General features: G+C 38.4%; 3 protein-coding genes across 3 annotated transcripts; 2 read left to right on the plus strand and 1 right to left on the minus strand.

Moving 5' to 3' along the window:
• The first annotated feature begins 5615 nt into the window (after positions 1-5615).
• SNAPC3 (small nuclear RNA activating complex polypeptide 3) lies at positions 5616-25126 on the plus strand. Its single transcript, XM_064736485.1, has 9 exons — positions 5616-5849; positions 11907-11984; positions 13170-13254; positions 15165-15269; positions 15783-15932; positions 19384-19466; positions 20694-20858; positions 21873-21980; positions 23530-25126. Exons 1-9 carry the CDS (start codon positions 5626-5628, stop codon positions 23675-23677), a joined length of 1146 nt encoding a protein of 381 aa, XP_064592555.1. The 5' UTR covers positions 5616-5625; the 3' UTR covers positions 23678-25126.
• A 4787-nt stretch (positions 25127-29913) lies between these two features.
• PSIP1 (PC4 and SRSF1 interacting protein 1) lies at positions 29914-62658 on the minus strand. The gene is made up of 17 exons (XM_064735720.1): positions 62527-62658; positions 61865-62051; positions 60818-60894; positions 57126-57264; positions 52406-52522; positions 49214-49321; positions 48325-48387; positions 47324-47423; positions 45587-45662; positions 44497-44722; positions 43775-43893; positions 41444-41499; positions 40191-40261; positions 36398-36499; positions 35635-35854; positions 32698-32809; positions 29914-30676 (listed from the first exon to the last, which is right to left on the minus strand). Exons 2-17 carry the CDS (start codon positions 61934-61936, stop codon positions 30613-30615), a joined length of 1722 nt encoding a protein of 573 aa, XP_064591790.1. The 5' UTR covers positions 61937-62051; positions 62527-62658; the 3' UTR covers positions 29914-30612.
• Positions 62659-65494: 2836 nt separating this feature from the next.
• On the plus strand, positions 65495-222744 carry CCDC171 (coiled-coil domain containing 171). Its single transcript, XM_064736561.1, has 25 exons — positions 65495-65660; positions 68625-68797; positions 74574-74706; positions 76210-76384; positions 78913-79094; positions 83934-84080; positions 94534-94626; positions 95979-96139; positions 102879-103017; positions 111788-111890; positions 117674-117777; positions 120554-120643; positions 122458-122658; positions 124555-124722; positions 126600-126788; positions 140016-140520; positions 141265-141381; positions 146346-146572; positions 147248-147427; positions 149120-149305; positions 164902-165047; positions 167680-167734; positions 179874-180005; positions 200219-200369; positions 222610-222744. Exons 2-25 carry the CDS (start codon positions 68751-68753, stop codon positions 222621-222623), a joined length of 3645 nt encoding a protein of 1214 aa, XP_064592631.1. The 5' UTR covers positions 65495-65660; positions 68625-68750; the 3' UTR covers positions 222624-222744.
• The last annotated feature ends 65614 nt before the right edge of the window (positions 222745-288358 follow it).

The raw sequence follows: 288358 nt of genomic DNA on the forward strand, positions 1-288358 counted from the left end.
ATTTCTAGGCTACCAAATTTCAAGGCAAGTTAGTTGAAATAAGCTCATTTATTTAGGTTTCACAACTAAATTATAACAGTTCAAAACAGGGTATTTTTTTGGATAGATAAAGTCTTCCATATTTCCAAGACAATGACATTTACATTGATATCAAATGCATTTTGATTTTCTTTGAAAGATAAACTTCTTTTTCCCAGCAAAGTATTGAGTACTTCTGTAATCAGCCCTCCAAACATATAAAACAGAAATTACACACTCCAGCTATGAATTATAGATTTGTGTGAGCAGGTTCCCTCCATAGTTTTCAAAGGAAAGTTCAGGACTGGAGGGGGCAGTTACACATTGTGTAAATGAAAGATTTACAAAAGAAAGATTGTTCCAAAGGGAGAAGGTGAATCAGATAAGACAACTTAGCTATAGTCCTTGATGACACATGAAATCTTTGCATGCTTTGACTAGGAAATACTTCAGCTCAAAGAGAAAAAATACGTGGGAGAAGTTTATAGTTCCTTAGGTCTTGTACAAGCACACTGGTAGCTGACACTGAAAAAAAGGCTAAGTAATTTTGTTGTAGTGCAACTTATCCCTGCAAATCTGCCTCTTTTATGTACTATTTCACCTTCTTAGGCCAACTGGCATGTAAAACTGTACTAGTAAATATTTTCTCAGTCTTTCATTAGATACGTTACTCAGCTAGACTCACAAAAGATTCCTACGCCATAAACCTGTTGTTTGGCCTCAGAAAGTGAAGTCATGTTGACTGTCATTGAGATTCAGATAAAATTTTCTGGAAAGAATACCTAAACTTTTGATGATGGAAAATTTTGGCAGAAATTTCCTGGAAGAAAATGTATATGTGGTATATGGTATATGGTATATGGTATATGGTATATGGTATATGGTATACGGTATATGTATATGTATATGTATATGTATATGTATATGTATATGTATATGTATATACCTTCAAAAGAGACCCCACCAAGGGAGATCAAGTATGTAATATATCCTGCATCTTACAATTTTTAAATTTAATTATCCCTATTGGCGCACTTCATTGCTTATTCTAATAGTCTACTCCAATTCAGCTGCCAGATTGATGTGGTTCAGCAACATCTGAAAACTAAGTCCCTGTTTGATCTGGTTTGGATTATATGCATCCTTATTATCATCTTTCTCTTAAGCTTTTCTTCTTCAACCTTCATCTGTTTTAATGGCAGGCAAGAACAAGCATTAGAGATAGATGAAAACCCTTGAGAGAAATCATTCTGACTACTCAACATTCATGAGATGAAAGCATCCTGTACTCATTTGATTCTCAATTAAGTTATGCAACAGAAATATTCAGAAAATTAGAAATTCAGAAAATTCATTCCAAAAAATGACAGAAAAAAATTTCAGAAATTACCAATCACATATGTTTCCTTTTTTTTGTTTTCATTTGGTTTGAGTTTTTTTGGTTGTTTCTGTTTACCTTGTGTGAGAGCAAAACAACGTACTATATACTCTGGCAAAACAATGTGCTACCCTTGGGAAGTACTCTCACTTTTGAGACGAGATGCAAAAATCATCTGAACCAAATGTGAACTGAGCCAAAAGTGAGTTAAACATCTGTCTTTGGACAGAATTATATTTTAGTTACAGAGCTTTCAAATTGCCTCCAGGTTTTCATGTTTAAACAAAGATCCATGTAGAGCCATTATGATGTGTTACCATACATTAATATTTTATTGTATTTGTTATAAAAGTAAGGTAAGATATGTTTTGTCCCAACTATTGCTACCTTTTAGGAATGCAATTCTTGTTCAGGTGTAATAGTAAAAGATGTTATTGGCTGACTTTGAGAGTCTTTGACGCAAAGATTGCTACACCCCTAGACCACTCTTCATTGTCATGGGAATTTTGGAAGCAGTGACAGGACAGATGTTTCTAGACCTTCCCTTTTGTTTCCACTTCTGGTGGGAACAACTGTCCTGGTGCACCCCTGTGTGAGATTATCCTATAAACATCACAGCTTAGCATAGGCCAAGTTAGAAAATCCTTGCTCAGAAGGGTTTGGGCAGTGCTTTCAACTATGTTTGATCAGTTCTTTGGGTGCTGCTGTCCAGAACAAAGGCCAGAAGTAGAGTGCATGACAAAGAAAAAAAACCTGACAACTGCTGAAAGTTCATCTCCCAAAATTACAGCCCTCTGCATAGTTCTGTAATTGCTGTGCTGACACAGTCAGTGCTTAAAAAACAGTGACAGTGTTCCTTGCCTGCCAAGGTACAATGGTAACACAGAGCTCAACCTTGGTGTAACGAACAAGGATGAAGCAAATTCTAAAACACTGAATAAAAATAACGTTCAACACCAGTTTGCCAAAGGTATTTTTAGACTACCTACAAATACTAAGTTTGTTAGTCATAATACTCCTGTTGGAGCTTAAGTGATGATCATTGTGATCATTACTTGGATTGAAGTGCAAGCCCAGTAAATTCAGTGACACGACACAGGGCTGGGACTAGCATAAAATTTAATTTATGATTATGCCACCAAACTAGCCTTTAATAAGCATTCTCATGTCATTATATTAAGGTTATATCTGTTAGAGGAAATATAGTTCAATACTAACATGGAATGTAATTAGCTTCACAAAATTTATGCTCTACTACAGTTGTGTGAATCAAGAAAGGAAAGAAGGGTGTTTCTTGTGTTAGGAGACTAGCCTGGAACTCAGGGGTTTAGGGTTCTTTACTTTAGATTCACAAGACCATTTAGGATCAGCTTTTCAAAGTTGTTATATATCCACAGCATTTACTGACTATAGCTATAATTGTGAACATGGAAATTAGTGTTTCAAGCTCACAGGACACCACAGTACTACAAAATACAGAATACACATAGGTTACAATTTTCTCGATTCCTCTGGCAAGTACAGTACTTTTATTAGTTTGTTTTCCAGTTATCTTTCATACTATCTTCACTTCTTCAACTCAGTGTACTTTCAATGCTCTTTGGATTTCAGCATGTAAGACAGAATTCAGCCTAATACCTGCAGTTTATATTCCTTGAGTTGTTCATACATCCTTCATGGCTTTATTACTGAATTATTAAAGTATTTCCAGCAGAGAAAAGTAAATACTTCTTGGAAACCTTGAAATGCCCATGGGCCTTATGCCTAGTATATAAAGGGCAGATTAATTCCAAGCTATAAAAATAAATAGCTCTCTTTGTTCTTAAGAGGATTTGGATTGAGTGGAGTGGCTTTATAAGTATATGATTGCTTAGTACTGAAGTTTGGAAACAAAACAGAAAACATATTATCCATTCATGTTTTAAAATTACCAGCTTTGGTATTTTCAAGGAACTTAGCCATTCCCTGAGCTTCTTATTAAGTCTTCCTGCTTGAGGTCTGTGTATTTTACAATTCTGGATTTTTTTAAATGAATACAGAAGAACTTCAAAATCAAACCCACCACGAGGAAAAGGAAGAGAGGCAGTGAGGGAAATTCATATATCTAACTATATTGTATCTGTCAAAATCCATGGGACTATGACAAAAACCATAAATACTTACAGCACAGCAGCCTCTAGCTCCTTCCAAACCTTGCTATCCTCTGTGACACTGTTGTGTTTGGCAGTGACCATCCTTGTGGTGGGGAATTCTGTGATGTCATTTTCACATGGTCTTACAAAAAAACCCTGCCCCCTGATTTCCACAGTATTTGGTTTTCTGAGGAAGGTTTTTGAAAGAAGTATCTTATTTCCTTTCTATGGAACACTAAAAATCCCTGATAGATTTCTGGAAGAGTAGGGTTTAATCCTGCAACTCTTTGGCTGAAATTCCTCCCACCTGTTTATGTCAACACTGCGTTTAGATCAGTACAGCCCTGTCACTCCCACCCTAGATGTGGCTACATCAGATAAGTGACAGGGTGTTTTCAGATTTCAGGTAATGTTGCAAGTGCACAAAGGGAAATAAAATAAATAGAGCATAGGCAATATCAACAAACACATAACAAGGCAGGCATGGCCTTGGAAATTGGAATGATATTCCTCATGGCACAACTCATAGGTTTCAGGGAGGATGCAACAGGAAGTGAGGGCAATAGCTCTTAATCAAGAGCTTCTTGCAAAGCTGAGGAGTGTCATGAAGCACAAAGGTGATGGATGAAGAAAGCAGAGGGTGTAACTGAAGAAGGAAACAGAGACTGTCTATACTTACAGGAAAAATGGAGCTTAGCAAAACTTTCCTAATGAGGAATAATAACTACAATTAAGAGGCAGAAGTTAATGAGAGCTAATAAAAGAATTCAGCATTGAAATGCAGTGCAAATCTGAATGTAACTGGGGGAGGTATAAGGGCATTAGGCCACGTTGTTATTGCTAAACAAAGCAAAATATGCTCTGGCTGAGCTTTCTTACATTCTTAACTCTTCCTATACTACTTTGTTTTGTGAAACTAGCAGGCAAATCTCATAACCTTCTCTCAGCATTCCGCCCATTCCATACAGCATGCAAAAACCCAGTCTCCTTTCATGGACTTTTTCAGGTTTATCTTCACCCCTTGCTTCAACACTATCTGATAATACACCTCTTTTCCCAGCATAATTTTTTTAGTTAGAGAAGTAAGAGGAATAGCTGAGATAGCTGGACTTGTTCATAGTTGTTCTCTATGGAGGAGAGAAGGCTTCAGGGAGATTTCACTATGGCCTTCCAGTACCTCAAGGGGGCTTACGAAAAGGAAAAAGATATTTTATAAAGGCAGGTAGTGACAAGAAAAGAGGCAATAGCTTTAAATTGAAAAAAGGCAAGTTTAGATTAGATGTTAAGATGAATACTGTGAGGGCTAAGCACTGGAGCAGGATGATCAAAAAGGCTGTGGATGTCCCATCCCCAGTAATGTCCAAGACCAGGCTGGACAGGGTAATTGAGCGACGTGTTCCACTGGAAGGTATCCCTGTTCACAGCAGTGAGTGTTGTAACTAGATGATCTTTAAGGTCGCTTTGAACTCAAGCCATACTTTGATTCTCTGATTCCATTGATATTTTGTCTTGAAGCAAGTGCAAAGGCTGTGGTTCCATGTGCACCAGGTACATCAGGTTAGGGCAAGCCAGATTTACCTCTGTTGTCTTCCTTAACACGTTGTGCTCATGTCAGCCTTGTCACACTACTTCAGTGGGGAACTACCAGATGATTGGCATATATATATCTATATATCTATCTCCTTTTTTAAATGTTGGAATGAGCAGTGTTAGGTAATAGGTTATGTATCTCATTAGCCTTTTCCATCGTACCAAGGCATTCAGTTTTTACTTTGGGAGAATAAGCATATTAAAGGAGAGTGTAGCCAGGTGGGGATCGGTCTTTTTACCCAGATAACAAGTGGCAGAATGAGGGGACAGTCTTAAGCTGTGCCAGTATTATGTTTTGTTTTGTTTGGGCTTTTTTGTTTGGTTGGTTTTGGTGGGTTTTTTTTGTTGTTGTTTAGGGAGCTGTTTTCTCCCTAGCGAGCGCTGCCCGGCGTTTTCCGCCCGGCAGGAGAGGCACGGCAGCCGCTTTCCCGGTCAGGCGCAGCCTCCGCTCCCGCCCGCGGCCCGTGACGCGTGTGGCGGGCCGGGCGCAGGGCGGGCCCGGCGGCCATGGCGGCAATGGCGGCCGTGGTGCCCGATTACGAGTTGGCCGAGCTGTACACGCGCGCGTTCCGCGTGGGCGCCCTGGGCCTCGGCTGGCGGCGGCTGCTGGGGCCGCCCGACCTCTCGCTGGCGGCGGAGGCGGAAGAGGAGGAGGAGGAGGAGGACGCGGCCGTGGCGGCGGCTCTGGGCTGCGCGCCGGGCACGGCGGCCGAGGTGCGCGCCGTCTGCAGGTGAGGCAGGCCGGCTGTGTGCAGGCCGGGATTTGCGGCTCCGGTGCGAGGGGGATGCCGGTGGCCTCGCCTGGCGCTGGTGCAGGGAGGCGGCTGGTGCTGTCCCCGCACGCCGCGGCGGTTCCTGGGGAGAAGCGGAAGGTGCTCGGGCAAAGCCTCTTCAGAGCAGCCTCTTCCGGACCTGTGGCACGCGTTTGTTTCTGTTTCCCGAGTAAATACAAAGTCATAGGCTGTCAGGGGTCTGGAATGGACCTAGAAGCCATATAGCCCCATGCCATGTCCAGGGACACATTCCACGAGACCAAATAGCTTAGAGCTTCATTCAGCCTGGCCTTGAACACTGCCAGGCTTCCAGCATCCACAGCTTCTCTGGACAAACTCTTCTAGTCCCTCATCCCCCTCACAGTAAAGAATTTCTTCCTAATACCCAGTCCAAATTTGCCCCTTTCTCATTTGTACTGAATACTCCTTCTCTTGTAGTACAGTTCCTTATGAAGAGTTGGTCACCAAAATCTCTGGAGGCCAGAAATGCCGTGAAGGCAAACAGTTTTTGTGGAGGGTAGTGCTCCAGTTGTGGAAACCTTGTTACATCTGTGAATTTGCACTTACAGTTTGGCGCTTAAAGTTACATGGGTAAACATTTAGTAACACGGTACGGGTTAAGTACTTCAGGGCACCTGAATGTCTTAATGGTTTTAGGAGACAGCAGTTGTACAATGACACATATACCTTATATGAAGAAATAAGCCAGGCATATGTTTGTATTAACAAAGAATCATAAAATCACAGAATGGCTTGGAAGAACCTTGAAAGATTATTTTGTTCCCATCCCCCTGCCATGGGCAGGAACACCTTTCACTAGAACAGGTTGCTCAAAGCCTGATCCAGCCTGGCCTTGAATGCTGCCAGGAATGGGCATCCACAGCTTCTCTGGGCAACCTGTTCCGGTGCCTCAACAGCCTCACAGCAGAGAACTTCTTCCTAATGCTAATCTAAGCCTACTCTTTTAGTCTGAATCCCTTAAAAACATCATTTAGAGTAGGTAAATGTTCAGGTAGCTGGCTGCATACAGTACCTGTTTAGTGTCTCTTGGTCTTTAGCCTCCACTGACTTGTTTTTCTCAGGGCTGGTGGTGAAGTCAGAGATATGTAAATGCTTTGCGGGTGTTGAGGCAGCAGCAAATCTAACACGCGATGGCTGGAAGGCTTTCAGGTCACGTGGATAGTGAGAATTGTCCTTCACCTGTAGAAGAGGCCTGATTTCAGGCAGTAATTCCTGTAGAAAGCATCACAGTTGGTTATTTACCTGTAGTCTGTCAGTAAGGAAGACATGCCAGAGTTCTGATCCTATCCTATAACTTTGTGCTTCACCTCTTACAGTTCTGATGGCTAGCATAACTTTTTACCATTACTAGCCTTAGTAAAAATAATGGTTTTGGTTCAAAGAAAAAAAAAGTATTCTGAAGTGGCAGAAACTGTGACAATTACTCTGTAAGCTCTTCCAGTCTAGATTGTCACTGATTGCTCCTGTGCTGTGCCTTATTCTCTGTGGCAGGTCTGTTGCCTGAACCTGTCTTTGCTGTTTTCGTTTGAATTCCAAGGTGGTGGTTTCTTTATTTTTTCCCCCTCATTCCTTCTGCTTTTTTCCTTCTGTATTGCTTTCTTCAGTTTACACCTGCTGCATTTCACTTGCTGTCTGCATTTGCTAGTGTTACAGGGCAATGCTCTCTGCTTGAGGCTGAGTGTACTGTGAACAGTGGTCATTTGGGAAAGAGAAAAAAGACTGGTGATCCACGAAGGGGAGAGAACTGATCATCTGGCAGCCTTTTGTTGGCTTTGCAGGAGAATTAAGCTAAACCTGCACATCCTGGTGTGACCTTTCCCCCGTTCAGACTAGAAATCCCAATCTGTAATCTCCATGTGCTTTCGCTGTTAAATTAAATGTCCCTAGCCTCTTCAGTCCCTCCTCCACGTTTGCCAACCTCAAATCGCCACCTCTGATCACTTTCACTCACTGGCCTTGAGCTGCCCATACTCCTGTCTTGAGGAGTGATGAGAACACTGGGCTACACCAGGATCTGTTCTATGGTATCCTGGGATCACATTTATTACTGGTATAAATATAATTTTGTAAGTGCTGAAATGAACACGTAATGGATATAAACACAGATTTTTCTGACTCTACTTCTGAGGAAACTTCTGACAAATTAAGTAGGTTTTCTTGGGGTAGAAGAGAGATAGGAAGATGTGGATACTCCTACATCTATTTTTAAAATCAGATAGGATTAAAATAATCTTTCATGGATTCAGGATGAAGTTTTTCAGTATCCATCATTAAATTTTTTTCAGAATAGTTGCATAGTGTACGTTTAAGTACTCCTGACAATGTAGGGTCTTCTGGTGAGGAGACAGGGTATCATGTTTAAATGCTGTTTAACTCTTTGAGCACCCCAGTGCAATGTGGTTATTGTGGGATGGTTTTTTGGGTTTTTTTTGTTTGGTTGGTTTGGGGTTTTTTTGTTGGTTTGTTTTTTGGGCTTTTTGGAGTTTTTTTTTTTTAACTTTTTGTTTGTTTTGTTGGGTTGTTTTTGTTTATTTGTTGCTTCATTTTTGTTGCTGTTTTGCTTGTTTGGTTTTGGGTAATTATTATTTTTTTTTAATTCTGTTTTCTTCCTGTAATACATTTCTGCAAATAGAATGCAGGAAGAAATTTGTGTCTTCCCTTACTTGCATTTGACTCAGTAAGAGTGCCTTGCATATTGCTCAAGTGGTATGCTGAAAATCGTTGTGGAGATTGGTCGTGTTTTCATCTTAAACAGATGTAAAATTGTATCTTTTTCTGGAAGACTCCATCATAATTCTCTTAAATAACCAAGATGTCAAAAAAGTAAAATTCTAAGCTTTGTTCAATTGCCTCAGGAATCTGTAAGCAAAGAAGTTTACCTTGGTATTCGTGATTGGTGCTTGAGTGACTGAAGACCTTGAATGTTGGAGGTGCTGAGTTATGTTATTCTGTTTTGTCTTCTGTGTGATGTGTTTCTTGCATGTATAGGGCAGGCTAAGCCTCAAATCACTGTGGGTTTTAGGTAGGTCAAGAGAGGTGAGGCTTGCAGGTACCTCATTCAACTTCAGCCCTAATTCACCCTCTTGTTTTATTAGAGGGGTAGTTGTAAATATCTCTTGGGATGTGTTATAAAGCTGCATTAAGCTAGCATTAACGTCTTAACGTATTAGTATTTAGTGTCTTGTGGTATTAGTGTCTCAAAGGTGATGAAAGTACTACCTTTAAAATATGTGCAATGTAAAGAGTAGTATGAACAGTGTAACCCCTTATTAAAAAGTATCAGGCCAAATACTAAAATATCTTTGAATATCTAAAAGAGAAAACTCGTTGTGCTGCTAGAATATCTAGGAAAAGTAAAGTCACAGACTTTGAAAACTTCATTGGTAGACTGCTTCCAAGTCTACATTTCCAGAGACTTCTCTTTAGCCTTTTTATTTCTGATCACCTAAAAATATCTTTGTAAGGGACATAAGTTTACATAACACTTGGCATTTGACTTTTCTCAGGAGACACTTTCAGCTATTGTTCCTCATTACCGTCCTACACTTCTCCTTAGTTTCCATTAAACAGCATGGTCAGTGTTTTCCCCTCTCTATAACTGAGTGCACTGGGTCAATTTGTCATGCATGCAGGGAATAGTCCTGGTGGGGACACAGTAGTATCCCAAGCTTGCAGCAGTCAGGAGTGAGGTGTTCCTAGTGAAAACTCTGTATTGCACGCACTTCTGTGTCTTAGGTGTCTGACACTGACTTAGCCTTCATTTCTGAAGGGATCAGCATATAATTCCTGTTTGTAAAGCCTGGCTTCCTGAGGACAATGGACCAAGTATTGCTTATGTGGTTCCACTGGCAGCAGAGTTACGCTGGGGGAGCTCTGGCATGGCCTGTGTGTACAGCCATGCAGCAAAGCCTTTCCAGGCTTCAGTGCATGTGATACAATACATGTGTAATTAACTATTAGACAGATTTTCAATACTAAAAAGGGTGCTCTGCTTTTCTTTTAGAAATTGGGGGTTTCTGACTTTCAGGAGTGAGAAGTGGCAGTACCAGTGCTTGCAAGCTTCCATGGGAATTTGTCAGGGGTTCAGTGTCAGTATCCCTTTACACTAGCTGCCTTCCATTCCTCACAAGGAAAAAGAGGAAGCAGTTTTAGTGTCAGTTATTTGACATGGTATCTCTATATAGCAGTTTTTCCAAGGATATTAGTTTTTTCCCTGAAACAGTCAGTTAATGGTCATGGTGTAGATAGCACAGCCAGAGATCCCACCTAGGGCTGTGGGAAGAAAGAAAAGCACAAACATTTTTGGTAGGTTCTGACATATTGTTGGCGGGTTCTGGCACAGAAGGAAAATGGGAAACTGTCACCTTTGATGCAAGTGCAACTTCCCAATGGTAGGTAATAAACATTTTCAGATCCTGCATATAATTCCTGTGATGTTTAGAAAACTGAATACAAAGTCATTTCCTCAACATGGTATATTTATATGAATATTATACATATTCAAGTGACTTGGGCTCTTTGGTGTATAGGATCACTGATCCATGTGCCAGGAGTCTTTGGATAACTTGTTCATGTTGTCAGTTTTACAGAAAGGGTCAGTTGTGAGTTGATTTGTCTGTCAGGGGTTGTCCTTTCCTTGATTACGTGGTTGCTCATAACAGCACTATGCTGCCTGGAGAAGAGTCCCATCTAAAAGGTTGAACTGTGTTCTACAAACTGCTGTTCTCCATCTTTCTGTTAGTTAGATTAGTATTTCTCAGCTGTGTTTCAGTCTATATTTGATGCAGGATTACCTTGGTTGTCTCTGCCTCCATTTCCTCAAGTGTGAATCTAAGGATAAAATCCATTCTGTTTCCAGGAGGTTGTGGTTCATTACTGCAAAGTTCCTTTTAAAATACTGCTTCTGAGAGAATCCTATTTTCTCACTAACTTAAAAAAAATTCTGTTTGAGATGAAAACTGTGAAACAGAAAGTTTAAAATTTTGTTTGTTGCTGAATGGTAAGTAACTGAACAATAATAAATTTATATTTACTGTCAATACTGAATGACTTTATTGGCTCATCAGAACAAAGCCATCTGTCCACAATCAAAATTTTGTCTCTGACTTTTGCTTATTTGTCAGCTGGTAACAGCTGATTCCAGATTTCTATTTCTCAATTACTTTGAATTCCTATGCAGTTCCACTCCAAAGGGCTGTTCATTACTGTAGTGATATTATTGCTGACATGGGAATGTTATAAGATTATAATGAAAAAGAATATAAAGAAACCATAAATGTTATTGAGGGTAAATTGTATAGTCCAAGAAGTTTTCCTGGACTTCACCAGTGGTAGTTTTGTCCCATAAAGAGATGGGTTTGCACAAGAGTTTGCTGGTATCCAAACTGCAGGTGGACTTAGGCGCTGGAGTAATCCCTGCCTTCATATATTTTGCAAAAGTGAGAGACAAAGGCAATCAAGTCTGATTCAAAGCCGTTCTCTGTTTTAAATATTTTTTCCTCAGACTATTTTTAAGCTGGATAAAATTTTATCGTGATTAATGCAAAATGCTTCTGGGAAGGACTGGAGAGGAGAGGATGTACATATGATGATTCCTCTGAATCTGGTGTGCTGCAGTGCACAACCTGAAATGGGAACTCATATATGGGACCAGGTGGTGAAACCACCTCCGGGTTCCTGCACTTCTACACAGACTGTGAGAAATCACTGCTGTGTCCAAAGGGCATAGCTCTAGATTTAGAATAGATATCAGGTAGAAATTGTTTACTGTGTAGAGTGGTGAGGCACTGGAACAGGTTGCCCAGAGAATTTGTGGATGCTCCATTCCTGGAAGCGTTAAAGACCAGGTTGGACCTGCCCTTGAGCAGCCTGATCCAGTGAAAGGTGTCCCTGCCAATGGTGCTGGGGGTAGTGGAACAAGATGATCCTTTAGGGTCCCTTCCAGCCCAAACTGTACTACAATCCTGTGATTCTGTTATTTTTTTATTGTTCTAGCATTGATATGTTAATGTCTTCTGAGAAAGAAGAGGACCCAGATGTTATTCCTGAAGATAGCAGTCTGCTCACTCTTCGGTATGCTGTTACAGTGCTCTCACAGTACCCTTGTTTGGGGTGGGGTGGGAAATATGGCTGGCTGCTTGTTCCCTCTACAGGCACCCTACAGAAATACCATAGGGGCAGAAACACCAGCTTATGATGGTATCATTGGTATGAGTCTTCTGAATGTTGCTTAGGAACTTTTTTATTAAGATATACAGAATATGCCTTCTTTCTTGTTGGAAAAGGATTTCTGAACCTAGGTGCTTCTGAAGCAGTGCCTAAGTTTGGAGTGTGCAGGGGCCTTCTGATAATCATGTGTGTGAGGTTCCTGCAAAGAAACCTATCTCATACCTCTAGTAACTCTCAGTTACTCTGTAACAGCCAGACTGTAAGTACTGATGCTGTATCCCGATAACCTCTTTATCTGAGCCCACTCTGTTTTGTTGAGTTTTGGGTTGTGCATGGAATTTATTGATATATCTGGTGCATTTCAGAGGATAACCAATATATGTAAGGTTTCTATCAGCTGGCAAACTTGGCTGCTTCAGGCCTTTGCTGTACTTTACATAGCACTGCTGTAAAGAAATGTGTTTAGAACTGTGATCAGTGTTAAGCCTGATTGTTACTGAAAACCCTTGTGGAGGTCTGGAGGATAAGTGAACTTACCCTGGATGTTAAGGATTGGGTGTTCATGCAGTGGTTAACTGCATGTATTTTAGCAGGTATTCTACTTATGGTACTCTTTCTTCTACAACTGATAATGAAGGTTTGGTTTTTGGTTTTCTGAAGTGTCCATGCTGTGGGGCTGAGAACTAATATTTGTGGGTTGTTTCTTCCCTTGTGCTTTGCTTGATGAATTCAATTTTTTTGAAGTGGAAAGAATTGTTGAAACAGTTTCTTTAAATGTCACAAAGTGTTTTGTCCTAGTAAAACCTCTTCAAAGATTTTGCTGTTTTTTGTTGTGAGTGAAAAATTACTCACAAATCACCTGTCATTTGCACATGAGGGGGAAAAAACCCACAAGCTGGCCTGTGCACTCAGGTTTTATGAAAGTCAGGAGATGAGTGTTTTAAGTTAGTCTGTCCCACTAAGACAGACAGGAATCCTGCTCTTTGAAAGCTGCTCTGTAGTAGTTTATGTCATTTAAAAGTATGAAATTCTTGAAATTCTAGGTGGAAATTGTTGAATGAAATTTTGTCTTATGTTGTTGCCCCTCAGAATTCGGAAGAAGGCCTTAGAGAGGAGAGAAGAAACAATTATTGTGGATCGGGCTTGCAGACAAGAAACTCTTACTTATGAGATGGTAAGTTGCCTATTATCTTATAGGCTCTCAAGAGCCAAAATCCAACTTCTGGTTGCTTTTTCATTCACCTCTATGAAATGTACACTGTAAATGTTTGCAGATACAAGTTTGCCGGTAATGATTAAAGATAAAGTCATTTTATAGAAAGATAGGACAGGAATTCTGCTCTTTACTGTCTATTAGTACTGGATGTAGTTAAGGAGGAGCTCCATCTTGTTACCACTATATGACTGCCTTTTTAAGTGCTGTGAACTTAGAAGTAGACATAGAGCTAGACAGAATGGGTAATATTTTGCTGCTGGTGTCCAGTGTTGGAAACAGCTTCAGTGTGTGAATGATTGTGAGCTGGTTTCAGTAGGGCTGAGAGAAGAAAACTGTAGCAGCACAGTGGTGGTAAATTCCTAATTCTGAGCTTTGTAAACCAAGTTTTTCAGCCATTCTAAACTGGAACCAGGAGCCAAGAGTGTAGTCATCAGCCTCTGAAAAGCCTTATTGGAATTTTTTAACTGTGCTTAATAAGTGTAGGGTTTTTTAATGATTTCTTCTTAACCATTGAAGTCCTAAACAGCAAAACCTCATTTCATAAATGTTCATAGAACCATTAAGGTTAAAAGACCTTTAGGATCATTGAGCCCAACCATTACCTTTAACACTGCCAGGTCCACCACTAAACTGTGTCTCTAAGCACCACATATACACGTTCTTTGAACTCTTTCAGGGACAATGAAGTGCTGGAGTCCATGGCTTTAGCAAGCCATGAACTGCTGTAAAAATTAGGGACAGAAGTGTAGTGAGGAAAGAACCTCATGTGACTGTTAGACTTGTTTTTCCTCTTGAGGTTTCCTGGTCTGTTGAGAGTTACCATGTTTCAGCTGTTCGGAGATCCAGGCACATTATGTAAACAACATGATGCAAGTGCTCTGCTGGGCTCTTTGTCTGGGGAATATCTGAGAAAATATTAGCAACAGAAACCTTCATAGAGGGTTTCAGTGAATACTGCAGTATGCATTGAAAGAATGAGCACATGGTCATTTATTGCATTCTTTAAGCAAGCTGTGTCAGAGGAGTGATTCTGTGGTTGGGACCATGATGCCTTTGTACAGGAGGAGAGCAGGAGTTTGGAATGTGTCACATGAAGAAGGCAGGTGCAAAGTAGAGAGCACAGGTATCTCTGAGTCTTACAGGAGTACAAGTTCCTGTTACTAAATCTGAGGAATACTCCATGCTGGTGGGAGGTGTTTGTGCAGGAACAAACTCTTGATTTATTGGAAAAGGAGGAAACGGCCACAGAAAAGTACCTTCACAGCTGGGCTGTGTCTTAAACACAAAGCAGGATGAAAATGTAGGGATCATTTGTTTCTTTTCTGATACACAGTACTGTGGCAAGGGCAGTGCTACGTTTTGGGTTTCAGCTTTGGAGAAATTATGGCCTCCAGCTATGTCTAGCTTCCCTAATAAGAGGAAGAGCTGCACTGACTGTAATTTTCATATATTTCATTCTGTGTATATTTTCTAGATTAATGTTTCCCAAATTAAGGGTTGCAATCTCCCTTTACATATGAAAGCGTTCAGTGGTGAAAGTTGGTAGCAGCTGGGTTCCATGAGGGCAGAATGACAGCAGTCTCTAATACCTTTATGTGGGGCGTCTCAATAGCCAAGGAGCAGCCAGCTGTCTTGCAACAAAGGTGAGAAATGAAGAAACATGCTTGCAGTCAGTAATTGGAGCAGTTTCTCACCTTTCCACCTTGGAGGAAATAGGCTTTTTCCGATTCAGAAGGCTACATAGTCAAAAATGAATTAATGTTCCTCAGCATTTCTCAGACCATTGCCCAGTGTTTATTTTGTGTGTGTGTATATATTTATGATTGCCAGTATAATATATATATGTGTGTGTGCGTATCTTTTTCCAGGAGTCACATGCAACTGGAAAGAGGCCAGATGATCCAACAGATCTAATTGAGGAGGGAGAACTACTTTTAACTCTGAACATCTTTTATCCTCTTATATTTCAGAAGGTTCGTATGAAATTCTCTGGGTTGTATTCTGATTATTTCCTATTCAAATAATATCCTGCTCTCCCAAGCAATTAAAATCAGTGAATCTACTGATGACATGTGGTAAACTCTTCAACTCTGATAATTTCTTAAGGCTTTTTCAGAATCTGGCTTTCATTCGGTTAGTGGTTTACATAACAAAACTTTTACAATAATTACACAGTAGTTAATTTACTTTACAGAAAGCTCAAAACTTGAAAATAAATACATGAAAACAAAAGTACTTTTTCTTGATTTCGAATAAGTGAGCTCAGACTTTGTGTCTTTTCTGCACTTTATGATGGAGAATGTAACATTTGAGTTCCTGAATAAAACTATTAAATACCTGTCTTAGGAGAGGCTGTGGCAAGATGCTGTTCAGAGAAGTGATGTGCCAGATGCTGCCAGTAATGACCTTAAGCTGTCAAATGAAAAGCAGTGCTGATGCTGACAAGTTATAATTTATCTGGGGTTTGTATTCTGTGTTCTTTGTAGCATAAAGATCACAAACCGTTCCAAACAGTCCTTGTATTGGGCAGCCAGAAGCTCACTGAACTGAGAGACTCGATTTCCTGTGTCAGTGACCTCCAGATAGGTGGTGAGTTCAGCAGTCAGCCAGATCAAGCACCAGAGCACATCAGCAAGGTAAAACTTTCTATGTGGAACCCTCTACATATATAGGAGTCTTGAAAACATAGAAGGGGAGGCAGAGTTTTGCTTCATAGTTTTGTCTTCAGCACTAAATTCAGCTGCATTGGTTCTGCCTGTTGGTTGCACTGTAAGTAAAGACTTCATAGCGGCATTACCAAGGTGATCTGTTTTGTGAAATATCAAGAAAAATATCATCGTTGCTACTGCTAGGAAATGGAAACAGAAGCAGTGAGTTTTGCGTAGGTATATTCCTGTGAATGAATTTTATTTTGAGCTGTATTCTGAAACACCAGAGGTAATAGCTTAATCCCACTAATAATAAAAAGCCAGACCATCCCACTGTGCTTTGTTGTTTGCAACTGGATGCTAATCATATGTAGGGATGAAGATTATTCTTCTCTCTCAAAACTGCTACATATTCTCTGGGTATGAGCAAAACAATCATCTAGTTGACAATATTGAAATTGAGTCATTTTGATTATACATCATATGACATTAGATAGAATATCAACATAGAGTGGTTGACATTGAAAGGGACTTGTGGAGGGCGTCTGGTCTGCTCCCTCTGCTCAAGCAAGACCGCCCACAGCCGGCTGTTCATGACCATGTCCCGGCGTTTTTTACATATCTCCAAGGATGGAGGTTGCAAAACCTCCTTGGACGACCTCTGTCAGTATTCAGTCACCTGTGTCAGTAAAGAAGTGTTCCTTGAGGTTCAGGAGGAGTTGTGTGTGTTTCAGTCTGTGCTTATTGACTCTAATCCTGTCACTTGAACTGCTAAAATGAGCCTGGCTCCATCATCTTTGCACCCTCCCTAGAGGTATTGTGTATGTTAATGAGATTCCCCTACCTGAGCTTTCTCTTCAGGATTCTGACTTGCAACTTTCTCAGCCACTGCTTTTAGGAGAGATGCTGCAGTCCCATCATCTTCATGGCCCCTGTGGGACTCTTTCTCCAGTATGTCCATGTCTCTCTTACACTGAGCAGCCATGAACTGAAGACAGGCCTTTAGGTATGTCCTCAGTAGTGCTGAGGGGAACTGAAGGATTGCCTTCCTTGACCTGCTAGTAGTATTTTATCTAATGCAGCACAAGATCCCATCTGCTCCATTGGCTATCCTTTTTGCAAGGACACATTGTTGCCTCATGTTCAATTTGGGATCTACCAGGTTCCCTGAGTCCTATTTGCCTAGCTGCTCTCCAGCTGAGTGGCCCTCAGCATACAGTCAAACATCAGCTTGTTTATCCCCAGGGGCAAGACCTTGCACTTCTCCTTGCTCAGCCTCACCAAATTCTTGTTGGCCCATTTCTCTGGGCTGTTAAGATCCCTCTGGTTGGCAACAGGATTGTCTGGTGTATCAGCCACTCCTTCCTGTTTTGTGTCAGCAGCAGAGAGAGTAACAGTAACAGATAGAAGTGAATCAAAGAGTCTGAATGTAAAACACATTTCTACTACTGCGTCTTCATGCAGATGATCTGAGAAGTCCTGTCTTTGGAAAAGCAGCGTCTGCTTTTCCCGTGTTTTGGCATCCTAGAGTTAATAGCTCAAAGAGACCTCTGGGCATAAATAAGCATCCCCAGACTGGTCTGATAATGGAGTGCCTGGTTGTCCATGGTATTCCCATTTAGAATAAATAGGGATAATCTTTATTGAGTCATTGAAGGGTTGCTGAGGGAGAAAAAGAGGCTCAAGGGATACATTATCATTCTCCACAACTATCTGAAGGGAGGGTGAGGACGGTATAGCCAGGTAAGGGGTCAGTTCTCCTGGGTAACAAGAGACAGGATGAGAGGAAATGGCCTCAAATTGCACCAAAGAAGGTTTAGATTGGTTATTAGGAATGCAGGGGTGGTCAGACATTGGAACAGGCTACTCAGGGAAGTGGTGGAATCATCAGCCGTGAAAGCGTTCAAAAATGTGTGGATGTGGCACTTGGGATATAGTTTAGTGGTGAACATGGCAGTGCTGGGTTGATGGTTGGGCTCGATGATATCAGAGGTTTTTTACAATCTTGATGATTCTGCGGTTCTGTTCCAACCACTTCCTGGGACTCAGCATACATAGTGGTCGCTTTGGAAGACAAATGCTTTCACCATGAATGCCCCATTCCTCTTTTCCTCCAGCTCTTATTGCTGAGTGCAGCATCATATGATGTGGGATATCCTTTGGGTCAGTTTGGGTCAGCTGTCCCAGCTACATTCCCTCCCAGCCTCTCACCTAGCCCCAGCACACTGGTCTTGGGGAGACTTGGAGAGACAGCCTTGAAGCTGTGCAAGCACTGCTTAGCAGTAGCCAGGAAACTGGTGTATTATTGACTCCCCTTTGCCAAAAATGCAGAGCATGCACAGGGGCTGCTGTGGGGAAAGTTAACTCCACACCACTGTAACTCTCTGTGCATTTGATCAGAGCACAAAGTACTTCTTACTGAGGTGACAGAGAATTATTGAAGTCTTGTCTCCTGCACACATGCATGTACACATGCACACATGCACAGCTACACATGAGAGCACTTCCTGGTCACATCTATGTAAACAAGTCAAACAGGCAATCCTGGAAGTTCCAATCACATCACTTCTAGTGTCTCACAAGAAAATCTATCATCCTTCAAAATTCTTCCTTAATTACAAAGTTTGTCACATGTAGACAGTCCATTTGTAACGTTCTCTCCCATCAAAGATCATTAACAGTTTATGGCACTCATACCAGCAGAGCAAGAGTCACCAGATGCCAGATCAACTCCATTGCCGTCACTGTGTTCTCTAAACCATATTTCTGAGTGCCACATTCGCACAGCTTTGCAACATTCTCAGGGATGCTGATCTCACCACTTCCCTGAGCAGCTTATTCCAATGCCTCACCATCACCTGCTGATGGGAAGTAGGGAATAAATAACTTTTTTTTTTGCTTTGCTTCTGTATGCAGCCTTTGTTTTTTCTCATTTTCTGCCTTTCTTTGAACCCATGAGCTTGCTTGTCTTACTTTGTTTCCCCAGTCCTGGTAAGCAAGAGAATTGAGAGCAGGTGGATAGGTATCTGGTAGCCACCCAAAGTAAACACACTGCATCTTGCTAATTTTTTAAAATATTGTACTTTTTTTAAAGTCAGCGCCTTACAATTACTAAGTTTGTGCAGTGATGCCTGTGTTCTTGTTCTGTGTTTTTATAGAAGTCCATGACTTCTGTGATGGGGACTGAAATAAGAGCATTAAAGTAACCCGTACTGGCTTGAGAACAATATCAGCAGAGTAGCTGCATAGTTGGCAATCAAATGAGCCTAGTTTGTCACACCAGCATCTACAATCAGAACAGAACTTTTCTTAGACACCTGTAGAATGAGGTCTCTTAATATAATTTAGATATCTAACATGCTTGGATTTTTGACATGTTCTTGTTTAAGGTGTTTATTCTCTCATAACACTAATGGAGACTTCTCTCTCTGTCTCTCAGGATCTCTACAAATCTGCCTTCTTCTATTTTGAAGGCATCTTTTATAATGATAAAAGATACCCGGAGTGCAGAGATCTGAGCAGGTACGATATTTGTAGATGTTGACTGAGGAAGAAAGACCTTAAGGAACATTTGTTTTGTTTATGACTTGTGGTGTTACAGATACTGGAATGTCTAGAGTATTAAGCTGGAATGGACTTTCCCTACTGTTTTCCCATGATGAGTTGGTTTTTAGAGAAGTTTAACTTTACTTGCTCTACTTATTCTTTCCATTCACTTCCCTTTTGAAAAGAGTATGAATCCATTTTTTAACCTGCAAATGCTGTTTTGCTCTGTTGAGATGAGATTTCTTTGTAATGTGACAGGTGGCATTTTGTACTGGGTTTTTAAGTGCCTTCCCTACTTGTGATGGGAATCAAAAGACTTGCCTGTAGATGTATCAGAGCTAGAAGATGTGTCAGAAAGACAACAAGCTCAGCTGTGTGACAGTGGTTGTCCTGCTCAGTCTTGAAAATATGCTGAATGCCTTAATTGTAAAGTTAACATGAGGTCTCTGTGACTGATCAGAAAAGAAATTTGATTATTTTAAGGAAGCATGGTATTGCTGATACGGTAGTGAGATTTAGGAGATCAAAATGTTTAAAACGGTTGGTATGGAAGACTTGACTGTTGGACCCTATTGTTCTGCCAGACTTTGTATGTGACTTCAGGGAAATTCATATTTTACTTCTTGTCTTTCTGTCTGTGAACAGCAATGGTCTTCACAGAAGGGCTTGTCATAGCGTACACAGCTTGGTAGATGCCTTGTGTGTAGAAGTGTGCTGAAAAGCCAGAAGGAAATTTTCAGTAGCCCTTCCAGTGCTAAGTTTTGGAAATGTAACTGCACTTGTCAGCTTTGTGTTTTTCCTTGACAAAAATGAAATCAAAAAAGAAAGCTTTTTAATACTTTAAAATGAAGTCATTGACCAAGGGGGCAAAATAACCTGCTAGTAACTTGAATTATTGGACTACTTAAAAAGTATTGTGTTGCAAACAGTCTGACCCTGGATGGGTGCCATCAGGAGCATACACTGTCTAAAACTCCTCAGGAAGCTGCCTGGTGAGGACTGAAAGGCAGATGTTTCACAAGAACAGTGGACAGTTCTATAGTGTTGTAGTATTGCTGTGAAATCACCTTAAATTACTACCAGATGTTTTGATTTCCATCATTTAACCATGTCTCAGTGACGGATTTTGCACGTCCCCAAGGTATCTTTTCTCTGTATTCGCAGTTCATAGCTTTGCTATGCTGATGGCCTTTCTGTTTTCAGAACAATTATAGAGTGGTCAGAATCTCATGATAGAGGCTATGAAAATCTTCAGTCTGCCAAGATGGAGGACTATGCATTTAATGATTTATCCCTCAAAATTGGCTTTCCATACCTTTACTGTCACCAAGGGAACTGTGAACACATCATTATAATCACAGATATAAGGTAAGTAACTATTCTTTGGGAGTCCTTGGGCAAATGAAAGTAAGCCTTCTCTGGACAAACTTCAGACATTAGATGCTGAATGTTTGTTAGACTAACTTATTTGCTGTAAGATTATTCTGCTGGCTTCTGCAGAGCTTTAATTTTTCTTCCATATACATGGGAGTATCTCTGAAAGAAAGAAAGTAATCTTCCTTGTTTTTTTTCTTTTTCATTTGCATGCAAAGACTGCTTTGCAATTAGTGTGCTATGACTGCTGTGTAACAGGAATGGCAACCACAGTGTCAAGATCTTTCCATGTAGAGTCAATGTGTGGCAGATTTACATTCTGATTCTGGAGCACCAGGGGGCAGAATGTTGTCGGCTGTGGCTGGACTCAACATGACAATTAGTGTGAACTTGAAGCTGAGGGGCAGGAACTGAAAAGATAAAAGAGGAATGGAAATAGTGGGCTGAGATGGATAGGCCAGGAAGAGAAGTGATGTGATAGTGACCATGAGGTGGCAGCCACATCAACAGTAGAACCATTGTGAAGACTTTGCTCAGTGAATAACTAGAGAGAGCATTCCTGTGGTTGTCTGCAGTGAGTAATTTTCTGTTCCCAGGAGCCTGATGTATCAAAGTGTTTATAATACATGGTGCTTTCCAAAAGGAGCATAACCCAGAGGAAGGCATAGGTGTTGCACATGAATTATCTGAAGATTCCCCTGACAATAGTTTGTTAGTCTACATAGGAAATAAAAGCTTTAAAAAGACCACAGAAAGGAGATGGTCTCAAGACTTCTGTGTTACTCCACAAACTGAATTTACTTGTGACCAGAAAATCCACAGATGATGCAACTAGCAGTCTATCTCCAGATCTTCATCTATGTTAAGAAATGTTAAGCAGAAATCTAGTCAGAGCTGACATAGGAATTTAAATCATACCCTATCTTCAACGTCCATGCTTATGTTCAGATAAATTTCAGTATGGCAACATCTTTATTGCATGTGTTGTATTTATTTATTTCCCTCAAGGCTTATTCATCATGATGACTGTCTGGATAGGAATCTGTATCCCTTGCTGGTCAAGAAACATTGGCTATGTACCAGAAAATGTTTTGTGTGCAAGATGTATACAGCAAGGTATGCTACATTCTTGATGCTATTGTTGTCTCAATTCTTTCTAGGTGCTGCTGCTAACTTTAAAAAATAGTAAAAATCAAAGCTCTGTATGTGTTTCATAGTAAGAATAATCTTCACTCTTCAAGCAGTTGACCTCTGTCTAACCAGGAAAAGGCTTCCTGCAAGTAGTGTTCGTTTGGAATTGATTCAGCAGTTTCAAAAGAACTAAATGAGTAAGAGATTAATTATTTGGCTCATGCTCTTTTCCATATCTAGAGCTTGGCTATCTTATCAATTACTTTTGAAAATCCTGCTTTTGGAGGAAAAGGCTGTGTTTTCCTCCTTTGCAAGATACATGTTTCAGAATAATTTACCAAAAATCATACAGTGCTTTTGCTTAATCTAGCATCTATGCAGGTATAGATCTGTGCAATTCTAATATACTAAAATCTCGAGATTTTTTAAAGGCGTTTAACTTGCCCCAAGGAAGCTCCTAACCGCTACCTGAAGACTGTGTGCTCCGCAGCTGTTCTTGAAGGAATTCTTTGTGATTTTCTGCCTTTTCCTTAAAAGAGCAGAATATTTTTTCTTTAGGAAAACGTATGTTCTCAGCCTCTGTTTGACACTGCATCTGTGTCTTCATTGTCTTGCTTGTTTGGCCTTAGACTTCTCTAGAATCAGGCAAAGACCCAATTCCCCCTGAGATGGGAGTCCATCCTTGTGTTCCTAGCAGAGCCCTGAGGATGCCTTCACAATATAATCTGTGAGGCATTTGGCCATAAGGGGAGGTGGAGCCAAAGGGTCAATATGGGGGAAGGATGGGATGGGGAGGGCATTACCAGAGGTGATGTAAATGCATTAAATTAAAACCAGGATTAAGCACTAAGCTTAAGTGGGGACATGCTAAACCATAGACAGCAGAGCTGCTTTGGCTGGCTGTCCAGTGTGTTCTAATCTGTGCAGATAACATCTGTAATCACCAGAGGCCTTCAGCTGTCGTGGCCTCTTGAGTGCTATCATAAATTAATTACTCATTGCCATGGCAGGCCCTCCTTAAACATGTTAACTTGTGTTCATGTTAACTTCAGTGCTTGCTGGAGTGTGCTGCAATCCTCACCTTTTCATGTCTGCATCATTTAGGTCCTGCTTTTAGACTCCTAAATGGTTTTGATTACTCCGAGGAGCTTGGGTCAGTACACATCTGCTCCATTTCAGAGTTTCTTGCATTAAGGAAGAAAAAGATTTGTCTTTTATGATTTAGATGGCCAAAGGGTGGACAGAAGATTCCTGGTTTGTTTTGTTCTTTGAATGCACTGTACCAGCAATACAGGTTTAGAGAGTTTCTCAGGAAGTGCTGCTGGAGCTGCTGGGGTTGACATGGAATGGGTGTGGAGTTTGGAAATGAGTTGCATGCATGGGATAGGAGATATGTAATATAGGTAGAACCTTGTGTTTATAAAATTTTTACTGTTGTTTGTTGCTGCCATCCCCAATCCTGAGTAAAATGTTGAGATGTTTGCCTCAAGTGTGTTTCACTCATAAGAATACACTTGTGTTTTGTAACCTGCAGGTGGGTAACCAACAGAGACAGTCTGGCACCAGAGGATCCTTGTTTCTTCTGTGATGTTTGTTTTCGGATGCTCCATTATGATGCAGAAGGCAATAAACTGGGAGAGTTTCTTGCATATCCTTATGTTGATCCTGGGATTTTCAACTGAAAATGACATGTGCCAGGATTAATTCAGTGAATGACATTGTTGAATGTGTTGCTCTGGCTGTTAAAACCACTGAACAGCTTGGGGTTTGAGCATACTGCTGGGTTTCATGTTAGGTATGTAATCCTCTCCTGTGAGCAGGAAGGAGCCCTTTGCACTTGAAGACTATCTGGTGTTTTTTTCTGAGTAAGTAAGTATGATTTTTACAGATAAGTTGCATGCAAAAATGTAATACACTTTTACAACATTCCAGTAGTTTGGCTGCTATGGACTAAAAATATGGATGTTTGAGAATACCTGGCAAAAGAAACCATGGGTTTAAGAAGCTCTGCGTATCCAAGGCTTTGTAAACCTCTGTGGATGAGAACATGGTCTGTATATATCTTACCTTGAAAACTCTGGCAGTTGCCATATTTGAACAAGGATGGGTGGCACTGAATTTGTAGGGAGGAGAATGCTTTCTGAGAGAGAAGCTCAGAATGGTGGTTAAACTCTTGGGTCTTTCCTACAAATGAAAGCTTACATCTGAAGGCCTTTGCTGTCCCTGGTTTCTGACTCTGAGGACTGATTCTGTAGAGAAGAAACTGCATTTCACCATTACTGAATTGTAGCCTGCTTTTTAAATAATTTTGCCAGCTGTTTACAGTGTATGCAGTGTTCATTGTGCACCTTTTTATTTAGTATCATTCTTTTATTGTTATGTAATGTTTTTTTTAATTAAAATGTGGCAAATTTGTAGTTCCTACTAGTCTCTTGTTAAACTGAAACTTTGTCAAGACAGGATATTCCTGTTTTTAAAGTCTTCTTTAAATTAAGAGTATGTTAGTGGCAATCTTTGTTTTAGGAAAGTTAGAGCTAACTGCTTTTCTTTTGAAAAGTTCAGCTAATTCTGGTTGGGGGAAGACAGCCTGCTCTGACAATCCACATACAGAAAAGTGACAAACTGAATCCTGTTGAAGTCCTGTAGCTGCAGATTCTGCCAGTGCTGATGTGATTATCTTAGATGTCTTGAAACACAGATATCTGAAGCACTTGCGGGACTCCATTGATCACTCCCATATCTTACTGCTTTCTAGTGGTGTATTAAGTAATTTGAATGTAAATCCATGCTTTTTTTAGGAGAAAAAAAAAAAAAGTTTCTTTTTTTCCCTGTCTTGTAAACCCGCCAGCTGTTGGCCTGTGTATTTCAATGAACCAACCACTTGTAAAAGGTGGTGATAGTTCTCTTATCCTTCAGGAATCTGCAGAAAATGGAATGCCCTGCCCATGACAACTGTGACAAATCCAGCTGCTGGGGCTGGGCTGCTTTGGGGTGCTGCAGCAGCTGCTTTAAACATCCTCTACTATACAGCTCTGGTTGCAACTTCAGCATTTGCCTCACAAGTTGCTACTCCTCATCTTTCCCCTATCTCCTCCTCTTTCATAAATACATAGAATAAATACATAAATACACAGGCTTCCCAATCCTCTTTAGTATTGGATGGGGGATCATATAGAGAGCTAGCTTGAGTTCTAAAGCAGCAATCAGTAGTTTTTTTGTGGGGGCATTTTTTTTTCCTTCTTTAGCCGTAGAGAGAAGGGATTGGCAAAATATGAGTTTACTCTTTCATTAAATTAATTTGCCTCAAATATGCTGTCTCTAACACAACCCATTTGTCTTCTTAATTAAAAGTTAAGATCAAATATATTTCAAAATTGGTGTCCCTGCAGATTAAGAAATTTTAGTGGGTCATTCCCATACTTCCAGTAAGGCAGGGAGAAGCTAGCCACAGTCTGGGTGTGGGAGTTGAGAGCATTCAGTGCTTAACTACAGAACAGAGAAGAATCGTATTAGAAGCTTGCTGTTTGTATGATGTGGTCCTCTTTCATATTCAGTGATGCATCTTGAATGACAAATGGAACAGAAAGGTTACACTAAGTCATAGGTTCTAAAGATCCCAGAAGCTGTCACAGGACAGCTCAGTCTGGTCTAGATTTGGTAAGTCTTTCTGAATGAGTCCTCTGAGTGAAATCCAGCATTGCATACAATGCCCATTTATAGCTAAATTTCTATGACACCAGCTGGATATTTATTTTAGCAATTTATTAAATGCTGTGAGTATTTTCATGATGAAAATGTCCAAGCAGGTTTTTTTTTCATGACAAAAAATGAGAAAAAAAACTTTTTAATAATCTCTTGTCTGTGTGTTGCAAGTTGAATCTCAGAAACATTAACCTGAATCTGTGGTTGGCTTTTGGATTTGATTTTTCCTTTACAAGTTATTTCAAACTTCCCAAATCTCTTGCAGATTCTCTCCCTAATGCAAGTTTATGCCTTGCTGACAAGGTGATACAGAGCACTGTATCCTGTATTGAGGAAGAGAGGTCCCTCTGATTGTATGTTAATATGAAGTTCCAAAGCAATACATAATTCATATAAACAGTGCTATAGCATTTCCCAGTGCTATCCAGGCACTTGTAACATTTCCACAACAGTCCTCTATGTACTTGAATGATGAACAGCTCTGCAGGACTTGACCATCAGATAAGCAGCATTCTCATTTAGCTCACAAATAGAGGTTAGTCACTATATGCTGGATTTTGCAGATTTCCACATTCCAGCTAGTCATAAGATGTACTTTATTCAAACCTCAAGAAATTCAAACAATATTTTAAGCTGTAGTAAACTCCATTCTTGAAGGAGGGATGCTGTTGTTGAAGTTAACTCTGCTTTAAATTTTGTGCATAGCTGTGTTTTCTTTCTTTAGAAACAATCAGCCTTATTCCTTGTGAGACTAAGTGACTGCCCAGTTAGTCTCAGCTCTTATGTTTGTATCTTTCAATAGACAGTTTAGGGCCATTAAGGCCCATTCTGTAGTTATGTCAGAGTTTGTGTATTTAAGTTTTTTCTGGTTTGTAAATGGGCAGTAAATTAAGGCAGCAAAAGCCCAAGCAGCTGTATGGACAGAGTGATTGCATCACACAATCAGGACCTTCATCTCTGCATCCAGTCTGAATTAACTCTGAAGCAGTGGCAAGGTGCTTCCTTATATCTGAAACAGTTGTGACAGATGAGTTAGCTTATCAATACTTGTGTGAAAACTAGGTGGCTTTGGCAATTCAGCATCCTTGTCAAATATACAGTACCTTTTTTTTTTTTTGGTATAAGGTTTGATAAAAAGGGATGGTAAAAAATGAGAAATGCTTTATATGAGGATTTCCAGTAACATCTTTACAGAAATACTTTCAAGGGTACAAGTGGAAGTCGTTTGAGTTTCTTGAGGTTTGAATAAAGTACATTTTATGACTAAATCCAGCATATAGTGACTAACCTCTATTTGTAAGCTAAATGAGAATGCTGCTTATCTGATGGTCAAGCTGTACAGCCATGTCATCATTCCCCTTAACATCAGTCTGTTGTGAAGTGCTAGAGGTTGCCAGAAGTCACAGTCTGTGGAGGCCAATCATCGTGGCCATCTGCCAAAGACAGCTTCATACTGCAGCTGCCATGGTGATGGAACTTGCAGGTTTAACTTCAGGTATTATCTTCAAGATCTGAAACGCAGGAGTGAGAAACCTCAAAATGTCAGAAGCCAACCTGGCAAAGCAGGAGGCCAGGTTAGGCGAGTAGGGATATTCTTTTTTAGTCTAGGCAGACCAAGAAGGTGTGTGCCTGGTGAGGCAAGGACAGGGGACGTGCATGCGAGGAATATGGAGATGGTGGTCCCTGCTGTAGAAGAACATTAATGTGGTCAAAGCTCAACTGGGGTTGAAGCTTCCAAAACTGTGGGCACAATGGAAAGAAGGTTTTTAAATATATCAATAGCAAAAGGCAGTGCAGAAAAAACATTGGCCCTCACCTACAGATGAGGGTGGTCACCTCACCATCTCAGTCAGAGATGTTACTGCTTTCTTTGCCTCTCTTCAGCATGGATTATGGGGCATGGGGGTCCAGAGGACCAGGACTGTGAGAATGATCAGCTCCTAGTGGACCCTGAACTTATGCAGGATCTGTTGCATCCCTTTTAAGTGTTTGGGGCTTGATGGGATTCATCCAAGAGTACTCAAAAGAGCTGTCTGATGTCACTGCAAGGTCTCTCAATGATTTTTGAATTATTTTGGGAATTTGGAGGGGTCCCAGTCAACTGAAATCTGGCTAACATTGTTCCAGTTTTCAAGAATGGCAACAAAGATCGCCCTGAAAACTAGAGACCCGTCAGTCTTACTTCAGTGACTGGTAAAATTTTGGAGGAGATTATTCTGTGAGTTCCTGAAAACACCTGAAGGACAACGCAAGTTTCAGTCAGAACCAGCCCAGCTTCGTGACAAGAAAGTCCTGCTTATGAAACCCAATTTCCTTTTATGACAAGGTAACACACCTAGATAAACAAGGGGAGCCAGAACAAGTAATCTTTTAGGATTTCGGTAAAGCTTTCAATACTTTCGCAGTATCCTCCTGGAAGAACATGTCCTGGGCACATCACAATAAATGCCTCGTGAAATGGGTGAGCAACTGGCTCATGGGTTGGGCACAGGGGATTTCAGTGAATGGGGTGACAGCAGACTGGTGACCTGTTGGAGATTTTTTCAGAAATGGCTTAGAAGGCAGCAGTCAGGAGCAAATTCTCACAGCCTGTTTCTGTAAACAGTAGAAGTTCTCAGGTTGTTTTTAATTACAAGCAAAAGTGACAAACATGAAGGCCTTGAGAACCTTGCATACCAGAGTTCTCAGGCAGCTTTCTCATAACAAGTAGATATTCTATCTTTGGCTGTTTTGGGAAAGTAAAAGTAAGTTTTGAGAACACAAATCTTGGTATTGGAAACAAAAGGAGGGGTTGGTGTGTTATCTCTGACCTATTGTGAGCTCGGGTTTTGCAATATGCATGAACTTAATTAACACGGTTATAAAAAGTGACTGAGTCAATAAATGGAGTCGATGCTGATCAAGGAAGATGGGTCGTCTCCCTCCACTTCAATAGTGACCTGTCACTATGGGGGTTCCAAAGGGCTCCACCCTTGGCTCTGTGCTCTTCATCCTCTTTATTAACAACCTGGATGCAGGACTTGAATGAATACTGAGTAAATTTGCCAATGGTATTAAACTGGGAGAAGCTCTTGACTCCCTCAAGGGCAGGGAGGAGACCTTCATAAAGTGGGGAAGGCTGGGCAATCACCAAACATGAAGTTCAACAAGGGAAAGTGCCAGATTCTGAGATGCACCAAGGATGGGGCAACCCTGGATGTATGGACAGACTGGGAAATGAATGTGCTAGAAAGTAGGGCTGTGGAAAGGGACCTGGGGGTCCTGGTTTATGGCAAGTTGAATATGGGTCAGCACTGCAGCCAGAAGGGCCAACCCTGCCCTGGGGGGCATCAGGCAGCCAGGTAAGGGAGGAGGGGATTGTCCTGCTCTGCTCTGAGCTGGGACAGCCTCACCTCCAGTGCTGAGAACAGGTTTGGGTGCCACAATATAAGACATGAAACTGTTAGAGAGTGCCCAAAATAGGGTAGTGAGGATGGTGAAGAGCCTTGATGAAAGGCTGAGGTCACTTGGTCTGTTCAGCCTGGAGGAGACTGAAGCAAGATGTCCTCACAGTCTACAACTTATTCACGAGGAGAAGAGGAGGGAGGCCGGCACAGATCTCTGGTTTGTGATCAGTGACAGGACCCAAGGGAATGGCCTGAAGCTGTCTCGGAGGTTTAGGTTCGATATTCAGAAAAGTTTCTGAAAAGTTTCAGAAAAGTTTTCTGAAAGGTTTCAGAAAAGTTTCTTCCCCCAGAGGGTGATTGGGCACTGGAACAGCTCCCCAGGGCAGTGGTCACAGCAGCAGCCTGACAGAGTTCAAGAAGTGTTTGGGCAATGCTGTCAGGCACATGGTGGGACTCTTGGGGTGTGCTGTGCAGAGCCAGGAGTTGGGACTTTGATGAGCCTTGTGGGTCCCCTTCCACTCACCATGTTCTATGTGTATTCTCAGGATTTTCAAACTCCAATTTCTAACCCGGCTGTCCTCTGTCAAATACTACAAACAAGTTGTTACAGTATTGGGCAAAGTCTGTGTTTCAAGAAACACGCTTCTGAAAGGTTTGTACCCATTCTATTCCCTTTCATGCCTCCAGGAGTTAAACAGTTTACCAGTGTTTCTGTTAAAATTCTAGTTAGAGGTCCCCAAGTTAATGCCAAAGCAGTAAAATCAAAATGGTACTAAACCCAGACTCGTGTTTTTCCTATGAATAGTTCTTTCTATACAACGATGTCTTAATCAGTTTGAAATTCTTTAATTCCATAAATTGTTCAAGACAGTGTTTTCCAGCCATTCTGCATCAACAAGTTCTGTTGTGAGAACACCACACTTTTCAGTATACTTACTATAACAAAAGCAAACCATAGTCACATTGCAGTAAATTGGCACAAGGCATTTTGCAAGAACAGAACTAAAATTATTAAAAAAAAAAAACAATGAAGTATACTCATACATGAACATTGTAACAGCTATAAAAATGCCGCTTTCAACTCCTACAAAACACAGTGAAAAGACATCCCCAACAAGAGTTGAAAAACTGCACAGAGGTAAGTATCATAGGAAGAGAGGTTTTATACAAATGAAGCAACTGGAGAGTTAGAAGTATTTACACTTTTTCTTGCTATTAACTAGACAAACACAGTAGTAAGTTAAAAATATACTACAACTCTAAGTCCTGTAACATGTAAGCATTTTCTAAGTGGGACTTTCATTTTTTGAAATGTGTTACCTCTTAATACTGGATAAAACTATTGGCAAAAGTGTTTAAATACTTTCAAACCAAGATTAAAGGGACTTTTATTCCACAAACTTTAACTTCAAAATACTATGCTTATAAAATTATTTAGAATTTCATCAGTCTATAGATTTCAAATGCAAAACTTAACAATCCTCTTTAATTTGTAATTTAAAAAACCAAACAACAAAACTTCAGTGATATCATTTGTTTTCAAAGGCAGAATCATCTGATGGCTTTTCAAGCTCTCTCTCTTCACCACATGCCCTAGAAACAAAATAAAGCAATGTTATTGATCACATACAAAGGCAGCAAGCAAAGCTTATTCCAGGTGATTGCACAGTCTAGAGCAAGGATGCTGATGAACACTCAGCAGTACATGAAGTCTGGAGAACTGAGGCTGTTAATGGTGCCAGCTGTTATGTTACCCCAACAATGCCCTCAAATCTGAAGCTAAGCTGGCAGTGAGTGGCATCACTATGATGTATGTGATGGGCTGTGAAGGGCAGTCATTCAGAGCTCCATTTGTGTCTGTACTGTTTGTCGGTTTAGGTGGAAAAGTGCTCTAGCCTAACATGCCTTACCTCCTGCCACTGAAATCCACTGTATCCTCGAAGACTGAGGTAACCTTGTGGGGAAGTATGTATTTTTACAAAAAACACCCTGAAAAATGTTCTTAAGTACCAATCAGATCAGAAATTTTAAGTTAGAGAGCTTTTTTCAAAATTTCTGAATTACATCTTCAGAAAGGTACAGAGATGTCTTCCCTCTAGCAGAGGGAGAAATGTTCAGAACTTAATACAGTCCTGTGATTTAAGAGTTTTACCAGCTCTTTGCTTAGAGTGAGCCACACAGGTGTTCTGGACATTGTTTATTTTGTTTACTTGTTTCTCATTTATAAGAAACCATATATTGCACTAAAAATGTAGAAAAAATACTGAATGAAAGGAAATTTGTATGCTGGAGAGTATGGAGCTTGAATTCAAACATGTGGATGCATTTCTCAAGATGCACTGTGTTTGCAAGGAGTTAATTTAAAAATGTAGTTTGTTGCTGTTAGCTACCAGTAACCAAGTGGGTTTCTTTATCAAAGATCATTGGAGTGTGGGCTCAAGTCCAGAGCAAACACCACACACACGCTTAATATAAATGTTTATTTATTTTGTTTAAGCAGGGGTGTAGAATATAACCTGTGTGAGAACTTACACTTGTAACTCCACTGTGTTCCTGTAGCATGCTGCTTGTTCAGACCAAGTGAATATTTAGCATAACTGGTTGAAAACCCCCAAATCCACTTCAGTACTTCTGAGGCTGCCTCACAGTAAATACCACATATTTTTTTATCTTAAGTGGGGGTTTTTTGTGTTGTTTTGTTGTGTTTAAGTTTACCTTACTGTAAATAATAGTCAATATTTTAACTTGGCAGATAGCCAAAAGAATGCCAGGCAGCTGCAATCTCTCCTGATGTGCATGAAGACCGTGGTGAAAGGAGCTTGCTCCAATACATACTGCTGAACAAAAAGAATCTCTGAGTGCAAGGTGCAGAGTGCCTGGAGAAAGCAAAGTGTACTACAAAGTGTACCAACAAATAGTTACTAAACTTAATAGAGTTTAGTAACTATTTGTTACTAAACTCTATTAAGTGTTTCTCTTTCTGCAAGAGATTAATTGCTTGTTGTTTATGTTTACAAAACATATTTTTTGCTGCAACCAAGGTTTAAATACTTAATGCCAGACAAATTGAAGCATTCTTCTGGCTTTGTGTTTAAAATGGTAAGTGCATCCACCTCTATAAGCCAGTAAGACTTCTGGAATTTCACAGGTTTAGGTCCTAGCCTGCAGTTTGCCTGATTTGACTGATTTTTATAGCCAAACTGTAGAAAATTATTTACAGTGGCTGTCTATGAATTCACAAAAAATTAATAAATATCATTCGTTTCTGTAAGACTTGGTTCAGACTTCCTTTGCTTCCAAATTAATAGCCTAAAACACAGGAAAAAGCTTTTAGTTTGCCGAGGTCCACCACATGCTAATTCTCTCCAATAGCAAGACGTCCTGCAGTGCTTTTTAAGTCTCCACCACGGCAGCAAGTGAAATAACATTTAAAATATTCATTCAAAACTTAAACAGAAGATTTGCACACTGTTACTCTCTAAAGTTGAGAGTAAACTCTGTGAAGAAAACAGTACCTTAATATGGTTAAGTAACTTCAATCTACTGCTGTTTTATTTTACATGTTTTAAACTAGAACAGAACAGATCATCAGCTCAATAATGTTATTAACTCACTTTTTCTTACTGCCAACTTCATGCCTATCTTTCCTTTCTTCAGCACTTTCTCCATTGTGTTGTGACTGGTTGGTGTCCTGGGCTTCAGACCCTCCATTCAGAATCTTTGAACCTTTAAAATGGAAGAGGAGAAAAGTGGTACTTGCAGGAAATAAAACTGTATTATAATAGCCCTCGGTAATTTTTCTACCTTAATCAAATAAAACATTATAAATATTTCCCCTCTCACCTTGATATCCAAGCAGCTGAAACAATACAAAAGACACTAACTGATATGGCTTCAGTTTCTGAACATCCCATACAATGTGCCTCATCCCATGGGAATTGAACAGTTTGTATTTTTAATGCAATTTCAAGTTCTTCCTGTACTTGCTAGGCTACAGATCATAGGCCTAATGCTCGTTTGTATACTGAGCAGTGAGGGAATATACTTCAGTAGTAAATTCTTTTTACCACTCTAACCAGATCAGTTAATTTTGGGGATTCTTTTTACTTTAACTGATGAAGTCATTCCATTACATCTCATTTACTCTTGAATCCAACAAATTACGTATAATCAAAATACAAGTTATATAAAAGAAGTGTTTAATGATAGCATGGATTTTTCAAGCAGAAAAGCAGCACTAGGCTGGAAGTAGTATTTAGTGAAGTCAAAGCAGAAAAATTTAACATATTTTAGAATTTCTGTGTTGACTACATGTTTTGCTGTGGTATAATATAAGTCAGTGGGTTTTAAGTGAGTTTAGGAACGTCATTCTCTGAAGTGATGGTCCATTTTACTTGAAGTTGTAAATTTATAAAAGAACTCCTCTATGAAACTAAAGAGTTACAGTGAGAAAAAATACAAGATGTTATTAATCTGAATATTTACAGTTTATCTGTTTACACTTGCTCAGAATCAGTTCTAAACTCAAAGGCTACAGGAGGAATTCAAGAAAACAGTAAATGCTATATTACCATGTTACAAAGCAGATGATCTGATGCTGTGCATTAAGTACCACCAATTACAGCATCATTCTCTGTCTTGACTGTCATAGTGAAGATAGTCAAGGTTCAGCAGTTCAGTTTTTAAAAGGGCAAAAGAATGCATATAAGGATCAGATTTTCTTTTTACAGCAAATAAAGAAAAAACTACTTCCATAAAATATTCCTCTACTCTGATAGAACTTCTTCCCATTCTTCATGTGACTGGGCAACAACCTGGTATTTCACTGTGTGTGTTCTGCTGAAGTTGTGTTAACCTTATCTGGAGTGGCTTCGCTAGCCAGACTATGCCCAGGAAACCTCTCAATATAGTTTCTTTGTTAAAGTATTAGTTGTGCTATCACTGGTTTGGGGAAAGATCTGTATGGAACCTCTACTTCATCACATATTCTCTCACCAGAAAATGGTTTTAATCATCCTTTAATCATCCTTGCTTTTTTAGCAATTACAAGTATAGTGATATTCCTACTATAGTTGTGTTTAATCCTTGGCACCTCAGTTACAGTAATTTGTTTAGTCTTGATCCATGTGGTGTTAACTTCTAAATCATTTTCTGGAAAAAAAAAAAACAACCCAGTTCTGCTTCCAAAATTCAATTTCAAAGTAAATGCAGTTTCTGTGAGGTACGTGTGGAGATCAAGGATCTAAATAACTTGAATAGATGAGCAGAACTCCTATATTGCAACATAGCTTTCCAGTGCGTCTGTCTCATTTTGTTCTTCCATTTAAAAATGCATATATTTTAGTACTGACTTAAAGTTATTATTCAGCCTGCTTACTACAGAAAGCTTTTGATATTCTGCTGTACAAGTGCTCATGATTGATGTGGAACTGTACTATTAAGAGCATAAATACATTCTCCTGCCATAAGTTATTATTTCTTTATTGTCAGGCTGAAGAACTACTGAAGTTGTATCTGGGAAGTAACACAGAAGTGGTTAAAAGTTGCTGCTACACATGGTAGAGCATGCATGGTATAGAAAGAGGCTAGGGAAGGAAACCAAGCAGTTTCAAGTTCTCATTCAGTGGCAGAAGCTTAGGCACTAAAAAACTACTAGAGGAATAGAACACTGTGTTGGTCTTGGCTGGGGTAGAGTTAATTTTCTTCATGGTGGTGAATATGGGGCTGTGTTCTGGATTTGTGCTGAATGCAAAGTTGATAATACAGAGATGTTTTTTTACTTCTGAGCAGAGCTTACACACACCCAAGGCCTTTTTACGTTCCCACACTGGGGAAGAAACTGGGGGTGCATGGGAGGTGACACAGCCGAGACAGATGATCCAAACTGACATTCCAGACCATATGGCATCACACTCAGTATGTGAAGTAGTGGGGAAGGAAGGGGGAATATATTTGAGTCATGGCATATTTTTCCTATTATGTGTGAGGGCCCTGCTCTGCTGGCGATGGCTGAACACCTGCCTGCCCATGGGAAGCACTGAATTAATTCCTTGGTTTTCTTTCATGGAGACAGCTTTTGCTTTCCCCATTAAACTGCTTATCTCCCCATGTAAGTTTTCTTTCTTTTATGATTCTGATTCTCTCCCTGATCCTACTGGTGGAGGAGTGAGCGAGCGGCTGTGAGGGGTTTGGCTGCTGGCTTGGGTTAAAGTGGGTTAAACGGTAGTATGCCATTCTACCTCACATGTAATGTTTTGGGGTGGTTTTTTTTTAATTCTGTAATCAAGTTAGATAATTTACAGAAGTTAAATTTGCAAGACCTAATTTTTGCAAAAGTCATTTCCTTTAGCCAACTGAGATAAAATAGCCATGGTAAATGTTACATTGAATTTGAAAGTTATTTGTAGCAGTACTGTCCTTGACAACTTCAGATATGAAAAGGTTTTCATAGACTGGTGAAATTCCTGCATCAAGGATATTTTGAAGTTAGCTCAGAAATAATGGAGACTAAGTCTTTTATGTGACAAGAAAGGAAAGCCACAGTGACTTACCTGTTTGGTCTTTTTCCTTTTCAGTTTTTTTATTTGCTCCTTTCTTCCCCTGTTCTTTGGTTTTATTAGCTTCTTCATGCTGCTTTTGCTCAGCAAGTGATTTATTCAGTACTTGGGAAAGAACAGAATCTCCTTCCCCAACCAGAAACATGGTCTTGAACTTATTATATAGCATTGTAGATTTCTCCATGATAACTTGGCTAATTTTAAATTTCCGTATCTGAAATCAAAGTAATAAAACAGGCTCCACTTAGGTCCTTAAATATCTGTGTAATTTCATTACATGCTAGCTTAAATTAATTTAACCTACAATGAGATCATAGGCTTTTGCACTTGAAGTGTCACAGAACTGCCAGATTGAGAGGGATCTCAAAAGATCTTCTGGTCCTACCCTTCACAAGAAAGGGACCACATTATCAAAGACCCTTGATCCCATCACAATTTGAAAACCTGTAGAGATGGAACTCCACCACATCCCTGAGGAGGCTGTTACAGTAAAACACCTGTTCTTACTGAAAAAAAAAACCCCAACTTTTTTAGCATCAGAATAAAACCTTTCCCAGTGCAACTTGTACCCATTGCCCTACAATGGGTGAAGACAAAAGCCTCGACCATGTCTTTTGCAGCAGCCCTTTAAACTACATGTCTACATCATTCTTGATCTGTAGGGATCCAGACTGGACAGAGTGCTCCAATAGTAAACAAAGCTGGTATCAATTTAGGAAAACATATACTCTACATTAACTAACACTGAAAATCTCACCTTCTTGAGAGTTAAGATCATCTCTGTATGTTTCTGAGCTTGTTGCATTGTGACTTGAAGGGATGCAAGCTCATCAAGAGCCTCAATGCACCTGTTCACATCCTGTATATAAACAAAGAATTAGTCTGAAGACTTACATATTGGTAATCTTTAATTAGCCATACTAATCTAACTTCTGTATTCAATGACATCCTTCCATAATTAATTCTTCCTAAATTTGACTATGTACCTAATTTTAGAACAATTTATATAGTCAAACTTGCCAACAAAAATTTAACACTAGTTGTCTCTTAGCTCCTCCCATAAAAGGCAGATTATATTTAATTAAGTTGTAACATTTAGCAAGAATTTTAAGCTTTCAACATACATAAAAAGCAAGCTTTATGCTGCTTTCATGATTTGAGAACTTCTATGCTCAAAGCTGTTCACCATAGTCAGGCTTTACCATGCACAATTTTTCACAAGTGATTAACCACTGAGAAGACAGGAAAGCACTGTAGTTAACACAAAGAACTGTTCTTATATACTTCCTGCCACCAAATATGCTTTGCCCTCTTTTTAAGTTTTCACAGATGCACCACCATCCAGTGTGAGTGGCTCAGCCATGCCCTGCAGTGGTTCCTCCACTGGAGCAGGCTGGAACTGATTAAGTCTAGCAGAAGGCAGTCCCCCACCACCTCAGTACCAGAACCTTGCTTCCAACACCCAGAACAACTCTGTGTTTCCCTAGCTGGAACAGCTTCCTGCTCCTCATGCCATACTTCTTCACTCATGCTTATTTTCTTTTCTCTTTATTTTCTCCAGACTGAACACTCCCAGCTCTCTTGGCTTCCTCTTTTTTAACACATGCTCCAAGCCACTAATCCATCTTTGTGGCCCTTTACTGGGCACCCTACAGTAGGTCCATGTCTCTATTTTTCTAGGGAGCTTAAAATACAGTCCAGTATCTCATCAGTGCCAAGTAGAGCACAACCACCACACTCCTTCCATGTTCTGGCAACTCTCTCTAATGCAGCCCAGAAAACTATTAGCCACTTTTAACTGCAGAACTGTGATGGTGGCTCATGCTAAGCTTGGTGTCTACCAATACCCCCAGGTCATTTTCTGACAAACTGCTATTCAGCCACTCAGTCTCCAGCCCATGCTGGAGGCACAGGGTTGTCATTCCACAGGTGCACTACTGGAATTGAAGTTGATGAAGTTCCTGTTGACCCATTTCTCCAGCCTGTTCAAGTCTCTCTGGATGGTAACACTCCCATCAAACCTTTGATTTCAGTTTTGTATGATTTGCAAACTTGCTATAGGTGTGGTTTGTGTCATCATCCCAGTCTTTAATGACATGTTTTAATAGTACTGACTAGTGACTGGCCTGTAGCTGGACCCTGCCACCAATTAGTTTTTTTTGTGTCCTGCTGGTCAGCCAGTTTTCAGTCCACCTTTTCATCCACCTTTTTAGTTCAGACCTCTTAAGTTTATCTTTGAAGCAGTCCTGAGAGACAGTGTCAAAAGCCTTTTTAATCTTAACAGAAACAATATCCATTCTTTCATCCACCAGGCCGACCATCTCACAAAAGGACATCATTTTAGTCAAGCATAATTTCATCTTCATTATGCTGATAAGTCTCAGAGCTCTTACTGTACTTTATATCACTGGAAACAATTTCTAGGAGGATTTGTCCCATCACATTTCAAGGGACTGGAGTGAGAATTACTGGCCTGTAGTAACCTAGATCCTCCTTCTGCAAGATGAGTGAGACATTTGCTGTCTTCCTGTCCTCAGGAACCAGCCCCTCATCACCATGACTTTTCAAAAACAAAATTGAGTGGATGGAAAACAACATCACCAGCTCCTCTGGCACTCTTATGCTTATTCTGTATTGGATCTCTGTCTAAATGTTCTCTAATTTGATCTTTGTTCTCTGAGCATCAAGGTTTTCTTGTTTTAATCTTCCCATAATCTCAGGGACTTAGGATTCCTGAACAAAATTGTACAAGCAAACTGAAGTCAAGAAGACACTGGTGACCTCAGACTTTTCACTACTTGTTACCTCCTATTTAATTCACTAGGGTGCCTATCTCCATATCCCATTCAGCAGCAGGCCCACATTTTCCTAGACTTTAAGATGAATCAACCTTGAGAAGGAGGTAATCCCTAAAAGTGAGCCAGGTCTCCTTGTCCTGTCTTCCTTCTAGCATGGTCTTTTAAGAGATTCTTCAAAGCAGATCCTGTAGAGGTCAAAGTCTGCTCTCCTGAGTCCAGGGCTGTGATCCTTTTCATCCTGCTCCCTTCTCCCTGAACTTCTCTACCACAGTCACTGCAGCCAAGGTTGCCCCCACCTTCATATGCCTGACCAGATCTTTGCTTTCTGGAGGATCAGGTCTTGCCTTATCAACTCCTTCATCACCTGTGTTAGGCAATTATCAAACTCCAGAAGCTTCCGGCATTGTAGTGTTATGTGCATGTCCTTTCAGCAAATACTAGGATGTTTTAAGCTTTCAGTTAGGATCAAAGGTGTCTCCCCACTATCTTAAGATGACTAAATTCTCTACTTCTCCTTGATCTGGTGATCTGCAGAAGATATTCTCAGGATGTCACTCATTTTGGTTTGCCCATTAATCCTGACATATAAGCTCCCAGTTGGCTTATCAGCTGTCCCAGTGCAAAGCTCCACACATTTCAGCTGGTCTCTCACATAAAGTTATCCTTGATCTTGTATTCCCCGCTTCCCATCTTTCCTAAAGAGCCTGTAAACATATAAGGCAAAGCTCACCTCACTTCTACCCGAATCTCTGATACCAATAAAACCACAGCCCTGCAATTGCAGAGAGATGTCCAGTTTCCCACAACAGCTCCTCACACTATATGTATGAGTGTACAGACATCCCTAAGAGAAACACAGTTGTGCTGACATTCCAGAAAGGTTATGAGAGCTTTCCTCATTATGCTAGGCTGCCAGTAACTCCTCATTTAATGTGCTGATGCTTGTGATCATGCCACTTCAGTCCTGTTCTGCAAAGAAATTCTGATGATTACTAAGTCATTTTACATCATGCTGCTGACATCTGTTTACATCTGATTGCCATCCTGCTCCACCATTTCCTCCTCTGCTACCATTCCTAGTTTGATGCTCTTTAACTAGGCTGGCTAGCCCACTGGCAGCACTATTTTTGGGTAGCTCCTGCCACCTCCTAGCACACCTATCCACTCCTTTGTGACAGCTTTCCTCAATAAAGGGATCACTACCTGGGTCCCCATGCCTTACTATTACCCTCAAAGTCACACAGCCATGCTTGATACTTTCCAAGTGTCCTGTGACAGTATCATGGGTGCCCAACCTGAAAATCTGCAGCAGCAAATAGTCATAAGGCCAGAAAGCCTCAAATATCTGCCAGTAACATACCAAACCCAAGCCCCTGACAAGCAGCAGATTTCCCTTGACAGTGAGTGGAGTTGGACTGGAGCCCTAATCACTTGCATCCTGCTGCTGCATCCAGTGTCCTGGCATTTCCACATGGCTCAACAAGCTGACCTGGCACCAGATGTTCTATTTGATGTAATTCTGTCTGAATGCTTCTGGTAAATAATTTACTATGTAGCATTTTCAAACAAAACAGATTTCATTTGCTGACACTTATCTTTCACTGCCCACAGTAACCACATTTAAGCACTAGTTATCCTTCATATGGAAAAAATGCCTTTCATTTTCAGAGTATTAATTAAAAACAAGAACACATGCCAAGTATTTCTCACTGGAATTTGAAACATGAATCAGTTTAAAAAAAACATACTTACAAGATTATCAATTTTCAGGGAATTCTTTATTTCTGCATGTATCCTTTGAAGCCTAGAATCCACTGAAGTTTCTGAAGATTAAAAATAATACTCATGAACATTTGTTAATCACATGGGTTTGCTTTTACAGAAATAATTCATTCAATAAGAATGAACCTCATACAGAAGGCAGAAGAAAACAGGCAGACATCCTACATGCAGGTGCACACATAAATACAATCAGAAGAAAAGTACACAGCTTTTTTAAAATTGAATAAATTGTGTGGCAACCCATGCAATTTTTTCCTTAGGAGTTACAACTGAAAAGACTTTTCTATTCCAAAACACAGCTGTCACCCTCTAATTGTAGGCCAGCTTAAAGAGAGGTTTTAATAAATTTTAAGAATTATAAAGCTGGAAGACTCTCCATGACAGGACACCTGGATATTGATGGTTTGTTTTCAGTAAGCTGGTCACAATTCAAGTTACAGTCCAAATCCATTAAAATAAAATGTCCCCAGTACACATGCTTCAAAAGTGTGAAAGATGAATCGACATGGCATTCCTGAATTCAGATGCTGAATGCCTGCTTGGATTTAGTACATATTCTGAACAATAGTGCAAGCAAACAGATTTCTTTAAGTCAAACCCATCTTGGATGGGTTTGGATTGCTTTTATTTGCCCTCTTGCTGCAACACTGGGTTGAGTGGAGTCCATGCCACTGGATCTGTACTATACCTCTAAGTTACAGATTACAGACAGTGGTTTGGATGGGCCTCAAAGATAGGAGTACTGAAAAAGGAATTCCTTATCCCTATGAAGGACAGTCAGCAGGCAAGACCATAGTAATCTGAATCTAAGCCACCTACTTAGTGAGAGGTAGTATCTAAATAGTTTTGAGAGGTCCCTCAGAGTATTGTGTTATGAGAAGATACAAAGGAAAACATAATGGGAATGACTGAAATGATTTATATCAAAGAATAAAAGCTTTTTTCTCATGTTCACAAACAGAAGAGACTGGGGTTTAAAAGATCAAATGACAGTAAAGTCAGAAAAGCAAAGACCTGTTCTACTACACTGCACTGCAGAAAGAACACTGAAGAATAAAAACTGCATTGTTTCACAAACATGAAAGAAGAATCATGGATCAAACACCTCAGACTGAGACCACACATGCCACCCTCAGCAGTACATTATCTTATGGAAGAATGGAAGAAATTCCATTCAAAATATAAAATGATCAAAAATACTGGTTTAGATTCTTTCAACTAACCTCTCTTCTTCTCAATCTTCTTAACTTCTGCTTTCTTGCCTTCTTCTTTATTCTGCCTATCAAAAATGTTGAAATGTTTTTTACAATGTTGTAAAGTCTGCTTTTTTCCCCCCAGTTTTTGGATGAGATGCAATATCGAGGAATTATCTTTACTAAAACATTAGCATGCAAAAATCACAAATAACCAAATCCTGGTTTTGAAGGACGAACAACCTAACAAAAATTAATCGGCTGAGATACTGCTGGTAAGTCCTCCGTACTCATTTTTCTACAAGCAAATTAAAGGATTAAAAAAAAAAAAGTAATCTCCAAACTGTATTTTGGTTTTTGTTGCATAGTAACATAACATATTAACTGGTGAAATGGCATTATATAGAACTAATTTATGGAGAAAGAAAACATTTTAAAAATGAGTAGAATTATTTACCATTACCACAGGGAATTTATGGAGAGATCAATTAACCATAATCAGTTCCTATATGACTATTTTCTCAAATAATGAATTGTAATAGTATACATATCTTACAATTGGTCATAAATGTATCAGTAATAATTTAAAAGTTCTTGAAGGAAATAGTAATGCAGAAAAAAAAATTATTACAAGTACAGTGAAACCTCCTTAATCTTCCCCAAGTTGTATCACTGAAAATAAAGCTAGGACTCAAGAAAAACAACAAAAAAAGTTTCCATTTCAGTTATAGAATGAAGACAGGCAGAAATCTTTGAGGCAAGCTTTTGAGCTCTTTATGCAGAGAGGATCATGAACTTCTGTTTAACGATCCCTCAGTTTTGTCTGACTGAGGAATTTAAAAGCCTACTTTTAGAATTTTCATATTTCAGCATATCATAACTAAATGTCCTGTGACTACTTTTCATCTTTCTACTAATATGCATACATAAAACATGTAGGCCTGCATGTCTTCCATGTTTCTTTCATAAAGAACAGAAAACTTGTCTGCTTTAACTAGCAGCACAATTTCAACAGTACAGATAAACTTTGCATATGTACAGAATGATGTACAAAGCACCTTAACTAAATAAATACTAATGAAGTAGCTACCAGAAAATAGAAACTACAATGATGAGCAAAATAATCAAAACATGTATCACCCTATACTAGTTTTACCAATATTGAGTTTTGTGGTATTAGTCATCAGTTGTAATTAAATTCATTATTCATTCACTACTTCTCCTTTATCTCACTGAAACAAAACTATCTACCCTCCAATGCATAAAATATGACAGCTATTTAAAAGCAAAAATTTGACTGTTATTACTAAATCAATATATGACAGTTTGATTCCCAAAATCAAATCAGCATGTGTTAAATAGTGATATATTAAAAGACACTAAGGCAATTTATTATCTCTGAAACTAGAAATGCTTAAGTTTGCCACAAGTAGGTAGAGTATTTATGTTAGGTCTCCAGAGGACTGACAGGAAGAAGAGGAAAAAGGGCTGGAGCATGAGAAAAGAAATACCCAAACAAACTACACTTTTATTAGTGAATGTGAAAAAGATACGGGTTTTTTGTTACAGGTAAAGGGGACCTTTATTTTATTCCTTCCCTCCAAATTTTTACCTTGTTCTTTGCCTTTCTTCTGCCCTCCCACCAATGGTGGGGATGAGAACATCAAGCTCTTGGGGTGCAGCTTATCCACCCATTTGCAGAATAGTGAATGAGTTAGATTTCCTCCTATTGTCCTACTGTCCAAGTTCCTGATGGGATCTTCTCTCTATTCTTAAGTTTGATTTGTGTAATCTTCTAAATGCAGTTTGTTCTTGGTATCATTTAACTAGCTTTGCAATACTACAGTAATTACCTTTTCCTTGTTCTGCTTGACAGCATGTGCTCCAACTGTCAGACAGAGAAGGAAATGCTTTCCTGATAACCTATGCATTCCATACCTCATCAAAAATCTATAACCATGAATTAACAGGACCTAACAGGTCCTACCAATTTTTTCTAAAATTTTAAAGAAAAATATATGGCTGTCCTGAACAGTTTTTCACACGAACCCCTTTTGCATGGATATTCTCAAGTTAGTTCTAAAGAGAAAATACCTGTCCTCTGCTAGAGATTCTACATCACTGAAAGACTGACATCACTTAATTTCTATGTTCCATTCTTCCCACAAAGGCACATTTTAGTACAAAGAGCTTTTCACCTTCCCCTCAAAAAGAAGTAAAGATAGAAAACCAAAAAGGCCAGGGGGAGATAAAAGTAGAACACAGAGCAAAACAGGTTGGAACTTTTTCAGAAGTTTCACCTCCTGTTAGATTCAAAATATTCCTACAACTTGCAGGCATTACATGTTAAAATAGACTCACGATTCAGATTCTGTCTGTTCCTCTTGCTTACGCTTTCTTTCTGTTACTTCTTTCTCCTGTTGGCTTCTTACAGTGTTTCTTCTGTGAGCTGCTGGAAAGCTTCTTCCCCCTTTTTTCTTCTGTGTTTTAGGATTGGAAAGAAATGTAACATTATTATGGTTTCGGTAAGCAGATGAAACTAAGTATCTTTGAAATAACTCTGCTCCATGGAGCAGCCTGACAAACACTGGCTTTCCCTGAAGCTAAACACAATTTCATTAGTCCTTTCTCCTTTTTTTCTTTTCAAAACTAAGCACCAGAGGGCAATGCTAAGGGCAGTATTAAGCACCAGAAAAACAAAGACATTACAAATTGCTGGCTAGAAACAGTTTTGTACCTTTTAAAAATGTGATTTCAAGCCACATGTTCTCCAGATGCACCCAAGGAAAACAACTTCTGTCTTCCAGGGAACATAAAATCAAAAAAACCCCATAAGCGTCTTGACATTTAAGTCTTTTGTTAAAAATACATCTTAGAAAAGATGCTTTTCTTAGAAAATACTCAAAGAATTCCTGAAAGAATTATTTGAGAAAAATATACTTCTGAAAATTTTATTCTATATATCTGTACACCAGCCATGCCAGACTCCTACTGTCATTAAGATTTAACATTAACTTGGAGAAAGATCTCCAAGTGATACTACTTTCCTCTAAAATAAATTCATCAGGAAAGCAAAATTATACCTTGTCCCCTTCTTGTTCTTCTCCTTCATCTTCAGAATCAGAAGCTGATGCAGAACCCACTTTTGCAACATTTTTTCTTTTTGGTTCACCTTCTTTCTTTCCTTCTTTTTTATCAAATTCCTTCTTTGATTTCTCCTCTTCCTTCTGCCCTTCCTCATCTTTCTTTCCTTGCTTTTTGGGTTTTTCTTCTGTTCCTTTTTTCTTTGTCTTCTCCTCTTCACTAACACTAAAACAAAAATAGTATTTAGGCATCACGTCTATTATGTACAGTGACTTCAAAGAACAACATTCTAATTCAGAAAGCTGGGTCTTTTTAACCACAGAACAGTAAAATGATGAAGTTAATTCACTTAACGACTCTCCAAAAATACTCTTTCTCTGAAAATTAAAACCCACTACCTGTGGGAGGAAGAGCCCCCAGCAAATAAATATCAGTATGGAGGGCCTAATGAAGGTAACATGAACAGAAGTGCATAGATCCTCACCCAAGAAGCTAATTCTCCATGGACTCCCCCCACACACAGATGGGTCTGTAGGACCCAAAGTGCATACGCTGTAAACTAGATTTATAAAGTATACTTATTTAAGTTGTTCCTATTCCAAAACCAGGTATCTGCCAATTTATAGAAAACTAAACCTATGTTCAACTTTTTCTTGAGTTACTAGAAGCACTAAACTTGACATAAGAACTGTAGACAGCAAAACCAAAATTCTGATAACTAACAGTGTTGCAATTTCATCAGAAGAGATTTCTGAAACAAAAATGTACAAAAAGAAAAACACTATTTTATTTTTGTATGATGTTGCTTTTTTTTTAATGAACACCTTTCCTCTTCATTCAGTATACAATAAGGATATATAAGGAATTTTGTACAGATTGGGCAAGTTAGGAAGATTAAGATTCTTCTCTCTCATGTTTCAGAAATGTCCTACCTTGAATGTCTCTGTATTAGAAAAGTGTCTACACAAATAGTAATTTATACTGAACACTAACAGGGCAAAACCCTGTAAGGAGTAATAATTCACAAGTCTTAACATAAGGAGCAGCACAGTTGACAATGAAAAAGTTTTATAATAAGAAAAAACTTACAAGTCACTCTCTGAAAGAGATGATGGCTTCACCAGCTTGGGTCTCCCTCTTGGTTTTGGAACTTTTGCTTCAGAAGCTAGGAGTTATACAGAAGTAACAGGTTAGTCCATAGCCACCATCTGCTCCTTGTCTATGTCTCAAGATACTTACTCAACAGACATAAGCCATGCTTAAATCAAAATACACCCCCTTTGTTACTGTACAGAATTCAAATTAACTGAGTACCAAACTTAATCAAGATCTCTCTGTAAGTTAAAGTGCTGGCAGTTTTTTTAGCTGACTGGTGAATTAAAAAAACTTTGATGGTTTCTAGCCACAGGCTCTGGCTACTAATTCTTGTGCTTTTGACAATCTTTGTAGTTGCAAACGTGAAACACTTGTTTCACATGCTGCATAACTAAGATGGATATTAAATTAGATAATGAGAAGCCTGACATTAGAGAATGAAAGGCAGTCACTTATGTTTACATTTATAGTTTGTTGTCCACTAGATTTACCCGTATCTTGGGTTTCCATCACTTTTCAGGCTAACAAATCACTGTCAAGAAGTTCCACCACAACACTACAGTGCAGATCAAATCTCTACAGTTCCTCAGATTCACCATATTGTCAGGAGTAAGCCTTCCCTCCTGGCACTTAAGTACCTCAAATGCTTGTCCAGTACCACAGTGATTATATTGTCACCAGGAAACCTAATATTCAGTGTTTAAACTCTTGTTGGTCTTAGCACGGAGTGCTTTTAAGCATCCTATCAACAACAGAGAAAGTTGCATAGTATATTTTACAAAAAGGTTTTTCATATAGGAGGCAAAAGCATATCTTACAGATGCTTTCCTGTTCTTACTGACAGTATTTAAATCAAAACCAGCAAAAAGTTGTGAAGAAAAAAACACAAATATTAAAAATGCATATTTAGTGCAAGTAATGAAATGGCAGAGAGGAATGAATTTATACTTAATTTCCTCACAGCTTCCATGGCAAAAGTACCTAAAGTCTATTTAATTGTGGTTCCATTGTTTTTATATTGTCAGCAGATAGAGAGGACTATAAATTATGTTTCCCTGACTAAGTGCTCATACAATGTACTTAACTGCTGCAAGAACTGTCTTCCAAAGCGTAATTAGTGAACAAGAATATCTGCAAGCTTACCATTAAATTGACAATAGATCATTGCTAATTTGAAAGAAACAAATTATTCTAACAACATATTCCCAAAAATCAGTTATATTTTCTTTTTATGTGCCCACAAATCAACACATACTTAAACATCTTCTTGAACAAGTCTCTTCAGCTCTTATTTAATTTTTCTTGTCCTCTGAACTTCACCTACAGGCTCCTTGTCCCCCCAGTTCTCATCTTTGTGTTTTGTGGATCTTCTAACTCTACTGTAGTATTTTATAGACCTTTAATGAATACAAACCTTTATGCAGCTAACCTGCCAGAAAGCTCCTATCATATACCCACACTTAAATAGTATTCTGCAAAGAAGACTGACCTATTCTAAAAGGTAATACTTATAAACTAGTCTTTAATTTAGAAGACTAAATATTAAAACTATCAATTTAAATCCATTCCTGTCCTGAACTCATCAGTATGAGATGTTTTCTCACTACAATCTATTAGTAAAATCCGCCTAAAGCATTCAAAAATACTCTGTAGTATTTCAGAGGAAGTACTGCCTAGTTCTACTAAAATACTTCTGTGGTGAAAAAAATTCAATCATTCTTCCAAAGTTACCTGCTGGTCTTCCTCTTTTGGGGCTTACTTTTGGAGACACCGGCCCAGTAGTTGTTGCTGCCCCTGTAGCTGCTTCCTCAGCTTCAGCTTGTTTTTCAGACTAATTTAAAGAATGAATTTCACCGGTGAAAAAACACATGGCACCAATATCTCAATTCGTTTCTTAAACAAAAACCTTTAAACTTCTGGAAATGTGTTATTATGTGATTGCTTGTATACACAAAAAAGTATCTGAACTTAATGACCGGTTGTACTTAGGTATTACTGATTTTGCCCTCTCCAATCCCAAACTGAGAAAATAGTCAAGAGCTTAGTGTCCAGGATAAAGAACAATTAGAGTATAGATACAGCATGCTACTTTTCCGTGACAAACATACCAAGGTCACAGATACTTCATACTCATCCCCCACCCCTGCTGTCAGCTGTAACTTTGGAAGGAAAGGTTTCAGACACAAAACTAAGATTTGCCCTACTTAATTCTAGTTTTTAGTTGGGTCAGTGTCCAGATCTGGCTGTGTGTGTGACCACAAGAACATAAAGGCTAGCGTATGCTGAGCAAGCAGCTGGAAACTGCCTTTTTCAAAGTCACTCTGTATTCTCCCAGGTTGTAGAGACCACAAAAATCACAATTTGTGAAAAAAGTATTTGTATTTCAGGTGTTAGTTCAATGTGATGAAGATGTTAAAAGAAATTTTTCAGAGCTTCAACGCAGGCTATTTTATTAGCAGTTTAGCAATCGTTTATGTATTATCTTTCCTTATTTGTAATGAGTTGTTTAGGAAAGACAGGGACTCCATATTCCACATTAAGTTAAAAAATAATAAATATTTGTAAAACACTCTAGGAAAACTTTCATTCCTGCAAATCTTGCAGACATTTGAAAAGGGGAAGCAGAGTGTCAAACACTTAAATTTATGCATAATCTGTCATTAAAGGAAATAGCATCCAGTATTATCACACCAAAAAATTCCAGTAATGTGAAGTAATTCAACATATGTTACCTTTCTTTTTCTTCCTCTTCTAGCAGCTTTAGGAATAGAAGCATCATTTGTTTTCACCACATCCTGTGAAGATTAAAAATGTGCCTAAGAATCTTAATAAAACTAAGATATATTTCATCTAGTCTACTTTTTTACACAACTGAAGCCTCTGGCACACAATTTAGACAAGAATCTTGTAAGGTACATGAAGAGACTGCATGCTTTTAAATTATTAAAATGTAAAATTATTAGACATTAGGAAGAAATTCTTTACTGTGAGGGTGGTGAGGCACTGGAACAAGTTGCCTGCAGAAGCTGTGTCTGCCCCATCCCTGGCAGTGTTCAAGGCACAGCTGGATGGGGCTTTGAGCAACCTGGTCTAGGAAAAGATATTCCTGTCAATGAGAAGGTGGATGGAACTAGGTAATTTTTAAGGTCTGTTCCAGCCCAAACCATTCTATGAGTCTGTGATTATCTGATACCTACAACTTATTCCTGAGAGATAAAAAAAATAACTTAAATACTAAATAATATTCTGTTCTAAATCAAGACGCTATGAAGTGATGTTTTAGTCTGTCTGGACTCTTCAGCTAGTCTTTAAAAGAGGTTAATTTGCAATATAGTAAGTGTAAGTGGTAAGTGATAAAATACACAGTCTTCCAACTGTTTTAACTGAACTTAAAGACAAATCAGACTAGAAGATTCCTCTCCAATGAAAACTTCAATTTCTGGGATCTTCAGTGAGAGGTATAAATGTGTCTGAACACACAGTAAGTTTTACATAATTAAACATAACCTGGAACTGCCACAGTAGTAATAATTGTAGTGTCTTAATACACAATAACAGATCTACAGCAATAAACATAATATTAGGATGTTCTCTGTGACACAGAAAAAAGCTCTCACATACTTCTTTATTGGTTTTGTCAGAAGGTATATCATCTTCCTTTGAAGTATCCATCTCCTTTTCTTCTGCTTCAGCTTCTGTAGGCAAGTTATTATCCCCTTTAGTGGATAACTGCAAAGCAAGTCAACAGAGGATAAAAAATGCATTAGAAAGTATTTTATAGTGAAAAGAGAACATGTTAATTGCCATCAGGCTGCTTTTCCCTAAAGTAGTTTAAATCCATAGCTACACTCAATTCTTAGGTGCCCATTAAATGTCTAATCGTACTGGACTACTTCCTCTTATGAGGAAGAGTCAAGGGAGCTGGGTGCGTTCAGCCTCAAAAAGAGATGACTGAGGGGGGACCTCATCAATGTGTAGAAGTGTCTGGAGAGAGGGTGCCAAGAGGAGGGATCCAAGCTCTGCTTGGCAGTGCCAAGCAACAGCATAAAAGGCAATGGGCACAAATGGGTGCACAGAAGTTCCACCTCAACATGAGGAAGAACTTCTTTACTGTGCAATGACCAAGCAAAAGATTGCTCAGAGAGGTTGTAGAGACTTCCTCCCAGGAGATATTCAAGAACATTCTGGACACAATCCAGATTGTTCTTGAAAGTCCAATGTCCTCTGGGACGACTCTGCTTGAGCAGAAAGGTGAGCTAGACTAGGTTCCTTTCAGCCTGACCCATTCTGTGATTTTCTGTGGGAATAACCCTTCAGCCAGTCAAGGACATCTGTTGTAGCCGTGCTTCCTCACAGGTTCTTGTGCACCTGCTCACTGACAGAGCATGGGAAACTGAAAAGACCTTGGTTTACAGTAAACACTACTTGGCACAAGCTGAAACATCGGTGTGTTATCAACACTTTTCTCATACTAAATCCGAAACACAGCACTGCACTAGCTACTAAGAAGAAAACAAACCCTATCCTAGTTACAACCAGGCCAAATTGTAAACAAATCACAAGTATTTTATAATTTGTGAGATTGTAGTTTATGCGCTTTTTCTTGTTTTGTTGCAGTTTTTTTAAACCTTTAAAATTCTACTTTTGGTTTTGGGAAAGCAGTTAGAACTTCAAAAATCAAGCATTTATAATTATTTGCTTGAAAATAATTAACATTTCCTTGCAGCCTATATATCTGCATGTCTTTTAGATTACCAGTTCTTTCAATCTGAATAATATTGGCTTGTCCCACTTTCAAGAATCTTTTTTAAAATTACATTTTTAAGGAGATAGCTTTTAAAATTTCAACACTAAACAAAGCAACTACTACACAGTATTTCTAATTACACGAAGACATGTAACATCACTGAGTCTTTTTACAAAGTACAGTTTTAAGACAGAAAAACAATTGGCTCACTAAAACCAAAGGAAGCCATAGTACAAGGGCTGATTAATGGAATGTTATAGCTACATTACCACACATAGTGTATAAAAAAAAAAAATTGCTCTGCATTTTGCCTTAAGATGATTAATTAGGCAAAACTATACAAAAGGACCCAGTCAGGATCTTCCATTCCACCTTTATGTTTAAATGGCTCTATGACTTCCTGTTTCTCTTACACTGTGCCAACGCTGAAAAGCCTAGAAGTACTTTTGATAAGAAACATGAAGCTTAAGTCACTGGCATCCCCACTAGCACATGCTGCTTGAGGCATAAATTCAGAGTCAAGCAAACAGATTAATCAACCAGCCCAGTTTAAAAGTTTCCCCTCACAGTAGCAAATGCTAAGAACAAATGCTTTTACAGGCAGCATGAATAGGCAAGAGCAGCACTGGTTTGCTAACATTGTCAGGAAATTATGTGTTTCAAAGCACTGCTAAGGTATAGCAAATAGAACCCAAATCATCCTCACATTCCATACTTGCAAAAACTAAAATAAGGAACTCTAGGCAGTAAGAAGTCAGGAGAAATAATCCATCAATAATTCTGCAGGCTCCAACTCACCAAAACCATTCTCAACATAATCTATCACTACACTACCAGAAGACTATTTTTTTTCACTCCAATCAAAGAATTTTTTTACTCTTGAATAACAAAGTTATTACAGCTAGTGGACACTAATCCTATTTGCTAAGTATCTGACACACTGCAAATTCTGCAGCTGCAATTGTGAATCACTACTGAAGGACAGCCAGCAACACCTACAGAAAAACTACATGAAACCTTGGCAAATAATCCAAATGGAAACAAAGATCAAGAATAAAGGCAAGTCTATTCAAAGTAGTCTGACATTTAATTTAAGGGCGCTGCTCATCATGTTGAGTAGTAATTTCCAGAAATGAGTTACAAATAAATGGGATACCATAAATGTCAATCCCACCTGCATGACAATTTTTGTCATTTTAGAATTCTATTCTTAAAAACACGGAGAAGAGTTGACAACACACAGTATCTCTCCCATGCCACATGAGAACTATCCCCATATGAACAAAACATTCAAGAATAGAGAAAAATTCAAAGCAGTGTACTACCAAATCATTTAATGTACAGAAAGCTAGGAAGCTTTACCTCTTACAGTATAAATTATGCACTGCCCCAGCAAATTGAAACAAAGATGTTTCAGACTGAAATGAATTTCACTTTGGAAGGTTACTAAGGTATCTACACCTTAACATAGCAAAGAAGCTAAACTCTGTGTAAACTACTGCATACTTATTCCTGGCTTAAGAGTTGAATTGATACAGCTATGAGATTCTCTATATCCTAAGTAGTTCATTAAGGGTATGATCTAATTAAAGCTGATTCTTATAAACCTTTTCTGGCAAACACACTTAAGTACCCTTTCACCCATGACAGAATCTAATGTTCAATTCTAGTTTTCAATATAAATGATCACAACTGAAAGTGAGTCATACATGTCTATAATATGAAAAAGTCTTTAAAAACAGAAGGAGAAAAGGAAACCCAATTCTTGATCATAATTATAGTTTTCCAGCTTCTCCTGCCTAGGAAGTACTGTATGAGTTTAGTATGCATTATGATGTGGAAATACAGGCTGGTAAAGAAATTAACTTTGAAAAAACATATAGAGCACTGTAAAAGGAAAAGAGAAGGACAAAAGTATTACTGTAAATATATCTGAAGAGAAGCAAATACAGGCAAGTTACAACATTAAACAGCTGTTAGTTTAAAGTATTTAAGTAAAGACTTGGCAATACAGTTTTGACTTGAAAATATTTCAGGCAGAACAAAGCAGAAATTCAATCACTTACTTTTGGGACAGAACACTTTTTTCTTTTGGCTCCTGCTTTTTCTTCACTTCCCTCAGCAGGCTCCTGACTGCTTTCTTCAACAGTTTCACTGATAGGAGTGTTAATGGCTGGATGGGGCTTCAATTAAAAAAAAAAAAAAAACCAAAAAAACACATCAGAAATGAGATCTAAATCCCCTCCTCACTTGAGCTGTATTCTCCTACACACTACTTAAGAAAGCATCACATCAAGGAACCCCTTACTAGATGGACAAGAACATTAAATACATCATATTTCATTAATTTCCACTGTTTTCAATTTAATCTGCAATTTATTTAATAAACTTTTAAACTCTAATGCTGTAACAACTCATTTTCACATTACTATACTGCAATGTATTTTCTTATGCATAATATAACATATCTTAAGAGATAAAAAATAAAGAAAATTGTTTTGATCAAATAAAACTTTTGGTGCTACTATAAAGAAGTGCATTTTTAAAAATGCTATAAATCCTTAGTGGCTCAACTACTTGTTCCTGAAAATGTAAGCAGAAAAAGGATTACAGTAAGATAATTAATGAATTAACACTTAAAACCATAGTTACAGAGGAGATAATGTCTGAATTACACTTTTTTCTTCCATTACATTGTACATGCCTCTCCCCTTCTTACATATTAGCCACTTCAAATAAAGCTGGCAGAGCTCCCCTGACTTTTTTTATCCCTCCACTGGGGAAGTGCGTTTGGGTTTCAGCTGAATCTACAATCTCCTTTCTGCCCTCCAACTCCCTTACTAGCAGTTACAAGCAACATCTGCAAAATATCAACACTGCTCTTAGAACATTCCAGTTCTGGCAATGAAGCAGAAAATACCACCGCTTGGGTCCATCAGAGTGCATAGTGGAATTTACAAAGCGGAAGCAGATTTCAGCTTCTCGAGCCTAAGCTGCTGGCAGTGCGAACCACGACACCCAGGTGCCAGAGCACCCTGCAGCTGAAGATGTGGTGCAGCAATGGCCCTTGAGCATCCACTGCCATGGATGAGGTGTACCCCAGGAATGTTATGCACCTTGGTGCACATATGTCCTGGCTTAAGGCAAACTTCCTGCCACTTCGCTCTCAGAAGCAGTCTTAAAGGTGCAAAACTTATTTCTGGGCTAAACAGATGAATGGGGATACAAATCATACAAATCATAAAGTCACTCCAGGACGATGTGCCATTGTCATGGCTCCCCCACTGCAGTGAAACTGCTGAGCCACTGCCACAAAGCAGCGCCCACCCAAGATAGAAATGAGTGAGCAGCATGACCCAACAGAGCTCTGCCCACCAACAGAGGAAAGGATCTTCACAGGATGCACAGATTCCTGGTGGAGACTACCTTTCTCACTTCTTGCAATTCTTCGCTTTCCTCTACTTTTCTATTTTCTTCCATGCTCACTTCTTTGACAGTGAATAAAACTGAATTACCATCTTGATCACCATCATTTGACCTCTTTGGTCACTTAATCTCGCTCTCAGTTTATTTGAATTCCCCCACTTCCATGTTAGGGTGGTGGACAGCTTAGGGCACACAACCACACTGGAACATATGCCCAGCAAAAAGACAAAAAAAAGAATAAACAAACATTTCAAGTGAATGCCTTAGTATGGAGACACTAAGAGCCGACAAATCTGCTCCTCTAATATCATCTTGTATTCGGATTAAAAGTTCAACTTTGCCTAAGCCTTCACGTGATCACCCACTTCCCTCTGACCATACCTGCTACATGCCTGAACACAAAATTTCTTACTCATCCTAAATTTTTAAGCTCTGGCTCCTGAACTGTCCTCCCTGCTATTTCTAAGTGTGTAACTTTGCTCTAGAATCTTTAAAATCAAAGAGTTGTATGTAGATAAAACATACAACTCTTCCCAAGATACAGTCGCAACCAAGACCACAGCTAAAGAAATGCGTCCGTTCATCTATGCACTGAGTAGTGCAATATATTAGCATGCCATAATACATTATTCCACTTAAAGATATTGTTGGGAAAACAGTATTTACTCATCAGCATCTACGTTACTTTACTCTCAGTTTTTATAAGCAACTGCTTGCCTTCCCTTTCAAGATCCCTCACTGACTATGCACATCCTTCATGCTTGTGGGCAGGTGCCAGCGACATGGGCGGAACCAAGTCCATCACTGCCTGGAGTTGATCACAATTGGCTGGCAAAGGATGAACTGCCCCACTTCAACATCCCACCTCACCTGGGAACAGATGGTGCTTTCACCCAAATAGCAATGGGAGAAAGGGGAGAGGGATAGAAGGATGGTTGTGCACAGAACAAGATGCCTGCACAGGGCACATGGAGTTCTGAGGCAAAATAGATGCCAGTCAAGGAGGGACAATGAAAGAAGAGACACATAAGCCACTGCCTAAGCCAAAGAGAAGTTAAGGACTACATTTAGTGAAAGTAGTTCATGTTATTGCAGACTGAGCTGTGAACAGCAGGATCTGGAGACCAGAGATCTTGAACTTTGCATACAAAGGGCAGAGTAGCCAGCCAGGTGAGTGGAAAGTCAGAGACATCAGGAACTAAGGACTCAACTAAAAGACCCAACAGTTTCCAAGCTTAGCCTGTGAGGGTACAAATGTCCAGGGCTTCCTTTGTCCAGGATCCCTCCTAGGCAACACCCAACTCAAGCTGTTATTCTGGAGTTGCATAATGATTAAATTATTTTATGGACCCAGATGTCTGAGACTGCTAAACGAAACTCCGGGTGCAGCCAGAAAGGAAACGTTGTCTGCCTGTGTGAGTGTGGTGAGTGCAGGGAGCCAGCAGGGCACCCACTGGGATCACTGGAGCTGTCTGCTGCAGAGGGTGTCAGCCCCAGCTCAGGTGGTGTCATAGCAGCTCCTGGATGGTGAGACATGGAAGCTCTCTTAATGCCAAGCAGTGGTAGAGAGGAGACACAAGGTACACATCGGGGTAAGGCTGAAGGCCATAGAGGAGCCCACACTGCACCTGCTGAGTAAGAAACAAGGAACACCAAAAACAAAGTAACCACCTCATACCTGACTGCCTCCTATACCACCGTCTTACCAGGGAGCACACTGAAATGTCCAGAGAGGACACTGGGATCCAACAAAGCTATAGTAGATGTGCCCGGAGGGAAGCACGTTTCTCCTACTCCATTTTTTTGTCCTTCTTTCTTGTTACCAGAAGAAGTAACAAAAAGTGTTTGTCAACTGACTAAACTACACCAAATTGAATGCTTTGTTGCCTATTCCATACCCTTTTTTGGCAAAGATGGTAGAACCTCAGAAGCTGATTTCAGGCACTCTGCCACCCTCAAAACAAATTCCAGCTTCCCCATAAACTCCCCAGTAGACCCAGATTCAGCTGAGATAGAGGTAATTTTCTTCTTAGCTGGTACAGTGCTGTGTTTTGGATTTAGTATGAGAATTATGTTCAAAACGCACAGATGTTTTAGTTGTTGCTAAAAAGTGTTTACTCTTAAACAAGGAAAACACTACTTAGTGAAAATTAAAACACTGTTATCAACAGCATTCTCACACCAAATGCAAAACATAGCACTGCACCAGCAACTAAGAAAACTAACTCTATCCCAAGGGAAATCAGGACATTGCATACATAAACATCCAATCTTTCCATTATTTAAAATAACCAGAAGTCCTACTCCTCAAAAAAACCTTAGCTGTTAAATAAAGCCTTTTACAGATGTACTTTATCAGCACCAACAAGGACAACACACAAATAAACCAAAAGCTGGCTAAAGGGTTTGAATCACTTCAAGTAAAACTTGCTTTTAATAATGCCTAGCACAGAGTAGAAGGAGAAGACTATCAAAAGTAAACCTTTTTGCAGTTGAATGACAAATTCAGAAGCAAATTTGCATTATTTCCATTTGCTTTATCCATGTTCTCCTTCAAACTAGAAACACAGTAATGTGGGTATCGTATGAAGCTGGAATTAATTGGTGCTGCAATGACAACCTGGCATGTTGTGAAAAAACAGCAAATAGAAACAGAAGATAGCATTTCTTTTTATTATTATTGGAGCATTGCCTCGAAGACCCAATGGAGCCAAGGTCAGAATACATTCAGTGTACATAGCAAAAAAACTAAAAGCTTACAGAATGTCCAGAGCAAGTGAAGAAAAAATGAGCATGAGAATTTGTCTTCATAATAAATTTGGGTCCTTTTATGGGTAGCATTGTATAGCTCTGGTTTAAGCTTGGAACTTTTACAAATGGGCAAGAAACAAGGAACTACTGATGAACAAAAATTTAATTAAGTCACGTGACAGGGGCTAAAAGGCAAACATCACATTGCCTCCAACTGCTAGAATGAAAATACTGCACACTGGGAGAGTGTGTACTGCAATCTCACAAGGATACTTGTGGGCATAGGCAATTGGTTTTAGAACATACATGGCAGAGTGACTGAGACCCCAAAAAACCCACCACTTTTCAAGCAGTCACACAATTACAAAGGAATTTCAGGAATATAAATATAATTGTAAGTATGTATGTATCTCCAGTTAAACAACCCCCATCTCTTCTTATCCTATCAATAAAAGACACCAAACACAAACAGTATTTATTTTAAATTTTGTCTAACCTGCAGTTAAACAGCAGCAGTAAGTCATTACTCTGTGTCAGGAAAACACTTCGTACATTTCTCCTCCTCCCCCACCCAAAGCAACAAAGATTTGTAGAGTCTGCATAGCTTACCTGCTGATGAGAGAATTTCACTTTGGGATTATTATCAATTTCCCACAACCCTTCATTAAAACCCTTTCTTTTGTTTGGTTTGCCATATTTATCTTTATTTTCTGAATAAGGGAATATGTCCTTTGGCCCCAAAAATGCCCTTAAGGAAAGAAAAAACAAAATTTATATTTTAACTCATTATTTTTTCAAAGAAGTAAGCACCAAGTATTATTAAATATTAAAGTCATTAGTACTATAACAGCTATTCTACTAGAGTCCTTAAGTTTTCTAAACTTTGGCCTGCAACATGCCAAGGTCTCCATAACTACCACCACAAATAGAGACTTCCCTCCTTACTGAGGGAAGGGAATACTGAGAACCAGTATTATAGTTTATGCTGAAGAGCATCAAAGACTATTTCATTATGGTCTTTTGTAGTTAGGATTTCAGCAGGGACCAATCTACCTGCTGCTAACAGAAAAATGTACTCTTTGGTAGTACATTCTCAGTTTCAATCCATGCCTAGACATTGTTGTTACTGTAATTATATTACATCCAACTATTTGAAAGTTGCAGATACTTGCTTTCTGAAGTACCAGCTCATGGTAAATTAAAACAGATACTTCTAAGCTCCATGCCACTACTTCCTTCATTATCCTTAAAAAAAAAGCAGCTACCTCAGACTTACACCCCAATAAAAGGAGGAGAGAAAAGAGAAAAAACATAGACTCTCACTGAAAGCTTAAGCATTTTCTACTCCAGTTGTAAAGACTCATCTATATGCACAAAGTATTAAGTAAGCCATTCAGCTTAGACTGCAAATCACCCACCTCTTGGCAAGTTACAGTTAGAGAGGGTTCAGCCAGTGTGGGAAATGTGCACCTGCCAAGCTTATTTACCCAGACCAAAAGATGGGTAGGCAGATAGAGCAACGGGGAGAGACAAAAATAGGAAAAACATTGCCTCTCTTCTTCCCTATTCTCTAAAAGTAAGCATTTTTCCAGTCTCTAAGCTTCTGCCCATATTGTCAGGCATTGAAAAACACCTGAGAACAGCTACTGTGAAAAGGTAATGAAGCTAACTAGGCTGCTGCACTTTAGTCCTCATGTACCAATGAAGAAAAAGGGACAAGAAAAATTGAATGAAAAGAGATTACCCCAACACAGACAGTCCAGAAACTAGAGTTTAGTGTGACCTGTTTGTCTGTGACCAAACAAAATTTGTACTGATATGATCTATTGCCACAACATATTCAAATAAAGTGTTTATTTAAATAGTATTCATTTTATTACTCTTCCTAGATAGAAACACATTCAGTTGGGTCTTTTACAAAACTTAAGAGAAAACAAAAAAATGCAAAGTACAGGTTAAGACTTACTCACAGTAACTTCATAAACTCAATTAATAATATTTCTAGAAGTCAAATAAGAATTATTCCCAAACCAGTATTGCTTTCCTTTTCCCCTATAGTTCCCTTTTCCTGCTGTAACCAACCATGCAGCCTGAAATCCTGTCATCCTTTACACAGGAGTTTTTAGCATGATAAAGTGATTATGTGAGTTTTCAGAGTTGCCACTACTTACAGTATGATAGGCTATACATACACAGCCTACTAAAATGCTGAAGATAAGAGTATCTAACTTTGCACAATGTGTAAATCTTAACTGTGAGAAGCACAGCACTCAACAAGTTTACCAAATTTACTTTAATTCCCAAGAAAAAAGTACAAGAAATTGTTAACTCTACATAATTCCTGATGGATCACTGAAGTCATTACTTATAGCTAAAAACCTAAACAAAATGATAGGCCATGGAACACCAGTCTCCTTTGTCACCCAAACAGTTCCTTCCTATTGTAATTTATAAGTATCTGCTGTAAGGAGTAAGTGAGACTAAGAACTTGAAAAGTTTCACCTATCATAACTCTACAGATCTTAAGATAAGTAACATGCTTAACAAACACCAGGCGACAGCTGGGTCATGGAACACCATACACTGCAATGTGTGTGAAACAGAGGCAAAACATTTCTCTGGTATTCCACGGATTTCTGACACGTAGTAACTCAGAACCTAGAGCCTAACAAAAACAAGATTGTGGCAAAACTTTATTTAGTAACTATACCAGAGTGAGGAACAGCCATTTCAAATTACTCACACATTAAGCCCCCAATTACCAGATCTTTCAAACCCAAACACCTCTTAAAAGCCCGATGCTAAATCTGAAGTTGGACAAAAAACTTCTCAAAACTTGCTGAGGTGTTTTTAAGCCTTTAGATGAGGAGTTATTTCTGTCTTCCTTACATTCAACCTGCATTCCCAAACTTATTTGGAACTGCCCAAAACCCCACTGCAATCCAGAATGACACAGGAAGTGCCCAGGGGGTCTCTTTGCAGGGGTGAAGGGTGAGCAACAACACCAACAACAGAACCAAAGCAGTATTGTGTTGCAGTTGCCAAAGAAAAAGTTTTGTTGCGTGAAAAATTTAAGAAAAAAAAAGGAAACCTAACACATCTTAAATGATAATTAAAACAATGGACAAGACAAACCTTGCAACCTTGAATCGAATTCCAGGAACTCTTCTTAACCCACAAAATTACACACAAAGAAAAACTCCAATCAAACAAAAAAAAATTTATAATTGAAAGATTTGTTGAAAGATGAGATTAGCTAAAAAAAAAAAAATACATGATCCAAGCATATAGGTATCTTTTTCATCACAGAAATTGCTTTTTAAGAAAAGTAATACCAAGTAATGCCAGCAGCAGGGGATGCTTACTCTTTAACTCAACAGGACCATGTATCATCTTAGCAAGATACTTACTTGCTAAAGATGGATACAAAGTACCATATTAAGCAATTTCAATCAGTTTAATAAGATGAAAAAAAGTAAGATCCTTCCACGAAATGAGAGAAATGGACAACTTTTGCACTCAAATTAAATCTACCACTTTTTAAAGAAAAAACAGAAGAATTAAAAGCACACTAATACAGGTTTAAACTGCTTTGGTTTCTTTTGGCAACTCAAACAAAAAAATGGAGCACTGAATCTGATGATGCCTTAAATCTACAGTAACCCAACCAGTCATGCCAAAAAGCAACAGAGTAGTTTTCAAAAACAGATAACTACATAAACCCCAGGATATTTTCTATTAAATTCAGCAGTGGAAGACATACAGTCTCTCAAAGCAAATACTGTATCACCACAAAACACTGTATTTTGCATGTTGATAGGTATGAAGCTAACTGTATTTCCTGATCTCTGTCTCCAGATCTCATAAACATAAGATCATCCACAACCCAAAACCTCATCAGGAAAAAAAAACAAATCATAAAAACAACTCCAGTACATGATTATCTGTCCATCTCTCAAATTTTGTCTATTGCACTTTCTTTGAGAATATAGTACTAAGAATTTTGACAATATACAGGACTATAATTAAACTCATTACAGATAAAAAGGAAAACCAATCAGCTACATCACTGTGGGTACAATTTTTTTCCTCTGATGAGCAAAGCATACATGGTTATGGTCTACCATTCACTTGAAAAGTTTAAGTAAAATTTACAGAATCACGTGTTGACAAAACAGATAAATTTTGGAAGACGTGCTGATAAATACAATAGCTTGAAATACACTACATTCAGAGAAGATAAGTTTTTGTCACAGCATTTTAAAATGAAAAAATATAACCCTGAAATATAAAGTACTTACGTCTCATGGGTGCCAAAAAAGAAAATAGGCATTTTATTCATAGGTGGTTTTACTGCTCCATCAGGAACTTCATCCACCTAGGAAAAACACAGCCTATTATAGTTCAAATGAAGTAAGAGACAAGAACAGTTTAGGGGGAAATATGTAAAAAAATTAAGCATTAAAATGGGAATAAAAAAAAGCTACAGAAAAATAAATCAGGAAATTATATCTTTTTTTAACAGTATGTAAAAAAATAAAGCAGAATCAAAACCAGTATAAGCAACAATAGAAAATTACATTACTTTCAGTTTACGGAGATACTTTTCACATGACCACTTCTCTTAAAAGGAGAAATTACAACGTGTTACAGGTAAAAGACACAATTCAATTTCATTCACATACTGCCCATCCTTAAGAAAAAGCAACAGGAAGACTTCCTACCCTTATGCTGACCTGATAACTTGTGGAAGTCCAAATGTGAAGTACTACCAAAAGTGTAATAAACTTTAAAAGAACCCCAATTTACAACTCAGCATAAATACCTTTTTACCTCCATTCCCACATCCAACAGTGGTCCCAGAACTACAGCATGTCCCAGAACTTTGCATGACTTTTCTACTGGAGCACAGAGAACACAAAAAAGGACTGGACAAGTTACCACTTACACTCAGCCTATTTAACAGAAACAGGTGCAGTAGACATAGCCCATTCAGGAGTAATCTTGCCATAAATTCGCGGGGTTTTTTTGCCAAGAGCAGTTATTTGGAGACACCGTTATTGAACAGCTCCAGGGGCCTGCACATGCTCCAGTGTCAGGCTACCTACTATACAGCAGTCTTCATTCCGTAAAGCCGCGTTACACAAATTAGGACAACTAATGACTGCTTGAGAGGGCTACTTTTCACGGTACGAATCTGCAATGTGACTGCAAAGCGGCTTGCAGCCCCGGGAGCCCAGCCGTGTCCTCCCCCACAGGAGGCGAAGCTGAAGGCGCTGCTCAGCACAGGTGTGGGAGCGCACCCCGCAGAGAAGGAGGCGAGGCAGGGGGAGGAGGGCGAGCCTTACCCTGGCCGGCCAATGGGGGTAACCTTTCATCTTGGCGAAGATCAGGTCTCCGGGTTTGAAATCTCGGCTCATGTTTTCCCACCGACGTGACGCCCTGTTGCCGCCAGGCGAGCCGGGCTCAGAGAGGGAACGGCTCTGCGCCTCCAGCAACCACCGAGGCACCGCCAGCCACACGAGGTGCCACTCGCTGCCGGGATAAACACACCGGGGCGGGAGAGAGCAGAGAAGGGCAACACAAGAAGGCACGTCAGCAAGGGGGGGGCGGCCCCCGGCTGGAGCGCGCCGCGCCGTGCCCGCCCTTCACCCCTGCGAAGAGACCCCCCGAGCACTCGGCAGCGTGAGGGCCCGCCCGCGGGCAGGGCCAGGCCGCCCCGGCCGGGAGAGCCGCCCGCCGCCCAGTCCCGCTCTCCCCCCTGCCCGACCGGCCGCTCGCCCTCTCACGCACGCGGGCACGATGGCGCGAGAGCGCTGCAGGGGGCCGGGGGGGCGGAGGGAGGGGGCGCGCGGAAAAGAAACTCCGCCCGCCCTTCTCCATCCATCCCTTTTTCTCGCTCTCTCCCTCTTCCCCCTGACCCATCTTTCTCTTCCTCTCTCTCGCGCTCTCGCTCTCCCTCTCTCCCCAGCCCGCCCGCCTGCAGCTTCACCGCCCGTAACGCACTCACCGCTACCAACCGCGCTGGCGTCCAGCCCGCCGCTCGCCGCGGGAAACACAGCCGCGCCGCCTCCTCCCGCCAGCGGGCCGGTACCACCCGGCAAGCCGCACAGGGGCGGCGGGGTAGATCAGGAGGGCCGGCCAGGACTCGGCCAGCGCCCCGCCCTCAGACAGACGCCTTGGCTCCAGCCTCTACGCCTGGAGAAATGTGGGAAGCCACGAGAGGAAAGAGACCGTCGGACCCGAGGCAGGGCTGGAGAAAGGAATGAGAAAAGTCTCGTTCGCTCCCACTCCCCGCAGTGAGAAAAATGGTTCGTTCCTCCTCCGGTGGGGGCGGAGCGGCCGGAACGCCGCTGGAGGGAGCGGAGGCGGACGGGGAGGAAGAAAGGAGGAGGAGCAGGAGGAGCTGCCGCCGCAGCGGCGCGGCTCTGGGACCGCCCCCGGCCGGGCTGGCGGCGGGAGCCGAGCTGAGCATCGCGGCACACGGGGGAATGGGCCCTGCTCAGCCATTGACAGGCTGGCGTGGTTAGTGAGCCCCAATCTCCTTTCTAAAGCGGGCGAGTGCGGCTGTCCCCGCGGGGCCCTTTGTGTGTCTCACGCCCCACGAGCTCTGCTACAGAGCTGTTCCCTTGCCGGGCTTTTCATCCCTTCTTGCTGCCGGACGCAAAGCTGCCCGTGTCACCCGGGTACTCCTCAGCCACTTATTTGCTTGATATCCTGACTTCCCCCAGCATACAACTACTCACGGTTGTTTGATTTTTCTTAAATCTGTAACAGAATCTTTATTTGCTGCTTAGTCGCCATTATTTCCTGTGTTTGGTGGAGTTGTTTTTTTTTTTGTTTTTTTTTTTTTTTTTTTTTTTTTTTTTGTTGGTTTCATTGATTGGTTTTGTTTCCTAACTAGTATTGCTACTAATTTAGATTATGTTACTCCCCTTGTCCTCTCCATATCTATTCTCTCCTGGTTTGTTTACCAGTCCACATTAAGCTTCCTCCTCACCTAGTATTTCAAGCCACTGTGCCCTCCTCTCCTGTTTCTGTCAGCTGATCTCCTTAGTGAGCACATCAGCCAGCGCCATCCTCCCCACAAATACCTTTCTTTCAAAGTGAAGATCTCAGAACCAGATATGAACCCACTACCTTCTTTCTTACGGCCTGCTTGTCCTGCTGTCTAATTCCAGTTCTGCATCAAAAATTAGCTTGCCTGTCAATCCTCTCTGGGTTTAGTCCTAGTATGGCACAAAAAATTACTCCTTACACTATTTTGCAGGGGCAGACCTAGCCATTTTATGCTCAAGTTTCCATCTTTGGTGTGTGGTCTGATGCACAAGTGTTACAGGTAAGTTTTCTGCCAGCTCTCCTCTGTGCCACTTGAGCATAAACGTAAGTCCTTGTCAGAAGAATTATCTTACCCCTTTCAGTTTTGATACTGAAACTCAAGTCAGGCCCAAAACATCCACTGCAATTGCCACAGAGCAAGTTGTGATTTGTTCTAGGCTCTCTCCTCCTTAAATGCAAAATGTTGTTTTATAAACTTTAACTGTAAAATTTCACACCATCTATGTTATCCACTTTGTTCTTGCTTTTTTCTGATGGCTTAAACAAGTCAGATCTGTTCGATTTTCTTGAAGGTGGCAATGGTCATATCCCTGAAATCAACTTTCTCATAAAAAAACAGAAAGTCATCAATATGTTAAGACAGGTAAAAAACTTTCTTCCTATGCAAAAATGAATGACCACTTGGGACAAAAGTCCCCATCCATGGTGGTATTTAAAAGACATATAGATGCAGCAGTTAGGGACATGGTTTAGTGGTGGCCGTGGCAGTGCTGGGCTAATGGTAGGATGTTTTGCTCTTAGATGTCTTTTCCAACCAAAATAATTCTATATATGACTCTATATATGATATGTATTTTTCAGTGTGAGAGGAAGGAAAAGTGTTTGTTTAACTACATGCATGCAGCAACAGTATTTGTCTAAAGTAATTTTTGTGAATCAATGTAAAAAACAGTGTGCGGGACATTTGGGGCAGTTAAGCCAATATTACTACTGGTTCAGAATTTCCCAAGTTTTTATACTGCCAAAACCTATCTCATTATTCAAACATGATGCCAAATCTCTCCTTCCTTTCATATTATCACATAACTTATTAACTGAGGCCATTTTTCATATTAATTTTTGACTACTCATCAGACAACAGCAGAGAGGACATCCTTTTCACTCTGTATTTTTTGATCAAAAAAACCCTAACCATGCTGTTATTAAAAGAACTGCAACATAATGAAATCTATTGTTGTGAACCTGGGCAAAAAACTTAATTCATTTGGCACTAGGCATTTACAATAACTGCACAATGGAGAAGCACAAAAACCATCAGTAAAAGCCAATTATAGAAATCAAGTTAGAGACTAGAAATTAAGTTTTGAGTCTTTATTTCAGAGGGCGAAAATATTACAGAGCTTTTTAATTTTTATTAAAACTTCAATTTGTACCTTGAAGGCCATACCACTGACATTACTGCTATTGTCCTCTTTTCTAGGATATGGTGGGGTGGATTTTATTCACTCAGTCGCTTATGCGGCTGCTGTTTGACATCATACATGTTTACACCTGGGTCTTGAAATTCTCAGCGGAGCTGTTTCAAATAAACCTTTCCCTTTGTACAGTGAGGCGACCAGAAGGGCAATGCCAACCTCGTTACGATCTCCCTCATCCTCCCTGCTGTGACTTTCGTCCCAGGGTCTCTCGAAACCATTTCCCTGTTGGTTTCTCTTGATAATACGAGGGAACAGCGTGCTGCCCCGAGCCCGAGGCCATGCCCCCCTGAGCCCGGCTCTCACGCCAGGCGCTCATTCCCGTTTCCTATCGCACGTTCTGCTTTCGGAGCCCGCAGCGCCCGCCACAGCCCGCGCGCGCCGCCCGCCCGCCCGCTGATGACGTCGCGCCGTGGCCGGAAGTTGCCGTTGCGGAGGCGCGCCGCGCCGGCCGCCTCCCTGCTGGCGGGACCCGGGAGCGGCGCCGCGCTTCCCGGCGCTTCCCTGCCCTTCCCGGCGCTTCCCTGCCCTTCCCGGCTGCCCGGAGCGGCCCCGGGGTGCTGCTGCTGGAGCTCTGTTCTGACCTTGTTCCCTCAGCCCTTCCTGCCAGGTAAAGCGCCAAAGCCGCCGTTACGGCGTGCGCGCAGCCAGCGCCGCTCCGGGGCCAGCGGTGCGAAGGGATGCCTCTACTTTGGTTTTTAGCTCGCTTAAAATTTTTCATCTCGCGTTAGTGGAAAACTGGTGGTTCGTTCAGCCGAAACTGGTGAGCTCTTGGAGTTGCAGCACAGATGTGGTAGTTCCGCCTGGCTTGGTGTGTTTCAAGTTAGTACATCTTGGTTAGATTCAGTTTGCTGAGGGAACCTTAGAGATCCTCCAGTTCCATTTCATTGCCGTGGGCAGGGGACACCTCCCACTAACCCAAAGCTCCATCCAGCCTGGTCTTGGAACACTTCCAGGGATGAGCATCCACGGCTTCTCTGGGCAACCTGTTCCAGTGCCTCAACACCCTCAAAATAAAAAATTTCTTCCCCACATCCAGTCTAAATCAATGGCCTTCATAAAGCTAGTAAAGCATATTCAAAAGTTCGTGAGAATAATATGCCACAAATTTTGTAGGTAACATCCGTCTAATGTATTACGTCCTCAAGCAAAAACTTCCTTACTATTTTGTTTTATTGTGGGGCTTTGACGAGCCATTCCACACCCCTTCAATTGTTTTTTCCCCTGATTGATATAGCATGCTTTTGGAGTGTATCCATTTGTGTGGTAGTAAACAATGGATGTGTGTCTTACCAGAGGGATGTTGTATATTCAAGATCATTAGCGTTCCCAGAAAGCAGTCATTAGATATTCCCTGTTTCCCTCCCCCCACAAAGTAATTAAAATACTTAAAAGTAATTTCAGAAAGTTCTAAAACTTCGGGGTGGTATGAATGTGTCAGAGGAGATTTTGCTTATATTTTGAGACAGATTTTTTTTTTTCTGCTGCATCTATTTAATTGCACCTTTTTTTTTTCATTTTCTACTTTTCAAATTTTGGTATAAAGCCACATATATACTTTTGGCAATAAATATTAAGAAAAGGGTGGTATAAAAAACTAGGGTTTTTAGTGTTCAGAGCTATGTCTGAAGGTTTCAGCTCCAAATTTTCAGCTCCACTAACGCGAGCTGAAAATTTGGAACAATTGATAGAGGATACCTAATTTTTCTTGATACCAGGATACCTAATTTTCTTTTTTATCGAAGCAATACATCTTTGTACTTCATCTGCAAGTACTTTGTCTAGATTTTCTTCTCTCACCTAAAGTTAGTTTTCAGTAGGCAAGTCACAAATAATGGAACTTAACATGTGTCTAGAAATTATACTACAGGCTATACTTTGAAAATGAGGTTTTCAACTATTTTCTCATTTGAGATGAGAAAAATAAGCTATGCTGTTTTTTCTAGGAGTGCGAGTTGCTTGGCAATTGTTTTGTTTTGAATTTTATGAACACATGTACCGAGGTGAATTCCAGTGTGTAGATGTTAAAAATCACAAAGGATACACGTAGCTATTCTGTATGAATATACTGCTTTTCCATAAAAACAAAACAAACAAAGAAAAAACCCAAACCAAAAACTTAGAGTTGTTAGAAGTAAGTTCATTTTTGCTGCATCTTCTGTTAAAATTATAGATTGAAGCAGAATTTTTTTTTTCTTCTCCATATTTCTAGTGCAGCCACTGGAATTACTAAAATCAGTTTATATTAATATATTACACTGACTGCTGCCATTGGACACCACAATATAAAATATACATTAAAGTATTGGAGAGCATTAAAAGGAGGGCTGCATGGTTGGTGAAAACGTTGTGAGGGATGGCTGAGGTCACTTGGTCTGTTCAGCCTGCAGGATGCTGAGGGGATATCTCATTGCAGCTACAACTTCCTCACAAGGGGAAGGGAAGGGACAGGCACTGATCCTTAATCTCTGATTATCAGTGACAGGACAGAGGGAATGGCCTGAAACTGAGTCAGGGAGGTTTAGGCTGGATATTCAGACTAGGTCCTTCACCCTTAGGTGAATGTGGTTAGACCCTGGAACAGCTCCCCAGGGAAGTGGTCACAGCAGCAGCCTGACAGAGTTCAAGGAGCATTGGACAATGCTCTCAGGCCCATGGTGTGACTCTTGGGGTGTCCTGTGCAGGGCCAGGAGTTGGGACTTGATAGTTCTAATGGTGACTTCCAACTCAGCTTATTCTATGATTCTGTGGACATGTGACTGCCAACCAGGGATGGTAAAAATGGAGTCCAGGTGAGTTTCCTGTTTTGGACTTTATTATGGATGTCCATCTGCTATCATGTTCAAAAGCAAACCTTTATGGCTCATCAATATTGACTGTTGAATACAGCTTATATTTCATATTATCTTACTTTAATTAATGAAAAGAGGTCTTTAATGAGTTGACTGCACAACTTGATGTAAGCAATGGAATTTTTTTCATGCATTGCGTTATAAATATGTTGTCTATATTGATTTCTTTTTTATTGTGACACTAAATTAACGATTTTTTCCAAAAGATGAGTGGAGTTACAGTTCAATTTAGAATTCCTTCTGTTTAGTCCTAAATATTGCTAATTTATCTAATACAATAAAAATATGTTCAAATAGAAAATTCCAGGTTTGTAAAACGCTTGGAAGACTTGTGTTAAAGGCTGTTATCAGACAGCACAGTAGTACATTCAATCATGGTATACACTTTTATCTTCAATAGAATATTTTGAAGAGAAATGGAGTTTGTAATATGTTTACAAGATAGAGAATCAGTGTGTGGGAACAAAATACTTTTTACTGATATTCTGAAAACCTTGGCAGGAGATATTCTGCTATGTTACTATATATGTATATATTGATCTACAGTATTTAAGCTTCAAGGATTAGAAGTACAATTCTCATAGATGTCTAAAACTGTAAAATTATAGTTGGTAGTTGTTCACATGACATAGTAGTAACACTGTTTTCTAACTGCTTGTGAGTATTAACAAATGATTCTTTCATTATGTTGGCAAATAAATTAAAGCATGTCTCTGTTACAGATTGTAATGTTTTTATGATATGGAAGAATCATCTTGGAAACTTGTCAAGTAAACGTATATACAGTCAACAATTCATTCTCCAGAGTTTATGGTTTATGCAGCTTGAAAAGCTGTGTATTGGCCATCATGAGTTCATCCTCTCCAGTCAACTACTCTGTCACAGAAGATAGAAAGTGAGTTTCATTTCTGGTTTTTTTAGTCTAGCAATATAGTTTTGGTTTTTGTGGTTTATTTTCTAGATCTCTGAAATTGTGTAATTCAGACTGAAAAAAGAACCAGCCACGGTGGGATATATGCAAGCTATACCATGTCAATACAGTTATTAGATCTTGTAATTATGGAATGGCCAGGGTTGGAACAGACCTCTAAGATCCTTGAATTCCAACCCTCTGCTCTGGACAGGGACACCTTCCACGGGACGAGATTGCACAGAGCACCTTGGTCTTGAGCCAGCTGCCAGGAATGTGGTCTCCATAGCTTCTCTGGGCAATTGGTTCCAGTGCCTCACCACTCTCACAGTAAAGGATTTTTCTAATATCTAATCTAAACATTCTCTTCTTCTGTTTAAAACCATTCTTTATTGTTTTGTCACTACATGCTATTGTAAAGTGTCTCTCTCCATCTTTCTTGTAGACTCCCTTCAAGTGCTGGAGGGCCACAGTTGGGTCACCCTGAAGCTTCACTTCTCCAGGGTGAACAAACCCAATTCCCTCAGCCTTGCACCAGTTTACCTCAGGAAAGGTGCTCTGTCCCTCTCATCAACTTCTTGGGCATCCTCTGGACATGTTCAAGAGGTCCATGTTCTTCCTGAGCTGGGTCAGCCCTGCAGGTGGGCTCTCAGCAGAGCAGAGCAGAGCAGAGGGGCAGAATCCCCTCCCTGGCCCTGCTGCCCACGCTGCTCTGGATGCAGCCCAGGACACCTCTGGCTCTCTGGGCTGGGAGTGCCCATGGCTGGGTCATGTCCAGCCTCTCATCCCCCAGCACCCCCAAATCCTTCTCCCCAGGGCTCTGATCTGTTCATCCCCAGCCTGTGTTGGTGCTGGGCCTTGCCCTAACCCACGTGCAGCACCTTGCACTTGGTCATGGTAAGCCTCCTGAGATTCCCATGGGCCCACTTCTTGAGCTTGTCCAGGTCCCCCTGGATGGCATCCTGTCCTTCAAGTGTGTCAGCTGCCCCACTCAGCTTGGTGTCATCAGCAGACTTGGTCAGAGAGCAGTCAATCCCTTTGTCTGTGCTATTAATGAAGATACTAAATAACATGATCCCAGTATGGATCCTGAGGGACACCACTTGTCATTGTTGTTCTTTTGGGACTCTGAGCCATTAATCACTATCCTCTGGATGCTACTGCCAGCTGTTCTCATATCCACCAGCAATGAGTCCACCCATCAAATCCATTGCTCTCCAGTTTAGAGAGAAGGATGTTGTGGAGGACTGTGTCAAAAGACTTTACAGAAGCCGAGATAAATGCCATCTGTAGCCCTTCCTTTGTCCACTGATATTGTCATGTTACTGGGCGATAAATTGTCTACACCAGGTGAGCTAACACAGTGGTTGTTCTCCCACAACTATTGGTCTGTGGAACTGCACAATGCCCATTGTGTAAGAAGGAGAACTGGAAGTTCACCCAGTGCCCTGCCAGCTTGACTATGTCAGCTGTAACATTGGTGTCCCTGACCACTGTGGGCTACCAGAGAGACCCCCAGGACAGAGGAATACGTGCTTAAAGGAGAGCGAAAATACTTAAATGATAATGAGTAAATTTGTGTATTTTTATTCTGGGACATGTGTATTTTTATTCTGGCACAATCAATGAATATGTATGTAAAATACAGTGTATAATCAGAAATTTTACTATACTCAGCATGCAAGAGTGTAGGAGGAGCTACTACTTGTGCATCTGGCTGAATAAAGAATGCCTGTTTCTTAATATTACATTGCTGTCAAGGAGTTTATTATTTTCTTGAATTTTTGGCAGCAGTCACTCCATCATTGCAGGTGTGCATACTGGCCATCTGATGTGCAAGAATTCTCACAGGGGTATAGGAGACATGACAGAGGTAGTTTTTGTCTCCATTTGGGAACAATGTTGTGGCGTTCCAGAAGGGTTTTCTACAGTAGCTGTGGGTGTAGGGGTTGGTTATAAGTGTGGCACATGGCTCTTAGTTTTTTAAACCTGATATGTGTTTGATCTTTGGCACAATTAAAGTAAACTTTAATTCATTCTGTTGATCTTAACTGAGAGAGCTATTTGTCACAATTTAAAATCTGATTGTAAGAACCTGCTGGTTGTATAGAAATAGCACAATTCAGTGAATAGATACTTTGGTTAGGAAGTCAGGCTACAGACTGCTTCTTCAACTGAAGAAGTTTAGCATAATTACACTGCTACATGGTAAGTGAAAGAAAGTTTGTCTGATACAAAATTACACTTTCAGCCATATATGGAAGACAAGCTAGTGAAAACTGTTTCCCTGTGATGTTCTTTGTTGACTGTAATTAGCTGACTTGTGAAGTGAGTGTGAATTTTTGAGCATTCTGTGTTGTAGTACTCAAAAGATGTTTCACTTGCTGATATGCTTTCTTAAAGAGTCTTAAAGTACTACCAAAAATAGTGTCTTAGATAAAAGGTCTAGCTCGTAAAATATGTGTTTTCATTCAAAACCAATGATCAACAAACTATTAATATGTGAAAAACGAAGTGCAAAGCAGTCTCTGATTTCCTACTAGAATGAAAATCACACATGATTTCAAACTTTCCGGGGATTTTGCCTGATTTTGTGACTTAAGCTTCCAAGAACTTTATGCTTGTAGCGCTTCTACTGGTAAATGAATATGGAAGAAAGACTCTTCTACAGTTGGTAGTATAGGCTTTCATAAAGTACTTACTGCATGTGCTGATGATGCTGTGAGGATTAAGGAAAATACCACAGAAATAAGGTGGCTAATAAAGGAGAATTCTTATTTTATTTGAAAATATTTAAGTAATAAATTAGTGAAGTGGTAACATAATAATATTCTGCAGTTTTGTTGTCTTTTTTTTTTAAGTTGCTGACTTTGCTCTATACTGAGAACAAAAATTGGCTTTTCTGCTTTGTATTTTTAAGTTCTTGCTAATAATATTGTAAGTTTAGAAGCTGTGCGTAAGAAGTTATTTTCAATGCTTTTTTACCCTGGTACTTACAGTTATGTTGTTTGTCTTCATGCTCTTATGGACATTTTTCATTTCTATAATGTCCCTAATTTGCTATTGTGGTATCAATGTAACTTTTTTTGTAGTGGGTTTTTTTTTCCCACTACTGGTCCAGTTAAGCACATAGTTAAATTTTTCCCTGAGTAAGTTTTATTGTGCAGGTATGTCCAGTACACTCTTTTTTTTTTCCTGCATAATTAATAGAAGAATTGAAAGGAAGAGCTTTATTAAGAGCTGATTGTCATAATAACCAAAGTAATTTCCTTTATGATTTGAAGGTGTTTTTTTTTTAATTACTTTTAAAAAAGTACTTGTTCCCTTGCTTTCATTTCACGTGCTCTCCAAGAAGTTTTAATATCAGGCTTAAGTAAGTAAAATGAAGTAGAATGAACCTCCCTGCTGCCCACAAACTATCAAAATGGTTATCCTTTTTTTAATCCTTGTTCTTTGCATTAGTCACCCCTAGCTTTCAGTTCGGGTCCTGTTTTTCCCTCTACCTGGTACTTTGTTAATCTTGGTGCCACCAGGTTTTTGGCTGGTTTTTGTTGAGATAGCTACTTCTTGTATAATCCTTGAATAAAACAACCTACTTTTCATCTGTTTTTCCCAGCCATGGGAAAATAAAGGTCTACCAAACTTTTATATGATGTCCACAACAAACCTTTTATACAGTTTACAGGTGCTCTTGATGCCGAATTGATTTTTGCCTTTTTTTTCTTTTATATACTTTGTATATTCTTTACACATATATTTGTAACTCTGTAGCCTATCATAGTATTCGCAGCATTTTACATACTCTTTTAGACGGAGAGACAAAATAAATTTCCCAGTAGCTCCAACCTGGGGGTCCAGTGTTAGATTTTTGTGGACACCAAGGTTGAAACTAGGTCTCCGAGACACATTTTCATAAATCAAATTTAGTTCCTGTCTAAATTAGGGGAATTCAAAGAAGATTGAACTGTGAGGAAATTACCTTACCACTTACATCTCTAACTGGGGATTTTTGTTAGATATGCTAATTTGCTAAACATAAAAGTTGTATACGTATTATGTTACATGTGCATCTTCAGTGTTTTCCACCTGGAGAATTGTGCACCTAAGGATCCCTATAATGGTCCCCTTTTTATCACCTGTGTCTGGATCATGATTTTAGGATGAGTGAAGAAGTATCACTCACTGTTCAGATTCTTTTTACTTCCTTCCTGACTTACCACCATATTTTCTTAATTGCATTAGCTAAGAGTTGCTTAAAATAATGATATGGGATTTTACTGATTGTTTGCCCTTTGAGATGTGTTGGTTCCTCTGGGTATGTAAATACTGAAAATACTGAAAGCTAATAATGTGCCAGTGATTTTCTTGCAGTACATGTAGGTTTTAATGATCTTTCTCTCCTACATATATTAAAAATATAAAATGTGTTAAGTACATGACACCCTGTGGACCAAGTACTGATGACATACAATTATTCTGATCACACAGATGAAATCCATCTTGGTTTTAAATGAAGATTTGACAGAATTTATTAAATTATAAAGTATTTATAGGCTGCAGCTAAAAACCTGATATTTCATCATTTGTTGTTATTAATATCTTTAAAGGCTATATTTAATCTAGAACACTGTTCCACTTGTTGATGACATTTGTGTTTGTCAGCTTATGTGAGAAAACATATCATCAGGTAAAGGTTTTAGTTGTGAAAAATGTTAATGATGCCTGTGCATAAATCTAGGAGTAAAGCAATAATTTTTTTATTTAGAAAAACCCAGTATACTGGAATTTATGAAACTGTTCTTTCTGTAATTAATTAAGACTTCATGTAGACCAAGGTAAGCTATTTTAGTATTTTCAGCTCTGCATGAAATGATGCCAACTTTTTTTGTTTAGTTTAATCATGTTTCTTTTTACAGTTTAATTCATATGTAGTGGCCCTTTCACTTTTGTGTGGAACAGCTGATTAGTAGAGCCATTGTTACATAGCTTTAGTAATTTGAAAAATTATGTATATCAAATAATGTGAAGGCTGAATTTCAGCTCCTGAAATACTTTGAGTTGTCCACTTTGAAGTTATAATAATTGATTACAAGATTATTTAGCTAGTTAATTAAATATGTATTTTTATACTAATTTTTCACTCTCTACATAAAAGTTTGTTTTGGTTATTTTGATAGTGCTTGTGATGCTCAGAGGCAAATCCTGTTACCTGCCAAGTAGATTTTCCTTTGGCTGAAAAAGTAGTGGAAATAACAGAGTATTTTACAGGACAACACCTTTAGTTTATTTTTTTTTTTGTGAACAGTTGTTTATTTGTAGTTTAGATGTATATATTTTTGAAAACAAAATGTGGAAGAGTGAGATTTATTCCACATTTATGCATTTGTTGTATGACAGTGATGCTTTTGAGACAGTAATTCATGTTAAAAAATGAGCCTTACTGAAGAAATAGACAGAAACTTGCTAGTCATTTTAATATATATTATTGAAATGATGTTTTTAATCATCCTGGAAATTTATTGGATCAATAATAAAAATAATGAAAAGAATGCTTAAATCGACTTACGGAATTTAAAAGTGCATATCTAATGTAAGTTCCTGCTTTTACATCTCTCAAAATTTGCATAATAAGCAACAGTAGGCATAGCTTTACTTAAGTGAATGTATACAGCTTTGGTCCCACAATCTGACAGTTAAATAAGGGAACATTAAAACTTACAAGGAATGCTTATGTTTTCTTTAAAACAATACTATTTTGCAGCTTACATAATGAGGAATGTGAGCTACTGCAGAAGAGCAATAAACCAGAATTGGATGCTGTTTTAGGTCTGAAATGGAAACTTCTTCAAGCTAAAAAAGAAAATTTGGACTTGGCTATTCAACACAATCAAGAAGTAAGGATGTCTTTTTCACTTGCCTTATTTTACTCTTGGAATAAATGTCATCTTATTTCATTGAAGTAATATTCTCAGATGGTGGATCAAAAGCATAGTCTGTAACTGGAAAATATGAAGAAAGGTATCACTGTACAGACTTCTCATGTCTGTTCATAGATAACTGTTAGCACCTCTGCTGTTATTGTTAATAGTTAAAGGTGAGGTAGGTAACTCAAGCGCTTCTCAACAGCAAAGTGCAGAAGACTCTTGTGCACCTTGAGCTCAAAGTAAGAGATTGTTTGTTTGTTTGTTTGTTTTAATCCAGATAGTTCCATGGATCTATTTTTTGCAATGACACCACAGTTGATTAGCCAGTGGGAAAATAGCAATTTAACTGAAGCACAAGAATAAGTCATTGTGGGACAAGCAGGCTTCTCTTATTTTGGGTACATACCCACATAATAAATGTACGTGGAACAACAAACTTGTTTTATTGGCTGTACTTAGCCAAAACCAGATGAATGAGCATCCACATCAACTTCTCCTGGGAGATTGCTTAGAGCAGAATTGCTACCTACAGTAGTAATAATACTTCTTCAGCAGCATAGTTTAAACTAGATTATCAACTGCTAGACTGTGGGAAGCAAATGTGGGGACTGTGCCTAGCAGCAATATACTGATTACAACTCAGCACCCACCTTTTCCTGTATTTGTTAGTTGGGGAATTGACATTCAGACTAAAGAAAAGATTAATTGAGTATATTCTTAATGCTACATCATTTCAGTACTAGTTTGCTGCAACAACATCAAAGAAATCCTTTGTAATGTGGGTGATTTCCCATGTGTGAGGTTCTCGTTTATAAGAATATTGCTACTTTGTAGATGTTCTGAGGTAATATGTATCTTACTTTCCATCTTCTTGTGATGGAATGTCTTGAACTTGGTTTTCTGAATCCAGTTTTTGACAGCAAAGATTGTTTCTCAGCCTGTATAAGATCCCTTTTGGAAGCGTTTTCTATTCTTAGTTTGTTGTGTTTTAGCATTAAAGGCATCTGTTTGACTACTGAGCACTATTGGACTGAATTTTTTGCTTGTATGTGTATTTGCGAGTTACTAGATGTCTGGTAGTCTAGTATCCCAATATGACTGTTCTGAATGTTACCAGAAAATCGTCTGGAATATAATGTTTCTCTTTATGGCATTTTTTTCCTCTGAGGTGCAGGAAGATGATGGTAATATATGCTAAATTTTTTTTAAGGTAGTATCGTTTTTGAAAAATGGAAAGGTATGTTTAAGGTACATGAAATTCATCTGGGAAAAGGATCAGTTCACAAAAACCAGTATCAAAATGTGCATAAGCAAGCAGTTGCAAGATTGTATTTCAAATTCAAGTGGAATAGGATGGCAGTTGTGGATGTGATTCCAAGTATCTTTAAAAAGTATTCTGTTGGTGCGTTTCTGTTACATATTGCACATCTTCAAGGGAACATTGTTAACAGTTTTGTGAAATTTATTTTCTAGGTGTCCAGCTATGAAAAACAGATAATCAAATTACGGTCAGAATTTGAGAGAGGAGAGGCCATTCGACAAGGTCTGGAGTATGAATTGGCAGTTGCCAGAAAAGGTGCCCGTCTGAAAATGTGTAGGGCAGAAGAAGAATTAAGTGATGCAAAAAACAAACTTGTGGAACTGCAAGGTAAGTTTCAAAGAAGTAAAGATGGAATAAAAGCTAAGTCTGTTTCATGTCATTAAGGTAAGTCAGAAGCAGGGACTTAATTACATTTTCTAGTTTATTGCTGTTTTTCTTGAATTTGTCTTATCTTCCCATCTCTTTTCCATCTGCTTTTGAAAACTCATAAGAGTTCACAAAGCTCTTACTGTCTCATGTGTGGATTAGAATTTACTGGCTAACCCTTCCAACCCTTCTTTCCTCTTTCCCATCACCTTCTGATATTTCTTCCTTCAGTGCTGTGCTGATAGAACTGTAATCATGTAAACATGTAATCATCTTCACATCCAGGTTATCCCTGTGTCCAGTAGTTCTTCCTTTTCCATTTCAGAGGGAAAAAAAAAGGAAGAAAAAAGAATAGGAAAAATTAACTCCTGCTCATTTGTTTGCACTATTTCCAGCAGCTTTTTTCCAGAAGTTCTCATCATACGTGTATTTCCTTTCATGTTTTCAAATGTGTCAAGATTTTTATTGTTCATGTCTGGTTTATTTTCTTCTCATTGTTTTTGTTTCTTTTTTTTAATAGTAATGTGTGTTATGACAATAGTATGTGGAAGGTTTTTACGTAGACTTTTTATTTCTTGCTACTTTTCAGAAACTCAGATGTCCTTTATACTCCTCTAGCAGAAAGATTTCTCATTCTTACAAGGAAATGAGGTGTATTTTTAGTTACCTAAACTACTCTATCTATTTCATCTAGTACAGAAGATGTATCTGTGAGTTTGATGAGCTGTTGATATTCAGTGAAGAGTTTGGAGTACTCCTCGAAGATTTTAGCCTTCCAAGAACCAAAACAGTCTGGATCTTGCTAGTACTTAAAGTAACCAGTATTTTTAAGATGTTTGGAAAGCTGAACTTTCATTCCTTTGGAGAACACATGAATAATCAAAAATCTTAGGGATTGCAAGCACATGAAAAATCATGAATCTTAAGGATTGTAATCTGGAAAAAAGCTTTTTTTTCCCCTTTGGAAATTTCTCTGTGATTACAAATGGAAGATTTGAATTGCTAGTTTCTCACCTAGAACAAATTCATGTTTCTTTTCATGTGTGCTGGTTTCCTTGCCAGTATAAGAGTCATGCCATGCAGGTACCAAGAGGCCTGTTTCAGGAGAGGCTGATGAGGACGGAACCACAGCACAGTAAACCTACTCTGCTGGGCTCACTGTCACTTTTCTGAATGGACTGGACTGTGAGGCTGTGGTGAGGGGACTGGAGAACAAAAAGGGGAGAGGAGAGGCTTTACAGAGGCAAGGGATGTCTTCTTAAATGCACATGTGTGTTAGTTTCTTTCAATACCATAGTCAATAATTTGCAGTCTGTCAATTGACAACAAATTCTATTGGCTGAAATTTCTCAAACTTTTTATGTCTGTGACAAGTGTCATAGAAACCAAATTATAATTCTGCTGCTTAATTTTTTAGCAATTAGCAATTTTCTGCTTCTTTTCCTTTGCCAGTTGGAGTCTTTCTCACTTCAGAGGGTGCTTTGGTATGATCCCAGCATAACTTCTCAGGCAGAATGCTTCATTAGTGCCTTGTACGCTTCAGTGTTTGCTCCAGATTTTTTTCTGCTGTTCTTTTTCAGGGTTGATTTTCTGCCATCTGGCAGTCCTTTTCTGTCATTGTGTCCACTGATTCTCTGTGTCATCTTAATGTGCTCTCTTCATTTCATTCTTTTCTGACTAGGAAGAAATGTCAGAAAACTGGGAGGGATTTGAAATAAAATCCTGTTGCAAAGTGGTGATGACTTAAATGCCAATGCAGCTAGTTGTATTCAGTAAAGTAAAAAGCTGTTGTAAAATATTTTCTCCTATAAAGGTTATGAAGGTTATGCTTACAGGTTATGAGATTTCCATGGCATTTAAGCTTTCACTGAAGTGTGTATACAATGTTCCCCATCTCAAGTCATTTATGGGCTAAAGATTTAGATGTCTTGAGGAGCAGTAACCTAACGTACCTTAGGTTTATCTACAGTCTCTTTCATGGAACAGGTGCCTATCTTTACTGTCATTTAAACTGAGCTCAAATTTAATTTATACAGACTAATACCTATATCAAAAATGAAATATTATTTCAGATTATTTGCAAGATTATTTGGAAATAATCTGGCAAAATATAGAAATCTGAAAATAAGTCTTCCATTCTATAAAGATGTAATTTCATGGAATCACAGAATATGCTGATTCGGAAGGGATCTACAAAGAATTATCTCAGGTTTTTGTCCTTTTCTAAGAGAAAAAAGTGTTTTAATTTTTAAAATCTGTCAAATATTCCTATGTTCTTGTGGGAAAGATGTGATAGAACACAAAATTTGCTGGTTTCTTCTTAGAGAAGTTGGCGCTCTCCAGTGCTGGAGAGTTAATGTTGCAATGTTCCACTGGGTATTAAAATACACAGAAGAACTGATGATCATTATGTGTTTGGGTTTTTTTTCTGGATATGTTTTGCCATGCTGCTTCTACCTTTTTTCTTTCTCTTTTTCTGTAAACAATAGTACTCAATGAAAACCTTCAGCAGAAAGTGACAGAGACTGAGGAAACATTTCATAATGCTCAACAGAAGTGGGAAGAGGAACAGCAGAGACTTGCGAAGGCGAAGGATGATATCAGCAGAATTTATAACAATGAATATGTATTCCTTCTTAAAGAAAGAAATGAAGTAGAAACTATTTTACTGGTATGGTGTATTAATAGTTGGAAAGTTGCATTACATAATGGCTGGAACTTTTTTGGTGTGAAGTGTGTAGTGGATTGTGGTCTTTCTAATGTAGGAAAACATCCCCCAAGGAGCTAAATGCTGCACAGTATTTCTGAAGAACATAGCTTTATTAAGTTACACTTGGCATGTCACAGTCTTTCTTGCTTTAAAGAAATGTGTTATGGCTGATTTTGATGGTAAACGCCAAAATGAAGTTACCAGTGCACAGTCCATTTGCACCGTCATGATATTTGATACTGAGTCAGTAAAATCAGGATGCCTAACACACCCGATTCAATTTCCCTGTTACTTCCCCCAGTATGACATCCAATAGCCTGTGAATAGGAAAACAGTTTGTATAATATGAAGACCACATACTTACAGGGAACCTGAACAGTGATGATGAGATTTCAAGCTGTGCATTGTATGTTATTCACTTCATACCACATAAGAAAAGTAAGCATTTGTTGGAAGTTGGAAATTCTGCCATTTGGTTAGATAAAAATCACCTAATAATAAGAGATGGCATTATAATCTGTTCTACAGTGTGGGATTTTGTTATTTAGTAATTTATTTCATCGTATTTCGTGATTTATGCTGATATTTATATATCCTTTGGCTGTTAAATGTGTAAAAAGTAATAAAAGTAAAAACTTATTTTTACACCTTTTTTAGACAGTCAAGTGATTCAAAACTGAAATATGTTTAGAAGAAATCATGTAGCATTATGGTGTGGAAGTGCTGAGTGAACATACCTAACTTTTGTCTGCTTCACAGGGAGACAAGCAATTACACCACTGTACTTCAATTATACTTTTGTCTTTTTAAATTACAAGTTACATATGTTGTATCTTACCCATGTAAAAATACTACATGATGAAAAACCAGAATGTATTCAGCTGTAGTTATTCTTCATAAAAAGAGGTGTATGCAGAGACTTTGTTAAGGCTGATAGACATTTGAATTGCATGATGTATGCAGAGAACAGATTGCTGCTACAAGATTAACTTTTTAATATATTTCCTTCCTTTTAGTCCCTTCTAAGATGTGACAGACTTGTCTCAATTGGAATGGGCATTGCTCAAGCAGTAGAAAATTTTCTGGTTACTGTCTTTCCAGCTGGTCAGCTCCAAGCCTGGGACAGTACCAGTCTTCCTAAATGATGCTAAATTTACTTGGCAGCTTGATAGCCAAATTCTGACAGCAGACCTACCTGTTAGGATGCTGTTGCTCAGATTCTATATGGCATCTGTAGAAGCAGCTCACAAAAAAAAACAGGGCAGAGACACTCCCTAAATTACGTATATTTCAGAAGTACTGTATACTGATCCTTCAGCTGTTTGAAGGCAAGGTCTGGAAGGAGTGGTGCACTAATGACACCCAGGCAGTGTGTGGATGAATAGTGTTTCTATGCATGGACTGCAAAAGGAGTTGCATTGTGCTGTTTATCCTAATGATAGGAGATCTGATGGTGGAAAAGGACCCCACTGATTTGAATTTTCTCTGAAAGAAGGATAAAAAGGAAATTCCCTTATCCTTTCAATAATTTTGTCAGTATGTTGAACAGTACTTTGAGAGACTAATTGGGAGAACTGTAAATGTATAGTTAAAAAAAAAAAAGAAGAGAAAGAGAAGGTTTCAGAGTAGAAGATGTGAACTCATTGACAGGTTGTACCCTAAGATCCTTCTCAAACCAACAGAAACATGAATCAGTTTTCATTCAAAGTCAATGCTTGAAAACCTAAGGTTAGGTTTAGGCTATGAGGAAACTTACTCTTAGACACAGTTTTCTTATTAAGTTGCTGGGTAAAGCACGCTAAGAGTGGTGCTTTGGCTCTGTGTTCTGGCTAACAGTACACTGACTTAGTTGAGGAGCGTTTGGAAGGGACTTTTCATCCCTTGTATATAGAGTTTAGAAGTGTTTATTCAGTGTATTTAATACTGTATGAAAATAATGATGTTTTAAGAAATATACTGTACTCTTAGAAGTGATGTTTATCCTCAGATGAAAAGGAACAGTGGGTTTCTCAGGTCATTGTATTCCTTGTCAATGTGTGTGGATTTGGAAGTGGAAGGTGATTTGTAGAAGCAGTGGTTTGGTTGGAAGATTGTACTAAAGCTATATAATTGTTCTCTCCTAAAGTATGTGATTCATTACTAGATGTCAACTACCAGTGTTGCTTTGAATAGCAAAATTTTTGGATTTAATTCAATTGCAAATAGTTCCATTTTTCTGCTTTGTTTTTGTAGTGTTCCCTTGCCCGTTACCCTAGTTATAGTTACATATAGTTGTAAAATTCCTGGAAATAAAGCATACATACATGAATGTTAAATCTGGACTTGACTATCTTAGTTGTTGTTTGAAATCTTAACTGACTTAACGTGGCAGATAAATATCAGATGGGTCTAGGTGTGTAAACTAAAGCTTCAAATGTGTTCCAGTCTTTAGTGTTGTGTATTTACAGTCCTGTTTTAAATAATTTGTAATTATTTTGAGTTATGAGATGAAAGCTACATAAAGTGGTCTTGATATGTATGAAGAAGTAAGATTCTAAACCTGGATGTCAAATCCTGGTTCTAAACTTGCACTTTGTGAACTACGAGTCTGAACTTAGCTATGAAAATGCTCAGGTAGGCATAGAAATGAAGTCAATTTAATCTACTAAAATGTGTCTCTATGATATGGAGTTAAAGTAATCCTCTCTGCTTTCTAAGAGAGGAAGTTTTGTATTGTGCTATATTGAGTGTGCTTAGCCTTGTGTTTGGTACATGAAAAAGATGTTGGAGTTCAGTAGTAAGTGCAATAGCATCATCTTGTGGTGAGTCATAATATAGTATTCCTTCACAGAGGCACTCAGTTTTTCCTTGGACTGTTTGTGAAATTGTGTTGTTTATACAAACTCTAAACCAACCGACCGGCCATATTTTTGATAAGGAGATATGTATAGTGAGTGTGTGAGTGACACACAGATACACGTGGATGTATAAAGGTGTTTCTTTTTTCGCATGGTGAAGTAGGTTTCCTTCTGAACCTTCGAAGTGTGGGTAACTGCTGGAGCAGGCTGATACAGTTACACTGTGTCTGAAAAGTTCAGAGGCTTCAAGATTTTGAAGTCATGTTGACTTGTTTCACAAGCTTAATGTACTGTTGGTGTCAGTTTTTGAAGTCTTGACATAGTTCTGTTGATATGTGGAAGATAAATCTGAAGACAAATATTTCTATATTTTTCCAATATAGAGAAGATGATAGTTGTGAATTTGAGTAAAAGTATTTGGTTTTATTGCATGCTGATGGGGAGAAACCTCTCCATTGTCTTGGTATTACAAGAAAAGTTAGAAGATTACCTTAAATTTATTCCATATCCAGGTAGACTGCTTTTGAAATATTTTGATTCTGTTTTTGAAAGGTTTTGATTTAATGAGGTTCCTGTTTTTTAATTCACTTGTTTCACAAGCATGCTCCTTTTTATCTTGTCAGAGAACGCCAAAAAATCATACTATAGTGCCTCCACATGAAAAAAAGTGAAAATTAATTAATTTTTTCAGTTACTAGTCGGTGATAATGGAGTGGCACTAGATGTAAATAAGGGAGTCATGAATCCCTTAGTGTCATATTTAAGAGGCCAAAACTTTCTACCTTCAGTCATGAAGAACTTCTAAAATTTGTTTTAAACTTTGGAAAAGACTCATATTTCTTTGATCTTCATGTATAAACATGGTTCTGTCAAATTTCAATCTTCCGAAGAATCGTTCTTTATTAATAATTCATTTTCTTTTCCTTCTCCTCCCTGCTCTGCAGATGCCTTATGATTAGTAATTTTCAGGAACAAGATTATGTGATGTAAGAGTAATAGCAGAATTTGTAGACCAACTATTATTTTCACAAAATGCCTCTTGCCATGATAAATGATAGGAATAAATGAACAGGAGGACTTACGATAATCTTTCTGTGTTTTGTACAGAAAGTAATTGGCTTTCAAAAAGTCTTCCAGCTAAGTCACTGGATTTGTAACTTGTTTCTGATGCTAGTTATGGAAAAGCTTACTCCTGTCCACTAGACGAAAGCTATTCTTTTTCAAGGCCTCTGGAATCCCCAGCTTAAATATGGGCTAAGCTACTGGGGGCTCATTATTTGGCTACTTTATTCCATGTCTGGTGTAGTATGAATGAGGATTTTGTAATAGTGGCTCCACAGACCTGCTGAGTCCAATAGTGTTAGTAATTACACCAACCTGTGTCTTGGTTCAGATTCCAAAAGCTGAAATTGGCGGGGGGGGGGGGGGAGCTTTGTTATTTTATCTTTCCAAGAAATTCATAGTTCATGTAACTAATTTTATAATTCAGTTTCTGAGAAAAGTCCTCAGAATAGTAGAAATTAAGAATATTTCTTCTATGGGAGTAACTTCCAACATATGTCTCATTACTTTATTTGAAGTTCTAACAGTTAGAATAACAACAAACTTCTAAATAAAATTTCTGTCATTTCATCAAATGCACTTAACTGTTTCCCTCTCCACCATTGCCATTGAGCTGCAAGAGAGAACAGATTGGAAGAGCAGCCTTGTACTTTAGAGAAAAATTTCCTGTGGAGAATTGGCTCTGATTTTAGTACTACTGCAGAAGGTCATGTTTGTAGTGAGTTTTGTGAGCCAACATATATTATCTGGTGGTGAATGAAGAACGTCTGTTGTTGGGTAAATGCTTGACACATGCCAATGTGTTAGATTTTATTAACCTGTTCTGATGCACTCTTTCCTGTTTTGATCCTTCTACTTTATTTTAGCAAAAGTAACTCTTAATGCCTTATATCTTTTCTAGCAGCTGAATAATGAACTACAAAATATACGCAAGAAATTAAAAGATGTGGAGGTGGAACACAGTGGCTGTAATGAGGTGCTGAGATGCCAGGCCAATGAACTTAAATGCAGCAGCGAACGAGAGAAGAGACTTTTAAAAGAACTTGAAGTAAGATTTTTTGACTATTGCTATTAGTCTCAACAAGCCCTGTCACTGAGCAATTTCATTTTTGAGAGATGAAACCTTCCAGTTAGGCTGGAATTCTGTGTACTTGATAAACAAAATATTGAACATCTGTTTTGCAGAAATGGCTGAACAGGTGAATACCACTTTTGTGATAGGAAAGGGCTTATATAAGTGTGAAAAAAAGGCTAGCTTTACTTCAGGAAATTTGAAGTCTTAATTTGTCTGTCTTCTTGTATATTTTGGTTTAGTGGATTTCTGGTGGAGAATCTACTGGACCTGCAAAAATTGTCAGATGATGTGCTAGGTGAGGGAGTAGGATATTGGAAGATCACAATGGTCTTACAGTAGCCTCCTCCTGGAGTTAGTTACTAGAGTTAGTTACTGCACATTTAGTTTTCCTCTCTGTTGAGTGACACCCATGGTTGAGAAGTCTCCAGTCTTTGGAGAATATTATCTTGTAAATAGGCTCTTTACACTAACTAGCTAGTTTCCTTCTAAGTTTCAATATTTTATTTGTCAACTGATAGGTCTTGTAATAGTTATGTTATATGTTTGTACAGTCTGGACCAAGACTTTCTTCCTAGAATATTTGTTATTGCAGAAAATCATATTGAGTGGACAATTCTTTATCCTGATGTATGTTTTCTACCAAAGGCATCTTTAAATATTTTCTGCAATGAATTTAAAAGAACTGTCACTTCTTAAATATTGAACCCTTAAAGAACAAGTAACACAGTTTTCAGCTGTGTTTTTTCTTCTGTTGTTTTTCTCTTAAAGGTAAAAGAAATGTTTTAGGTGTTGATTTTTAGGTAGGTAGAGTCCTGCATTAAAGATTAAGCACAAAAGAAAATTCCTACAGGGAAGATCAAAGCTCATCAACTAAAAACACTGACTTATTGACCAACAAGGTAGACCTTTGTGCCCTCAAAGAATTCTACAGGAAATCTATTGTCATGTATTTTGAGCTGCACTTATTGGCCTAAGTGGAATTGCCTTCAGTTGGAATGTGTTGCATACTGTGAAGTTCCAATAGCCCTTTTAAAAAAGCATCAAGTTTTACTTCCCTGTACTTGAGTAAGGACTCTTCTTATGACCTCATGGCTTTTTGTATACTAACAGAAAAGTCGTGAGCTTAAAGGAGGAGGAGAAAGGCAGCAAATAATTTATCTTTTTAAATACTTTGATTGAACTATACCCTAATGATGGTGTTATTAGGGAAATGCTACCCTCTAACCATAATAAAAAAAAATTTTTTTCTTTTCACTTCTACATTTTGTATTACTATTTTAACTTTCTGAATATCTTAATAATGTAAGAAGACATATTCAGTCTGCAGAAAAATGAGTCTTCTGTTACTTATTGATAAGGATGGCTATTTAAGCAGTGATTAAGGGAAAGTATATGATGAAACCTCTTGCATTTAAAAGTTAAAGAAAATTAGCACAAGTCTATGAATAAAAAAAAACCAAAATAGGTTAGACTTCAATACATATCCTGTTGGCAGCTTGCATCTCACTCTACTTCTTAGAAGTAAATTGCAAATATGTAATTATCTGAAAGGGCCTACAGTAACCTTGTGGATGGTGATTCTACCACTTTCCTCAGCAGCCTCCCTCCTATGCTTTGCAACCCTTGCCATAAGGAATTTTTTTCCTCACATCCAATCTAAACTTGCACTGGTACAAGTTGAGGCCATTTCCTCTCATTCTGTCACTTGTTACCTGTGAAAAGAGACTGACTCCCACCTGGCTACAGCCTCCTTTCAGGCAGTTGTAGAGAGTTATAAGGTCACCCCTGAGCCTCCTGTTCTACAGGCTAAACCGACCCAGCTCTGTCAGTCGCTCCTCACAGGACTTGTGTTCTAGACCCTTCACCAGGGTTGTTGCCCTGCTTTGCACATGTTCCAGCACCTCAATGTCCTTCTTGAATTGAGAGGTCCAGAACTGGACACAGGATTGGAGGTGTGGCCTCACCAGCACTGAGTACAGGGGGTCAATCCCTGCCCTGCTCCTGCTGGCCACACTTGCTGGCACAGGCCAGGATGCCATTGGCCTTCTTGGCCCCCTGGGCACTGCTGGCTCATGTTCAGCTGCTGTCACCAGCACCCTCAGGCCCTTTTCTGCTGGGCCACTTTCCTGTCACTCTGCCCCTGCCTGTGGCACTCCTTGGGGTTGTTGTGGCCAAAGAGGAGAACTCAGCACTTGGCCCTGTGGAATGTCATGGCACTGGTCTTGGCCCATCTCTCCAGCCACTCCAGCTCCCTCTGCAGAGCCTTCCCACCCTACAGCAGATGGATACTCCAACCCTGCTTGGTGTCATTTGCAAGTGCAAATGCATTCAATGCCCTCAGGCAGATCACCAATAAAGACAGTAAACAAGACCGGGCCCAGTGCTGAGCCCCTGGGGAGCCTCACTGGTGCCAGCTGGATGTACCTCCATTCCCACCAGTCTCTGGGCCTGGCCATCCACCCTGCTCTTTACCTGGCGAACAGTGTACCCTTTCACACCATAAGCAGCAAGTTTCTCCAGGAGTATGCTTTGGGAAGTGGTGTCAAAGCCCTTCTTAAAGACTAGATGTATAAAATGTACAACTTCCTTCCTCCACTAAGTGAATCATGATAATCAGTAGCCAAGCTGAATTTCCATTCAGATATAGAAGTCTTAAAGTAGTACACCCAGACAGAATGGTCTACATTTTTTTCATGAAGTAGATCTGTATTTTTTAAATCTCTCTTAATAGAATTTTTAGCTTATAGATTGAAGTTGGTAGATATAGGATACATATCTTCACTTTCCATGCTGAGTACCTCATGTTAATGATCGTTTGGTTAGCAAATATGCACTTTAGTTCTTGATTACAAGAAGAAACTTCTTATGGTGATTGTGTGAGGAGTAGTGTACTTCTACTTAAACCCCAATCTTAAAATATTTTATTATATGCTTCTTCTTGAAAAGCAGTGGAGATGAATGTTTTCTGGAATTCACAAATCTGTTCTTTTGCTACCCTCTGCTGGACATGAGGGAGAAATCCATGGGAAAATATTGTATTTTGGTAATGGAAGGAAATGTTAAATTTAAATTTTCTTTTTTTAGTACAATGACATTTGTAGAAAGAATTATATCTAACAGACTGTTATAAAGAAAGGAATGTGCAAAAAGCCTGCCTGCCCCCAATTTTGGTGGCTTTTTTTTCATTCCTTTTTTTCTTAAAATATTAGTTTGGTTTTATCCTTCAGTGATTACTCTGATTGTGGTCAAAAAGAGGTATTTCCTGGTTTCCAGCGTTAGAAATTAAGAGAAAGAATAATGGCAAGTTTCTGTGGACTTTTCTGTTGAAAGAGAACTGTTGCTACACTATCTAACCTACTAGCTTTCCAGTTTGCAGTGATACCAATGTGCTGCATAGATTGATTTGGAGTGCTTCTGAAGTAGAAAACACACTGTGCCACAAAAATTGAGATTGAGAACCTCAGATATCATTCTGCCTCTTTAGCCTGAGAATTCAGTAGCCAGTTAAATTAATGATCTATTTCTATTGAACTCATCAAGATAATACTATTTATATTATCAATTTTCCAGAACCAGTGTCTTTTATTTTAACCTTTAGCTCAATTGCCTATAAGGATTCTTGGGAAATACTTGAAAAAGACAAGAAAATTTGTCATATAAAATTAATGTTTCTTATGATGTATTCAGCCAAAAAGATGGGTGGGAAATGGTTTTGCAATGAGAATGTGGACTTTACCACAAGAAACAAAATTATTAGTTTACACATTTCAAACTCTTTGCCTTGTTCCTATAAAGGTAATGATTTTCTGTTATTTTTTAATGTGTTTGAGGCTGCCAACTCTTAGCAAGCTGAAGCTCGAGGTCTCTCAAATTTTTAAGTCTTTCTTATGAGGCTTGAAAAATGCTCCATAACTTGGTCTATTTAATTTCTGAGACTGAGTGTATTGTCATATTTCTGAGATTTCTAATTTTCATTTAAAGACTATTCCCATAGCTTTCACATTGCCTTTTTTACTTCCCTTGCCTTCACTATGTATATTGACATGCGGTGCTAAACATGTATGCTCCTATTAGCTTGGTAATGCTGTTATGATGCAAAGAGGACTTGGGGAATGGTTAATATCTGTGTTTGTTTGAAGTATATGTATGTGCAATACTTGAAGGCTGTGGGCTTATTTCTCACTCTCTCTGTGCTAGTGAAACATGAAATTTAGATCGCAGCCAAAACCAGCTTACCCCTCCTTAATCTTCTGCTTTCTAGAGTGTCCACATTGCATAACTGTCATCCAGAAATTCTAGGTGCTGCGACTGTCATATATTTGTTACTACATGCTTAGTATGTAGTATACTTATGTGTGTATATATATGTATATATATATAGGTATATATATATATGTATAGATTCAAAGAGATATACTTTCTCTAGATAAAAATATATAGTACCATATACTTAGTGGATTCTAAGCATCACAGATTTTGTAATGGGAACTCTCTGGTCTCTCCAAAGTTATATTTCTTGAGTGACAATCTCACTGACATAATGATTTCTGCAAAGCATTTGACAGTGTCCCATACTTCTTTGTCTCATACAACATCCTTGTCTCTAACATGGTGAGACATGGATTTGATGACTGCAACACTTGGTACATAAGGAATTGGCTGGATAACTCTCAAAGGGTTGTGGTTGATGGCCAAGTAGAAAGCAGTCATCAACCAGGGATTGGTATTGGAACCAGTGCTTTTTAACATCTTTGTCAGTGACATAGACAGTGGGATCAAGTGCACCCACAGCAAGTTTGCTGACAACATCAAGCTGTGTGGGGCAGTTTACACACTGGAAGGCAGGGGTGCCATTCAGGGAGTCCTTGACTGGCTTGAGAGATGGATCTCTGCAAACCTCTTGAAGTTTGGCAAGGCCAAGTATAGGGTCCTGCACCTGTCCCAGGGAAATCCCAAGTACACATACAGACTGAACAGAGAATAGAGTGAGAGTCCTGTGGGGAAAGACCTGGGGAATTCTGGTGGGGATGAGAGACTGGTCAGGACCCAGCAATGTGTACTTGCAGCCCAGAGACATCTGCATTCTGGGCTGCATCCAAAGCAGCATGGCCAGCAGGGTCAGGGAAGGGATTCTGCCCCTCTGCTCTGCTCTGGAGACACCCCACCTGCAGGGCTGCATCCAGCACTAGGGTCCCAATGTAAGAGGCACATACACCTGTTAGAGTGAGTCCATAGAAGGGAGAGCCACAAAGATGGTTAGGGGACTGGAGCACCTGTCCTGTAAAGACTTACTGAGAGAGTTGGGACTGTTCAGTCTGGAGGAGAGGAGAGAAGGCTCTGGGCACAACATATAGCAGCCTGCCTGTACCAAAAGGAGCCAAAAGCTGGAGAAAGACCTTTTACAAGGTTATGTAGTGATAGAGCAAGGGGGAATGGCTTTAAACTGAGAGTAGGTTTAGATTAGCTATTACGAAGAATTCCCCTACTATGAGGGTGATGAGGCACTGGAACTGGTTGCCCATAGACATGATAAATGCCCTATCTCTGGCAGGGTTCAAGACCAGGTTGGATGGGGCTTTGAGTGAGATGGCAGTGGAAAATTATCTTTAGTGTTCTTTTGCACACAAACTAGTTTATGATTCTATGCTAATGGACTTCATCTCAGAGAGGAGCTTCTTCATAATCTTCTGTGTCATTATATTAATGAAGTCCAGTTTGGAGACTGCTTAGTCTTATCTTACTTTCAGATCAAACTTGTTTCAACAATGTTTTATATAGCCTTCGTGAGGAGTTAGAACAAGTCACATAAGTCTTTTGTCTATGTGCTTGTGTAGAGTAAGAGTGTTATTTCATGTAAACGTCTTTACTTAATCTACTGGGCATGGAAGTGCATTTCAGATAGCTTCTCCAGCTGCAACTCCATAGCAGATCAGAATGGACTTGGACTTTATCCAAAGGCAGCCAAACTGTATCATTTAGTTGTCCTAGTTGTTTTTACCCTTTCTTTAACCTGAAGTCAAGCACATGGCTTATCTTGTACCTCCCATACCAGTGTAATTGTTTATCCAGTGTCATGCAAGTCAAGCATGCCTACTCTGTCACACATATTTCTCTAGACTTTAAGTACAGGAAATATGTACTTAATAAGTGAGGATTATCCACATTGTCAGGCTGAAAGAACATTTACTTCAGTGGTTAAGAATTGTTAGAATTTAAGTAACTTTATAGTGACTAAAGGTTTTTTATTTTCTGGACAGGAGATGGCTCCACCTTACCATGATCAAGCGGTATCAGTGTTTCTAACGCTAGGTGGAAGTGGTCAGCACATCTCCCATAGAAGTATTTAGACCCCCTGGTTTGAGCTTTGAGCTGTAGGGAAATGCTTTTAAGTAGGAAAAAGATCTGAGTCTGAATATGGAAACACATAAACAGTATGGTTGAATGGTGATCCAAGTATGAGGTATGTGTGTGTCCTCTTCACTTAAAAATTTCTTGGCTGACCATTTCACATAGTGATTGAACCTAAGCCTTCTGTAAGTGTAAGTATCCTGATAAATAAATCTTGCAGAGGGGTTTAAAAAGAAGCAGAAAAGAGAAAAATTATTTCCATTACTGCATCTAAGCTTAGTAAGTGTTGCAAATGTATCTTTGTCTATTCCCCTCCCACTCCCCTGCTGTTCGCTTAAAAACGTATTTTTTGTAAATGTGGATGTCTAACAGCAAATGTGTTGAACAAGGTGTCATGTAGGATACTAAATTAAGGCTTTCAGTTTGGGGTACACCAATACTCACAAATATTGCAGCACTTCAAGCAAGTGTGAGGGACAAAAAAGTGGAAGCCACAAAGGACAGTTTGGAAAATGGTGTTGCAAACTGTAAGCTTAAAGAAAATGTGTCCACATTAGCATTGATGTTTCACACAGTGTGACACATGCAGTGTGACACTGAAAAAAGTGACTGAACCTCAAGAGATTTAACATAAAGCATGTTCCTTGCCCACAAGTTTGAGTGCTGGCATTGAATTTTTCTTAGTCACTTTTTTTTCTCCAAAGTCAAAATTCTCTCTGTGCTATCATGGAAACCAATCCCAGCTTTGTTCTTTGTGATAGATCAGTAATGCAGTCATAGACTCTCACAATTAACAGACAAATATAATGTATATAGGTTAAGAAAAGTTTTACAGATTTATAGTCACTATGGCAAACAGCTGACCTCTAATCAGGATTTGAGGAAGTAAACTCCACCACTGGACAGCAAAGAAGGAGTCAGTGGACAGAATTTTGGGAGAGGCAAAAGGGTTAAAAGGTGAAACCTCCATTGTGTTGGCAAGCACATGTTGGGAAAAATCCTTTGCTTCCAGCACCATAATATTTTCTCTATTTGGTCTTGTGTTGTATTTTTGATAAGGTTTTGTAAACTTCTCTAAATTTATGAAAAGTGTGTAACTATTTCTTATGTTCTTTAAATTAAGGCTGAAATAAATCAGCTTGAATATCTAAGGAAACTTTAGAAATTCCGTGAGTTTGTGACTACTATCTTAAGTAAGATTTCTGCCTTCATATATCTTGTTAGGTGCACATGAAAGTAACAAGTGACTGAATCTTTTTCAATAACCAATGTTTTCTTTGTTGGATGAGCAAGCACTTTGTAATCAGTCGAGAACTCACTTTGTGGTCCATCTTTGAGATGGATTTGGTCCTGACAAAAATCTTTCCATGTTAAACCAGTATGTATTCCCGTTTGACTCTCAGACAAGCCTATGATCTGGATATCTGTTGCCTGCAAGTTTACTCTAGATGGTTTTCACACAGCTTCGTTTTTGTAAGGCATTGTGTAAAATTTTCAGACATGTGATTCAGTAAGGATACTGATTCTCACCTTTAATATGATTCGAAGAAGTTTGCCTGTCTAATGGGTTTCTGATGTCAGTGACCTTCTGTTTGTCAGACAGGAAAACAAAACTCCTTCCCGTTTCTCTTTTTGGAACTTTTATCATGGTTTTACAGGTTAGCCTCACCCCTGACATTTTTCTTCTACTCACAGAATGTGTAATAGATTGTTCTCACTAGTGGAGTATGCAGCTTCTCACTGTGAAGGGAAGTGCATATAGGTATCAGCAGAGCCTGTTTGAACCTTTATCAGCAAAATAGAATAGATTTTCTATATGGCATTTTGTTGCAGCTGTGTTCTTCCCAACTGAGTCTTCAGACACAGCTTTGAATACAGGTGCAAGTTCTGTGGCTACTGTGCAGTTTGATAGACTGAAATACCAAGATTCTTTTCCTTAGAGCAAATCTGAATTTCTTTCTATTAATAATTCTGTATTGATTAGCCATGCTTAAGCTGTAGTGTCTGGTTTAATGTCTTTCATGAAGTATGGAGTTTTTTTCTGACTAATTTCTCAATTGTTTGCTGGCATCTGATTTGGTTTAAATTTGCTAGGGCTATGGTGAGCCATAAGCTTTAGAAAGGTAGTCATAGAGCAGAGGAAAAAGAATATTCAGCTGATGTTTGGAAGACTATAAAGGGTCTTAATCCAGCTATTTGTGGCATTCACAACCACAGAATGGGTACGGTGGGAAGCGACCACAGGGGGGGTCATCTGGTCCAACCTCCCTGTTCAGCCACGATCATCCTAGAGCACATGGCACAGGTTTGTGTCCAGACAGTTCTTGAATGTCTTCAGTGAGGGAGATTCCACAATCTCTCTGTTCAATCTGTTCTAGTGCTTGGTCACTGCACAGTAAAGAATCTCTTCCTCATGTTCAGGTGGAGCTTCCTGTGTGTCAGTTTGTGCCCATTGCTTTTTGTCCTGTCCCTTGGCACCGCTGAGCAGAGCCTGGACCCATCCATTGACACCCTCCCTTCAGATACTCACAGACACTGATGAGGTCCCCTCTCAGCCATCTCTGCTCGAGGCTGAGCAGGCCCAGCTCCCTCAGCCTTTCCTCCCAGGAGAGATGTTCCTGTCCCCCCATCATCTTTGTCACCTCCACTGGACCAGCTCCAGCAGCTCTGTGTCTCTCTGGTTCTGAGGAGCCAGAACTGGACACAGCACTCCCCTTGTGCCTCCCCAGGGCTGAGTAGAGGGGCAGGATCACCTCCCCCAGCCTGCTGCCACTGCTCTTCCCAATGCACCCCAGGGCACCATTGCCCTTCCTGGCCACTAGGACACACTGCTGGCTCATGGACAGCTTGCTGTCCACCAGGAACCCCAGGCCCTTCTCCTCAGTGCTGCTTCCCAGCAGATCAGCTCCCAGCCTATGCTGGTGCCCGGGGTTCTTCCTCCCCAGGTGCAGGACCCTGCATTTGCCTTTGCTGAATTTCAGGCAGTTCTTCTGTGCCCCTCTCCCCACCCTCTGAAGGGCAGCGGGGCCCTCTGGGGTATCGGCCGCTGCTCCCAGCTCTGTGTCATCAGTGAACTCTCTGAGGGGGCACCTGCCCCTTCACCCAAGGCACTGATGGGGAAGTTAAACAATAACAGGCCCACTCTTGAATCTGGGGGGTCTCTACTTGTAACAGGCCTCCAACCAGACCCTGTGCCACTCATAGCAGCCCTCTGGGATCTGACGTTCAGACAGTTCTCAGTTCACATCTCTGCCCCCTCATCCAGGCCCCACTTCCTAGTTCGTCCACAGGATGTTGAAGACAGTGTAGAAAGCCCTGCTGAAGTCCAGGTAAACAGTACCCGTTACTCTTCCCTCATCCATCCAGGCAGTTGTCCCATTATAGAAGGCGATCAGATTGCCTAAGCATGATTTCCCTTTGGTGAATCCATGCTGACTACTCTGATCACTTTCTCGTTCTCCATGTTGATAGGGATGTGTCCAGAAGGAGGCGCTACATCACTTTTCCAGGGATTGAGGTGAGGCCTGATTGGCCAGTAGTTCCCTGGGTCCTTCTTACCATTTTTGAAGACATTCTTAATTATGAGAATAATCTGAGCAGTATGAAAATATAGTAGCAGTGTTTGTGATTTTTTAAAATTAAGTATGTTAAGCAGATAAATCTTTGAAGAATCTTCGCTGACCCGTGTGTCATTTATGAAATTGTAGATGTTCTATTAATACCTCAATGTATTTCAGGACATACAGAGTTATGTTGCCACAAGTGAGCAAATAATGGGGCAATAGGAAGAATATTTAACTTGGTTTATTTGCTTTCTGACCCTAGCTGATTATAGAAAATGCAGCACTAACATAATACTACATCAATTTACTAAACTAAATAGAAAATATTAATTTAATAATCCATATATGTAAAAAATGTTGTTATATGTGTTTCTTGCTATGAATTGTCACAGTTCCAAAGAAATTCAGATGTATCAGGTTGAAGTATGGAGTCACAATATGCTTAATGAGTTGAATAAACCTAGTGTCATATTATCTTCTCTCTGAACTTAAATATCCTCAAAATGTACTTCTAGGCAGCTGCAGTGAAAGCAAAGAAACTGGAAGAAGACATTGAAGCAGAGAGAGCAGCACATTTAGCATCCAATTTCACTTCAGAGATAATCCAGGTAAACTTTTTGTTAAATATTTCATAGAAGTTTATAGTAAAACAGTTGAGGAAGTTGTGAAATAACTAATATCCAAAAATATGAAGAGCACTTGCTCCAGTGAAAAACCTAACTAGATTTATTACAATAAGTGTCAAAATAATTTATATATATATATATATATATATATATATATAAAATGAGGACAGAATAGAAGAGTATCTGCTTTTCAGGGAACTTTGAAGTTATTACAATAAATAATAAAATAAGTTGCTATATTTGTAATTTTGAGAATTCCCACCAGTATTTAAACAATTAGGGAAAAGGAAATGTTTCATAATAATTAAGCACTATGCTACTGTTTAAATATGCTGCCCTGTATCTTCTGAATGGCTTCTTAGAGCAATTTGGAGACACAGTGCATGCATCCAACTTACCTAGGAGTGAGAGCATAATGCATCCTGAAACTGCTGTTTCAAACACAGTTTCTCAGAGTACATTCCAGCTCCAAAATTATCATACTTACAGTTACCAGTAAAGTTTGATTATATGAATAAATCTAGTGTATATACTTGAACATTAATTTTTTTCTGTCTGTATCACACAGAGTTATATTCAATAAAAAACTATGGTTTAGCAAGAAAAAGTTTGGAAAAAACCTACATGGTGATTTCTTAGTAATATCATAATAGTTAACAAACTTACTGGACTTCCAAAAAACTAAGCAAAAAAGAGGGGAATTTGGTATCTTTTTCCCCCTATTTTCTGAATAACAAAAATAAGCATTGCCATTCTTCAGTCAGACTTATTTTCTTATTTTCATGATCTTCTGTATGTACAGGCTGTTAAATTTTAAAAGTGATAATTTAACTAGAAAAGATTTCGTTTGCTTAATTTCCTCGATATTTCTGCAACATACAAAGGAACTGAGAGGATAACATTCCTTAAACTTAGAGGCTTGGGTTTTATGGATGAATAACTGATAAAGTCTTTTTCCGTGTTTATGTACATGAACAAGCTAGAAGTATGCTTTGTTCTGAGAGAAAGTATGGCCTTTATTGCTGGTCCCACTCTTCATGAGTCTATTTAAAAACTAGAATTTCCCTGGAAAGCTTCAGTATTAATAAGAAACTGAAAATGTTCAGATACCTCCAAATGAGAGCAGGACGTACTTTTCATTGTCATATCTATTTGGCTCCAGTTTGAGTTTTATGTATTTTTACATTTTTACATGTGTTCAATGATTTTTACATGTGTATATGCTTTGATACTGAATTATTACAATATACTCTACTGTAAAGCAGAACAGACCATAGAAGATCATGTAAGTGTTTCCTAACTTGCTTTAATTGCTTTTTTATCCCTTGGTGTAGTTAAGAATTCGAGAACTTGAAGAAGCTGTGCGTGTGGAAAAGGACAGACGAGAAGAAGCTCTTTCAGATTTAGAAATGATGAAGAAAGAGTTCAAAGGGTTAGAATATGCATATGAGAGAGAAAAACACAATGCCCAGGAGAACTTGGAAAAACTCAATATGTAAGTTTCCATCTAAATTCATTGTAAAATGGCAGTAGACAGCTGGATTACCACTTACAGCTTACATTTATATACTTTTCAGTCAGTATAAAACAATTAAATCTGATGCAATTTCCCAAACCAACCTGTAGTTCAGAACCTGGTGTTCCATTAATAACATTAATATCATGTCCATATCAGTAACCATATGGGTGGGTAAAGAAAATAACTGATCTGTTACCAATTATTTGCCAAAGCAAAAATGTTGGAAATTATAGTTATGGCAGGGTCCTTTCTCCTGTGTACTTGGGAGGAGTGTAGGAAAGCACACATGGCAGGGGTAAAACAGATTTTTTGCTTCTGTATATACTTACATTATTATGAAAATATTATTTTTCACTTCAGTGAGCTAGATCAATCTTTAAGACTCCTGTTGAGAAGTTGTGTATCATTTATAACGGTGGATCTTCATTTTCAGCTTTTGAATGATTGCGGAAAGTGTTGACTAGCTAATGAAAATAGAAGAGTGGATGAAGTGCATGAGAGCAGATGCAATTACCTGGGATTCCTTTCCTGCTCAGCACTGTATACTGTATCTGTGGTAACAGATCTTTTTTGGAAGAAAGATTTTGCTTTATTTCCTGGGCAGATATAGGATACACTGTACTGAGTCTTGTTCCTTAGCTGAATAAAGTTGTAATTGGGGTGAGAAAATATCAGGAAGAAGAGTGATGCTGGAAGACAGAGAACTTGAAGTTCATGAAATAACTTGGAGTATATGAAATAAAGGATAGTAGTTTGTGAAATATAGGGAAAGAGGGGCTTTAGAAGACATGAAGTGGCACACAGTGAGGTTGTGGGGAGAGAGAGGTAGTAGAATGTGTTGAAAAAGACAGTTTTGATCTCTTAGTTTAGGATTGTGGGGGTCTGTACATAAAAGTATTTGTGTACAGACTTGGTCATACAAGCAGTAGAGAAAAAAAGAAAATACTAAAAAGGGAAAAAAAGAAACTGGTTTCCATACAAAAAAGGACTTTTGTGGCCCACGTGTTCCTATATTTCTGCTTACAGAGATGTTTTTAGTTTCAAACAGAGTTGAAACTTGTGCTTTATTATAAACAACTTAGAGCTCTTTGTTTAAAAACAGCTCAAAAGAGGCACATTTAGGTAAGCCAGTCACATTAAAAAGTGAAAACTTTTTTCTCAAAGAAAAAGATATAACTTTTATGATAAAAATTTGTGAAAAACATTATTATAGTAATCTAAAATTATTCTTCAGGAAGACTGCAGTCTTCACAGCTGTGAAACTGAGTAAGTATATTTCAAGATGCTCTACCATTCTAAAATAACATCAGCTAATTAAAGTGTAATCTCATCCTGCCTGGTTGTTTTTGCTGTGAGCATTTTTGCTCTGTCAGTAAATACATGACACTAAAGTGATACAAAGTTCTTTGGCTTTCTGTGAAATGGAGAAGGCCTGGACCATTGATTGACATTTTATTCCCTTTTTATCGTTTTGCTTTAAAAAACTTCTTTGTTTGCAAACCAGCCTATTTTTGAGGAATGGTTGTTGGACCAGTAATTTTGCAGAACACAAGCTACTTTGTACCATCTGAACTTTTTTTGTATGTAACCTTTTATTCTTACAGAGCATATGGACTATGGTTCTTTTTTTTCCAATCTTGGTTTGGTTTTCTTAGTTTTTAATTTGGTGTAGTGGGTTTTTTATTTTTGCTCTGGTTGGTTCCCATGAGTGGTCCAGAAGATATCGAACGTTTTCTTGAAGTAGTGTTGAAACACTTGCAGTGTTTGTTCTTGAACCATTTATTCACTTGTCCCAAGACCTAATATTCCGAAGTTTGTCTTTGTACTGATGTTAGACCAGAAGAATTAATCATCCTTGATGAAATGTGGGGCTTTTTAGTTTGGTTTTTTGAGTAATGCTTGTTAAGCCAGTGCAGTTTTTGGTCTAGAAAAAAACTATCCTGTCTTGTCAACATGCCTGCCATAACGTGGCTTCCTGTAATGAGTCAGGGAGCTTTTATTATGGATGTGTACTGGGAACCAATAGATGTTAATAAAATATTAGCTAATTAGCGGCATTTTTAATGTAATTTAAACATCTGTTTAGGTATTTTCCAAATCATTATAATTTCACAAGTTTTACTACAAGATCTGTTTTTAAATTTTTGGATTAGTAAATTTGGTTAAAAACATGAACTTCTGTAAGTAGTAGTTTTCCAGTTAAATCTCTAAGAATCTCTTAAAGATATTTTTCTGAATTAGATTATTTGGACCAACATAACAATAATGGTTAGGTGTTGAATTGTATTGTGCATTCAGTAATGTTTTGTTCCTTGTGAGAATGTTGCCTCTAGATACATGAAGATATTTCTTTGAGCATTGAAGGGATTTGAGTCTAGGGTATTTTTGATCCACAAAAGTTACATCTTTGAAAAATGTTATCATCAAAAAAGAAAAATAAGGGTTTTTTTAGAGAGTATATTTCTTTGTTTGGAATTACTGTATAGGAAATACCTATAGTTTTGCACTTAAGACTATGAAATACAGTTTTACAGATGTGGTACCATTTGCCTTAAGAATTTCAATAGTAGCACTTACAGAGAAGTAAATTGAGTTGCTAAAGTGCAAGATGAACCTTAGGAAGCCTTCCCTTTTTGCTCTGAACTGGACAATTATGTTCAGTGTTTCTTTTTCAGGAGGGAAATTTGCCCTATCCTTGGCATTTTTTGGGGATAAAACAGAATTTATGCCTGAGGCATCTGTTCTGTGTGTTAATTGAATGTGAGAATAAATGTCATCTAATATCCAAAAAGTAGTTTTCGCTGCTTGCAATCATGTGTTGATTCAGGCAGTTACTTCTAGCAGCTTCTGCTAGCTGAGTTTTTTGAAAGCAAATTGTGTTCTGTGATTTCAGAGAATGCACACCTTTCCATGAAAATTAAGACAGTTTTAAAACACAGGTAAAATAGTTGTTGGTTTTGTTAAGAGATGTTGAAGAACCATGAACAGCCTATCCTCACAATTTTGTTAGTCCGGACACCAAAATTTCCAGACCTCTATTAAGATAAGTAGCAAAGGTCAAACTTTTTCTGCGGTGGACATCAGTCTACTCAGTTCTCTTGAGGTAATTACATGGGGTGAGCCGGTACTGCCTCATCTGTTTCCTGTCCCCTTTTTATTCTTTGAAGCATACAAGTGTCAGTAGCATTGCTGAAAATCAGTGATTGCTTTCACCGGACACCTTCTGAGAGAATACAACAGCCTTTGATCTACTTACCTTTGAAGGGTCTGGTCTTCGGACTTCAGACAATGTCAGGAGCTTGGCTTTTTTTTTAAGACATAGTTTGGCATCCAAACATATTTTCTCTTTTTCTGGAGGACTTGCATGAGTTTCTCTTTAAGCCTTAGCCAAATAAAGGTCTTAGAGACTTTCATTTGTTGTGCTAGAACACTTGTATGTGTCTTTAGCTGGACTTGATGTAGGTAAATAACGCAAAAGTTGGAAGCTATAAAATGCTGTAAGAATTTGTTTTCTCAGAAAAAAATGTAGTTATAATAACTGAAACCAAGCAAATGGGCTTTTCTGGGTGGCATAATTTTTTATTTTCTTAGAAAAATATAGTTGTAATAACCAAAACCAAGCTAACAGGCTTTTCTGGGTTGCATAATTTATTAATTAGCTCTGAACCCAGTAGCACTATGTAAATTGGAAGCAACATGGGATTTTGGTCTCTGTGTGAATTTACTTTTCTTGAAGAGTGAGAACATGACATGGAATAATTTGGAACTGCTTTTGCTGTGTTTCCGAAAGCTGTGAGAGTAGAAGCTGCTTTGGGGGACTGAAATAGGCAGATTTTGAAGAATAAGAAGTAAACATCTGCAGCTACAGCAAAAAATCAGCCTGGCTGATGCAGAAGCACATAGGTATTTGGTGGACTGCTGAAGCAGTCCTTCAGCTAAAAAGATACATTGATTTTTAACAAATAAATTAAAGTCAGAAAGTGACAATGTTGATTCAAAAGCTTCAAAAATGCTTTCAAAAAGAACTTTCAGCCCTTTGCACTGCTTTCAGTTCTTGGGAGACAGGACTGCTAGGAGAAAAAGAGATGATGTTTCTACTGGATGTTTCTATTGTTGAGAGCTACATCAAATAATAGTTCAGGTTGAAAGGAATTGCAGGTGATCAATAATACGACCTGCTGCTCAAACTGTGTATAAGCTGTGAGATCAGGCTCTTCAGTTAGGTCTTGAAAACGTGGAGAATGGAGATGGCACAATTTCTCTGGGAACTTTTTCCATACAGTTGGAAAACATATCTCCTTATTTGAACCTCTCTGGATTCAGTACTTGTCTTGTAGACAAGCACTGCTGTGAAGTGATTGTCTGTGTTTCCCTGCTAACCTCCTTTTAGATGCTGGGAGTATCTGTTGTACACTGTGGAGTTATCTCTTCTCCAGCTTGAATATACCAAGTTTCCTCAGTTCTTATGTGTATTTCTGCTGCTGACCATGGTGGTGACCATTCCCTTAAGCCCACCCCAACTTTTTTCCTATGTTGTAAGGGGTGCATGTAGTTAAAAGTGATCATTACCCTAGATGTGTGATAATGACTGCCAAATACAAGGCGATTAATCACTTCCCTTGATCTGGCTATGCTGCTATTAATACAGCCCAGGATGCTGTTAGCTATCTCCACTCCTGTGCTGTGCTGCTGATTAGTGGCTGTTGGTCATGGTTACCAGGTTCTTGTTAGCATACCTTCTATCCAGCCAATTACGAGCTACATCTCTTTAGGGTGGCCTTCTTTCCTAGATTTTGGTCTTTGCACATGTCATTGTTGAATGCCAGAAGGTTAATTCTGGCCTGTTCTTTCTCCATGACTAGAGAATGGCAGCACTTCAGCTGAGTGTATCAATTGTACTGTGTCATGATCTCCCCACACCCAGTTCACAGTTCACTGCAAGTATTGTGAGACTGCACTCTTGGTTTACTCCTGGTGGTGGTTGAAGCTGTTAAACAGGTCTCAGACAGACCTCTACAGTATTACAGCCATTCCAGCTACTACCATCTGGGCTTTTTCCCAATCACTTTTGTCTCTTTCATGAGCCCAGTAAAGAAAATTTTCCTGGAAAGAATTGCTTTGCAACCTTCCAGGGCTGAAATGAAGCTCAGTGGTTTATAGTTCCTTGGCTTCTCCTTTTTACTTTTGCCAAATATAAGTGTGACATTTGCCTTTCTTCATTTGCCAGGGACCGCCCCCAATCTTTGTGACCTTTCATGATGATAATGAGCAATGTCATTCTGAGTTTAGCCAGCCTTATCAAAATCTTTGAATGTAGGTGAGCTGACCTCTACAATTCCATGGGTTGAGTTCTCACAGGTTATCTCAGACACAATCCTCACCTATTGCTACCAATTGTTCTCCTTTTAGTGTCCTTTTACTGACAGTAGAGGCTTGGGCATAGACCGTGTCATGGAAAATGGAGGACAAAAAGGCAGGGAGTGCTGACTTTCTCTCTCTGCTGTTGGTAAAATAGCTGCTTTGTCTAGAAGTCTGTTCATGTTTTCTTTCCTACCATAACAGTGGTAAAATCCCTTCTCATATTTGTCATCTTTTGTGAATTTTAATTCTAGATGCCTTTTCTGAGGCACCTTCTTTCCATCCCTATGTACTTAGGCAATCCTTCAAAATTTTTCCTTGGCTTCTTCTCCCTGGTTCTGTCTCCTATTTGCTATTGTTTGGCCTTGTAATTTTCTCATGACATACCTTTTTATCATGCCAGACTTTCTATACATTTGTTTTCTTGAATACCGGGAGGACTGATGTAGTTCAAGAACTGATTGAAATTTTGAATTGTCTGCTATTGAAATAATGAAATTCTGAGTAGAATTATCAGGGTTTAAGAATAATATTCCCCAATTTAGTGTTCCTACAGAGACACTCCAAACGATGTGCTGCTCAATCATTCCCCTCTCTTCTTCCTCCTTCTGTGGCAAGGTGGAGAGGAGAATTGGACTCACAAAAAGTAAAGATCATAGGCTGAGATAAGGACACTTTACTGGACACAACAATGAAATAAGACAATGAACTGTAACAGCAACAATACTAATGACAGAGTGTACAAGGATAAAAAGTGATTGATCACCTGTGATTGCACACTGTGGAAACACCCAACCATACCCAGTCCTTCTGCCACACTACCCACAAGGGAGCCCTTCTCCTGTTCCCAGAAAATGACATGAGGTGGTACAGAATGACCTCCAGGTCCTAGCCATGGCCACTCTTGGCTACTGCAGAAATTAACCCTGTTCTGGCTAGAACCAGGGTAAGAATATAGTCGGGTATTTGGAAACTTGAGGAGCAAGCTTTGTACTTTAAACCAGTGCTGATAATGCAAGATGTGATATCTTTCTGAAGAGAACTAATGTGTTAATTAAAATATGATGACTTCTGTTTTATTACATGTAATCTGGAGACCCTATCCAAATTATCAAATTAGTTTATGACTGGAAGTCTAACACAAGCCTTGGTAATGGAAAAGAACATAAACATAACTGAGAAGTTTTTCTTACAAGGAATATATAAGTTTCTTGACTTAAAAAAACATAAGGCAAGCAGCTTCATAAGTCATTTGATGTGCTGACATGATGTGATACTCAGATTGTCTTTTAAAAATATGTAGAATACTCAACATAAGTATTTTTGATTAAAATGTTCTAATGTTGAAACTTTCCAGATTAGAGAAAGAGTGTTTCTCCTCAAACAATCAAATGAAAGAAGTGATTGAGGAGAAGAAGAAGGTAATTATGGACCTCTCTGCAAGACTAGGGAATGCTGAAAAAAGCTGCAGTGAATTACAGAGCGAACTTGCAATGGTAAGACACAGAGCCTATGGCACTTGTTTTGGTTTTTTAAGCATGCTCTGAACATAATTTGCATTTGCTGTGCTGAGCTGTGGAATAAATCTGACTTTGCGTTACTCTGATTTTTTATTTATATTACTTTGTTTTGTGAAACAAGAAGAGTAAATATAGATAAGATATTGGAGAAACTAATTCTAAAATGCATTTTAAGTGATACACTAAGTATTTAATTGAGGAATTATTTGCAGAAAACAGTTATTTCAAACAAGCCTTTGCATTCCTAATGAAGAAGGCAATTTGTAAATATGGACTGTAATTTTTTTGTGAAGAATGTTCTATCTTCCTATCCAAGCTTTTTTTCCTCAGGCTTGATTAGTTACCATCGTAGACATAATTATTTCACATAATGTTTTTCATGCAAGCATTTGACTGCAAAAAATTTTTGAAAATGTCTTCTTTGAAGGTAACAAACTTTTTCGTTGATTGGGTTTTTTTTTGTTTGGTGTGCATTTGTCCTGTTGGATGTATTTCACAGGATTATTTTCTGAAATATGTTTCCTTTTATATAACCAGTTGGTGCCTTCCCACTGTCTCTACGTATCCCAACTCTGAATATCAATTTTGCCATCCTCTTTAATAGCATGAGGGTCAAAACAAAAAGCTTAGGTTGCCTTCATTAATAGACATAGATGAAGGGATGGAAGTGCGCACTCAGCACATTTGCTGATGACACCAAGCTGAGTGGTGCAGTTTGCACAGCTGAAGGACAGGATGCCATCCAGAAAGACCTGGACAAGCTGGAGAAGTGGGCCCATGAAAATCTTCTGTTATTTACTAAGACCAAGTGCAAGGTGCCGCATCTGGGTCAGGGCAATCCCTGGTGTCAACAAAGTCAACACAGGCTGGGGATGAACAGATCAGAGGAGCCCTGCCCAGAAGGGCTTTGGAGGTGTGCGTGGGTGAGAGGCTGGATGTGACCCTGCTGGAAGAAAGAAAGCCAAATACATCCTGGACTGCATCCAAAGCAGTGTGGTCAGCAGGGCAGAGGAGGGATTCTGCCTCTCTGCTCTGCTCTGGTGAGACCCCACCTGCAGGGCTGCACCAGCTCTGAAGTCCTCAGCATAGGACAGAGAAGGACCTGTTGGAGAGAGTCCAGAGGAGGCCACCAAGTTATTACAGGGATGGACAGCTCTGCTATGAGGTAGCCAGGAGAAGAGAAGGATTTGGGGTGGCCCAATTGTGACCTTCCACTACCTGAACAGAGACTTTCCAGAATGGCATGTAGTAAGAGGACAAGTGGAATGGCTCCAAACTGAAAGAAGGTTTTCATTAGATATTAGAAAAAAAATTTTTATTGTGAGAGTTGTGAGGCACTTAAACATAACAAAAATTTATGAAACATAACAAAGAAACTCATAACAGAGAAGTTGTGAATGTCCTATTCTTGGAAGAGTTCAAGGCTGGGTTGGAGAGGATTTTGAGCAACCTGGTCTAGCATTAGAACTAGATGAACTTTAAACTGAAAACCTTATCTCTCTTCATTGTATAGTAGCATTTGTAGTATTTCTATACTAAGCCAATATTTTTTTTCAATTGTAAATTTCTGCTCCTGCTTCCTCTTGGACTTACGAGTCTAGGAGATTACCACGATCCTGCTACTAGTAGACAATTGTGCTATTCAGTATATAGGAGCAGAGATCTGCATCAGAGAGTTTTCAGATTTGTTGGTGTCTACTCTTCAGCTGATGGAATTACTTCATACATTGTCTTAGTGTTATCCACTTCCCAGGTAGATTGTTAACTAATAAATTGAAGAAAAATAAAACTAAAAAACGTTTTTTCCTTTGGGAGGACACATCTTCTTCAATGCAATAATTTAATTATTGAAAGACATTTGCTGCCTCAGTAAACCTGAAAAAATAATTTTATCAGGCACAAAAAGAATACAAAGAAAAATTCCATAGTAAAATATTGTTATACCTGACAAGAATTCAGGACAAAATTCTATTCATGCTTCAGTTTTATTGGTAATTACAACAGTATTAAATGGTGTACTCAAAATGAGCATTGTGTAACTGAAAGTAAATAGATTGCCCCACTTGAAAGAACTGTCTTATTCATATAGCAGATTGTTTTAATTGGTTTACTGGAATTGTTTCAAGCCACAAGACTGTCTTGAACAGGTAATAAAAATACTCATTTTCTGAAGAGTTGTGTTAGTGGTCCCCTGTGGGATTAGATTTTTATCACCTTGGATGGCCTTTTATTTTTCCTGAAGACTTTCGTATTTGATTGGGAAGCAGGAGTGCCTGTGTGTGGTCTTGTTTACTCAGTATAGGCAGCTTTTTTGTTATTTTTCTTCCCAAAATAAAAAACAGAAGGCTATTGTAGAAACTAAGTATAAATAACATTCAGTATACTGTTATTAGGCTTCCCCTTACTTATACTAAAATTGTGTGAAATTGTCAGTGCGTTCTTTTCCCTTTATTTCCACATCCTGCTTTCTTGATCTGTTAATTACTTCCTTATATTTTGTACTATTATTGACATCCTGAATACATCTTTTCCATTTCAGTCTGGTAATCTTAAGTTGGTTTCTCACGGTACTGTTAACATACAAATTAATGTTTTCATTTGTAAAATATTTGTAAGATACGCATAGTACATTATTTTGAAACTTTATATGAAAAAGTTTTTTTTTTTCCTTAATGGATCAGTTGAATGTACAGTAAAGTAGTTAATTTGCTTGTAATTTTAAATACCAGCATGTTGCAGAAGTTTGCCAGAAACTTGCATGGGTCAAATGTGATAGGATCTGTTACTATCAAACAAAATTTCTTACAAATGCTCAGCACGAGGAAGCTCTCAATATTTGCATTATGTGTACTTGAGGAAATTGGTCTCAGGTTCATCATTATCTAGCTAGGGTTTCTAGAAATTTTTAGGTACAAGAACAGGAATTTAGAATAGCCATTGTGATTTAACACTTTGTTTAATTTGAAACAGCCCCAGCTGTATTCCTTCTCATGGAAAGAACAAGAGCTATCTTTAGGAGTTTTAAGTTACTCATGATATTGACATTTCTAGTACCTAGTAGTGGATGATTTTAGCATGGGACAAGCAGGAGATGTTAAACCTTTATTTTATGAGAAGTGCAAATTGAAATTTGGGAAACTTGTCAGTTCATCAGAATGCGTATTAGGAAAGTGAAATAATTAAAATATTGTGTCTTAGTATAAATTCCTTTAATTTGGAAGGTGTATTTATTTGCACTCCTTTTAACAGATTCTATCAGAAGTAGCATAATTTGTATGTAAGTTGTATAATAGATTGCACACAGCTTGTGTTTTTCCACATGGCTTGTAAATCTTTCTTTTACAGCCAGACCTGAAGTCATGTTTGCATCTCAGCTGTCCATAAACACCTTGTAGGTTGTCATACACTGAATGTCAGTACAGAAATATTTGAGAATCTAGTTCCAGGATGTACACATTAAGCATTGTTCTTTAGCAGAAGTTGCCTAGGTATTGACTTGACAGACCATGAAGGACCCTGAGGATTATGATTCTGTTCTACAACTTCTGTGGAATAGAAACTGGTACACAGTGGCAAACATGTAAATATCGTCTAGGCAATTTAATGTGGACAATTTATTTCGGTTTAAAAAAAATATCCCAGTCATGATACACACTCTTCTTTAATTTTGTGCATTAATTGTTAAGGGTTGTTTTGTTTCGATTGGTTTTTTCGTGCCTTAACACAGGTGGAGAGTTTTTCTTCCCAGCTCTTACTTCTGTTATTGTCCTAATGTAAGAATACTAGTTATTCTGAAGCATATGCTTAAATGATCTTCTGCAAACGAACCACTTTTTAAATTTATTTTGAAGTGCAGAGGTCACTCAAGCTGTGAGGTCCTGGTGTTGGAAGACAGGCGTCTAAACTGTAAATCTGCAGTTCTCAAAAAATTTTCTCTGACTTGGACGAAAAAATAAACCTCAAGACCCAAGGAGATACTTCATAACATTCTCTCCCAGCAAAAGTTGTTATAAATCTCTTTTTGTGGGAGGCACAAGAAGGATTTCAATAAAACTTGAGCATTTTGATTAATATGTAAGACTGAGATATGAAATTTCTTGAGAGATTGTATTTAACTTACACATGGCAAGACTCTTGTAGAGATTTTTGAATATTCCAGATATAAGAAAATAAAAGTATTCAATTTGAGAACTTGAGCAAAAATAAATAGAAGCCTAAGGAGAGAGTTTGTCAGTGATGGTTTTGTTTTGTTTTTTATAATACAAGTTATGCCTGTTTACCGAAAAATTTGTGCCACTTTTCTGCTTTACAGAGCATCACTTGAGTAAAATCTGTGTTTTGTGAACTGTGGAGCAGTCTTTTGTATTTCTGTAAATGCTTTGATTTGCTGCCCCCAAGGTCATGCGTGGTAAACATTCTGATACTTTTGTAAAGAATTTACATGAGCACTTTTCAAGGCATATCTGAACATGCTGTTGCTTGGTGGCTATGTGGATAATTCTGGGTTTGGCTCTTACTCTGCCATCACCAGTTGGAATTTGCACTACAGACTGAGTGGGTTAATTAGTCCATGTGAAAGAGAGCCTCCCCAGGAACCCCTTGTGACTGCAGACAAAGCAGAGAAAATTTCTCAGGAATTAAGGCAGTTCATTGTACATCTGGACCCTAACTCCCTGATTACTACTGCAGTGGTTTTGTTAAGGCAAGGCCTCAAAGTCCTGCCCACATGAAAAATAAAGTTACTGACCTTGAGATACAGATTCACATTTGCAGCATCAGATTCTGTGGGCTGTCCTGGAACTGTGTATAGAGTTCACATTTATTTTAGTCAACCATGGCTTTTGCAAAATGCTGCAAAAACAATGGGACATCATTTCTATATGAGAACAGGAACAAAAATCAAATACTGATAGTTAAGGAAAATATGTCTACAATCAAGCTAGTAGGAACTTGTCTAGATAAATAAAAATACCTTTCTGGAAGATTGACACAAGTCTGACAGTGAATGGAAGAATTTTATAAGCAGTCAGTTTTCAGAATAGTTCAAGTTATCCTTACAGATAAAGATAGAAAGTGTTTGGAAAAAAGATTTTCTCCTCATTGGAGTTTACAGTGTTTTAAATGAAAAATGCTTAGCTTCTCTTTATTTCCTTAAAAGTTCAATTTTGTTTTGAAATTGGTGATTAAATTAATATGTTGCCAAGCATATTTTCTACTAAAATGTTTTTGTCCTCAAGAGTTGTTTTATGATAATAAGAACCTTTTTTAAGGATATGAAGTTTGTTTCAAGGAAGCATTTTATATGGTAAAATTCAGCATATGTTCTGGGTTCAGGAAGTATGATTTTTCTTCCATGTTATTTGTTTTTTTTTGTTATTCAGTTTGGAATATATTGTGAAAAAGGGAATTGTGTTTAGGGACTATGGGAAATACTATTATATGTTGAGAATTTTAAATTCTCAAGTGTTCATGGAAATTTCACTCATCTTAGGGACCTGGAATTCCCAAAGGCAGGTTCTTTGAGTGAAGACTGAGGTGAAAAAAAGCAATGAGAAGGCCTTTTCTCTCTCCTGATCACTGCCTCATTAGTAATGGGCCACATTTTGCCTCGTCCTTCTTTTGGAGGTGATGTACTTCAGAAATCTTTTATTCTGCTCTTCATATCCCATGTCAGATTCAACTTCAGGTGGATTTTGGCATCTCTAAAGATATCCCTCTAGGCTTTAACAATGTATCTTTATTTTTCCAAGTTTAGTATGTCTGAACAATCTTCTTTATGTTTCCTTATTAATACTTGGTCAGGAGTCCCCTGCATATCCGTACAGACCTCACGTTTAATTTTTAAGGTTGTTTTCAAGGATCACTGTCTAGGTCAAGAATGGTCCATTCTGGTGTAGAGGAAGTCAACAAAGTCATTAGAAGACTTATAAATTTTAATTGAGTTTATAACTATTTTTCCACCCATTTACTAATGTGATCTGTGAAGCAAACTCTCCTTATGTAAAGGCTTTAGCAGTTCTCTTGTCAACTGATTTCCCTTTTGAAATAACCTAGGAAACAATTACACCTGTACTTCTCCAGTAGTTCTACAGGAATGGCAAGACATGTTGATGGATGGAATTGTTGAGAAGGATTGTAATCACATATCCTGGAACAGCTGAATCTGTCAGCTGCAATTGATTGTGTTTGACTCTATACTTGTACACTCCATTTTCCTTTTCAAAGTAAAGTATTATGCATACTCTCTGTGTTTGTTCAGACCGAAGAAAACTAAGCAAATAATTGCTACTGCTGTAAACTATCAAGTGGGTACTTGTGGAGAAGATGGAGGTACACTCTCCTTAGATCTGTGCATTCGAAGTAGAAGAGAAAACAGGAAAGTTATAATTATCTGTAAGGGGAAAACAAAAAACTTCACAATGCAGATTGTGAGATATTGGAACAGGTTGCCTGGAGGGTTTGTTGAAATGTCATCTTTGAGGATACTCAAAACTTGACAGAACAAGGTTCAGAGCTGCCTAACCTGACTTCAACCATACTGTGCTGTGAGTGGGGAGTGGGACCAGATGACCTCCACAGGTCCTGTCAGCTTAAATTCAAGATTTTATGACTGTATATGTTTTTATTAGATACCTGTCAGTGAGACATAAGAAATCAGATCAGTAATAGATCCTTTTGGACTGTGCCTGGATTTTTAGCAGTGTAATTTATGGCAGTTTTTTCCTTAAATTTCTGATAATGGGGACAGTGATTGAAAATAGAAGCTAGAAAGGAAAGATACTAAATATTTTGCAGTTCAGGTGTAGAGAGATTGGCTAGTGTAAGTAATTTCCTTTTGATCTTTATTGCTGTTGAAAAAGGGACTAAAATTGACTTCAGAAGTATAGATGTAGTTAGCAAATAAAAGCATAGAGAAACAGTGAAGGCTGAATAGACTGGAACACACTGACTAAATTATGGTAAATTAACTAAACAAAATAGAAAAATTGGATAAATTCTCACATTTTACTTTTCCATAGAAGATGTTTTTCTGGGAAGATTTAGTCTCACCTTCTTTATGCTGGAGTATTTTATGTAAAAACAACATTTATTTTGTTGTGATGTTTTCATATTATTATATTTCCTTATTTTTTATTTGTGAGATGTCTGAGATGATGTCAGGACACAAGAGTAAAATACTTTATTGTGCTTGCATCCCATAAAATATTTTTACCGGATCTCAACATTTACAAGTTCTATTTATAATTTTATGGAGAAGGAATTAAACCTTGGTTATTTTTCAATATATAGAAGTGATTTGGAAATTCTTTATGAAGTGTAATACAAACTCTCACACCAGGAAAAGCGTGTAAATGCTACAGGGGACCTAACACTGAAATACACATATGAATAATATATTAGTTGATATACAGTACATATAATTAAAATTGAAAGAGTAAAGCAAATTTATAAAATATTTAAACTGAATAGTAAGGAACACTGCAGAGAATTAAATGCATTTCTTGTTTTTTTAGTCCTGACAGTTATATGCTACCAGTATGTAGCAGTTTTCCTGGGGAGGATGTTTCCCATACATAAGAAATTGCCTGGGTTCTTTGACATGCAATGAAGCATAACTAAAACAACAGTCTCTAGATATGATAGAAAACAGTAGATTTTTTCTCAGTAAAAATGGTTAACTTTCCATTACCAAGTAGAAATGAAATTACACAAATATGTGTTACAATTTAGAATTTAATTGATTCTAAATTAATAGAATTAATTTAGAAATAAATTGAGCGGTTAGAAGTCATGAGACATCTTTGACCAGAACCTTTGTCATAAGAAAATTGTGAAGTTATTGAAATAGTTTCCTCTTGAGGAGGGATGGAGGGATGGTTGGTTTTCTTTTTTTTTTTTTTTTTTTTTTTCTTCCTTTAGGTTTTCTAAACTGCTGAATTTTTGTCAGTCAGTCAGCAGCTAAAATCAGACATTTCCTTGAAAAGTCAAAACTCTGTATACTCAAAAAGACCTTGGTCTTGTCTGGAATTATGGATACATGTCTTTGAAAACTGCAAGTTATCAGATATAAATTGAAGGATTTATTTGGTATAGTCTTTCTATTGTAGTGACTTAAAAAAATCTGATGTAGAACTTTTCTAACCTCAAAAAATTTGGTGTCTTGATTTGAACAATAGACTGCACTTAGTGAACAGCTTTCTTTTAGAAAATTTGGTGATAGGGGCTAAGAACTCTGTAGTTTTATGTTCCATGCACAAGGATGAGGTTTTGGTATTGAAGAAATCCCTGTCTAGCATGGATCATATTAACAATTGAACTAGGCAGGGTTTGCAATGAGAATAGGTGTGGGATTTGACTGAGTGCCAAATCATGGATTTCTAGCCTGTCTGCCAGTAGTTGGGTGTCTTTCTGGATGCCCTTGTAGGATGTAACAATAGATTTCTCTGCTTGCATAGATGGGCGGAATTTAGTGTCCATTAAGATACTTTTAAAGCAGAAGATTATGAAGACTATGTTTTTGTCCAACCATCTTTTGTTTTGCTTTTGAAATCCTTTAGTTTTATGTTGTGTGTTACAAGGTTCTTATTTGTTATGTCATGCTAGGTCTCTTGGCTTGAGAAAAGACATAAAAAGAAATACAGTAGAAATTTAAATTTAAAAAAGAAATTTAAAAATTCTGTTTACTTATTTTAATGTGTTTCCCCCCCCCCCACCTTGTCTTGTCTGTTCCTCCTGTCAAATAAAGGCCAAGAAACACCAGGTCTTTCTAACAGAGACGTATGAAAACAACATGAGAGAGCTGGAGTTACTCTTGGACAGCTTTGCTATGTCAGGCCAGCGGACAGCAGGTTAGTTGAAGGTATAAAATGACAGATGCATCTGTCAATGTTCCAAAGTCACTACATTGTGGGAATTCTGCAGATGCCTCTTGCATTCCCTCTTCTCAACATGCTTTGATTTGATGACATGATAAGAGCAGTTCTCACAGCAGTCAAATGGCCTTGCTAGCTGAGAAAGGGTGACGGATTGTGGACCTGCTGTTGTCAGCCCAGAGCTTGATTTACAAATGCTGGGGTGTATATGATCGGTCAGAAAAGGGCTCACTTGCTGTGCTCTAAATCCAACTGAGAAAAAAGTCCTTACAGTATACCTGCAAAGGGAACAGATGTTTTGCCTGAACTGAGCCAAATTCTGAGGCAACCTTCAGCAACTTAAAGGTCATATATTCAAAAAGGTTGTGTAGGACATATGATGCAACACAATACTTTTTACAGTTGATTGTGGACATGTACTATGTTGCATTAATTTAATCTGATACAGAACAAATATTTCCCTTTCTTCATTAAAAGAAATTGAAATTCAGTGGTTGTCACTCTGCTACCTGGCTTTATATATGTCTTGTATCAGACTTAACAAACTGCTGCCTGGTTAAAAATTTGAAATAGTGGCTAATATAAACAAGTTGAACTTTAATGTCAAGCTAGTGATTTTTTTAAAGCTGAAAACTGACAATTTAAAAACATTTCATTTAAAACTTAATTTCTGTTAGAAAAATTGCATACTAGACACAAAGTGCTTCCAATTTACAGTGAAAGTAAAGAGGAAGAAAACAAGTAAAATGGAGCTTACAGAGCAAATGGGTTTGTTTTATGTATATCATGATATGTTCTGGCACTTTTTAGCAACAATAGGCATAAATGGGTTGCTAAAAACACTTTGAAATGAAGATACATTTTTTGTATCTTTACAAAGAGTTTTTTTTAGGGCCTGGTGATACTGAATTTCAATAAAGAAACAACTTCTTGGGATTTCTCTTATCCTTAAAAATGAGCTTGGATTCTGTCATGCATTGATTTCCTTGCATAGGCCATATGCTTCATTGTTTGGAACTGGTACCAGTTTTATTCTGTAATTATAAATGTGATAATACCTGTAGGTATACAGTTGAAAAGCTCTTTAAAGACTGTAGGTTTTCCACAGTTTTGCAAAGTTCCACGTGCTTAAAAAGGACTTGAGTAAATCTGGGGGGAGATACTTAAGCAAGTAAGTGCAGTTTCCAAAGCAGCAATTGTCTTTTGGATGGTAAGCCTTGCTAAGAACAGCTTTAACTTGTTTCTATAATATGAGAAATTTAATAACAGTACCTTTAGTATTAATTTGCTTTGTCTGAGATAAACTTTTAAACTAATTTAAATTGATCTTTTTTTTCAAGCTTTAGGATCTGTGAAGAGGCTCTTGAGGCAGATAGTAGAATTTAGCTTTGCAATGGATTGCCTGAGTCCTTACAGTCAATTCCAGTTTTTTACTATTAGAATAGACATTGACTAAGACTTTTGTCTGACATATTTGCTATGCTTTTAAGTTTGAAACTTAAATTTAATGCTTTGCATTATTATATTATCACTGTGGTGTACTTACACGTTTTTGTATTTAATAGCATTTATTCAAATTTTTTAAAAATTGTTATTATATTTGAAATGTGAATACCTATGTGCTAATAAAAGTAAAAATCTTAAATAAATCTTTGTAGTCTAATTACTAGATAAGGGGCTACATTAGCCACAGCTGATAGGGAAGTCGTTCTTGTGGTCAACATTGAACTCAAGGGGTTGAGAGATCTACTTAAAAATCTGTCAGTATTAAAGATCCAACACTAAAGATTCAGCCCCTTAATTCAAGTGCTGATCAGTCTATGATTATTAGGCTATATAGTAAAGAGAAAATAATACTATCTTTTTATTGCTAGTATTGATCATTGGCCCAGTTGATGTGGGCTGATGCCAGGCACCTATGAAAGCTGCTAATTGTGCAGCTGGACAGAGGAGAGGAAATTTAATGTAGGGTTCATGGTTAGGACCAAGAGAGTTCACTCATCAAATACCATCACAGGCAAAACAGGCTTAACTTATAGATATGAACTTTCTACAAAGAACATCAGAGCAGGATAAAGAGAAGTAAAGCAAGCCCTTTAAAAACACCTTTCCCCATCCCTCCCTCTACCTCCTTTGCCAGCTGTACCTCCTACCCAGCTGGCACAAGGAGACAGGGAATGGGTGTTGCAGTCACAGAATGGGTGTTGCAGTGGCTTCTCCTGCTGCTCAGGGAGAGGGAGTCCCTCTCCTGCTGCACTGCAGGGTCCCTCCCACAGCAAACAGTTCACTGAGAGCTCCTCCAACGTGGCTCCATCTCATCAGCAACAGCTCCCTCCAAACTGCTGCAACGTGAGTCCATCTCACAGGCAAAAGTTCTCCCAGATCTGCTGCAGCCTGGGTCACTGTTCCGTGGGTGTGGTGCTCCAAGGACAGGCTGCTCCAGCCTGGCAGCAGGAACCCTCTCTCCACAGGCCTCCCACAGGATCTCAGCCTCCCCCAGGGTATCTGCCTGCTCCCGTCTGGGGCTCCTCCATGGGCTGTGAGTGGATCTCTGCATCCCTGTGGCCCTGCATGGGCACAGCTGCTTCCCCATGAGCTGCACCACGGCCCGCAGAGGAATGTGGGCTCTGGTGCCTGGAGCACCTCCTGTCCCTTCTTCTGCACTGACCCTGGTGTCTGCAGTGTTGTTCTTCTCACGTGTTTCCACTCCTGCTTCTCTGTAGTGACAATTATAGCAGCCAGCAGCATGTCCATCTTTGGAGCCACGGGGGATTGGCTCTGCTGGACATGGTGGAAGCTTCTAGCAACTTCTCACAGAAGCCACCCCTGAAGCCCCCCCCACCATCAAAAACCAGCCATGCAAACTCAATGCAGATTAAAACCTAAATACTTTTAGAATGCTTCTTTTTTCCTTTATGCATGTCAAAATAACAAGCAAAATCCATGTTTTCTCCTTTTCCAGTGACCTTTATATATTTTTGAGAGCATTATTATTCTCATTGGTTCATTTGCGTGAATTCACTTTGTGTCTTTTCAGTTTATCGCATTGTGCAGTTATTCAGCAATAGGATATGTTCTTAAAAGTCTCTGTCCTCCGGAAAAAAGTAGTTGTGGTCATAGTAATCTGAAAAAAGGGTGAAATGGGTGCAAAGTCCCAAGAGTGTTAGCTGCTTTGAGTTAGCATCACCTTTTTTTGGTCAAAAATCTAAAACACAGCATCATATGAGCTGTTCTGAAGAAAATTATCTCTTTTTCTACCCTTGGCCCAGTACAGCTAGCAGAAAGTCTGAAACAGCAGGTTTAAGAGTTTATTCACATGTATACTTCTGTAAGACTCGTATGGAACTTGGCATTTTTCCCAAATCTTCCCTCAAACTCTTGGGCAGTACTGGGCGTGCACTTCAAGTACTGGGTTGCGTTTTATATCTCATTGCTGACATCGTGCTTCTGCCACAACAGAGTGTGTTTGGATTATGCTGCATGTCTCCTGCACAGTTGTATGAAGTCAGACAACATTTGGGCAGCATTAAAGCCACAGGTCTGTTTTCAACTGGTAGACTGAATCTGTATTTCTCTTGGCAGACTGAGCTGCCTAGAAGTAGGGTTAGAGCAAAGGGAAGAAATGACAGCATGAAAAGTTTACTGGCAAAATTCTAATTTTGGCAAACATGATATTAATAACATCATTGCAGGTTGGGACTTAAAATATGAAAATACTTTATTTAGACAGTTTGACAAAACTATGGTATGGAAGATAACTCTTGGATAGACTTAATACATATTGTTTTAAACTGAATGAGAATTGTTTGTTACCATTTTGCTAGAGCTACAAGTATGAAAAAATAGTGTTTATTTTTTTGTGCAACAAGATCAACGCATAATGTTCCTACGATGGGTAGTAGTGAGAGGTTGATCTTGTAAATAAGAAGATTGGACTGGAGCTCTCTGCATAGCTATAGCTGTGGTTATGTGATAAAAATTATCCTAAGGTCACAGTCAGCGCTTTCTTCAATGTGCAATCTTCTCAAAAGAGGTCAGATTTTATTAATTCTTCTTAGGTTGGTTTTACGTGTAACACAGTTGTTTGCGATATCTCTAGGATTCACAGGGCTCTGAAGTGTCATTAAGAAACTCTTGTTTTTTCCCTGACTCTACAGACTTTTAGAAACTGTGGAAAGTAGGTGGAGTGGCTCATAGGACAGAGGTCAGTCACTGGGATGTGTGTGCTGTAGAGCCAATCTTGCTCCTGCTGCTGAAAGCAATCTTGCAAATATGTGTTGCTTTGAATAGGTGGGACTTCGTAACACCTAGTCCAGCCTGAACAGCACTTTATATTTTCTGGTATTATCAAAAATCAGGAGAGAAGAGGCTAACTAATTGAAAGAATTTTGGCAATACGTTCTGATTTGTGCACTTAAGTAAGTTTTCCACTGAATTCTATTGGTGTATTACATGTAGCCTACAAGAGCAATTTAATTATTTTTATACAATGCCGTAGTAGAATGTCGTGCTTATTAGATGACACTAATTATAGAATATTTTTTAAATGTCCTGCAAGTTTGTAAGTGGACCTCCTCTGATAAAGTTTTATGGAGAGCCAAAGAAAAGTCTCAGACTTTAGTACCTAATTTGACTTCATGAGCCACCCTGTGTAAATTGCTTAGTCACACTGGTGATAAGCACCTCTATCATTGTTTAGTTGTGCTGGGAGTTTTGATGATTTAGCTTTCCTGGATTTAAAATTCCCCAGATATTTTCACTTTTGCAAAATAAGGCTGCTATTATAGTTGGTAAAGATAGTTTTCCTTATAGTACATGTTAAAAATTGTTGAAACGTTGATACTATAATTTGCCACACAGTAAGTGATAAAAGTTTTTTTCTAAGAATATAAATAATGCTGAGAGGAATGGTCTGTCAATAATCTAATATTGTGGTGTAACACCAGGAAAAAAGAAAAGTTTGTTCTTGGAAACTGAATATCAGCTGACATCTTGTGACCTCTCGATCAATGCAATGCTGTTTTGCTTTCTTGGCACATTGTTCTATGCACTTTGGAATGGTCAGACTTGTTCTTATGTCCCCAATAAGGGCAACAAGATCAGAAGTCTCAATCTAAAGGTTTAATAACTAAGTTTAGTGTGTATATTGTTATATCAGATTTATAATTGAACTGTTATATAGGACCCTACGGACAGATAATATTTTTTTTTGTCATATCCTTCAGAATAAAATTTAATATAATTTAAAATGTTATCAAGTCCTCTACAAGCATAACATAATCATATGATCTTTGGCTCAGTAAGGCTTTGAGTAAATGAAGTACTGCATTACTATATGCATGCTCAGTCACAACACCAAAATAATGTCAGGAAAAGTGTAACATTCTTAACTTTCAGACAACATGTTTTTCAAAGTATATAATTGTGTGGTTTCAAAGTTGGCTTGTCTGACGGAATGACACAGGTTTGACTAGAGTAGGAATAATATGTGAGACTCCATACCAAATGCATTAGACATAAATGTCATCCAGAATTTACAGTTTTGTATCTTCTATTAAAGCTTTTAAACAGATGTCTTTTAGCTCTGTTTGCTATGAAAGCATGGCTATACAGCTGTATCTCTCATGGCAAACAAGGCTGCTCTTCAGTGTTCTGTATTGTCACTGAAGCCCTAAATAATTCTAATACCTCACATCCAGGGTGAGTAATTTTCTCTCTGTGGCTTTAAGGCTTAATTTTTGTTCTGTGTTTTCCTTCAGGCACTTGTGAGGACAAAGATAAACCTCTGAGCTGCTCTGTCGTTGAGACTTTGAGGTGTACCTTGACAGCTTACCAGAACAAGCTGGAAGATACGTCTAATGAGGTAGCACTTGCAATGTTTGGCTCTATATGTATTGCATTTGGCCTGCAGCAGAACATACACTTTGCTTGTAAAAAAACTGCAGAAGAGTGGGAATGTTGAGTAGACAGCTTCAAGTATGCCTGAAGAAAAAATCTCTGTTGCTACTATTTCTCTAAGCTTGCCCTACAGTAAAGTTTCACATTTGTGGGGACAGGGAGAACAGTTTTTTGTCTTTCTAGTTTAATTTGCGTTTCTAGTTCAGTCTTTTGGGGTTATTTTCAAAAAACATTTAGAATAACAAGCTGCTCATATATAGAATGTTAGTTAGAAGATAATGATCTAAGAGGGCAGCTGCATATACTGCAGTGTTCCTAAAAACACAATGGTTGAGCCTCATTAGTCACTGCTATCAGGCATGCTCCCCTATACTTTTAAAACTGGTATAATTTTCTGAGGAGAGTGTTTTCAATGGATTCTCTTTGGGAGCTTTTTTGCTATAATTTCAATAAAAATGTTAGAATATTGTCTTTACGTTATCTAATAAAATAATGGAAGTATTTCAATTTTGGGAAACTTACCCTTGAAAAAAATCAGATGTTTTACATGCAGTCCTTTTATATCACTGACTGAGAAGTTACAGTTTTGCATTTATTTTCTTGTGTGTTTTGCTAGTCTGACTAAATTACTCCTCTTGAGTGTAAATGTGTTATTAATTTGTGGCTTTAAAGGCTGTACAGAGAAGTTAACTGCACCATTAAAACTTTTTGTACAAACTTGTGATTAGACTCTGAATAAAACTGGCAAATACAGAAAGGCAAGGTGTGATGAGGTTGTAAAGTGCCGGCACTCTTATTTAAATTCTAGGTTTTGTCTATTATTTTGACAAATGCATAGTCTTGCTAGTCATTCAACAGGTTTAAAACAATTAAAAATTAAAAATAAAAAAAGAAAACTATATTAGCTTTGCCCTTTTTAGTGGAAAAAATAGATCTCCCACAAGACCTTTGAGTTTGTTCAAGGGGCACAAAAATAAGTGACCATGGTAACAATTACACTTTTTAAACAGCAAGCACTGTTAAGTCTCTCCCAGCGAGATAAGAGAACTGATGTGTATAGTCATTATGAAACTCTTCTGAGACCCAAGTCTGGAAGCTGCAGAGTAACTAGGAACATACTACCCACAGCGAATTGTTATTTGGGAGGAGGAGCATCACGTGATAGGCAGCACAGTTGAAAAGTCGACTCAGCAGGCTTTGGCTTAGTGATGTGCTTTGTTGTGAAACTGTGCCAGAGACAGCAGTGGGGAGACCAAGGGGGTGGCTTCTAAGAAAGCAGAGAGAGTGTTCTGGCAGAAAGAAGAATGAACTGTCAAGGAAAATAAATCGCAAGCAGAGCAGGACCAACAGATGACCTGCCGCAAGACTTCCCAGTAGGACTGTGTATGACTGACCCTGAAGTTGTCATATGGAGCCAGAGATCACTGAGCACCTTCGTGGTGCACAGAAAGGGCAGTGCTCTGTCCTTCTTGATTACCCCCGCCCCCACAGAGAATGCTGCTTTTGGCTTTTTATGTGTGAGATATGTTTAATAATAAAACTTTAATAATACAATAATGCACAAGGGGACTATGAAGGGCACTGTGCAATAAAACTAGGTTGTTTTAATACACAATAAGGAAGGGTTTTAGTAGCAACACAACAGTAAGCAAATTTTAGTGGTTTCTTTTGTAAAAGTATTTTCAACAAGATCCCACATATTGATGAATTTATTAATGTATGGGTACACCTGTGTGTATATGTGAAATACGCTGGTAAACTTGTCATGTGTCATCTTTAACTTACTGTGTTAAACATTTGATTAAAAGATCTGGTTAGTTTGTGTAGTCACACAAACTAACAAACTAGAAAGGTGTAGAAGTGTTTTGGGTTTTGAAGATAACTAACTTCTGACTTTCTGTATAGTGCAGATACCAGAACATGTTTGGATAGAGGGAAACGATTAGTAAACTAATAAAAAAACTGGAAATATTCCAGTAGCATTCTTTAATTTACTGTAATTATTTCTAAGGGTTCTGCCAAGTTTCCTGACATCAAAATATAAAAATAAACATTTTAAATGTAATTCATAAATTTTGCAAATTAGGTGTTCTATTTCTATTTCTGAGTTGCTCCTTAAATGTCAGGCGTTAGCAGAGTCATCATAAAAACAGAGATAGACATTATTTTGTTATGTAGTTACTGTTTTTGAAAGTGGAAAGTGAAGCTAGTACACATGGTAGTACCTCAGTACATATTAAGCAACCTCTGAGATTGCTTTTGCTTTTAACCCTAAAAGTCATTGTGCCTCTGTGGTACATTGATGCTTTTTACAGTATGTGAGTACTATCCAGTGCTCTGTAAAGAATCAAGCTTGTAGCTAGACAATTTCTGCAGATGGCCACTGACTTGAAAACTTGTTTTCTCAAACCACTCCCCGGATCATTATCTGAATTTACTATACTTTCAAGTGCATTTCAGAATCTGTGTTTTTGTCAGATATTTTGAGAGTTAATAGGATAGGTAAGAATGGACTCAGTTTGGGATTCTGCCACTACTCTTCATTTTTAATAATTGTAAAAGATTATTTAGTGTTTTGTAATGGCATATTATTTAGATAGTATGTAGTACAAAAGCTCTTCAAGGAATTTAAATAAATTTTGTTTTTTACTTTCATGTATGAAATTCTTCCTTTATATTATATTGAATAGATCATTGCACCCTTTCTGTAAAAGCCTCTTTGACTTTCATATTTTTTGCAGCTTGAGAAAATGAAGGCTTTGTGTAAAAAGACAACAAAAGAACTTGAGGTATCTGAGGAGAAAATGTGTGCTTTAAGACAAGACCTGAAGGTAGGTTTAATGAACTTAGCATAAAATGTGAACATTTTGCAAAACCTATCTTTCTGGATTAAAAGTATTTTTTTTCTTATCAGAGTAAGTTCTTCTATCATTGTATTCTATTGAGCAAACTGGTTCACCTCACAAGTTTGTGTGAAACCATGCTGCTTTATCCTAGTTATCCCTATAAAGCACATAATTTCAATGATAGCCCTTCTGAAATAATTAAAATACCTTGATAAATTTGCAAGTATTGTTTTATATTGAAATCGTTATCAGTAATCTTTTTTGTTTAACTGTTTTTCTCAAGAAAAGGGAAAGAGAATTTAATTGCCTCTATGCATATGAAGGTATATTTTTTTAACGATGTCAATTCTTTAGTTAATTGTTTTATTTATGTTTGTCAGAACGGTCAATGCATGTGATGCATCAAGTTCTCTTTAACATCTGTAAAGTATGCAGTCTAAAATTTCTTGGAGTAAAAGTTACCTGAGATAAAAACACTTGAGAGCTCTTTCCTTTAGTTTTGGAAATATTTTTTTTTCTTTCTGTTTTTGGCTGACACCACTTTTGTAATGTCCTTTCTGGTTAAATCAATAGCCAAGGGAGTGAGCAAATCCTGAGGTTGTGTTTTAACCTAATCTCCCAACTAGCAGTGTATTGTATTACTGCCAAAATAGAATGTCTGTAAACACAGGGTTTTTCAGATTCTTTTTTTGAGGATAAGCTGTTTTATGTTTTATGCAGTGCTTTTCTGTAACATTCATTGCATCTTCACATTAATGGATATGATGTGTTGTCACCTGTTATGAAGTTTCTTTACTAATTTATGTTTAGAAGATTTAGGACTTCTACTTCTGTTACAGCACTTTTTTAAGTCACCTAAAAATTTTGCAACCTTTGCAAGAGATACTTGTATTCTTCATGCACAAACTGAGCTTGCTACACACACAGGGTACTGGTTTTTATGCAGTATGCCAGCTTTCAATCTCTCTAAATTTTTGGTAATAATATTGTATAGATGATCAAAATCTAGATCTAGTCTGAAAGCATTTCTTTTAGAAATTTAAAATTACTTTAATATTTTAATGTTTCTATTTAGAAGAATAAAGCTTGTCATTTTCTGATTAATTTGGTCTATTTATGGTCTATGAAGCTATGATTTTATGAAAAATAAACAATGCTTTCAGTTTGACCTCTTGCAAACTTTAGCAGTGCTGGAAATCCAGTGTAACTGCACCATATTTGGGCTCAGAGGGGGTATTATATTAAGTTCTATGTTTACGTGATGAGATTTTGGTGTTTGTTACATAACAGTATTTATGACTACTTCTAATTACTTATTTCCCATGGTCAACCTCCAAAGAGAGTCCTCACTTTTTTTTGTCTTGCATGTAAAGAATATAATGCACAACAGCATCTCTGTTGCTTGCAGACTCAGCCCTAACAGATCAGGGATTCACTTAAGAAAATAATGTATCTTTTCAATGGGTCTGAGAGCTTTGCGCTCTGCAGAGGATAAGTTGCATTCCTGTGTTCTGCATGTCATTTGTGGGGGTAGAGGGGACTGTGAAGTTTACTGTATCATGGAGCCTTTACCTGTCAGAGATGGATTTCCAATCTGTCTAGTTGCAAGCTGTTCAAGAGGCCTATTGTCAATTTTGAAACACTATTCTTGAAAGATAAAGTCCACCCAGCCTGGATTCTTGTGAATACATGTGGTTATATGACTGTTTCTTTCCTCAGGTGATGAACACTTGGATAGGATATCATTTTATAGAGTAAAATTTATACCAGCTTTTCTGTTAAATTCCTCTGTTTTACAGGAAGTTCAGGATACCATGGCTGATACCAAGAAAGAGTTAAACTATCTGCACACTAAGTGTGCAGACAGAGAGACCTTAATAGAAACTTTAAAAATGGAACTGCAGGATGTACAGCAATGCTGGGAGAAAGAGCAAGTACGTGCCACAGAATCTGAAAATGAAATCCAGAAGCTTACCAGGGCTTACCAGAAGGATACGGAGGTATTACTAGAGACAAGATGACTGTCAAAGAGTCTTTATTTAATCTCAGCTTTATACATTTACATACATCAGATGGTTACTCTTAGTTTTAACAGATTTATCCCTAAAATATGATTTTAAGATACGTATTTTGAAATATGTGTTTAATATCTACAGGATTTCAGGACATATTGGTTCTCCTTTCTTCTGTATCAGAACTAATAGCTTAATCATTCCTGTATTTTAAATTTTTGAAAAACAGACTTTATTTAAAAAGCTATGCCTGACGAACAATTCTTTCTTTCTTTCAAATTAAAAGTTAGCAGAAATGTTTTACAATTGAAACATGTAATATTGTCATTATCATGTGTTAATTACTGATCCACGTGTAAATTGATAGATAGCAAATACGGAATTGAGGTAATTTTGCATGCATGCCACAAAACCTACCTTTATCTATTACCTAATTGTAGTGTGCTATATGTGGGAATGGGTCTACAATGTCTTATTCCAGAACTATTATCTTTCTCCTTATATGTATTAACAGATGTTAATTTTGTTGCTTTTTCCGCCCAATAAAGTGGTTCTGTACTAGCATGGGCAATGATATACTTGTAGTTGTTGTGCATATTGAGCTCATTACTTCCACAAATTTGGACATGGATGCCAACTGAGTAAAAAGGAAACATTCTTTCCACCTCTTTTACAGTCTGGTATTTAAATAGGGTCCACATGAAGCAGCTGGAATTGTTACACACATCAGATAATGATTAAAGTGGAGGAAACTAGAAGTCTGGCTATATTGTAAAGTCAGCATGTCTACAACCCTGTGGTTGCATTCAACATGTGTGAATTGATTTGGGGTCTTGGAATCCTGTTTCTCATGCCAAATGGATAATTATCGTCCTAGTTTTATCACAGCTCAAACATCAAATGTAATGATGGTGGCACACTGGATTTTCCTTGGGGAATTTGTAGATCTGTTAGAAACAAAGTTAAACTAAACTGAACTACAATTTATTTTTAATTGCCTAAAGCACCATGAGATAATTGTGAGAAAATACATGTAAGTGTAATGGCAAGAGCTCAGAACAATCCTACTTTCCAATCTTGGCGATCCGTATTTTCTTAATGGAAAATTTCAACCAAGGCCCCTGGAAAATAATGGGAACCTTTGCAATAGTTTACAGACTTTGTCCTTGTGACTTTTGAGGTACAACTTGCTATTGTTGTCTTAATCAAAGTTGCTAAGTTGCATATATGTACTGAAAGCACTAAGGATGGAATTTCTATAGCATTCTATTGTTGCTAAAGTTTATTTATAACTTGAATCAATTTATTATATTACTGACTAAAATCAGTGTAAATGAATGAGGCATGGCTTGTGGAATTTAACTCATGAAGGTATAAGCCTATTTTCTCTGGCCATTTGGTCTCATATATAATCCATACAAAAACAATTTAAAAAAGACTTCAGAGTGATAGTTGTATAAATAGTGTCTTGTGCTGCCAAGCCAATCAGAGGATTTTCTGCATGCTCTGCAGTTGTTGTAAGTGGATACAGTTAGAATATAACTGAAAGTTTTACCATAAATAAATAAATTGCATATAGTAATAGCATGGAATTTTTTGTCTGTATCAGATAGTCATTGTGATAACGGCAGACTGTTCTGTATTTATATAAACTATTTATATATTATGTCTGAATAGACACATTTTGTGAAAATTGTTTTCTTATATTCGCTTCAATATGTATGACTGCAAATACTAGCAATTATGATATTTTGAAAAAGGTTTGTGAATGAGCTATGTGGGCTTTTTTTCACTTGCATATAGTTCGTATTACTGCCCATGTAATGCACGTCTTTCAATTCTAACACTGTGCAGATACATCATGTAATTCTCCTTTTGTTTCAGGAGAAACTAACCTTCCTTCATAGCTTATACCAGCATTTGATAGCAGGCTGTGTGCTTATAAAACAACCAGAAGGCATCCTAGATAGATTCTCTTGGCCTGAGCTTTGTGTAGTCTTGCAGGAGAATGTTGATGCCCTGATCTCAGACCTCAACAGGGCTAATGAGAAGGTAAGTGTCCTTAGGCACCAGCTACCTCTATTAAATTCAGTGACATTTGTCCACGTTGCAGTATCATTAAAAAGGACTGACATTCATCTTATTTCAAAAAGAATTTGGACGTTAATAATTCAATACCATTAATTATGGCTTGTCTACAACTCAGTTTGATGCCATTGCTGTGGGCATGTAAATGTGACTGAAGTCTGTATGAAGTCTCTAAGCTCCACTTTCAGTGCAGGACATGCTAATAGTACTAGCCAATATTAGCCACAGGGACCTAATTAAAAGAAAATAAATTAATCTTACTGATGAAGCAATTCAAAGAACTTAGTCATTTACACTAATAAAGCAAGTCTTTATTTTACCATAAAACTGAAACAAAATGCCCTTACTCAAGGAGTGTCGTCTTCAAATTATATGTTTATTATTCAGAGTTTATTATTTCATTTGGAAGAATGACAGTGTATTTTTTCATTTAATTGTAACTCATGGATTATAGAATTATATTCAGTAACACAAACAGAAAATACCAGTTTTTATAAAACATTTCAGTATTTGCTGTAGAGAGGAGCTGTAATTTTCAGGGTGCAAGTAAGCTTATTTGGCCTTTCTCTCCATAAATCCCTGCATTTTTAGGAAAGAAAAATCTCCTTTTAAATAAATTAAACTGACTCCACAGACTAACATATGACAGTCTTTGGAATTTCAGTTCATTTTCTGGCTCCATTGATCAGGTCAGTCTTAAGACTAGTACAGCAACTCCAGAACTTGTCTCTGCTGACATTTTTTAAGACATAGTAGGGGAAAATCTTATTTTGACATTTTTCATCTTCAGGAGTGACCACTCTTCTGGTCTGAGTAAGGTACAGGGCTGGTTACAGTGAATTGTTTTAACTCTGCCCATCAATTAATAAATACCTCAGCAGTCAGTTGGACCTACCTCTTTACCGATGGGGTAGGATAAAATCTGGATGATGAACATTGGATATACTTTTGCATTTTACTTTTGAAGTAAATGAGAAAAGGGGAGTGGAAGAGAAGGGAGTGAACATTATTGGCAGTGTTTGAGGATACTGTGTCATATTGTTTCTTGCTTTTTAATTTAGTATGGTTATTGATATTGACTGTGAGGTCTCTAGGACTTTTTTCATATACTCACCAGCTTTTGAGGGATTTTGAACAGTATGTCACTCATGTTATAACCGCTTTCTGGTGAGGAAAATTTTCCTCTTGCATTTCTGTGTGATGCACTTGAAAAGTAGCTTGCTGATACTCTCTAGTAATTAATTGTAGGTGTGTGTATTTCACAATTATTCTTACCTTGATTCATTCCTCCATTTAGTTTGCATGGGAGCTAGTAAGTTATCCACAGAGTGAATCCATTTGTACTTGTTGAAAACAAATTCTGTGTGCTAAAATGTCCTGAAATTCTTTTAATGCTTTATAGTATTTGGAATGTTTTGGTTTTCCACTAAAACAAAAATTATATTAAGGACTGGTTTTTTTATATATTATCTACAATTCTTGCAAACTTCTAAGGGACTGGTATACTCAGATTGGTACTTTACCATCACAAGATTTAATGCTCTTGTTTACAAAAAGCCAAAACATAGGAGACATGTCCAGTTCAGGTTTTCAACAAAGAAAGCAACAAGCATCTGCAATATGGTACAGCAATGGCAAAACTGAATCCAATTTTTTGTTGATATTGTTGCACAACTCAAGTAAATAATCTGTCATGAAAGGCTTTTACTTAGTTTTAATGAAAATATTGAAGAAATTACAGTTTAGGTTTTATGATGTCTGTGGTTAAACTGATATACACAAAAAAGTAAAAAGGCGCTTAGAGAAATAAAATAATTTCTTTTTAAATGCTTGTTACACAGATATCTCACCTGGAATATGTTTGTAAAAACAAGTCCAATACTATGAAGGAGCTTCAGCTGAGCCAGGAAGATGCTTTTAACAAAATGGCTGAACAAATGAAAGCACAGGCAAGCTGTTGGCAGAATGAAAAAAAGTATCTGGAACAGCAGTACTCAGGTCTCCTTGGGGAAGTTCAGGCAAGGGCACAGGTATGGTGCTATGAACTTCTGATTTTTTTTTCTTGTAAATATTTAATGGATTATTTCCATAATTTGAACCCCTAACCAGTTTAAGGTTGTTTAAAATTTAAAAAAACCTGCAAACTCCATGCTAGTATTGACTTCATTTATAATAAGAAATAAATGTCTTTGGTAAAACATTCTAGGAGTGAATTGCCTAATTTGGCTTTTTGGTTTTTTTTTTGAGAATGCTAAGGCTGTAAGATTGAATTTGCTTGATTTAAGAATTATATAGGGCAGCAGTGATTTTTTTCAGTGTCATGCTTTGCAAAGACTGTGCAGCGATACAGTAAAATGGTCTCATCTGGGGATAAATTTAGATATATATGTTCTGACCCTAAAAACCAATTAGCAGTGGTAGATTTCAACAGTATTAGAGGATGCTGTTACACAGATGAATCAGTGAGCAGTAGGTCAAAAGTGTAATGCTATTGGTACTGATTGTTAGACAAGTTATTTGCAATTTAAAATGCTCACTATTATTCTACAACTACCATTCACCATCTTTTCAATCACATTCATTTACATATGTTTCAATAAAAGTGTTGTGAAATTGAGGAAATAAGGTATGCCTTGTTACTTGTGACTGCCACCTGTAACTTACTTTATCTGAAGAATGCTATATTTGACTCAGATTTTAGTCTTGGAAGTCCTTGTGTGCTGAAAAATACATTTATGAAGCATTCTATTTACAGAGCAATTTATGGTGAGTTCTTAGGACTGAGTTATAATTTTTTTAGATTTTTTGCTTGATATTCACATTTCACATTGGTTATTGACAAGGCTACAAACATCAGTATGAGTGGAATAAATGGCATCCAGATTTATATTTAATTTCCCCATCATCGTGTAGTTTCAGTTTATGGCTTTCATTTGCCAACAGAAAGAATGGTAGAATAAGGAAGCTTCATTTTAATTTTAAAAATTACATTTCCTTCTTAAATAAAAAGTGGAGTTACACAATTTAGATTTCTTTCTCCTATGCATGATGGGTCATGTCTTTAAAAACTCTTGTGTTTTGTGAAAAACAGATGCTCCAGAGTACTGCATCATTCTTTGGGGTGGTGCTAAACTTCCCAGTCTCTGCAGCTGGATTGTATAGATAGCATGTGAAGCTATCTATAGATAGGATTGTATAGATACATGTAAAGCATGTACGTAAAAAAGTATCTCCTTTTTGTGGCCTGCACTTAGGCACGTGTTTTGGAAAAAACTTCATCTGTCAGTTTCCTGTACAGGACTACTGAATCACTAAAAGGGGAATATTTTTCCTTAGAAAACATCTGGGCTTGTTTTCTAACACAGGTTATGTAATGTTGGAGTGCAAGCTGGTAGTTTTGTAATCTAGGTACATTGTATACAATGTCTGTATACACTTAGATGATTCAACAATCTCTTTTCCATCTTGTGTTCCAGTTTGTCTTCCTTACCATTCAGCATCTAACTCTCAAGAAGACAGTCTAATTTCTAATTTGTGACTGACTTTCAATTTGCAAATACCAAATTAAGCCTTTTATTTCCTGGCACCCGTAGGGTCCATAAATGTCTACTGCTAAGGCTGTTCTAGTCCTGATTGCCCATTTTTCCTGGCTTAACTGTATTTTATCTTTGTATTTTGAGCCAGGTAGCCATATTTGTCTGCAAGATCAGTGCTTTGTTTGATCAGAGGTGTACAGACAGACTAATATCATAGCCTTATTTCCAAAGAAAACAAGGGAAAATGTGCCACAAGTTACAGAATGTCTTCAAAGGATCTTTAAGATTTGCTGACTAGCAGTGATTACATAAAGATGCAGAACACAATATTTAAATTTAATTATTTTAGCAAGCTTTATTCATTAAATTTTATAGGAAACATATAATCAGTACAAGTGGAATATAACTTGCCAGTATTTCATTGTACAGCTGGGGGTCTCCTCACTCTAGGACACTTATTCTAGCGCTACAAGGAAACTGTAGCAATTTGCTACATTTTTCATCCCAAGATCTGAGTGTTAATTGCAAGCACTTTGGTGAAGTAACCCCTTGTAGGGTTTCCTTTTATTTGTAGCCTTGTCTTCAACCAGTGTTCCATGACTTCTTCTGGATATTTTCCCCTCAGAGGTCCTGTATTGAGACTTCTTTAGTTTTCCAAATTGTTGACATGTCTGTGAAAGCAAACCATAGAGTGTCAATTCACACTCTCAGGAGTTAACAGAGAGCTCTAATTGCACAGCAGTATAAGCAATGTATCTTGAAACTTATTGTTTTGGTTTATTAGAACGGCAGTAGAGAGTCAGGGCTTTTTAGAATGGTCTCCTTACAATTAAAACACTGCAAAATCTGGAGGTTTTAGTGGCATTGACACCTGCTACTGCTTCTGTCCCCAGCTAGTATTGTTCAGGGTCCCTGGCTCCACAATAGGATGTGTGAATATTAACAGGTACTACCTCACAGCTGGTAGTAGGTACTACCTCACAGTAGGTCAGATGGATGGTGTAATCAGAGAGCAGTTTTACTGTTTTTCTATAGCAAAGAAATTCCCAGAGTAGCCTTATCAGAGATCAGTGATAAACAAAGCTCTGTAGATACCACTCTTTGTCAGTGGTCTCCATGTTTGGAGAGTCAATGGAGCTTAAAATGCACATCCTTTTTCTTTGCCTTTTGTTGCAGGAGTCTAGTCCTCTTGATTTGATAGTGTGCCATTTTGAAAATGTTACTATGCCTGCTCCTTAGCCTCGCACAAATTATTTATTATTTATAGTCCCCTAGGAAATGTCCTCTGAATTTTAACTACCAGTTGTTGTTTGTTTATTATATAGACATTTATTAATCTGTCCCCATTTTTTGTGGCAACTGCTTAAAATAGAAAGGTTTTGTTCTTGTATGCAAAAACATATTATAAGAGAAAAATACTTTAACTACTTTGAAATGTCAATTTTAACAGAAAAATCAAAGGTTTGCTAAACAGGCAAAGGAAAAAGTCCCCTGGGAAGGAAAAAAAAAGTGTTTTCTTTTTCCTTGGTTGGAGGCCTTTTACAGCAAGACAGGTGAATTAGATAGAGGATGGGATATATTGCAATTATATGAAAAATCACTATAATTGTTGCAAAGGAAGGAAGATAGATGTATGTAACTGTACTGGTCCTGACCTCTCTTTCTTTGGTAGGCATGTCTGGCTCATGTACTTAAAACACAGCAAAGAGAGGGCAGTTGATGTTGTTTTTAGATATACCTGTGTGTTTATATATATATTTGGAAAAATAAAACAGCTGAATGACAGGAATCACTGACTAACAGAATCACAGAATGGGTCAGGGTAGAAGGGACCACAGTGGGTCATCTGGTGCAACCCCCCTGCTCAAGGGGGTTTTCCTAGAGCACATTGCACAGAATTGTGTCCAGATTGTTCCTAAATATCCCCAGAAACGGAGAGTCTACAACCTCTTTGGGCAATCGGTCGCTGCACAGAAAAAAAGTTCCTCCTCTTGTTCAGGTGGAACTTCCTGTGTGTCAGTTTGTGCCCATTGCCTCTTGTCCTGTTTCTTGGCATCACTGAGCAGAGCCTGGATCCATCCACTGACACCCTTTCTTTAGATACTTGTAGACACTGATGAGAGTCACAGAATTGTTAGGTTTGGAAGGGATCACTAGAGCCCATCTAGTCCAACCCACCTGACAAGGCAAAGTCATCTAGGGCAGGTTACATCAGAATGCGTCAAGTTTTTTTGGTTTTTTTTTTTTTTTCTTTTGAGTGTCTCCAGAGAGGGAGACTCCACAATCTCCTTGAGTATCCTGCTCTAGTGCTCTGACACCCTCAGTCTAAGGAAGTTTTTCCTCATGTTGAGGTAGAACTTCTCATGCCTTAGTTTTTGGCCATTGCTCCTCATCCAACATCAGTGCTGGATCACTGGTTGCTGGCACCATCCTCCTGTCACCCACCTTTGAGATATTTCTGTGTATTGGTGAGATCTCAGTCTTCTCCAGACCAAACATTCCCAGTTCCCAGAGTGTCTCCTCATGAGAGAGAAGCTCCAGACCCCTGATTATCCTTGTGGCTCTCCACTGGACCCCCTCCAGTAGCTCCTTGTCTCCCTTGTGCTGAGGAGCCCAGAACTGGACACGGCACTCCAGGAATGGCCTCACCAGGGCTGAGTGGAGGGGGAGGATCACCTCCCTCACCTGCTGGCCACACTCTTGCCAATGCAGCCCAGGATGGCATTGGCCCTCCTGGCCACAGGGGCACTGGTGGCTCATGGGCAGCTTGTGATGCACCAGGAGTGCCAGGTCCTTTTCCACAGAGGTGCTCTGTGGGAGGTCAGCCCCAGGCTGTGCTGGCACTTGGGGCTGTTCCTCCCCAGGTGCAGGACCTGGCACTTGCCCTTGTTGAGCCTCACCAGGTTTCTCTCTGCCCAACCCTCCAGCTGATCAAGGCGCCATTGAATGGCAGAGGAGCTTTCAGGTGGATCAGCCACTGCCCCAGTTTGGAGTCACCAGCAAATCTGCTGAGGGTGCCTTTGATCCCTTCCTCCAGGTCAGTGATAAACAAATTCAATGAGATTGGACCCTTGGGAGCATCACTGACTGCAGGCTTCCACCTAGATTCTGATCCACTGATCAGGTTTTTTGAGGGAACAGGGAGTGTGGAAGGGAACTGTGAGGACTACATTCTGCATATCCCCTTTTGTTGGATGGTCAAAAAGGCATATCGCCTTTTTGCTGGAGCCTCTTCTTGGAGGAGATTTTGGGGGCTGTGTCACAGACTGGTTTCCACCACTGATGTGAAGTGCCTTTAAAAAAAAACTTTGTTGCACTTGCAGCCTATTGCAGCAGACATTGCTTTATGTTTTAGTGTTTGGCTAGTTCCAGCTGTCACATCAACCTGAGCTTTGAAAGTCATTATTCCATGTGGATTTTGTGCTCCCTTATTAGGACAGTGTCTTTACAAAGCTACTAAGTTGTGCAATTGTCAGTTCTTGATTCATCCAAGGTCCATTCATCTAACCCACATTTCCTGAGCTTAGCTGCAAGGATGTTGGGAGAGACAATATGTATCTGAGTTTGCCTCTCAGTCATTTCTTCTTGAGGCTGAACAGACCCAGGTCCCTTATTCTGTTTTAAGAAAGATGCTCCAGTCCCTTTGTCACCCTCTGTTGGAGCTAGTAGCTCCTTGTCTCTCTTGTAACAAGGAGCCCAGAACTGGAGAAAGCACTCCAGATGTAGCCTCACTAAGGCTGAGTAGAGGGGCAGGATCACCTCCCTTGTCCTTGACATGCTTGGCCACATTTAATTCCAGATGCACCTTGACCTTCCTTATCTCATTTCTACTTACTCTGACAACCTGTCTATCTTCATTCTAAGTGACCTCTTTCCATCTCCTGTGTATTTCCTGCCTGGGTAATGACAGTTCTTCACTTGGTCATGCAAGTCTGTTACCCTCTTTGCTTGATTTCTTGCACATCGTGATGGGTTGTTCTTGAGTCTGGAGGAACTTATCCTTGAACATCAACCAACTCTCATGCCCCAGCCAGGCCTTCCCTGTTAGTGTGAGGTCAAGCAGCACAATATTCCTTGTGGGATCCACCGCTACCTGTGACAGGAAGTTGTCATCACTGCTCCTCAAGAACCTCCTGAGCTGTTTGTGTTTCATGGTGCTGGTTCTGCAGCAGATGTCAGGATAGTTAAAGTCCCCTTAAAAAACCAATATCTGTGATTCTAAGGCTGCTTTGTGCTGCCTGTAGAAGATGTCATCTACCTTGTCCTGCTGCTCAGGTGGCCTGTAGCAAACAGCCACAAGTGTTACCCCTGCTGATCTGCCTTTTTATCCTGACCCATAAGCTCTTGACTCACTCACCATCCACCCTAAGATAGAGATCTCTACATTCCAGGTGTTGCCTCAAGAGAGGGTAACTCCACCACCTCACCTTCTTTGTTTGCTTCTCCTAAATAGCATGTCCTTTATTACAGCATTCCAGTCACGTGAGCTCTCCTACCACATCTCTAATTGCAAAGGTCAGAGTCCTTTGACATCACACAGATCTCCAGTTCCTCCTCTTTGTTCCCCATTTTGTGTGCATTGGTGTACAGCACTCCATGGAAGCATTTGATTGTGTCAATATACCCAGTGGGAGTGCACAGTCTGTCTACTAGTTACATCTTTGGATTCATGTACCCTTGGGAGGCATCCTCTCCTAAGCATCCTTTTGCTGCTTGGGTGATCACTGTCGTTCTCCCCTTCCCACACCTTTTCTCTGTCGAGCCTGGCCTTGTTCCTGTCCCCCTTTAAATCCAGTTTAAAGCTCTTTCAGTGAACCCTGCTAGGATCCTTTTCCTTCTTTTAGCTAGGAGGATCTCATTTGTTGTCAGCAGACTCAGTACCATATAAACTGACCCATGATCAAAACCCCACAAATTCTGATGGTATCACAGAATCACAGAAATTCTAGGTCGGAAGAGACCTTTAAGATCATCGAGTCCAACCCATGTTCTAACACCTCAACAATATCACGGCACCAAGTGCCACATCCAGTCTTTTTTTAAATTCTTCAAGGGATGGCCACTCTACCACCTCCCTGGGTAGATGATTCCAGTATTTGACCACTCTTTCTGTAAAATACTTCCTCCTTAGTTCTAGCCTGTATCTCTCTTGGCACAGCTTGAGACTGTGTCCTCTTGTTCTGTGTGTTGTTGCTCGGAGAAAGAGACCGACCCCCAGCTCACCACAGCCACCCTTCAGGAAGTTGAAGAGAGTGATAAGGTCACCCCTGAGTCTCCTTTTCTCCAGGCTGAACAGCCCCAGCTCCCTCAGTCGTTCTTCATATGGCTTGTGTTCCAAGCCCCTCTCCAGCCTCGTTGCTCTCCTTTGGACACGCTCAAGCATCTCAACGTCCCTCCTAAAGTGAGGGGCCCAGAACTGGACACAGCACTCGAGGTGTGGCCTCACCAGTGCTGAGTACAGGGGAAGAATGACCTCCCTGCTCCTGCTGGCCACACCGTTCCTGATACTGTCCAGGATGCCACTGGCCTTCTTGGCCACCTGGGCACACTGCTGGCTCATGTTCAGCCGACTGTCAACCAGCACCCCCACGTCCCTTTCCACCTGAGCACTGTCCAGCCACACTGTTCCTAGCTTGTATCGTTGCAGGGGGTTATTGTGGCCAAAGTGCAGGACTCGGCACTTGGATTTATTGAATCTCATCCCATTAGATTCTGCCCATCCATCCAACTGTTCCAAGTCCCTCTGCAAAGCCCTACGTCCCTCTAACAGATCAACACACGTTCCCAGCTTAGTGTCATCTGCAAATTTGCTAATAAAGAACTCTAAACCCTCATCCATGTTATCAATAAAAATATTGAACAGAACTGGCCCCAGCACAGACCCCTGAGGGACACCACTGGTGACTGGCCACCAGCTGGATGCAGCGCCATTCACCACCACTCTCTGGGCCGGCCATGCAGCCAGTTCTGAACCCAGCACAGAGTGCTCCTGTCCAAGCCACGGGCTGCTAGCTTGTCTAGGAGAATGCTGTGGGAGACAGTGTCAAAGGCCTTGCTGAAATCCAAGTAAACAACATCTACAGCCTTCCCTGCATCCACTAGGCGGCTTACCTGGTCATAAAAGGTGACCAGGTTGGTCAAACATGACCTGCCCCTCCTAAATCCATGCTGGCTGGGTCTGATACCCTGGCCATCTTGTAAATTTTGCGTGATGGCGCTTAATATAAACTGTTCTATTATTTTGCCAGGTACTGAGGTCAGGCTGACTGGTCTATAATTACCAGGATCTTCCTTTGCACCTTTTTTGTGAATGGGTATCACATTGGCCAGCTTCCAGTCATCCGGAACCTCACCAGTGAGCCATGACTGCTGGTAAATGATGGAGAGTGGCTTTGCAAGCTCGTTTGCCAGCTCTCTCATTACCCTGGGGTGGATCCCATCTGGTCCCATAGATTTATGAATATCCAAGCATTTCAGTAGTTCTATGACTGCCTCCTCTTGGATAATGGGGGGACCATTCTGCTCCCTGTCACCATCAACCAGCCCAGGCGGGCAGGTGTCTTGAGGGCAAGTCATCTTCCCACTAAAAACTGAGGCAAAATAGGCATTAAGCACTTCTGCCTTTTCCTCATCTTCAGATACTATGTTCCCTCCTTTGTCCAATAAAGAGCAAAGGCTGGTCTTACCTTTCCTTCTACCATTAATGTATTTGTAAAAACATTTTTTATTATCCTTTACAGAAGTTGCCATTCTAAGTTCAAACTGAGCTTTGGCCTCCCTAATTTTTTTTCTGCATGCTCTAGCAGCCTTCTTGAATACTTCCTTAGAGACCTGACCCTTCTTCCAATGCTGATACATCCTCTTTTTATTCTTAAGTTCCTCCAAAACCTCCTTGCCCAGACAGGCTGGACGTTTACCCCGTTGACTGATCTTTCGGCACACAGGGATGGTCTGTTCCTGTGCCCTGAAGATCTCTGTTATGAGGTATGCCCACCCTTCCTGAACTCCTTTGTTTTTTAGGACTGCTTCCCAAGGGACGCTCTGAATAAGTCTCCTAAACAGGCCAAAGTCTGCCCTCCGGAAGTCCAATGCAAGAGTTTTACTGGTGCTCTTCCTGACTTCACCAAATATTGAGAACTCTATTATTTCGTGATCACTCTGTCCCAAGTGACCTCCAACCACCACATCTCCCACCAGCCCATCTCTATTTGCAAACAGCAGATCTAACCTAGTCCCTCCCCTGGTGGGTTCACCCACCAGCTGCAACAAAAAGTTGTCCTCCATACATTCTAAGAATTTCCTGGACTGCCTCTTTTATTGCTGTATTAAGTTCCCAGCAGATGTCTGGTAGGTTGAAGTCACCCACAAGAACAAGGGCTGATGATCTTGAAACATTACCTAGCTGCTTATAGAATAAGTGATCTACCTCTTTTTCCTGGTCGGGTGGACGATAACAGACTCCCAGTATGGTGTCAGCCTTGTTGGCCTTCCCCTTTATTCTTACCCATAGACATTCAACTCCATCTTCCTTAGTTTCAATTTCAATGGCATCAAAAGTTTGCTTAATATAAAGGGCCACCCCTCCACCTCTTCTTCCTTTCCTGTCTCTCCTGAAGAGCTTGCATCCATCCAGTGCAGTACTCCAGTTATGTGAGTCGTCCCACCACGTTTCCCTGATGGCAACTACGTCACAGCTCTGCAGCTGCACCATGGCCTCCAGCTCTTCTTGTTTGTTGCCCGAGCTGCGTGCATTGGTATACATGCACCTCATCTGGGCTACTGACTTCACCCCTAACTCAGCCTTGCAATTCTTGGGCCTGTTTCCAGATAGCTCAGCTGGTTCCCCTTCCCCCTTCAAACCTAGTTTAAAGCTCTCTCAATGAGGTCTGCCAGTTCATGAGCTAAAAACCTTTTGCCCTTAACAGAGAGGTGTACCTCATCTGGTTTCAGCAGAGAAGATGCTGTAAAAGTTTCCCCATAATCAAAGAATCCAAACTTTTGCCTATGACACCAACCCTTGAGCCACTTGTTGATGATGCGGATTCTTCTGTTTCTTTCATCATTTTCCTTCACCACCAAAGGGACTGAGCAGAACACTACCTGTGCTCCTGCCCTGTCAACTACATGACCCAGCACCCTGAAGTCCTTTCTAATTGCCTTGACACTCCTCTTCTCAATCTCATCATTGCCAGCCTGGAGTATCAGCAGTGGGTAATAATCAGAGGGCTGAATCAACCCAGGAAGTCTCTCAGTGACATTTTGTACCCGGGCCCCAGGGAGACAACAGACTTCCCTGTGGGATGGGTCTGGTCGACATATGGGGCCCTCAGTTCCCTTCAGGAGGGAATCACCTACTACGATTACCCTTCTTTTCTTCTTGGTAACACCACCTTGAAGCCATATGTTCGTCTGGGATTTTCCTGGGTTTTGCCCTATCATTCCCCACAACTGGAAGGAGAGAAGAGAAGAGAGCACAGCTTGTGCTCCAGATCCCTTGACCAGTTATCCCAATGCACTCAGGTCCTCTTGATGATTCACAGCCTTTTCATTGGGACTTTGTTGCTACCCACCTGGTAAACAGATGATGGGTAGTGATCAGTTGGCTGTACCAGTGGGCAGTTTGTTGGTGATGTCTCTTATCTGGGCTGCATGGAGGCAACATACTTCTGTATAGGTTAATTCTGGTTGGCATACTGGGCTCTTCATTTCTCTAAAAAGGGAGTCACTACTGCCGTTCCTTTTTTTCTTAATTGAGGAGGTCAAAATGTAGGGGGTAGGCTGCCCTGTCCTAGACAATCGGTCCAGCCTAGATGGACTTTCATCCACATTTTTATTTCCCTGATTCTGAGATTCCAGGGCCCCATACCTGCTGTATAAGGGCACCTAGGAAGGTAAGTAGTTTGGGAGGAGATTCACCTGCTCCGCCCAAGGAGAAATCTGTTTCACCTCTGTCTCTAAGGTCCCATGTTGCCTGGTGGTGAGAGAGGGGGGGGATCCATTGCTTCAGGTGAAGTGGACAGTGGGTGCATTTGAGGTGTGGTAGAATGCAGCTCCACCACTCAGTCTCTTCCTCAGGCTCCCTATTTCTTCTTAGTTTTTCTACTTTTTCTCTCAGCTCCAGTGTTAGGCTTTGTAAGTCATCCACCTGATCACAATTCACACAGCTGTTGTCTCTGCTGCCCTGAGAGCAGTGCCAGGCTCCACAGTTCCCTGCAGTCTGAGACCCAGACTCCTGCATGGTTTCATGGGCACTCCATCTGGGTTGCCCCTTCCTTTTTGGTGTGCACAGAGGAAGTAACTTTTGTCCAAACAAATACCACACCTCAGCTCAATAACTGAGAGTGAAGATCACCAACTGAGCTAAGTGCTTGAGGCGGCAGTGCTTCAGTGCCCTTCCTGCTTGCCCTGCATGTGGAAACAGTGTCATGGTGCTCTGGCTCATGTTTCGTGCTGTTTGCCCTCTCTGTTCATTGTGTTGCTGCTTGCTTGCCCTCCCTGGGGGCAGCTTTAGTGCATGTGGGGGTGGGCCCTCTCTCCTCTACTGCCATCTATGCTCAGGTCTCCAAAAGAAAAACCTTTTGAAGTCTCTGTGTCATTATATTTCTAGTTTTCAGTTCTGTTTCCATGCCAGAATAAAGGCTAAGGGTGTAGTAAGAAGTAGGATAAAATAGTTTTGCTAGTAGCACCTGATTTTTTGTTAAGGTTTCTTGGAATGGATAGAGCTCTGCAACTCAGTGAGGTGCCCCTCAAAGCTCAAACACCAAAGGAAACCAGCTTGCCAATGTTTAGGAAGAAAAGTCCGTGTCTCTTTCAAGAACTGTGCTTTTAAGCTTTAAAGAAAACTCTAGAAACAGTGTCTGGTGTAGCAAAAGAAATTATTAGCCAGTAAAAGAGAGAAGGTCTATTTTCTTGCAAAACTTACATTTCTGAAGTCAAAGGTTGTCTCATTTACTTTTGCATATTACCATATCACAAAAAGCATTAAAAAAGCTCCTTAATTAGTAAGAGCGCTGAATATTGGTATTGCTGCCCAATAACCCTGTAGGGATCACAGTTTGTTTACTTAGATATTGGCCTTTCACCTGTGATGGCCAGAAACCATAGGCTGTTTTCTAAATTTGGCTCACCTTTTCAGTTCCTTCCAGTCATGCTATCAGGGTTTTCATCTATAAAAATCAAACACTGTAAATAATGCAGTAGCACTGAAAGTATTGTCCATGTTCATACTTTATTTCAGCATAGTAAAGTGACATGTGTGGCCTGTTAATTGCATTTTGAAATTAAATATTTTAGTGGCCTACTCTATTTTTGTATGGCTTGAAGTATTTTAATAGCATTACAAATTCTTTCCCTTCCAAAAAAATTATAAAATATTTATTTGGTCAAAGACATTTTGAACTGACTAGGGTACATCTCTATAGAAGCGTGGAATCTTCTATTTTCATTCTAGGGATAGCTGTGTATATTTTTTCCCTTTTGTGCTTGATGGAGGAGGTAAAAGAAACTAGGATACCTTGCTCACCACTAGTTGGGACCTGTACCAAGTAGAATGCAGGAGAATATGGCTGGATAATACCTTTTTGCTTCTTTTTGGACCACTGCTACAGGAATAATGTCACTCTGTGTTCAACAAAATTGTCCATAGCTCTAAGAGAGGCATCTGAAACTTAAATAAAATCCTCAGTTTTCATCATCATATGGACTTGTAGTTGCATCTATGTTTGCCTTTTTGTGACCATGTGTTGTAGCTGAAGTATTAGCATTTAACTTGAGCTTATGCAGTCTTTGTGAGCAGTGCCTAAAATTTATTATCTCCCTATACCAGTGGAGCCTGTTTAAATGTAGTCACTGTTTCAATCACAGCAGGCTTTTATGCATCAAAAACCCAGTTTAAGTCTCTGAGGTCACTTAGAGCTCTCAGTGTAGCGTCTTGATTCCAGTACTGCAGTCTGCATCCTCTAACTGTAGTCCTGGCATTTCCTGACTTGTTACCATCTTAATTTCTCTATACCAGCTTGCTATTTTAAATCTCCCTCTTTCCCTATTTCAGGGCATTTAGAGGAAAAAAAATGTTCTGCAACTTAAAAAAATCTATTATGGTACTAGGCAAAATAAAAACATCTATATTACACTGTTCTTTTGAAAACTCACTTCTGTATGAGACCTAATTAATCTGTGAATATATAAGTAGGGGGTTGATTACAAAGTAATTAAGAGATCACCTTTACTTCCCCTTTTCCAGCTGCTGCCAATCTGTCTACGTTTATGTTCCAGAGCCTTCCTTATTTGTTTCTTCTCCCTTATACTAACTTTACTTCTTGTTTGTAAAGCAATGATCTTTCTTAAATTGGAGCATGTAATTCCTTACTAAGCAATTGTTGTTACGTCAACTGATAAAACTGCATTGTGGACAACCAGGTGCAGGCTATTGGAGTACTAAGGGTAATCATCAGGAATCCATTTGTAACTGAAGACTGTGCAAATTTTACTTTGTTATTTTGTTTTCATGTATTTCATTGTATAACAGTTTTTTAGGAGAGATAGTTTTATCATCATTACTAATAATATTTGTTCCTTTAGTGTGTTACTTGAATGTGAAGAAAAAAGAAAGTATTTTCTTTTATCTTTTGTCTAGGTAAAAATGATTTTGTTAAGTAAAAAAACTTTTAGTTAATATTTCTTCTGGGTTTTTTTGTTTGGTGTTTTTTTCTCTTATCCCAGGAGTACCAAGAAGCAGCAGAGAAAAATAAGGAAAAAATTTATGTCCTTGAAAAAAGCCAAGAGAAATTGGCTCTTGAAAACATTTCTGTGAAAAAGATGTTAACACAGTTTCAAAAGGAGCATTCCTCCCTCCTGGCAGCCTGTGCACTACTGGCAGGGGCCCTGTATCCTCTGTATGGCAGACTGTGTGCTATGTCTTCCCAAAGAGACCTTCTCCAGGATCAGGCGAACATTTATGAATTAGTGAACCAGAAGATTAGGACCTTAGTTCATGCTCTCTCTGATGATAAGGAAAACAATCAGGATGAAGCAAAACTAAAGAGAAGAAAATCTCAGGGCCTGATTTATGTATTCCGAAGAGCTGTGATTGCAGTTTTGGCAGCCAACAGACTTAAGGTTTTAGCACAGTCTTCTAGTTCCCTCTTCACCTGGACAAATGGCTTAAAAGAAGGCATTGGAATTCCTGTTTGTGTAGGAGAATCCAAAGGCAAGCGTAATCTGTTAAGTAAGCTGGTTTTTCTTCTTCTTTTATAAATGTTGTGTCAAAAGACATGGCTAGTGAATAACATATAATAATATTATTTATAATAGAGTGTAAATACAAATTTAATGACATTTTAACAAATGTAATTTCTGAATTTGGAACTTCTAGATAACTTGATGCATGTAATTTCCCCTAAAATGAAATGCTTAGTCTGTTTGACAATGCAAGTAAAGTTGCAACTGCACACGTGAGCTCCCATGGTTTAATACCCTCAATATTTGCACTGTAGATTTCAGAACTAGGTCCTACCGCATCTGCCCTATGTGATAAATTTCTTGAAATGTTCCTACATTATTTGCCACCAGCATTATTTTTGAGAATGTGTATTCATTTAGTAATGACTTGTAGTACTTATTTCCTATTGAAAAATGCGAAAACGTTTTTTAGTGATTCGGGTAAAATATTAATGTAAGATTTCTGGATTTCCTTTAGAGGAAATACATATCTCTTAGTCCCTTTCTGTTACCAAGCCAGCTTATGTATCCCTCTACAAGGAAAAATGGTATAAAAAATGCTTTTGAAACTAGAAGATTCATTTATTTTTCTGGTTTAGTGCTAGTGGAAGGATATTTAATACAGTCTAAATTGTCCTGAAAATAGTCTATGGCTTATGAACTTTTGGCTTTAGTCAGTTTCTGAAAGAGAAAGTAGTGTGCCTCATTTAAGTTATTGAGTTATATTGGTAGCTACAATTCTATTCCATAGGTTGTGAAGATGAAGAGCTTGACTGTGTGGAAGCACTCAGCTGGTTTGCTAGTTCCGACCTCCTTGCTGCAATAATCAGTTCTGTCACTGAATTGCAGGATGTTGTCAACAAACCAGGTAATTTTAAAAGTATATTCTTGTAGTTGAAGATTAAAAACATAATCAGGGTGGTTGCATCATCTCCATTTTTAGGATTTATTTAAACTATTCTAGATCAAATCTCCTGAGAGCTGTATTGATGGAACAGATTGAATTTTCTTTAATTGGTGATGTGGTACTTTATCCTTCTGGTATATAGAGTCATGGGAACAGAAGGCTGGAAAGTGCTTTTAGAAAGCATTTATATCATTCTGCCTGTTTGGCTGTGAGATATTAAAAATAATCTAAACCACACAAATAGGTATTTGGCTAACCTGTTTTTAAAAGCTTAGCCTAAAAAGTAGGCTAACCTTTTAAATTAAGTAACTCTTACAAGGTTCTTGTAAGAACCTTGAAGTAACTCTTACAAGCTTCTCAGTTATCTTCTTCATCTGGTCTAATATTCAAGAAGTGTTTTCCTGGAGCTCAACCTAATATTTTTTTCTATGAAGAAAATCTATGTAGTTTTGTTTTTATTTGATTTGTGTATTTCTTAAGTACGGGCTCTAAAACTGTCATGTCTTCAACTTGGGACATTACAGCTGCTGACTGAAAGGAAATAATTTCATACCGTGTTTTATATTATATGAATTTAGTAGTTCCAAATCTGAAAAAACAGTGAATTTCATGGATAACATTTTCATGTGCTTTATTTGCTGTCTTACAGTTTTGGAGAGAGAAATAAAATGCTCTCAGTTTATACAATGCATAGCAGTCCTTATTTTATGTCTCTGCAATGTTTCTTCTCTAAGTTTATGTTTAATTAGGTATGTGTCTAGATTTCCTAATTTTCCCAGTCTCTGCTTTTATAGAATTCTACAATGCCTATAAAAAATTGTAGTGTCAGTCTTTGGAAATATCACCTCATGATTCCCAGCTGTTAACTATTTTCCTTTATTTATTTGCAGCGAGAACTGACCTAAGAGTTTGCTTGGTTCTCTGCATTGCTGCCATCCTTAGTTCTTCAGTAAACTGTAGTTTTAAAATACCAGCAGTTCTGTCACAGAATAAAGGATGTTTAAGGAGAGATAATTTATATGAATAAATGGAAGTAGCAGGACAGTAATAAGATGATTCATTTCCCAGAAGCCTAAATAACAAACCGATCCCAGAAGACGCTGAAACAAAATTGTTTTGATTCAGTTTCATAGCTTTCTTCTTTGGACATCCTGTTTTCAGTAACTTTAATTTATATCCTTACAAAGCGAAGTTTGAACTGTATTTCAGAGTATTTACAGGGTTTATACTGCAAGTGTTCCTGTGTACAGAGTATTGTGTAGGAACAGCAAATTGAAGAAGAATTGAGAGAAATGGAGCAGCAGCATGGATCTGCTTAAGCGACTGATAACAATACCTTAAACATCATGGTATTTTGGCAGTTTGAACAACATGGGAATTCTACTGATTTCTATTTACTAGATATCTCTGCACTCAACACAGGCTTGATTTTGAGAATTAGGAAGAACCATGCTGGGAATGTTATGACCACAGACAGTTTGGTGATTCTTTAATATCTTACGTCTGTTTAAGTAATTTCCACAGAATCGCAAGGTCTATCTGCTCATGTTTTACTAGGAATTCTGTTGCTCATGAGATCAAGTCTCCTAAGAATTTTTGGGTCAAAAAATAGTAATAAATAATTTAAAGTTTGATATGAAATTTCCAGAAGTGTTGAAGTAATTAGGCTCTGAAGAAATATATTTGAAAGCTTCCACACTTAGAAAATTACATTATGTTCTATAAGTAATAATTTAAGTAGAACTTAAATCTTCAAACTGACTTCAATTATGTTGAATTTCTTAAAAAATTATAAATAGGCAATCCTTTCATGTCTTTAAATAATGGCAGTTCCGGATTAGACTATATGTCACACGAGAGAGTGCTACAAGAAGGTGCTGTCTGGATCATCAAGATGGAATGATTCAGTGTCTTAGAAATTATGTTTAAAAATGGCTAGGTTCTGGGGAACCATTTGGGGCGCCTTTCTCAGTCTTTTAAATAAGTGGTTCTGTTTTGACATTGATGATCGTTTCACTTTATAGTGTTAGTTAGTTTGGGACTCATTCCAGCATGCCTTGGAATGATCTCTTTGCTTCAGTTTCAATGCAAATTCATTGCAGTGTTGGAGTTTTTTTGTTTGTTTTGGGTTTTTTTGTAAAGTTAGATTTTAGGTTTGTTTGAACAAAATCTGTACTGTCATAAACCAGAGACGGTAACAGCCAAAGTTTTCACTACAAATATCATCAACTGTTAAATATATAAAGCTTTAGAAGTTTGACATGAACATTTAAGTCTTGCATAGTACAAAGTTAATCCTGCTGACTGGTGTTCAATTTCACCAAAACAGAATAAACAAGAATTATTTTTTCATCTTTCAGTGAAGTAATATTTGACACTTTTTTTCCATTTACTTAACGTAAAGCTTAATTGCTTTGTCGTATACCTGTATTTGTGTTAATAATTTCTTAGAGACATCATAAAGTACATAATTTAACACATAATTTAATTTTTATTGTAATTCTTTCATCCTTCATGGCAGGTACTTAAGATATATATACTTAAACAGTCTATTCTCCTCTCAGTTGTTATAGATACAGCTCCTTGTGGAACTGATTTATGTTTTCATTTTATCTTTCAAAGCAATCAGTAACTTCCTTCAAAATATTTCTGTCTATTTAGTCAAAGCTACTCTTCATAAAAATAATGGAGGACATGACTATTGCTATCCCAAGAGAATGCCTTAAGCTGTGATCAAGCTGTGTCAGGGGAAATATAGGTTGTATATTAGGAAGAAGTTTTTCACAGAAAGAGTGATAAAATATTGGAATGGCCTGCCTGGGGAGGTGATGGAGTCCCCATCCCTGGGTGTGTTCAAAAAAAGACTGGATGTGGCACTTAGTGCCATGGTTTAGTTAAGGTGTTAGGGCACGGGTTGGACTTGATGATTTTTAAGGTCTCTTTCAACCTGGTGATTCTGTGATTCTGTGATATCTTGAACTGTGCTGGTTAAGGGGAGTGCTTGTTGAGAAGCGGAATGATCATTTGAAAATGCTACAACACATTTGTCTGCATTATTATTTTAAATTTACTTTTGATACATTTAAACATGAGATTCTAGGCATAGGGAAAGTGCTGCCATGCTAGGTACTGCACATATGGAGAAACAATATGTGCTTCTGACAGGCAAACAATATCTCATAACCTGAGACAGCAAGTGGAAATACTAGGAAAAGCAAAGGAACAGTAGCTCATTGAGCTCCTTTATTCTATATATTCCAAAAATCATGGCAAAGGACAGTTTTTGAGAAGGTTTTGGCATCAGCTTACATAGAAGGCCATAAAAATGTTCTAGTTTTAATTTTAGGTTAATTTAACTAAACATTCAACTAGTGAATGCATTCTGACTGGAGAATTGCAATAGCAGTTTTTTCTGGGTATGAAAAGAATAACTTTTTTTATTGTAAAGGATGTTTAGTTAGTTGAAGTGCAAGATAAAAATGCCTCATTAGATTTTTAACCTCAAAGGTGCTATTTTAGTGATGAGGAAAAGACAGATCTACTAGTCACTGAAGTTATAGAGAGCATGTACTCAAAAATGATACTCCAGTTAAGCACTGGACTCACTGGAGTGGTGCTATTTCAAACCTGAACAGGAAAATAGCTTTGAAAATAAAATATTTGATTTTATCATGTGCTTTTTTTGTTATTGCTTACAGATAAATCTCAGCCTCACATGTAAATAATCTTCTTTACAATGAGATTTGTAATAAAAACACATCAATAATCATGTTCTGTTTGCTTTGTACCTCTGGCTTTTTCCCTCACAGTCTATAAACAGAAATTCTTTAACTTAAGCCAGGGTTATTTTTTTCTGTTTATACTCTTAAGCAAATATTTTAGTTCACTGCAGCAACAGGAGATCTCCTGTACTACTGAATGTAAATAAGCTCTTCCATGCTTGTCATCTTACACTGATAGTATCATAAGACAAGTAATGACAGATTAAGACCTGCCTAGCAGAGGGAAAACTAAATTACAAGACTTTTATTAAGGCATAAATAAACCTATTAACTGTTATCTGGAATACCAATTAGTGGAAGGAGCACTGACAATTTTATTTATCAACATTAAACACAATTATTAATTACAGACCTGACGAATCTAGCAGTAAGCAGGACATGTTGGGTGTGCTGGGGCCTTAAGTCCATTATATGAGAAGGATGATTACCAAAATCCTGTGGGGAAATACGTAATTGTAGCTGTAAAATTTTAATTGCCTTGGAATAAGGTAAATTATATTCTCCTGTCTCAGAATATAAATAGTATGGCATTAAGGTACCAAGCCTCACTAATTTTGAACAGCAAATGATTTAGACATCTGTAGAGGGGAGGGAGGAAAAATCAGGAAACCCTCAGAAGTTTGCATTGTAAATATTACAATAAAGTGTTTTACCATGTGCTATTAGTTCTTACTTATTTGACCTGACTTCTATTTGCTTGCATTTGTCTTGCATGTTTTCTGAATTACAAAATTAGAACACTAAAGTCTTTAGAAAGGATGGTACTGGAGAACATGATAACAACTGGACAAGTAGTCTGATGACAAAGAAATCCTATTCTTTAGAATCTTATTCTACCCTCCCATTTGCAAATTGATAGGATTAGGATTTTCATTGCTAAATACACAATTTGTCTTCAAGTCTCTCTGAAATATTCCTTTGGACTCAATCTTCCAGTCCTTAATGGAAAATTTCTATTGAGTAGCTTTAAGATCTTCTTTACTTTGGTTTCTTTCACTGAAAGAAACTGAAACTAATAACCTACTTGATGTTTCTTTTCTGTGTTTTGATTTGGGTTTTGTTGTTTCGTAGGGGTTTTTTTGTTTGTTTGTTTGGGGGTTTTGTTTGTCTGTTTTTTTTGTTTTGTTTTGTTTTTTTTTAAAGGTACAAAGTCCTGGCTTTCTGGAAAGTTACTGTTAAATGCAGCCAGGAATTCATTTTCAAAACTTATGGACAAGCTGAGTGTTATAATGGAGACGGTTCCATTACACCACTGCAAGTGCATTACTTATCTGGAGAAAGACTCCTTGGTACAGTGCCTGGCTCATGGACTCAATAAAATAAATAACCAGGCCCTGGAAGCTGGATTGTGTGACAGAGTATCCAGTATGGTACGCATAATTATAGTCCTACCTTATGTAAGCCGTAGGTTCATGGCCTAAGTGTTGGGATGAAGCTCTCTTGATAGCACCATAATTTTGTTTCAGTTTATGAGACTGTTACATTGAACCATTACAACTATGGAGACATCAGATTCCCAACACCCAGAAGCATTAGAGCACCAATGTACTTTTTCTTTTATGTCAAAGAATTTTAAGAAGATATTTGATGCATCTAAGAAAAAGGGTTTTTAAAGTTCTTTCAAAGTTGTATTTGCTTTGTAAGAACTAACTTGCTTTTGGCTTCAATTAAATGTTACTGAGTTTTTTTTTTGTTGTGGTTTCTTTTTTGGGGGGTGGGGGGTGGTGTTTCTGTTTTCTCGTGCTTTGCGTTCCATCTTTCAGTAAAGATAGCCTTTTCCCTATAATCAGAGAGAAAGGAGAAACCTGAAATAATTGGTCTTTTATTGTGGGCCTTACATTAAAATAGTACTTTCTTGAAAACAGAATTTTCAGTTACCCCCAAGAGTACGACGGTGAAACAAGTTCACATTTTGCACTCATGCATCTTAGAGATGATGGACAAAATGAGAGTTTTGTCCAATTTGCTTGGGTATTACATGTGACTCTTTTATTGATAAAATAGTTCATGTTAAAGCATATAAATTTATTTCTGATTATTAACAGAAAAACATAGAATCCTTGCAGAAGCAAATATTTGAATTTACACAAAGACTACATACAGCAGAAGTGGAACGCCTCTCACTGCGCCTACAACTTGCAGAATTCAAATCAAATTTCAGCGAGATAAAAAAAGAAGCAGACAAAGCACAGAGGCTGCAAGAGCAATTAAATACGCTTAAGCAAGTAAGTATATTTGATTTAGAGGTGACTGCTTATAAGACATGTTTGTGTGTATTCTTTTGAAAATAAGTATAAAAATCATTCTAATATTAAAAGAATTTTCCAGAAGATTTGCATTGTAAGGGTCACTAAACTAGAAGTCAGATGTGTTTAGAAAGGCTTCCCTTCCCCAAGAGTTTCTTTTTGATTTGTAGAATGAGATGCTCTTGTAAATTATATGTTTGGTCTTCAGCAACCACGTTTTCTTCTGTGTGTTGAAAATGTTGATGTGATTTATATACCCCAAAAACATTTATAGATCTCATTTCAGCAGATTAAAGTCAGCTGCCATGAGGGTATTGAATAAGTGTGTTCATGAGAACTTCAAGAAGTATAAACTCTGTGTGGATATTGCTGAATATTATGATAGACATTTTTTTGTATCTTTGATGCTGGGTTATGACCTGAGTTAATCAATGCAAATTTTAGTGTGGCTGTTCCTCTGAAGGACTAAGTTTATGGAAGGGGAAAAAAAGTCTCTCTTCTCCATTCCTGCTAGCATGTATGCACCAAATTCCTCTGACTCCTAGCTGTCACTGATTTATTTACTTAAACACAGTGCATTTGCTAGCCTGTAAATAGGTTGTCCAACAGGAGCAAGAAGACACAACAAAAAGGTTCCTTAACTGCTTGAAACCACAGTATTGTGACTAATAGACATGGTAATTGAGGGGTAATGGTATTTGGTGGGTTCTCAGTTAGACCCCTGTCATATGTACAGAACTGTGTCTTCAGCCCTTGCAGGGGAAGAAACTTGTTTTTCTTTAGCGTGCTGGAGGTTCACTATGAACCTTGCCTACTATGCTTATTTCTTGCAGGTTGCATTCAGAATTGAACATATGTTTGAACTGTTTGAGATTGTTAATGGTTAAGAATTAAGAATGGTTAATGGATACATGTTCAACAGGTACACTGTACAGCTAAAACAGCTGTGGCCCAGAAAAAGCTGTGTTTTCTGTGGCTGTGACCTGATACTGAAGCATAGTTGGTAGACTCATCAGTGTGTCCCAATCAAGGTGCTTCCAAGCAGAGAGTATTTAACAGATAGTGTCAAATCAATTCTTCTTCCTATTCCTAGCTGGTAAAATATTTTTTTCTTACTCAAAGTTTTTCTTACTCAAACAGACAAAATTATATCTGCTTATCTTCAGTTTTGCTCATACTGAGTTTTAATGCTTACAGTTCTGGGAAAATTGGAAGAAATTATTACAGTTTAGATTGCCATTCAAGTGTTGACAATGATTTTCCTTGAAGAACTATTTTGTCTTTCTGGAACACTTTTGGAAAGTGAGAAAGAGTTCAGGAAGATGTTTACAAGGATTGACAAGATATGCACTAAAATGTGGGACATTTATCTGCATATTTCCTTCTAAATATTGGTTCTTAGCAATCTAGGGTGTTAATTTGAATAGAATAGCAAATGCATACTGTTTACAGTAGTCTGAATGCTGTTTTGAAAAAATACAGTGAATAAAGTTGTCTGGCCATTTCATTGCTTGGTGGTCTGTCTTTGAGTTAAAAAACCTAAATAAATCATAACCTTTAGCATACTTTTATTTTAGAATTTAATATGCTCCCAAGTGGAACTTGGGAAGTCAAGTATGTAAACAGGTAAGTATAGTTACATAATCAAACACAATTTATTTTTCTTATCAGAAATTAATCACCCATGAGAGGTTTGAAAGTGTATGTGAAGAATTAAATAATGCATTACATCGGGAGCATCAGGCACAATTGCTTTTGAATGAACAAGCACAACAGCTACAGGAGTTAAATAATAAACTAGAATTGCAATCCAGTGAAGAAGCAGATAGAACCCAAGTCTTAAGTGAATCTGTAAAGGTAAGATGATTAGGCACTAATTAGGCACCTGAAATATTTTTTTGGTGAATAAGCCAAATGTCGTAGTTCTTGTGTAAATAAAATGTAAATGCACCATACTACATAGCCCATTGAAATTTTAGAGTACTTAGAAACACTTTCAAGATTCTTCAATGTATAACATCACTTTTCTGCTCTTGAAACTGGGTGATGTGCATTAATATATGTGAAGTGTGTGAAATTTATAGGGGACATAAGTGACAGATCTAGCTATCACAAGGTGTTTGCAATGTATAGAAAAAATAAATTAAAAAGTACAGGATACTTTGATTTTTGATAGAGGTCACAATAATATTTTAAAACCTGGATTGTCTGTTTCCTGAATATAATCTTAGGATGGAGCATACATTTGTCAGTTTGGAATATGCGAGGCAACAATAGAGATACATCGTTTTTTCATCAGAATTTAGAACTTTCTGTAGATGTAATGAGTAATGAGGGAAAAGATGATGTTATCAGAATCTCTGATGACAAACAAAGAAACAGAGAGAGTATTTGAGGTATTTGAACAGAGAGAGTATTTGAGGTATTTGATTATTTGAAACCAGGTGGATCTCTAACATGGGAAGAGAGAAAACTTTGTGATGGCAAGTCAGTAATGGGTGGTGACCTGAGCTCGGCAGCTTTTAGTTATTTTCTATTTAAAGCAAGCTTTGTTGCTTGTGTCTGCTCTTCAGCCCTACTGCTGTCTTTTCATCTCCCAGTTTTCCTCTGTGAATTGATAACTGAGCAAAGGGACTGCTTCACCAGTATTTTGAGAAATACATGCACTTGTAATTCTGAGAGAAGAGGTGTCAAGCAGGAGGAGAACCAAAATGATTCCAGCTGCAAAAGTAGTAGGAATGTCATAAATATTGAAAATATTACAATGAAAGTACATGTCAAAGAGGATGAGCTGCAGCAAAGTAGAGATTTCAAATGATGTATAGTGGAGGATGCTGAAGGAAGTTGTTAAATTTATTAAGGAGTGTTTTCACTGGTGTTATTATTTACTAAAAATGCCTTACCTCACTAAGGCTAAAAGACCATGACATTTCCAATTTACCTGTTGGTTTCTGTAGGTTTTTTTTTTCCTCCCTCACAATTCCCTAGTCTTAGGTGTTTCACTTGATAAATAGCTAGTGTTTTCAGTCAGGTTACTTGTTAATACTATTGCTATTTTCTTTCTGATATAACTGCAGTGTATATATAGGATGTTAGTCTTGTGTTTGATTTCTTTGAGAAATGCTTGATTCGAGATTTTTAAACGGCTATTAGGAATATAAAGAAGGCAAGGTCTAGAAGACAAATCGTATTTGAAATCTTCATTTCTGTCTACTTTTTGTACATTAATACATGTCTTTTCACCATGTTTTACTTGTCTAAAACACACGTTTTCATTTGTTCAGAGACTCTGAAGAGAAAGGTCAATTGTAGGTAATCAAAATATAGGAAGAACTTTTAAACAAATAGGTTACATAGATTATTGGATACTGAATTACATTTCACAGCTTCTGGTTTTTATTAATTGAAGGCTACATGCAATTTTTTTGAGACAGTCATGATCCTAAAATGCATCCTAATTCTGCAGTTCTTTAACAGTTGTTTGCTACTGGAACAACTTAATTTAGTGTAAAATGTTTGGTTATTGCTCAAATCTTTCAAGATACAATGCAATGTAATAATATAGGTGATAAAATAGAGGCAAAGAACATTGACAATATAAACCTTAGGGCTACAGTTTGCTACTGACAGGTACACTGGTTTGGTTTATTACTTTGTAAGTATTAATCCTTCCCATTGAGGAGTTTTAAACCAAATTTAAATTGTAGTCTTCTTACTCTGTTCCTCAACTTAGAAAATTAATTGATATATCTTAATTCCTTCATAATATTTACCAAAAAATGTAGCACAAAATTGCATTTTTGTTATAACAGCATGTATCTGTGACTGAATCAAAAAAGAAGACAGGAAAGTTGTGGTAACATGTCAAAACATGATAAATATCTTGTGGTCCTTGATTTTTTTTTAGTCATGCAGATACAATTTTGTGATGTATGCATCCTAAATCATCATTTCACCTTCACTTTTTATCGTTGTTTCTACAATTCCAAACCTGTGTTGTATAAGTACTTTCAAAATTCAAGTGGCAGTCTAATATAATACATTGATACCAAGGAGTAAAAGTGGTTCTTAAATTTTGAGCCCTATATATTTTGGTTTTTAAAATTAAAGAAAAAGTCTCTTTTCTTTCCCACAGTTAACCACCACACAAGCTTGTTCATGCCTTTATTCACAATAGGAAGAAATGGTCTCTGCCCTGGCATCTTAATTGATAGACTCTTTTATTTAGCTTAGTTGGGTTTTGTGACTTAAAATGTTTGGGGGTTTTGTGGGGCTTTTTGTAGCTTTCATTTTTCAGTACAGTGAAACAATCTCATCTTTTCAATAATCAACCTTGTAAAACAATGTTCTTAAAATTGTATAGGGTTTCAAGTGAATGCTTAAATAATACAGAAAAAAGAAGAGCATTTTTACTGTTGCACTGTAAAAAACCAAAATATAAAATAAATGCCTCCATCTTTATTTTAAGATACAAAATAATATTACTTGTATAGACTTAAGTGTATATAAAAATTTGGTGAGTGTGGTGGCATACAAGTAAGGTCAGGTAGATAGACATGGTGTGAAAAAAAAATAGACATGCTTTGAATTCTTTAATCATAATTTTTAAACAGGTAAGAAGAAGAAAATTAAAATATTAGATACTTCTGCTTTTGATAGCTTATTTTTAAACTTATTCACAGTTCGACAGCAATCAGTAAGGAGATATTTTAGTATTCACGTACTTTCATAAAGTAGGCTTATTACAGAAGTAATACTTAATTTCTTAGCTTTATCAGTTCAGATTTTAATCCTGTATATTTTTATCTTCTTAGTGGCATATACCATAGAGACATCCAAAGTAGCCAATTACATTCAAGGTCAGCTGGAACTAAGCAACTCTTTAACAGCACTTATTTTTATTAGATGAGGTGAACCATTTGCTCTGGTTCCTTATTCTTTGAAGAGAAACTCTTACACAAATAACGTAAACAGGTATCAATAACAGACATATTTTTAATTCCTGATACCAGCTGGTCTTAATCAAGTAAAGTATTTATGTTTCTTATTGATATGCACAGCCTATATATTTATTTCTTTTTAGGTATGATAGTACCTGTATATTTTTAAGATTCTATTTATGGAACAATTTCTATAAATTGTTAATTAATAGCTCCAGTGCAATAGATGTTAAATCATATAGCTTGATACTGATATGCCTCAATATAAACTTCAATACTTGTTTTAAAAGAAGGCAGCCTAAATTTTGGGTTGTTTAATCTGGTAAGTTTAGTGAAGCTGTGATTAGTTTATAACAGAATAAAATTATGAGGAAAAAAAATTTCATACAGATGCTGTGATAACACTCACAAAAAGGTGTTTTCTGGGTTAGGGTTAGGGATTTGAAGTGTTCTTTTCAATACCTATGTCATTCAAATCATACATACATATTCTTTGTTCAGTGCATCCTTCACTAAATAGATATATCTGAATTTACTAGATTCAGATGAAGATTGGGATTTCTCTGTTAGAAGTGAATGTTTCTCTCAGCAGGCTGTCTGTTCTTGGGTGAATTTGAGGTGAAAATGATACACAATTTTTTGCTATTAATTGCTTTTCTTCTTCATATAATTATAGACATATATTTTCTCTGGAAGACCATTTCAAATATTTACACAATTTCCTTTACTAATACCACTACACATACTTTGTGAGTGAGTTTTGCAGTTATTTACAAAAATGCTGCAGTATTCTAACTTGGAGAAAGGCTAAAAGACTTCACTTGCCTGAGGAAGAGGAAGTGATTTTCATGCTCCTCAGAAAGATTGCATTAACAGTAAGAACAGAACTAGGATTTGGGATTTTTTTTTTCCTTTGACATCTTAAGTTGAAAAGGTTGCTAGAATTTGGATGCACTGAGGGATACAGTTGGTTCTAAAAACTTGTTTGTCTCTTTGTCAAGAAACTGCATTTCTGTGTATTGCCGGATTAAATGTAAGGCTGTTCCTTAAAGAAAGCAATATAGCTGATTACTGCTAACATCTAACTTAACAGAAGATTTATATTAGTGAAATTTGGCATTTAAAGAGAAGTAAGCTCCCTCCTGAATAGGTTAGAAACTAAAATTCCTAATTCATTAATTAAATGTGGGGGGTTGTTGGGTTTTTTTTTAAATTCCATACTGTTTATGTTCTGAGCACCTAAATAACATATAAAGTAGGTAAGAATGGATTAGTATTGTCATCTGCTATGTTCTTAGTCGAAAGTGGTAATGTGTCTTCTTAGTACAATAAATAGGAGGTTAAGGAGATTTGTCAGGTACTTCAATTTGTGTTAACACTATTTGTAAAATAAATAGAACTCTTCATTCTGCTCTATTACATAACTTCCACTACTGCTAACTTCTTAGTCTTCAAAGATTTATGTTACGTAGAAACTTGTCATACAGCTAGTCCTTTGTGCTATTTTTTTTTATAGTTTGCAATGCATTGCATGTGGAATTTAGGTTTATGGGAAGGGATAGTCTTCCTTCTAGCAGCTGCTGTCTTTACATAATAGGAAGACACATAGCACAAAATTGTGGGTTAGATCTGAGAGCTCTTTTTTGCAAAAGGAAACAGAACACAGCCTAGATAAAGTCTGCACTCTACTATTATTACTGAGTCTGTGTTTCAGATCTCTGAACTTCACTTTAAATTTCATGTTTCTGTGGTTTGTTCAGGGAGTTAAATTCACTGAATCACAGGAAACACTCGGCTGGGATTTACAATGATCATCAACACCCAGCTCCTGGCCCTGCACAGGGCTATCCCTGTCACACCCTGTGCCTGAGAGCACTGTCCAAATGCTTCTTGAGCTCTGTCAGGCTGCTGCTGTGGCCACTTCCCTGGGAGCTGTTCCAGTGCCCAGCAACAAATGAGTGAAGAACTTGCTCTTAGATAGGTTTTTAAATCTGTCTGTTTCCTTTGCTCTGTATCTAGAACATTCATCCGTATTACATTAGTCTCAAGGGACTGAAGTCAGTACATGGTTTTTAGATTTGTTTTTGTGCTGTAGTCATCAATGAAGCAGCCAAGCAACTATCAACCAAGTTGTTGAAGGTCTGCATTAACTTAGTTCTGAGTCAAACTTTCTGGAAAATATGTAAGTAATAACCAGAATGGGAGGAGGAATAAAGTTAAAGTCTGTCAAAGTTAAACTTTAAGTCAATGTGATTTTGAATTCATTGTATGTTTGCATTAACATGAAGGTCAATGCAACAATGCAAAATATTGTAGTATAAATCACACAACCATAATTTAATTGGAAGCTCTTATTTTGAAAGGATATTATCATTACTGTTGTGTTTCTGTTTCATTTCTCTGCATTTCCTCCTCTGTCCAGTTTTACAAGTTGAATGTGAGTTAATTTCTGAGCAATGTTAAGGTTTTGGAATTTGAACAATACATTGGAATTTGAACATGTATTTACACCAGGTGAACATTTCTTTTTTCCTAAATTATGCCACTATACAATATTTTATTGGTTGGTATTAAGAATGTTATTCATGTATATTATTTACTATCTTTATATAGCAAGAAAATGATAAAACTGTATCCAATGCTATTTTACATTGGAAGAAGAATGAAAGTAATTGGCAATTTATTACATTTATGTTCAGTCTAATCAGATGTAAACATTATTTATCTGATAAATAAAAACATCCCTAAGTAAGAAAACCTCTATTTTATTTTTAACTTGCTGAAGAGTTTAAGATAACTCTGAGAAAATGCTCTCACTCTTAAATCAATTTGTATGTAATTTAGACACTGAGAACACTGGAATAAGTCATGATTATGTAGCATCACTGTAGTTAATCTTTGAAAGCTAATCTTTGAAAGCTACGACCACAAGTTGAATTCCAGGTAAGAATAGGTTACCTTCTCCTGAAAATTATGGAATAGGTTTGTTCATGCTAGTCTGATTCAATAGCCCTATTCAACAGTCACTTTATGAGTCATGCATTTACATGACACCTTGGGATTTTAGGTCTAATGTATGACTGACTGGCACAGAGTGAAATCCAGAGTGCTTTGGTGGTAATAGTGTAGTAATGTTGCCTATTTCAGAGAACTCTTTTGATCCTGAGTCTGTTTGCTGCACTATAGTATTAAAAAAAAAGGATAAATCTGACATTCTGTCAAAGTTTAGATAAAGAGAAAAGATAACTTAAACAAAGTAATTGCACGAACCAGCACATTTTTAGTCTTTTAAAAGTAGCTTCCAATATTTTCTGGGTATTTCATTTGTAGGAACTATTTGCCTCCCCCTTGGGGAAAGGAGAGAATAAATGGAAAAATATCAGGATCTAAAAGCTTAATGGTTTTATTTCTGCATTGTAATTATACTAATAAATACCTCTGTCCATGACCCTGGAATTTATAGTGCAGTGAGAAAGATTTATTGACAAGTAATTTGGAAGAAAAATGGGATTATTGTGTAATTACAGCATGTGGTTATTAAGCATATGTACTTTCATACCACTTACTCCTGTTATTTCAAGACCTTCAACTATCTTTCAGTTTCCACTCAAAAATACCGAAAAGCTTCTTGGTAAATCCAGTGCCTGGGAGATCTTTGTTACATTATTGGATCAACTACAAAGTAACTGCGTTACCTTGAGATGTGCAGAGGGGATCAATAGATCTTTAAAACAGCATGAGATTTTTTTAAAGAAGGTGTTCTATACCCTATTTTTCCTGGTTGTATAGATATCAATGTGTAGTACTTTCCACTATACACATTCTGTATCTTCATGTTATACAAGTTTTTTGTAGGTAGATTTCCTTTTTGCTGCTGTTTATTTAGGATATCTCCAGGGCCTCATCATTTTTCACCTGAGTCATGTTTTTCCTATGTTCTCCCTTTCTCTTTGTGTGCAACTAATTCTGCAAATATCTTTGTATCTTCTTGTCAAACCATAGGTAAAATCTTTCAAATAGCTATTGAAATATAATTAAACTCTTGGAATATAATTAAGTATGTATCTAACTGGCATAAGACTAAAACAAGAGATGCAAAGACTAAAACAAGAGATGCATTCCTTTGCACCTGTATTCCCTTGGCTGCATGCTATGACAGCAGCTGGGCCTATCTTTCATATAATTTGATCTTTTAATTTAATTTGATACTCCATTAGGTATTCAGTGGTTTTCCCTTGAAAAGGGGAAAGTTTTTCAAAATTTATACCAATTTCAGCTTCCAAAATCTGTACCTATGCTTTCCTCTAGTAGAGCATGGAAGCTCTTCAAAATTGTAGCAGGGCAACAAACTCAAAACAGATGTTATATTTATTGCTGCCTAATTTTTTGTGTTGTCTTTCACAATATGTATTTGTGAAAAGTCCAGTGAGATTCTTGTTGCTAGATCATTTTACTTCTCAGTTAAAAAGACTTTAAAATGTTCCCAATTCTTTCTAGTTAAAGTAAAACCACCTTAAGTGTTGTATTTTGCGGGTTAAGTTTGTTAGTATTTTGTTTTGTTTTATTTGTCTGTAGACTTTTCAATAAGAAATTGAGTGATTTTAGAATTATGACATAAAGATTCTCAATTCTAAGTAGCAGTTCCGACATTTCTTTATAAATACTACTTCATTGTTTATCGGAAAATTTCTCAAGTGTGAGAAGGAAGAAACAAGTGTTCTTAGAAAAAGTTAATAATAATATACTTAGTTTACTAAAATAATTACTTGCATGGTATCACCTAGCGATAGGCATATTTGTCATTTATAGTGAAGTAGGTAACTTTCCAAGTTTTGTACCATCATGGCGCCATTTTGTCTTATAGTTAAGAAATATACCAAAAGAGAAAAATATAAATAATAATTCAGTTTTCACTGAATTCACTGTCACTGTTTAACTTCCCTATTTAAGGATCTGTATTTGCTATGCTCAGGGAAACTTATATCTTGTTTATTAAGCTTTGTGTTCTCGTTTGGCACTTGGTATGACTCAAAGCATATCCAGAAGGAAGTGAGACATCTAATCAATATGTCTTTATAGCACTTTGATCTCCTTGCTGAATATTGGGATGTAATATATCTTTGATGCTTTTTCAATAGAATGATTTAAGAGTTGCCTTTTATGTAAGTTAAATTTTGTTTTACTGTATCTGTTTTTTTCTGCTAAGGTGACTACTCTCCAGTTTTTAATAAGTGAAAGGATAGGAGTGACCTATATTGAAGAATAGACCTTTTAATATAAAATTACATCTTTATAAATTCTTTCTTAATTTTTTGAGGTTTAAAAAGTAAAAGGGATGTGTGTTTTCTCCCTGCCGGTACATCATGCAAGATGTAGCTGTCCTGATGGTCAAATAAAACATTAATGCACTTAATAAATTTGGGGCTCTGTGGAAACACACATATCTTGCATGTATGATTTGGTCAGAACTCGTCTGAAGGGGAATGCAATATTTGAATGTAAATCATATAAAATGATAACTGTTGTGAAGCCCATGTTAATGTTAGTGCCATGCTAAAAAAAGAGATTTGTCTAATTAATTAATTAATTAAAGAAAATAAAAAACTCTTTATGAAGCAAGATCAAACCTTTGCGTGGCACTAATTGACATTCTTGTCATTGCCCCTAATTCTTCAATGTGATGGCTCACATTAATGTACGCGTGTCTGGTGGAATTGTGCAGCAGCATCTTCCAAGAGAGGGCTTCAGCATAAAAAAACTTAGCTGGGGTCACCAGTACATTGAGGTTATGGACAGTATATTTTTGCACTCAGAACTGAACCTTAAATTCTATTTAGAAATTTCCTTGAAACTGTTCTGAAGACTCCTAGTATTCCCATTTTTTAACCAGTGTCTGAAGAGAAGACAGAGTACCATAATATTAGTTCTCAAATTTAGTTCTGAAGCAGAATGCTGTGTCATTTAGCCTGACTCAGATGACTTTTTGCCTGTGTCGTGTATTCAGATTGTATTCCTTCTTAAATAAACAGTGGGAATTAAATTGTGGTTATTTACTTTGTAAATAAATTGTTGTCATTGTTAATGTTTTATTGCTGTTATTTCTTCTTCTTTCTGAATTGTTTTAACTGACTGTTACCATTCAGAAATATTCTAAGCAAATTTCTGATACAAACCAAATGGAAGAGTATTTCTCGAGAACTTAAAATAGTCTCTTACAGGGCTTAGAAATGTCACTGGTAATGCAAGATCATTGAGACCAGTAGGACATGATCAGAGACAGACGGTTTGAGGCTGTGACTGATGAGAGAGGCTACAAATGAAATGCAAGAAATTGGTGCAATATGTTGTGTCCTCATAGATATGCAAGTAAATATTTTTGTGTATGTACATGTGATAGATTATTACTTTTAAAGTGAAGATGAAATCTAAGTGTTGGTTGTGTTTCTGCCTTGCATAGTGTGTGCTTATGTGCGCATGTAGATAATGTGTAGCAAAATTACCAGTATTGCAGAGAGCAGTTGCTACAGAGCAGCATCAGAGTTTGCTTGTAATATTAGTGCCTCATTTACAGGTACATGGCAGTTTTGAAAATTCATCTTTTCTAATGTAATCCAGGTGTAGACCATATTTTTGAAACCTTGGAACTGTACCAACTATAAGGCTGAGAGACTACCAGGGTAAAAAGTGTAACAGTGAAAAACCTCTTTATTCCTTTTTGGTGGCACTTAAGTATCTGATTTAGAGGCATGGCACTGCCAACGAACAGAAAATCTGCCACATAAGCAGGTCTGAGTCTTTTCTAGTCTGTTACGGCAAAGGGCTAAATGTTGTGGTGGGAGAGAAATTTGCATTTCTAAGGAGAAAAAAGAAACATCAGTCCTGAGGTACTGTGTCAGAAATCGAATAAGGAGTGAATGATCATGTACTCATACCACCATGCACATGATTCCAAAAATTTATTCTCACTTAACTTCAAGGATTATTCTTAAAACTCATAATGATAAAGCCTGAGTTTTTACAAAATTGTATTTGTCCTATTAAGTGATATAATCCTCTGCAGCTTTCCAGTAATACTAATTCACTTAGCTTAGCAGATGATTAAAATTTCTAAATTATAATGTGCATGGGTTTTATAATGTATTTTATCATTTCCCAAAGCACAGTTTAAAAGTAGGTCTCAATTGTTCTCTGTTGGGATTAGTGTATGTCTGAAAGGCCCAGAGCATCTTCTTATTCAAAAGGTCTCCGTCAACAGTCCATGAGGATATAGGTTTTGTGTGGGAAGTTTATGTTTTGTAATTTCTTCACTTTAAAAGTTTTGTTTAGTTTTACTTTGGAGCTGAATGAGCACATGATGTGTCCTCTGAAAGAGATTTTATTGTGTGAAATTATTCAGAAAAAGCTACTCTGTTTAAATTACTAAACTCTTTTAATTCACAATACCTTTAAAACATACACAACTCAATGACTTCACAAAGCATTTTCAGTCATATTTTGCTAAATATCTTGAGCTAATGCAGTTGAAAAATAGATTGCTTTCTTGTTGATCAGAATAGATTTTCTATTGAGAAATGTTTGCACTATAGCAAAGAGATATTAAACGTAGCTGAAAGTCTTTGAGGCACTGTAATCCAGCCTGAATCACTGCAGGTGAGGTGTTTGAGGTGCCTAAACTTGCTTGGATGTCTAAGGGCTATGTTTCTGTTTCCAATAAATGGACTGTTGTCTACACGTGCATAGGTGATGAATGTCATTTGCTTTCATGACATGAGTGCCTCAAATTTCAAGTGAATTTTGTAAGAAAAATCTCTTACAAAATGTAAATGTGTGGATTTTCCCTTCCCCATCTGTTGAATGACTCTCAAATAAAATTTTATTTAAATGCTTCTTAGAAGAAGCATCATTTCTATTTCTTCTTGATAAATAAAGATTCTTTTCAAAAAACATCCCATGGAATTTCAGCTGTATAGTTTGAGCTGATGTATTTGATTTGCATTGCAGTGGTGAACACTAAAAATATGGTAAACATTAAATATTAATGTAGCTTGTTGTACCTGTTGGATTTGAGCCATTTGAAACTGCTCTAGGTTATGTGTAGACTTCTGGGGGGCACTCAGAGATCATTATATTTTCCAGCAATAATAACGGGAAGTGTATTTAAACTGGTGAAGGAATGGATGCTGGCTAAACTTTCTATACTTCTTTTCATTGTGAAATTTTATTAGTTGTGGGTGTAGGACAGCTTTCAGAATGTATTTTTAAAAAGTAATATTTTGCATCTAAATAGAGAATATGCATATAAATTTTCATCTGAAGGAGAAAATCTTCAATTTCACAAATTAGTTCATTATACACATACTGCAGTGTATTTGCATATTTTGTACTGCTGTGTTGTGTCTGTGTAATTTAAATCTAATTTACTAAGCAGTTTGATCTAGCTTTAGTTGATCTTGGAAAATACAGTCTCAGTATAAATGAATCACACATGCTTTGCATGAATTTAAACTGTATGACTGTCATTGTTCATCTGAAGTGATTGTCCATCTGTTATCTTTTGAATAGAGTCCTTTTTATGTGTAAAGAATTACAATATTAAACTTTGATTTCTTTTTGTAATGGGCTTTGAATAAAAAGTTTCCTGACTGCAAAACCTAAACTTGTTAAAGGAAGCTTGTGGAAGGACCAAGCCAACAGACAGCCAATGAGATTTTTCTTCAGTGCTATCAGTTGCTTGCTGTTCTCTCCAACAAATGTTTTTTCATGCTTAATTTGTGAGGGAAAATAGGTCAAAAATCTAAATGTCTCTAAAGGAAACTCCTTCTAAAGATTCTGATGAAAACTCAACTGATCTGTGAGAATTTGGCAGACTGGAGAGGAAGGAGTGCAGTGATGTCTGAATTAGCACCCGAATGCCTAAAAACCCGAGAAAGACAGATAAATGGCATTTTACAGAATGTTAATAAATTGGAGTTTAGCTTCTAAGTTGGTTCAGAATCGCATGTACTTGAAAGTGAAAGCTCAGCATCTTCACAGAACTGTGTGCAAACATACTAGGTTTTTAAAACCTTCATTCTTCTTATCACAGTTAGCCTCAACTTTCTAACAGTTGTAATTGTCCACAGAAAACATTTCAAGATAAATGCATTATCAGGTTTTGAAATTTTCTTATTTTTGTAAATACTAAGACCTGGGGGGCAAAATAAGGGCTATATTGTGGATTAAGTGAAATATCTCAAGGCTGTGCTTTTCTGATAACTGAACCTGAAGTGACCTTTCTCAGACACAATTACAGAGCTGTATGTTTTTCCTTTAATTTCATCAGGGGTTTAATTAGTATACAAATAAAACTTCCCTTATCTTCCTTTCTACCTAATTGGCTTGTCTTTGCTTATATATGAAGAATGTGAAAATGGGCTGTAATTAGGATGACCGTGTTAACCTTTTTTTCTCAAATGTACTGTTGCCTAAAGGCCTCAAAGCCTAAAACCAGTGCTTTGGATTATTGCTTTGCAATCACTATGGCTCTCCCATAGGTTTTCTCATGAGCAGAAGGGCTTTGGGTGCTGCAGGTTCCCACTGCTTAACGGGATCTTCATTCTTCTCCCCACTAAATGTTTATTGATTATCTCACTGCTCCACACTCAGCCTCCAACAACTTAATATCAGGTGACAGTCAGGAGAGTTCTCCAAGTAATTAGAGTGGAGCATTGAGGGAACAATTAGGAGCAGAGTTATTAAACTTGATTTATCCTATTCTCTCCTGAACACTTTCTTGGATATCAGAACATCACACTTTCACAATCTACCCTAGCTGAGAAATTAGTGGCTAACCTGCTGCTTATCATTGTTGCCTTGCTGCCTTGAGGCACACCCTCTTGGTTTCAGTCACTCAGCTGGAAATATTAGAGTCCATAAAGTTTATCAAGGGTTTTAATTAGATCAATCTGAAGAAGCAAAAAAAGAGGCTTACCAGCCATTATTTTATAATACACCACACTGTATTTGAACATTTCCAAGGCTTGACTTTAACCCACAGTAGCAAGAAGCTTCAAGTAATTGCTGAAACTGCTTTTGGAGTGCTAAAATCAGTTTCCATTTTGTTTAGATATTGCAATGTTACTAGATAAAGTATTAATCCTTTAGAGATTTCTGTAAATAATGGGGTTCTCTTTGAATAGCTCTTTGAGCAGCTCTTCAGTGAGATACTTGATTTAACCATTTCTATATTGCTTCATCACCAGCTAGCATGGATTGCTGACCATGCCCCTTAAAAAAGTTAGACCCTGCTATTGCCTCATTAATAGGCATGTGCTTGCAATGAGTAACCTAGGTTAGTTAGCAGCTCACAGAAAATTTTGACGAGTGGGTCTTTTCACTGTTCATAGTCAGTAATGAAAGATTTATGTCAGAGCGAACAACTCTTCTACCCCTGCAGATGGATAGCTATAATAAAAATAAAATAAATTGCAGAATGTTCCTATCATCCTGTCTTTCTCTACCATGACTGCTAGGATGCTGGGACCAAAATCCATTCAACAGCATCTGCATCAAAAATTTCTTGCATCAAAATACCACCAGAAACTTCTTAAAACCAGATTTTTCAGTCAGGTGGGAAGCTGGGTTGAACCAAACATTGGTAATAGAGACCTTGTTGTGTGTATAGAGACCTTGTTCTGTGTTCAAATATAGTCCATTTTTCAAAGGTGGGAATATGGGCAGGGGGTTACTTGTCTTGGTTTTCAGAACTCTTTCCTCAATGTTGAAAGCAAACAGTAAACAAAATAATTGGAAGAAGATAATGCTCTTTGTTTTTGAACCAGAGATGGATCCTTTTATCCATGCTAATCCACATGTCTGTTCTTGGAAATAAAATTTCTGAAAATCTGATAATTCACAAAGTCATCTGTTTAGACAGGGATTTGATTAGCTGCCAGTGGCTTAAGGGTAGAATTTCTGAAAACAAGGCTTCTGGTTTTGAATATCCTTGTGCACTGGATGAATGCTATCTGTGTGTTTAACTTTCCTTAGGGGAAATATATCAGTTGTTTATTGAAAATAAAGACATAAGAGTCAAAATAGAATTATTCAACCTGCAGTCATTTGAACAAGAATAATATTAACATTTCTAGGTTTAGAGTTTCTTAAATAAACTTCAGGTTTTTTTCTTACAGTTGTGATTAATTTCAGCTTAGATTTTGTAAATTCCTTTACAAGTCTTCAAGTGATGGTGCTGAACCTTCAAAATACACCACTGTTGAAGTACTGGTTGCCTTTTCTCTTTAGGAATGTAAGAAGAAGACTTATGCCAGTCCAGAGATGACAGTTTATTTTACAGGACTATGCAGTCCTTTGCTGTGGATTGTTATTTTATAGAAAATTTCTCTATCATAATGCTTTTTGAAATGCCTCTGACCCTTAAAGAGGTCTGAAACTTCTTCAGGTTAGTTGAGTTTTCAGCACTCTCCAAATTTTTATCAGCATTTTATATATACTGTTCTTCACACTCATCCACAGCATAGTACATCTCCATGTTCCACAGTACTCAGGACATGTACTGAGTACAAATTATGCACAGCATTTTTGGAATTCAAGCAGAAAATATACCCATAAATTTTGAAAAAAAGGTGTGTAAGAGCTCCGTCTTGCAACTGTGCAGCCTTCTCTTCTGTATTTTAGGATCTATCAGGAAATATGCTATGTGTAAAAGTATGCTTATAACCACTGATTATAATTTCTTTCTAAAAAGGCAATTTACAGCTATAAGTGAAATGTAACATGTAACAAATTATGAAATCAAATTATTAATACTCCAGTCTATAAATGTATTGATTTATCCCAGCAGAAAGGACTAGAAACCAGCCAGATTCTATATTAATTAGTCCTGTGTGCTATTTTTCACCTATTGGATTAATCTGAATTGATTAAAGCATGTTGTGTTAATTCTATGCCAGAGAGAAATGTTTAGAAAATATATATACTATTTTGCATATTGGGAAACTAATATTATAATAGTGAAAGCACCATAAAATAGATTGTACTTGATGCACTAACAGAGAATATGAGATTATCTATTCTACTGAAATTTCTGAACTGTGTGAAATTTTTAAATAAATGTTTCTGTGTTTATTCCCTTTCATTGTGAATTCCTTTCTTTAATATTTATTTTAAATTAAGTTTTGTGAATATTCTGTGTTCTTTAAAACTGTACTCTTGATACTTCCTTTGTTTTTTGATCTAAATTTTGTAAATTTAATACTTGTAGCATAGTGTATGTCCCTGCTTGATCAAAAAATAATTTTATTTTATAAATATATTTGTACACAGTCAATATACTAAAAACTGGAGGTTTCTAAGTTGGTAATATTTTGGTAGAGAATTCATAAAACCTTAGTATGCAATGGTCCAAATCTACTACAAGTGTAGTCTGTTTTCCACTTTGTTTAATAGCCTATGGCATAAACTGAAGTTAATTATTTGGGCTGACAAGTAACTCTGTTTTCTGTCTGCTTGCAGAGTCTCTCCGAGGCAACGATGGAGCTGAGAAGAAGAGATCGATTTCTGCGTCAGCAAAATAGACTTCTTACCCAGCTGGAGCAGGACAAGCGTCGACTGAGCGAGAGCATCCGCGATGCAGAGAGTGCCCTCTGCACGGCAGCCAAGTGAGCCCTGGGACCTTGGGGAGATCACTTAAAACAGACAAAAGATCAATTCTCACTTTCATGCACAGGGTTTTAGCCTTAGCTAATGTAATGCTAGAAAACAAAAGTACATCTGTCTCTCTTTGAAATTCAGTGATAGACTTCGAAAAAGAAAACTGTTCAAGATACTGCATGTTATGTTTTCTGTAGTTATCCCATAATAGTGCTACAAATTATTGGTCCAAAATGCATAAGCATTTTGTCTGCCAATTGCCTTACTGATTTGACAACATCTCTTTGATAGATCCTTCACATTCTGTTTGTTTAAGGAACGATTGTTTGTTCTAAAGGGGCTGAAACCCATTTTGGACAGAGGCTTATCTGTGGAATAGTATAGATATTTCTTCTGATTTCAGAGAGCTTTGGATTTAGATGTAAGCCCCATGCCTTTTTATACTATAACTTGAAGAGTGGAAGGAAATGTTCAGGGACCATTTCTGAAAGTATTGGTAGTCAAAAGCTGTTCCATTGACTTGAATGAGATTATTAATAACCTCTTAGAGTTATGTAGTCAGATAAAATTATAAATCCTTTCAGACTTTGTTATCTATTCCTGTTACAGTAGTATGCACTTTGAATATTATTGGTCCATGGCCAAGATTTTAAAAAAGTTCAATTTAAAATTAAAATTTCTCATTATACCTGGGGTAGATTTGACCTCTGAAGAAGAATAGCTTAGAAGCTTTAAGGGGCTTATGCACCAGCAAAATAATGTAATTAATATAGTTATCACTGATATGTTTAACAAGCTAATTAAAATGACAAATATTATTTAGTGTAAGTGTATCTAAGCAGATTATGGCCCAAAGAAGGATTTGTTCTTAAAAGCCTTCTCCTTTTCACCCTGCCCCAATCTGTTTTATGCACTCCACTAAGGAGTGCATATGCACTCCACTAAGGAGTCCCTATGGCCATTCTTACATTCAGAAAAGGTTTTTTTGATGTGAAAACTTCCAACCATCATTGTTCTACCATAAGAACTCTATGTTATGTTCTAACATAAACTGTTCTACTTGTTCTTCATAAAAAGTGCAAGTGTCTTTTTCTTCCTTTGGAACATGTAAGCAAAGTAGCTAAACTGACTTTGGTCTTATCTGGAAACTCTGATTTTAATATCAGTTCCATGACCTAAGTGATTGTAGGCAATGCATGGGTGTCTTTCAGTTTCTTTCCTAAATTTTTGTAGTGCTGTAAAAGACAGCAAGATGTCTAGCTTGTTCTGAGAATGGCTGACTTGATTTTCTTTAAGTGGTGGCTAGCAGTTCTTTCCACTTTCCTCCTGAGTAAGAAGCAATAGTAATAAAAGTGTCTGAAACAGTAAAAAAAGGACAAAAATACAGTAGTCTTTTGGTAATTTCTCTCTGTTGTGGTTTAACCCCAGCCAGCAACCAAGTACCCTGTCAATCTAGTCCAAAGAAAGGTAGGATCCTGAAAATAGAAAAGTCTATGTGACTTTATTAGGAATGTAAAAGCCACTTTTACTCTTCTGGCCACTTTCCTGTATTTTCTGTTAAGACAGTATGAATCAAGAAATGAGAAAGCATCCAGCATTCCATGGGGAACAATGCCATGATTTTGACTGGAGAAAAAGAGGCTGAGGGAAGTACCTGAAAGGAGGTTGTAGTGACATGGGGCTTGGGCTGTTCTCCCAAGTAACAAGCAATAGGACAAGAGGAAATGGCCTCAGGTTGTGCCAAGAGAGGTTTATGTTGGATATTCAGAAAAGATCCTCTCCTGAAAGGTTGCCAAGCATTGGAACAGGCTGCCCAAGGAAGTTGTAGAGTCTGGAGGTATTTAAAAGTTGTGGCCCTTGCAGATTTCATTTAGTGGTGGGCCGGGCAGTGCTGAGGTAAGGGTTGGACTCAGTGACCTTAAGGGTGTTTTCCAACCTACATCATACTGATTCTATGGATTCTGGTATTGTAAAAGCTCAAACAAAATATGCACATAGCTGTTAAAATGAGAGACAGTTGTGGAATATTAAAGTGTATTAGCTTTTCTGGCATGGATTCTATTTGACTTCCTATGGTCATGCTCTCTTTTCTCCTAAGTCATATGGTATTATGCAACTTCAGTTCTATTTCTGTCAATCATGAGTTGAGGCCAAGGTTTTTCATGACAGCATAGCTGATGAGAGCTGTCTTTCTTACTGAAGTCCTAATCTACAAAAGGGCATTAGAGAATTGTTTCATTCTCCAAACCTCCCTATTGTAAAGATAGGATATTTGGCTGGACTTTTAGAAATGTAAGAGAATGTATTCTCTTCCTGCTAGATAACTCCACTCAACATGCCTTTTACATCTAAAACTCTTCAAGAAAATGATATTTGTTAATGAATATGTCCATAACAGCAGCTACTTTGATAGTCTACAACAGAAACAAATTTCATATGGAAATATTCCAAATAGTGGTACATGAACTAGTGTTTAAGGTTTGCATTGGGGATATAAAAAGGAGAGACCAAAACATAATACTTTGAGTGATCAACAATTATTTGAAAAGACGTGATAGTTAAAAAGTAGCAGAAAATTAATTTCTAAATCAGATGAGTTTCAGTTCTATGATCTACCTCTTGTTTTTTGTCTTGTAATAGAGATAGAGAATTGATCATTAGTCATATGAAAGCTGTAGAAGACACTCTTCATAAGGTAAGAATTTAAAATTATTCCTCTGATTTGTATTTCTAAATATATCAAAGCTTTACTACTGCTTTTGCTCAGGAAAGGAGAGAAGTTGTAAGGTGGCTTCCTTTTCTTAGAGTTTATTTCCACCTTCAACTTCTTTTATCCTAAAAAACTGTTCATTTTTAGTGAAGTAAAATACAATTTTATAGTACACGAACTTCTTATTTCTTACTACAAAACTTAACTACAAAAATCCACTTTTCTTCCCTTAATAGCTGAGACCACTGTTTCTAGTTACCAAGTGAAGACAGTTGACTATCCAAATAGCTAACAATTTCTATGGAGCTAAGTCCATGCCGTGTAAGCCAGAGGTCATTTGGTGATGTCACATGCATGTTGGTCATAAAACCATATGGCTTTGTGCATGCTACTTTTGTCTTTGATACATGATAAAACATAAGGAAAGACAGTAAGATGTAACCTGTAGTCAGAAACTTTCATGATATTTTTAGGGCATTTTTTAAATTGAGTAGTAATCTTAAGTATTCTCTTTGACTTGCACAGTTTTGCTGTGGTATAGCATTATTTAAAAGTCCAACAAAGCTTGTATATTAATTATTTAGGCAAAAGGACTGTTTTAACTGTAGCTCTAGTTGTTGATTGTTTTAGAACTGTTTTTAGTCTAGAGCAAAACAAAGCAAAATAAGTGTTTTTATTACCTTGGAGTGTTAATTTCCCTTATCACATCTTGAATTCACAGCAACATGGGAATCTATTCTTCATTTTAGTTTCTGTGTTCACCCAAACTAATTTAATTTTCAGATACTTTTTTCAAGTCTTTCTTTCCTTTAATGTTCAAGAAAGTGACAGAACCTAAAACTGTGTGGTTTAGCTGCAGCAAACTGTGCTGGTAGAAACTATCTTGCTTTTTGCCCTCACCTTTTTCATACTGGCTTCCTTGAAGCATAAAAACTCATGTCATGCAGAAGGTGTTGTGTTTTGCAGTAAGAGATACATGTCCTTGGCATTCAGAATTTATTGTCCTGGATTGCAAGGTTACTTTTTGGTTTTGAAAGCAATGCCATTATGTGCACAAGGATTGAAGTGTTTGGGGAAAGGCTATAGAAAAGGCCACATGCTTAGTACTGATTAACCTGATGCAGTGATTTGCTTGAGAAAGAAACAGCCAGCTTTCTTCTGAAAATTTTAGTTACCATATTGTTTTTTAATTCTTGATGTACATAGTTGTTAAGCCCTTGTAGCACGTTAGTGAGTAGCAAACTAATTTATCCTTTCTGGTTTGTCAACCTAAAGAATAAGAAAACGTAAGAATTAGAAATGTCAGGATGCTCCTTTCAGCAGGAACTAAAAAAATTGATTGTGAATAATTCAAAATTTGACATCCTATTTCTCCTAGAATAACAAAGGGAAATTATTGATTTTTTTGGGAAGTATCTGAAATGTAAACCCTACATCATAATGGTAACTAATTACCTAGCATTAGTGAACATGGCTGAAGTGTAAATGATAAAGTTTACACTGTTGTTCTTAAAGGGTTTCTCACCCAGTAAAAAATCAGAACATAAGAAATGGATTATGTACTAGTAAAAGAACCATAAGCCTTTCTTTCTCCACTAGAAATTCTGGGATTTACTTTTGTTTTAAGAAAGACATCAAAAGAAAATGGGTAAAGTTCAGAATCAACTGAAGTACTACTAGTAACTGCAGCTTTACTTACAGGAGTTTGAAATTGAAGGTTTTGATATTTCTGTGTTGATGTATTCATCAGCAAATATCCACAAAATTCCACTGTATCACTTCAGGATCTGTATTATTAATTCATAATGCTAAATTTTTACCTATAGATCTCAGAGGGATTTTTCAGACATCCTTAGTAATCTTAGTTAGACTCAGGATAAGACAGTGTATTCTGATCCATTAAAGTAGCCTCATTCCTCTCCATATTCTATCCCTTCAATAATTCCAGAAGTCAACTATGTGCGTACTAGATCATCTGCCTTTGGGTATATAGGGGTGTAACATTCTGCAAACAAAAGCAGGACAAATCAGAGCCAAGGGAAATAATCTCTGTGTGTGCTTCTAATATGCCCCTGGACCAGAGATAATTTACACCACTTTCTGCCCTGCACTATGAGTGGATGAAACATCTAGTATCATACATTTGACTTTGTCAAAAAGTGCCTGGGCATGCTTGTGCCCAGAGTGATTCTTTCAAGACCATTGTGGAGCTATCTTTTTAATCTTCGTGAATATTTATGAAGCATAACCATTGAAGAACTTGAGCACTGGATATGCTAAGAAAGAAAATATTTTTAGCAATTAGTTTCCTGTCCTTCATAAATTACAAGATGTTCTTTAGAAGGTTATTTTTTGTCTTACCCTGGGTCTTGTCACATAGCTATCTTTATCCTATGCCTGGAGCTGAATTATTTCCACAAAAGTTCCTGATAATATAAGAGATCTTTCTTCATCTTATACCATCTAAATATTATGGACAAATACCTAAATGCAAAGTGAATGTTTTAACAAAAAAAATCAAAACATAATATTGCCAAGGACAAACAGAGACCTCAAGAGGATTATGGTTTGGTTCAGTTTTATTCTCAAATACTGAAGATGACCAGAAGGTAATAGCAAAATGATAACAGAAATAAATAAAATTTTACTGAAAGAGTGATGAAAGGAAATTCTATCTACTTGAAGTTCAAACATAGAAAGTTTTCTTAAAATGTCTTCTAATAAAACGAAAAATAAGAACGTGTCTTATTAAGAACATGTCTTATTTTAAAACCCATGGGCAGTCCTTTTTTTATGTATGAAAAATAAGTTATTTCTTGAAACACTTTCCTCTCAAAACGTTGAGGTTATTTTTTGTAATAAAATAAATCCTTGTTATGCTTGCTGATAAACTGTGTTCCATTATTAATTTCCTCTTGATTTCTTAATATTCTGGTTGTATAAACAGGTAAGAGATATTAAATCTCTTCATTTCCATTACTAGATTCTTTAATGTGTAGTTAATCATCTATTAGTTATGGTAATAATTCCACTGTTGTGGGTGCAATCCTTGTATGGGCCAGTGATTTAAAAGTGGACTTCATGATCTTTGTGGGTCCCTTCCAGCTCAGAATATTCTGTGATCCTGTAATCCCATCAGAGGAAGAAATAATTTTACACTATCTCTGCTGAAATCTTCAGCTTCCCCTTGTATTGCTTTTCAGTTTGAGTGCTTTTTTGGATTAGCCTTGGCCAGCAAGCCAGATGCCCACCCAGATGGTCTCTCAGTCCTCCTCTAGAGGACAGGGAGACAAAACAGGATTGAGATCTAGATAGAGACATTGTATAGTAGTTATCATCACAGGTAAAACAGCTGACCTGGGAAAACTATTTTAATTTATTTTTTGAAGTAGATTTGGAGAGGTAGAAACAATTTCAAAATTAGCATTACCCTGCCTTTTAATCTCAGCTTCACTTGTGACTGCTCTGCTCACAAGTTGTGAGGTGCAGGCGTTTGCAGTCAGTCCACACCCACTCCTCTCTGCAGCTCCAACCTCCTCATGCTGTTTCCCTGCATCACTGTGGGCTCTCCATGTGGGCTGCCATCTTTCAAGAATATCTGTTTCGGCATGGGCTCTCCATGGATATTAATTCCTTTGGGAACTATTCTGAAGGATTTCCTCGACCTCCTCTGGAAGGGGATCCTTCATGGAATATGGTGTGGATATGCCCCAACACAGCCCTCTCTCTGTGCTATGAGGAAATACCTAATCCAGTGCCTGAAGTGTTTCTGCTTCACTTCTTTTTGACTTAGATATTCAATATTTTTGTTCCCTCCTTCTCTTCCTGTGTGATGGGTTTTTCTCATTCTTAAATTCATTTTCACAGAGGGGCTGCCAGCAGAGCTGTGGGGCGTAGCTGTGACCTGTGGTGGGTCAGGAGCCAGAGGTGTCTAGAACCCACTTTGTCCTGCACGCATCCGTCCTCACAGAGACTGCACCTGGTACACTGCTATAGCTGCCTCCTTTTCAACCTGCCTAAATCTCTGTTCTCTGCATATAGCCTGTGCTATACACCACCATGAGAAGTCATTCTAGTGAGCCAGTCTTCAAAGTGACAGAAAATTTTTTGTTTTTCCTTGTACTCTTAGCTATCAAAATCTTGACAAGTTTAGTCTATCGTAGTCTGTCCTGGCTGCTTAGGATTTGGCTGTTTTAGCAGATTAATTAAATACAACATGCTCACTGTTTTTCCCAATACCACAGTTAGCAACCTACGCATTCTGACACTTGGGACACACCAGCACACCAGTGCTTTGATCACTTTGGAATCAAAGCACCTATCCAGTGTGCTCCTTTCCTTCTGGCACTTGGAGAGAAGAATTATTCTTTGTCCACTTCTGTAGTGCATTTCATTTCTGCTGATTGAAAGGTTCATATGCTAGCTAGCAGAACAACTTCCATGCAGATGTGTCAGCAGTCATGCCTTGAAATCCATCCACTGTTGTGTTTCATTGCCTCGCTGCGACCCCTGTTGTCTCCTTTGAAATGCCCCTAAACTGCTTATGAGATCTGGGTCCCATGACTCTATCATTGAAAAAAATATGAACACTGTATCATCCGTCCCATAATATATTTTTTTAAAATACAAAGACAGAACTATATTTCTTTATCTAATTTAATGTTTGGGTTTTTATAATACAGCACATATAATACAGTTGGAGATGGGGTGAGGCCATTGAATACTTGAGAATTAGTAAGGTTGTAGCAGTAGGTTGTTATTTCTGATGTGGTCCATAGTAATCAAATGCATTTCCTTATGATGACAGTTTTATGGCCTGCAAGGAATTAATTTGCAATAGGTTTAAGTCCATATACAAGTGACTACATCGGAAAAAACACTCAAGTGTAAGTGGCAATAATTGTTAGTTGCAGCAGCGAGACCACAAATTGATCAGGTCCTGGAAGAAGAGAACACTTATGAGACTTAAGTTAGCTGTCTCTGTCAGACTGCAGTAGATATGACCTGACACATTCAGGTATACTGATCAGCCACGTTTCTCTCAGTAAACTGGGATCTATAGTACATCATATTATTTAGTTATCTCAATAATGATTTAAAAGCCCTCATTTTAGAGATCCCAACTTAATTCTTTTTTGCCTAACCTAACGACACTCCCAAGATGGTTTATCTGTGTGTTAGACACATGAATATTAAGTGTGAAGCCTGCTTTATATGTGTGCTCAAAGTCTGTCCATCACTGTGGTCCTGGGTTGTTCTCAACTGGCCCTATCACAAGCCTATTGAAACAGTGAGTATGTGTACGTGCAAAACAATCACCAAGAAAACCCAATTAGGTTGTTAAAATTCTAAATAATTTCTGTAAGAAGTTTGCAGTAGAAAACCAGCTATTATTTCTCTGTAATAAGAAAAATGTGCAATAAAAATATTACTTTTTCTCCTCCTGCATCTCAAATGAGCGCTTCCTAATTTCAGTGTTTGATGAATGACTTTTGTTTCCCCTCCTAGCAATCTGACTTTCTTGATCCGTGTTCCTAAAGATCAGTTGTGCAGGACATACAGGTGTTAGCACAGCTGGCTTGCTGATGACAACCCTGTCCATATAGCTGTCTAGTGTGTCATCACTCATATTGTTCAGTGTCATTCTGACCTAGCCAAGCTAAAAATGGTACTCCAGCTCAAGAGGGATTTAAAAACCTTCACAAAGTAAAGATAAGACATTACCGAATGTCATATCCATGTGCTTAACTGTTTTCAGTTTGGATGTATCTAAGTAACTAATTTCAGGATATATTTGTTTCTATATTTTGGTTTTCTTTGTTGGTTTTAAGGTGATTTTTTGATTTTATTTTGGGTAGATTGTTTGTTTGGTTTTGTTTTTTTTTTTTTGTTGGTGGAGGTGGGGTTTTTTGGTTTTTTGTTTGTTTGTTTTGGGTTTTTTTAAAGGCTGAATACTTATATATAATTTGCCTTCAGTAAAGAGAAATCCTTGTTTTGAGAACTGTGGAATTATTGACTACATTAACGGTTATTTTCTCCCGACATAGGTTCATTTTCAGCCCAAGGTCACTGAAACCTTTTCATAGGGGATGTATTGTAGTGCACATCTTGCAGCTATAGAGAAGCTTAGGTGCCGTGGTCAACATTTGCAAAAAACCAACTGTGGATCAAATTAATATCTTATTCAACTGACCATGCAGTGTGTGTATGTAGTAATATCAGAAAGCTTGAATTAATCTGATAGGTAAGACTGGGATGGTAGTCTGCTCTGCAAATTAATTGCCATAATCTTGACTAGTCCTGAAGGGAGGAAAAAAAAGTAAAAAAAAAAAAAAAAAAAAAAAAAAAAAAAAGTAAAGCACACCCAAAACATCAATTTTATGAGATATATCTCCTTTACACAAACACTCTTATTCAGTAATTAATGCTCTCTTAGAAAGCACCTGTGAAATGGCTTGTTTTGTAATTAAATACAAATTTGTATAGCAGTAATCAGAAAGCACAGTCACTGAATCAGTATGCTAATACAGAGATTTTCAGTAGTTCTGTAGTTATTGTATTGAGGTAAATATTGGGTATAACTAATTGCAGTAATGTATGGCCACTTACACTAAGGTATATCAAAATCTGTTTAAACCTCCACTATCAACAGAAGTGGACTTGAGGACATATTTCTTTTGATGAGTGCATGTGCAATGATCTGATGGCTTTTAGTGATGACTCAAACCTAACTGTGATGTAACAAGTATCCATTAAACTGTTTCCCTTTCTGTCCTATAAGACATTCTTTTCTGAGCAAAATATGTTGTGATTTGGTGTAGTTTGGTTTTTATCCCTCTCTGGGAAAAAAAAAAATAAAGGTTTGATGCAGTGTTTTTGCAGTTCAATCGACAAATTTGGTTCCAAATACCATCCCGCACCTCATTGTCTCTCTAGTTGTGTCTATAATTTCCCAGTTTTTAGGTGCTTGATTTAAAGTGCCTTCAGTTTAAGATACGCAGTCTTGTCACAGACTTGTCACAGGCAATCTTTTGACTTCTGGAGTGATCCTTGGTTGCTGAAACATCCTGATGGAAAATATTGTATCTGAAATTATATAGGCCCTCATTCAATAAGATGAATATACACTTTTTGTAGTAATTTCCTTACTTTCAGAGCAGGCTCAGACTGGTATCAACAGCAACCAATATTAACAGATTTACTCTATGATCTGACAGGGTGCTGTGGGAGGTACTTCTTTGGATATTACTTGTGCCAAATCCTGCAGCAAATAATTTGGGGTCTGTATTCCATTAAATGGATCACACTTAGATTGATCACTTTTTTAGGTTTTCTAGAGAGCCCCAAGTATTAGAATGTATCCTGAGGAAAATAATCTGTATCAGCAACTTACTTGAAGAACTACTGTTACCAAGACTATTCAGTATTATTGTTGGGGGAACTTCTTCCTGTATATTAATTTGTATTTTTAATATAGAGTAAGAAAACTTCAGCAATTCATATTAAATGTGAAAAAAAATAAGAAGTGTTCATGAAGGTTTAATTCTATCCAACAATGTATAAAATATTATTTTTCTTAGTTCTATAATCATTTGTATAACACTATAACAAAGACTTGCCCATTCAAAGCAGTTACTATGCAACTTATTTCTGTTAAAATGCTTCCCTTGGCAAAGGACTGTGTCCGGTATGTGTGCATGTTTAAAACCTGTGTAATATGGCCCCCACTCAACATGCTGCCCTGGAGGTACGGACACTATGCAGCTAAATCAGCCACAGACTTGCAAGACTGTGGTTAAGACTAAGATTTGCATTCAAACTGCTTTGTTCTACTTAAAATGTTCCAAACTCATTTTTATCTGTTGTATGTCACATGCAGAACACATAGCAGTGTGGTAGAAACCCTTTTGCTTGTACTCTTAGAATGATTTCTGTATTTGCAGTTGTATCAGCAATATGGTGATCTTAGACAAACAGATTAAATCACTATTTTCCATTCACTTATCACCAAATCACAGTAGATCTTGTTCTGCTCTTTAAATTGCAGATAATATGCTATTTAAAAAGTAGTAGAAAAGAAAAATTAGTGTAAAAATAAGTACTTATAATGTAGAGTTAGTGAACTTTGAACTTATAAAATATTCTCATATATAGCTTACATTGTGAAGTTTAAATCCATAAATTATTTTATTTTATTTTCACCATAAGAAAGCATTGAATTAGGAACAAAATAAAAACTAAAATCTTGGGTTTGTTGTACCAGTCAGATAGCAACTGGGAAAAAACATTAGGAAGGCTGAGCACATTCTAATACCATTTACAACTTCCCAGCATTTAGTATCATGTCTCTATTGGCATAACTGGATATACCACATCAAAATGTGCACAGAAAAACCAATGTAAGCACTAGAGGGGACTGCAGACAAAACTACTATTATCTTGAGCAGTAGAAAATTTTAAAGTTCATTTTTGGACATGTAGAATTAGCCCATCAAATTCTACACCTTGGCTCAGTCAATAACGTAACTTCAGTTTATTATTCAGTTTCAGCTTTGATCTGAATTAATGAGTACTTTATTGATTTTAAATTGAGTGGCTATAGTGTTGTCTTCTTTGTTGCTCTCCTAATTAATTAAAAAGTTAAACACTGTCATAAGTCACTCTTCTTTATTTTAAAGTGCTATGAGTATTGTAGTAGAGGGTGGATTTGTGATTTTGCCTGTTTTCATATATAGTATTTATATATGTCTAAACTGAAAAATGTAATGATCATATTTAGAAGCATGCTGTCACGGTACTTAACTATACTCTAAAATCACTCTTGAAACTTCTCCCAATCTCAGATAAAATTATGTTTACGAAAATCAGAAATGTCCAAAACCTTCACTAACAATGGATAAATAGAAATTTATATAATTTTAGAATACAGGGAAATGAAACTGGTTTTAGACATTTTTCATCATTGCAATAAGCCTGATTAGCTGATTAGTTGTTTTAGATTTTAACATAAAGCTCTCTAGCCTCAGGAGACATTTTGGACAAAATGGTCTTGCTTTAGAGTTCATATGTAAGAAAAAAAAAATGTCATTAAATACAAAAAAGCTCTAAAAATTGCATTTTAAATTAGCTGCATAGGATGGTTCTTTTGCCTGTTGAGCTTCCAAAAATACCCTCTTTTAAAAAAGAAATTAAATTACCCATTTTATCTTTGCCTCATGGTTTTGTAATGTAAGTTTATATGTGAGTACTGTTTTTACTACATTAGAAAATGAGGAAATAAATACAATTTACCAATTCCTCTTGTTTCTTTCTGGATCTCAAAAAGCCAATAGACAGAAGTTATTAAATTAGTTTTTTACTAAGATTTCATACAGATCTGGTCTCTCCAACATGAGTCCATGCAGGCATGACCATCATCACTTTCCAGTCCTTGAATAGGTAGGCAGCTTGGAATGTTTTCACTTCTAGTGAAACAGTATAGTATATTTGTACAGCATACACCCAGTCTTTTGTTCTTAGAATTTTCCTGAACCCTCATGAGGATTTTGCAAAAGAAAAAGTTTGTATTAATTTTCAGTTTCTCGGTATGCATACTGATAATGAGATGTATTCTCTGCAATCTAAGTATTTACAAACACAAAAAAGTATTTGGTTTGTTTTTTAATTGTGAATCCTCATATAAAATTTTTTAAATATTTCCTTCTCTTTAAGAAGCATACTTTTCTGATGCAGTGGTATTAATGGCATTTGTACACCACAATGCAGCCATTTTAAAAATGGGGTTTATATTTTATTGTTCAGTGAGTGTCAGACCCCAATACTGAAATAGAGAGTTTGAAACTAATAGGGTTAAAAGGACTTCTACTGTCTGTATTGTGTATATATTATACCTACATTGCTTATACATTGTTTTTTTCCCCCTAGTATTAGCAATCTGCTTTTGTACTTTGACATAGGGATTTCCCTTGTGAATTTTGTCACAGAAAAAAGAGAATCATCAATATCGCAGTTAAACTTGACTTTCAAAGCTAATAGTATCTCATTTGGGGGCTGAAATTTAATAAATTTTCTTTGATTCTGTTTGAGTTTTTAAACATCAAACAATGAATTGGCCAGGGTGCAGTAAAATATTTAGATCTATTGACTACGGTTCAGAAGGGTAGAAGGCAAAACACTGGTGGTTTGATGTTGATAAATTCTTAGTACCTTAATCCACATTAATGTTTTCTTTTATCTGTGTGCATACTGGCAGCAAAGACACTGAAAAGTTGCTGTGTATATAAGCTATAAAAATGTAAATCAGGTGTGTGTGTGTGTGGCGTGTGTGTGTGTGTGTGTGTGCATGTGTGTGTATTTAAAGCAATGTATTTTGTTATCTTCAGCAAGGTTAACATCTGACCAGAATTACACATGCTGACAGAACACTCTAGAGAGTATGTTTGTTCCACAGGACTGTGTATCCTGAACCTAGTGCACTATGTGTGCAAAAAATGTGTAGAGGACCTTTCCTGTTATAAAAATTGCATCATAGTGCATATGTTTGGCAGCCACAGGTATTGACAGGAATTCTTTAGGTCAACTTGGGAAATGTAGGGCTCCCTATTCCCACAGAACAGAGGAACGAATAAAATAAAATCTCTTCTTCTTTGTATCAGTAGATTTGCACATGCTTCTTTCAATCAGAGCAGATTTCAAAGGCTCTGCTATTATTTGAAATCTGTTCACTCATAATCAAGATTTTACAAGAATCTAATTTTGTAAGTGGTTACAGAAAAGTAATCTGGAATTTAAATGAATAGATTTATGTTTTAATTCATGTTCAGTGCATTCTTGTGGGCAAAGCAGACTTTAAAAAACCCTGACATTTGTTAAAATAGTACTTAGTAAATGGTATATCTGTTGATTTATATGTATTTAGAATATATCCAGTATATGTTTTAGAATATATTTAGTGTGTGTTTTAGTATTAGACTGTGTATTAGGTCATTAGAACAGTAATTTTTTTTTTCAGTACTCACTATTGCTACTCAACAGACGCAGTGTATGCCAAATGAATGGATTTAATCTATTCGTTTGTACTAACATATATTTGTATGTGAGTCTATCCGTTTGTATTAGACTATAATCTGACTACTGGAATCTCCAGGAGGCGGACATTGTAAATTTTGTACTAAATAGAATGAAAATTGGGTGTGTGGCATCATACGGCGTGCGAGCATAAGTGGTGTGGCTGCGGAAGGCGCGCGTTTCATGCGCGCGGCGGCGGGTCCGCGGGGGCAGACGGACGCACGGACATGTCGCGATGGGCAGGGCAGCGCGGCGCTCCCTGCCCGGAGCGCTCCGGCGTTCCCGCCGCGCCGGGCCCGAGGACAAAAGCGCGGGCGGCGCTGCCGCGCGCGGCCGGCAGGTGGCACTGCGACACCAACGGCGCGCGCGGCCAGGGGCGGCCTGCGCTTTGTGCCGAGCCGGGGAGCCGCGCCGAAGGCATGGAGCCCGCGCAGGGCCCGAGTGCCGCCCGCACCCAGCCCGCAAAAAGCAGCGGCTCTTTCTTCCTCCCGCTCCCCACCCCCTCCCCCCGTTTTTAATTGGAAAGCTGCAGGTTAGTTCGTTTTGCTTTATTTGTGGATTATTCATTTAATTTTGACTTTTGACTGAGTTGTTTCCAAATGAACCTTAGTCTGGAGGATTGATACCAGAGTAGACAGAACTCACATGCCAGCTTCTCATTGACGTGATCACATGAACTTTTTAATTTCACAGCTTATATTTGCTTAAGTTAGAAGTACAATTACAGTACAACAGTACAATTACTGTTTCTTTTCTTACGAGGTTTTTGCAGCCAACAGATCTGTGAAATGTATACGCCACCTGGGCTACAGAGCCCTTGGTGTCTTTTCTTCTCATTTCAGACCAGGGGAAGATGCTTTTTCTTCTTAACATTCTCTCCCAGCACTCTGAATTAGAGATTTATTTGCAACGAAAAATCAATTAGTCCTAAATTTATTCATGGATTTCAGGTCCAGCGATCAATGCAAGTCCACTCAGTGGGCTCAAGGGGACCCAGTTCATCCCAGTTAATGTGTCTGAAGGGGAATTACCATTGATGCTGTTTTTTTCCCTTTAGGTCAGAGATCAGGCCTTGCTGCTGTGTACTGCAGCAGCCACGAATGACTTCACCCTGGAGCTACCCAAACTGCACCTGGAGACCTTTTCAGAGGAAGGGCTGAAGGGCAGGCCAGAGGCTGCAGCATTTCAGGTTAGAGTCTAAAATAATCCTGTTTCTTGTTTTCATTTTTGCAACTGAGAACAAGAAGCTAGACTGCTCTGAATATGTGGAGAAGAAAATGCTTCAAAACTAATGTAGTCAACAGTTGAAAGAGAAGTAATTTTCATATATACTGTTGGATGTGGTATTTCAGAGATGATGTGAACTTTTTATTTGGCTGATATAATGTTAAATAACTCACAGGGATATGACCATGGAAAACCACAAATTCTGTATTTGAAAATTAATATCACTCTATCTATTTGAAAATTAATATCACTCTATCCCACCCCCCTTTCTCTGCTTAATTTAAGCAAGACAAGTAGAAATTAAAAACCAGGGAGGGGAGGCAAGGTTTTATGCTGCTACTTGGTCATTATCAGATTTTTTCTTATTTCAGTGTTAGAATTAACAGTGATCTTCAGCACTCATAATTTAGAAGAAACTTCTCTTTGGAATATTTTAGTACAGGAGATGTTTTGTTTATGTAGGTTTAAATATTTATGTGTTTCAAAATACTAATTTTATTAGGAGGAAACTGGGGGAAAAAAGAGAAATTAACTAAAAATGTACACATCTTCAGATGTAAAAATGGATTCTGGGCAATGCCTCCTTATTGTTTCTAAGTTTGTTATGTCTTCTCTACAAACTATGCCTTAGTCTTTATAGCTGTGCAGAATGCATTATTGTTAAAAGCAGAATATTTCATTTTCCCAGTGAGAGAACAAAAGGCAGAGTGAGTACATATTTCTTTCGTTGTGTTCTTCTATCTAAATCAGAGAGAGTAAAGGTAGTCAAGTAAAGTGCACAGATATTAGGAAATGAAAATGTTGCATAATGTGTATACTTTTCTGTAGTAACCTTTTTAAATTTTTTGTAGATTTTCAGTTCTAGATGCAGTATATAATTTCAGGAACAGCATCACAAAACAAAACATTCAAGAAGGGCTAAACTGGAAATTTTTCACTGTTGCCTTTTTGCATGCATTTCTTTCAATACGAAAAATATTTAAGTTATGTGTGTATTATCATGTTTCCATAATAAAGTAATAATATGCAACTGCATGAGATTCCTGTGCACCTTAGGACGCATAGCTGTACGTCTCTGGCGGAGGGTAGGTTGCAAATGCTTCCCCATACACTGATGATCACTTTTAAAGCTGCACAAAAAGCTCCACAGGTGCATCTTTAAGAAGCTGTCACAGAAATCACCAGCTTTTAAATACCACTCTTCTAATTTAGGTGCCTGTTTGGTGATACCTGCTTCTTTTTTTTTGTCTCATCCCAACTTACATACTTTTTTGACCTTCCAGTGATTGCAGAAGCATTTCCAAGATAGTGTATTCTGTCATTATTTCTAAGAATAGAGACAGAAGTATAAAAACTGCATTTCTCATTTGAACAGAGTACTTGTGCTATACCCATAGTAATGCATGTGCTGCACGAGTAGTGCAGTGATGTAAACCTACTTTTTGTTTACCTGACAGCTTCAGTTACACTTGGTTACTCTGTGCATACACAAACGGCTCCAATTGTTCAGTTTGTATCACTGTGAGGTTCCTTTCCTCCTTCCCTTTCTCCTTTTCCCTTTTGCTTCTTTTCCTCTTCTCTCCATATCTCTAGTTACATAGTGCCTTTTTGATAACTTTCTAAGCACACTGTAAAGATTTTCTTAGGAAATTTTCCTTTTGTAGCTGGGCATCAGCTAATTGATGTTAATTCCATGCAAAACTACATTAAGAGCAATCCTGTAATTTTGAATGAAGTAAACTGTGAGAAATGACTTTATGGACACTTCTCTTTAGAACCAGTGGAATTGTTTGCCTCCATGTTCTCTAGAACTGCCATAGTTAGTGTGTGGTAAGTAGGAGTCAGTTAAAGGCCTTATTATCTACAAGTGTTAGACATCAGTTTTTTCCCAAGTTTAAGTTTATTGGTATTTGATAGTATATTTTTTTTAATTGCATGAAAAATTAAGATCTTAAATTTGACAGTGTGATAGGAATGAAGCACTGGCTATTGGAACTGTTGCGTACTGACAGAACATGACATTGTCCTATTTTTATTATTCATGCATCCAGTTTGTAGTAGGTGATTGAGATCAATAATTAATTATATATCCATTGGTCTGAATGTATCGCTTCTTCATTGTATGGAAGTGGCATGTATCTTTTAAAAAATTGTACCCTCTAGTTTCAGCCTTAAGGTAATGAAATAAAATATTTGGAGACACCATTCTGTATATCTTCTCCAAAGCCTGCACTTCATGGAATGGCTCTTAAATTGCAAAGTTATGTAGTAGGTTGAAATGTTAAGTTATTCAACAAGCATATCCTTGCACTAAGCATCTTCTAAAGCCCCATGCAAGTAGTGAAAGTATGACTTAATTTGTAGGCATTTGTTAAATTCTTGAGGACTGCAGAAGAATTACTATAGTAGTTTGAAAACGTCACTTCAGTTGGATAAAAAATGAAAAAGGTGTAATATCTCTAAGATTAAAATATGATTGCTATAGCTTTGAAAAAGTCTCACCTGATATTTAATTGCTGGGAAGAAATTTATGTCACAAAATTGTGCTATTTGTTATTGAAGTTTGAAAGTCAAAAATTATCTGTTGTTTTCAAGCACCTGTAACACAGTGAATGCAGCATTTAAGGTGTGCTGGTCTGGCCATGCCCTGATGTTCCTACTGGAGAGAAAAAGTGGAGCCATATGTGACGCCTCCTATGAATACAGGATATAGGGTTCAACAGGCAACTAAAATGGTATTGCTAATTCTGGTAGTCATGCTTGGCAGATGACTATTTAAATTAACCAGTAGAGGTTATCAGCTCTTAAGGAAATACACAATTCAGTTGGGTTACATCTTTAGAATGGGATTAAAGTTAATTAATAATCTTAACTCTCTTCTTTTTTGGCTCACAGAAGAAGTGGGCATTCAGAAAAATAATTCTGAATTGTCTCAACTACTTTTACATCGAAAATGTAATTGATACTAATGCCAAGCATTATTACCTAAAGACAATTCATAAATCCCCCAAATAAATCCAATGGGATTTAAATGTCTATGTATAAGTAATTAAGTTTATGTTTCTTCTGTTTGGAGAGGTAGACACACAAGGGTAGAAACTGGTACGAGAGAAACTTCTTGAAGCAAATTTAGGTACTTCAGACACATATGTTAATGTTGCATTTTAAAGGAATTATAGTTGATTTCTGCTAAAATTAATTCTAAATATTTATCAGCATGATCCAACCTATCTGAAGACATGACTTCAAGTACTAGTTGAACACAGAGAAGAACTGGGAAAAGGATCTGGGAGTGCTGGTTGACAGTGGCTTCATACAAGCCAGCGGTGCTCAGGTGGCCAAGAAGGCCAATGGCATCTGGCCTGGATCAGCAATAGTGTGGCCAGCAGGGCCAGGGCAGGGATTGACCCCCTGTACTGGTGCACTGGTGAGGCCACATCTCAAGTGCTGTGTCCAGTTCTGGGCCCCTCCCTCACTCACTACAGGACAAACATTGAGAGGCTGGAGTGTGTCCAGAGAAGGGCAACAGAGCTGGAGAAGGGTCTGGAGCACAACTCCTATGAGGAGTAGCTGAAGGAGCTGGTGTTGTGTAGCTTGGGAAAAAGGAGGCTCAGAGGATTCCTGTCCTGATTTAAAGGACAGGTGTCTGTCAAGGAAAGTGGGAAACTCCCTTTGAATGGAAAATCTAACCCAGTTCCCTCCAAATTATTACAACTTTGAAATTACGGGGCTTTCAGGCGAAGATATAGGAAAAGGAATAACAGTTCTTTATTACTGTATATGTGTGTGTATAACAAGACAAACCAGCAGCAGCAGCTCGGCGCTGACAGCGAGCAGAGCCCACACCCGCTCCCAGCCCTCTCTGGGCCGCGGGCGCCTTCCCCGCCGGTGCAGTTCCGCTCGCAGCCAGCAGGGGCGCTGCTGGCTCCCGGCGGGCAGGGCGGGTGCGGGGACTCCCCGCGGCTGCAGGGGGCGCTGTGCGCGAGCCCAGCCGCTCCCCTCATGCGGGCAATGGCGGCAGGCCAGCGGAACGGGGCTTCCTTTACCAACCCCAGTGGCAGCCGAGCCCAGTGCCCCTCTGGATGGCAAAATGGACTGCAGCAGGACCCTCGGAGCAGCCAGCTGGAACAGCAGAGGCAGCCACTGGCCACACCTAGGGTGGCCACCAAAGACTCCAAAACAAAGACTCCAGAGCCGTGGCAGGAGCTGCAGAAGCCCTGGCGAGCATGGAGTATCAGGTTAAGGTGCAGCAAAAAACCCAAAGCAGCAGCAGAAAACAGCAGAGCTGGGCAGCATCAGAAAACAGCAGGGATGGTGAGGGGCAGGCAGGTTGCTGCAGGCAGCTGCTACAAGCCTCCAGGAAAGTCTCCCTCCAGGAAAGGATTGGGTCCCCTTCCCAGTGAGGTCGGATGTTAGAAAGCTCCCAGTTCAACAGTTGCTCTTGTAAGTGAACACTCACCCATGAAAAGGAGATGTAGTGAAAGACAAAAGGTCTGCGGAGGCAGCGAATCCTCTGGCCTAACAGCCCGGCACAGAAATTGTAGGAGCGAGGCACGGGCCCAGCCCCTCACCCCCAGCCAAACTCTTGTGGTCTCTCTGCACTTCCCAAGAGAGACCCCCTCAGCCAAGAGACAGCAGCAAACTGCGCCCTTCCTCTTCCTCCCAGCCACATCCTTTGTCTCTTAACTATTCTCATTAACATCTCTTAGGCAATAAATGGGAGACAATTTCATGAGAGAAATAAAAAACCCAAAAAGTCCTAACCTCCAGCAACTCATTGCTCTCCACAGCTACCTGAAAGGAGGTTATAGTCAGGTTGTAGTCAGTCTCTTCTCCCAGGCAACTAGCAACAGGACAAGAAGATACAGGCTCCAACTGTGCCTGTGGAGTTTCATGTTGAACATCAGAAAGGTGGTAAGGCATTGGAATGGACTTACCAGGAATATGGTAGAATCACCATCTTTGCAGGCATTCAAGGAACAGCTGGATGTGGGTCTTGGTGCTATGGTTTGTTGGTGTGGTGGTGTTCAGTCAAGGGTTGATGATATTGGAGGCCTTTTCCAGCAATAACAATTCTGTGATTCTCTTCTCTAGGTGGGTTTGAGATGGTTAAGTTTTCACTTTGTCTTGCCTCTGCTTTCGTCTGTCTCTGCCACCTGCTCTCTGCTGCATGTCCATGTGCCCTCTCTGCATACTCCCCACTGCAGGCATGCGCTCCTGGCTATGCACTTGCTGCTGTGTGCACACTGACCACATGCACCCACTCTTGCTTTCCCTCTCCCTGCATGCCTGCTCTCTCTGCACTGCGGATTCTGGAGCTTTCCTTCAGTCAGTCTCTAAGTGCTACACTGCCTGGGCCTCTCTCTCTCTTCTGCTTCCTGTGCCTCTTTCCCACTCTGTCTTGCTTGCTCTGAATCAGTCTTTCTGTCCCTCTGCCTCTCCCTTCCACCTGCCCCATCTTGCTCCCTCTATTTTCAGCATGTATCCATCCATTCATGCAGGTTTAGGAAGTCAACCTGGGATTTATATGTACTCCTTTGCCATTCTTAGGTGTTTTGAGGGCATTTAAAATAAAAAGACCAGTAATAAAATGAAGGCTTATAGTTTTAGAAGTAATACAGTCAAGTACTGACATATATTCAGTGTTAGCATTAATCACTATAAATTTACGAAGAAGTAGGTTTTTCCCATTTATGCATTCATGCATGATTTAGTCATGCATTATATAATTGTGCTGTAGGTCCACTTTTTCTAATTAATTGAACAAACATAAATGTAGTTTTAGGAGCTTCCTAATTTGTATTTATTTTCACTTGTTTATTAATTTTAGATTTATGCTTGATAGATTAGATGGTGAAAGATATGCATAATTCTGCTGATAATTTTCCTCCAAATAATAAACACTTTCTCATTTGTGTGTTCACTTGTCAATAAAAAAGTTCTTACCAAATTGAGGAAGCAAGTGATTTCAAAGATAACATTATAATTCTGTCATCAGATCTTATCCTGTGCATAGGGCTTGTCTTTCAAACATAAATCAGTTCTGGTAAGAGGATTTAATGAGCTGAATTAATCGTAGAGCAACTGCTTAAAAACAATATTACTAGTATTTTAAATCTTGTGCTTTTGTTTTAAATTTTTTTTTCTTTTATTAACATAGTTGTTAAAAAGAAAATTATCTTAATACTTCAGAAAGAAGAAATGGTTTCTAGAGTCTTAAAGATACATCATGCACACTCTTGTAGTGTTTTATTTTTACTTATATTTATTACTTTTAATTTTACACTGTTTTACCAGAGAAGGAACTATCAATTGAATTATAGAGGCCAGAATGCTGCCTCCTCTGGTATCACGTTGCTGTTTCTTGTCAAGTAAAACTGGGTCTTCATTGTCCAGGAGTTTAGCAGCTGCTATCAGCTGGGCTGCTCTCCCATCTCCAAAAGGACTAATTTTTTCTTCTGCTTGCCAAAAGGACTACTCTCATACCTAGTGTCAAAATGTGGTGCTTCTGGACTGACCACAAGGCTGTCTAAAGTACACTGTTTAAAGAGAAAAGTGATTCTTTATTACGCTATTGCTACTTTACACTTTCATTTTGAGTTGATAATAAATAAGTAAATGTTTCAAAAGCATTAGAGTGGGGCAACACTTCTTGCAAACCTCGCCTATTGCCATCATCAATCTAGGAAAATAAAGTTGGTGTAGGACTTTAGCAATGATTGACATCCAAGTAAAGTCTGAATAACCAGGCTGAAGAGATATAAAGTGGAGAACTCTAATTTAATCATCATGAAAGAGTTCAGCTGGTATTTGGGTTCATGTCTCCAGATATGTTGTATCATGCTGCTAAATATTTGGAAGACATTTTACCATAATTCTGTATAATTAGTTTAAAACATAAGAATAATGTATATTAGGAAAATATTGTTTAATATGCTAAAAAATGAGATCTCTTCTAACTGCCAGTGATGTTGGAAATTTGCCTTCTATAATTTGAATTTCACACTGTTTCTCCATTCCACCACTTAACTGCTCAACTTCCTTTCCTCTTCACAGCATTTCTGTTAGCAGTCTTTTTTTCCTCTCCCATACAGGCCCTCTCTCCTTCCCTTTTTTCTCTGCTGCTTATCGTTAGCCTCTTTCCCTCACTTTTTCAGTCACCCTAGCACTTCTTTATTTCTTCAGTTGCCTTTCTTCATCCTACTAAATTAGGACAGATTATATGAAGAACCTTCTCAGAGGGTGTTGTAGTTAGCTGGAACACCCTGGCACTCCAGCCCTGCTAAGTCTTGGCCTTAGGGACCATAAATACCAAAGTCAGTGTCTGTAATCACCAATTAATCAATTACTGAAAACTCTCTTTGTGCCTGTGACACTACCAACTCTTGTCCAGCCCCTTTTGTAAGCACTATCAGTTTTGTAAAAACTTTGCAGCTAAGATGATGATTTTCATTATTATCTTGAATGCCAAAGTTAGTGTATAATCATTTAGCCTTTCAGTAACCTTTCTCAGTGAAAGTTTTACTTTTTTGGCCTTATCAAGCAATCATGTCACTATCTGTCTTTGTCAACATAGACTTTTTCATATATTTATATCTGTTGCATGTGGGTGATGTCTTAGGAATTACCTGTGCTAATATGCAAAAAAGCTCTTTAAGAACTGTGTAAAATACAATCTTAATTAACTAAGTTTATTTATTTAGTTTTGCTTCTGCTTGTAATCCTGATTTTTTTTTTCACCTGGCTACCAGGTTGCTGCATGTTTTAGCAGGAGGCATCTTTCCTGTGTACTAGTCAATGTCCTTTCATGAAAAAACTTACTCTAGAGTCATGGTGATCCCAATATGTATCCAAAGCTGCCTCAGTCAATAAGAGCGGACTCCTAATAACTGTAATTGGAAAATAAAGCATCATTTTATCACAGATGATATCAAATATAGTTCTCATAACACCTTGTTAGGCAGATATTTTTACTTCAGAAATCCTGTCTTTCAGAACTGCATGTGTTTGTCTGTGCACAACATCTTCAGAAAAGGAGTAGTTTTCACAGATAGCAACAGTGTAAATTTGACTCATTTTTAGAGAGTGTGTACTGTGTACCATTGCAATGCAGACAAGTCCATTAAGAAGCATGGATATTTAATTGTTGGTAATCATGTGGGTTACAAATTAAATTCATGAAGTGAAGACCATGCATGAATGAGTGGAGTTGTCTGGAGTCTCACATTTTTTGTACTGGGTCTTTTAATTTCAAAAACTAAAAAAATGCTGAGCAAGTGAGCCTAAACAATAGAACTTAATAAGACAATAGACTATATTACACAAATGTTTAAGTAACAGAAACAGAACCAGACTGTTTTCTATTCTTACATTAAAAAAACCTTCTTGCTGAAATGCTGAGACTTGTTTAGTCTTTTTTTTCGCTTAACTGTTTAGTAGTCCATTATTATAAAACATGTCTTCTTGTTATTCTTATCAATTGTTTACAGAGGAAGAAGAAATTATTAAATATTACACTATATTAGAACAAGAATTTTGTAATGGAATCACAGTAGACATTGCTGCCCAGATACTGTATTTTGGTGGACCTTGTAGTTAAAGACCTGGGAGAGGAAGGGTTATCCACAACTTGAGTGAGTTTATTATGGCTTAGTGATTTGCTGATTGATTTCATTTGCTGTCAGTTAAGGCTCTCTTAATGTCAAGCTTTCTTTGCATAATGCCTTGAAATAAAGACTGATGAAGATTTTTCAGATTGATGCTGCTTATATAAACTGACCCTGATTTGCCCTTCTGCATGACAATATAAGTGACAGCAGTTAGACAAAAATATAGTAGTGAATATGCAACTTAAGGATTATACAGTAAATCTTTCAGAATATAAAATGAGGCATAAAAAACAGGCTGTTCTCTTATTACCACATTTATCATGTATTGGAGAAGTAGACTGGGATAGCAATACAACTGAGGTAAAATTTGAAGACAGTAAGTTTTGAAAGGATTGAAAGTTAAACTGTTTTGTTTTACCAGATCCTAAACAATTGGTCACGAATTAATTTTGGTGGGGGTTTTGTTGAGAATTTTGGTGGTGTTTTGTTGTTAATGGTTTTTTGGGGTTTTTTTTGGTAGAAAGGGTTGTATAAATTTTGGCTTATATATCCACATATGTTATTACCTGCAAATTTTATTTTTACATTATTATTTTGCAATAATCATAACGAGTTATTTTGAAGCTGCCGTTTTGATTTTTCATTTGCTGAATTGATTGCTTGTCTAGTGACATGTGTTGGTAGTATCCTAGGATCACAAACTCCAACATCATATTGGACTGTGAAAAGCACAAATTCTTGGATTCATAACATCTGTGTTATAGGTGGCCAGGACTAATGTGTTTTAAATAGGGCACTCAGTACTTGTCCATTGCAGTACCCAATTTCATGATATGATTTTAGAACTCTCCCTTCATTATGGTCTTGTCTCTCATCTTTGAATTCTCCCTGTTAAATGCAAAAGGTGGTAAGAAATTAGGGGGTGAGGAGAGAATGGAGACAGCTGGAGAGTGCTCTAATTAATGGAAATAAGCTGAATGTGTAACTGTTGTGTAAATCTGAATAATAAGGATACACAGCCTGCATGTTGGCAAGTTTATATGTAAAGGATTGGATCTTCTATGTCTTTTAAGAAGATAATATCCATGGAATGACAAAAGTTTGTTTATCCTCCTGGAACTTTGATAGAACTTGAGATTCCTCTGGATTGCTTCAACATCAGGATTTTTTTGGTAAAAGAGCAGTTCTAAACTAAAGATTGGGAGAGAAGAATAATCCCTACCACCTGTGTGGACAAATTTGATGATGTACATTTAATGCCTGAGGACTATTTTAGTTCTAATTTCTCTCTGTTAAGTGGCAGATTGTTTGTTCTTTTCCACTACCAGCACCAATTGGTGGATCCCCCTCTTTCTCTTCATCTTAATTGAAAAATACTAAAGGGAGAGACCTGCCATTGACACAGTGTATAGTGCTAGACTTTCCCTCCATCCATTTTTCCAATCTCAGATATTTTTGTTTCTTGGTTAATAGTGTGCAAGCAAAAAGTTACTAGTTGAAGTTTATATTCTCAAGTTTTTACACAGGCTTCCAAAGACCACAGGACTGGGTTTTGAGCAGAGATTCCCCTACATGACAAAATGTGATGTTTGACTGGACCTTGGAAAAGGTCACTGTCCTAGATGCTCAATTTTTTCTGTCTTATTCCACATGAGACTTGCCACAAATTTTACTCCTTTGAGATATGGACTGTGGGATTGAATAAATCTTTTATGCCTAGAGGGCACATAGAATAGCAGTAAGCTGGTTGTTCCTGCTTAGAAACAGATTTGGCAGGGAAAAGGACAAAAAAAATAAGAGTATAAGAAGCAGTGCTAAAATGTCTCCAGAAGTTTTCCCAGGCTTCACCATTGTAATTGGCAGATGTTCTGAAAATAGTGGAAATCATCTATAGTTTCTGGAGTTTGTAAACTATGGAAATGATTTCTCTGTTACCAACATTCATAGGCACAATTACTCATAAATTACCTTACTGCAAGTAGTGGCCCTACTCTGAAAAATGGATAAAAGAAATAGTGGTGAATTAACATCAGAAGTAGTTCGAAAAATGCTACTCCCTCGGCTCTTTTTAAGTTAGGATGGCCTAAGTTAATTTAGGCCTTTCAGTTAGGATCCGTGGATAAGAGCCATCTGCTTTTGTTTATCCACCATTAAGGTCACCACTCAAGTACATGATACTGTGATGCCAGTCATTACCAAATTCAGTAGAAAGATTAGAAAAGGCCTTCTCAATCTCATTACAACACCCCATGATATGGGATGTTTTACTTCTGATTCTGTTACTGAAGGATACTTCATACTTTCTAGGCAGACTTACCTCAACATTGCCTATCCTCCTTAGTTTTCTCCTTACATAGTTGCTATAAGCATCCAGTTTTATAAATAGAATTCAGAAAGTCACTTTATATCTTATGCTTCTAAGGAATTGGATCTAGTTGTTGACTCTTGGCCAGAACAGGGAAATGGCCTTACTTGCCAGGCTCCCAACCTAATAATCCAAATCACATTCTGCAGTCTTATCATAAGTTCCCACTTACTGAAAAGGGACTTGCTGCATTTGCTGAAGACAAAGCAGAAAGTCATGTCTTCCAAAATAAGAGCTCTACCATTAGAAAAGTTAGTGTCTTCTTCTCTTTTGCTAAGGAAACTTCCCAGTCTGGCCGTTCATGAGACTCTGGCAGAGACAATTCCCAACGTCAGAGGCTTTCACTGTTGGGAGTGAAGCCCTTCACAGTGGGTGGCTCCAGTGAGCTGATGGGTGCCTTGCTTGACTCCTCACACAGCCCACCCTCACATGCACTCAGACCAGTTTCCTCACAGGTCCCAGGTGTCCCATAGCAGTGTCTCACATGTCTCAGGCCACAAAGCCATTTATTCACAGTGCAGTAACACAGAAACAGCTCGAGCTGGTCCCTCTGGGCAAGACCCCCAGGAAAGGAACCCCAGATCTTTTACAGCCTCAGTCTCCCCACATGCAAGTCTTGCTCTTCCTCCTGAGTCATTAGCTTGTGTCCCCACTCTCTGTTTCCATCTGCCTAGATGGTGTCACCAATCTTCATCTCCTTTGTTATTCCAAAGGTAGGAATTCCCAGCTCCTGATGTGTCTGTCACCATCCATTCACCTGGCTGCTGTCATCCATATTCATACTCCTTGTTATCCTGAAATTTGGCAGTTCACAGGCTCCCACCCAGAGCTCAGATTACATCTCAATCTGTGGCTTGCTTGTCCAGCTACCTGGGCCAGATGTATCACCCAGCTCTTTCAACCAAAGTTGCTGTTGTTCTAAGTGAAAAGCATTCTTACTCAGATTCTTGACCTCAGAGGCCAGACTTCAGTATAGGGGAGTCTCATTCATCCATCCACCGATTTTAGCTTGTGTTGGTTGGGATATATACCTTTCTGAGCTGAGCTAATCTCTCATATGGCAAATGGCAAAAAGACAGACAAACACAATCACTTTTTCCCAACAAGAGTTTTCTTCAGCTCTAAGCCCATTGTTTTAGAACTAAATATTCAGAGATGATAGGGATAATTTTATTTGATCTTCCTCAGATTATAGTGGTTAAAAGCAAACTTTGTGAAAAAATATTTTATTTATATAATACTAACCTTTAAGGATAGCAAATTTTCAAGCTCAGTGATGATGCCCCTTCTGTCAGACATTTACTTTGGAAAGAGAGTTGCTAATGTTTGTGCTCATCGTGAGATTTGGTATTAGGTATACTGTGTTTAAATTTCCTCCTCATATTTTGGAACAAAAGCTGTTGTCACTGAAATTTCTAATAAAACATTTTCAAAGCATAAATTAAGTCTCAAAAGCAAATGGATTCCTGCTTTTTCCTGTACTGCCATCTTGAATTTGTGTAATTAATTGGAAGCCAAAGTGAAAAACTTAATTTGTGATCCAAACAAACAGGTATACTTCAGAATTTCCTTGCAAAACTACAAAATATTGCTTAATGTAGGATTAAATACATTTGTTGAATTAAAATGCAGTGCTACCATGAGCATTCTTAAGAAAAACAGAAGAAATGAAGCAAGTGTTTCACATAACTTTGCACAGTTTTCTACACTTGGGCATTCACCTAAAATCTGGTACAGGGATTAGGACTCAGTAGTGAGTATTAATGTGTGAGCCATACAATCACAATTGTCATATTGACTAAACCTGCTGGAAGAGACCTTGGTCTCTCTTAGTAAATGGCAACTAGATCATATACTATGCTCTGCTTTTTGTGTGGAAAAGAAAAAGTGAATTTCCCCTTTCTATCCATATGTAAAATATTTAATTCACTTTGAAAATGTTTTAATATGCAATTTTAAAGCTGTTTCTTGTGACCAGAAGGGAATAATCTATAGTACTTCATAGCTCTAGCCAAAATATTTAAGGAAATGTCTATATGAGCTCAGATTTTTTTCTCTTGGAGTCAGCAACAGGCTTTTTCTACAGCAGTTAAAACTAAGTCAGTATTTTTTTCGCAAACATACTTCTTTTCTAAAAGTAATTGAAATTGGTCTTAGTTAAGAGAGTACTATTTAACACCAATGAAAAATAATATTCTAATTTTCAGTAAACTACTATCTTAGCAAATAGTTGAATTAGTTACTTATGATGGACAGTTTGTAGACAGCATTTCAAACAGCAGAAGAGTTTTTCAGATCTCATATTTACTTCACATTTACATTCCATGTGAAGTTGGTTTAGATTTTTCTACTTCACAATCTGATAGCTTAACATTTGCCTCTGTCCCCTCCTTGAAATGTTCTGCACATTCACCCATAGTAAATCCATAGATTTTAGGCAATTAAGGCTTAGTGTTTAGGTAACATTTATTTATAAAAATGGTTTTGTTTATAAAAGATATCCTTATGTAAGATATGAGGAATAATATGTCATTTTAAGGAATGAGAAAATGAGACTATGCTTTTTAAAATTTATTTTAGTAACATATGTTCGGTTTTGGGAAACAGAATTCTATACTTCAACATTTGTATGTTTTTTCCTGGTTCCAAGATGTCACTTCAATAGGCCAAAGGCAATACCATCAAGTTTCAGACAACTTGTACTTTACTGGATATTTCACGTGAATTTTGATGGGAAGTTTTGCTCTCTTTCCCTCAACACTGACTGTGTGATTGGATACCATTGTGTTTTGTAGTAAGACTGCATCCGGACTCTTCTGTAGTAACTGTTGCTGTTTGGCTCTTCTCATCGGTGATAATGCATTATGCTTGCATTAGGTAGATTTTCATGCTCACTTAAAATGTAGGCTTTATAGTAGTGTCAGTGACTACCCTTCTCTCTTTCATCCCTGTCTAGAATATACACTGCAAAAGAAGCTGATACACACTGAGAAGAAGACAGGATACCAGCCTGAAACTTCTTTCCGTTTCCATTTCTTTCTCACTGAAGTCACTTCCTTGAAAAATTCTAACCTTTCTTCACAAACTTACATATTCATTTTGAATCAAGACTCTAAGAGGATGGGAAGAGTGGTAGCATTTTCCCCATTTGTATACAAATTCTTTGGGGCCAGAATTCTTTCTCCTTAACATTTTGCATGCAACTGTGCTTGACTTTGTGCAATAGACAGTGAGAATGTTCTTTGCATATAAAGACCAGGTCTTATTGGCCTTTAAAAACTGGTATTTCCTTAATTTTGTGAAGTGACAATTTTCTTGCATATTCCAGAGTTATTTCTAAATAGTCAAGGCTGCAGGTAGCTAGCTCCTTTGCTATAAAATTCTCAGGATGCTTTCTGCCTGGTCATACCAACTAAGCACATTTGTCTTAATTTATGAGTTTTTAAAAGATTGAGGTAATTTCTGAAAGTCTTACACTTTGGAATAATTTTCATGGCAATTGTTGTTATGCTTATCCACTGTGGTTTCCAGTAGAAGCACTTTCTCTAGCGTCGCTGTCAATTTCAATGCTCTCTTTCAATTTTCTTGTAGGAAGTCATGTCATTACCTCTTGCAGAGAATCTAGCCTTTTATTTAGAGCTTCATTCCCTTGGGGTATCTGCTGAGACCTACAGGGTAAAGTAATTGTTATTGAAGCGAAGGGGATAGAGTTAGGCCCCGTGTGTGGCACTGAGTCAGCTTTTGTTGGGGGAAAAAAAAAGTTGTAACAAAACTGACCTGCTTTTTGGCACATTTAAATTGTGCATGCCACGCTTGAATGGAACTGAACAAAAAGTTTAGTGTTGAAATGAGATACAAGGAGAATAGATCATTAAAGAAGTGCCAAACAGCTGCAAAAGTGCAATTTTGCTGAATGCAGTTTCCCTTGAGGTTTTTTTCCCCCATTCCAGAGAAGCTGCTGTATTTATATCCTTCACTGATGCCACTACATGTTTTTGTATGGGTCAAGGCAGTCACGATGGATTTTCAAATGTTCAAATGTATGGGGAAAATTTATTGCAATAATTTCATCTCAAAATATAGCTCTCTTAAAGATATAATAATTATCCTGAAATCTTGTTTCTGAAAACAAAAACTAATTGATGTATGTTTTGTTTTCTGGACTCATTTTAATGAATCTTATGTATGTAAGTTCAAAGCAAGGCAGTAATGATACAGATACAGAACCCCACTCCATGGAGTTTTGTTTTCTGCCAGTTGTTTTTGCCTGAATTCCACTTCAGCCAAACTCTGTACCAGGAATGAAATTCTCAGTCTTTTCAGATTCTTGTGTAAGTAGTTTGTTAATTTAGTTAGCCAGTGATAATCTTTCATTCTTATGAAGTTCATTCATTGTTCCCTCTCTTGTTCTTTTTTATCTTTTTGTATACATAGTCCTGTGGTAATTTGCTATGTGCTAACGCTGTTTAGTTGAATAATTCCTGAAAGAAGGGCCAAGCAGTCAAACACGAATTACAACTTTTCTGTATGTCTCTGGTTTTTAAAGTATGTTATATAAAGTAGATGGCCTTGTTATTCTGACTGCTCCATCTGATGTTACAAAGTCAATGCTTATATTGTCAGGCTGTTAGTCTTTTTGACACCTTTTAATAAGCATCATTTCAGCACAGTAAACCTTCCTTTAAGTTTATTTCTTTCGAACATGAGATGCAGTTCTAGGATAACAGCATGTCAAATAAGTCCTGAGATAATGTAATAGCACTGATATGAAAATAAAGAAACTGATTTTTAATAATTTAGTATTTTATTTGTAACTTTAGAATAGTGGAAAACTTTATATGGAAATTTTCATTAACTACAGTTTGTAACTCATAATCCAAATAATTTTTTTAAACTCTCTTCTCAATATCCAAACACTAAGCACAAGGGAGACAACATGTTTAGTGTTTTAGGTGGGAATTTAAAAGGCCGTTTTTATAATGTATGATAAATACATTAACACTTTGATGAGAGGTCTTCTGCTAATTTGCATATGCTGATCTCTATTTCTTGTTGTATGTTTCTACTATAACTTCAATGAGAACAGCTGAAGTTTGAATAACCTTTGGATTTCAGAAATTAATTTTTTAAAAAGATTGGTTTTCTTTTTGTGTTTCCAATTTCTTGAAGATTGTTATGTAATTTGTCAGTATTAGCCATTTTTCACTTTAAATAAAGTATTTCAAATGAAATAATACTTGAAATAAAGTACTGGAGATTGAGGTCTTTCAGTCTTGTAGATTTACAGGCAGCAATACATGCAAATGCAGTTTTATGGCATCTACAGCACCATCCACCTGAAAATTACTGGCTATAGAAATGGTGTACAGAATTAGACAGTGACTGGTTATTCAAAAGTGCATGCATGGGCTGTTACAAAACATGGGTTTACATGTCCCCTGGAGAACTGTCCTAAGCTTAAGTGTTTTCAGTCCTTTTAAAGATTAATATGGAGAAAGAAAGCGTGACTTAAATGTTGCTCTTTTGCTCTGATGTTCACTGGTTTGTAGCTTATAAACAGCATCAACTTAGTTAATTTTATTTTTCTCTCAACTTCAGTTTCTCTTCCTCACCAACTTGTAGCCAAAGCCAAAACTTTTTATGCATACCCTCATATTACAGATGAGACCTCTCTGAAAAGTCCTGAAGGCCTTCTTCCACTCAAAATCTCCAGAGGCCTTTTTTCTAATTGAGTAAAGATCTAAAGTTTAAAATACTTAGTTCCCTTATGATGTGACCTGATTTTTTAAAAAAAAATCTAATTTTGCTCTCAAAGACAGTTAAAGTCTTAGGGACTCCTAAGACTCTCCCTCTTAGGGGTTTTCTGGATAGGGATACTGTTTTACAGCTACTGTTCAGTAACTGTAAAAAAAGAGATTGTCAGAAGTATTTAGACTTAAAATAATCTGTCCATTGAAAGTTATACTTGAAAAGAGAATTTGGGCACTTTTGCACATTTTCTCCCTGGTCCAACATCTTCAGCCTAAAAGCATCCTTTTTCCATGCCAACTCTAAGAATATAGTTCTATCTTGTGAGTTGTAGCCAGTTACCTGTGAATTCATGCCTCTGAAGTTTTCATGAAGCTGCCTGTGTCTTGTCTTAGTGCTGGAGCACAGGTCTCCTCTCACAGACACTTTTGGATTAAAAGCACTCCTGCCATTTGCTTCTGCCATATCAGTACTATGTGACATAGGATGTTGATGTCATAATTGATATTGACATCCTCTATACATTAAAGCATTGAGCGGAGTGAAAAGAAAGGAAAGAGATTGCTGTAAAAAACCCATTCGGCATCCGATTATTTCTTCTTTTTGTTTTTGATTATTGTGAAGCAATTATGTACAATTTTTGCTCTTAAAATTGACAATCCTAGGTGAATTTCAGTCACTGGATTTGTGTTCAGTCTCTAGGATGACTTTGTACTAACCGCTGCATTTGCTTGAGGTTGGAAGGAACCTCTGATGGTCCTTTGGTCTAAGCCCCTTGCACAAGCAAGGAGGAACACCTAGACCCAGTAATGTTTAAAATCATTATTCTTCAACTCCACTGTTTCTGTGACCTCCTTAATTAAGTCTTCTCCCCCCTAACTTTCCTACAATTCTCGTCTAAAAATGTTTTAGATTTCAGAATGAGTTGCGATTATATTGGTTCCTGTAAGTCTGGGGATCACTATGTCTTGCCTTTCTGAACAGAAGTCATTTTCTGGTGTGTGTTCTTGAAACATTTTGTGTGTAACTGAAGACAAATTTTTATTGTTTTATGGTCTGTTCTCAGTTTTAATGTCACACTATTACCAGCACATTCAAAATGAGAAGTGCTTGCTTAGATGCAGACCATGCAAAAGTGTACAAATGCCAAATTTTATGTTTTAAAAATTAATCCGGAGTGTTGCTGAAACATCTTATTGTTATGTATACTTAAAAACTATATATATATCTCTTACTGCTATGTGTACTTAAAAACAAAAGAAAGCACTCATTAGGAGGAGTGGAAGAAATTTCTGCAGAGCCAGATTTGCATTCTGGGAAATTCTGTCATCTGACTTTCTTGAACAGAAACAGTTTGCAGAGCTGCAGATATATTTGTATCTGTAAGGTTCAAATAGGGATCTCATTTGAAGTTCTGAACTCCTACACAGATACCTTTAAGGAGTAGGTGACAGATATTATAACTTGCATGTGGCCGGGTTCTATGCCCATTCCTTGTGTATCAGGCTTAACAGTAACTTTTGAATTGTTGAAGACAGATCTCTCAATCTGAGACTGACATAAGTTTCTTAAAATCATTTGTGCGTTCCAGGGGCACATCTGAAAACCCAATATACTTGCCCTTCCCCAGATGGCATTTAGAATAAGTATTCTTCATGCTCATGCCACCCCTGGAAGTCCTAAAAATAATTTAGGCAAGAAAGGCCTAAACTAACTCTGACTCTTTGCTAGGGAGTTGTGATATACTGGAAGGACTGTGTACAAATGGGTGCATAAATGCCATCTTCCACATTCATAAGGAACCATTAGTAACTGCAAAACTACTTTCTTCTGGACTAAAAAGAAATCTAAGCTATTAAAAAAATTGCTATGTGTGAAAATAAAAGTTTGTGACTACATTTTTTCCTAGATTTAAAATTTTAAAATTAATTAAATGAGAGAACAAATTAAATATCTGTGTAAGTCAGCAATGAATTAAAAAATGCTGTTTCAGATAACTGCATGGCCTTAGAGTACCTGTGGAGATGTAGGATGAAGCTGTATGACTTAGTGGCTTCACTAGCTTTGTAGTAGCAGAGGTAAAAGGACGAAGTTAAGGAAATGTCTCTACATTCTAGTTCAGTGAAACCTTTAAATATCATGTGTAAAAGGAACACATGAGATTCTTTCTATGAGATATGAGACACGGCTTGTTATGCAATGGGTCACAGGCCCAAGTAATAGTCCTATTTAAACACGTCTGATTTTTAATGTGTGGGCTGTTGCCATGTGAAGACTCTCAGGCAGTATTATGTGGCGTGAGATATATCCCCAATCCTTCTTGGTATTGTTTCTGAATAGATGCAGCATTTTAGTTGTGTTGAATGTGAAATAAAAAAAAATTAAAGGCAGGACTAGAGTTGACAGTGGCAGGCTTCCAGAGCTATGTGAATACACTATCAGGGTTAGAACCATAGCATTTTAAACATGTTGGATAATTTTTTTCTGATAAGAAAAGATAGGGTGGTGTTGACTTGCCATAGCAGTTTTCTACACTTAACAATAAAATAACCTGATAGATTTCAGTGGTTACCTTTATTCTGAAAAGCAGCAGTGTGTTTGAGAACAAGGTAAGGAAAACAGTTAAAACCTTAGTGAATGTCTGGTTGTGGTACCATAGTTTATAAGTCTGTACTACAGACATATTCAGAAGGCCAATTTCATTTTATCTGTTATATGTTCTTACAGTTGCAGCTTGCTATGGCTCATTTCAAAGGGGAAAACTGTAACTTACAAAAAGACCAATAATTGGTTGTAAAGACCAATAATCTCAAAAGTGTTAGACTATTTAGAATATATAAAGTTACCACTATTGTCAAATCATTTGTTCTCTCTTGTGCTGATAACTTTTATTATCAGTCTGATCAATATTACACAATTGGGACATTCTTACACTATATACATGAAAACAATTATATTTTCCCTGCTATACTGTAGTTAGATTATTTGCTTCCAGAGATCTGTAGCTTTACAGTATTTCTTTTGTTTCTGACAAATTAATTTTCTTAACATGAATTGGGAGGACTCATTTTGAAAGTATGAAAAATCACCTAAAATTGTGTAGTGATTCTTTATAAACAAGTTGCATGTTCTCTGAGTTTTGTAGTTAAATAAAATAAAAAATAGTATCAACTGTTCAGTGCAGTACTGCATGTTTGAAAATAGGTCACTTTGTAATTGGAGTACACAGTCATTTGCTTTTCCTCAGAGCTATCGATATTTCAGATTTTTGAAGAAGTACAAAATCTCATGTTCGACCTCTGGTTAAGTCCTTACTTACAACCCAAGTGCCTGGTTTACAACTTTTGTTTGATTTTTCCAATTAATAAAAATTAGATCTTCTCTAATGATGTATGCTACTTGGCATTTAAGTACAGCTTGTCTGGCACTAAAGATTTGCTTTACTTTTTAAAGGCTGTAATTCAAAGTTTCATGGAAGTCTACCAACTTGCAGTTTCCAGAGTTGAAATATTAGTGAGAGAAGCAGAATCTTTTCAGCTTGACACTTCAGCCCTAAAGTCCAGGCTCCAAACAGCTAGTCTTCATAAAAGGGACCTTACAAATGGTAAGTCTTCTTTTCAAGCAATTTTTGTGTTACCAGTGTGGCTTCTTACACAGCATCTCTCTTCATGCTGTATAGTTTCTGTAGAGGAAATACAGTAATATTTATGTATAAACGTAATAGAGCAATAAAACCAGTGTGAATAGAAAATTTTTCTGAAGAGAAATTGAATGGTAAAAGTTAACACAGGGTTTAATTTTTACTACTGTATCTTCTACAAGGACCTGTTCACATGCTAGAAAAGTATACATTGTGAATTTTACCAGTACAGTAATAGTTGAACTTTGGACCTGAAGAATTTTACATCTAGAGATGTTGGATGTTAAATGAGAATGTTATTAGCTTCATGTAATCAAAGTGTTTCTTAGGAGATCTGAATTATTTTTAGACAATTGTGGTTATGAATGATACTTCTCAGTAAATTTACAAAGTTAATTTCAAAAATAATTTCTGGTCTAAAAATATTGTTGCCCACAAACTGCTTGGATATGTTTAAGGGTAATAAGGTGGGCCTTCAGATTTGATATCTGTCTCTAGGGGAATTACTAAATGCAGATTTATTTGTGTCACACAGTCTGGAGGCCAGGCACATAAACTGTCATAAATATGTAGCCAAGTATGTCTCGAGTGAGACTGTGTAGGATGTGCAACACTCAGTGTATTTCTCCCCCATTTCTTCTTAGTTTTCCACAGAGGATAAAAGAGAAGGCTTTCGAGTTCATTTTATTGGTGGTGGTTGTTGTTGTTCTTCTTCCCTTCCTACTGTCTTTTCTTTTAGTCTTGTGTAGTAAATGGCCATAAAGAAAATGAGTATTGTTTGTCTTTCTTTTTGAAACAGGAGACCTGTAAGAAGAGAGCTGTCACAATGCAAATGACACAAATACTGTAGCAAACATATAGGGAAAGGCTGTGACTGTGGCTTTGGTTGTTTCCAACAGAATTATATTAATTTCTCATCCTACTTCTAACAACACTATGGGAAATTACTGCAAATATAAACTCTATTAATCAGTGCTGAATTTGAGTTTTAACATCTTGAAGTGACAATTGTTGAATGAAAACTTTGTTTATTTCTGATTACACAGCCTTTCTAAGAAATGAAATGACCTCACTGAAATTGCTTTTTTCCTCTTCCAACCAGACTCTTTTGATGTCTTCTGCTATGTTTATGTGTGTCCTGCTGAGCCTGTGCCCAATGTAATTGGACTTCTCCTTTGCCTGTTAAGGTTGTTTTTGTTGATGACCACTTGTTTACTACAGATTGGGAAGTCTGCCAAACTTGCAGCAAGGTTTGCTTTCATTTGCATTGAGAGGGCTTTTAACAAAGATTATGCTAGTCCTGTGTATGAAGGGCTTTGCAGTGGCCTGATACATTACAGTGAAAACCAGCTCTTGGATGTTTGTGTAAAGGCAGTGATTTTTAAGTAGTTTGTATCTGCATGCAGTGCCAATGTAAAGATTGCATTGTGGAGGGATCTCTTAGCCCTCTGGGGAGAACAGTAGTTCTTCCTTTAGATGAAGATTAATTTGAACCTAGGCCTAAGCATTAATATGAAATGTTTTAATGTACAAGTGAAACCATTCAGAATGAGAATGTCAAGTTGCCATGAAAAAGTGATTATGGTATATTTTGTAGTATCTGGGTTTTCTGTAAATTTGTCCCTAATATTTGTAAAAGTTACATTAAGCATGAATTTTAATAACTTCAGGCATCACAGCTTTGCAGTGTGACTTAGATTTTAAACATTGTAGTTGATACTGTTTTGGTTTGATTTTGAGGAAGTTCTGCACTGAATTGCTTTCTCTAGTGAAAAAAGTAGAACAGATTTTTTTTCCTTATTTTAAATGAAAGGGAGCAGTGACTTCTTGAGTACATATGTGGTTTCAAAATTAGACTAGCTGTGTTAGTTTTAATTCACTGTCTTCAATCATATTTCCATTGCAGACAAAATTTTACATGGAGGTGGCAAACACAGCAGTTGGACTGTATTGGTTGCAGGCCTTTGTATGACATATGTTTGTGTTTCCTGAAGAGTAACTACTGCTCAGTGCTGAAATACATTTTTGAAATCTTCCAGTTGTGTATCATGTGTGGACTCTTACCTTATCAAATTGGGATTTGTGTCACATGTTGTGGCTGTTTCTTGAAGTCTTTTATGCTAGTTGCTTAAGGATCTTACCCTGTCTTACATTGCATGCAAGTTTGGCCCATCCATGAACATTGATATTTTCCATGCTTATTGCTTTCCTAATTGACTGGTTTCTACTGAAATTTCATAACTATGTCACCTTTCTTTCTATTCACACCACTTCTCTCTTCTGCTGCTTTGGGTTTTGCTAATAATTTTAAAAACAAAATTGATGGCATGAGGCAAAATTGGTGATTCTAACTCTTCATCTTTTATCTCAGACTCCGAATTGACATCTCCATCCTCCAGTCCATTTCTAGTCCAAGCACTTTCCTTCTAGTCAATAGAGTTTAGATTCTGAGATTGCTATATGTGGTCATGCTAATGCCAACAGAGGGGAACGAGAAGGGATGTGATTATGATGGACAGAGGTGAGATGAACACTGGAAACATTGCTTATAGAGAAGAGAATTATGTAGGGAGAAGTGAAGTCAGTGGCAGAATGTCTCTGTAGTCTTCATTAGTGCCCAGTTATCTATCTGTCGTACTTGTCTTTGACGATTCTTACTCTGTGGAGAAAAGGGCCCTGTGCATTTTTAAATCTTGCAACTCTTTAAAATTCAGTACGGCTAAAAACAGCGTAGGTTTTCTACCTGTCTTCCTTTCTTCTTCTTTCCTTCTTTCTGCTCCCCCTCCCATCCTCCTCCCCTCTCCCCGCCCTCCCCCCCCACCTTTTTCTATTGTTCTCTATTCCTGAGGGTTCTTGGTTGGCTGGTTTCAGTTTTTTTAAGTTCTTCTGATTTTTTGTTTGTTACCAACTGCTTCTGAAATTTCCCTTACATTTTTGAAATGTCCCTTTTTTTTCTTCTATTAGGAAACTATCAACATTTTGTAATAGTCATTCCTGCCTGTTTCTTGTTTAGAAACATCCAGTAATATAAATATCATGAACTGGACTGTGCTGAATTCTACTGTCTTTATTAATTTTTATTCTTCTTCAGATACATTGCTTTATTATTATACTTGCACATTCTTTCAGAGTTGCAGTAATAAGTAGACCTTGAACTGAGAGCTTAGAAGTGCTTTATTGTGCAGTAGTGCAGTCATAGGCAGTTTCTTTGTGGGTGCTGCATGGCAATGTGTCATCGTATTTAGTCACATGGCAAATATTTTAATCCATGGTATCCAAGGGGCTTTTGCTGCAAGTGCAGGGTTGCAGGGTGTGGATGCAGTGACACTCTCTTTTCCAGGATGACTGGACACATTGAAGGAACAGTGAACAGAATTCAGTTCATTATAAAATGTTTTCAGAAAGTCTTCTTGTAGCTTCCAGCTCTAAGATTTTATACCTGATGTCAGTACTTGTGTCAGAAGTTGAAGAATGTACAATAATCTGGTTTCAGTTCTGGTAAACAAAAGAAGTTACTTTTGTGCTTCTTGTCAGGTGCTTCTCTGAACCTGCATGGGCACTGATCTGGTGATACTCCTTCCTTTTTCTGTTTTCATCTCAGAATCAAAGGAGAATAAAAAATGAAGAGCAAAATACAGTAATTTCTAAAGATTATGAAGAAAAGCTTTGTGTGTACTGGAGAAATGGAAATTGGGGGACCCAAAAAGACACCTTTATTTGAAAGGGGGAGAAAGTGAGTTTCAGATGGAGGAGAGGGGTGAAGTAAAGACGTCTGTAAATGCACTAGAATTCCCTAACTCTGAAAACAACTGTTCTCTTTTGATGCTCCTAGCTGACATTGGTTTAATATGGCTATATTTTTGTGTCATATCTTTTTCACCACAGTTGTGTTTGTGTCTATCCTTTGTCTAGAAATGTCTAGTGATATCACTTAAAGTATTGAAAATACAGAAATGGTGCCTTTTGTTGAGGTGAGAGAAGCAGGCAGAATGATCTTTTGCATGAATAGTATGTATTTGTTTTTGAGATCCTAGTGATTGACATATCGTTTCATACTTCTGTGTTGAAAAATGCATTAAGCAAGATGTACACTTTCCTCCCTACTCAAAGCAGTCAGCACTCAGTTCTCATGATCTACATGAAACCCTATTCATAGATGATAGAGAGAAAAGAAATATTTAAAACTCAAACTTATCAGCTAACTATTTCCTGACATTTTCTCCCTACTTAACCAGGCTGATCCGGGCAGTGGTTTTACATATCTTTCCCCCATATACTTTGTTTCCTTGTCACCAGTTCAATCTGTTATGGCTAAGACCTGCATCTAACAAGGATGCATTGTCCTAAATATAGAATTATGTGGATGGAACTAAAGAGAAAAAAAATCCTGACTATTTACCTGTTCTCTTGCTGCATAAAGGAAAGGAATTTATCAGTGTCATGTTAAATGTCAGAGCCTTATTTCTGATGTAGCTGGAGGAATTCTTCCCAGATGTTACAAGAAGCCGGTAGGTCCTGAATGAAAACTCTCAGTTGTGGTTTGACATGACAAAGATGCCAGGCACCCACAAAAGTCTCTCACTCACTCTTCCCTACCACAGAGGAGAGGAGAGAGGGCAGAGGAGAGAAAATTTAATGGAGGCTTCATGGGTTGAGATAAGGACTGGGAGAAAACACTCCAGGGACAAAACAGGTTCAACTTAAAGGTAAAACATGAATCTATTACTAACAGAGTCAGAGGAGAATAATAAGAAGTAAAATAGGCACTTATACCACATTTTCTTCCCCCACCCCTCCCTCCTTCCCATCAAGAGTGCAGGGAGACTGGGCATGGGGGTTTGGTCAGTTTGTCACCCCGTATCTTCCACTGCTGAGGGAGAGGAGTCCTTACTCTGCTGCACCATGGGGTCCCTCCCACAGGAGAGAGTTCTCCATGTGCTCCTCCAGTGTGCCTCCAATCTCACGAGCAGCAGCCCTATCAAAGCTGCTGCAATGTGAGTCCCTCCCACAGGCACTCCCAAAACTGCTGTGGCGTGGGTCGCTCTTCCAGGGTGCAGTCCTCCAAGGACAGGCTGCTCCACCCTGGGGGCAGGGGCCCTCTCTCTCCATCAAGTCTCCCACTGGATCACAGCCCCCTCCAGACATCCACGTGCTCCAGCGTGGGCACTTCCCCCAAGGGCTGTGTGTGGATCTGTGCATCCCCCATGGATCCCCAAGGGCTGTGTGTGGATCTCTGCATCCCCCATGGATCCCCAAGGGCTGTGGGTGGATCTCTGCATCCCCCATGGATCCCCAAGGGCTGTGGGTGGATCTCTGCATCCCCATGGATCCCCAAGGGCTGTGGGTGGATCTGTGCATCCCCCATGGATCCCCAAGGGCTGTGTGTGGATCTGTGCATCCACCATGGATCCCCAAGGGCTGTGGGTGGATCTGTGTATCCCCCATGGATCCCCAAGGGCTGCAGGGGCACAGCTGCTGCAGCACGGTCTCACCACGGCCTGCAGAAGAACCTCAGCTCTGGTGCCTGGAGCGCCTCCTCCCCTCCTTCTGCACTGACATTGGTGTCACCTTGTTCTTTTCCTCACATGTTCTCATCTTCTCCTCCTCTCTGGCTAGGAAAAAACCTGCACCTCACTTTGTTTTGATTTTCTTCTTAAATATGTTATCACAGAGGTGTTACCAACCCCTCTCATTAGCCCAGCTTTGGCCAGCAGCATGTCCATCTTCAGAGCCATCGGGGATTGGCTCTGCCAGACATGGGTGAAGCTTCAGCAGCTTCTCACAGGAGCCGGCTTTGTGGCCTCTCTCTGCTACCAAAAACCAGGCTGTGGAAAACCAACAGTCTCCTTGGCTTTTTCACTACCTCACATAGTCTTATGCACATTTGAATTTGTTTCATGAAAGAGTTAGCGATACTGGTTTTTAAATTGCCCTGCAGATAGTAATTAGACTTACTATTTTTGTTACTGAGTTGATGTGTTTTCCTGGAAATAGTTTTGGGCAGAATTCAATAAATATGGACCTTAATAATCATAACTTTGCTCAGTATTGTTACCAGTGTTTAGTTGCTGTGGAACATGTAAATGTTCCTGAAGTGATAGTAAGTAAAGAAAAATATGACAGGCCCACAAGGAAAATTTCCTGACTATTGAGATGGTCATAAACATCAAAGTGTGGAAATATCAGAAAAGTGAAAATAGAAGTTCATAAGATTTACTAAGTTTAATGTCTCTGTAAGACTGAATCCACCAGTAATATCTTCCTGAAATTCTGTTTTTATTGAAATATTCGCATTTATTTCATGACTTTAAGTAATTTGGCATCACTTTGTGAGAAATTACTCTCACTTTCAAAGTTTTATTAAACCTTAAAAAAATACAGCAAAGGACTGAATAAGGAAAAAGGACAGCACACTGGAATTTGGTCATCGGCTGCTACGAACTCGTCCATAAAAATGGGAGTTACATCAGGCAGTGCTGACTCCTCCTAAAGTCTGCCAGTCAGCTCTTCTTCGCCAGCCATTGGTGGAGACTTTCTTGTACTTGATTGGAAGTCAGGTGTTGTCATGTCTTGCCCCCCTTTCCCCATTCTCAACTTCCCCCTGCAAGGTGCTCAAGTACAAGCCTTCTCTCCACATGTTCTGCACAACCCAGGCTGTCCAGTGGCAGCAGTACAGAGGGGGTGAACGGGCAAAGAACAGAGGACATCTAAACAACAAACCACAATAACATAACTATACATCAATAAATCTTCTCTTAACATACACACAGTATTCATCTCTTAATTACAAGAGGCAATCATCCCATTACTTACCTATAACAACTTGCCAGCCTTACTGCATAGCCAAGGAATGCACATGTCCTAATGCAAATGATCACATGGTCACCTGGTATTGCTTACACAAGTAATAGTTGTAACTAAACAGTATATATTATATAGTTTAAAATAATACTACTACTGCTACTACTAATAACAACAACAACAACCTGTATTATAACTCACATTCTGCAATTTAGGGTAATGTTGTGAAAAGCAACATTACCCTAAATAAATAGCAAACAACATGTTTGCTGTTTTGTAAAGAATGCTTCCTTTTCTATGCAAAAAAATTTTGATGCTCAATATTCTAGGTACGTGAACTTTAAACTTGTCAGACTGTTATATTTTAAAATTATAGTAATTTGATTAAAATGTTGCCTATAAGGCAAAAGGTTCAGTTAATAGAATCCATATGTAATTAAAGTGCATAACCAAATGTAATCAGACCCCAGTGACTGGTGCCTTCATACTGATAGTTTTACAGTGGCCTCTGGGGTTGAAAGTTTATGTTACAGTTACCAATGTAGCTGTGCTCCAGAAAAAAAACAAGGCAGTGTAGCTGTTGAAGCAGGTATGACAAGGTCTCAAACTGATAATCATACAAGAAAAGTAGCTGATAGTCTGAATTCTGCAGCTGTCTTCCACTTGGCAGGTGGAAGAAGCACAAGACTCCTGTATTGTACTAGTCAAAGTGTTGCATTCTGCAGCACCACTGCTATGTAAACATTCCTAAATGAGGGAAATATGTCCAATGAGAGCAAGTAACAGTGTATTTTTTTAAATAATATAGTTGCTTGATTTGTTTGAATTCATGTTTTAATCATCTGAAAGTTATAGACGCAACACTATGTACCAAGCCACAAAAGAAGTTTAAAAAATTTCCTGAACTTAAAAAAAAAGTAAAATATTTTCTCTGGACAGTTTTAAGAGTTGACATCCTGTGTTAGAGTTCTCTAATCATCACCAGCACAATTTACAATCAGAACACACAGAGAGCCAGTTCAGACCAGCTCATCTGTTGACTTTGGCAGAAGCCCTTAATCTCACTGTGTGTAGCTGCCACTTGAGAGCTGGGGACTCGGCAGAGAGCCGAAGCAGGGTGGGATGCAGGGTTGGTCAAGGCATGAACACATAGGCCTGCTTCATTTCAACAGCCATATACTGCTTTTTTTTATACTCTTTTCATTTTACAGCCTTTTTTTTTAAAACCTGAAATTAAATGAGGACCTCTCATGAGCCACTGCGCTCCAGGCATAAGAAATTGTAATGTCTGGCTTCCAGAAACTGTCCCGTCAAAATGTGCTTCTGATTAGGTGGCTTAATTACAGCTGTGAAAACAATGTTGATTTAGGCCTCAAGATTCCAGTGCATGTCAGCCGTTATTAGCTAGCCTTGGACTGAAGCCACCATTTTAAAACTCTGTACCACTAAAGTCACACACTGCCTGACAACTTTTTATTTAGGCAGAAATGTTGCCAGAAGCAACACATTTTATGCAAAATATTTTTCATTGCACAAATTTCAAATGTGACACAGTTGATGGACATAAAATAGGTAGTTATGGGTGGACCTCACCAAGTCCAAAACCTAACTTTTGCAAAAAAACCCTACCCCAATACATCCCCCTCCCCCATTTCAAATAGTTTTTTCTAAAGTTTGACTGACATAATGCTTAATTTTAATTCCTTTAATTCAGTTTTATTCCAAATCCAGCTTGTTGGTTTAACCACCCAATTTTATTGCATCTAAATTTTCCTGACAGTTTCATTTGCTGTTGGGAAATAAAATTGCCATTTTTGCAACATGGGAAATAATGGCTAGTTTCAAAACCAATATGTTTGAAACTTCCTTTGCCTGAAGCAGGTTAAGGCACACACTCAATTTACTTTAGGGGAAAAAAGCTCATTAAATAGTTTTTAATATTTTAATATAATTTAAATAACTGCTTTCACAGTGGGAAGGCTTATTAGGCCCATGTATTTACACCTGCAGAGAGGTGAATGCTTGGGTAATTAGGTGGTTTCCAATAATCAGTTTTTCAGTTGAGAGTTAGTACTGTAAACACTGTAGATGGACAGAAAGAGGGCTGCATTGAAACATTACATTTCCACTTTTAGCATTTTACTTTCAAGTGCTTAAGAAAGAGGCTTAAGTAGGGTTGGTTTGGTTTTTGTGGGATTTTTTTGGTTTGGTTTGGTTTGTTTTAGTTTGGTTTTTTCCTTTGTTTGGTCTGCTCTTCAGCTCTCCTTAATGACATGAATTGGCTAAGGAATGTGAGAGAATGTGTGTGGGTGTTAACTCTCAGCAGAGGTTGGTACTTCGGAAAAGTAAAATCTACATTCTCACTTCACTGTTGCTATGAAATTCCAAATGTCCATGCTGTGTGGTTTAATGGAAACCATGAAGTTCCTAAATGACCACAGGTTTGTTCCGCTGTTAAGCACAAAACAAATCTTTCAAGTCATTGGCTAAGTCTCAAAAAAGGAGGGTCATGTTTTCAGGAAGGTAATCTCCTTTCCTTTTTTTTTCCTTCATGGTTTGCATTTCTATGGCATTAGAAATGTGTTCCTAGTGATGTACTGGAACTACCAGCTCACAAACAAAAATCCTCAGTTCCCAGGACTGAAAACAAGACACTTGGAAGCTAGAGCAGTATTCATCTCTTACCCTAAATACGGGCCAGTGCAGCAATAGTACCTTCAGGAGCAACTAATTGGAGATTAATTTCGAGAAAATAATGATTTGGATAAGGAAGCAAGTCTAAAGTGTAGGTTCAAGTTTGTCCTGTAAAAAATCATCATGCATTCATTCTCTGCCTGCAGCAGATTAGTGGAGAGCAAGGCAGTGTATGCCTACACTTCATTTCATTCAATTTTCAAAGGAGAAATACTGGAATGAGCTAGTCTTCTATTTTCTTTGCAAATACTAGGTGGGGTTTCCTGAAAAAGAGTGTTTCAGAAATGCCCGAGTTGCTGTGGAGGGCAGCTGTAAGTCAGGAGACAGCCGTGTGATGGCTTTTTCCTTATTAGACACCTTTGCACTAGTCTTTTGAAATGTGTTTCATTGGTAATACACAATGAGTTTAATTCATCAACCACATACGTTTTCTTCCTGTTGGCTACACACTGCTGTTTCTTTTGCCTTCTTCCCACACCTATCAAAGGAGCATTTCCAGGACATCAAATTAAAAGAAACATTCATATATTATTACATATATTGTTAATGCTGTAGTAGAAATGAAAGTATTGGGAGTGCTAGGGTGTTATTCTGAGAACTGGGTATTATAGACCAGGACATTTAACCCTGGGAAAAAGTTTTTACAAAAGAACAGAGCTAAGGACACCATTTTACTGTCTTTAGAGAAGAAAAGGAATATTCTCTACAAAGGCAGACAAATTCACTTCTTTCCAGACTCAAGGACTTTTACTCAGGCCAGAAGGTGCTTCCTCCTCCCTTTTGAAGAAGTTATTTCAAGAAAGAGAGCCGGGAAGCTTCTATTATTCCCTGCTAAACTGTGGGTTAAACATAAAGGGAATGTCTGTTTGTTCTGAGACTCTGAATTTGCTGAGAAATTTTTGGAGGGGATTAAAGCATAGCTGTGCCTGAATGAGTCTAGCATAGATGCTTAAATGGTGAGTGAATCCATGCAATCCAGTCTGTCATCTTTCTGATATTTTCTTGACATTTTAAATTTAAATCCTACAAGTTATACTGTTGTGAATAATTGTTTTCTTGTTTTCACACCTGTTTGGTTTTATGTTTCAAGCTAAGTATTTAAAGCACTGTTTATAAGGAGAAAATTCAGTGCTGATCTTCAGATATTAACTTTGATAAAGAGTGCAAGATGTGTAGATGCACCCTGTGGATTGCAGTTCACTTGATCAGGATGATAGATGATAGAAAGACAGTTTTTGTTGTCTTTTTGCTGTTCTTGTTTACTTTATACTACTAGCTCACTGCCTAGATCACAGGGGGGAAAAAAAGATTAGAGTATGACCTAGGGCAGTGTTGCCAGGAGCCTGTCTCTTTCTCAGCTAGTAATGTGTGTATGTGCAGCATGCGCTTGTAACATAGTGTGGCTAGTATTACATTCACCCCTTAAGAAAAATAATAATTAAATTAAAAAACATGTAAGTGTACACACACACACACTTTTGTGTTTTGTAAAGGTAAAGCTCGTGTTAAGAGGTTTGTGTTTCCCTCTGGGTGGCAGAGAGGTACCTCGCAGTCAGCCTTCCCTTAACGGGACACAACTGTCTCTGATGCTCTGTCTCCTCTTAGTTTCTGCTTCTGGTGCAGTCTGTACTGGGGGTAAGATCATGGGAGCACAAGGAGCACAGGTATTGTCTCTATTGGCCCCCAGCAGATTTTACTGTCAGAACTAACCTCACTAGTCCACACTAGTCCACACAGGGGAGGGTGGATCCTCTTTAGGCCAAAGGGTGATTGATAGTGAGTGGAGTAAAGAAGGGTAGATGCAAACCACAGCAGTCAACTTTGTTTTGCGCCTTTCTAGAATTTATGAAATTTTTTTCCTGTTGAATTGTTAATGCTCTTTTCCTCTGCTTTCTCCTATAATTGTGCATGTTTCCATCCTTTTCAACTGTGAAAAAACTTTTGCATTCCATTCTGTGACATGATTGCAGAAGAGTAACATATTTCTTCAAAAAATAAATATGTTTGCCTGCTTCCATTTGCTTGCATTTTGTATTTTAAGCATAAAAGTTAATGTGACAAATGGAGAAAATATATTTTTTGAAATATATTTGAATATATACTTTGAAATATATTAGAGAATACAGCTTGTGGAGATAGACAGGAAATTCAATTAGTGCACAAAGCATAATATTGTTCTTAGCACATAATTTTATTCCTGTAATGTTGGCATGATTTAAGGGAATACAGACAGCAAGTTACATCTTCATCTTTCTTTTTGCTGAGTCTTACATATTTAAGATGCACTGTTTAATATTTACCCATCTGGTTTATTTATTTATTTATTTAGTTGCTGTTGTTTCTGAGTTATGTGTAAAAATTTTTAGTTGAATTCTGTGAAACCCACATCATGTAGAGAAGGCACAGTTTTTATAGTTGATCATAGTGAGGACCTGTTTTCTCCAGAGACTGAAGTCTGGGAAGCAGTTCGACCTGTTGAATAAACTAATCATTGAACAACTTTTTAAAATGGGAAATGGGCACTCCACAGGGTAAAGAGCTTTACTGTCAGCTAAAAAGTTGTTGTTATGATTTGTTATTATAGGGATCTTGATTATTCAAGTAACATTTGTTTTCTTCAGTTTGTTTAATAGTTGAGTTAAAGAAATTGATTTAGAAAGAAATGTGCTTCTTAAAGTGTAATTTCACTTCCCTATTTTACAAGAATTTGAGGGGTTTTTTGACTTTGAGAAATGCAACCATTTGAAAAGACAGGAGCCTCTTTTGCTCAAGCAATCAATTCACCCCACCCCCCCTTTTTTTTTCTTCCTTGTGGTGGAAGGGAGGGTACCTTTAAAATGAACAGTGAATAATAAAATTTGCTAAAAATATAGTCACAAATAGTGTGGTTAATCACCAGCAGAGTTTCCCTGATAGATGTGATGATACTAGGAAAGCAGTGACATTATGATGGTGCAATGATTCCATTTAATCCTTTCCAGATGGTGTAACTCCTTGAATTCCTAAAAGAACTCCTGTTTTCAGAGAAGCCTATAGAAATCTTTGTATGGTGCTTATATGCTTATGGTCAGGCATATGCTATATGCTCCTGTTAGTCTTTCAAAGCCTGTGTGACATCAGATTTCCTTTCACAAGGTCTATTAAATCTGTTGCATTCTTTTGGGAGTCTGAACATTAAACACTGTAACTTAACCAGGGCTTTGCGAAGTTTCCTGACACATCAAGTCATACAGTTTAGTTTGAATTTGCATATGTCAAAACATCCTGTTGCTTTCAGTATTTTGAGTTTAATTTAATAACTTACTGAAGTTTTCTGTGCTTTAAATATGAGATGTTTTAGAAGACTGTAATCTTAATGGGACCTCTGAGTAAAGAAATTGTAGGTATAATTCTGGAATGTACAAGGCACACCAAATTACTGAAACATCCCTGTTCTGGGGGTTTTGTTGGGTTGTTTTAGAAAACCTAATTTTTTAAACTTGTATTACACCTTTCTGGTTTTACAAACCAAAAGGCTGAAAAACATTTTCCCAAATCTTCCTCTATATTCTTCATGACTGATGAAAGTTTGGAGTGTTGTATGTGTTGGTAGTTTCTGGGTTTTGGGCTGTTTTTATTTCTTTGTTTGTAGCATGTGGTGGTAGTGTCTGTTTTTTGGGGTTTTTTGTTGCTTTTAACTTTGCTATCAGAGCACACATTTGGCTTAAATATATATGAAAGGATGAAATTCCATTAGCATTTTTTTAATGTTTATTCATCTAAAATATGATTGGTATGCAGGAAATATTAGTTCTGTTTGCCTAGTGGGCTCACTTGAACTGCATATTGAGTCTCACAGAAAGAGACAGTCTAGTACCTGAGCTAAGAACTATTCTTGGAGGATTTGCTCAGTAATCTAGTAAGTAGAAAAAGTACTGTTGAAGTAATTATTTAATTTTTTATTTAATTTCAGTCTCATATATAATTGTATATATAGATTTGGTCAAAACCAACAAAGACAGTAAACGTAGCTCACCCACACTCAAGTTGTTTATAACTGATAAGTTTGATTTCTTGCCTAGTTACTGTAATTTGGATCTTGAATTTATAGAAGACCTACGTATTAGCCATCAGCTGAAACAGAGCCTAAAATATTTTTCTCGGCTATTCAGATATCAACTGATACTTCATAAGCAATATTGTTAGAAAGCCTACTGTTTTCCCTAATCAGGGAAAACAGTGCTCTTTAGGACTCTTTTGAAGATACACTGCTTCAGATATTGCATGTAATCTGTGGGAGAAGGAATAATTCCCTCCTGAAGTTACCTCAGCTAAATTTTACTGGGGATCAATGAACATTAAAGTACTTGCCTTGAATAAGCAAACAAAACTTAGAAAACTATACTAAACCTACAGGGAGCCAAATGTACCTCTTTGTGGTGAATCTGTCTGTGATCTAATTTATGGTGGAGTGGGATGGAGCCCTTATCAGGATTTTGGCTAGGAGGTAGAAGCCTGCAGATCTGCAGTGGACTATCCAGAAAATCTACATGTATTGGCCAGCGCTAAAAAGATGGAATCCTTTGTTCTCCTAATACCTTGATGATTTTAATAATAAACCTCCATTTTGAGAAAATGAAATTGGCAGTAACACTAGTTCACTTTGAAACATGGTATAAGTCAGTCATTCTTTGCTCCATCACTAGAGGATCTTTTTTAAAGAGACTACTCAGTTTAATACAGTTATTTAGATTAACTGAGATTCAGATTCGCATTTAGTGCAACTGTGCATGTGTTCTGACTCAAAATGCAAGTGTTTGTATTTTATATATGAGATTCCAATCAGTCTGCTTTTCAAATAGGTGCAGATAGGTTGCATAAACCATTTCAGTATCCCATTTATGGTCCTAGTTCCATGGTCTCCAAAGAGTGAACTTTGATCTACTCCTCAGTAGCAGACAGTAAGGGCTGGCAAATCTTGACATCAGCATTTCTCTTGTCATTTCAGGATTGCAACCACCAGAGATTAAAATCTCAATACCTAGTGAACCAAAATAATATTTGTTCATTTACAAGATCTACAGTAATATTATTCACTATGAGGGCATGCATGTCCCTGACACTTCATTTTAATTCTGAGTAATGCCAGTTTCCTACATGAAATCTGATTGAGGTGTTCACTGTATTTTCTTCATTGCTACAAAGCTATCCACTTCTGCACTAGCAACCTCTTCCAGAGGTATGTGAGTTCCAATTCTTTATGATTTGCTGCTTTTCACCACCTTTCATAAAGACAGGTTGGTTATGTTCTTCCCATAAATTCCTGTCATGAGAGGAGTCTGCTTTACATCTTAATCAATGTATTTCCTTTCTTTTTTTCCTTGCATCATGCTTAGGACATACCTTGAGCTTCTACTTTCTGAAGTCTTGATGTCTGCTTCTCTTTGTGAAAATGAAAATTCTTGAGTGGAAAAAATGCCCTTTCAAAGATTTTTAAAGAGAACTGCAAGGGTACTTTCCCTGTAGATAGGAAAGAAAATAGAATACATAATCTACGTGAGCTTGCTGTAGTTTAGCACACTGGAATCTTAGAGGGCTGTGTTGATAGTTTTTGAGCCCTGTCTTGCTGGAATTTTGGTAGTTGAAACCCATAAGGGCAGTAGAAGCTATATGCTATAGTGGTTTTCATAATTTCACTGTCCAGACACCAGTGCTCAATCCACTTACCCTCTTCAGCACAGAGCACTTGAGTGTCATCAATACTTATTACATACATATTGATTTTTTAAGGGACTTTTCTGACCTACGCCATGTATTTATATAGAAATATACTTGAGAGAACTAGTGAGCAAATCAAAGTATTCTCAAAGCATCTGTCAGCAAAGTAACGGTGAGTTGTGTGTTTGGTGTTATTTTTCTACAAGCTATCAAATGAATCCTAAAATGTTAATTTTCATATTCTTAATCGATAATTTGTTTTATTAGTTATATAGATCCATATTTCTAAAAATACTCCTAAAAATATTGTGTATTTGGCAGAAATGCATAGGAAAAATTAATCTTCTGCATACCTAAAGATTTTTTAATGCAAGAAAGCTGAGTCATAAAGACACTTTCATTGTTTGCAGCCTTCCTCCTCTATGTTGTTAAGTGTTACTATTGTAAATAAATTACTTTTTTCCCTCTTTCCCCTTGAAACAAAATTGCTGTTACAGTATATTTTTGCTAAGTATAAAGTGATTGAAGTATTTAACTGGATCAGTGTAATTTCCTTTTTTGCCAAAATTGCTGTGATTATCAGCTCTAGGATGGTTTTTGGTGAGAGATTAATAAATGCACTGCTGGCAAAGGTCCACTGTCCTTGTTCCATTTAGTAGCAGAATGCCTAAATTGTAGTTGAGCCGGTTCGTCGCAAACAGACAAAAAGGAAGGTAGCATTTTGCTGTGCGTGAGCAGTTAGAGGGCAAGCAGACACCGTGCACCTTGACCACCTATTATGAAGCTTTTTGCTGCAATGTCAAGTGAAAGCGAGTTAATTGGGTGAAGCTGTAGAGCATGTTAGGGGCATGGTAAAGGGTTGCTGTCTGACAGCTGAATGTCAGCAGAAGCTAGTGAAGTGTGGCTGAGAGACAGAGACCTGTCACAAAGTTCATGTGGACTGTAGCACTGTTAGGGAGATGAAATGTGGTTCTGTCTCACTTTCTCCCTCATTGCATTCAAGCACCTTAAGATTTCACACTGTATGTGTCAACCCTTGTTCTCTAAGCTGTTTTCTCCTAACACTTCTGCATTCAAATGATTGGACAGAAGATGCTAATGTTTGGCAAAATGAATGTAAATATACTTCTTTCCTTTTTCTGCTAGAGCAGCAGTATACATCCAACACAGATGAAACTTTGAAGGCTTACGTCAGACAGTCTCACTGGATAGGAACTGGGATGATGGCTGAATACATATCTCGTGAGAATATGAAGTTTGGCACTTCAACTAGTGCAATAGAGACTGTTTTCCCAAAAGAAAAGGCTACGTAGGGGGTGGACTACTTTGTGAGCTGCTGGTGCCTTACCATGGCATTGTGAGTCTTTTAGTCTCTGATTGTAATCCCCTCCTCCCCTTCTTGCTAGAAAGAAGTGGAGTGCTGAGAGGGAACCATGAATGACATACCGATGTAAGGCAATGAGAAGCTGGGGGAAAAGTCACATAGTAGAAAAGCCTTCCTTGGAAGCAAGAGAAGCATCATTTAAAAGCAGGGATGATCTTACACACTGCTGTGAAACATAGAGTACCTTTCAGTGTTGTTTGCAGCATGCAGCAGAAAGTAAAGCAGTAGTCATTTGGGTTGGCCACCCAGATTCAAAACAAATAAATAAATAAGCAGAAGTTGCTTCCACTCATGAGAAAGTGGAAAGACAGTGGTAGGTATAATGGGCAAAACGTACTAAGAACTTAGGTTCTAAAGTAGTAAAAGCTCTAAAAGTACTAAGTACTCAAGAATTTGGAAACTTGGATTGAAATTAAAACAGACCAATAATTTCACCATGAAAAAAAGAGCATGGCTTTGTTCGTCTAATACCTTGGTATTAATAGCGTCATGCAGAGAATTTGACCTAAAATTGGGAAACTTCTCTGTTTCCAGTGGAGCATCTGGAACAAAGGCTTACAGTATTGGCTGTGTGTGAAATTTAGCCAAAACTTTTAGAAAACATCAAAATTAACAATGCAGAACCAAGTTATTTGTCTTTAAGCCAACCAAACATTGAAGATAAAGTGTTTAGCTGGCATGATAATGCATCCAATCTTGTGTGTTCTTCAAACATACCAGGTTTAAATATGTTTGAATGAATCAGGATTTTCTTTAAAAAGAAATACAATATATAATGAAATCTTTGTCTTAATTGCTTTTAATTAAGCCTCCAGAGTGTGATTTCACTGAATGAATTAAATGCAAGAGCATTAGGAAAGTAAGAAAAATTTTAATTTCCCTGTATTACAGACTCATACTTGTTTAAAAACTGAAAGTGGAATAGGAAATTCTTGATGATGAAAAGAGCCATTAGTTTTGTTGGCAAGCAGCATCCAAAGTATGTTGTGTGTCTACCTTTCTGACTTAGTATGGCAGCCCACTGAACTATTCTCTGATAGCAAATTGTCTGCACAATCCAGGCAGGAGTGCTGACAATTAAAATTTATACCAAATGTTACCATTTTCCTACACTGTGTCAGATCACCCATATCTGATCTCAGGATCAGTTTTGTCCTACAGCCTCAGCATACAGAATTGCAAGATCACTGACGCGGGAAGCAAACTTTCCAGTTTCGGTCATACAATTCCTGCTTTGCAGAAGTTTGTAACTAACATTGCATTACACTGACATTCATCCACAAGTAATACTTTAGTTTTAAATACCCATTTGTAGTATTTGATTATTTCAAATAAGTCAGAAAGTAAGAAATGGCTCTTGGAGCTACTTTTAACAGATAGAGAAAAAAAAAAAAGGTGCAGCATACTGGAAGTCCCTTGGCATTATCTGGCAAAAGGCAAGTCCGTTTTGGAAATAGCAGTCTGAGTAGGAGATTGTGAATGATCTGAAAAATTAACATCTTTTATGTGGAAATAGGATTTTCACATAAGTGCTGCAAAATGGTTATTGAAGACACTGGTCCTTTTTTAACACTTACTGGAATTGACATTGCACCAGTGAAGTTATGCAAACTGTAAGGAAGGATAGGTGGCAAAAGCTGAAAAGAATATTATCGGCCATTTGATTTGCTGTCTACTGATATTACTTTGTATTTGTATGTTGTGGAGTTGAGCTGAGAGGAGTGAGTATCACAAATCAGTTGTGGAGAAATATATTGACCATTTCTCACTTTCCCTTCACCATTCTCTGCATCTGTGTTTAACTTAAAGTTCTTCCTACTCTTGAGAAACTGTGCTACTGCCTTTACAGAGATTTTAGGAGTTGCTAGAATTCTGAAGAAAGTAAAGTGGGTCCTCCCTCTGCATTTCAATTTACTGACAGGCATCCTCACACACCTATGTGTCCTGTATTCTGGCAAATTACAGATCACTTTCTGGCCTTGTAATTCAGTTTTGTTTCTTTTACATTGAGATATAACACTGAACTTGTTATCATACCTGCACCATCACATAGGTGGGGAACTCTCATAACTTGTATTCAGTATTAATCTTCATGTCCTTTTGTCTCTTATTTGGTCTCTTCTGATTCTGAGCAGTTTCATGGCTTTTTTTCCTCATTTGGAAAGCCAGTTGTTATTGCATGCATAACCCAGAAGCCTTAATGCACAAAAATCCTATCACTACTATTCTGATTTTCTAACAATGTATTTTTTAATAAGGTAGCATGCTGCATGTCAGAAGAAAGCACTAGAGGAGTTTGAGCTACTGTGTTTTGAAACTGAGTATTTGAAAGCAGTTTGAAGTGACAAAAATTAGTGGCAGGAAACCTGAGAAGTGGAAGAAGTTTTTGTAATAACATACGTAGCTGAGGGAAATTGAAAAGCTGTGAAAATTGTCCAGTAAAATTACCTTTGTGTAGATTTTGAAGGCTGAAACTGTTCTGACTAATTCTGCAGCTTCAGCTGTAGATTTTTTTCCTGCAATTAGAGATAAACATTATACTTGTAAGAGTTTATTTCCTTTTGTAATTATCTGCACCACTGTCATAACACGTGCATGGTCTTCTAATTTCAAGTGTCCAACGGTGCATGTTATTCCACAAATATGGATATACAAATGTAAGATGGGCATCTTTGATCACAACATGATGCTTTTGGGTAGGCTGACATTGCAATAAAAACATAATACAATGATATAATAAATGATGGTATCAAAATATTCCATCACGATATCATCATAGTAAAGCAACCCACTATAAATGAGTTTTAACTGTGGTAAAACAGCTCATATGTCATGAGACAACCTTTAAACTAGATCTTAAATTTGACTGTCGGTTAGTCACAGAGCAACAATAGAGAAAAAATGTTTTGGAAATCTTTTCCATGTCTATTAAAAAATTGTTTGGGTTAACTAAATTTTAGAAAGCAATTATTCCATAATATAGAGTAACTTTTCAGATTTTGTCTTCGAAAAAACACGTTTTGTAAAATTAGGTGATCAAAACTTGAAAAATGTTCGCAGGACATGAACAATTACTATATTACATAAATATTTTGAAAGCATGTTTTTGCTAGACATATGTGTCCTAGATATTTATTTACCTGGTGAAGTGTAACAGTTCAGATGGAGTAATGTATAGCCTACAGGGTAAATAAAAGTGCCAAACAGACACCTGATTTCAGATAAATCATTTCTCTTTGAAAAATTACCTAAATACATATTTATATGATGGATTATCACTACAGCTCTGGCATAGTCATTTGAGTTTCTAAATTTAAAACCCTTTTTAGAAAGGTGTTTAAATATAATAATGATGAAAGTGGTCTGTTGGGGAAATTAGAACTTACTTAAAATTCCTCTCTAAAGGTATGTGTTCAGAAAATGAATATTATAACAGAACTATAACAGAGTATTTTTTCCTCTAACATATAGAGTACTAATTTTTTATTCATCATGAAGGTATATAAAGATATTGGATCAAAACAGTTCTTAGGACTAAAATTGTTTTTTACACCAATCACATTGCTATTAAATCTGATTTCCCCTCTGTTCAATGACTAGAATTCTGTTCTTTGTAATAAGTACAGCACAGGCTCTAGATAACTAAACCAGAGATTTTTTTTTTCCCCAACAATGAAGCTTTTGCTGTAACATAGTCTATTGACTTGCTGTCAGTCATTAAGTTTCATAATTTTTATTTTTGCAACTCTCAAAGGAAATCTGATTTCTTACCTCTTTACTGGATTTTTTATGCCATATTTTTTTTAAAAACCCTCACTACAGCTTAGAAAAGAGTAATATGTGAGTGTAATCATAGCATGAGATTTTTCATTCATTGTGGTATGCTGATTACTTGAGATGTTGAAAGTGGTATGTTTAAATTTGTCCTCAATATTTGTTACCCAGAGTAAAACCCATTTGTAGCTTGAAGGTTATTGATTTATATTTTTTTTTTACACATAGAAGTTTTTTTAGAACATCACAAGTTGTTTGTGTATTTCAATACTGCTGTAATGGTTTTAATGAATGATTCTTATTTTAGAGAGAATTTTGTGTGTGGTCAGTTGATTATAGTGTACAAAGAAGAGGCTGTCAATTGGTGTATTAGCCTTCACCGAGTTCTCATTTCAGGTTGGCTGGTACACTGAGATCTCATTTGTACATTGGCTTTTTAGGGGTTCTTATTTGGTAGGGTAGAGCTCAGAAGGACTGAAAAACTAGAGTATTACATATCTTACTTCCTAGTCCTGCTGGTTATTTCATCCTCGTCAGACCTAAAATTTAGAAAAACTCAGGGCACTACCTCATTTTAACTATGTACTTGAAACAGTCATCTAAATTTGCTTCCGTATGAGTTCTTAATGAAGGTCTAGCATAGCCTAGGAGTTTAGAGTGGCTGCAATATAGCTTGTGGTGAAATCAGGAAATCAAAAGGGTTCATATCAAAGGGACCTGTTGAAGTAGGTGTTAGAGGCAACAATTGGTTTTTCTTCAGCAGTGGTAACTGAGGGAAGGGGAATCTTTCACGAATGTGTCTTTATACATATAATTGAGACTGGATTTGTTGAAATATGAATATACACACACGCTTCAGCCTCTCTCCAAATATATATGAGTTAGTGTGTCTGTTGATATGGGTTTCTGCCTCAATGTGTGTGTGTTTATATATGCATTTATACTCTTCCTTAAATGATGAAAAGAAAGTGTTCTAAACCTCAGAGATACTGAAATGGCCATTCAGTGTGTTAATTTTTTTATTCTATAATTATGCTTTGCATATGATGCTTTCATATGTTATAAGACCTGATTAAATTTTTGTTATTTTCACACAATGTAGTGCATTGGTAAAGGGCAGAAGAGCTATGTGTCGTTGATTTTTCTTTTCTTTGTTTAGGGGAATACAGAATGTCGTTCTTTTACCATTTTCAAAAGAATTGCTAGTATTGATATACTGATATTATCCATAATCTGTCAAAGTACAATGCCTGATGTTTTAGTGCTGGAAGTTCTTTAATGTTGAATTATCTGTTTGATTGAATGTTGAGACTTATTGAAATATGAATCATGTTCCCATCAATGTACATTCAGTGTGTGTTTTCTGGCCATTTTCTTACAGGCTAACATTTGAAGAGTATTAAGTGTTTGATTTCAATTGATGATAATATATATTTTAATAAACCCAAATACATTCCATAATTTGCATGTCATGTGTTTCCTAGTAACAGTGATGGGGAGACTGGAAAACATTTGTTTATTTGATGAAAAAGAAATCTGGTAATTGATGAAAAAGAAATCTGGTAATTGTAATGAAGAGGGGGTAAAAGTTCTCTATAAGTATTTGTAGCACTTCAAATACAGGAGATTATTTTTTTCTAACACTTATTTGGGCAGAATACCTGAGAAAATATGCCTTGTTTCTTTCTATTAAATATGGGTATTGGCTCTCAGGTACCAAAGTAAGTGTTTAAAACAAGAAGAAAACACTTGCAAATACTTCATATACATAGTTTTGTGAAAGGAATTTAACACTAAGTGTAAATTCTCTTTGTGCTTTGTTGTTTTTTTTTTATTTTTTATTTATCATTCCAGGAAACAAGAGGTAGTTCAATCATCAGCGTGGCTCCAAGCTAGAAATTCAGCCTGACCAGAGTTCTGTCCTAGACTTTTTGGCATTGCAAGCTGAACTTGACACATCCTACAGTGTTATGCAAAACAGAGACAGTTCTCTGTCTTCAATCTGTTTCTTCACCCTGGATGTCACATCCAATCCCAGAAGAACAATGGAAAATGAATTTTCAGATTCTTAGTATCAATAATCTTCTAGAAGGGAAAAATTATATTAATGTAAAATGATGCAATAAAGTGTAATTTTTTGCTATCTTTGAATTGTAGCTCAGCGTTTGTATTTTTTGACATTAATTTTATGGTTTTGTGAAAATGTGCATTTGTATGTTCACATTTCTGCACCTGTCAGTTTTGCATACTGAAGCAGTTATTTCTTTAAACTTTTATTTATTGCAGTTGTTCATTTTTTATGTAATATATTTTTAAATGTTAAAGAATGACACATTTTGGGTAATTTTCCTCAGTCTTAAAAAAAAATCAATAAGCCATTTTAGTCTCTATCTATCAAAGTTGTTTCATACTTGTCTATTTTAAAGCAGGACTGCAATACTTTAATAGGATTGAGAGAGCTATTTGAAATGTATGCCAATGATTCCTGTCATTTCATGGCAGCCCTGCCATGGTTCACTGAGCCCCCTCTTTTCTCTTGTCAGCTCAACTGAAGACAAGCATTTAGTTGCAAACTTTAAGCAGGTTGTGCAAAACAGAAATGATGTGACTGCTTCTCTTCCTGCACAATAATGTCACTGCTGGTCAATGTGAGAAGGTCAGGTTGCTCCTTGTAAAGCTACATGATACCACTTGCCTATTTGAACAAGTTAAGTTAACCACTGAATCTGGTCCCTGCAGGCGCTGAAAACTCACCCTTTTATCAAGTCTGCATTTCATAAGAAAGAACAATTGTGGAGAGAGGATTTCTGATGATATGTTTATATACTTTATAAGGACAGTTCCCAAACCAGTGTTGCAGGTAATATATTTAGTTTAAGCTGAAAGACTAAAAAGTAATGGCTGTTTTGACCTTCAAATAGACTCCTTTTTTGTTGTTGTTGGTAGGACCCAAGAGTGACGCCCATCTTTGATGCTGACAGAATTTAAAGCAAGGCCATTGCCCTGCATTTTCTGCCTTGTAGCACACAAAAGTAAAATTGTATGTCAGGCCGAGATGTCGGGGAGCTGACAAGATGCCCCAGTGACATTTCAGCTGGAAAGAGCAAGTGTCTTGCAACCAAGTGGTCAAATATCAAATAATAGGTCAAGCAGGAAGGAGCTGAGTTCTAACCACAAAGAGGTTTCTGGTAACTTACTTGACAAGCTTTTGGGTGCTTTGTGGCTTGACAAAGTGATGTTCTGTTGGGTATCGCTAGACAGACTGTTCTTTATCGCCTTCAGAAGATCAGACATTGACATTGATTAAACTCTTTAACCCTTAAAGGTTAAATCCTAGCATTTTCATCCTTGTGAATGAAGAACAAAAGAAATTTTTAATATACCATTTGTTTTCATATTAATCACAGAACTCCCTAGTGATATTAACTTTTGATGTGCTGTGTAGTTTTTGACAAAAAAATTGAATGCAAAATCTATATAATAGATTGTTTCTCAGTATGGGCAAGTGATACATTAGAAAAATAATATTATGCATTATGGAATTTGTAATTTCGTCTAATATGTCAAATGTAGGGTTTGATTTTAAGGCTTCATGACTACTACTGAAATTCCATTTTGGATGGAAAAGAATATATGCATAAATGTTTTATCACTTAAAATGAACAAATCTTCCAACTACCCTTGTTTTCAAGTACTCTAGAATCGTAGAATATTCTGAGTTGAAAGAGACCCACAGTTATCATCAAGTCCAAATCCTAGCCTTGCACAGGACAATCCCATGAGTAACAGCATATGCCTGAGAGCACTGTTCAAATGCTTCTTGAAGTCTCTTAGGCTGGTGCTGTGACTACCTCCCAGGAGACCCTGTTCCAGTACCCAACCACCCTCTGGATGAAAATCCTTTCCTTGATATCCAACCTAAAACTCTCCTGACACAACTTCAAGCCTGCAGTTCTCTTGGGTCCTGTCACTGGTCACTACAGAGAAGGCATCGGTGCCTGCCCCTCCTCTTTTCCTCTTGAGGAAGTTGTAACTGCAATGAGGTCTTCTCAGTCTTCTCTTTTCCAGGCTGAGCAAAGCAAAGCACTCCTAATAGGCCTTTTAATTTTCAACGGAAGATCTTTAATCTAAGGGAGGTTCAAATGTTCAGATATTCTCTTATTGTGCAGTCCATTGCTCATAGCCTTTTTGTACATGTATATTTGTATAACAATGCAGAGCCATGAAATGCCACATAATAAATCTTGAAGAACTCTTACATGTAAGAGTCAGCTGACAGAGGAAGAACATTCATTTTCTTTGTGTATTTAGTCTTGAATAGGGAAGAAGGAACTTTTCATTTTCCTCCAAGTGGGTTGGCTCCACTCTTTCATGACAGTGACTGTTCTTGAAGGCACCACAAGTACTGTATTCTGCTTTTCCAAATTTAATTTCAAAGATCTATTAATATGAAGAATAAAAGAATATATTTCACTGATCATTTTCCTCTCTACTGTGTATAGATGCATTTAAGCACTTATGAAGGTATATTGTCATGGCACTCTACAGTTTGAGAAAGAAAGTGCCTACTTTTTGCTGTGTGGTCTCAAACTGCTGAAGATTTGCAGTCTACTTGTACCTTTCCCATCATTGCGAGTCTATGTGGTATTGTGCATGTAGAGACAGGAAAAGGATTTCTTTCTGAAATCCCTATCTTACTGAGATTAGGAGTATCTCCTCTAGTTACAGCTCCAGGCATGGTTTTATGTCATTTCACAGGGATCATAACAATAGCAAACTGAGTGTAGTTAATAGGATGATCTAACAAGCTATCATTTCTCACAAGAACTAGTTTTTAAGTTTTCATTGAAGGAGAACATCTACCTCATTCACTCTATTTAAATATTGACTATCTGAGTTATGTACCATTTCTCTTAAAGCCATCCACTTAGAAGAGACTTTGAAATGTATTTTATTTGGCTGTCAGAGGTCCCACTTGTAATCAAAATCTCCTCCTTCTTACATTGTGAAGAAGCTGAGAGTGGTAAACTGCATTATCTTTAGTATGATACCCCTGAGTTGCTTTTTCTTCCATTTGGTAAAGTGAAATTTGTTATAAATTCCAAATAAGTAGAAGATTCCCTGTTAGTAGTTTACAAATGTAGTTTGTAGCTTACCAAAGCATATCTTTCCCTATCATTTGGGGACACAATAAAAGTCATGCTTGTATAGAATGTGGCAAGACAGTACCGTAGCAGTAGCTTTCAACAGACCATCCTGTTTTCTACCATCTGCTCTGCCTTGCTTTGAAAATTACAGAGCTTTAGGTCTTGATCTTTACTTTCAAAGCTTTTCATTTTTAGCCTGGAATTTAAAGAGGACTAGTTCCACTTGTTTCATCTCAGCACTTCTTCACAAGAGCAACTATTTTCCTTAGAAGAAAGACTGTATTTGGTGGGGTTAAAATAATCTCCGTGGTTTTTGAATGTGGTGCAACAAATTATTGGCTTTTTGGTCAGTCTCAAAATTAATATTAATTTATTTACCAGCGAAGTAACACATGTCTGAAAAGAGGTTGTATAATACATTATTTTTCCCTGCATTAAGTTTTATAGCTCTTAATACAAGTTGTGTTTGTGCCTTTGTGCACACTATGTATATCTTTCTCAGCAAAGATTTTGGTTATTGGACTGACGATATAATCACTCCACATACTCTAAGCAATTCCTTAGAGTACTGTCTGTACTACACTAGTAGTAGTAGTAAACGGGTTTTTTGGCTCCTTTCTCCCACAGCTATTTTTTTAATTCAGCAGAATTCAATGACTGTCAAGTTGAATAGGCATTTATGGGAGTATCATCCATTGTAAAAGATCTTGCATGCTTTTACCAAGTTAAACCAAGGGAGCTGAGGTTTCATGGCTCTGAAGATCATCTGTTCCAGCACGCCCCCTTAGTCAGCCTACAACAGGTTGCTGATCATTGCCTTTTGTCCTGTCACTAGGCACCACAGAGGACGGTGTGGCTCCATATTCTTTACAGGTATTTACACAAGTTGATAAGATTTCCCTGAGCCTTCTCTTCTACAAGCTAAAAAAATCACAGCTCTCTCAGCCTCTTCTCTTATGAGAAAAGATTATTCTTCAGTCATTTTTTTAGTCATCTTTTTGGTCTTTCACTGGACTCACTTCTCTATTTCCATCTCTCTCATGTTCTAGGGAGGTCTGGACTGGAGCTATTACTACAGATACAGAGTCATCAATGCTGGATTAGGGAGGAATGATTGCCTCACTTGACTTGCTGGCAGCTCTCTTCCTGATGCAGCCCAAAAGGGTTGTTGGCCTGCTTTGGTGCCAGGGCACATTTCTGCCTCATGGTAAGAAAGGAAGACCAAGAACCTCTAGGTACTTTTCTGCCAAAAAGTACCTCCAGGTACTTTTCTGCTCCCCAGACAGTTGGGCCCCAGTCAGTCTCAGTTCCCCATCCTGTTCTGGTGCTGAAGGTAGTACTCCCCAGGCAGAGCAGCTTTTCTTCTCTTTAATTTCATCAAGTTCCTATCAGTCCTCTGGTCTGTCAAAAGTCCCTCTGGATGGCAGCAAATGCTTCTGACCTGTCAACTGTTTCTCCCAATTTAGTGTCATCTGCAAACTTGAGGATTTTGCAGTGGCTTCCATTATCCAGGCCATTAACAATGTTATGAGTCTGAATTGGTCCCCATATTGACCCCTGGGGTACACCACTAGTGAGAGGTCTCCAGGTGACTTTGTGGCACCGATCACCATCCTTTGAGCTCACTAATTCAGGCAGTTTTTCGGCTGACTTACTGTCCATGTATCTAGTCATGGGGGGACTAGTGGGACACTTTATTTTGTAAAGGGCTCTCCAAGTTTCCAAACACTGCTAAAACCCTGGATTAAGTGAAAGGCAATATTTTACATAACCTCTTTGTCAATTAGGTCAGTCTGATCATTTGATCACTTATAAGAGCATCTGATCATTCTGCAGTTATTCTGTACTTGAAAGGTTTTCCAATGCTCTAAATTTAAGATGAATTTGCATGTACTATAACTAAGCTCCTAAAAATATTTAAACTCTTTTCTGATATACAAAATTGCTTTAGTAGCATTTTTCTCCTGATGTTTTTTGTAGTTCTTTGATTAATCTCCAGTGAATAAACCCCAAAAAGCCCCTGGCAGCTTCAAGGTTTGGATGAAATCTATATGTGAAGAGCACCTCTCCTACCGCTGGTGATGGAATGCCAAGCTTACTCAGCATTTCTTTCTCCATTCTGTTGTTGCTTAGCCTTGAAATCGAAACTAACAAAGGAATCTATTAGGACATTCTGCCCTATTTTTTAATCTTGCCCAGTATGAAATGACTAGATTTTGTCTGACTTGACTTCACTTTGGTCTTTGTAATCTGATCATTTTTGGACAATCATTTTGCATCATAGTCTCCATATGGCCTAAAAATGTACCTCAGTATTTACTCAGAAAGTGTTTCACTGTCTTCTTTCCTCCTTGCTGAGTATTCAGCTAAACCAATGGAACCTACAGTGATCTTTTGCATAAATTAACATCTTTATGTACAGAATGAAACTGGAAAAATAACATTTTCGTATAGGTACTCTGACTCTACTATGACTTCAGTTTTACAGATTTAGACGTGACTTTCACTTAGGTCTCTGCAAATTGTCCTTCAATGGGAGATGGAAGGTGACATGGTCTTTGTCATGCTCACATGGATCTGATTGCTGTCACGGGGAGCATCATGAAGGAATTTTGGGCAATTTATGTAATTTTATGTATTGCAGTTCAGTGCTTTGCAAACCAGCCATTCAGCTATGCATATGAAACTGAATCTTTGTCTGCTATTTCTGGTGTCCAGTGACTGATGAATAAAATTGAACCAGGACAAAGCAAAATATGAGGAAGTGTCTGAAAACGAAATTGTTTCCAAGGAATGCTCCGCAGGAGGTAGGGAGATCCACTGAATAATTTTCTTCAGTTCTTTATTTACCACTTCCATTGTACCATGTTTCCTGTCTCTTCATAAGCTAATAGTACTAAAAATTATTACTGATGTCAGATTGCCTTCTCATGGCTCTACTATGCCAAATTAAAGCTTCATAAGTGGTTGGTCTTCGTTTTGACTAATTTCATGAAAGTCAGTAATTAAAAAATAGAAGATATTAGATTAAAATGTTAAATTTAAAGATTAGATTTTAAGCACAAGTGCTGTCACCAATATTGTATAAGTATTATCCTATTTTTTTTTCTTGATAAACAAATTTTTTAATCTTCCACTGCATGACAGTAACAGGAGATTGTTCAAAAATAAAGCAATGCTAATTATGTTTAAATAATTACATTTAATTTTGTGTGAAATACAGCTAGCCCACAGAGCAGTCCCACTAACTAACTTGCAGATATCTGAATAGTTTAGTCCACACTAACAGTGTGGTCCTAAAAGTTGTGGAAACAAGGATCATGGATGCTGTACTTGTGAGCAGTATGGTTAAGAAAGGCATGTACCTTCTACACGTTACAGGAAAAATGCTGTTTGGCTTAAAAAGTCTGGCACATGTGCATTGCAAAATAAGTGGGGGCAACTTTTCTATGAATCAGGCGAGAGTTTCAGTAACCTTCAGTGTATGTTGTGTTGACTTGCCATTAGAACTTCAAACAAAAATCCTTAAAATGCGTGGGATTCTACTGGCACATATGGGGAGGAACCAAAGATACACTCTATCCTGTGACATTCATATATATAGCATTTTAGATTTTCACTGACTGAAAATCTTTTGAAAATAATTTGTAAGCCTCAGTTCACAAGGTAACTATCAAAAGAAAAGTGAGCGAATTGTGAATTAAATATGAAATCCTTTCCTACCTCAACACCATATGAAGGTTAATAAAATTTGTTCCCATAAACAAAAGTGTGGGAGAAACCTTAGTTGTAATGTTTGCAGTGGTAGATAAATCCTGGTTTCAGGCTTCATTCTCAGGTGGCTTACTGAAACAAATTTATGTGAGAGACATTTGGGGTGGGAAGCTGTATATGTTAAAGCACTGACCTTAACAAGAATCATGCAGCTAAAATTCTGCACTGTTCTTTTAAAATGTCAGAGGTTAATGTTATTTAAATGCAGTATTTGGTGGTTTAATTGAGTCATGCTTCGTTGTCTTTTACTGCACATTAATGCCAATGAAACACTGATTGTTGACAGAAAGTTCTCTTTAGCAAAGTATACACTGACATATCATAGTGCTATAGAAAAACCAGTGTGCAATACAGAACAGTCATACTCTGCTGGCATAGGAATCCTGCACTTTCTAAATGGTGGCAATATCCACTATACACTGACAGGAAACGCGAACTAGGCTTGCTTTTGTTGTATGTTTTCAGACTGCCTCTTGAGAGAACTGGTGAGACAATGTCTTTAGACAAAGAAATTAATCTCAAGGGTTTTTTTTTGTTAGGCGTGTCACACAAGTTAGTAAATGTATGTTGAAAAGTACAATCCAACTCCCAAAGAGAGTTTTGTTATAGAAGTGCCTTCTGACAGCTTTTGTAATCTGGCATTAAGACACACCAATAGGTTTTCATCTTGACTTTGTCTAAGTTTGGAAAAAGTTCAGTTCATGTTATTTATCTGAATACTTCTCAGTGTTAACTCTTCCTGCCAGCTTAAAACCACCAAGAGGGAATAGATGCTGGCTTGGCAATTGAGATGTAAAAATAGTGCAAATTGTGCATTCAAAAGCTTTTGAAGAGGAATACAGGAAGGAACAAACACTAGTGAGTTTACAAGAGCAGTGTGTGCACTGGGTAGGATATATTTGGTGTTGTGCTTTTGCACGATGGAATAGCAATTTCAATGTAACTGCCGTCATATGGACAGCTGCTTTGTACTTCCTTATTTTGGCTGGAGAAGTCTGTGTGCTGTTTGTCTAATCCTGTAGGACTTAGTTACACTTTTGGACTCTGGGCTTTCCAGGATTTTTCTCATGACTGCAGGGTGGTTTCTGGAAGTCATTAGAATTCTGTCTTGGAAATGAATTTGCAAATGCTCATGAGTTATGACTTGCAAAATTTTTTTTTCAAGCCAGTGTTATTTTTCAAATTGATATCAGCCAGCCTGGTTGAAGCATGCAACTGTAAATGGACCTAGCTTGTGTGAAAATTTTGATGCATTTGGGGAACTTCCTGATCCTTATAGTGTCTTATTAGGTGCCATTGGTACATCACAGTTGGCCTTCTAAGGGAAAATCAAAGTGTTTTAATCTTGTGTGAATCACAAGTAAATCACAAAGAGTGATTTTGTGGTAAGTCGTAATAGTCAGCTTTTTAGTAGCAGAATTTAAGCTCATTTAAGAGCTTGCCCTAATGTGTCTAGCTAAATATATTTAATTTTCTCCTCATATCTGAGATATTATGAAAGTGTCTGGAAGCAGATCAACTGCTTCACATTGGAATGGCTGGTGACATTTACAGATCTGTGCCTTCTTCCAAGATCTGCACTCAGTCTGTTGTATCCTATGATAACCTATATATTCAGCAGGCAAGACTTATAGACTTCTGGCCTGTGCAGACTTAATTCTCTCTACCACTGGATCAAGGGCAAAAAGTAGATCTTTCTAGCTTCCAGAAACTCACAACTATGCTAAGCAATATGGTATTGGGAAGCTGTAAGGAGACTTGTGGAAATCCCCTGGAGTTCAAAGTCTAATTATCCATACAATGCATTTGTATATTAACATTTGAGTTGGGTATTTGCTTTTTTAATGCTATATTTTACTTAAGGTATTTGTAGCAGTTTCTGGTGTATGTGCACATGTTGTGTGCCTTTGCCCTTAACTACTTATTTTTCCCAGAAGCTCTTTTATCAATCAGATAGAACCAGCTGTTGCTTAGTGAACTCTTAGGACTCCATCAGGCATAATGTATTAAATTATAATCAAGGAAAATAGGGAAACTCAAAAATCAACAGCAGAGTGTGATGAATTTTTTATTTGGCATTATAAATAAACAAACCCATTTTTAAAGGAGTGAGCCAAATATATCTTAGATTAACTACAAAGCATAGCTTTGGTCAAAAAGCTCCAAGAAAAAGGTAAAACCAATTTAAAAATTGTCTTAATATTTTCTTACTGGTCACTCTAATATAGGAAAATCATTTATAACAGGAGACAATATCTAGAAGCAGCTTTAATTGTGAAGGATCAGAAAGAAAATAAAACCAATGGATCTCTGATTAGTTTCAGAGGACACCTGTAGCCTTGTCCCGGCTCTTATTATTTCCAAAGAAGAGACTTCTGCGATTTTATCAATAAATTAGGGTTTGGACACACCCTGTAAGACAAAGAGAAAAAACACTTTATCTTTCATGTCAACTGCTATATGTAAAACCAAAACAAACCAACAAACAAAAAGCCCAAAGAACAATGACAATAATGAAACAAAAGAGAAACAAACAAAAGCCCTCCCAGTTTACCCTTACAGATGGAATCCCTTTGTCCAGGAGTCTACCTGTAAATTCTCATTAAGACTAAACTCTACCAGTTTTACTCCAATACCATAAGAAAATGTTTTCATTCTCAGATGAAAAATGCTATTGATCTGCAACATCTTTTCATTGTTCTGTCTACTGTATTAATGTCCTGAAGCCTGTGAATGTATCTTAATTTACTGAAAATGCAAATTTCTTCCAGTGTGAAACACCCTTTCAGCTGTAACTATAACAAAAGTTTTCATTAAGTATTTGTGGAATACTTGTTTGTATTGCACTTTTGTGTCTGTATTAGTGGCTGAGCACTGCATAGGGAATGGTAGGGAAATTAATAAGTGTTGCTACTGATATATTTGCTAGAATTTCAAACAAATTGCTTAAAACCTAGCGGCCGACAGCCTAACTGGACTGACTCTGGAGTAATAGTAAATTTAAAAGGAAGTGATAAAGAGGATCTTGTTTGAATAGCTCAGAGTTGTTTTTCTGTAAGTGAAACTTAGACCCTGTTGCCTTTCTACTTAGGTAAAATTTTGTGTCTTTGTTAATGGATGTAGTGTCTGTTTGCCTACCGTGGTCCCCTGTGATCACAGGTTCTAACTAGACTACAAAAGAGGATGAAGACTCACAAGCCATATAATGCCATTCTCTGCCAAGGAAATGTACTTTGCTTCCCCTGTAAGAATCGCATAGTTTTACAGTGGGTTGAGGAGAACCGTATCATTCTTCCTATTGAAGCAAAAATGTTTCTGTCTCACGTACGCACACAGCTTGACTTCCAAAAGGGTACAGATTAAACAGTTGGGGTTATATGAAAAGCGTCTGAAGTTCTCTTCCTAGCCATAAAGAATTGCACTATAAAGATTTATAATTCGAAAGGGAGGAGTTTCCTCTTTTCTGCTGCTGCCCAAAAAGACTTGGTTTCTTTTAATAACTGAAATGGTTTCTACCTCTGTCTGAGTCTACAAGAACCTCTTAGAAAGTTCACAGAGCAGTTACAGTTCACCATGTGAACTAGTCAAATGCAAACTTATTTCTTTGAGCAAGCGCTAGTGATCTTTTCCATTAAATCAGTTGTCTAATGAATATCCAATTTAGATGCTATAATTTTTATAGACAACTCCGAGGACCTCAAAAAGATATGAAGCTTAGGGACATGAAGATGAAGTATATAGAGGTACTTGGGTTGACTTTAGACTGGAATCTGGACTCTAATCCTAAGAAGAGTCTTGTTATAGAAATTTCTACATGGCTTCCACAGGCTTCTTTTTTGCTCTAATTTCCTGTTCTCCTTTTCCTGTATGTCTGCTTTGTTTCTTTTGTTGTGTATGTATATGTATATTTATTTCACAGTCAAGATTCTTTCTTTGCCAGAATGAAGGAGTACTCCGTGAGAATGAATGAAGGAAGAAAGTAGGTCCAGGTAATACAACTTTGAGTGTTTCTAGAATTTCTCCTATATTACAGCAGAGTTTAAACATCCTATCAGAAATACAGCATTAGTCAATTGGGTTGTAAACCTGATAATACAGTTTTCTTGTTTTGACCACCAACATAAGTCAATTCTAAGTAATATTTTAATGCATTGTCTTTGCTCCAGTTATTCATATTGTGAGGATTTTGTCTTAAAACAGGTGCCATGTCCCCAAAGATGGCATTATTTTGACATTATTGCATGAACTCAGGTGCTTTACTTAGAAGAATCAAATTCTGCCATACACATTACATATAATCCCTGAATCACAGAATATGCTGAGTTCAAAGAGATGCAAAAGGATCACCAAGTCCAACACCTGGCCCTGTAAGCACCATCCCCAGGAGTCACACCATGTGCCTCAGAGCACTGTCCAAATGCTTCTTGAGCTGTGTCAGGCTGGTGCTGTGACCACATCCCTGGAGAACATGTTCTGGTGCCCAGTCACCCTCTGGGTGAGGAACGTTTTCCTGATGTCTGACCTAAACTTCCCCTCATACATCTGCAGGCCATTCCCTTGACTCCTGTCACTTGTCAACACAAGAAGAGACTGGTTCCTACCCCTTCTCTTCCCTTCAGGAGGAAATTGAAGACTGCAGTGAGGTCTCCCCTCTGCTTCCTCTGCTCCAGGCTGAACAGACCAAGTGACCTCAACCACTCCTCGTACAGCTTCCTCTTAAGGTCTTTCACCATCCTGATGGCCCTCCTTTTGACACTCTCTAATAGTTTAATTTCATTCTTGTATTGTGACACTCAAACCAGCCCCCAGCACTGGAGGTGAGGCTGTCCCAGCTCAGAGCAGAGCAGGACAATCCCCTCCCTTGCCCGGCTGGCCATGTTGTCCCTGGTGCCCCCCAGGACAGGGTTGGCCCTCCTGGCTGCCAGGGCACTGCTGACTCAGGTTCAGCTTTTCATTGACCAGGACCCCCAGGCCCCCTTTCCACGGCACTGCTTTCTCTTGTTGAACTTCATATGGTTGGTGATGGCCCAGACCCCTGATTTGTCAAGGCCTCTCTGCAGGGCCTCCCTGCCTTCAAGGGCATCAACTCCTTTGGTTTTGTATCACCTGGGAACTTGCTTAGCATCCCTTCCAGTCCTACATCCAAGTAATTTATGAAGATGCTGAAGAGCACTGGGCTGAGGATGCAGCCCTGTGGAACCCCACCAGTGACAGGTCCCCAGCCTGATGTCACCCCATTCACTGTAACCCCTTGTGCTCCACCCAGGAGCAGGTTGCTCACCCATTACATGATGTGTTTATCCAGCTGTGTGCTGGACATTTTGTTGCCAGAAGGTTTTGCGGAAGCCCAAAAATATTACATCAGCTGTCCTTGATCACCTGAGTGTGTTACCTTGTCATAAAAGGAAATCAGGTTTGATGAGCAGGTACTTCCTCTCATGAAGCCATGCTGGCTATGACCAAATGCTGCATTATGTTTTAGATGTTTTTAATAGCTCCCAGAATAATGTTGTCTATAACTTTACCAGGCACTGAAGTGACACTGAGAGGCCAGGATTTTCCAGAGTCTTACTTCTTGCCCTTCTTGAAAACTGGGACAATGATCATATGTTGGTTGCAATGAAAGATGTGGTTGGGGGTGTGTATTCTATTGCCATCTGTTAGAACCAGCTGGGGCAGTTTTCTTTATCTCAGTTATCTTCTGTTAGTAGCTCAGCCATTAAAACCAGGTGGGGCAGTTTTCTTTATCTTTTCCACAACCCATCCTCCCTCCAGGAAGATATCTTCTGTTGATGGGCCATTGAATGTCACTGCATGACTGATAAAATTACATCATCCCATTGTGAGATGCTCTGCCCAGGGGGAGGAGCCAAGCATTCCTACCTGGATATAATCTGAGATTTGGAACACCACAGGCAGCCTTTTCTCACTGCATTACCAGAGGAGCAGCTTTTTCCACTGGATTCCTAGAGGAAGACTAGGCCCATCATTGGACCTTCAGCGGAAAAATATACCCTTTCTGCAGGGTCATTGTTTCAACAGAACTACATCTGTCACTGCAAGAGGACTGCAGCCACCCTTTATTCAGACTGCTACTAACACCCTGACCAACAGGGTGACAGTTTGTATTCTGACTCTGTCAGTGTTGTTTTATAATACTGCATTTTTATTTTTATTTTCCTAATGAAGAATGGTTATTCTTACTCCCATATCTTTGCCTGAGAGCCCCTTAAATTCAAAATTATAATAATTCAGATTATGTCTGAAGTATTCAATGATTATGTCAATTGTCAGAGGGAGGGGGTTCACATTTTCTATTTCAAGAGAGACTCCTACCTGTCTTAGCAGACACCTGTCTTTTGAAACCAAGATAGTTCACCAGGTTCCAGTCAGCTTGTACTGCTCTGGATTCCCAAGACCACTCAAAAATTACTGAGAGAGGCTTTGCTATGAGATCAGCTAGCTCTGTGAGGCTTCTCAGAGGAATCCCATTAGGCTCCATTGATCTGTAGGGATCCAGCTGGATCAACAGATCCCACTCAAGTTCAGGTTTGACTGAAGTTTATAATTCTCACAGTCCTGATCCTCCAGCTGAAGACACTGGGACTCCCTTAGTCCATAGTCCATCATTGGTGTTGAAGGCAGAGACAAAGAATGCACTGAACATTTCTGCCATGTCCGTGTCCCCGTCTGTGAGGTGACCATCCTCATCTTATAAGAGGCCAATATTATTTTTATGCTGCCTGTTGTATGAGAAATCTCTTTATTGCTCCCACAATTCTGGCCAGCTTCATCTCCAGCTGATCTTTGACCACATGAATTTTCTCCCTACAGTGGTGAGCAGCATCTCTTATTTTTCTCATGCCACCTGACCTTGCTTCCACTAGGCAAGATCCCAGTGGAAAGGGCACACGCCTTCCTTTTTTTGTCTTAGTTCCAAGAGAAGATTCCTGCTCAGCCAAGCCAGCCTTTTGCCTTGTCTGCTTGACTTCAGACATTTGGGCATTGCCTGCTTGTGTCCTCTTAGAGGGTGATGTTTAAGAAGTGACCAGCACTGATGGACCTGAGTGTCTGCAAATACATTTTCCCAGGGGACATTACTCTCTAATTCTCTCTAATGAGCAGCTTGAAGTTTTCTCACCTGATACCTGAATTGCTGCCTGCACTTTTCCTGCTGTCAGCTGAGATTTTAAGCTTGATCTCTTTGTGGTCAAGACAGCTGCCAGTGTCCACTTTGATCCATGAGATTCTCTCTGTTGACAAGTAAGTGATTGAGAAGAACATCCTTCTGAGTCAGCTCCCTTAGGACCTATTCCATAAAGTTGTCATCCAGGATTTTTAAGGATCTTCTGGCCCAGGTTGTACCTGCTGCATGATGCTCCCAGCTGATTTCTGGCAAGATGAAGTCCCTCATAAAGACAAGGACAGTTGACCTGGGAGTCTCCTTTAGTTCCTCAAAGAATAATTTGTCAGCATCATTGTCCTGGCTGGGAGGTCTATAGTAGAGTCCCATGATAACATCCACATTATTTTTTTTCTCTTGACTCTTATCCAGAGGCTCTAACTGTGCCATTGCCACCTCTCAGCTCCACATATTTTGTCCTTTTCATTACATACAATGCCGTCCCCTAGCCTCTTCTGCCCCTGTTCCATCTGAAGAGCATGTAACTGTCCCTCAGGGCACTCTAGTCACAGGACTTATCCCACCAGGTTTCACTTATGCCAATAATGTCAAATCTCTGGGACAGAGCCAGGCTTCCAGCTCATCTTTGTTTCCCGTGGGGTATGCCTTAGTGTAGAAACATTTCATGTGTGGTACATTGTAGTCAATGAAACTGATTAATAGATTCCATTAGTGCTTGTTTCTTTAAGTTTAGTCATACCATCCCATTGCTCACCATAGTGGGTCTGGTTTGGTCCCTTTTCCCCTTCCAAGCTAGTTTGAGGCTCTATCAACAACTGCTAGCTCCTGTGCTAGAATTCTTCCTCCCCTCTGGGAAAGGTGAATCTCTAGTTCCATATTCCTGCTCTGAAAGTTGTCAGTAGACCAGGTTTTGAGTAGAATATGGTCAAAAGCAGCAATGTTTTTCTGATTACACCAGCCTGAGAACCGCACATTGATCTGATGGATCCACCTGTTCCTATTAATAATATTTGTTGTTACCAGAAGGAGCAAGGAAATCACAACTTGTGTTTCTGATCCTTCTATCAGTCTTCTTAAAACACTGATGTCTCTTTGATTGCGCTTGGACTTCTCTTTGTTATATCATCACCGTTCCATTGAACAACCAATGAAGGATAGGAATCACAAGGCCTTAATATACTGGGGAATCTTCCAATAATGTCCCTTATCCATGCCCCTGTGAGCTGGGTCCAGTCTACATGTCAGGCCCTCCATTCCCTTAGAAAGGAGTCTCCTATTACAACTACCCTCCTTTTCCTCTTAACAGGAGGTTGTGATGTGGAGTACAGATGGTGTTGCATTAGGAAGCCACTTGATCCCGGAAGGACCTTTACGTACCTCCTCAGTTGTCTGACCTTCTTAATTCCAAAGCCTTGCACATGCTATAGAAGGTGCCAGTGCTACTTGTCAGATTCTGAGAAAGAGGAGGAACTTTGTTCTTGGTGCACACTGTGAACCACTTCCAGTCTTCATCTCGACAGACCCTGGACTAGCAGACCCTGGGCTAATTACTGTGCAGGGTTCTGAGTCCATCTGCTTCTCCACTGCAGTGTAAGTTAGAGACTCCTAAGAGCCTTGAGGCCATAATGTCTCTGAAAATAATCCCCATCCCCTTCCTCGTGTGCTCAAATACTACACAGCCTTCCTGTTCACTTCTTCCTGTAGCTCCTTCCTCTGGGGACACAGCACCTCAACCACAGCGCATCTTCTGCAAAGTAAGTGTTTGCCAGTCCCAGCCTTGCAGAAAGGCACTCCTGGCAGCCTGTGACCTGGAGAGCTCCATCTCCCATCAGCAGGTTTGTCTGTCTGGAGGCCTCTGACGTGGCTGGTTCAGTGACTCCTGCAGCTACACATGATCAAGCTTGGTGTGTCAACACTTTAGCTGAGGAAGGTTGAACTAGTATGCTAAAAGGATTGGGGCTAAAAGGTGCTGTTCCTTACCACCTATTCAGTCTGTTTGCTGCCTCCATTGGCTGCTCCCAGATGGTGGGAGAGGAGCCCCTGCTGTTTGCCCTGCTCATGTGAGTTGCCATGCAAAGTGCTATCCCTGCCCTACTGCCAAGCCACACCCCTGTTCTCCATGCTCCCTGGGGCTGTTTCCATCTCTTGTGAATGGAGCTCCTCCTGTACAGCCTGGTCTAACCCTCACTCCCAGAGTTCCTTCAGTCACTGCTGCCTCACCGATTGACCATAATAACAGAAACATTTCAAGATGGGAACTTAGAGGATGGCAAAGGTGACAGAAAAATTAAGGTCGTTAAAAATTCTTCATTCACTTGGTACAGGTATGAAAAACATTGTGTATAACACAATAATTATGAGACACACCAATACGTATATGAATGGCTGTCAGTCTAGTAAAAGATTGGAGGGGAAACATCATCATTTTGAAACCTGAGGTTTGTATCCACAGCAAATGAGAGGTTGAGCATATCCTAAGGCTCTATAGTTCATTCCTTCTATGTGTAGCTTACAGTACCCAGGAGCATTTGGTTTGTTTAGGTAATGTTCCTATTTTACAATAATTACTTAACTACTATACGAGTGATATAACCATTCTCATAAATCATAGAAATAACCAAATTAATAAATTTTTGCAGCTTATAACTGTAAACAGGCCACTGGCTTACAAATCACTGAATTGCAGAATGGCTGATGTTGGATAGGACGTCTAAGATCTAGTTCCAAAGATCAGCAGAAATATTCCTGCCAGAGCAGAGTCAGCTAAAGCTAAAGGTTTCCTGGACTGTGTTCAGTTGGTCTTTGGATGTCTCCAAGGATCCACACTTCAGAACCCCTCTGGACAATCTGTGTCACCTTCACAATGAAAAAGTGTTTCCTGATGTTCCGAGAGAATCTTGAACCTCCAGTGTTTCAGTTTGTGCCCATTGCCTCTGGTCCTGACACCAGGCACCACAGAGGGGAATCTGGCTGCTTCATCTTCGTTCTGTCCTGTTGGTTTACATGTGCACAAGGTCTCCCGTGGGCTGGTTTTTCTTCAGGTGAACAAGCCCTGCTTTTTCAGCCTCTCCTCATATGAAAGTTAGTATAGTACATACTGTATCTTTGTTACCCTGCACAAGTTGTTGCAGTGTATCCATGTCTCTTTTGTACTGAGTAGCCCAGATCTGGCCACAGTATGGCTATATGTGGCCTTGCCAGTGCTGAACAGAGTGGAAGGTTCACCTTCTTCAACCTGCTTACCACTCTTTGCCCAAAGCAGCCCATGATACTGTTGAGCTTTTATGCTAGCTACCTAGGGGTTATTTCTCCTCAGTTATGGTATTTCCAGTTTCTCTTTGTTGTACTTCAGGTGTTTTCTCTTGTGGAATCACCTCTGATTGTCAGCAAAATGCCCTAGTGTGTCAGTCACACTGCCCAGTTCTGTATCATCTGTGAACCTGCTGAGGATGCGCTTTACCCATCCTCAAGGCCATTAGTGGAGATGTTGAAGAGCACAGGGTTGATTATTCAGCCACTTTTTAATTCACCGTTCATTTATTTAACCTGTTGGCTTGTCTGTAATGATGTTACGGGAGTCAGTGTCAGACATGCTGCCAAAGTCAATGTAAAAACCATCCATTGTTCTTCCTTCATCCACCAGGCCAGCTGCCTCATTCTGGTTTCCAGGAGCAGCTGTTCATTGCTTTCCTAGAGCCTGAGGTGATGCTAAAGGACCCGTTCTCAAATTTTTATTTTAATTTTTAATTTTTTTTTAATTTTACATTTTATTTTTTCCCCTTGTTCTTGGAGTGGTATTTTTCTCTTTCAGTCCATGAGAACCTCTTGTTTGATTTGTCATCATGGCCATTCAAAGACAACTGAAAGTGTCCTCACAGTGACATCACAGCTCCCTCAGCACTTTTGAGATTGTATATGCTGCTTATTTGCTCTCTTTTCCAGTCCATCTTCACTAAGTCAGTCTTCCTTGTTCCAGTTCTCTCTGGTCTCAGTTGCCTAGGATTCCTAACAGCAGATTTTATTGGCAAGGACTGAGACAAAGAAGGCATCAACCATCTCATCCTTCTGTATGTCAGTTGTCGCCAGTTCTCCTACACCATTCAGCATCGGGCTCACATTTTCCTTTTGCTTTTCTTATACTTGTAGAGTACTTCCCTGTTGCCTTTCATATTCCTTGCCAGATTCAACTCCAGATAAGTTTTTGCTTTTCCATGTGCATTCCTGCCCAACTGGACAGCAAAACCATACTCTTCCTTAGTCACTTGACTCTGCTTCTGCCTGTTACTCACTTTTGTTCTATGTTTGAGATCAGTTGCATGTAAAAAATTGAAATGAAAGGCCAGTGAAAATGGCTGTAGCTATTGATTTTGTTGATTAATAGAGGGAGACAAATATGAAGCCATATCAACTGGTATTGTGCGCTACATGCAACCAAAGATCAGCAGAAATATGTTTGCTTTTTAGTAGGCTATGACTGACAGACCTTTAAACATTTTCATTTTCATGGGCTAAATTGTCTCCTCAGGTTAAAATGTTAGACTAGATCCCAAAATAAACATCTTAACTGTGTTTGTGTCAGGGAAAATTACCATGTTTCCCTAATCCATATTTTAGGTTTTGTAGATAGATATGGACTTATATCTACAACTGAAGTTAATTCCTATTTTTTTCCATGTCAAATGAGAAAATCTGAGAATATAAAGGAAATTGTATAAAAGAACTATTTTGTAATCCTGGTTAATAGAACCTCTGCAATTTTAAAGAAGACTACTTCAGAAACAAGTGGTGAATAAAAATGGGTAATATAACACATGGATGAAAGTGGATTTTATCGAAACTGCTGATGTTCAGAAAATGAAAGAGCTGGTAATAGCAATTAATGATTGTGAAGTCTGCTGCTCTGTTCTGTGAGATGTTAAAACCATGTCTGAAAAGGGAAGAAGATTAAAATACGTATTGATTGGCTGGTGGGCAAAAGGTAAGGTTTAAAAGCAAAGAATTGATGAATATGTGTGGTATTAATTAAACTCCTCTCATCATTGTGAATAAACAAGGTCTGATAACCCATATCTGTAAATTCCTGAATTGATTCCAGATTGAGTGTACTTCAAAGGTATATGCCATGTAAACCAGAAATCACCTTCAGAAGGATCTTTTCCCGCAGCTCAAGAGAACTGCAAGACATGATCTTTTCTGCTGCATGGTTTTCATTCTGAGTTTTCCTGCTGATTTTATAGGAAGTACATAGTGGGTGGATGATAAGTGTTTGATAAGACAGGCCCTGAAGTGCACATTTGCCACAGATACCTATGTCTTCCACAAGGACAGATGACACAGAAAAGGTAAATATGTTGTCAATTTGATCCGCTGTTGATAACCAGATATGACCAGTTAAAAAATATTTGGACTAAACCTGCAAAGGTGGAGATGCCAGAAAGGACTGTAATGTTGGTGCTTTGGAGGTAGACTAAAAAACCAAGCATTAAGGTGGGATGTTTCCTGTGGGAAATCCTGACCCCATTGAAGTGAATAGGAACTTTGGCCTTTTATTCACCAAGATCATTGCATTCAAGCTGGATTACTTGCCTTCTGGATGCACAAGGCTTTAAGGAATACTACTCAGGTGGTATGTGCTTTTCAGTGTTTCTTCTGCTTTGGGTGGAGATCTTTTTGCTAGAAGAATTAATAGCAATACTAAGCACTTATTTTCTCTGAGACTGAAAACATTTTCTAAAATGCCTTATCTCATTTTAAGATTTCTCTAACTATGGCCTAAAAGAGTTTTAAAGTCTAAACTAAAACACTCCCTACTGTGAGACAAATTGAGCCACATATCCTGACACCTTGTCTTATGTGGGTTCTATTTCCCTTATCTGTGGTTTTCTTAGATTGCTGTCTCACATTTTGGAAGTTGAAATAAAATTTAAAAAGTAGAAGAATGAAGCCTGGGTTAGAGGGGTTCAGTGAAGAGGAAAAAGTGTCTGCCTCACGACTACTGGTGTCTCTAGTTTGTTATATATAGCAAAGGTTATATATCCTTTTCCCCATTTTCCTTTCTATGTCTTTTCAAAAATATCTTTTATGGACACTAAACACTATTCCATCATGGAGTTTTGCACAAACAGGAAAGTTCTGTAGCACAAATAGCAAAGAAATACAGTAGGAGAAAGTGAATCACAGCTGAAAGCACCATATTTTTACAGTTTAGCCAAGTCCTTAAGAAAAAAGATTTAATTTAAATACAAGGTGAATAAGTAAGGTTGACTCAGCTCTGTGCACCAATTAGGGTACCTACCATTAGGGTAGGTTTGGTTTTTTTGTTTGTTTTTTGTTGTTGTTGTTGTTGTTTTGGTTTTTTGTTTTGTTTTGTTTGGGTTTTTTTTTAATTTAAGCAAAATTTGGGTTTCCTAGAATGTCAGAAACCCAGCTGAGACATCTCCACAGCACAGATCCAGAGAGAGCTGCAGGGCTGCAGCCTCCTGCTGCTGCCTTTGTTGATGCAGCAACTGCTTCACCCAGAGAGCTGTCCCTGATCACTGAGGGGTCTCTGAAGCATTGACTGAAAATTGTAATAGCTCTTTATTATTTATTGTATTATTATTATTATTTATTGTAATAGCTCAAGATGCCAAAGCCATCCCCTCTTAAACCAGTTGCTTTTTCAGTCAAGCCTTGGTGCATTTTTGCATCTGGGGATCCTTGCAGGTAGGAGGCTGTGGCTGTCTTAGCTGGCTAGTCATCTTCTCTGAAGTGCTGGCTGTTCCATATAGTGTCATATTGCTCTAGCATTTGTGAGGCTCAAATGGACTGAAAGCATTGTGAACTGCTTTTGCTTTGTGCATTCCCATCACATATTTGAACAGTAGTGCTATGTTATTTACAGTCTTTTTCACCTGCTCCCTTTCTGAGGGCATCATATCTGATGTCCTGAGTGTTTTCCGTTGATTCTGCAGTTGCATCATGCGGTCAGCACTGGCCAGTACAAGGTTTTAAGTGTCATGGTTACCCCCTGTTGCCTATAAACTGTTCTGGATTCCCTGCTGTTTGTTTTCACAAAACATTCAGTGCAGTTTCTGGAAAAGCCAATTATCTCAATAGCAAAGTTGCAGTGGTAGCATAACTATGAAGATTTCTCTCTCTTTCTTTTGCCCAAGTTCCTGTAAAACCTGAGGAAACTGATTATCACACTGTTTTCAGTACTTAGCACTGCTCCATATTATGCCAATATGTATGAGGGAGGGGAGCTTCATGCTGACATGCTTAGGCATATATTTCCAAAAGCATCAATTAGCAAATTAGCAATGATATCTCATCAGAAAATTGAACAGGTTTTCTTTATTTTTACTATCATAACTATATGACTACCTAGTGCTTTTAATCTAGAGAGCCTACTAGTGCATTAGAGCCAGTGGAACATCAAAATCTGTCATTTGGAGAAGTAAGCTGAGGGACACAGTGGTTAACTGACTAGCCCCAAATACTGTTCAAAATAAGCTTGTGGGGATCCATGTTCTCAGCCTCCTTTCAAGATACCAGATTTCAGTGTCTTTTTGTAATGCTAATTCATTTTCTTTTCCACTCATTAAAAAAATGCATCAAATTCAGTCATAACCTGTGGTCAAGATCTGTAACAACCAAGAAAACTTACTGACAACTAAAAAAAATTACTGTTTTCTTCATAGGTAGTTTCAATCAAAGTTAAACTGTAGCTGGTTTAAAGATATCCCTGGAAGAAAAATGAAAGATTAAACTTAGCCCCAGCAATGTTTTTATGACCTTTTTCTTCAGTGTTTCAGAGAACTAGATTCTTCACACAGCCATGTTATAATTCGTTAGACATATTAATTCTCCATTTCTTTTTTTTTTTAAATGTAGTTGTATGAAGGAGGGAATTAGGATTATTCCTATTGTGTCTTTCCTAGTGCTTCAATTTGGTTATTTAGTTTCTTGTGAGGACCATCAGGAGGGAGGTATGAGTGGAAAACCCATGTGTAATATGACTTTTACAATAAACTGCCTGAAAATGATGAGTGAATAAATATTTTTGAATGGAGCAAAGTGCATTTGCTTGCCCTTTAAATCCATTTTAAAAATTGGCACCAGTTCCCATCTTTGTTTGGTTGTCTTATTCTGTCATGTTAAGGAGTGGCCTGTGCTTCTAGTGTCTGTCAAGCTCCCTCTTGTACACACTGCAGCTTGTCCCACTGGAGATGTTCAAGCATATTGTATTTAAATGCCTGATGTTCACCAGGCTAATGCGAGGAATAATTAGGAGCAATTATGATGAAATCTATCAAATTAAGAAAACCTAAGAGGAGTTGCTCTTAAAAAAAAATTGTATTCACAACTGATTTATTTCTTTACATTTAGGGCATCACACAGTCTATAGGAAGAGACCCTTGGACTAAATTGTCTTTTTATTTATCACCCCCAGGTGATCAAGGAGAGACAGTTGATGTAATCTTTTTAGGCTTCAGCAAAGCATAAAAAGCAGCTTTTGATGCTGTCTCTCACAGGATTGTTCTGAAGAAAATGTCCAGCACACAGCTGGATAAACACATCATGTAATGGGTGAGCAACCTGCTCCTGGGTGGAGCACAAGGGGTTACAGTGAATGGGGTGACATCAGGCTGGGGACCTGTCACTGGTGGGGTTCCACAGGGCTGCATCCTCAGCCCAGTGCTCTTCAGCATCTTCATAAATTACTTGGATGTAGGACTGGAAGGGATGCTAAGCAAGTTCCCAGGTGATACAAAACCAAAGGAGTTGATGCCCTTGAAGGCAGGGAGGCCCTGCAGAGAGGCCTTGACAAATCAGGGGTCTGGGCCATCACCAACCATATGAAGTTCAACAAGAGAAAGCAGTGCCGTGGAAAGGGGGCCTGGGGGTCCTGGTCAATGAAAAGCTGAACCTGAGTCAGCAGTGCCCTGGCAGCCAGGAGGGCCAACCCTGTCCTGGGGGGCACCAGGGACAGCATGGCCAGCCAGGCAAGGGAGGGGATTGTCCTGCTCTGCTCTGAGCTGGGACAGCCTCACCTCCAGCGCTGGGGGCAGTTTTGAGTGTCACAATACAAGAAAGAAATTAAAATATTAGATCTCATCCAAACGAGTGCAATGAGGATGGTGAAGGGCCTGGAGATGAAGTCATATGAGGAGCAGCTGAAGTGAATTGGTATTGTAAGATATGTTGGGAAATAATTCATGCTATAAAAGAATGTATTTTATAAAAATTGTGAAATCCAAATGAGTCTCTGACCACAAGCAGCCCAAAAGGCAGACGTCTGTTCAAATTCTGAGATTCCTGGAGGTGGCAGGAGAACAATCGGCATTTAGCCCAAGAATAGATGCACCCAGCGCAATGATCACCGCCATCCTGAGCCATCAGAAGACGCCTAAGAGCGATCATCATCTTGTTGATAACATCGATCAAGATAGCCAAAGTCGCCAGAAAGATACATGTGAATAACCGACTTCCCGGGAGTCGATCAACACTGGCTATCAACCAGGAGACGATCTTTGTCCAGCTCTGCACAGTGAAAGAACCAACTATAAATATGCAGAGTTACAAAAGAAGCACAATAAACTGTATAAAACATCCCCACTAGAAGCCGCTCTCGTGAACCGGTCGGGGGCGGGAGGGTGATGGGGGTGGGATCCATGTTCACCCAGCGCCGATCCCGGGCTCGATGCTGTCTCTTTGGCTGTGGTGGTTTTGAGGACAGTATTTTGGTTGCGCAAAAAGATAAATAAATATTTTCGCATTTTTGATAATTTGGCTTCTCAATTGATAATTTATAACAGTCTGTTCAGTCTGGAGGAGAGGAAATGCAGGGGAGATGTGTTTGCAGTCTACAACTTCCTCTTTGCAGTCTACAACTTCCTCAGGGCAGGCACTGATGTCTTCTCTGTGCTGACCAGTGGTCACAACAGGACTAGAGGGAATGGCCTGAAGCTGTGTCAGGGGAGGTTTAGGTTGAACATTAGGCAATGTTTTTCACCCAGAGGGTGATTTAATACTGAAACACTTCCCCGGGGAAGTGGTTGCAGCCCCTGCCTGACAGAGTTCAGGAAGTGTTCAGACAACTACTTTCCCAGGCAGGGGGTTTGATTTTTTGTGTGTCCTGTGTTGAGCCAGGAGTTGGCTGTGATGAACCTTGTGGGTTCCTTCCAACTCAGGATATTTTGTGATTCTGTGAAATCATCTAGCCATGCTTCAGAGCAGAGAAAAAAAGGAGTAGACATGCAGGAAAATCTCATGGGCATTCTGTTTCCTTGAAAAGATGCCACACATCTCATGATTGTCTGTCTGAACATGTGACTCAAGGATACAGGTGTGTTTTCACCTTTCAGTGCCAGACCCTCAGTCCAGCCTGTACCTGTCTTTCTTGGAAAGAGCTTTTTCCTGCTGTTAGGCCCACATAGGAACCAGTCCTACTAGTGGTCAGACCTAGAGGACATTCAAAGTTTGTTGTTTTTTGCAACAGAATGCCAGGACTGGGGGCCGTGAATAGTGCAGGCTGAAGACATACTGAAGGGAAACTAGGCACTAATGAGACACAAATGTTTTCCTTTAATGCAAGAATGAGGCGGTGCTGTGGAAGACAGTGTTTTACTGCAAGGGGAAAGCACTAGCTATGAGTTTCTAAAACTATGTTGAGCCAACTCAGCATGTCTCTTTGACCCGTGACAGTTGGATTTCTGTAGCACTAGAACACAGCCCAACTATCTGCATCCACAAGACACCCACAGTGCCTGGCAGGGTTCTGCTAACAGGATTTTTTTACACCCATTCCTCTTACAACAGAAAACAAAGCAGAAGTTTTCCACTGTACGACTTTGTTTCTCTTTTATTCTTTCTAATCATGTACATCTAGGTCTTGGTTGCTGTAAAGCCTCTTGTGCCTTTCAACTATCATGCAAGAAATAGCGTATTTAGCTGAGCTATTCCTGTGTGTTACTTTGTCTGCATTTTCCAGAAATATTCTGGTTTAATAGCTGTTGTTACATGGGCAGGGGAAGGAGAACCCTAAGTGCTGTGAAGTCACTCAAATATAATTATCAACTGAAAGACGAGGTGAAGATTGAAAAGTTGCTAATCTGAATAAAGAAATTGTATAAATATACAAAACTGTGCTGTCTTCCTACATGTTATTTCTCCCTTAGGGGTGCTTTCCTGAAGAGTCACACTTCTAGAAAAATAGGGCATGTTCAAATGCCCCAAATTACACCAGGAAGCCAAAGAATTAACCAAAATATTGAACGTTTCCTAGGGAAGCAGGATGTAGTGTGCCCAACAGGCAGCAGAGCTGTTCCCAGTCTTCCCAGAAAGAGGGAAGAACTTCGTCGTGGCAGGATTGCTTGGAGCACTGTCAATCTCAGCCAACTTAGAGAAGCAGATTCCCCAAATGCTGTACATTCAGTCATAGTTTGGAGTGGAAATCTGCTGCAGCTTAGAGTTATTGGGGAAGTACGTGTCATGGCAATTCAGTGTTTCTATCACACTAAATTTTAAACATACCAAAGCTGTCTCTATTAGTAACTCTGCAGAATCTAGCTGATAATGCCGGTGCCAAGGCTTTTACCATGCTTCAGGAGCTCAGAGCTTTTTGTCAGAATGTTGCAAACCCACAGATCAGTTAATTAGCAACTAAAAGCTGAAAAAATGCTTTAAACAGCAAATATGTCATGGTGCGGATCTTTAAAAATTTTTTTTAAATAGAAGCATAGGCATTAATTCCTGTGAGCTGAATATGACTCGGAATGTAGACTGAAGTGTAAGGTAAGTGGGAATACATACCAGGAGCATGCCACAGTGCGCTCTGATAACCTAGTGTGAAAACGTGCAGTTGTTGCTGCAAATTCACATACTGATGTGTGTCAGAGAATCAGCTCGGAGCAGTAAACCAAGCCAGTTTGGAGACTTCCTCTGGGAAGCAGCCTCAGCGAGCACACTGCCAGTTTGGCAGGCTGTGATGTGCTGCCCAGGCAGGCAGAAGGATGGCTTGGTCTGGGGAAGGAGCCGGGGGCCGGCGGCTGGGCATCCCATGCTGGGCTCTGCCTGAGGTCCCGCTGAAGCACAGCGTGGCGAGTCCTGTGCTCCTGTGTAAACAGATGTCCATGGGATAATTCACAAAAATGTAATTACGCACAATAGTGCAAATGTTTAATTAATCAGGTCTCATGTCCTTATTATCCCCTCACTGGCTTTCACTAATAATGACCCAGAGGAAAATTCTGTGCCTTCTGTGAATTATATTTTATTTACAAGGGTTTCATTTCTTAGATGATTTTTCTCTTTCGTTCCTGGTTAGCACTACCAACAAGAAAATATAATTCTGATGTCCTTTACAAGTAAAACTTGTGAATGGCCTAAAATGCAAAATTAGGGAAGGCTTTGTGCTAGCTCATATGGTTTCTTTAGCTGAATAAATTAGAATAACTTAGCACTTAATACATCTCTTGCCTCACAATCAAAGGATGCATAAATATTTGGCAGTAATCCTATGACTAAAGTTGAGAGGAAAAGAAAAGAGGTCTTGAAGGAGAAGCTTTTCTGTTTGAGCAGAGCAATTCCTTCTGAGCTGGTTTTTAATCTATATGAAATGTTAAATCGCAGAAGGGTGTCTGGAGCCAAGAATGGAGTTCCAGCCTCCTTCCCTGAAGATGCCCCTGCCTCCCCCAAAAGTCAGCCACTGGAAAGAAAGTGTTAAAAAGTATATTGTTTGCATTAGGGGGCCGAATTTTCCACTGGGTAATCATCAGCGAAACCTAGTCAAGGGCAAATGAGGATGGCAGGCCTGATTAATTAATATGCTACGGTGCTAAGAGCAAGATTTATGCTATTAGTTTTACAAGAGTCATTGATATTAATACTGCTAGTAAAAATTTTGTACTGCTGTTTACTGTTTCCCTTTTTTATTGCAAATATGGTATTAAAACTACAAATGACCTAATGTAACATTGTAGCTTTGCTGTCTAAATGTTACTCCTGCTCTACAGAAGAGCTCTTGCAGAACTGCTATTATATGAACAGTTGCATTATTTCCATTGTAATCTGCAATTTTGGAGACCTTTAACCCTGATCAAAAAAATTTACTTTGGGTTTAAATAATGTTTTCAAAGATCTCTATACAAGATATATATTCCTTCTCATGTAAATATGAGTGTGTTCCCACTTGGAAAGAATTTTATATGGAGTTTTTTGAAAAATGGAAAAAAATAGTTGTGTATGCAAATAGGTGTTCAAGCCTGCAAAAGACAAGTGTCATTATAAAGTATGGAGTAGAACAAAATAATGTTTTGAGGATAACAAGGCTTACTGTAAAGACCTTCATTCCTCTAAACAAAACAAAAAAAGGCTTATGTGAAACTGTGAAGTATTTTCATCACTTTCAGGCTGATACACAGCACATTCAGAAGTATCTATTTCATAATATGTTAGTAGTGAATGAGCTGAATGCCCTTGCACTGTAAGCACTGTTTCAGAAATGTGTTTATATGCAGTTCTGCTTTTGTTCATTAATATGCCACAGGAAATACAGCAGTAAAATCTGAAGTGTAGGGCGTGGATTGTTTCTTGGGGTGAAAGGAGGGGATTGTCTGTTGGAAATAAGCTTGCATGAGCATGAGGGGCACCCACCCAGGTCAGTGTCACTTCAGCTCTATTTTCCTGATAGTACACTTATGTGTTTACTTTTCCCTTGACAGTAACAGGGAACATTTTGTTGGAATTATGCCTCTTCCTCTGGGGTTGTTTTTTTTCCCTTTCTTGACAAGAAACTCTCAGTAGTCATGTATAGCTTAGTAAAGCCTTAGACCTTGCAGTAACTTTCCAAGGTCTCAGTACTGAGGCAAACTTGCCAGACTTCGTGGGGGGTCTTTTTGGTCTGCCTGGAGCTTTGGTTTAGTTAATTAAGCTATAACAAAGGTTTCACTGATCAGGTGACTAATTTGTTTTACTTTTGTTTATCTCTGTACAGTCACAGAATAACTTTAATTTTGTATAAAAGTACATCTATGTTACCTGTTGTTGTCAGAGGCCCAAAACTGCGCACAGGATTTGCGGTGCAGCCTCACCAGCCCCAAGCACAGGGGGACAGTCTGTGCCCTGGCCCACTGGCACACTATTGCTGATAAAAGCCAGGATGCAATTGGGCTTCTTGGCCCCACTACCAAGCCACTATACTATGTATTCCAAAATACTGAACAGGCTAAGATAGTTACCTCAGGGAAGGGTCTCCCTTGATTTAAAATGAAAAATTTTATGAGGATCTCAGAAAAAATTGAATCTTCAAGCAAGCTCAGCAGCTGTAAGCACGTGCCTGATGGTGGAGCATCTCACAGTGGTTCGGAAGTTACTGGTGCCCAATATCCTCACTGGCCCCTGTAGCTTTCTGACTCCACAGTATCCTGCAGAGCTCTGTGTTGATGCCACTGGCAGAGTAACCTGTGATCTTCCCAAACTCTCTCCAAGGGTCATGCCTTCGTTTGTTATGTGAGCCACATGTGCTCACTTGTCAACACCTATGGGTACAGGATGCCTGGTGCTAAACCAAAAATCACTCTGGGAGGGAAACTAGCCTGAGACCCAGCTTGGCAATGATGCTAGCACACCAGAACTGTCTTACAGTGATGACAGCTGTTTTTTGTGACAGAAGAAACGAGGTGCATCAAAGCATCTGGTGAGTGCAGGCCCTTCCTAATGATAGTGCACCTCTGATGATTGATTACCTGCAATGTGTGCAGGAGGAATTTCATCTCCCTTGGACCTTGATTTGTCTGTCTGGGACTACTAGGTCACTAATGAAGCTTTGCCTTTGTCATTTCCACTTGTGAAACACAAAAGAAGTTTCAACAAAATTATGACCTTGCCTGCCTGTAAATTAATGCAATCATTTTCATGCAGCAGGACATAATTTTCCAGTTTGTATGGGTATGGCATTCCTGCCTGAAGTCTTGCATCTGTCAGTTCACCATTGACAGCACATCAGTGGATAGAAGCATGATTGCTGATTTCAAGTATTTGGAAGACCTTGGTGCATTGTAATTCTTGTTGTGATGGGCTTAATTCCTTGAAAAGGTTTTGTAGGAATTAAGCTTCTCACTTCTGCATGGCAATTCATTCAGATGTATTGCCATCAAGCACTGGGGTGTTCCAGACCACCGAGATCACTCACAGGTGTGGATTTGTTACAAATGATAGGGTGTCTCATTATCTACTCTGTGGTAGACACCAAATATGCTACAAACCAAGAACCTTGCTAACAACCTACTAAGTAATGTTAAACTAGCTGACACTTCTTTGACTTGAAAATTGTTTTTTGGTTTTATATGGCACATAAGTATGGACTGAAGGGTCACCCTTAAAGTATTACATCTTCTGCATCAGTTGCAACCCAGACTTGCTGTTCAACTCTCAAGGAATCAGTCCTGGTGTGTTGACAGTTTTGCATGACACTGTGATGAAATAATTTCACTTCTCTGTATCTTGGTTTTCTTCATTTTCTGAGGAAAAAAAGTGAAAAAGTAAAAAAAAAAATACATAGCTTTTCTACAATTTTATGACTCCATGACTCGAAAAATTTGGTTACAACTTCTATGTTTTCAAAGGAGCTCTTTTCAAAGAGCCTTGCATGTATAAGCTTGGAATATTTTTTATTTTTATCTGAGTGTCTGAAGAGTGTTGAATATATTTGCATCTTGGAACAGATAAACAAATTTGGTCAGGTGAACAATGCTGTTAGGTAAAACTTTCAAGTATTTTTCAAACTAAACTGTCCTGTTGAAAAACATTTTCTTGGGAGTTAAGAATATTATCTTACTTCTTTTGTTAGTTTTCATTCATTTTTAAAACTTTTTTTTCTTTAGTATTCGGCAGCTACCATCCCACTGCCCTAGCACCTAGGGCAGTGACACGTCACCCTTAATGATCTAGGAATTTGAAAATATTATTATTATTGTTCTTGGTGTTTCTTAAGTGTTAGGCATAGAGTTGAAAATATTTTTTCCTAAGATATAAAAATTATTAGAGAAATAGAAAATAGCACTGATGAATGTGAGTGAAAAGGTGGGAAAACCAGAAAAATTATGAGGGAAACAAAAGTTTGTAGAGGTGTTTATGGAAAAATCTCCTGACAAACAAAATAAGGCTGCAATAATCCATTGCTAGTTGGTCCAGTTACTATTTATAGTGCAGAAAACATGACAATTCAATAACTGCCTTTGTTGCAGACTTGATAAAAGCCCCTCCTTCTCTCATGTACTGTTAAACGCTTCTCAGTTCCAGTGATAATGAAAGATGATGTTACAGAACACCTTTGAAAATCAGATTGTTTAATCACCTATTGAGCAAGATGGCTTAAAACTCTTCTGAGGCACTGGCACTGACTTTTTTCCTTACCATGTCTCATAGCCATTCCCAGAGACTTAAGCAAATACTGGGCAAGAACAAAAAGCAGTATCAGCCAGCTGTTTTGGACATCTGTACCATATAAAATAATGGAAAATAAGCTTAGGTCCTAAATGAAAGGATGACAACTCTGTTAGCAATCAGCATGGGTCAAGAGAAAAGGTATAAGAAAACAACTGATATGTTTAAAATATTTTAAAATGCTGTTTGATAAAAACAGCTTGTTAATCCAATAAACTAAGAAATCTCTGATGCATTTTAATTTATACTAACATGTCATTGATTTTAAAGCCCAGAATGGTACCACAGCATTATTGCACTCAAATAGATCACGGACAAGGGACAGGTCTCAAGAACATGGTTATGAACATTTCCTTTTCTCTGGCCACAGATGTATGACCCAGCCTTGTGCTGTTTATCTTTTCCCTCAGCAATGACCATAACTGATAGCTGTTCATTCTCCAAGAATGGGGAACAAATAGCAGTACTAGTTATTTACTATAGCTAGTGATAAACATCTCCATGGCTCTTTCATTAGAGGTAATCTTATAATTAAGGGGCTCTGTAATGAAAAAAACCCATGGTGGGTTGTGGTACTCATGAACAAAGAGTGCTGTACTGTGTTCATCACCTGTAATGCTGGCACTGAGCCTGCTGGAATATCGCCCGCCACTGGACGCGTGGTTCAAGCTGTGATATGGAGAGAGTTCCAGGAGAGGCCTCAGATTGTGCTTGAACCTGAGTGTGATCTGCAGTGTGGAGAGACGTGAAGGACCATTTTCTCTATTCACCAGACTCCTAACAAGACTAAGGAATGGGAAATTGAAGTCAGACAAATTCTGGCTAAAATGAGGACATTTCTTCAAAGTAATAGTTGCTGAAACAACATAGGCCATGATTCACACTGGGGAAAATGATTTTGGTCAAGATTTCTTTTTTTCTTTTTTTTCTTTTTCTTTTCTAAAAGTCTGCTTCAGTTCAAGAGCATGCATTGTGCAGAATCAGGCATTTCCTAAGGGAAGTTTGTTGTCTTTTGTTATGATATGTCCATTCTGACATTAAACCCTATTGATCTAATCATAGGGGCTAAAGTCAATATTTAGGCCTATCAATAACACATCTGACTTTTCAAAATTCTTCGTTTGATTTCATTAACCTTAACTTCTGGATGTTACTCTACTTCTCATTGATTACTTGTAAATATAGAAGGATGAGGCTGCATTAGTGATTTTGACTACTGAATTATTATCTGTACTGTTATCACAGGGAAGTAGAATTTCATGTGTTCCGAGTTTTGTATATAATGATATTGTATATTTTCAATTTCATAAAACAAGAACATGACACTGATAGAGAATATTTCCTTTTTGAGGTGTGTAAAGTTGTTACCTGCTTAAGTACTATATTTCTCAAGGATGGATGTAACAACCCTCTGGCAAAAACCTGAAAATCTTCCCTTCAGCTGCAGAATAACTCCCCATAGGCTGAGAGCAAAAGGTATACTTCCCCATGTCATGATGCAGCCTCTGATATCACTGGCGATGTTCCAGTGAGCTGGATTCATGATTCCAATGAGCTGGAATACCCACTAAAAAGAAAACTCGGGGCTTTCCTTCTCAAGAAGGATTAGGAATTACATTATGTAATATAAAACCTGAAATATACTGTCAGTTGAGTCAGATGCTCGAAGCCTGTTGATGATACTGTCATCATCATAAGGCACAGGTTAGGAAGAAGCACCACAGGCTTTTCCTTTCAATCAATAATAGTGGCCAATTTGGATTTGCTTGATCTTTGAATTTATCTTGTCTTGGGGTAAATCTGAAGCATTTGAAGGCAGCTGTGCTCCATCAAGTCCAGATTCAGGAAAATTTTATTGTTTGCATAGCTAAAGGAAGTTGTCACCTGTCATTACAGAGTCACAGAATCACAGATTGGATCAGGTTGGAAGGAGCTACTGCAGGTCATCTGGCTCAACTTCCCTGCTCAAACAGAGTCATCTCAGAGCACATTGCAGAGGATTGAGTCCAGACAATTCTGAAATATCTCCACTGAGGGAGACTCTTCAACTTCCCTAGGCAATATATGCTAGTGCGTTGTCACTTGGTTCTTCCTCATGTACAGGTGGAGCTTCCTGTGCGCAGTTTCTGCCTGCTGCCTCTTGTTCTATTGTTTAATACCACCAATAAGAGATTGGCTCTGTCCTCTTTGTACCCTCTCTTCAGATATTTGTAGACATTGGTGAGGTCCCCTCTCCTCTCCTCTCCTCTCCTCTCCTCTCCTCTCCTCTCCTCTCCTCTCCTCTCCTCTCCTCTCCTCGGCCATCTCTTTTTGCCTTTTCTGACTGCTGGCTGCTAAGCTGACTGCTTGCAGAAGAGATGTTCCTGTCCCCCCATCATCTTTGTCACCTCCACTGGACCAGCTCCAGCAGCTCTGTGTCTCTCTGGTTCTGAGGAGCCAGAACTGGACACAGCACTCCCGTTGTGCCTCCCCAGGGCTGGGTAGAGGGGCAGGATCACCTCCCCCAGCCTGCTGCCACTGCTCTTCCCAATGCACCCCAGGGCACCATTGCCCTTCCTGGCCACCAGGACCCACTGCTGGCTCATGGACAGCTTGCTGTCCACCAGGAACCCCAGGCCCTTCTCCTCAGAGCTGCTTCCCAGCAGATCAGCTCCCAGCCTGTGCTGGTGCCCGGGGTTCTTCCTCCCCAGGTGCAGGACCCTGCATTTGCCTTTGCTGAATTTCAGGCAGTTCTTCTGTGCCCCTCTCCCCACCCTCTGAAGGGCAGCGGGGCCCTCTGGGGTATCGGCCGCTGCTCCCAGCTCTGTGTCATCAGTGAACTCTCTGAGGGGGCACCTGCCCCTTCACCCAAGGCACTCATGGGGAAGTTAAACAACAACAGGCCCAGTCTTGAATCTGGGGGGTCTCTACTTGTGACAGGTTTCCAACAAGAGCCTTTACCAACACTTTGGGATTGGTTGTCTTAAAATTTGAAGATGACCAGTAAAAACTATTTCTTCACATAACTCTGTTGAAGACCAAGAATGTAGAACAACAGAGCAATTAAACATAAGCACTGTTTGGCACTATTTAGAAGTGGATTTGAGAAAAGGCTTCCTACACAGTTGAATGCAGCCTGAGTCACTTAAGGAGGAAACAGGCAGCTAATGCTTTTTTTGAATTGGAGCTTTGCCCTCTGTTGAACTGGAGAATGTGTTAAGTGAGGTTTTCCACAAATACTACAAGCAGGTAAATGGGAGCAGTTTTATCACAGTTGTTTTTTTAAAGTAGGAAATAGGTTGTTAAAGGAAGTGAATGGGATGTCAGCCTTTGATGACGCTGTTCTTCATATGAGAACACAATCAGAATAAATTTCCTCTTTCAGAGAAACTGAAGGGAAGCCTTTTATGCTGAGGAGAAATGGGCAGTAGCTCCAAGTGACAAGATCATAGACAAGACCACACTCCTCCAATGTAGTAAGACTGTCTGAAGCTTTACTGTCTGAAGTCATAAGTAGTCAAGCTGAAAAAAAACCCACCACTACAATAAAAAGCAAGCAAAAAAAACCAACCCAAAAATCTGGAAGAGAAATCAATATCTATTAAAAAATAAAATGAGTAGCAGCAGAAACAACAGTGGGGAAAATTCAATTAAAATAAGAGAAGAAATGAGCCAATGACCTTTTCTATGAACTCCAGTATTCAAGTTTTCTATAAACACCATCTAACTCATCCAAATATGTTGTGCCAGAACCATTTGAGACAAACTAAAAAAATAATTATCATATGGAGATTCAATTGGTCACTATGCCAGAACTAAACTTTGAAACAGGCTATGGTTCTAAACATGGGAAATGGAGGATGGGAAGAGAGAAAAAGAATAAAAGACCTTTTGTTTTCTTTACAGAAGAGAGAAGGCTCATTGCTCCAGACAGTTTCTGGGAGAGTTTTGCTGTTCCAGGACACTTTTCTACCACAACATTGTCGTGGCATTGCTAGGTTCCTGCTCTTTGTCATATTCCATTGCAGTCTGGGACCTGACAGCAGCAAAGGATTTTTCTGAAATGAATTCAACTGGTTAGGATTGCATCCACCCACTCAGATGCAAAAAGTCCCAAAGTATCATCAGTCACAGATAATTTTCTGAAAAACATGAACTCCTTGACTCTCTCAGGAACCATGACAAATCCCCACTGCTTTAGCAATGATTTAGTCAATGGAACTCTGTTTTTTTCATGACCGTTTTTCCTTTTTATTCTCCACAGTCTGAAAACACAAAAACATTCCAATGCTTTCTCATCTGAAATAGAGTGGAAATCAAGTCCTTCTCACAGTTTTGTATACTGGCATCACATTTAGGCCTCCCTCTTCTTTTCTCAGAACCAGGTAACTAAATGTTAACCAACCCACCTCTTCTGTTTAGGACCTGCTGTTAGAACCTTCATACATGACAGAAAGGTGGATGTGCCTTTCCTCATGTTACAATAGGGTTTTGACTGATGTGCTCAACTCCATGCTTGCTGCTCTTGAATCAGACCATTGCAATCACAAGTATTTCTGATGGCATTGATAGTTATGCTTCAATACTAGTGAGCTTTATGAGAGACTGGCAGTCTGTGCAAGGATACCCAGTTGCTGATCACATTATGGATATAATAGGAAACCTAACTCCACACACAGTGTGATAAATGTAATGGTTAACTCTCGCCCAGCTATGTGTTCAGGGATGGGAGAAACTGAAATTCAGGAAACTGCATTTCCTGTTTCTAGGCCAGAATGAGAACCTAACCCAATAAAATAAAAAGAGAAAACCTCACTTCATGGTTCAATGGAAGTCCTAAGTCAGGTAGTTATAATCACTGAAGACTGTAGGTTATGAACACACACACACACATATATATATATATATATATATATATATATATATATATATTTAAGTAAGGAAAATTTATTTTATATTGTTCTGCTGACTATGAGTGTGTGAGAGAGAAAACTCTCCTATTGTGGTGAAAATATGTGTGTAGCCTAGCATCAGCTGAGCAAAGACTTAAGAGGTGTGTGGAGGGGAGCAAGTGGGACTGAAAGAGAGAACTGAGGAAGGAGCATCTGGGGATCCTCAAACAGCACAATAATTTCAAGGGATATAACTTCACAGCATGTATTAAAATTAAATCAAGAGAATGAGATGACTGTTGAAGAGGGAAGCTTTAATGCTCATAAAATACAATGAACTCATTTAAATTGTCGGGGGATATGTAAGCTGACTGACTTCAAACCAAACAACCGTTTGTCTCCTTGTTTGGCAATTATTAAGTTTTAGTATTATTAATGTTTGCTAAATCTTAGGGTAGGCAAAGCCAACATCTGCCTCCATAGCTGTGTGTTCATTGAAGTAGGTTCAGGAGGAGAAAGTTACTGGAATCTATTGTTATATTCCAATCATCTGCTAAATTCTTAGTAACAAAAGTGTGTTTAGGCATAAAATTAAGCAATTCTCAATTACGGGAGAGATCCAAGGGAGCAGCTAGATTCTTGAAGTTTTCACTCATTTTCCCTAGACCAAATTTTGAACTTTCTCTATGCAGAGGATACTTTTCTACTGTGAATTCAAGTTAATCTAAAACATACTGAAAACCAGGTTGCATTACATCAAATTTGGGTCAGGTGCTTGCTATAGCTATGTATTGCTCAGCTTTGCAGAAAAGGACTTGGTGATCCTGAGGGACATCAAACTGAACATGAAAAAATATGCCTTTACAGCAAAGAAAGCTGATGATATTCTGGGCTGTGCTAGGTGAACTGCTGCCAGGAGGTCAGGGGAGGTCATGCTTTCCCTCTCCTCAGTGCTGGTGAGGCCTCACCTGGAGCGCTGTGGCCACTTCTGGACTCCCCAGTACAAGAGAGTCATGGACATACTGGAAAGAGTCCGGGAAAGGGCCACAAAGGTGATGCAGGGAGTGGAGCATCTCTTGTGTAAGGAAAGGCTGAAAGAGCTGGCCCTCAGCCTGAAGAAGGGCAGGCTCAGATGGATCTTTTCCTCAAAAAGAAGATGCAGACAGAGATCATTCAGTGGTATCCAGAGGCAGGACCAGAGGCAGTAGGTGTGACCTGAAACACAGGAGGTTCTGTCTGAACATCAGGAAACAATATTTCGCTGTGAGTGTGACTGATCCCTAATACAGATGGTCTGATGAAGTAATGGAGTCTTCATCCTTGGGATATTCAAAAGGTGCCTGGGTGTGGTCCTGTGTGACCAGCTCTGGGTGGCAGCAGGGGACACTGCACCAGTTGACCTTCAGACACCCCCTTCCATCCTCATTCAGTCTATAATTCTGATACATGTGAGAGATTCCTGGAAGGCTATTTATTTCTTGCACTATAGAAAATCTAGTTCAACTGCCTCCAAATAATTTAGTATCTTCATAAGGGGGATCAGTTGCACTGGGACTGATATTCTATACTTTTGATGGACTTCTGAACACATGGTAATTTATTTTGCATTCTACAATATGATTTTATTCTTAGACAGTTTATGGAGTGTTAATAAATGCGTACTAGAGGTAAAAAAAAAAGTATAAGCCTCGCAGTAACAAGTGATATTAAAGCTTATAAGCATGCTAAATGAGGTGTAATGCACATTTTTTAATAGTGGTTAGCAACCTATTGACTGCCTAGATTTTAAAATTATTGATTATTTATTACAACTTCTATTATTAATTTATTTTTTCTAACCATTTAATAACTTTCAATTTTCTGTTTTTAAACTGAAATTTTATATAAAATCATAACTCCAATAAAAAAAAGAAACTAAGGTAAATGAAGATTATTAGAGTCTGGCTAATGTATGAAAAGAGTGAGTTTTAATTATTCTTTGTTTGTGTCTCAATCTTGCTATACCAAGATGTGTAGGCATGATTAATTTTGACTTAAACAAACATTTATTCGGTATACAAGCACATTTCAGTCCTTGAACTTATAAAATTTAAATTGTCCCCAGAATTTTTTCAGCAACTCATTTTATAGAATTAGGGAATTCTTCCCAGCATTAAAAAACTTGGTTAAGAATCTTTTTTAAAAAAAGTGAAGAGAGATATTTTTTGAAGTTAGGGGAAAAAAAAAAGCTTTGCTATTTAATCAAATATGTTTGATTACTGTTCCAAGAGGAGTTGTTTATAAGCACACTAAGAGCCCAAACTGATGCTGATCAGGGGCCTGATTTAATGGGAATCTGCTGTACAGTCCATTTGTTAACTTTACAAAAACATTTGTTAAGAAGGACATCTAGTGGGTCATCTGGTTCAGCAGCCACAGTGTTGTTATTTGTGTTGAATTCCTACTGGGTTGAAAGGTAGAAGGGTTGAAGGACAGAAGGCACAGAGGTGAGCTGACCAGCTTGCCCAGCATACCTCTTCTCCCTGTCCTCTTTGTTGTGGGCACAAAGGTTTGCCTGCAAACCTGTTCTCCATCCTGAAGCTCTTCTCTGTTCAGAGTGTTGAGATGATGTTGATTCCATCTCAGAAGTAGAGACATAGGCTCAGTAATTGCTTTCTATTTGATGCTATTTAGGTAGCAGTAGTACAAAGTGAACAATCTTAACTCATTCTCCTTCCCTACTAAAATTAAAAGAATTATAGAAATCTCTTCAGTTGGCCAGACTAAGGCCTGGATGAATCTTTGGAGAAGAAGGTCTTTCTGCCATTGTCAAGAGTTGTCCTCCTGTGGTGGGAGTTTGACTGCGTGAGGTTGTCATCCTGTGTCCTGGCTGCTCTGCTCTATTCTGGGATGCAGGAAAGGTCTGTTCTGCCCTAAGTGTCTCCCATTGGCTCCCCCTTAGGGCTTCATTTTCGGGCCATGTAGGAAGGAGACCTTTTCCATGAAGTGCACCATTGACTGTTTGAATGATATATGTGGGAATGGTTCTCTCCTTTGCAGCTCCTACTGCTCATAGTGGTGGTTTCATGTTTTTCTCTGAAAACAGGTTGCTAGAATCTTCACCAGGCTTTGTAGGCATGTGGGACATTTCTTTCCTACTTCTTAGCACTCCACAGCCAGAGCACTATTTGAGCCTGCAGCTGTTCTGCCACTGCAGGCTCAAATAAATAGCCCTATGTCATATTTCCTTTGACAGTAAATTCTGCAGTACATAAGTGCATTGCTCAGGAGTCATAGCATAGCTCATAGAAACCCCTCACTGGTTCACAGTGTCCTGATGTGGCTGCCATGAACATAAACCCAAGCTTTGCCCTGCTTTCCCACAGCACTGTGATGAGTTACAAGAGTTTTGTTTCAATGGCTGGTATAAAGCATCCTTCTAGGACAAGGAAAGTCCTGTATACCAAATCAGAAGGTCTGATTGAGTTGGCTAATTTTTCTAATAGCAGCAAAAGCAGCAACTGTAGAATTGATAAGCAGAAATTCTCCCACAGCCACCACTCTTTTTCATGGTTTCATTTGGGATGAAGACTAAGCCCCAGTGACGTACCTACTCACTTTCATCCCCCTGGTGGGATGGAAGCAAGAATTGGAAGAGCAAAAGTGAGTAAACCCTTGGACTGAGATACAGACATTATTTAAACAAAAAAGCCGCAGGCACAAAGCAAAACAAGGGATTTGTTCACCATGTCCTATGGTCAGTAGGTGTTCAGCCACCTCAGGAAAGCTGGCTTCTAGCATAATTTACAGTGACTTGGGAAGACAAAAGCTGTCACTCTGAACATTCCCTGGTTCCCAGGAGAAGCCTGTCCCCAGGTCTATATGCTGGGCGTGATGCCATATGGTGCAGAATATTGCTTTGGTCAGTCAGGGTCACCTGTCCCACCTGTGTCCCCTCCCAAGTCCTTGTGCACCCCCAGCATACTCGCTGCTGGGGCTGTGTGAGTGCTGCTCAGCTGTAACAAAAACATCTCTCTGTTATCAACACAGCTTCCAGCACAAATCCAAAACACAGTCCTATACCAGCTACTGTGAGAAAAAACTAACTCTATCCTAGCCAAAACCAGCACACCATTTTAGTTTGAGATTCTGGACTTAGAAAAAGGTCTGGATTCTTTCACTTTCCTTTTCACTATCATTTCCTGATGCTTAAGACTCCAAGTCCACTGTTTTGCCAAGTCAAGAAGGAAGACTAATGTTGCTTCATTAATAATGCTTCCAACATCATGCTTGCTGAAGAGAATATCCAGACAGCTTTAATGCATGACACTTTTAATCCAATACCAGTCTTTGACCAGAAGGGAGCTATGGAACAATTTCCCCATGATGTACTTATCCCTCTGTAAACCTCAAATCATGAAGTGTGGAATGCTCTTAGTGGACTTTATTTGAGCTAAATTTTTCAGGGTTGGTCCTCTAGTTATGGGAGAATACAGCCAGCAGGGTCAGAAAGAGACACAATTATGTAACTTGATGAAAAATGGTGGTGAAGAGAGGTGGCTTCCTGAAAAGAATGACTCTGACAGTTTAACAGAAAAACAAAACCCCACTGCTTCCCTGCTCTTACTAGGTTATGGTTCAGCTTCTTTGGCCTTAGCATCAGTCTGCATGGAGCTCCCTGTCAGTTGCCACGTCACATCTCATTCACTTCTGCATTGTGTCATTGCTGTCATGGAGAGAACAGGCAACTTGGAGAATTTCCTTTGCTGTTACCTGATACACCATTATTCACCTCTTATCATTTTAGCAAAGTAGTTACACTGCTGTCAGAGGTAATGGAGAGCATGCCGCTAAGAAAATTGGCTGTAATTTATTTATCAATTGTTTCTACATACCACAAAAAGAGACCATCTACTTTATGGCTGGGTCTAGGGTATCTGAGAGCCCTTGAAGTTCATGGTTTTCCGGTATTCTAAGTTCTACTTATGGCTTTTCCTGTATATGACACACAACACCACCCCTGTGGTCTTCAAGGCTGATTTCTTCTTTGCTTTCTTTAGTCACAAATCATTCTGAGGCGTCCCTTAAGTGCATTTGTATTGTTAAGTGCACCGGCCTGATTTGGTGTTAATTCAATTTGAGTGCCCTTAATATCTTGCGGGAGTGAGGCAATGCATGAGAGCTGTACCTTGTAAAAACAGGTTCCAGGTCTGCCTGAGAGCAAAGCACCTTTCCCACAGCAATTTACCAAAGTTGCTGATAAAATTTTCATAAGGAAACCTTTTTAGTCTGACCCTATTGTGTTGTTCTACCATTAAGAGTTGGGGAACTGAGACTATATTCTGGTGACAGTGTATCACTATCTCCATTATTTTAGCGTATAGACAGCCTACTGATGGGTCACAGCCTGCATCCTGTCCTCTCACAGTGTGGAAATGGCTTTCAGAGCTGGAGCCCAGAGGCCCAAGCATGCCAGCTGCTGCATTCATATGTCAATACAACTGAAGTGAACTCTAGATAAACCAGTCACCCCTAACCTTCAAATGATGGGAGATGGGACATTTCAGTGCATTTAGGGCCAAGCAAAAAGAAGAAAAAGCAGAAATAGGAGTAGTTAGCCCTAAGGAATGTGTGGAAGAAACGATATCACATTTTCATTGAAGAAATCGCTAACAATCAAGATATTAAGCCAGTTTTAAAGATGAAAAGCTAGTTGTAAGGTAATTGTGGAAAGCAAACGCTATTCTCCTACAGGAGGACTAATTCTGCTCTCAAATAAGTTATTGTAAATTCTAAAGAACTCCAACATTAACTGAAAATGTTTATCTTGTAAAGGTGAGGTCCTGTCTAGTACCAAGAAAAGTGTCCATCTCCCTCTACGCTACTTTCCCCCAACATACTCTGGAGAGCAGGGGCTGCAGCAAGGGAGTCTGAATGAAGGGTCCAGCTGCTGCATATGTGATATTCCAGAACCTGTATGTTCTCTCATGCTGTATGAACACATATTTTTCAACTGTTGTAGAAAGCATAACCAAGGTTACGAGACCCAGTATTTTGAAGGAAAACTGAGAAAAACAAGAAAATTTGGAAACAAGGAAGGAAAAGAGAAAAATGGAAGGGAGATGGGGTCAGAGAAATGGTAGAATGAGAGGGGGAAGAAAAAAGGAGAAGGAATGAGGAAGAAGAAGAAAGAAAGAGAATCATAAAGTTATAAATGTTGAAGAAAGGAAAAGATAAAAAAATGAAAAAAGAAGGGAAAAAAAAGGAAATGAGAAAGAAAGGAAGAAAATGAGGAAAGGAATGAAAAGGGATGAGAGGAAGGAGGGAAGGAAGTAAGAAAATTACCTCTGAGTTTTACACTGAATTTAGCAGAGACTGAATGAAAATTTTGGAAGTTTAGCCAGTGTGGCATGGCTGTTCAGCACAAGTACTGAATGATGAGGCTAGATGACTTGATTGTAAGGAGCATCTTCTGTAACCTAGCACACAATGATAAATCTGTTTCACTCTAAATTGCCTTTGGGAATCTTGTCCTCCTCACCAGCATGACTTACTCTTACTCGCTGGTGGGCAAAAACTTTGATCTTGTGTCCCATGGAAGTCAATGGGAGCACTGCCTTTGACATCAATGAGTGCTGGATCACACCCCAGGTGAAAAACAATAGCTTTGCTTCTAGTTGGACCAAATGGATGAATAAATCAGAGCCTTGTGTTTGTGGAATCAGGACTCATGTGTGTTTCTTGCAGAGGAATTTTACACTCCAAGTATGTGTGACCAAGGCAATCTGATTAATTATTGTATAATGCTTGAGGCAAGCACAGAGTTACAGATACCAGCTAAATAACTGTGTTATAGAGGAATTTATAATACCTTTGAGCATCGGCCTCTTGATCTTCTGGGGTATTCAAAGAAGAGAGAGATAAGGCAATTCTTTCTATGTGTTATTAAGAGAAAGAGACAGGAAATACTTATACAGCAAATACTTTTACATTTTTCTCTCTCTAGCATTCGGTATTATGCTGTGTTCTGCTTCCAATTACTTTTGAAGAACTGTGGAAATTTTCAGCAAAAAGAACTGCGTGCATTTAACATTGAGTACTTGCCCTTCATCGAATCACAGCGTTTGAACTGCGCCACTGTGTTTGCAAACCACCCTGTCACATATAAATGAGGCAGAGGTGGCAAAGGGCAGAGTAAGCATCATGGTAGGCCCTGTGTGTCTGTGCCCTGTTCTGCTTCGTCTGCCTGCACCACTGAGATCAGTAGCAAACCTGGTACTGCAGGATGCTGTGGAAGTGCTGAGCCACCTGAGGAAAGGGCCTGCAAGCCTCATTCAACCTCAGCTTTCTTTGTTCTATGATTTATGCTGGCCCTTCAAGCCACCCAGTCTCCTCACAGCTTTTCCTGGTATCTGCATAATGCCTTGTAACAAATTTTTGAGTATGGAGGAATACAGTTTGACGTATCTTTCCTATTCAAAACACTGGGAAAATGGTTCCACTTTTTCTCTTATTTTTTTCCCAAGCTGAGCTGAACATGGAGAGTTAGTAATTTAGGAGAGGAGGTCTCGAGGATGTTCTGTATGACCTCCTGTGAGACGTGTTTCTTTGAACTGCAGTGATCATATAGGGCTAGGGAGGGAAAGTCATGAAGGTAAAGTGGCAGGTCCTGTGCCACAGCACAGTGGGGTCAACACTATGTGGTCCTTTAAGATGCATAGGTAAATTCCACAACAGCAGCTGCAGCAACTCACTGTGAATGGGTTAGGAGGTCCTTTCTGATGGATCAGCAGCAGATCAAAAAAGGAATAAAGGAAAGAGTTTCACTGTCTTGCTCTCACACTATAAAGCAATTTTAGGGACACAGATGGTTATAGTTATTGCAATAGGTCCTGGGATTTTTAAGAATTAATGGGTAAATGTTATTTACAGTGAATTTCAGGGATGGAGAATTTTGTCTGTGCTGGCAGGATTTGTGCTACCATTCAAACAAGAGAGAGAGAGAAGGATATCTATGTGAGAGATGGGACATGGCACCATTCTCTAGAGTCTTCCAGCACTGCTTTGCTTCCATCTTAGGATAAATAAATGCCTCTGTGTATGGTGTTTTTAGAGAAAGCTCCAGTTCAATTAGGCAAATAGTCTTTGACTTCCTAATCCAGTGAGAAATGGAAATGCTCTTCTGTTTCCCTTCCTCTTCATTAGTTTATGTACATCAGCTCCCATCATGTTTACCCATGAAGAAGTGGTTTCAGTAGGACTGCTATCTTTGTAGCTTTTTCTATAAAGACTTCAAGCCCCATTGTATAACTTAGATGGAAGCAAATAAGCATTCAAATGAAACAGAAAACCTCAGGAGGTCTTTCTGCCAGGACATAAGTTGCGAAGTCAGGACAAAAATAGCCAAAATAAGAAGCTATGGGCCATGCTTCATGTTAACAGAGACACGGGTGTTTCCCTTGACTATTTTGAAAAAAGGCCTCAGCCAAGCCCTCTCCACATGGCTTCAAGTGGGAATGCATCTTATTGCTCAAGATGCACTTCCTCTGTTAATCATACATAATCCAAAACAATGGCACTCTCTTTGTGCACCACATTGGAAGTATCTGTGTATCATATATTCAAATTAAATTGTGTGCTTGAGGGAGCTTGTGATCCCCAGCACACTTCTGTGGCAGCATGGTATGCAGGCTCCTCATGCTGCTTGTGAACAATCCATTGTGTATGTGACGGCAAGCTTGAATCCCTGCCTGGGATTATCTGAAAACTCTGGAACTTGCCAGCAGGAAAATTTACAGCTAAACAATTATATTGTTGAAACTCTGACAAATCCACCCCGGTTTATGACTTTGAAAATAGGGCTAGGTGTATGCAACTGAATATATTATACACTGTAACTCAGCCTCCTGGGGGCTGCATTATAGAGTCTGTTTACTTTGACTGACACATTTCATTTTTCTTTTCTTCCAGACATTATTGCTGCAAATGATATCTCTGCTCAATATGGATTTTCTCCTCAAAAAACTAGTTAGGTATTTGGATAAACATCTTCTGAACAAGTTCTTTTATTATTATGTTGATGATTTTTGGAAGCAATCCAGCAATAATGCAATACCCACCCAACACAATCTAAAAGGCAGCAAGCAGACCTGCATTACATTGGTTTGTCAGACTACACGGAGGTGGGATTTCCAGATCTTCTCTCCAATGGAAAATAGTTCCAAAAATTCCAAAGCTTTTAAAAGGAGAGCAGATATTCTTTCTTTCTACCCATCATTTTTCTGTAAACAGAACTTTACATCCCCCAAAATAAACTGGTGACTTCTTGCCAAGGGTGAAATATATTTCATTCAAGCACAGAAAAACATTTCTTTTACATAAGCAGGCAGACATGCTATTGCAAAGTAAAACTACTTGGAAAAAAGAAAATTTGTTCTTTAAGTCAACCAAAGTTTTTCCCAATAGAGTCAGCACTGGGTCATGCAGGATGGCAGCACTTTTTTTTTCCTTGCTGTACTGGTTCCAGAAATGGGGAATTCACTACAATTTTCCAGTTTCTTCAGAAATTTCAACAACTCTGATGGTGAATGCCAGAAGAGATGGCAGAGACGGGTGACCATGTTGTGCACAGGTACATTAGCCTGAAGAGTGGTGCTTTTCTTTCCGCGTTCTTCCTGAGAAAAACTAGAAGAGCAAAATTTCTTTTTGAGATTATTCTCTGACTGACAAATAAATCATCCTTCATCTCACTCAGGAAGGACCAAAGAGCACCTTTTATATCAAGAGATGGCTGAGAGATGGCATTTTTATCAATGTGGGCTTGAGTTGTAAAACACAAAGTATACCTTTTAAGTATAATTTTATGAACAGAAAAAGTATATTTTGGTCTGATGCATGAATCTTTTATCTACCTTACTCCTGCCATTTGTATTTCCTGCCATTTGGGAATATCCCAAATGGTCTCTGCTTCTCTTTGTTGTTTTATAATTCCTTTTGTACGGCAGCCAATGCTAACATTTCTTTCTGAGTGCGAAAGTTGCTTATGGTTTTGATGTACATGTACTGTACAGTCCTTGCCAAGTGCTTGGGGTGGACAATGTGCTTTCTGAGTTCATTAAGAAGAAAATTTGACCTTGTTCACCTTGAGGAGAGATAATTTTTGTGCTGAGTTCTTGCAGGACGTGAGAAATGTAGAAAAGCTGCAGAAGCAGAGGGCCAATGAACTCCAACAATAAACGTATTTCTCTAGTGCCTTTACAACTATCAGCAATGGCCCTTGCTGTGCAGCACATGGGGAAAAATGAGTGCTACACAGTGGTGTGGGCTCCACCTAGACACTCAAAAACCTGCTGTGATTTTTTCAGAAGATACTCAGAATGGATCTTGGAGATGCCTCAGTGCCACCTGCTTCCTGTGCTCTGGTGTAGCTCTTGCTCTCTTGTAGAAAGCAGGGATGACTTGGGCTCATTTATTTTTCCCTTGTCTTATCAGTCTAGTTTTCTGTGTGCAGGCTCTCTCTGGCTGGATACCAGCATCATGCTCTGATCTGGGACAATGTGGCCATAGGGCTGAGGACACTGCTCCCTGGACTAAGGGACATTGTAGGACACACCCCCGTGGAATTTTTCCCATCACCAGAGAATCCCAAGAAATTAACTTAGGGCAACATTGGTATATATGCAGCACATACAAAAGCTCACATTTCTTTACTTCGCTGAATTTTAGCTGTTTATTTATGTCTTATAGTGTAAATGGGACTAGAGGTTTAGACAATAGCTAGCATAATGTAAATAAAAAAGTATAATAGGTGTGTTATGCAGTCACCCTGTATGCATCTTTACTAGAGGTCATCAAAACATGGAAGGAGAAAACAAGGGGCAAATCACTCAATGATCTTTTCTGGCAGTGTCTTCAACTTATTTACTGCAGCATGAAAATTTTCCAGGCTTTCTATGCATTCACAACTCTCCCTATCCTTGACCAGTTTGTGCTAAATCTGACAGTTTGCTGAGGACTGAAAAGAAAAAGATACTAAGCACTTCCTGTGGCAGAAGTGGCTTCCATTTTTGCCTTAGAGATTGAGCAAATTAAAGCATAAGCTTTGCAGTAAAGCACTGTTTCACCTAAGAATGTTTTACTGTCTCAGCAAGTGCTCTGCACTCCAACCCTACAAGTAGCGCAGATAATTTACTTCATTCTGCAAAGAAGGGTAAAGTTGTAGGGGAACTGAGTAAACTTGTCCGTTTGAGAGAAGCATACAGTTTTCTGACTGACCCTGATAATAATTTTTTTAGGGTTTTCTGTGGAAATTTTAATTTTGGGAAAAAGTGGGGTACTCAGCTGTAAAAGAAGAGTAGTCCCAGTTATTCTCAATTTGCAACCACCTCAGATTCTCTACTGTGTTTCATTTTTGCACCTTCAGTCAGTAGAAGGATGGAAGCTGAAAGTAGAAACTATACGCAGTTATAACTGTTTGTGCCTCCACCCCCAGAACCCACAGAAGCTCAACCTTCATGACTAAATGGAATGAAAAGGGGCCCAGTTGTTCCTGCCTGGTGGTTTTGTATTTTGTCTATGTAATTTAGGGGAAAAGCTAGAAGCAGACACAGATAGTGTAGGGGTCTGTTCAGAGTATGTATGAATAGTGTCTTACTTTCAATGGAGTCCTTAGGAAGAGTGTGTGCAGGATCTCCTAAGACCTAGACAGTATTTGAAACCTGCCACTCACACCAGAAAGCTACTGCTCACTTTGAGATCCCATGTCAGCTCCTTAAATCAAACCCTTCAGACTCAGGAATGAAGTAAATAAATTATAAGCTTTATTGATTGTGTCTGCTGTGTGAATGTTCTTTAGCATTGACTAAACCATTCAAACCATTGTCCCAACATGGATCAGGCTCCCTGTAAAACCCGAAATGGCTGCTCAAGAGGGAGCAGAAATGTTTTCTTTCGTTCATCCAAGATTCTGTCAGGGAGGGGTTTGATCTCTGCAACTTTACAACATCCATATGGTCAGGAATGAATTAGTTGGCTCCTTTGACTGGGATATGTGATCAGAGTCTTAGATTGGACAGCAGGGACCGTGATACAGCCTTTTTTCTTCTTCTTTTTTTTTTTTTTTAAGTATTACTGAATTTCTCAAAATTTTTGTAGCTATGGCCCCAGTTTGTCCCTTACTTGGTCCCTTGGTCTGTTATCCCATCTGAATGGCTCCGTTGACTTCAACTAAATCACTGGTATAAAGGCATCTTACTTCTTTTCCAGCTAATGGAGATAGTGCTGTTGATTGCTGGTTAGGGGTTATTTTGAGGGAAGGGATTGTTTTTGCTTCTGCTTTAAAACAAGGAGGTGTGGTAAATCACAGGCATCTTTCTTGGGATGGAGATTATAAATCACTCTTCCCAGGTGAAATCTTTTATTTATGCCTTGGGATTCCATTTCATTGAGGAAAGGTATGTTCTTTCGACTTCAGCCAGACTGCACTTTAGCGAGTGATTCAAATCAAGCTGACACTTATTAGTGAGCATGCTGAACACTTTGCTCCCAGGCACTTCTCTGTGCTGCCACATTCTCCATTCTTCACAGATGTTTGTTCTCCTTAGGTTTCATCTGGAAGCAAAATCACTGCTTGCTCCTCATGTTAGTGGGAAGTCAACTGCAAAAAGCAGCTTGATTTTAGAGACAATGGATCACTCCCATCAGTTAAAAAAAAAAAAAAAAAGAAGGGGAGATGAAATAATACACTGACAGATCAGCTATAATACATTCCCAAACCAGTTTGAGCTCATTCTTCTAGTCAGAAAGTGACCAAGCAAACTTTCTATTATCATTTATTATGTGTTGCGCCCTGCCACCACACTTAGTGTTAATTAGAACACAATCAGTAACAGTAGCTCCATAGACAGTACCAGTAACATCATATAGATGTCAAATTATTTAGTTTCAAAGTAACAACTTTTACTGCAAGCTCGTGTTTTTTGTGAAAAAAAAAAAACCAAAAAAACATACCAACTCCAAATCTTGAACAGTGAAAAAATTGTGCAGATAAAGTAGTTCTGGGTACTTTTCTTTCTCTAGTAATACTCTGAAATGAATCCCTACACACACCATGCTTGTGTTTCCTTTGCAGTGCATGCACTTATTTACCACCCTGAGAAAGCGTGGTTCAGGGGAAAGAGCTAATGATGAAGTCCAGCTGCCAGGGAAGAACTGGTAGCTCACTTACACGGCCTCTTGGTTAAATGTAGATTGATTTGTGTCTAGAAAGAGGTGTAGCTCCTCACCAGATCACAGGCAAGTGTGATGTACTTGTGACAGAATGAAAAAGAGGCAGCAGTAAACTTCAGAAGATACCTGGAACATCTGCCCAAGTTGAATTTCTGGTGGTAAAAAGCATCTCTGTATGCAGGCTACATGTCACAAGAGAGGGGTGGCTACTGTCAGGTCTGATACCCTGCGTGTGCCCAAATGACCCTGTGAGATGTGTGAGAACTCCAAGCCCTGCTGCCAAAGGCAGGAGTGTGGGCTCATCCAAGCTGATATGGCAGAGATACTTTGCACTGTCCATTTCTTACTGCTTGCTTTGTAACCCAGAATTACTGGCAGAAAAATGAAGGCTACCTATTACAAAGACCTGACTATTTTCTAAATTCACTTTACTTCATGGCCATTGCCAGGCCCTTTCTACACTAATAGGAGGAGGCATCTTGCTGCTTCTTTCATGAGATCTTTGGCATCACTGCTGAAAATGGAATGCCTGTAGTAAGGAAACAATCAGCAGCAGCATGAGTCAGTGAGTGCTGGAGTTTGAGCCCTCAAGACATATTTTTACACAAAGATTAACTATGCAAAAATGCATGATCTGCAAAGGTGACCCTGACATTTAAGTAGTTGTGCATAGCTTATGAACAATGGAGGGGGGAAAAAAAATCCCCTTTTCAAAAATACGTTCTTTCAATTTCTTTTAATTTAGCATTATAATAATCATTAACAGGAGATCAAACCTGCAAAGGGAAGGATAGTATTTCTTCTTTTCCTTAAATATTTTACAGTATTGCAACATATCAAATGTCTGTCTAATATGCCAAGTAATTTAGGACATGAATATATATACAGTGTTTGTATAAAACTGTAGCTAATAAACCTTTCAAAATAAACTCCCTATATTCTAGCAGGGCACAAGGCTATGTTGCAACGGGGAAAGAGAAGGTCCCTCTGAGATGGTGCCTATCCCAAGCTCTTTCCCCAGAAAAGTCACAGGTGAGCTGGCTGGCTGCACATGCAGAGATGTGAACCATGGTTCATGAGAATCTTGTTAATTGCTAGGAAGGTGAACAATAGGGAATGCATTGTGGAGAAAGCTGCAAAATGATGTGAGGATCTGCTAGGAAAGGAGGAAAGTGACCAGTTTTCATGGACTCCTGTAATGTTCTTTTTCATATAGCCTTAGGAGTCAAGAACATTTAGGAATGATAGATGATTCCCTCCTTGGGCTAATATGAGTAAGAATGGCTGTATTGAAAAAAGTAAAAGGATCCAGATTTCAGGTTTTGCAGTAAGTTCCACTACTTCCTACATGGAGGAAGCTGATTTCTTTATATCATAGTGTGATGATCCTGAGAGGTCCTCTACCACCTTCCAAATTCTGTTACAACACATAGATTCATTCACCTGTGGCTCTTTATTCTAACCTTCTTTGCCTCTTAAGCTGGTAATACTCAGTTGAAATCAGTGAAGATACAGCACCATAACAGGTTGTATCCAAAGCAGTGGAAAATACTGTGAGTTGGAATCTATCAGCTAGAAAAGAAAGTGCACATTGCTATGATTACACTACTAAAAGGTCTGTTCCTTTGAATCTTGACATTTGTGGCTTTGTTCATACATTACCATGAATAGCAATGGCTGCCTATATTATTGTGTTGATAGCAATATTATTTGAGCAGGAATTTTTACTACCAAATATAAATATAGCATGCATTCATTTTTTTTTAATTACGTGTAATGTTCAGTAAAGTGATACATTATTAAGAAAGGTCATTGATTATTCCCAGGATATGGCAGCAAAATATATAGTATGTACTAAAATTGCAACTAGTTTTAGAGCAGCGTAGTGTGAATAATGTAAAACAAAAAACAAAAAGGAGCCAAAGTTAACAATAAATCTATGAATACAAAAAGGAATGAAGAAGATGCCTTTTTATCTGACAATAGCTTGACTAGAATCAGAATTAGAAATGCAAGCAGATTTTATGAATTTGTACTTGGTTTTGGTAAGATAAGAACATGTTGGTAGCCTGCAAAACATTTTTAACATTTTCATGACTTGTTAAGAAAATGGATCACTAAGACTATGGACCTGAAAAATTATTAAGTGCCAGCTCCGAGGAAAAATCATTGCTTCTGAGCTGATCATGCTGTCTTGGAGATACCATATTAAGTATTTGAGATGCTTCCAAAAGAACAGAAATTATCTGTCGGCTCCAAAAAGACAACTCTTAATATCTCCCTATCCTTCATGTCATGTCAAAGTCCTGGTTCTGTATCCCAAGTTTCAGCAGGAGGTTGTACCCATGGAGCAGCATGTCTGACCACTATCTTGAACTTGATGGGGTGAAGAATTTTTTATGGTGAGACAGCAATTAAGGCATGCACAATCTCAAAATATTTCATAACTCAAAATATTCACATAACTCATCAAAGCAAAGTAGCTTTGATGGCTCTAAAATGCTTTTCAAATAATTTCCTAGCAAAAAACCACTGAAAACCCTCAAGAAGCCCTATCTAAATTAATAAACATTTAATGAAAACAAAAAGAAACATTATCTTACTTTTTCTTTTTCACTTGCACTTTTATTTCATATAGAAGGTTGAATGGTCTTTTTTTTTTTTTTTTTTTTTTAATATGGCAGACTGTGGTTTAAATAGCATATTTCATTGATTAGATTTTTTTCCTGCTCTTGAGCTGACAGGATCCTTGCCACAGCTCACAGCGTTTCCTTACATGGGCGATGAGTATTCGGAAATGTACCTTTTGCTCTTTAACGTGACCAAGCAGCTGGAAGCAAGGTATTAAAGCAGTTCCATGTGACCAGCAGGTTGTCTGCAGAGCGTGTGGATAACACCTGCTAACATGTACTGAAAAAAAATGCACTGCAAAAAGCAGCAGAAGGCCATGGCACAGGTTACAATGTAGCCCACAATGGAAGAACACAAGCCAAATCTATGAAGATTGAAAGGATTGTAGAAAGTAAATTGTCTATTTAACCTTTCTCTTAAAAAAAAAAAAGGTTTTTTTTTTTCAAAATGAAACAGTATTTTACATGGTGGAAGTTCTGATGGCAGTGCTTTGTGGTAACTTCCATTTTAGTCATTGTTATTATTTGTTCTTGCTGGTTTTGTTTCTTTATCTAAGATATGAAGGCCTGGAAGCAATCCTTTCCGGATGCTGTGATCCTGGGAGTCCTGAGAGGCTTTCTGGAGAGGGGAGCCAGCTGGCCCTGCCTCACTTATCTGCATTCCTGGTGCTGGCCAGGTGTTTTGCATGGTGCCATGGGGCTCTGCCAGGCTGTGACATACTTTGGAGTTCCATAGGAAAAATGGGAGACCCCTGGGCCTATGTCAGAGGATGTGGGGCACCTGGACCCTGGGAAGGAGCGGAGGGACAGAGTGACGCTTAGGGGGGGTTTCAAGGCTATGCACAGGGTTGGAGGAAATGGGCTATTGTAGGCTTTGCTCCTTTAAGACAACATTTTGGGTGGGTTTGTGGAAGAGGAACTCAAATTTCCACTCTGTAAAACATCAGAGCATGCAACTTTACCTGGAGCACTGTCCAGTGTCTGGGCCAATGCAGCGTAACACTGAGATTAAGAGCATAATAAACTCTATCAAAGCATCAGACTGCGCAGGGATAATTACAAGATCCATCATTATTAGGCAAGAAAAACAAATGTGTCTTATAAACCCTAAAGCTCTAGAGCAACAACCACTCACTAATTGAGCAGGGGGCTAGGTGCAAGCTTCTCTTGGGGTCAGTTTATTCTAGGTTAGTCCATTACACAGTTATTACACCTTGCTCTGAAGCACAAGTATTCAGTGAGGCTAGTGAAGGATGATGGCAGACGTCTCTCTCCCATGATCCATGTTTTCACTTCATGCACTCACACTGAGCCACTCTCTGGGCTCCTACGGTTGCTTTAATGAATTCTGGTCTCACACTGAAAAAATCTCTTCCCTCTCTCTAATGCTAATTGGTTTATTCCTCCCTACTCTCTCATCTTCTTCATAAGAAATGCCTTATCCCTGGAAATCATTCATGTATTTGTGTGAAGCAAATATTTTGGCACGATAATTGATTGGGTTGCATGAATTAGGAGTTGCTTTGTGACAAATTAGCAGAGGGACAGTATTGCTGTGTTTCTCTTGAAGCCTACTGTGCTGTGCACTCACAATGGCGCTCCTTGAGAGTGCTGGAAATCTCTTTTCTTATGTGAAGGAATGAGCAAATATGGTCTGTAAATTCATCACTCTCTCTCTCTCTTTGTGAGGCTTGAACTGAAGGCGATCATCTTAATTTAGAGGCAAATCCTAATTTAAAAGACTGTCAGTGGAGTTTGAGGGGTGATGAAGGAACCTTTTAAAAAATGCTGACATACACCTGACTTGGTCTTTCAGTTCTGCCTCGCTCTCATCTTGGGGAGGCTAGCCAAAGAAGAATTGAAGACTTTTCCATTAGTTTTAGACCAGCGGCTGGTAGACAAATACAATCAGTTGCAGGAGTAGGACATCTGACTTGTCTCTCAGATTTGAAATCATGTTGTGATCATGTGGCTACTTGTCTCTGTCTGTCGACAGCAATGCTGCCCAGGGTCAGGTCAGCAAACAGCTAGGTGTCCAAACTGCAGTTCCCAGGAGCCCTGGCTCTGCCTGCCATGCACACTAAGATGAAATCTTTCCAGTATCCTTGACAAGTCTTTCTCGTGGTACTCCCTGTAGTGCCTCACCACCCCAAGGGCTGATATTTCTTTTGTTCTGTCTTCACATACAAGAAACTTTGGTTTGGGTCAGTAGGGTGCAGTAAAAGGATCAGGAGATGCCCAACAAGGAGAGAGGTGTTCCTCTCACACCCAAGAGAGGTGCTGCGGCATTCCGTGGTCTGGGGCCCAGGAAGGGAGACTTGCCTGTGTGCTAAGGCACTCTACTAAGTAAGCAGCAGAAATAATGAGCATCTGGAAGCCCTGGCTGCCCCCAGTGCCAAGCTATCTGTCTCTCCACCCCTTGCTGGCCTCTCTGACAGGTCCTTTCTTTCCGTGGTGCAGTGACCAGTGTAAATTGTAGAACAATATGGTACACTGTGGAGGCTCTGGGGGGCATCCCCTAAGTTACACCCCACGGGCTCCTTCCCCTGTTCCTACGTCTGTTCCTATGTTCCTGAGCCACTCCTTCCCTATTCCCTGATTATCTTTGCACTGCCTTCAGACCAGGTCAGCCCCCAGGCCCCTGGGGAGAGAAATTTGGACTCTCCCTGTGTCTGTGTCTGGGACCTGAACATCTCACCGCACGGCTGAATTAAACATCTGTGGATATTATGGAAAGGCCCTTTTTGCTTCTTTACCAGCAGTAATTCAGGCTGTTACATGCCACCTTCTCAGCTCTGTGTCAGCAGATTACACTAGTCTTGCAAAGGATACTCACTTTTGAAAAGGGTATTATCTCTATCAAGAAGCTCTTGATCAGTAGAAAGGGTTCAGAGACAATCTTAGGTTGAACTTGCTTCCCTTTCCACTGGAAACCCTTCTTACAACCACCCTGGAAGTTGTAACTCCTTCCCCTCTTAAAGTGACATCTTCATCCAAGAGCATGTCCCACCACTTTTCCTTTCTCTGGAATGTGGCTCAGGGACACTTTCCTCCTTGGATGGCCTTCCCTATACAGCCCCAAATGTGCAACAGTTCCCAGCCCACTGTATATGTAACAAAACACAACAAAGTGGCTTGCCTTTGTGGGTCATGTAAATAACAAGGCAAGTAGGAAAACTGGAATCATGACCTTTCCAGAGACCATTGGGTAGAAGGAATAGATAGATTAAAAACCAAGACGAAAATTCATTTAATTTGTGTCTAACACACACATCCTTTCTGTGTTCAAATGCATACATATGGCACTGCTGTCACAGAAAGAGTCTCTTTACAAGGTTAGTCCCCAAAAACTGGCTCACAGTTCATGGCACCCCAGGACTGTCTGCTCAGAAAAATAAGACTGCAAGCACTTGAGAAACAAAGGATACCCCAGCAACACTAGACTGTGCTCACACAAATTGAGCAAATAAAAAGAGGGAAATGCTAAGCCACAAACACGGGCTGTTGGATGCGTCTTTGTGAATTTTTTTCCTAATTCTTTAAATAAAGAGACTACTATGACCACTTCCTTAAGGATGTAAAAAAAGAATTTCACTGTGTGGGCAACAAAAGAGGAGGAAAAGATAACCACCTTCCACCCTGTATGGAAGCTCCTGTGGGACTCTGATGTCCACCAGCGCCAGGCCTGCCTACTTATCTCCACATCTGTTGTCCACATGAGTTCAGCCCATCAGTGCTTGAAATACTGGATGTCGTGGGCTGGGATGGCCACAGTAATTTCATGAGCAGACTGCTGCATTCCTCCTGTCTTATCCCTCCTGCCAGGAGCTTGGTGCAGCTAAATCTCTCATCTCAAATACCCTTTACTCTTCCTGGAGACATCTTCAAAATTGCCTTCAGTGTTATTTTTCTCCTTTACGAAATCTGTCAGGCTTGCCAGGACACTCTTGGGTGATGGTGCCAGGAACACAGACTCCTAAACCAGGATTGCATTCCCACCCATAACAGCTGTAACCATCTTTGCCAAGGATAAGGGCATGAATAAGTTTTCTCATCTTAGCACCTCACTTATCTCCAACTCACTGGTGCCCATGAGCTTGCAATATAACTAGCTTGGACAGCTTTTCAAAAAGACGTGAAACTGCTGCCACTAACTGCATGAAAAAGAGACTGCAGGAGTTTCACCTGGTCCTGTTGCCCCTTCACAAACATCCCTTAGACACCTTGAATGAGCTGTGACGATAATATGGTTTTAGGCAAAATGCTGCTTACAGAAACTGTAGTTATGAGTGTTCATGTATTCCTAGAGCCCTGATCGCTAGGTCTTTATGCAGAGAACACATATGCTATGAAATGAAAACTGAGGGAAAAATGACAATTGACAAGCTGTTCCCTTGCAGCGACTGTAAACTCTACAGAAAGCCAAATAAAGGGAGAAAGACTAGTGTTTAACACAGGACAGATAGGAAACTTGGCTTTTCTCAGTCTTTGACTTGCAGCCCCCTCATAGGCATTTGAAGAGAGCATATCTTAGTGTTGAAATAGGCAAGAGACACTGACCACGGCCTGAAGGATTAGACATTAGCCCAGTATTTCCAGTGCTGCAGGATAAGAAAAAAATGTAAAGAAAAAAATGTAAACCACAATTTCATGTGGTTCTATATGGAAGAAAAGTTATCCTGTTGCATTCTTACAGGCAGGACTATAAGGTATCGCAATGCTACGTTTGTTTCCAGTGTTTGCACACACTGTGAGCTGAGAACAGGCTCCAGTTCTTTGGGGGATTTTATTGTTTGATGACATCTTCATTGTTGTTATTACTCATTACAAACAGAATTCTGGGAGTGAGGTCATTCAATGGCAAACCCATCACAAGCATTTCCCAAAAAGTGTGCCTGGAGAAATCTTTGGATGCAACTAGTTTTTATTAACAAGTTATAAATAAAAGAAGCTGATGTTGTTCGTGATTTGCAAAACCTAAGACATAATCCTTTCTGTTTTCTTTTGCATGTTTTACCCCTAAAATAGTCAAATACAAACATCCCAAAACACTATGAATTTAATTTAAAAATGGAAAACTATTTATTCAGAAGTAGACTTCATCCTGAAAAAACAAACTTTGGTTTGAAAATAACTCCAGATTTACCTTTCTATGGGACTTAGAAAATTAAAGAGAATTTAGGAGGTACATTGGACGGCAATTAAATGATGACCACTGAACACAAATGGTGGCTCTTGCAACATCTGATCTGGACCCTGAATCTGTGACTTCCAATTTTGCACTAAACTGGCACCAGTAAGCCATACAGGCAAAAGGAACCTTGTGTAAAACTTGCCCCCTGATGATGTGGAGTTATTTTTCTCGAGTTCTGCTGGCTGTATATATTTCTAAATGGAGTCTTGTGATACTTGCAGTCTAACAGGTTAAACATTTGGCCTTGAGCCTTCTGGGCCTTTGGCCTTTCTAGCTTTGGCCTAGTCTTTCCCAAACATAAAGAATAATTAACAATTCTTTTCTGTAAATAAGGTTAAGAGTCAATATAACTTTGAATATCTGTGCTGTTTTCAGCAAAGTTTAATAATTTCTCTTTTCTGTTAATAAGACAGTTCAGATATATTTTCCTTGGTTGTCCAGGAAAGTGTAAATAGTAGGGGGTTTTGTATCAGAGTTTGCAATGTCCCTTTATATATTTACTCATGATACTGACTCCTGTTCTACATGAGCCATGTTACACAAAGTTCTCCTTTTCAGATTAAAATAATACTTTCATTTCACACAACTGTATGACTAGTTTTGATTACAAAAAATGCAGCAATGTCATTAAATCATCTTATAATTGGAATGGGGGACAGAAATTCTTATCTACTTTGACACTTTAGTTTGGATTATTTGTTTGGGATTTTTATTTTGTTTTATTTTGCTGCATACCATGCTATATATATTTTTTTTTTGGCTGTATGAGCAGGAGTACCCTGACAGCAGTAACTCTTTATCAAAAATTAAAGTGAGATAATGACTCAGGATATAATTTGTAGCAGATGGGTTGTCTTTATTCTTTTTCACCTACTTTTTTTTCACTGCTGAAACACTAAATAATAGAGACCTACGCAGAATCATCTCAAAACTTTGGTCTTCAAACTCAGTGAAGAAATTCTCCCATTTTAAGCATTGTGTCTTCCCAGGGGTGTTGTCTAGGGCTGTCTGCTGGCTTGAGAATAGAAAATGGCATTGTTTTACAACTGAGTCACATGCTGAAAGCTAACTCTGATCTTCTAGGAACTCAAGAGCTTGGCCAGTCTTTACTAATATAAATATTTCACTCCAGTCTACTCTAGTTAGTTTATAATTTCTCAGCATCTGCATTTTAGTTTTTAGATATAGTGAGCAGCACAACCTGTGATTACTTTGCACAGGACTATATGCATACTCCAGGATCTGCTGTGTAATTAACAGAGATTTTGGCCCTTACTTGAGGGCAAGAGCACAAAAAACCAATAACCACTCATGGGGTCTGTGAAATCGTCTGCAATTTTAATAAGAAAACTAGCCTTTTTAGAAATAACTTAATTAATGTGTTTTCTAACTGAAAGACCAATTTACATCTTGTGAAATAAAGAGAAAATAAAATTTCACCCTCAGAATGCTCATGTAAGGGAATTTTATGGGGTTACTTTAGCTTCTTTCTGCAGACAAATTTTCTGCACTGTCTGTTTCAACTTGTCTCTTTGGTCTTGTTTTTGTCACTTCCCCACAAACCAAACCCTATGTTGCTGCCAGGCTCCACTCACTCTTCTTTTTCAAGAAAGATCCTTTTTTGTGTTCCAGAAAAACTCCATTTCCATTACTCTACCCCTCAAATCTGCATCCAACATTTTTACAGACTCTCCTTGTCTTATTGCATGTTTTATTCCAGAAAACTTTTGGAACAATGTTGGGGACTGATTTTCCTTCTTTGACATCTCCTTCATTCTTCCATCCATAAGTGCAGATAATACTGTCATCATTTAACAGTATTTCTGGATGAAACTGTTTCTGAATGTATTTCCCTGTCTGCTTTTAATGCTTTTTACTTATGGCACAACACAATATTAGTAAGATACTGAAGATATATTTTAATAAGCTGTTCATTATGTTGGGAAGCTGACTGCTTTACAGTTGATTGGCAATACCACCTCTGTTTCACACACGAATGTGAAAAGCTGGTTTCTGAATTTCTGGAAGCCAGACCAAGTTCTGAAATGGTAACCTGCATGTTGGCCTTTGTTCACCCTACCCACTTTAAGACATTCGTAGAAGCATCTAATTAAGGGGCTTCCTCACTTTGGGTTAACTCTTGCTGCAGATGGTGGAAACATAGCTGTGCCCCTAACAGGTCTGAACTGCCCTTTGAAAAGATCCATTTCTGTTCAGCACTTTAAGATCTACCTCATAACTTTTCTAAATTCTCTGGAAGTTACATGGTCGGTACTAGGGTCCAGATCCCTTGCTTTGGCCATCAGTACTGTTCAATCACCAAGACCTGTGAAGAAGCAAGTAGAAAAGAAAGTAGAGGAAAAGGTCTGACATTCTTTTCCAGTCAACATTGAACATTGAGTTTGTTGAAAGAAAGCTGGTTTGTGAGAAGGTGTGATTGTCATGTAAGCCCGAAAAAAAGAATTGTGACACAATCAAAAATTATTGTGTTTTTTATATTTAAATAAGTTTGCCATTCCACAGAACCTGCAGTTAACACCAAATACTGTGTCAGCAAGGCAAAATTCACTTGCGTTGCTTTGTGTCTTTGACAATATCACTGGAATTCTGCTTGGACAGATACATGGCAATGAACTCATCCAATGGCAAACATAACACACATTTATGCCAAGAGAATTTTTGCTGGTGAAGGCATTCAAAAACTATCACCGCAATGCAAATAAATAGGCCAGACCACTTCTATGAAAAAACTCAAGATGCTTAATCTACCTGTTGGTAACCTTTCAGAAGGCAAGCCTGAGTCTATTGCTTAAGTAACTTAGTATTATTCTAGAGCCCTATTTAGGGCAATTCTCAGTGATTCCCCATGTTTCAGTGTTAATTAAATCTGCAAAGCCATGGTGTTTCACCCATCATGATGTTGAGTTTACTCACGTTAAAAATGATGTTTTTAGTAAAAACGGGAGGGTATCTTAGCCACTTGCTGTTAAAGAAGGATTTCCTTCTCATGGCCTTCACTTTCCATTTTATACCTCATGTACAACTTTGCTGTCTGCTATTAAATAGTGCCAAGTTACACCATAAGAGAAGCTGTATTTCAGTGTTGGATAAAATGATCCTTTAACACCAATATCTTAAGGAGCCGCCCAAGGGACCAGGAAATACACCAGTTGTTTGCACAAGGCAGTCTTCAGGATAGAGGGAACCATTGGAGATGCTGCAAAGTGATACCTATGAGACAGTAGAAGGCTACCTACTGCCTCAGTCTATCAAGGTACTGAATGCTGTCTTTGTCAAATAAGAAATGAGAATTTTTTGCAAATGTCTCTTAAATACTTGATATGTTTCAGACTCCTCTGAATGCAAGTCTCACTGTACTATGTTAATCCTTCACTAGTACTTAGATACAGGCTTCAGCTGTTCTAGCACTTATGGGGTGTTTATGCTCATGTGTGGAGTTTTCTGAGTTCAGTTTAGTTCAGCAGAATGTTCCACCATTGCAAACACTCTCAGGGCAGGGTGACTTCCATAAATGAGAAATGTTTTCAACCTCTGCACTGCTGAGCTTCTGTGAGGATTCAGCGGAAGTCTCAAATTCGTCTATGCCCACAAGTCTGAAATTCCTGAGAGCATATACATCATTCTTTGACTTGAAATCAAATCAAGCCAGAAAGTATTTGGTTTACCTTGATGGACCTGTATGTGTCAGATCCCAGTTGCACTGAAGAAGGTTCATGGTGTTTTTATCCACTGCTTAGCTGACTCCTGGAATTGCATAGTGTAGAATGGCTCATGTCATCTGAAGCTGCTCTTCTTCAAAACCACTCTTGATTCAGAACTGTTGGTGTCTGGCATTCTGTGACTGCTGCTATTTTCAAATTTATTCAAGAAGGATGTGAAGGTCTGTTCTTGAACCTCATATTAGACATAGAAGCTGGTTTAAGTTTGCTTAGAAGTAAGTCAGAATTCAAACTTTACAGATGAACACCACTTCAGTGTTCAGTCTGAAAAAAACAGGACTGTTTTTCAAATGTCATTGCCAATAGATTTTTGTTCAACTTTCTAAAAATTATATTATTTCTTTACATCAGGCGCAAGACCTTTTGCATACAGTAGGGCATTTAATAATTTCACCAGCCTAAATTGTTGCTGCAAGTTGCCTTTCAGCTGATGTGGCATTTGGCAAAAAACTTGTCATCTAGAGAAGTTTTTATGGAATGATGATGCATTGTTGACTTATTACATAGTATGCACTAACTGAGGTACTTTTGTTTTAGAACTTTCAAGAGCAGAGTCAAGCTCTTTAGTGTTTACTAAAAACTCCCCAAAAGAAGCAAGACAGGTAGAAAAGCAGTGAAGCTTCACCTGCATTGCAGTTTCACTGCTGTCTCTGTAAGTAATAAACTTATTATAAATTTTTAACTGGCCTGTTAAAGGCCAGCTATTTACAGCTCAGAATAGAATGAGGGTTGATGACGGCCAAGACTTAAAATATTATATTATGTGAAAATTTTTTATTCTGTATGATAAATCACAACATAAATTATCTATTTTCCAGATCAGTTTTGTTTCTTTCTTCCTTAGTAGAAGTTATTTTTATGGTTCTGGGTTGCATATATTTTACCACACCATATAATTCCCAGTCTCAGTTAAGACTGAAGTTTCTGTTTCATAGAAAGCTAGAAACCAGCCCCTTTAAACGAGAAAGAGAAAAGGAGGCTTTCTTTCTTTATACAGACTGCACTAGAAATACTTGGAGTGGTAAATTATTTTCAGCAAATATGTTCTTAGAAAATTAGGTCGTGTGTGTTTTTGGTATGGGTTCTCTGTGTGTGGGGCTGTTTTTTCCCCCCCTTCTTTTGATGCAGGGATGGCTTCCAGATCTGGCACTAGACAGCAGTCTAAATATGCTGTTGTTCCTGTAGCTCTGAATTCTCCCCTGGATCATTCTGCTGTGTGTTTGAGTAGCCACACTGCATGAAGCATGTACTGCTACCTCCTGTATTAGCAGCACTAGACAGAGAGTACCTTTTTCTCCTAGAAGTGGCAGGCGAGGCCTTATAAAAAAACTGGACTAAACTGCACTCCTGGCATATTGGCATATGCACACCATACTCTTTATGCTTCCTAGAAAAAGAAATACCCCTTAATATCTGAAGTATGAGAAAGAAATTCTGTTTTATAAAACTTCATAGACTAGTCAATGTTGTTTAATTAAAAAATTTCCCCCCCCAGCTGATAATATTGCCTACATCTAAGCAATCCAAGGAAACCCCTGTGGAGTCAAGACATCTGTACCCTTTTCCTTGCTCAGCAAATCCATGAAGAGGGCATTGTTTTCTGCAAGATTTATCTCAAGTGACAGAAGAGAGGACTGATAGAAGGAACTACTGTTATAATAACCGCATGTAAAAGGAGCAGAGCAACAGTCATTGAGCGACTTGCCTGTGATAACTGTGTCCAAGAAACCAGAGCTTTACCTGCTGCCCTACATGTAGTACAGCACATTGTAGTCATATTTTTGCTTTCTCCTAGACCAAGCCACTCATACCAGTTTTGTATGAGTCAATGTGTCATTGCTGCACTTAGGATACCTATTTGGAAACTGTATCCTGATGGCTTCCAGAGAACAAACACGGAACAGAAAAGGGCCCTGTCAGAGTGATTTTGCAACCAAGACCCCTGTTGAACCTGAGGAATAATAGTTATCTGGAGCTCATTCTTGTGCCACTCAGAGATCACTGAAAGCCTCAATCTTCATTCCATTCAAAGATGCCACAAAACACAGCTTTATTTACAAAATTCACAGATCAGTGCAACAAGATTTGCATATAGGTGAGTATATAAATCCTGGTTTGCAGTATATTTTCGTTTTCTTGCACTGCAAAATTTTAAAGAATCTTGTGTTAAGGAGAAGCACCCATCTGACAGCACTAGAAAATGTGCTTCTTTTATTTTCTGAAGAACAGGTATAGACCAAGAAGCAGTATCAGCTTCCTTTGACTGTGTCCACACATCTGACAGCAAGAATGTCTGGAAAACAGAAGATAACTCAGCCTGTATATTCAGGTCTTGGCTATCTTTCCAGGAGTTCATTGTCCCACCCTTGTCCTACTGTTCTCTCACTCTTTATTAAAAATAGAAAAGGAAATAGGTTTACAGTAATTTTCAGGGTTCCATGTTTTCAGAAAATGTATGGAGTTTCTGCAGCAGTGAAAATGATTTTTTAAAATATAGAAATTTAAAATGCCTGCCTAGTTGCAACCTTAAAAGAAATGAGGCTTTATGAATAGCAAGAAATTCGCAAGCCAAATCTGTGAAGACTGTAACATTTTGGCTGACACATCTGATTCAGTTCTTTTTCTCCTGAACTTGACCTGAGAACAAAAATCCATTTTGCATAGTTCATTGGAGGTAAAACAACAACAACAACAACAACAAAAAGAGAAGAAGAAAAGAAGAAAAGAACTTCAGTTCTTCACATCCAGGAAACTGAATTTGAGTTAAGAGCCACAGGGTCAGCCCTGCACTATCCCACTGACACCTCCACAAATCCCAGGGTTGCGAATTCGATCTCCATATGGGTTGTTCACTTAAGAGTCGGACTTGATGATCCTCTAGGATTCTTTCTATCTCAGAATATTCTGTGTTTGTTTTTCCTATACTTGTATTCTGGTGTGACTCACAAAGCCACCACTATCCTTTTCTGAAGGCCAGCAAAATCAGTTGTCTTGGTCAAAAATGTACACAGTTGTCTCTCAGTGTTGCCTGGTCTGAAAAGGAGTCTGGTTAATTAACATTGATTACAATCCACCATCTGCAAGTAAAAATTGATTGCTAAGGTTCCTAATATGAATGCCTTTCTGTCTTGATTTCAATATTTCTGTGAATTTCCAGTGACAGAAACAGGGACAGAGACTGAATCCACTTCTTAAAGGTCCCAGTTATTTGCAAGCTCCCCTGAGAAAGACATTGGTGATTCTTCTGGTCCTACTTTATCACCCCATGGGAAGGTCATTTGTTAGCACAGCATCTAATTGCTGGAAATTGTCAGTGAGCACATTTGGACCCTGTTCAATGCTCCATTTTTTATTGAGAGAGGAGCAATGGTATTGATTTTGGATAGTCAGGGAGAATGCCAGGGATATTAGTAAGGAGCTCAGAGGACACAACACATAAACTTTTATGACATGATGTCAAACTGGATTGCGCAGGCATAAATGAAAAGGACAACATCTTCTGTAATTACTGCAAACATATACCATATATCTATTAGAAAAAGGGTGCATTTCAATGAAAAAGAGGTCTTGCAAAAAGTTGCATCTCAGAAAATTTGTCTGACCAAAAGGGACAAGGGGTAAGATGTTTATGGACCTTTTGAAATGACAGTGCACAGTGCAGGAGCTGTACTTCTTTTGCTGTTACAGTGTGATTGAAGCCTACTGTGTTAGACTGGTGACCCTTTTCCACCATGCTTGAAGCTTGGATATGTAAAATTCCATGCAGTCCCAGTTCTAGTTAAGTGGATGATAGTGTGAAATACAGCACAGCCGCTGCCTAACTCTGCTAAGTGAGCTTTGTCCTGGTTCTCCACATCAAAAGCAACTTCATCGACATAAGGACGATACTGCATATCGCCAAAAAAGAACCAGTAACCACTTACTTTAGTGTGGTGTGCAGAGTTACCGTTGTGCTGAAGTTTAAACTACATAGCAATTTAGCCAGCTAGGCCAAGACCTTTAGTGATCTTCAAGCACTTAATTCATAGTTGCAGGTGAGCTGTTGTGTGCTAGCCTGTGGCTTAATTTGCTCCTGAGTCATGACGTTTCTGTAAAGTGGTTGCAAAACAGTTGTAAATATCTTGTGCAAATCAATGTTAAAGACATTAATTCAGAAGTTTTGTCTCCTTGTGTCTGCTGCCATCCTTGTCTTCTCACTGTCTCTTCATGGTGCATTATGGAAGTCAGCATGAGTAGTTGTGATTTAGGAACAACACCCATGGAAAGCTCATAGCCCAAATTTAAGAAAACCTAATAATCTGTGTGCACAAACACAGGTGCCCAGGGATGTTGTGGAGTCTGCATCCTTGAAGATATGGCCTGGGCAACCAGCTCTAGTTGTCCTTGCTAGAGGAAGTTGGTTGGACCAGATGACCCCCAGAGGTCCCTTCCAACCTCAGTCACTTTGTTGGTCACAGTTACAATTCTGTGAGGCAATACGAAAAGCATAAATATCTTTGAAGGTATTGTGCAATTCTTTTTCTGCTTATGAGTTTGTTTATGTGTTTATTTGAATTTTTAGTGCCCTGAATTCACTGAGTGAAAATTTTGGAGGTATCCATGACTACTGGATTTAATTTTTGTAGTCATCAGGCAATAGGAAAGGTACAGCAGTTCCCAGAGGAACTGCCCCACTGATTAAGACCTTCCCCCAACTTTGAAATACAGCTTTAAACTCAGAACAACAGTAGATGAATGGCAATGAATAAATGATGTCAACAATTTGTGTGGAGGCCAAAGAAAATATGAGGGGGCCCCCAATAACTTCATCTCTGAATATGCTGCAATGCAGCTGTGAGCAATAAGTTCACTTTCTTTTCAGGCATTGTACACTACATCTGAAATAGTTTCTGAAGTTAGCACACAGTTTCCTGACCATCTATTATTTTCCTTGGGGATCAGGAATCTTTCAAGCATTGCAGTGAAGAGTTTGATATGAGCAGATTGTGCATCAGGGACGTGGGTGGTGGTCTGCTGCCCGATCTCACAAGTTGCAGAGCTTGGGGGAAGTCACTATTTAAACATATTAATATAATTTTATTGCTGGCCCTATCATTTATTTTGACTCATCTGAACAGTGTCCAATTTCATACTATTTTAAGCATGTGTGCAGAGAAGTCATGCAAATACGTCAGTTTTCTTTCTGTGTGTGTTTAGAAGTATCTCATTGGGAATTTGGAACTAGATAAAATCTGTGTTCTACAATCTGTTCAAGGTCTGCATTCATAGCAGTTGTTGCAATTTTAAGAGGTGAACACACAGCAGAAAGGTGTCCCTTCATACACATGCAAAGGGCTATTTTGTAAAAAACTGCATTTAAAGTATATTTTATTTCATGATCATGAAATCAGATTGATATTTGAAGCAGCAGCATTTATCTCTACATTGGAAGTTTTCATTAAATCCTTAACACATTTTGAAAATTACTAC

Source organism: Zonotrichia leucophrys, chromosome Z (assembly GCF_028769735.1).
Source record: "Zonotrichia leucophrys gambelii isolate GWCS_2022_RI chromosome Z, RI_Zleu_2.0, whole genome shotgun sequence".
NCBI lineage: Eukaryota > Metazoa > Chordata > Aves > Passeriformes > Passerellidae > Zonotrichia > Zonotrichia leucophrys.

Coding starts and splice junctions, on each gene's coding strand:
- PSIP1 (XM_064735720.1), bottom strand. CDS start 61,936: ATGAGCCGAGATTTCAAACCCGGAGACCTGATCTTCGCCAAGATGAAA. Junction 41,500..43,774: donor GAACAGACAGAATCTGAATC/GTGAGTCTATTT, acceptor CATTTTTGATAG/GCAGAATAAAGAAGAAGGCA. Junction 35,855..36,397: donor TGATCTTAACTCTCAAGAAG/GTGAGATTTTCA, acceptor CTTTGATTTCAG/ATACGGAAATTTAAAATTAG.
- CCDC171 (XM_064736561.1), top strand. CDS start 68,751: ATGAGTTCATCCTCTCCAGTCAACTACTCTGTCACAGAAGATAGAAA. Junction 111,891..117,673: donor GTCAGGCCAGCGGACAGCAG/GTTAGTTGAAGG, acceptor GTTTTCCTTCAG/GCACTTGTGAGGACAAAGAT. Junction 140,521..141,264: donor AGGCAAGCGTAATCTGTTAA/GTAAGCTGGTTT, acceptor TCTATTCCATAG/GTTGTGAAGATGAAGAGCTT.
- SNAPC3 (XM_064736485.1), top strand. CDS start 5,626: ATGGCGGCAATGGCGGCCGTGGTGCCCGATTACGAGTTGGCCGAGCTG. Junction 11,985..13,169: donor AGCAGTCTGCTCACTCTTCG/GTATGCTGTTAC, acceptor GTTGCCCCTCAG/AATTCGGAAGAAGGCCTTAG. Junction 15,270..15,782: donor ATCCTCTTATATTTCAGAAG/GTTCGTATGAAA, acceptor TGTTCTTTGTAG/CATAAAGATCACAAACCGTT.